At 39.9% G+C, this 263787-nt stretch overlaps 2 protein-coding genes across 2 annotated transcripts; both read right to left on the reverse strand.

The window, feature by feature from the left end:
• Nucleotides 1–17478: 17478 nt before the first annotated feature.
• Nucleotides 17479–18365, reverse strand: LOC113160704 (ribonuclease-like 3). Its single transcript, XM_026358090.1, has 2 exons — nt 18309–18365; nt 17479–17971 (listed from the first exon to the last, which is right to left on the reverse strand). The coding sequence occupies exon 2, from the start codon at nt 17963–17965 to the stop codon at nt 17531–17533; it is 435 nt and encodes a 144-aa protein (XP_026213875.1). The 5' UTR covers nt 17966–17971; nt 18309–18365; the 3' UTR covers nt 17479–17530.
• A 1986-nt stretch (nt 18366–20351) lies between these two features.
• On the reverse strand, nt 20352–221505 carry slit3 (slit homolog 3 (Drosophila)). The gene is made up of 38 exons (XM_026358058.1): nt 220633–221505; nt 207312–207383; nt 202542–202613; nt 198846–198917; nt 112501–112572; nt 100864–100935; nt 79745–79816; nt 76259–76422; nt 75343–75487; nt 72508–72579; nt 71170–71241; nt 69709–69780; nt 67107–67250; nt 66663–66826; nt 63061–63211; nt 60064–60138; nt 58705–58848; nt 57881–58024; nt 54968–55131; nt 52607–52739; nt 51226–51294; nt 51072–51143; nt 48890–48961; nt 46377–46448; nt 46173–46255; nt 45995–46075; nt 45407–45531; nt 43504–43601; nt 39518–39657; nt 37482–37575; nt 36839–36976; nt 36161–36401; nt 34781–34911; nt 24274–24428; nt 23689–23834; nt 23127–23284; nt 22769–22974; nt 20352–22684 (listed from the first exon to the last, which is right to left on the reverse strand). Exons 1-38 carry the CDS (start codon nt 220821–220823, stop codon nt 22431–22433), a joined length of 4602 nt encoding a protein of 1533 aa, XP_026213843.1. The 5' UTR covers nt 220824–221505; the 3' UTR covers nt 20352–22430.
• Nucleotides 221506–263787: the final 42282 nt, after the last annotated feature.

Consider the following 263787-nt stretch of genomic DNA (forward strand, 5'->3'; position numbering starts at 1 on the left):
TTGAAGGCGATTTTTAGGTTAGGTCATTATTTATGAGCTCCCAAAAATGTGGGCTCGTGAAAAATGACACATTAAGTGTTTTACGTTGAACATGGTGGTGTACAGAGGCTAAATGCCAAAAAAAAAAACCAAACTCATTGTTCGGGTATTCATGAAACTGACTGCATGTGAAGCTAAAGCCAAAACCACTATAACTTCATTGCTTCAAATCAAATCCTCTTTCCCTGTGATCTGATTTTATGGTCTTTAAAAAAACCAACCAACCTTGAAGTGATGCTCCAATCTGTTATTGCGGTTTCCAAATCATCTGAAATAAGTGTGTGCAACTGACCAATCAGATCAGTTGGTTTAGTAAAGCTTTTGTGGTAAATGTGTCACACAAATGGTTTCACCTTTTTGTGCGCTCAACACACAAACAGCATCAGATCTCTTTTAGAAGGGACCACACCCCTGTGTTTTCAAAATGTCTCAGTGCACCAAGAAATGCACTGAACCACTAGTGTAACATGTTCAAAGCTTAAAACAGCAAATTGTTTCAATTATTTTAGAACAGGCGACCTCTTGTGGCTGTGCAAATCATAGCTACCTTCTCTTCAAAGCAGAGGCGGAAGTATGTGTATGAAGTCTGAGCTTGAACTGAACTGAACTGCACCGCATTTTTCTACAGTCAGTGTTTTAACCAAAATGGGATTTATCCTTATTCTTAACAAAGTAAAAAAAAAAAAACTTTCTTATTTTAGAAACAGTTGCCTTTCGGGAATGGTAATGTGGTGAAATAGAAGACACTGATACTAAATGGAGAATATGAGCTGTTGCATTTTACAGGCTGAGGAACGCTTTTGTTCATCAGTCTGTTCTGTTACTGCATCAACTGTTGGTGTTCATTCATTGTTGGGTGTTATTTGTTTTACAGTATTTGTGAGGGTTTGAAATGAAAGATAATGAAAATAAAAGTTTATCTCATCTCTCATCTCAAAAGGCAATAATTCAGTGATATTGGGGCCACAGCACATCTGATTTTATGTTCACATTGTTAACCATTCTGTGAGGCTGTTTAGGCGTAAAATGTGGCTCTTGCTGAGTTTCATTACACAACATTTGTATGAATAAATGAGAATTTAAACAAACATTTTGCTAATATTACAGTAAGCACAATGAAAAAGACTTGACTGTTGTCCTGAAGGGCACAGTGGTCTTAAAATGTAAAAGACAGAACTTTTATAAACAATTGATAACAATGTACTGACTTAATGATATAAGATTAATGTGTAGAGAGGGCTTGGACACAACAGTGAATTATAGGGTAATTTTATAACACATAGCAGTGTGAAAATATTGTTTTAGGCTTACAAAAAAATTAGTATACCTAGTTACATTCAATTCAATTCAGTTTATTTGTATAAATCATTATGAAAGTCACCTCAAGGCACATAACAATGCTAGTTTAGGACAGAATACAACAATATAACTATAAATTATATTAAAAATCTTACAATAGGGAATAGGTGATAGTGGAGAGAAAAGACTCGTTTTAACAAAATACAACAAATAGAACTAGGTTCAGGTTGGGCGGCCGTTTGCTTGACTGCACTGGTGTAAATTTTAACATTTACAAGGCTTCTTCTAATGTATCCGATTTCAAATCCTCTTTTTTACTCTCTTCTCTTTGCATTTAAAACTGGCCATAGCGTACAATAAGTTTTGGTCAGTTCAGATGTTTGGACTCTGAACAACTCTAAACAAAGTGTCAGAATTATATTAATTATTAGATGAACTATTATTAAATGAATGAGTCTTCAATAGAGGCATCGACCCTGCTATGATACGTGCTGCTATTCAAACACCATCAGCTGATAACAAATTCCTTGTAATCCTAGATGTATACATGGCCAATTAATATAATTAAAATGACTCTAATTCTGATATGCTGCCAAAATCTCCGACATTTTGCACAATACAAGGATTAAACAAACGTGCATATGTTGCTATTCATACCCCAAAACCCTGACATCAGCGTAGATGCTCGATCTCTCGGCTGCATTTGCACCTCTCCTGAAACTCTGCCCAGGTATTCTTTGTGCAAAATCTGGCACAGAATAAACCAGAGATTCTTCATTTACCTGTAAAAATGTAATATCATTAGACAGTAAGTGTCAACATAAATGTACCAAGTAAATGTCCTTTCATTTAAAATGACTTACATGGTGACTGTGTTGGTCAGCTGTGGTTGTTGCAGCATTTGTTTGCACCCTGGCAGCATCTGGATCATAGCATGAACAACGATAAATAACAATCATTAAGAATGTAAGGATCTACACAATTACATTATATCCCCAAAAAAGTATTGTAAACTAAGTTTAAGTTTTATTACCATTTAACCAATAATACTTGTTTCTCTTGATAGAGTCAAAGCAACACTCAGCAGAAATATAATTAGATTTTTGGTCTCAGCATATTTGGCTGCAGAAAAACAAACAAAAAAGAAAAGTTAATAAACAAAGTTTTTAAGTGTTTAACAACTTTAATAAGTGTTTAATTATTATTTCCTCTTGCTAAGATAGTAGGTATTTACTTTTAATAGAATGATTAAGAGGGCAAAATGCAATAATTAACAATTAACTGATTACCGTCAATGTCCAGTTTTGTTCCATCTCCAAATAAAATCTGTCCACATGTGGCCACAGCACAGTAATAAGTCCCAGCATCAGAGGAGCTAACATTGCTCCTGGAGAAGCTGCAGACACATCTTTGCGGAGAATGAGCCTCAGGACTCTTCTCACACTCATCCCCGCTGTTTCCATGAGCATAAATTAAAATAGGATGAGATTTATCTGATCTGGTTCTGATTTTTGACTAACGAGAACTGTGGACATTTCAGTGTCATGTTAATCAAAGGATGTTTTTTGATTTTGTAAGGATGTCCCTGTTTTTGCTCTGTTTTCCTGTCAGAATCTAAAAGCATTTACAAGGTGAATTTAGTCTAATAATCAGCTGAGCAAATACACCACACAGGAAATGGCAAGCAAGTGATTAACATTAAAATGAGAAGGGTGATCACGTCCAAAAATGGCCAACCACAGTCTGCGTCTGCCACATGCTACTGAACACGTGGTTTTTATTGTTGTTATTGAAGTAGTCATGCAAATTTATATTTCTACGTACAAAAAATATTATGGATAATACTCTAATTAACTAGGCAATGCAAGTGCATTTCTTCTGTACATCTCATTCAAACAAACAGAAGTACACAGTTGCATTTAGTCAACTACTACATGCAGGACTTAGTGCCAAGAAACCACAGGGTTTCAGTTTTAACGCAACCCAAAGGTCTTGACAGCAGCGCAGAGTCTTGTTCTTTCCTCTATTTTTGTAAGTCTCTTTCCATCACTGCCACTTTGTCATTGTAAAGGTGACAGCAGAATAGAGCAACATGTCCTCATCTGCCTGAGGAAATAGACAACGATATTTTAAAAGAGGACAAACATTAAAATTGGTCCACACTAAAAATTTTTGTTACTAAAAAAATCTGTCATTACCAAACTATTGATAAATACCTGCTGGTTGTGCAGATCACCACTGGCTTTTCCAGCATCTGGATTACAAAATAATAATAATCAATACAAGCACTAATGTTGATCCAGAAAAGCTGCATACAAATAAATTATGTTTGAAAGACTGAAGTATGTATTTGTAATATTACCACTGCAACAATCACACATTTTCGTAGCACAAATGAGGACGGCTATCACAGTGACACTTATGGTCAAAACAGCACACAGCAGAAACAGAATGGTATTGACCTCCAGATAATCCTTCCATGAATATGTGTTGTCTGCTGAAATATTAAGAAAAGCATTCAAAATCTGAATTTTATTTTTCAAATTAATTAAATATATACATCAACAGTACTAAATGTAGAAACACTTTACACTATCACTTATATTTGTTCTGAATGGGTTTCAATTATTAATAAAAATTAATAAAAGTACTTCATTTAGTCCATTATACAAGTACTTATGATGCCACTAATGCTCCCTTAAGTTTTAAAAAGATGAATACTGTTCCATTTACCTTGGACTCTCAGGAAAGTGATGTTCACAAATGTTGTTTGTAGTTCAACATGTTTCTCACAGTAGTAAAATGCAGAGTCACTCAGCTCAGTTTTAGTAATATGAAGAACAAATGTTCCAGGCTCTTGTCTTGTTGTGATTCGAGGAGTCTTATTAACGTTGCCATTATCAAACGTGTAAGTGGCTCCTAAGACTTCAGGTAAATTTCCAGCAGCAAGTTTGATCCAAAATAAGGTTCCAGATTCTGAGGACGGGCGACTACATTTTAGAGTCACATCCTGTCCAACATCAACAGTTTTTGTCAAAAAATGTTGGTCATCTGCACATCCTGAAAAACAAATGAACCAGTTATTACAAAAACATCTCCTCATCCAAAATGCTCAAGATAGAACAACAGACGTGACAACACTTCAAATATAACAGAAGTGAAAGTGAATTTTCGATGCATACTTACGTGCTATGGTGAACATGAGAGCTACACAATATATGATCATTTTCTGGTTAATTCAGCCGGACAGCCGTTCAGTTAGCTCATACAGAAAGATGGTTAATCGTAATGCTTTTATAACAAATGGGAGGGAGCACTGGAGTGGGAGGAACAATGTATAACTGGCCTTTTATCATGACGACTTGTAAATGAATCACTAAAATAAATATGATGTATGATGTGCAAACATGGCAGCATGAACAATATTAGTAATAAATATTCTTTCAGTTGTGTATTTATGTTTTTCTTAAATGTCTGATCATATGTAGAACATTAAATTTATCTTGCTGGTGAGTCTTTTGCATGTGCTTTAATTTGTATGCAGATCTATATTTTTATTTACACACTTCATATCTGGGTTTACATCTTTTTAGGGAGTTTTCTGTTAGAAGGCTGCATGTATACTATGGTGCTATAACAGGATTTCAGTTTCTGGTTCAAGGACATCTCAAGTTCCTTCTAAAAGTCACTTTCTACGTCTTCTTCACTCTGCTGCCATCTTCTGGCAGATTTTTTCTTGATCATTTGTGGATTCATCCAGTTTTTGGTATTTGGATAAATGTAAAGTCTTGATCACGGACTGTAAACATGCTGGGTCAATGTTCAAGGCGTGAGCAAAACCACAATGGCCCACATCAGTGTTAAAGGGACTTGATTTGTCTGGACTGTCACTTTACACTGTTAATATAAGATTACTAACCAATACATCTTTAAATCCTCTCACAAAAAACAAAACAAACAAAAAACAAACAAACAACTACTCGTGACATCAACTTTGTAGTAGTATTTTTTAAATGAACATAAAGTTTGTTACATTTAATTCACTTTTATTTATATAGGACCAGATCACGTTACAAGGCACTTTATTTTGTAAGGTTTAGGAAATTTTCACTTCAGATCGCATCTTTACACCTATTGAAATAAGGGAGGGAGGCATTTGTTTCAGAATATTTTGGCGAACTGATCCTTTCAGATCTGCATCACTGACAGCAGGAGCACTATGGTTTTTGATGTTGTTTCATAAAAGCACATGACACATTTCAAGGAATCAGATACCTTGATGAGAAAAGTAATCAATAACAATGAAACTATATATAAACACACACACACACACACACACACACACACACACACACACACACACACACACACAGGAGCTCCTCTCTTTGTGTGTTGCAGGAGAGAAGTGCTAAGAAGAACTGCAGGGACGAGTCATTTGCACTGATCACGGACCAGACTGGACATGAAGGAATTCAGTTTCTGATGAACTGTTCATCTGACGTCTTGGTCTCCATCTTTTCCAGCAAACTAAGAAACTTATCTACTTAATATCTCAACTTAAAAGGGCACCTGTCAATTTAGTGCAGTTGTTGCTTCCTACAAACGTTATCTGCTGTTTAAAATAATTGTTTGCATCTTCCTGCTTCTCTCTTCTGTCTTCTATCTCTTGGTGAGACAATTTTTTATTTTTTAGACTATTAATATCTAAATGATGTTAGGCCTGAATGATGGCAAGATGTACAGGATTGAGTTAAATGAGGATAGAACCAGGAGATGGCGCTCTGGTATTCTTAAGCATGATTTGTGTCAAAAGCAAAGTTCCTCAAAAGTCAGAAGTAGTCTGGTAAATTAATCTTTTTTACATTCCTCAACCTTCAACATAAAGGACTCCAGTTACATGTAAATGTTCGTCGACAGCCTTCATCTGTCGACATGGCTTCAACGATGTGGGTTTTTCCATTTGTTTCCAAGGCAGTTGTATAAATCGCCTTTGTACAGCTGTATTACAGTGAGAGAATTTAGCTGATTGATGCAAAAATCTTTGAAGCTGACATACATTTTAAGAAACAGTGAATATATCTACAACGCAGAAGGGGGGTTACAAATCCCCATATTACACTGTACAGAACAATGATTGATTTGTTTTCTATAGTTTATTTTGGACCACTCTATGCATCACCGTTTATAACCACCAGACTACAACCAGAAGCACTCATTTGTTCCATTTTTACACCACTAATGTGTTGTAAAATACAAGTTATACAAGTGTTCTGATGAATTAGTCTTTGTTTGTTCAGGGGCTGAGAAATGACTAGCTTTAGCTTTGTTTGCCAAGGTAGCTGCTGCATGTGACTTTCCTTGTTTCCTATAACATATCACTGAGTTGAATGATGGAAACGTTTGCCAATTACTGAATATTTCAATATATTGTCAAAAATCTTAAATAATGAGTATATAAAAGTTCTTCCCTTCTTCCACCTACAAAGAAACTTTAAATTTTTCCTTTCATTACATTTTTTCAGTGTCATGAGTTTGCACGACTTCCTACAGAGTTTCTTTAGGACCACTCTTCATGCATCAACATCTGTAACCATCTAGGCCACAACCACAAGCACTTGTTTCTTCCATTTCTGCACATTAACCTCCAACATCCTGTCAAACACAGTCTGTTCTGACTAATAATCTTGACATTTGGTGAGAAGCTGAGAATTGGTCAGCCACAGCTTTGTTTGTCATGCATGTGCATGTTGCACGTTGTATGTTAAGTGTAGTTTTTCTCCCTTCCTGTATTGTCAATATAATGTAACAATAACATTTAACACTTCATTTGATTAGTCAACCACTTTATTAGAACACTATGATCACAGTATAACTGTGATATTATTAAAAGCCAATATCCAGCAGTAGCCATAACATAAGCTGCATTTTATTTGACAGTCAAGTAACATTCACACCAGCTGTTCAGTACTCACAGTATTCAATGTCACGGTCATAGTGCACAGGAAAACCTTTTTCACATTTAATTATAATTTTCATGTTGAGTTCTTTACCACGGTACAGACATCTGGCAGGCCTGGCTTTCTGTTTTTTCAATTTACAGACAACAATGTCGAAGCGCTTGAGGCTTTTGGTCATTTGGTTACGCCACGGTTCTCCTTTACCCTCACAGATGGATTTGACTGGTTTGATGTTGCCTATGATGAAGGTATTTGTTTCCTTACACTTGTTTGTGTTTCCCTTGGAGATGTTTCTGGTTTGCATCACATCATCACAGTTAGTAGCATTCATCTTCTTAATGATATGCTGGTTTTGGAACTTCTGGTAGCGAGATTTGATCTTTGCATTCTGTGATAGCACATTAGCAGAGAGCAGCAACAGCAGCAAGCAGACAAACTGGATCTTCATTATTGACTGTTAAAGAAAAGTATGAAAGATAAAACATCCAGACTTTTGGCCCCCTTTAAAAAAAACTAAACAATTTGAACCACTATATTTTTACCAAGTGTGGTTATGCTTTCTTCTTTTCTTTATTGGTCCTTCCTGAAAAATAGAAAGGGTTTGGCTGTTATATTGCAAATATAGTTAATGAATGAAAACAAGATTAAATAAGATTGGTCTAGACCATAAAAATATATTTACCTGTATCACAGCCACTGCTTTGCATCTGTGAAGCATCTTCAAAATGTTTAGGCTATTTATACAGCCCCCCCTCCCACCCCCACGATACATGTCATGACCACAAGCTAACACTAAACTCTGTCAGCTTACACACATCCAGAGAACCTTTGCTGCTGCAATTTCTACCTGCTTATAGTAAATTCACCTTCATCCAGCTTCCCTACTGCTTTGTGCTTTTGTAACTTTTGAGTGGATTTTGAATGCAATTCATTGTTCATTGTAGCATCAAACCATGACAAACATGGTAAACATTAAAATTACTTAATGCTACCACCTGGTTGTCTTAATGTTGTAGTGGACAAGAGTCAGCATAGGCTCCCAAGAAAGTGTTTCTATTATCTGTTTCCAATCAATGAAATCATTATATTTAAGGACCACTCAGAAGCTCTTTCGTGCATCACTATTTGCAACCATCCTAACCACAACCACAAGCACAAATTTCATTGTTTTTTGCACTTCTATATCACAGGATGTTGGAGGCTAGAAGTCACATCAGTTAAAACCGGTGATGCCATTTGGGCAGTGGCTGAGAAATGACTATGTGTTGCATGTGGCTTTTCTTTGTTTCTTAGGTTGTTAGGGAAACCATGCTGTGAGATTGTATATATGTATTAAAAACAGATGTATTTATATTGTTTGGTTTATCACTAAAAAATACTGATATTTTATTGCATAGCAAAAAAAGACAATGCCACCCCAGAAACAGCTACTCCCAGCTAACAGCCTAACCTATGTGACCTCTAACGTGGGTACACAATATTAATGCTTATGTTAGTTATTGCACATGACTAACATAAGCAATAATATTGTAATAATGACATGTGTTAATGTCTGTATATAACAGACATGAACCCAACCTCTCAAATGCATTTTATTTAACAATCAAGTTACATATGCTGTTCACAGCTCACAGTGACTAATGTCATTGTAACAGTTAACAGGAAGGCCTTGTTCACATTTGATGATGATTCCCCTGGTTAAAGGTTCACCACGGTACAATTAGGATTACTAGTGGGTTTGTTTATCGGTTTGAAGACAACAATGACAGAGGATTCAAGGCTTTTGGTCATTTTACCATCTGATGCTTAGAGGAGGATTTTACTGTGGTAATGTGAGCTATTGATCTTGTTACATTTGTTATTTTTTACCTTTGACATTTTTCTTTTTTGCATCACCTCGTCTCACCCACTGACACTCATCTTCTCAATGACGTGCATCTTTGTGCTTCTGTAATACAGAATTTGTTACTTTGCCATTCATTGGACAACAAAAAAAAACACTTAACTCAAAGTGAAAAATAGACGTATCTGTATCACAGCTACTGATTATGAAATGTCTGCAAAAGGTTTAATCTTTTATATAGTCTGGTAATGCACCTCATGACATGCATGTCCAAACCATATGACCACAAGCTGACAGCAAACTCAGTGTGTGTGCACTAACGTCAAGCAACCTTGCTGCTATAACCACCACCTACATGCAAGAAAGTCCCTCCTAATTCCTCCTGCAACTATTAGTCTTTAAGTAAATGTTTAATGCAGTTCATTAAGAACATACACAATTATTCAAACCAAGTATTTGGTTATATGAGCCATGAAGTAAGTTGTGCAAATGTTTGTGCAAAAAGAAAAAGTGTAATATTGTTAGATCTCAGTGACCTGACCACTGACCAACAGATTGTAAAAATAACATGACACCTTTAATATCAGTTAACATTGCTGACCGTTTTGATTGTGTGCTGGAACTTCAAGAACTAAGCCTAACCATGAAGAGGGATGGACAGCAACGTCCACATCTGTGTTTGCTTCACTTTAGAGAAAACTGAAAGTTCTGTGCATTACTCATCAAACATGACTAATGTTGTTCCACAACACACACATGCAATGGGACACGTCCTCACAATAGTGCAACTATGATGTTGAATGACATTTTCTCCACACAGTCGAGACACACACACACACACACACACACACACACACACACACACGCACACACACAGACACACACACACACACACACAATTAGGATTTCTCACATTTAATTTGTCTCCAGACACCGAACTGCTCGTTGTATGCAGGTCATTAGCAGCTTTTAATGACTGTTCAACATGTCTCAGGTAAGAAGATGTTTCACACCTCATGTTGACATCCCAGTCTCTGATGGATCACTGCAGTGAGGTGTTACGAAAATACAAGATCCAAAAATAAACAATGCAGCCTCCCAGCAAAGTAAATGATGATGCAATTGTTGCTTATGAGATATTCAGAGTGAACAGAAATGTTGTTTGAGCTGAGAACCTGTCCTTCATGACCTTTAACCCTGTGATGTTAAGTGACATTTGATCTGGTTTGCTAAAGTTAAGAGATATCAGCCCAGTACAAAGAAATATTAACTTTATCAACATAAATCACTAATTACGAATCAGACAAAGTGCCTGCAGTGTGACATCAGAACACTAGAACAAGAAAAAGCTTTGTAAAATATGTATGTACCACTAAAAGCAGCAGCTGACTAATCTTCTACTATAACATTTTCAGGGACTATGTCATGGTTTAACACCTTATTATTCACCAACCAACCAGTTCCAACAGTGCTACTGCACCCTAGATATGACCAGTTAGACATATTCTTCTAAATATAATTAATCATTTTATCCAACAACGGTATGATCCAAGTTTGTCATGCATCACGTAATAAGTGCATAAATTTGTTTACCTCCTATTTACTGTTAAAAAATAAAACAGTAATACAAACAAGTATTTTACTGACAAGGCATGGTTAGCACTATCTACAACAAAAGGTATAAATAAAGATGGGGGGCCTGTATGAGCAGTGTAGCAGATCTGAGACAGCACTTCTCCATCATCAACTGTAAAAATGAGGGTTTGCTGCAGTTTTTAGATTTTTTTTATCCATCAAGAATGTGTCAAGATGCACAAAGCAGTGAGCTTCAATGTCCCCGTTCCTCCACCAGCTGTTACTCTGGTGGTGTGCAACAACATACAAGTCTTCCTCATACCTGACCTCTTAGTTTCTTTTGTGGTTTGCTCTGGTTGTTGCCTGAACAGCTCTTCTTTCAGGCCTCTGGCCCTGGCTATCGCTGGTATAGAGCCATTAAAAAAAAGGAGCAAAAACTATTAAAAATATTGTTAATGGCATCAAACTATGCCTTAGTGTTACAGAGATAAGCACCTTGGGCCTCCCTGATCGTGTTATTAGGTTATTAAAGGCATTGGGCATTAGGCATTGATCATTTAGAGTTAATTGTGTTAGGGTTTTGGACAGAGTATGAGAAACAAGGAGCACCACATTTTCAAGTTAGTTGTAATTTTTATTGGAAATTTATGTAGATTTGTGTGCACAAACAGTGCCTATAAAAAGTATTCACCCTCTTGGATGTTTCATCCTTTTATTGACATTATAAATTTTATAAAATAAAAGTTGGTGACTTTGACAATAAAATGTCAGAGAAATACCCCATTAATGTCAACAAAGTAATGTCAATTAAATAAAAGTATAAAAGGTGAAATTAGTGTTTGCAATTATATTAATTTTAAAATGACTGATTAATCCAACAGGGGTCCAACTTTTTGGTGCCAGTAGCCCCACAATTAGTGAATTGGGGATCACCTGAGTGCAGTGAATGCATCTCAAGTTATTGCAGTACAAAGAAAATTGTGTCTGGAAGGTCCAGTTACTGGTTATTCAGTATTCCATGAAGTATTACACCATGAAGACAAAAGCACTGAACATCCCCCAGAGTTCAGTGAAATCCATCATCAAGAAATTATAGGAATATGGGACATTTCTAAATCTGCCTCGAACAGGTTGTCCACAAAAACTGAGTGACCATGCAAGAAGGAGACTAGTGAGAGAGGCCTCTAACAAACCAATGACCACACTGAGGAAGTTACAAGCTTCAGCAGCTGAGATAGAGAGGTTCTTCACCAGTCAAAGCTTTATGGGAGAATGGCAAAATATAGGAGAATCCTGAAGGACAATCTTAATCAGTCGGCAAAACAACTACGGCTTGGAAGAAGATTTGTTTTCCAGCAAGTCAGTGACCAAAAGCATGCAGCGAAAGTCAAAGCCCTGACCTCAATCCAATAGAGAATTTGTGGATGGATATGAAAAGGGCTGTTCACACCTGTTCCCCACACAACCCGACAGAGCTTGAGCAGTTTTACAAAGAAAAAGTGGCAAAAAATTCAGTGTCCAGATGTTCAAACCTAACTGAGACCTATTCACACAGACTCCATGCTGGGATTGCAGCCAAAGGTGCATCTACTAAAAACTGACCTGAAGGGGGTGAATATTAATGTAAACACTGATGTTACCCTATATATTTTTATTTAATTGACATTACTTTGTAGAAACCCGTTTTTACTTTGACATTAATGAGGTATTTTTCTGAATTTTTTTTGTCAAAGTCGCCAACTTTTATGGACCATGACTGATTTATGTCGGTAAAAGGATGAATTGCTCAAAACAAATACTGTATATGGATTAATAATAATATCTCAAGTTTATAGGAAAACAACGTCACAAAGCTAATTTGCTGTTGCAAATGTAAATGTTGTGAATGTAATGAAAAAATGTTAGAACAAACTGTTAATTCAATATTGTTTGTGCTTTTCAGGAACTATGATGTAACACAACCCGCCTATGTGCCAAATCGTGAGCGAGAGCAAGAGGTGTACAGAGTGATGCACACTACAAAGCAACAGTGGCCAAGAGAGATAGTGAGAAGGGTGGGGGGGGAGAAAGAGGAAATAAAATCAGCTGAACCACACAGTGTTGGTCACAAAAATGCCAGAGCTCAATAGCATCTCCACTCCTCTTCTGTGAAGATGGAGACACTAGAAGGAGCCGAGCTCTGCTTCCCACAGCTCTCCAACACTTCCTGCACAAAACCAATGCATCCTCACGCTGGACTCTTGTTCTTCTACGTTCAGTCATTTGTTTCTCTGCTCACTGCAGCACTCAACCTGCTGGTTATAATCTCCATCTCCCACTTCAGGCAAAGAAACACACCTCAGCAGCACTAATACACTGTTGGTTCACAGAAACTAAATTAGCTGTAGAATTGATGTTTTACACATTCGATCAGATTAACTAACTGTCTCTACTGATCATACTGCTGCTGTTTATACTGATTGTAATGATGTTCTTTCACTCCAGGCAGCTCCACACTACCACTAACATCCTCCTCCTCTCTCTGGCCGTCTCAGACTTTCTTGTGGGCCTCATGGTGATGCCAGGTGAAATAGTCTTAAAACGTAACTGCTGGTTCTTGGGTGACCTGATGTGTGTTATTTATTATTTGTTGCTGTTCACTATTGTATGCAGCTCAGTTGTATGCATGGTGTTCATATCAGTCGACCGTTATGTGGCTATTTGTCATCCCCTGCATTACCCCAACCAAGTCACTCTCATACGAGTGAGAGTCTGTGTTTGTCTGTGTTGGAAATACTCTCTTCTTGTCAGCATCCTCTTTTTACATGATAACCTAACACAACCTGGCAGGTATAATTCCTGCTATGGAGAATGTGCAATTAACATTGCAGGGGATGTGGACCTTGTTGTGAGCTTTATTATTCCCATTACTATCATCATAACTCTGTATTTCAGAGTATTTTTAGTGGCCATCTCTCAGGCTCGGGCAACACGTTCCCACATTGCAGGTATCATACGCCAGCGTTCGCACACTGTAATTGCTAAGAAGTCTGAGCTGAAGGCAGCCAGAAATCTTGGTGTTGTTGTCGTCGTGTTTGTGATGTGTTATTGTCCATACTACTGTGTTTCTGTCACAGGTGGCCAATTATTGCTCGGCTCGTTAACTGATGCCTTCATGAGTTTCCTGGTGTATTCTAACTCTTGCCTTAACCCTGTAATTTATGCTTTTTTATATCCCTGGTTTAGAAATGCTACTAGATTCATTGTTACACTTAAGATAACGCAACGGGGCTCCTGTGATGCCAACATACTGCAGAGAGGAAGGAGGACAACATGATTTATTTTCTGTTACAGGGAAAATATCCGTTGTTGCTGAGTTACGTAAGTTAAGTGGTTTTAGTCTGAGCATATAGAAATGTTTTAATGTAAGAAACAATTAAACTCAACCCTTACTAGCTTTTTCTGAGATTGTGAGAAAAACCTTTATGCATTTATGCTTTTGTGTATTTTACATTCCACACCAGATAGTCTCAAATCTAAATGTAGTAAATATAAACTAGTTATGCAGCTGTTTCTATATGTGGTCTGTGATAAACACTGCAGCAACATTCATGGGGTTTCTTTCTATAGATCTTCTCTTGATTGTTCACAATTTCCTCTGTGGTTTACTTGTAATCATCAAACACAACCAAAGTAATCGAAGAAGTCAATAAAGTTTGTTTCTCCTATTTGTGTTGAATACTTCCATCCAAATGACAAATCAGATCGTGATCATTAATTAAACTTTATCAAAAAACAAACTAGAAACAGAAATAGAAATCATTATGACAGTGACAGAAACTATTTACATGTATAGAGAGTAGAATAAAACATTAAATTTTTTATTGGGTGCTCACTACATACTCCTAAAAACGTCCAGTGAAACTTATTGATCAAGTATAGCTCTACACACAAATTAATGTTGTCATCTCTGGATTGAATCTAGTCCTCTGTCTAGATATTGCTGCCATCTTCTGGTTGGAATGAGATGGTGCTGATGATTTAACAATTGGAGTAATTCAGTTTTAAATTTATTAAAGCAAATAAGTTAAAAGTGCTGGTATTTGATAAATTAACATTAAAAACTGGGCTGAAATGCCTTAAATACATTGAGGCCTGCTCATTTTACACATAACTTAAATGACATCAAAAAATTATTACTTAGTAAAAGTGCTTGCCTAGAAAAATACAAGTACTGTAGGCACAACCTTTAAATGTGAGTACAAAAACAAAAGTATGCCACAAGTACAGTTACGACAGTATCAGGGGCATGAGGAAGTTTATTTTAGTTTAGTTTAGTTTAGTTTAGTAGTTTAGTTTTAATAATCTTTATTGGAATAGCAGCATTCATGCTGTAGCCAATCTGTTAAAAAATATATTAACAAGATTGTCAAGTGAGGAGAGAGTGGGAGTGGTTGTTCTACTGGCCAAATTAGAACTTGGAGGTTATTTCATAGTAAGCGAGTCCTTTAGACTACGTGCTAATAGTGCACAAAGAGAGAGACTGAATAATGTACAGTGATGGTCTACAAGAGTCAACAGCAGATGATATGTTTCTTCAATATTACTAGATCCAATTAATAGATAAAAAAAGACAAGTCACATCTACTCTGATAAGGTTTACACTTTGAATAATGGCTTAAGAACTGGCCGGCCACAGCACAGAGTTTGTCAGAGTAACTGCTGCATGTGGCCTTATTTCCCAGGTTGTTGTGCAAATCATATTTACATTTAATGATGTTTACATTAACGATTCAAAACAGAAGATAGATTTACATTTTGTTTTGTTTCTTATATATAATATCCTTATTGGCTACTAATGGGTGCTAACTTCATATTTCTATTATGTCAATTTACCATCATCACTGTCTAAATAATATTCCACATCTTTTTAATGGGAAGCAAATGTTCTATCTATTAAAACTGCAGATATAGTTTTAATAAACTATATAGCCAACAGGTTTTTACTAATCTATTTGTGCCATATGTGCGTAACTAGCTAACAGACAGGAGGTAAATACAGACAAATCAAGGTTCAGTGTTTTAGTTTATATTAATAAAATAGGTAATCTCAGAGTCCAGGCAGTAAAAAATAAAAACACATGAGGAAAAACTCTGACTGGACAGATTTAATCTGTTTACATCTGTTTTGACTGATAAGGTTTGCACTTTGGTCGAAGGTTAATAAACAGCCAGCTCTGTACCTACGCGAGGCTTTTCTTGTCCAAGCAATCCTGAAAACAACTTGTTTTCCCTGAAATAGTTAAAACTTCAATGTTACATTCTCTTATTTTAATCTCTAAACTTGAAATATTAGGTTTGCATCCTCAACATTTTATGTCACTTCACTAATATAACTGCTGTTGTACTGTACATTAGCACCGCTGTTGCTAATAGTATCACAACCGTGCTGATTTTCAGCACTGCCTCGAGTGTGATATTTCTTTTATACAGTTCTACAAACACCAATTAATTAGTGGACAGTAATAAGCAGATTTGGTTTTGTTTATCTAATATCAGTTATTTGCCTTTCTCAACACAACACAGAAGGTTTGCACGTAAGTCTCCCCATGACCCTGGTCATCATGTAGGATTTGTAGCTCATCTGGTAAAGACAAGAACTGGCCCCTTAATGAATCCCATTCAGGTTGCACAATAGGTCTGCTCAACTAACAACCCAGTAGGTAATACAGTCAAATAGGACCTAGGACTACATTACAAATGAGGAACTTATGCCAGGAACCTGTGTGTTGACTTTGGCTCAGCATGTATCACCACCATGTCAAGGCTCTTGCAGACCAGGCTTGGTCAATACATCAATTCATTTAATGGCATTTGACCATTTTAACTGCCAGTGTGATCCCAATGTCCTTTTTTCCCTTATTTTATTTATTTATCTTTATTTTTGCTCTTTTCTTATTCTATGTTGCATTTGGAAAGTTAAGAGCTAAACACATTTGAGCAATTTTTTTTTTAATACAGCTGCGGAACTGCACTGCTCGTCCAAAAAGAAAGTCACACACTAATATCTCGTTGGACCGCCTTTAGCTTTGATTACTGCACACTTTCACTTCGGCATCGTTTCGATAAGCTTCTGCAGTGTCAAAAAATGTATTCCAGTCCAGAGATGCATTCATTTTTCACCAATATCTTGTATTGATGATGGGAGAGTTGGACCACTGCACAAAGTTTTCTCCAGCACATTCCTAAGATTCTTAATGGGGTTAAGGTCTGGACTCTGTGGTGTCCAATGCATGTTATAAATGATGTCATGCTCCCCGAACCACTCTTTTACAACTTGAGCCTGATGAATCCAAAATATTGTCATCTTGGAATATGCCCGTGACACCAGAGAAGTAAAAAAAAAAAAAAAAAAATCCATTGATATAATAAACTGGTCATTCAGAAACCTGACCCAACTGCAGCAATCCCTAGATCATAGCACAAGCCCACAGGCTTGTGGGGTAGGCAATAGGCATGATGGGTGCATGACTTTACCCGCCTCTCTTCTCACCCTGATGCAGCCATCACGCAACAGGGTAAATCTGGACTCATCAGACCACATGACCTTCTTCCATTGGACAGTTCTTAACCCAGTTTTAGTAGTTTCATCAATCTCTCCCTTTTCTTTGCATGATGTCAATAATTGGCCCTTTCTGAAACAGATTAACATCTTTTCCACGACCACAGGATGTGTCTTCACATCCAAAATAACAAACAAACAAAGAAAAAAACAGAAGTCCAAGTTTCCAAAAGCATTTTATTTGTCATTACACTGAACCAAACAGCTAATTTGTGATTAGTTGTTGAGTATAATGTCTTCTTCAAAGTGCACAGGAAAACCTTGATCACATGCGATTACAATGTATCTGGTGCGATCTTGACCACGGTACTGACAGTGTGGGTACCTGGACTGATTTTTCAGCTTACAGACAACAACGTTGAAGGGTTTGAGGCTTCTCCTCATCAGACCATACGGAGCTCCAGCATCTCCACAAATGCCCCTGACCAAGCCGGTGCCAGCTCGTATGAAGGTGTTGGTCTCCTTACAGTCATTGCTATTGGTTTGTGTGATTCTTCTACTTCGTATCACATCATCACAGCGATTTTCCCTCATCTGCCCATTGATGTGCTGGTTTATGAACTTTTCATAGCGAGGTCTAATATTTGCATCCTGAGAGAGCACAATGGTACCGAGGAGCACCAGCAGCAAGCAGACGAACCGGATCTCCATTATTCCCTGTTAAAGAAAAAGGTTAAAGATGAGACATGCTGTACTAACTTTTCATATATTGGCTTCATCAGTTTCTGTACTCTTATTGATTTCTACTAGATGTTGCAGTCAGGTTGCAGATTTATACTTTACTGATAAACATGGGCTGAAAAAAGTTTTTGCAGACATGCAGCGACCTACACAGACAAAGTACATAAAAGTTACAACCACTAAAGAATATCTGTAATGAGATGAATTATTTATTCTTCTGTTTTTCATCTTTATGTATTGTTTTTTTTTTAAGTATTTTTTATTATACTGTAATGTAATAACACATAAAACAAGTAATGAAAAGTCTATTTACCTGTATTGCAGCCACAGCTTAGCGACACTGAAGCACCTGCAAACTCTGGAAGCTTTTATACAATCGAGTATCCGCACATGATACCACAACCATGTGACCACATATCCTCGATGACGCAATGAACAGTCCAACAAATATTTGAGTGCAAGGCTCTAGGATCCAAACTCACAGCAGTTCATTTTCAATGAAAACGAGAAATAGTGCAAACTACTAAACACAGACGTAAACAATGAAGGATTCAAATTTGTGTGAAAGAAATAAACATAAGTGTACCGTAGAATAATCAGGTCTTTTCTATAGTCTAATAAAAGAAAGTGCGTCTTTCTCTCTTGTTCATAGAATTTGTTTTGAACTTTGATGTTTTGGTTCAGTCAGAGACGGATCCAAACTGGGGCAAAGTCAAAGTGCACACTTCACAGCGGGATTTTCACATTACACGACACAATGTTCATTCATCTTAACCTTCACAGTAACCTGCTGACTCCCATCTTCAGCAGACGTGTGAGGATTCAAAAATTCAGATAAAGTCATCAGAGTCATTTTATGTATTTGTCCCAAATGATAAATGTGCAAATTATATGCTGCCATTTGGTTAATTATATTTTCATTTTGTTGTTTTTATACCCCGTTTTTGTTGCTTCTGTTAGGGTTAGGGTTCCCGTTTGTGATGCGTACTTTCCTCAAAATACTTTTTTACATAAAGGTTGGTTTTAGCCTGCAGCATCATCATCATCACCCTTATGTTTTAGGAGTAAATACAAACAAAGCTCATCTTTTTACATATCCGTCTACCTACTCCTATAAAGGCACAGGAAACAGATGATTTAATGATTCTGCATAAAGCATGGATAAAATTATTGGATGTGCACAGATGAATGTGATCTCTGGATTTAATCTAGTCCACAGTCTAGACACTGCTGCCATCTTTTGGTTGGAAACAGATGGTGTTAATGGTGCAACATCAGCCATCTGACTAATAGTCACCCTTCATTCTGGTGTCATCTCTTTAATGACTGTCCAGATATTTTAAGACATAATATAATAATAAATAAAAACATAATTTTGATAAATTAGTCCACTAAAAACGCATCACACATGTATACAGCCTATCAAACAATAGTTGCACACTTATCTGCATACAAAATATAAAGAACCGACAGTTGTCCACTTACTTTTATGTCCTAAAAATGTTCATTACTCACGGTGCAGCATAAAAACTAAATGAGAGAAACAAACGCTCAAATGCAACTTGCAGCAGATCAACAGCATTAATTTACTGCAGGTTCAGAGCAGAAAACAACAAAATGACCGAAAAAACTAGATGAAAGTAGCCGAAAGGAGAATGACTCACGTGTTTCAACGCTGAAACTCTTTCTTTCATGAAGGATCCAGTCTGTAACATGTCCACCTGCTGCTGTGATCACCATTTTGAAAGACATCATCACTGCATCAACATCAGTCAATGCAAGAAAAGCAAACTTATTCCATGTTGAACTGAGGCCAGAATACGACTGATTTACAGTGAAGTTCATACTGCTGTGAACAGACGCCTGTTCTTTCTCCTGCGACCTCAATTACTGTTTGACTTTAACTGATTTGTTGTAATCAGAGTTCACCTTCTTCACCTGTGGCAAACAATGCAGGGTGCAATACCACGTTCGACCACACAGGGGCAAAAACATGTATCTGCCGTTAACACACAGAGGGGCGCTGTTTCACTTATTAGAGGGAACACAAAATCAGGAAGATTGTTATTGTTAATTTGATGATACAATTATTAATTAAATAGGCCTACAAGGAAATATCCACGCTGCTATTATCACTCGTTATGGTGATCAATAATATAAAGTATTAAGCATCAACAAAGAATTAGAAGAATTGATTCTTTGTCCCACTTTTCAGTTTCTTATGTTCCAAAATATTTTTTTAAAGTAATTGTTGTAAAACAGATTAATCAATCACTTAATTTCACTTTTAGAAAAACCATACGAGAACAGGACGCTTGACTTCAGCAGTCAAAAATGAACAAACATGTAAAATGAGTGTAGTTTCAATGGTAGTTTAATTTTAACATTCAACGTAAGTATCAATTATCATCACTCACATATTCATGTTTTTACAACTTGGAAATGACCAACTTCAAAGTCTTATTGTTAATAACTAATAACTGAGGTGTTTTATTCTCTTTAGGAAAAAGAGGTAACCTTTTCCCTAAAAGCAGGAGAGAAGCAGAAAGTAAATTAAGACCTAATGAAGAATGTCTCCAAGAGGAAAGTGTGAAGAAAAGAACAGAGGAGGATCAGGTAGACGGAGCAAAAGGTGTGGAAAACTGTGACGCTAAAAGAACCGGGTAATACTGATGTGTCAGAAAAATGGCAGAGCTGTAAATTAACCTGTTGTAAACAAAGCATCATGTGTAAAGTAAACAATACAGTAGTAGTTACATTATAGTCTTTCACTGTGATTTTAATCGTGTTAGTCACTTGTGGGCAGTTGATAAAAACCTAATGAAGTTTTTCATTTGTGTCGATTTTGTCGTGAATTCAATCTCTTTGATTTGATTGTCTCACGTGCCTGCTACATCAGGCAGATGAGACATTAACGTGGAGGTTTGTTGTGCTCAGACTGGAGCACTTTGTGTTTTGGTACCTTCTTAATAAAATTTAAATTCCAAAATCTGCACTTGAATATGAAAAATTATGTTTTTGAAATAGATACTCAATGGAAATATTGATTTAACCAGACGCCACTTGAAGTACATCACTGCCCATCAACTAAAAAAATACGTTGTCAAATAACACACTGAACGTATGAAACAGAAAAAAGTCTATACCTCTGAAGATGTGGTTTCTACAACAAACAATTCATATCAAAAGGAATGTGGTGTGATTAAGGCTTCTCTTGTATTTGGCCCAATTCATTTGTTTCAGTTACTTTGGGTTATCTCAACATTTCATAGTCAGTAGCAACAAGTACAGAAAGGCACTGTAACATGTATAAATCAGCTGTTTCAGTAATTGCTGACATCCCTTAAAGCAAATACAGTTAACTTTGGCGTAATTGCCTGATTCAAAATGGCTGCATAACCCAGTCAGAAAAGCCTCTGAAGAGCAACTAAGGTGGAAATGTTGATGTTGTTTAATTAAATTCAAACTGGCTAGTTTCTGACCAGGCATTACTCTGACACCTGTTTGCTTTTTCACATCAACAGCTATAGCAGGTGTCAGTATTATCTCACTAATGTTGATTTAAATGGGGAAATTTGATTTAAAATAAACTCTTAAAAAACAGCAAATGTCTTTCAGATTTTCGAGTCAAACCTTGTGCGGCTCTGAGTCCTGTGTGCCACAGCAAACTACACAACAACACATCATTAGAACAAAGTGTTAAATCATCTCTGTGGAAAGAGTCTTTAAGTTTTCTAAAAAACAGAAACGCGCATGTGAGAATGATGTCCATTATATAGTGAAGCAGGTTAACTAGGCACACACAGTTCCCTTTTAGCCTCCGAGAGAGAGGACAACACCAACAGAGGACTGCCACCTTTTCCTTCTCGAAGAATCAACAGGACACTTCCCTCTCCAAGGTCTCCCACACATCAGCACTCACATTATCATCATGCAAATACACTTAGAAAATATACAATTCATTGGGTTAGGGGTATATATTTATATAGAATTATACATACATATAAATTCATATAAATTTAAGGAATGTTAATCTATTTTGTGATATACTTTTACTTCTTACAAGGTACAAAATAACATTTTTATACTATGTAACACATTATATAATCAACATATTAAAAACAACTCATCAGTCCTTTAATAATCTCTTAGCAAAACAAATCCATAATAAAAATAAGTTCTATGTTTCTTCTCACTTATATCTTACAATATATTTTCTCTCTGTCAAAAAACACGCACACATGTCCCATTTTTATTTGTGTTTTCTCTTGGCAGCAAATTGGCAGCGGTCGAAGTGAATGTGGAAAAACAAAAAAAGAAAAAGACGATGCTCATCAATGTGGAAACATCTCAGAGCGACGGCCTCAGTGACGTGTGGAATTCACAAAATGGCAGCGGTGGGTGTTGCAGAACAAACAGACAGACTGTGGTGCTGTTACAACGGGCACTTGGAGCAGCCGCATTCCAGAGCAGTTTCTATGTCCTCGGAGTACGAGGTGCCGTCACTGCAGCGGAAAACCACCTTCCTCCTTCTGCTCTTGGTGACGCCACAGCAAACACCAGGGGGCGCTGCGGCCTGGCAAGATCTGGGGCAATCCATGCGGGGAATCTTGCTCGTGGACGTGCATGTTCGCATCGATTGGTGGCGCTTCAGCTGCTCCCTTACCATCTCTCCTTGACATGTAAGTTCTGGACATAGGTGACGAAGAGATACAGATTAGATACAGTATGTTCTCATATGTTCTCTCCACATTTACTTTATTTCCATCTTACCTGTGTCACAGGTAGGTCCAGTGTAGCCAGGATGACAGTGGCAGACTGGCTCTCCCCCCTCTGACACGCGACACTCCCCGTGTCCACAGAGCTGCCCTCTGCAGGCCAGAGGCTCCTGCCGTCGATCACAGTACTGACCCTGGTAGCCGTCACTACACTGGCAACTGTAAGACTGACCCTTCGGCACACAAAGACCATGAACACATCTGGAGCAAGAAGAAAACAACAGGTTGTTATACGAATGGCAAACACATGATGTCGAAGTCAGCATTCACTGAAGTAGAATCCTAAACATAATTTTCTGTACTGGCGATTGACCAACACATATATACGTATAGTTTCTACTGTCTCTACCTACCTGCTGTTCTGACAGGAGTTTGGTGCTGTCGTCAGATCACACAGGGCCCCGCTGCGTCCTGGAGGACAGTCGCATGTTACCCCCGTCTCTCCCCCCTCTCTGCATGCACCCTGGGCACACACACTGCATGAATGACACCCTGCAAGGATGCCATCCGTCTGATGAGAGAACAAAAAAAGAGAGGAAATTCTGTCAGGACAAACTAACCCAGTCTTTAAATGCAAACAGACGAGAAAGAGTGTAAACGGATTCCCCTTTTTAATGTTACCTTTGTAATTGTAAATATACTGTAGTGCCTACAGGGGGAGATATGTATTTAGTCTTTTCTAAAGCTGCTACCTGCATGTTGAAATGTTATCTACAGCTACACACAGCAGGGTATGGAGTGTAGGTTTTTAGTTTGCTCTTGAATGAAAACAGCTCTTTGATTTGTGAGACTCTCTTGGTGTAGATTTGAAATCTGCTGTTGTATTCTCTTTGCTCCCTTCTCTGTTTCTGGCATAGTAAATATTTTCCATGATGTGTCTTTTTGTCAGGACTCAACCTTGCCCCATGTAATTACCTTGCCTCCTCCTCCTCCTGTGGCTCTGTAACTCAGATCTTGAGGCTCCCCGTTGATTCGGACATTGTGAATACAGCCATTAAAAGCCTGAGGTGAACGGTCAGGGCCGGGGTGGAGACCTGAGGCCACCACCTGAGGTGGTACACCTGGGAAATGACAAAACAAAGTAGAAAGATGAAGGGGAAGGCGATGTGATAAATAGGAGGAAAAAGTAAATGCAGAGTTACGTTATTAATACACTTCACTCATCTCTTGTGTCATTCTTGGTTGGTTCTTACAGTGAAATAATGTTCTACTAAGAATAAGGCACCATACTGTCATTATTGCACAATAACATTATGTTTCTTCCTAAGATTTGAGTTGACTGTTTTCAGGGGTGTGTCAAGAACAGTTTTCCATATCCTCACCACAACCCTTGCTGGGATTTATTAGCATGAGTTGTGTATTTGGATGTTGTGGATGACTGCATTAGTATGTACCCATGCAGGGCAAACATATAATCATAACCACAAGACATCTGTATGTACAATACAAGTGCTAATTCATAGACACACAGTATATACGCTTTAAGATTTGTGTGCATACCTCCGATGTAAAGTTGGGTGTTGTGGTCGACAGAGGGTTGGCGTGCCAGCTTGCCCAGGCTCTTGGGAGCCCCGTTATCCACCACCAGGCTCAGAGAACGGTTCTGAATCAACAGCTCGACTGTGTGGAAAAGAGCATCATTCACAGACTCCACACTGTTATAAACACACACACACACACACACACACACACACAGGGAAAAAAGAGGGAGATATTTTCAGTATGGTTTCTATTATAATAAATTACTGTTGAATTCTGCACCAGACATAAGAATAAAATAAAAAACAGGATAGAACTAACTGGAAATGCAAGACAGAAAACAGACTCCAAACATTTTCAAGTCAAACATATTTTTCTTTGTTTTGTTTTGTTTGCAAATCGACCAAACTAAATGAAAAAGAAATTAGGGAAATCTGCGTTTAAACATTATTCTCAGACATAAAGCAGACTGATTACATCCTCAATACAGTGTTCCTTTGGAAGAGATTAAATATGCCCTTGATTTGGCCATGCATGGTTTTCTAACATAGGGGATGAGGCCCAGAGTGGGTCCCACGCGGCACGGAGGCTCTGTTAGTGATAGGCTTGCGCTTTGGGGTGAGACTAAATTTACACAATTTAATAGCCAGACACAACCAGTTCAGACCACTGTATTAAAGAAAGGAGGCTTGTTACTAGAACTCTGATGTTTTTGGAGGAAATACATGTTTCCACAGAAAAGGAGCCTGCAATGAAGCAGGATCATGACCTCTTGCACCACGTCTAACCTTGGGAAGAAATTGTGCGCGTTTGTGTATAAGAGTGTGTGTCTGAGATTCCCCACTAAGTGGTTTTTGCTGGAGGGGCGACAGACAGCTATAGAGACAGTGGTTTGGCACAGCTGAAAGAGGGAGAGAGAGCGAGAGTGAGAGACAGAACAGGACAGAGAGGTGGATGGTGGGGTGGTAAAGTTGACTGTGCCTCCGTTCACTCAAGTTCTTCCTTTTCCCCCAAACTCGGCGAAAACAAGCAGGACATCAAAAAACGCCAAAGAACAAGTGAAGCCACTCTTTCCGTTGGTGGTCTGCTCTCCCGCAGCTAAACATCAAGACAATATATCCCTTTGTCTTTCTGCTCTCATTGACAAACTAGCTAAGGAGCCTCAAGTCGGCTTTGATTGGCAGCTGTTTATAGAGCATTCAGATAACAGTGATGTTACATTAACAGCCAATCGAGCAGCGTTGTGAGTTCTGGAGTGGAGCCAATGGGACTTTTACAGAAAATGCTGACCATACAAAAGAAGAGAAACAGGGAACAGAGCAGATGCAACAAGCTTAGAAGAAGAGAAAAGACTAGAACATAATGTTGATTTAAGACAATGAGCAACAGATTATGATTAAAGAAGGTTGAAGAACAATAAGGGGGACAATATGTTTAGTATATGATTGAGTTATGATGTATTAAAGTTTTATACGGGCAGGATCTAACTTAATACAGCATTACATAGATAAAACGTATTAACAGGCTCTTCAAAAACTCAAGACATCATCAATGATTGATTTACTTTTCATTTTTACAGTCAAATGTTTGGAATGACTTCATGAGCTGAAAATGTTTATCTATTAATCTTTGTTACTTAGATGGAAAAAGTATTTTATACACAGCACAACAATGGCAAAGAATAGATTGGACATCAGTGCTCTTCAGCATTTTGCTTGTGGATTCTACATTAAGTGCTCCAAATCCACAGTAGACCCAACACAGACACATACATGGTTTCCATTAGGGGCCATGTAATTTAATAATGGTTACAAACAGACCTGCTGCAACCAAGCAAAATGATGGTCTGCTAGCTTGAAAGGTCAGTTTGCTACCTCACCATCCTCCTCCTCTCTCTTTACTTTGTATTATCAATCCTGTTTTACCTTTTTCCCGTGTTTAATCCTTCTCTTCTTTCCTTTTCCCTCCTGTTCCCCATCCTCAAGTTCTTTTCCACCCCAGTTTCTTGTTGGTAGTCTATTGTTTTGTCTTGTCTTTTTTCCCCTCAGCTCAGCTCTGCTCTCCTTTACTTCACACTATTCATTTCTGCTCCCTTTCCTCTTCGAAGGCTTCTCCACTTTCATCCAAAAAGCCCTTCATCCCCTCTTAAATTTGTTCAAGTGTCTGGAACGTTAAATCAAACAAGCAGCTCACACAGCCAAAGACATTCTTAAATTGATTTATACACAGTTTTTAACTTTGCACACTCATTTTGAGCTCTCTCACACACTGCGCTGAGTGCTGAACCTGCTGTGAGAGTACAGCTCCACTGGGTGGCAGTAGATGACTAATACTCAGCGTGTGAGCAGCTACCAGCCCTACAGGCAAGTGTGTGTGTATTTGATGTTTGCCAAATCATACTTTGACAAGTGGATGGTTTTTAGAAACCGACTGTGGCGTGTGTGTTTGCAAGTTTGTAAGAGAGATCAAAAAAATATAAATATCAATTCATTTTCTCTTTATTTTTATGAAATTATATATCTTTTTGTGTGCATACATAAATGTGTGTTTCCTAGAAGTCGACTGAATTGGACCTGCGTATAAGTATAATGACAGCCATTATGGAATTCAATAAAAACAAACACACAGCCGTAGCAGATTTCAGTGGCCTCTCTCTCTTACTCTCATTGTGTTCATCCAAACCCACAAGAGGCGTCAATATCCTGTCAGTCCAGAATCAAATCAATCCAGAACATACACAAATATACAAACCTTACTAAAAAAAGAACTTCCCAAAACCAAAAAATTACTTTTTTATATAACTGAATCAAATACAAAGCCAGAGGTAATTATAGGTCACTGACTTTATCTCAAAGTGAAAATAATATTTGGATCAGAAACAATAGCACAGATCCACTTACACTACTAAATCTAATTAGACACTGCTATCATTTACTTAAGATGACTGTCATGCATGTGGTGTGTATGTTTGTTAATGTGTATTTTTAGTTAACACACAGTGGCGCCTGAAACTTTTTGAACCCTTTGGTTTTTTTTTACACAAACATGACTTAAAATATAAGTTTTCAAGGACATCTACTAAGGAAATGCTCAAGTCGATAAAGAGTACATTAAGATCCTCTGAGCTTACAGTACATACAGTACTTCTATGTGGCAGGTGGAGAAATTAGAATGAGGTGTTCCTGTTGATTAGAGTATATAGTTGCATAAAAAGTATATAGAAAACCCCCAAATCCCATTAGAGCAAGCTTTAGGTAACAGTGGAGAGGAAAAACTCGCTTTAGAGAAAGAAACCTCCAGCAGAACCAAGCTCATGGTGGGCGGCCATCTGCCACGACCGGTTGGGGTGAGTGGACAACACAGATGTGTAGAAGTGTGTCATGGCTTGAATAAAGGAGATTTCTGACTCTTCGTAGAAGAGATGTTGATGGTTAGCAAGCTGGAAAGAGTTACAAAAGAATGTCTAGAGAGTCCAAAAGAGTCTAGAGAGTCCAAAAGAGTCCCAACTAAAGAGTTTGGACTCGACCAGTCGACTGTCAGGCAGATTGCAAACAAATGGAGAACACTCAACTCCATCGTTACTGTCCCCAAGAGTGGTGGTCCAACAAAGATCACACCGAGAGCAAAGTAGTGTGGGAGATAACAAGGAACCCAAGGTAATGCCTAGCAAAGGAGTTGCTTACCCCATCTGTGAAACGTGGCGGTGGCAGCATCATTATTTGGGGCTGCTAGGATGGTCTAATATCATTAGTAGAGCTACGAATTCTGAGCAGTACAACACAAGCAAATTCTAAATGGTTCCCAAACCTTTGTGTGTATGTACATACATGGTCAACAGTGTCTGCATGTTTGAGTCAGTTTTGTATGGACTTAACTGTTAGTGAATGTATGCATGTGTGTGTTCTGTATGTGTGTCACAAATTGTGCATGCGTGTCACATCGTACCATCAAGAACATTTCTGGTTTGGTCAGTTAAGACTTTATTATTGGGTTAACTTCTGTTTAGGCTAAAGATAAGGAATTTAGTTGTGATGTCCATTACTGTCCTCACAACGATAGAAGGACCAACACTGGTGTGTTTGTGATTAGCAGTCCAATCTGATTAAAATGATGTTCTGCAGACAGGCATCCCAGTCCCATATTGCCGTGGTAACCTCAATTAGTCATTGCTGAGATGGCAGCTGCTGAACAGCGAGCTCCTTCACTGTTTTCTTTCTCCCTTTTTTCAGCTTTCATTATACCAGGCCAGCCAAGACAGAAGTGGATTCATAGTGTTTTGATGTAGGGTCTCAGGAATGAGTCCTTGTTGTTTCAGAACTATAAGGTTTCAGTATTAGAATCTCTTAATGGCTGCGGAGTGTTTTAAACCTATAATGTTAAAGAATTGTCCGTGTGTTTTAACCACAGCTGCATGGTTTTTAAAAGCTCGATTCAGATCAGACATTCAGTCCGTGACTTTATTTTTCTTAATCTGCTCACAAAATAATTTGTAAGACCTGATTCCAAATAGAAATTTGATGTAAATGTTTGTGACAATCCAAGTGTAAATAGCTATCCATTTTCTAGCTGCAGTGTTTTACATGACTTCCATAATATTTAGTTAATTTTAGACGGTGTCACATGTATAATAAAATACAGCTGAGTTCACATGACAGTGATAACAAGAACCAACATACTGGCCTAGCAAAAATACTATCAATTACAGTTCTAACCAAGAAGGATCATATCTTGGTTATTCAGGACCTCCTTTTCAGGACAGAATCCCTCACTGGCTTCCCACAAGAAAACAATGCAGTCACATTTAACAAAAGCACAGCAGCTAAGATTGAGTGGCATAATTTTCTTTTTTACTTTACTCATTTCTTTCCAAATTGGTGCAACTGACAATCAAAGAAAAATAAAATACCGGTATATTATATCTATTATTATCCATTAGAGTGGTTATTGTTCAATTTGTATTGTATAACTTTGTATTTTCTTGTATTCCCTCTCTTCTCTTATCACAGCTTCTTCTCTCCATTCTTTACAACAACCTTTTGTGTTTCTATTTCCACCTTGCTCTCTTATCATCCTTCCTCACCCTACTTCTGTCTTTCCTCTGTCTACTTATCCATCCGCTCTACTGCTTCCACCACATCTGCATTTTCTGCTTTCACATTTCCATCCATTCCTGCATCTCTCTGCCCAACAGTAGATGCACTCCCTTTGACCCGATGGGAGATTACTGTGGCATTTAGTAAAGGGCAGCACATTAATACACAACAAACACTCTCTGTCTCTCTCTCCGCCCGGCACACACACATACCCATACATGTTCATTTAACGCTGGGCATACTTTGATCTGTTGCTAATGAGGGCACAGTGAAGGACTTGTACACCTTCTCCTATCTCTCTCTTGCTCTCTCTCTCTGTTCTTCTTTCATCTTCAAATGTAAAGCTCCCCATTTCTACACATCTCTTGTATGTTTTTCATTTTCAGTCCTTTTCCCTCTGCTTTCCACCCCTGCATATTTATGTCCACCCTGCTGAGATACATCCTCCAGTTTGCATTTCCCCATCTCCTCTTCCTTTCTTTTTGCCCTTTATTTTCTAATCCAATTTTTCTGATTTATTGCTTGTTGTACCTTTTTTCCAGTTGTCATCTGGAAAGGTGTGTGTATGTAAGCGTATGTCCATACATATTTATTTCTAGCAAGAGCACCTTTTTACGTTGTACCTCCTTGTTGTTTTTACTAATTTGTTTGTCAAAGGTTTATACAATGAATTTAAGTAAGAATATAAAAAAGAAATCCACAGTGCACCTTTGACCCTGATCTTATGGAGGTACATAGGTATTTATGACCTCACACAAATCTTTATGTGAAAGTCCAAAGAAATTAGGTGACTCATTGATTTACCCCTTAAATGGGATTAGTTTTACATCAGTACTGCTCTCGACATGCTCTCGAGCTTCTGCTGAAAGATAACCAAGCTAAGGATCGCACTCCAGGGCTGGCACTGGTGCTTGGCCTTCAGCGATACCACTGCGGTAACTGTATGGACAGTGCCACATTGAGTATCTGCCAGGATTGTTCTGCTCAGAGTGTGGGGTTGGTTAGATACTTAGGCCATTCTCAACAGTATCAGTTAAGTGTAACCACGCTGTTTTAGTCCATTTAGAATGTTTTTCCAAATTACAGATAAGATAGATGATGCAATGCTCAGAATCATGCAATCAAAAGATGGCATATAGAAACGTATACATAGACGCTTGTGGTAAAATGAGCCCCTGTTTTGGAGCTGGGCCTTGTCTCCTTCCAGCTTGCTAATGCTAACCATAACACACAGTGGAGACAGTATTTAAGTAGTGCTTAGCAATGTGCTCAGACATGATTGGATTCTATGATTCTATTATGACTGCTGGTTATTTCTTTTTTGTTTTTGTTTATATTCCTCGTTTTTAAGCTTTTTTCTTTGTGTCTTCGAGTTTAACACTTTCTATTAACTCTCGTTCAGACTTTACTTACTGAGCTACTTGGTTTGTCGCCCTCTATCTCTCTTTTATGCTTTCTTTCTCCATTTCTCCCAGTGTTCCTGCTCTTTCCCTCTGACTGACTCCTTCAAAGGCATGGCCCATGTCAAGTTAACAAGACTAGAAAAGGATAATTCACTGACTCACTCTGTGGTTTACTTTACCCCTCTGCTCTCCCCCCCTTTTCACCCTATCCTTCTGTCATCCCTTACTCCTCTCTCATCCATCCTGCCGTTCAGCTGTGTCTCATGGTCTTTTCATTTTGGCTGCTTCCTTCCATCTGTTTTATTCCTCCCTTTTCTTCTCTGGCAGGCAACCTGTTCTACCCAGTCACCCCTTCACTGTGTTGTCTGGTATTTAATTCATATCTTCTGTCCAGCATAAGTCTATCCTCGTGCCTTTCTGGCTACCTGTATGTATGTACGTCTACATACATACAATCTACATATATGTGTCAATACTTCCATTCCATTACATCTGCTTGAGCGCTTCTCTCTCCTTGTCAACCTTTTCAACTCCTCAGCCTCCACTCCTCCACATCTGTGCCAGTGCCTAATTAGATTCACCCCATCCTTTCCATTTTTTCATTTTATCCTTCCTTCCTGTCATGGCTTGCCTTTCACCACCACAACATGTGTCATAATTAAGAATATTAATACATATTCTGGTTAAGGTCATAGTTGGGATAAGTGGTTTCTACATTTTTCCCACACATATTACACAGCCAAAATAAGGAAAGAAAACTGGAAAGAAGTGTAAGAGACTGAATTAGTCAACAGCAAGTTAGACAAATTCGACAACTTGTTTTGTGAATAAGAGGATGACCTCTTGGCACGCTTCTGTCCTGCTGAAGTCTCCTTGAACACTCCAGGGCTACAGCTTTACAGCTGGCCCTGAACTGTGGCCTCCCTGGAGAGGGATAGGGAAATAAAATCATCCACGTAGTCCAATATGGTATCACGTTGGTATTGTAATTAAGTTGTTTGTATGCATCACTTATCAAAGGTCACTGAAGACAACATACAAAGTTCAGATGCACTAACATTGAGCTACATTTTACTAAATATTCTCTACATATGGAGGTGTAGTTACAACCAATGTTGCTTTTAAAAATCAGACCATGCATGTAGCAGGTGTGGAACAAAGTTTAAGTTTCTACAAATATAGACTGTGCAACAGTAGAGGCCTTACAGTGAGCTAGCAGAGGGTCTCAAGAAACACTGAAACACTGCTGAACATGTTTATCACATCACAACACCAGCAGTGTCAGTGTAAAGGAAAAAATGCTGTAAACCCCTAAAGACAGGACAAGCTGCACTATAGTCCTGTCCTGCTAAAGCCACATGGTGTACAGTGACTGCAGGGTCGATTCTGTCTGCCTGCAGCCAAGAATTTATGGACTGCATGTGTGGACCATACGCATTGACAAATGTGTGAACACATTCAGGTGTGCAGACACCAACTGTAGCATAAACAGTACCACATGGGTGTCAGCTGTTCGTGTCCGTTTTCATTGTATCTGGCCATTAACAGTTTAACACCTGACATTTAACTATAACCACCATGCAGAGACCTGATCAGAAGCGTGGTAATCTGACCGACATGTGTCAATTGTGATGTGAAACATGTATATGTAGAACAAAACAAGTTATTGCAGAGTAAGGCAAATTTAAGTTGATGAATGTTAAACCTCTTAATTACAGGGACTGTACCAGCACCCTTGGACTTAAGAGGCTATGCTATTTCTTTGAAAACGCATGGCTTCAATTTTCTTCTCCCAGAGCTACAGAACTTACAGTATTTATAATATGTAACATCCTAAACCTAAAGTCAAATTTGTTATGAGCAGACTGCACATTATGCTCAGAAGTAGTACGGCTACCATTACCTCCTCTTGCCAGTGCCCTTGTCTCGATCTACGGAGACAATAAAACAGAGCAGAGCCAAAACCACAAAGCCAGACGTCACAGAAAATCACTGATTGGACTATGTAGAAAGAAGAATGGCGAGAGAATGAGAAAGTAATAAAGTCTTCCCTTCATTTTCTCCTCTTTCGTCTCCCCTTCTCTCACTTCTTTCTCATCATTTTCCCACCAACTTTCCTTTCTTTCTTAATTCGTACAATTACATGAGCATCTGTCTCTCGATCTCTCTCTCTCTCTCTCTCTCTAGCGCTGTCTCTTATTTCTTCATTTGCAGCTGGCATTATTACACTGGCTGCTGTGATCATTCAAAGCTGGTAAAAACATTTTCAGTGTTTGTACAATATTGTATTAAATTGTATTAAATTAATTTTCATACCATGGTATAATTACACTAAAAATAAGACCTTGGTCTGGATGATTGGTAGCCTGGTGCTAGTGTTTTTCAACATTACATCCTAATTTTCCCTCCACCACCCAGTTTTTCCTATTGCAATTAATATTTTTGCTTTTACAGGTTGGATGTTTTTTTGTGTGTGTGTTTCCATGCTGGACTACATGTTTGAATTGTTGGCATCAACATTAAACACCTTCCATTATCCTTCGCTGCAAGAAACTGTGGAAACTTTAGCTGTATTTGGACTGGCAGAGCAGTGCCCTTGTGCAATAAACCTAACTCTTTTTTGAACAGTAGGTCTTTTTACAATAATATACATATATAGAGTAGATGATGCTTCATTCCACTGTATCTAGCTTCGTTCTGCACTCAGCAGTGAGTAGTTTGTGGTGACAGGGTGTTTGTACGCCATGTTTTGCATAGCGTGCACTGTTATCTGTGCTTGTGTTACAAAGTGAACCCAACAGTGGGGTATTGGATCTTGTATCATATATCCCTCTCACATCTCTCACCCTCCCTTTATCTTCGAGACAGTGTAGATAGAGAAGCAGACGGAATCAATAGGAACAGCCTCAGACAAAGGTGGACATAGGCCCTTTTTCAGTGTCCACTTCAATGTAAAGACAGTCAATCCTTTCTTTCTCTCCATCTGCCTCTTTCTTCTCTCTCCTCTATCTTCAGAGTTTATTCCTTCTTTAGTCTCATGTACACTTTTCCACTTTTCTACCTTGTTTAATTCCCCTTTGTGCCACGTTTGGTTAACACACCAGGCATCACATCAGCACTTTTCCATAAACTGTAAATACAGCATGATGTATAAAAACTCAGTGAACTAGACATGATATTTTATCAAAAGCTTATTTATTTCCAGTTAAGTTTGAATACTTTAATAATTCAGTACTGCCTCGAACGGATCTAGTAAAGTATATGCTTCCTTTGTTCCTTCATAGAAACAGTAGGACATGTTATTGTTGCTAACTGAGTAAAGGTGACTAATATATTTAGGTTAGGATAGCTATTAGAATTTACAGTGTACTAAAAATATGCTCTTAAACAACCATTACTGTTTCCATAGCTAACAACAGAACACCCATTCCTATGAAACTGAAGCTGTTGATATAGGTTATTGTATAATATCCAAGAGATCCAGGAGATACCAGTGTTTGAAGCTTCACCAAAAGAGACTTTGCCTCATGTCTAGTCAAAACTGTAAAGGAATTTTTCATGTCCATGTTTGTTTATAGAGGGAAGTGCTCAGATATGGATCTGTGCATGTGCGGGAGAAACAAAAGGCCCAATGATTTGTGTACACATGACCAAATCAGCACCTTCTGAACAGTCCTTAATGTACTGTTTATAAAATATGTCAAATCTATGAAACCTTTGGCTCATGCTTGCACTATATATACTGTATGTACATATGCTTTTTGTATTCTTAAACACCCTTGAACTACCTTGAACCTTAATGTTAGTGCTGTAGCTTTGTTCCATGGATACAAATAAGTGATTTTAAATCTATGATAGTATGAATTGTGTGACTGGGCATACACAGGTGAGTTGAGAGTAGATATGTGGGATCTTATATAAAAACATGACATTAAAATAATATACTTTATAACTTAATAATCATAATTTAGAGTAGATGTTACGATAGTGAGAGTACTTTGCTCTGTGTCTGTGTGCATGTGAAATACCTACCTATACACAGTGGTTGGTGGGTAGTTGGAGATGTCATAAATAAGTCGTATATGTCCCTGGTACAACTCCAGCGCCAGAGGGTCATGGTCCTCCTTATACAACAAAATGCCGTTGTCTTTATCTGTAGCCACCTGGAGGGACAAACATATTTTATCATCAGATTTTTCTCAGCTGCTATTATGCTACTTACCTATCACTTCTTTCCAGTACTACTATCTAGCATTTTTAGTCAATAAACTAAATGTTTCTTAAATATATATAGTTTTGAGTGAAGATATGTCACACATTTAAACTGCCATAGAAAAATAAACTGTGCAAAAATGAGGGGATAATGTAAATTCAGCCACACACGTTACTAATTGAGGTCACTCGTGCCTTTCTCCCACACACACACACGCACATACTTGACATGTCACACTTGCTTGCATGCTCTGCTAAGCGCTAACTAACTAGCGAGTTGGAAATGGGGCCAAGGGGCCAAGCACTTAACACTCTGGTTTCAATGGAGCATAGCCAAGTCAACACCTGCTAACGAGGTACTGGGGATAAGGAGGAAGAGAAATAGAGAACGAAAGAGAGAGGAAGTAGTGGCGAGAGAAGGAGAATAAGAAGGAGATGGGTCAAGAGAGAGCTGGGGATGCAGACTGGAAGAGAAGAGAGGAAAAAGACAAGAGAAAAATATACAGTGATTTATGAAGTGCTACGGTCCTTTCATTCGTTTTTTCATTTCTCTCTCTTGCCTCAGAGTCACGGCCCTTTGGTAGAGTTTTAAGAGCCTTGGCACTGACATTGAAAGCTTCTGGCAGAAACACAGAAGCACTCACACAAACACACACACATTCACGCTCGCTCACATGGATCCAAACAGGTGGTAAATATCAATTAGACTGCCCTCATTTTCTTGTTTCTTTTGCACCTTCTTACACTCTCAATTCCAAAAAGAAGGAAAATGTGCGTGTATTTGGATACGACTCTCAGGTGTCCAGAACGTATACCGTAGTGTTTGAAAATCAGCATGAGTGTATGTGTGTGTGTGCTCACAGGCATAAGTGCTCAGTGTGCCATGGAAACAGAGGGCGTAGCAGATGTTGGCTTCGCTTTGTTAGTGCCAAGTTGTGCAATTCTATAGTTTTGACTTGAGCCACTCACAGCGCTCTTTGAAGCAGCTTCAAACTGTGGTTTTCATGTAGTGCAGCAAAATATGACTTTCAAAGGTTGACATACTATACAAGGTAGAGCATTTAATTCTAAAGTAAATAAATTATTTAGTTGATTTATAGAAATGCTTCACGTTTCTAAAAATACAGAACCTGCTTCAATATTGGATTTCTTCATTTTTAAACTAAAACTTTATGAGCAGGTGTCAAAGGTCAACTGTACCTGTAATGAAATGTGGGCGGTTGGACGGAGTTTTGCGCCTGGCAACTCCACGTACCCACCGCGACCCAGGAAGTGAACGGTGGCCATCTTGTCACATTTGGTACCGTAGAAACCAGGCATACAGCGGCAGATGGGTTCCCCAGCAACGACCAGGCACTGGGCGCCGTTCTGGCAGTCTGATTGGTCGCAGGGGCTGGTCTGCAGCAGGATCATTGGTGGAGGGTTTTCACAGAACAGGCCGCTATGGAAGGAGTAGATTAAACAGAAGATAACTTATTCATAGAGCTTTAATTGGATGATTTGCTGTGTCCTCTGACAAATGCAGATAATAGCCCTGAATGTTGATGACATGTTGATTCTGCTCCTCGTTTTCGAACGTCCTCTTTTCTCTTTATGTTTCTGTCTCTCCTTTGTTTTTGTTTCATGCATACGTATGTCTTCCTCTCTCTGTCTCCTTTCCGCTCTGTCCCTTGTGATGAATTTGTTTCTATCTTGCCAACAGTCTCAACTATAATTAACCACATGGAGCTGCATCTGCTGCACACACACACACACACACACACACACACACACACACACACAGTAGGTTCAGACAGTCAAGTGTCTGATTATGAAGTACCATCTGTATCTCCTCCCAGTCTGGCCCTGACGTCTGTGTGTTGTTTCCATGACTCTCACCTGAAACCCTCCCTACAGATGCAGGTATAGCCGTTGACAGCGTCGACACACTCCGCTCCATGTTGACACTTGTTCTCCAGGCAGTCATTATAGTCCTGTTCACAGTGTTGGCCCACATAGCCCGGTAAACACTCGCACCTATAGTGACATGGGGATATAATTGTGATTGTGTGTGTGTCAGGGTTTATCTCATGATTACAGATGTTTAGGGGGTCGTGTACAAGATGCGTTCAGTAACATCTGTTTTCTGCTGACGTGCTGCTGGACCAAGTTCTGTTTGAATAAAGTTGGTTATAAGTTTGTAAATGCAAAATATAATGGTTAAGTATTAAGTTCCACATTTGTACAACCTCTACCAACATATTTAGAAATGTAAATCTTGTAAACAGATATGATTATGCATTGACTTTGAAAGTGTTTCCTGTCAGGACTGAAACCTTTTTAGCTTGATGACAATATGTTTTAGAGCTTCCATGATGGTTTACAAAGGTGGTGGAATTCATCTAAAAAAAGTTAGCTTTTAACTTATTGACCTCACTGCTCCTTTCATTTTACACTTAGTCATTTAGCTAAGTTATCCCTTTCAACTTTTAATGACCTCTGACCCCTTAAAGTGCTGAACTTCCGTGAATCTGTCACTCACCTGTAACTGCGACCAACATGGACGCACTTTGAGTCGTGTTGACAGGGGTCAAAACCCTGGAGACAAGGGTCAACCACCTCCTCACACAGGTCACCTGGTGACAGACAGAGCAATTTAAAAACTTAAGCTGCATCAATAGTTGTGTGTATATATTGGTGTTTGCTCTAGCTGAAAACAACGAGTCACATTTATAAGAAGAAGAAGAGCGCAAAACCGTCCAAGGCCTTAGATAATGTATCATAGAAGTCTTATTCAATTTAAACACACACACATTGAGCTGCATTATCAGCTTCTTCTCAGACCTGATGGAGACGGGGGTTTATAGGCTGTGTAACAGCAGCTGCGGTCTACACATGTACACCCCCACACACACAAACACACTTACATGCTCAGAGGGTGTGAAGGGTTAACAGTGTGTGTAAAAGCTGTAGCTGAAGCTGGTAATATGAAGGAAGTGGGGATTGAGAAAGGTCAAACACATTTCCATCGCTCTCTGCCTGCTTTAATCTAATCCTGCTGCCTCACTCCCACCCTGTCTGTCTACAACACCCTTTTCTCAAGGCCCTTCTACAGTAGATGAATGTTGTTCTGCGATACAATAAAGTAGAACTGTACAACTCTTCAGGACATTATATGTGAACTTCTGTGAGCTGCAGCAACTGCACAGAAAATGATGTGATATGAAAGTAAATTTAAGTTCAGCCTTTTATGGCTCCGGCTTCGGTGTTTCACACTTTTGACACCTAGTTAAAGATGCCACAACGAATTTATCAGTAGGAAATTACCTGTAATACCTTGTTACAATTACCATACATAAATGAGACCATCGTTGAGAAGATTGCAGAGGAAGATAAACATTTTGAGACTGATTTACCCGCTGGCCCCAGTGTAAGTACACTTATATTGTCTAAGATATTTTTATTGTAGCTCGGTTTGTAACAGTTTATGTTTTACCATAAAAAGACACAACACATTGTGAGCAATGCACGATTTGGCCACATGTTGAGGTGTCATTGGACAAGACAAACAAGCCGAATACAACGATTGAGCAAAGAATACTGAAATTTCTAAAACTAAACAACATTCTGACATTTAATTTAAGTGCATTAAGGTGCACAGCAGTTTTAAAACCCCTGTTTTTTCATGTTGGAATGAAACTCCTCTGTTGCAGGAACCTTATATCAGCTGTTTAAAAGGTCTTGTGCCCTTAAATGTTGAGTTTTTTATCCTCTAGTGCAAATATGACGTGACAGTCCTGGTTGCTGAGTTTGGAGAAAGCAGAGAGAGCCTAGCGGAGGACTGTCCTCTTAATGTGACACCTGATGATTACGCTGTGGTTCACTGAGCAGAGTGGAGCTTCAGAGCCAAAGGAACCAGCCGGGTGTGTGTGTGTGTGTGTGTGTGTTTGTGCAACAGCTGTATGTGGTAAGATGGCTGGCAGTGTGCGAGGCTTCTCTATGCCAACAATGATAATGACATGGTGAGTGTGGGTGAGTGTGTGTATATATTGACTGGGATCCAGTGTCAAAGGGGACCAGATGTGTGTGTTGGTGTATGTGTGTTAGAGCTCATTGTCACAGATAGAAAAAACTTAACTTCCCAGTCAGCACTTTAGCTTAATATCGCTGGACTCCACCAAGTGAAGTGTCTCCCTTTCACAGCTTCGGCCTTTTACCGTCCCTTTCTTTACCTTTTTACTTGCTTTGTTTATTTTTGCCTTTCCCTCTTGTACACAATCCCTCTTTGGCATTTTGCTGTCATTTTCCCCTCCCTCGCGCCAACTCTCTGTCTCCCGTGTGACTGCTCTTTCAACCTCCTGCAGGAGCAGTTTCAGGTCACTGCAGAGAGGCTGTCCATTACTAAGTTGCCACCCAGTAAAGTGGAAAATATGAGTTTGTATGTGTGTGTATGTGTGTGCAGTAGTGGAGGGGACTTGCTGACCCTCCCGGTCTCTCAGGAGCAAAGACTGGATTTCAGGAATTTCTGAGAGCAGAAATAGATGTTGCATGTATGTTTGTGTGTATCTGTGGGTGTACCCGTGTAGTTAGGTGGACAGACGCAGGTGTAGTTGTTGACTCCATCGATGCAGGTAGAGTTGTTCTCACAGTCGTTGTCTTCACAGTCATCTGGGTTTATCTCACAACTCTTGCCCTCGAAACCAGGTGGACACACACAGCTAGACATACAAACACACCAAACATGCGCATAATGAGATGATGGCTGAGCACACACTGGTACTGCACAACTGGAAATAAAATCAGGCACATCAATCAGCTGCTCAACTTTACTCCTTAAACTCCTTAAGCTTTAATGAAAAAATAATTTCATCTTTTTCTTCCTCCACCATGGAGTTGTTCTCCAGTGCCCCTGGAGCCACAGCACATCTATATTTAGTCGTCCAACAGACACCATTTGATGCCTCATTTTTATACCTGAAATGAAAATTTAACCTGGCTGTTCAAAGTTTAAACTATTATTGCTCCACACTAACCCCCTTTGACTACGTTCTCCTGCACTAGAATATAGAACGAATAAGTCGCCCTTTTTAAACACAGCCCTTTGATTTATGCCACCTCCATCTTTGTTGTCAGAGGATATTTCATTTATGAACATCAGAAGCTAAAGTTAAAGCCAGTGCTGTCCAACACTGTTGTTGGACAGTGCCCACCGGGGGACTCTAAAGGAATTATAAAAGCCTTCTCTGCCTCCCCCTGATTCTTCTTCCTTCTTCTTCCTCTCTGTCTTGTATCTCCTCCCTTCTCACCAGCCCTTGATCTCTCGCCTCTTCCCACCCTTCATATCTCAGCACAGTTAACTGTGTATAATAGATCACAAACACACATGCTACCTTTATGTAAGCTCACTTCCCACACACGGAGTGTACAGGAGAGAGTGGACCATAGCTGCACTTAGAAGATCCCCGTCTCTCACAACTCCCTATTCCGATGCTAGTCTCCTACACTTTACTGAGTCAAGCTACTTGTGTTGGTTGAAAAGGATTTAGCTGCAAGGTCATCCCAACACATTAAGCATGGGAAAACTCGCTTCAGCACAAGTAAGTGACAAATAGCAGCCCACGTACACACAGACTCACTTCAACACGTTTTCTTTGTGCTTCTCACTTCACTGCACCTTTAAACCTTTTCTGCTGTTTTGCTCCTTTTGTTTGACCCTCAATCCCTCTTTTCTAATCTAACTTCGGTGCTTCCCAGATATTTTTCTCACACTAACACTTATCTCACTCAGTCCCTTTTTCCCCCTCCACACCATATCGCTGTCCACCCCTATCCTGTCTGTCTGTTGCTTTCAAACATAAATGTGCATTTTGTTTCACCTTTAGGGGGCAGAAAGACTCCAAAATAAACTCAGTACCAGCCAATTAAGTTGTGTTATGACTAACATATTAGCAAAAATGTCAGCTACTTCTTCATCCAACAAACACAAAACTACACGAGCATCCCATTTGAGTCATTTTAGCGCCAGTTAATCAAGGAAAGTCCAATGTTTGCTCTTTCTTTAGTTCAGTTTAATTTATCTTCACCAAATAAAGAAAAGAAAATATGTGGGTCTTTGCTTGCTAGATGTTTGACTTTCTTTGCCCGACAGCGTTTTTACTTCAGCTCTTTAAGAAGTGGCTGTAAGAGGTTTCACATACAAGTTTAACGTTGATAAATATGTGGGTAAGGGGACGAGAATAATGAGTTAAAAACAGAAGAGACATTACGTGAAGAACAAGATAAAAAAAATACAAATGAGACGAGCACTGCCAGCACTGATTGGATCAGAGAGCACTGTTTCACCAATCAAATCCCAGTCCTGGCATTTAAACTATATAGTTTGACAAATGGCTGCCTGCTAGGAACCCAGGCTAATTGGACTTTAGATTGAATATCCCCAACTGATTATATAACATGTTAAAATGTCACAGGGGTCTGGTCTTTGACTCTTTCTGTCCTTCTCTGTCTCCTACTCTGTCTCTCAGAGGGCAAAGGTATGTACCTGTGTCGGCATTAACATTAAGAGAAGATCTGTAAAGGGTAAAGACGTCCCTAATAGCATTACCACGCAGGACGTTAAAGGCCAGACGCATATCAGAGCTTTTTAAAGGGCAAAGGCCTTGTTAAGGGGCTCGAGGAAGAGACAAATCTGGTTAAGATATTTATGACAATTGTTTCAATCAAAGTGGCTGTTTGTCATGAGCTTGGGAAAAAGGGGACTTTTTGGAGAGACACTGATGATCCTGGCAGGCACAATAAAGGACGCCCATGCGCACACAATTATGGTATGGTGAGCAGACATTCAGCACATGAGTGTAATTTAACTTTTAAATATAGATATATTTTAGTACAGCTACTGTACCAAGGCTGCGTCCTTGGTTCTTCAACAGTTTCAATGAGTCTAACTGTAGCATATTGTGTTTTTAATGTGGTTTGATTCAATTTAACTAATGAAGAGCTGTTTAGTTAAAAATGGAGGACCTGAAAAAACTCATACGACATACAGTCTGGTGTTAATATATCACATTTCTAAACAATTTGTGACCATTTTGATTAATTTTAGAGTCTGGCCTACTACCAGAGTTACATTTAGTCTCTTGGCACTTAAACCCAAATGAACTTTGACGCTTTTGCTTTAGTTTCTAGGTCCAAAAGGGATTCGTCATGAAATGATAGTAGACATGGGAATATTGTGTTTAACATTTCAGGTCATAACCAGAGAACCTTTAAACGGTTCTGCAGGTGTATGAGAATGTGCAAGAAGCTGAGTCTGAGATCCACGACCAACTGGGAAAAGTGAAAGAAGGAAAGTGAATGACTGATGCTCTGCCCTTCCTTCCCTCAACTACTGCCACGGGGAAGATCTTGACCCCCAACGTGTCCTGTGGAGCTGATCTGCAGCCAGGAGTCAAACACTGTGATTGTGTTGGGCAGCTCCCAGGTGTGAATTTGTGAAGCTGTATGAATGTGAACCAGCGAGTTCCTGGAAATGTTCTAGCATGTGCTGCACACATTCACTGGCTGAATGTAATAATGAATGAAGTCAGGAACAATGTGGATCATTGGCTTCTAATCACCTAGAGGACATACATGTAAAAACTGTTACGTGATTGTTATGTTTGTTATTTAAACAATTTTAGGACAAATTTGCTTTTCCATTTGTACCATATTTAGGAACTAGCTATAAATCCCATTTCCAGAAATGTTTCTAAAAACTTGATGCTCCAACACACAGAAAAGCAAAATAAGACTGAAAAGTTCATCAAATATTCAAGTGGGTGTCACTTATAAGCTCTATAAATGAGTCTAAGATGTATGCTGTTCTGCACTGTTTGTGCGTGATGATAAATAAAACAGTGCAACGACAACAGTGAACAAACACTGATATGAACAGATGTTTAGAACATATCTTCTTAGAATAGTTGAGGAGGTCAGAGAAGGCACAAGGATTTAATGAGCAATCCAAATGGGGTTTTCTCCTCTGACATATTCCCTCTTTCTTTTTTAACCCCACATCCTACAACACACACATTTACGCAGGCAGGAAAACACATCATAAGGTCAAAGTAAGTTGTTATCAAGGGTAATGCATTGCCCGGTGAAGCAAGACTGTCCACTCTAATCACACTGTCTATATTTCTGGGCACCGAGTAAAGTTAATTTTCCCTATAGATGAGAATGCAGGGTGAGTTTTTAAAATGTCTCCACTAATAGAGAGGGGCAGCAGGGTGGAAAGGGCAATAAAGGTTTCACCCACAGCCTAGCTGGATTCCCAAAGGACTGCTCTGAAACAACTCTTTCTTGTTTTATTCCTTGCAATTGTCTCCAAGCAATATATCTACAGTACTAATGGTTGTATTGCTTGTTTGAAATACAAACAGAACCGTATACAGCTGAGAAAGCAAAAGGCCATACACATGCAAATACAACCCTTACTCAGTGTTTAAAAGGCAGCACGCTTCAGCAATAACTAAAAAATGTGCAGATTATTATGACGCATTTGTTATAAACAGATGTTGTTGTACCTGAAGTGGTCTTCATGGCCAGGCTGAATGTGGCAGGTTCCTCCATTAGAGCAGGGGAAACTAATACAGGCATTGATGGGCAATTCACAGTTTTGTCCCTAGAGAAGAGGACAAGCAGGGCAAAGACATTAATAATTGAACACAGGATATTTTTTCTCTCTAGATATAATTTAACTATTCAAACAAAGACTGTAATAGTCCAAGAATGTCTTCAAATAACTTCACTATTGGCACCTTTTAACACAGCGACCCCGACTCGACAGTTAGGGGTGAGTGATATAAATTCTCCTCTCTCTGGCGTCCACTGGGGCTTATAATAAGCTACATGCTAATGATGGCAAAATGTAAAACAAGCAAAACAAAGTAGATCTATTTCTCCATTGTGTTTATAATTTACTACCAATTTTCTGTTTTAGAACTACAGATTTGTTCATATTTTAATTGCAATGAAAGAAAATAGCCTGTAGAGAGATAGAGGGTTGAATAAATCCATTCTGGTTGGTTGCAAACACACATGAATGCGTGGCGCAGTCTACGCTACTTGTTTGATTCATTGCTCGTCTAACCACACACCTGTTTTCTGAATAAACAGCTTTCACTTGGAACCGTATCATGTATCAGAGTCCCACACATACACACACACTCCCTTTCTGCGTCGAACCCTGCGGCTGTAGTTTTAATTTCAAACCACTAAACCTTTGGCCGCCAACACACCCACTTCCTCTGATCAAAGCCAAAAGGCGGACGTTTCTTCTTGTTTTCCCTCTCCATCTATCTTCATTAGGTCCTTCACTTCACTTTTTTACTGAAGCTCTTTGTTGATGTTTTATTCTCTCTAGCTTTCACCCAACTTCTCCCTCTTTCTCTTACTCTCTCTTTAAGATGTTTTCTATATATTTCTGACAGCATTTACATGTTTTCTACAACTTTTCTTTTTCTTTTCTTATCCAACCACCTCTCACTGCATTTTCTGTAGTTTATCTTTCCCTTACTGCTTATTCTCTTTCGTTCTCTTTTTGTTGTCTGCTGCGTCTTATTTGCTTGCTCTAACACAATTTAATTAACATTGTCCCAGTGGATTCTCACACAGAAAGAAAATACATGCAGACATGTACATGCACAGGTGCACACACACTCACACACACCATCAGTCCCTATTTCCCAATCTGTGACCTTGGCAATTGATGTTTTAATTAAAAGTGAGAGTGAGGCTTTGTCCTCCTGTAAATGCGTAAAGGTTATGAGGTGTTAGCGCACACAAGATCACAAGTGTATCTTTAAAATGCTTATTCACACACACGCCTCCGTGCACAAAAACCCCCACAGAGGAGTGAACCCTTTAATCTCTATGCACACATGCAAACAAACTAGCAGGGTAATCTGACATGTATACATACAGTATATGCACATATGGTCAAATATGTTGCTCACACACTCTTCCAATGCAAATTGTTCTTTTTGTAGTACAGGAGATTTGAACTTTTTCTCCTAATGCAGGGTCTTGACAATTATTACACCCTTTGTCTTTGGATCAGTCATTACTGCCAGTATAGCCAGCTGCCGTCATCATTTCTCTATCGATGAACAGGTACATACATTATGCATGCAAGGCCAAAGCTAAGCCTAATAATACTGCTAATACCACAGGCTTATGCTGCATGGCAAGTCACCTAGAATACCGTTTACACATGCAGCCAATGTCAGCGAATGTAACATTTTTCTGTCTTGAGGGCTGCTGGGTGCCATAATTTCAAAGCTTTAAAGCACAGAAAAAACCCTAAATAATGGTGGATAACTGCCAGTGCAGGTAGCTGGTACTTAAACTATTTATTTTTTAACATGAGACAATCCATTGCATTATTTGTGTCATAACGCGTTCCCCTCTGCTGCTAAAGTGTCTCACCTTGAATCCGTACGGACAGGTGCAGTGGTAGGATCCTGCGGCTTCAGACACACAGGTACCATTGTTCTGGCAAGGTGATGCCAAGCAGGGGGCGCACTTCGACATTAGGCTGATATCTACTGGACCTGAACCAGATAACACAAACAGGAGCCGATAAGAAGAAAGGGAGTGGAACAGATGAATGTAAGAAGAGAAAGAAAGAGCACAAAAGTGGAAACATATTTAGTCACGTAGGGCTGAAAGGCACTCTCACAGACTACACTTAATGGATAGTGTGCTAAGAAAAGGTCTTACAGAATAAGAAAAACAGGAGCATAGAAGAGGAATAAATTTGATTTGTTTCAGAGGCCAGGGTGTGTAGAATCAAGAAGAGGTTCAGAACCTAGTTCACAGTTTACTTTATCTCATCCTTTATACTTTTATCTACAAAATCTTGTCGAACTGTCATTTTAAGATGCAAAATGCAGGTGATTAATAGAGTGACGAACATTTACATATATCTTAAAGTGGAATACACCGCAACAGGTGCAAACAAACAAGCAAACAAATGGAGAACAGTAACCAGAACTGAAAATGAAAACTATTTACCTTTACACTGAAATTTGTTGAGTGGTGTGGTGAGCAGCAGCCTGTCAGCCATATCAGGAGGTCCAGTACAGCGAGCAATGCCTATTTAAAATCACAGTGTATTGATAAACTACTAGTTTGTCATTTCCCTTATGTTTAATGTCTTTAATGGCTTATTGACTGTGATTTTTCTTCTTACCAGGCTCTTTAAAGCCAGCCTTGACCCACTGAGAGAGCCAACGCAGGTCACAGTTACAGTACAACGGGTTGGCACCAAGGGCCCTGGACACACACAAAGCACAATTAAAAACACTGCAGTGATAAATAACTCTCCCTGGTGACAGTTAAAATACAAACACACACTCAAAGGTGCACAGAAACATAAGTATGGGTCTGCTCTTACAGGTGGGACAGGGAGGTGAGGTGGTTGAAAGCGCCTTCTGGGATAGTTGAAAGGTCGTTACCATGGAGAGTCCTGGAGGAAAGAGAGAGAGTCAGAAAGAAAGACAAGAGTTTACATGAATACTAATCAGAATACTGACCTTGTTACACATTTAAGAAGCAGCTTTGTGACCTAAGGTTGAATTTATTTTAAAATTAATTGATTTAACTATAAATACAATAAAATAAAAGTGTAATGAAGGAGTCATTGTTCCTCTGTCACAGCTTTTGTTGCAGCAAGCAGAAGAATGAACAGCATTTCGACCTTTGACCTCAGCCCAGGCTAGTCCTAGTTGTTACTGCTACTTCTTCAGCAGTTAACATTCGTACCATGACTAATGCTGCCTCTACTATTACTATCCACTATTTCATTTACTGTACAGTGACACAACTGACTGATCTATGTTTAGTTAAAAATCATGAAGCTGTGTTTAAGGTCGGCCCATAGATGAGTGTGCACAATTTACTAATTTTACAATGAATATCATATATTGTGAATGAATATCATTCATGAAAATCCTTCAAATCTACTGCACACAACAGTAAATGAAACTGACGGCACAGCTGCCTGACACTTGATTTGCAGCAAACTAATATAGCAGTCTAACCCGCTATGGCTGCATACTAAATTATTTAAATTATTTTTGGTTCCTCAGCTGCAGACACACCAACAACTCTTCTTATAATGGAAAATAAATACAATATTTATGAAAGAATAAAACAAAATAAACACAGAGCTTATTTTCCTGGTATCTGAATGGAATATAAACTGTCTCATACGGTGAATGGAAAAAAAAAAAAACTTTGTGTCATAGGGACAAACTGCAGGCTGTGATGTGTATCGGTGTGAGAATGTGCATTTTTGCTTTGTGCCTTTGGGTTTTCGTGCATGTGTTTGTGCATGTAGGTGTGTGTGTTTGCGTGTCTGAAATTTTCGTCTCTAAGGGCTCAGAGACTGCAGTGTGTGTGTGTGTGTGTGTGTGTGTGTGTGTCCTTTGTGTCTCGCCATTTGAGTGTGTTGCCTGCTGGATATAAGTTCACATTCCATTAGAGCGAAGGGCTGTAGCAAGGGACAGCTATAAAACCACCACTATTGGAAAAGTGTGTGTGTGCTGTGTGTGTGTGCATAATTCAGTGTGTGCATGTTCAGGTCAGCGTGTGAGTGTACATAAGTGTGTGTGCTTAATGCCTTTGACTGTTTGTGTGCATCTTTGTGTGTGTTTGTGAATCTGTGTATGGTGGTCTAACAGCCCCCGCGCAAGCCTGGTCCGGAGGGGGTTGTGGGTAATGAGGAAGTGACAGTGATGGCTGCCTGGCAACCAGTTGCTATGCGGGGGCAGAGAGGGATCAGTCCCCACGGCAACATCAACTAAAATGAAAGGAAAAAAGGAGGAAAGGGTAAAAAAAAAAAAAAAAAAACGATCACTAAACTTCAGCAAGGTGAAGAGACACGGTCGATATTAGAGAAAAGGCCAGAAACAAAGCCGACTTTTCTGAGGGTGAAACACGGAAGTTTTCTAAACAAACTGAAGCAGCCAAAGTTCAGGAAAAGATGTCTACAGAGAATTATACGAGGGACACATCTTAAATCTCTAATCATTAGTTCATGTTGGTGGGTTTTCAGTTGATGTTCATTCTACAGAAGGTGACAACAGAAAAAAATCCTAAATAAAGCAAATTTGAAATGTTAGATTTGCTAAAAAAAAGGAGGAAAAGAACCAACGAAATACTATTTTGTGCCAAAATATTAAACTGCAAATTGTTTTGTTGTCCTAAATTTCTTTGAGTGTTAATTTTCTGTAATTTAAGCACCACAAATAAAAAAATAAAAAAAAAACTACTGGTGTCATTTTGGTGTTGTGTCCCTTTAAGACAAAGAGCCAAAAACAATCATAGTAAAACTGACAATGATGAAGTGCTGCTTAAAATGCTACATATAGTAAATTCTGCTGTGTGCATGTGTCGTGTTTATTTTTATGTGTGTTTAGCTGCTAGTACGTGTGTGAGAGGCTACTCAGACAGCAGTATCCACATGCACGTTCGACATGTGTGCACGTGGGTTTGTGAGACAGAGGGTGGACAACCAGATGGATGACAGAGAGAAACAGAGGCTGAAGGTCGATTCATCAAACACAACATTGGGCGGAGAGGGAGGAAAAAGAGGAGAGGATGGATGGAGGAAAGAGAGAGGGTGCCAGACTGGAGGGACACAAGAGGAGAGAGAGGCCAGAGCATGCAGATAGGGAGGGAGTATTAAAGAGGAGATGAGAGATGGTGACTTTTATCTCTTTTCGAACCCTGAAACAACAAGTGATTGGGTAGATGTGACTCATTTTGTGATTGGGTTTTAACATGACACTTGGCCTGACACCAGACGAGTGATTAAACTTTGATTTAGCTCAGTACCATAACTAGCAAAGGGGAGTGTTGAATATTGAATGCACTGCAGCACTTAGCAGAAGAAACGCTACTCACAGCAGACGAAGGGACTTGAGGCCGTCAAAGGCGTGAACCGGGATGCAGCGAATCTGGTTGTAACTCAGGATGCTGGAAGAAGAGTAGACATTAGACATTAAGGAGTTCAAAGGACTTCATGTGTAGCTGCTTTTCACAGTATTATTTTCTTATAATCATATCAAAATCTGCTCAGTCTTTTAGACTACATCCCCTAAAAACATAAAAATAGGGAGAAAATAGAGGGACTGAGATGAGGGAAGGCGTGAATGGTGACACAGCAGTTTTGGTTTTACACTAACTTAGTAGAGAACCTGCAGCCACTGTAGGTTAAACAAGGGGAAATTAAGAAGGGGGTCACATATTTAATAAATTAGAAAAATGAGGTAGCAGTACAAAACTGCCAGAGGCAAATCTGGCGTGTGTGGAATGTCAAACTCACACACCACAAAGAAAACTGCTAATGAACCAACAATTAAGTTTAGCAACAACCGAAAGGGAAGAAAACAAAACTTTTAGGACAAAATCCCAAAAAAAAGTTTGGCTTTTTCATTATTTAGGAAGCATCTGTGTAAAACACTTTGTGTCTGATGTGTATCTGAAGACAACAGAAGAGTAGAGCAACACATCTTGAAGTAATCCCTAATCCCAATTACTGATTATTAAGATGCCTTAATTTCTCTCAGAGGGATGAGGGGAAAAAACTAACATCTTTCTCAGGTTAACAACTGGCATAGATGTTAGTGAAAGGAGCCTTACAGCCAGCAGATCAACAGATTAACTTAAAGACTGGAAAAGCCGATGTGGAAAGTAAAAGGTGAAACATACTCCTCCACCTCTACCTCTTCAAAACTTGTTAGAGTGTACTTAAGCAAGGCATTTAACACAGGAAATGTTCCAGTGATACTATCTGCAGGCTGACAGTATAAGTCTGTGGTTGCACTGGGCAGCTCCCAGGCATGAATCAGTGCAGCTGTATGAAATATGAAATGGGGAGTTGCTGGAAAAAGCAAAAATGCTCAGTCAACATTCCCTGGACACATAAAACCCAGTGAGTTGATGTAAAATCTGTGCAATACACTAGGTAAGCTAAAAGCAAAAACGAAATCAGCTAACTTAAGATCACTGTTGCAATAAAAAGAATTTGGATGCAAGACGGAATGGCAGTAATGATACTCAGAGGAGCTAAAGTAGATTATAATTAAACAAGTTCACCGAGTGAGTCATCGAGGAGTGAAAGGACAGTCGAGAGAACTATTAGAGAGGCACAGAAAGATATAAAACAATACAGTACATGTGTGTCTGACTGAGGACGAAGAGAAAGCGATGGTGGCGAGAGGGAGAAGAGTGAAGACATATGTGAGGTACAAACATGGGTGAAAGTAGGCCGGTACGGTCCAGTATTGCACACCACTAAAAGATTCAGTGGCGATACACAGCAGCTGCCTGCCAAAACCCACATTCAAAACCACGGTAGCTCTTTCAGCAAGAAAACACATCTGCTAACGCTATGTCGTCTTAAAAAACACTTTGTCTCCTTATTAATTGTTTCGAAGTCGTTCTGCGTTCTGAACCGGCCATGTTGTGTTCTGATCTTTCATTACTGCAAGTTAACGTGACCGCGAGATTCTGCAGAAGGGCTACAGCTGACTGATATCCACTGCTGTGGGGATTTGGCAGCCAGACGTTTGGTTGCAAAATCGCCCAAATAAAATGTGTAGCAGAATAAGTTGTGATTCTTCACGATATTCTGTTTTATTCCCGACAAAACAGGTTAGAGTTCAGACAAGCTGTGTATGCGATGACGTTCAGGAATTGTCTGTAAACAGCAGCAAGCAAGCAAGTGTTCATCCACGTCACAGCAGCTGTGAAAGGGTGAGTTGGACTTTTTGTTCTGGGATGTTCAATTTTTCCACAACTAGACCACTGACTTTATTTATATGTTTTACACTTGGACAGAACAAACAATAAAAGGTTCCAACACAATTCCAAACATTCTTGTTGGATCTGTTTTTTAGATATAAGGATATAAAGATAGAGGGGTTGCAGCCTGGATGGATGTAGCTACAGATGAGATATAGGAGCGAAAAGAAAGGATAATATACCTAAAAGTAATGAGGTGGTTGGCTGGTAACTCAAGTCAGGTATGACAACGAGACGTGTGCATGCATGGCTAGGTGTACACGTCACCAAGGTAACTTACAGTGTGGATAGTTGAGTCATGTTGTTGAAGGTGTATGGAGCCAATGCGCTGATGCTGTTGTTGCTCAGGTCTCTGTGTGTAGTAAAAAACATACAATAAAGACACACTGACAAGAACACACAATTCTGTTCAAGGTTATGTGAGTGGTACATACACCAGCGACAGCTGCTTCAGGGCTGCCAGCTCCTTGGGTACAGACGTCAGCATATTACCCTCCAGGTAACTGCAAGAAAGGTGCACATGTAATGTTGTTATTTACATAGAACATACAAATACACACATATACTGCACATAACTGTCTGTGGAGGATTAGCCATTTGAATTTATTAAGTGGTCTAAATAATGCCCATAAATACCTATTTAGTTTAAACCCGAAATAATAATATAATACAAATATATATTAATATACTTCCACAGCACTCAGCAAAACAACTGAGATAGCTACACGCAGTATGATGCGGGAATGCTGAGATGTACTAAAAAATGTATATACTACATATTTTATATGGACATTTGGCTCCATTTAACTGAACTGTTGACTGGTGCCAACTATCACATTTTCTGGTAACGTCAACATTAATCTAGGCTAATTCTTACCATAATCCTAAAGCCAACTGTCAAACTCTGTGTCGCTCAGTGACAAAAATGTTGATGCAAAAATGTTATGGAACTTCAATTTGTCCACACAACCACAGGAAAACATGTACACACAAACACAAACATTTTATGATGCATAGGTCTTTGTGCCTCTGTCTCAGGTCATAAGTAGGTCATGTGGACAGTATGATGGAGTGTCTTCTTCAGTCTGATCGATACCTAATCACTGCTATTGACCCTGCAGAGCAGGCTTATTTCACGGCTAGAGCCATTTGAGTGTGTGTGTGATATTTCACCTTCTCTACAAGATATTTTGTTTCTATTTTTATCCAAATTCCCTGTTTTTGATTAATTTTTTTTCATCCTTATTTTATGCTTATCAATTGAAACTATTACAATCATTACAGACATTTCTGCTGTTGTCTTCTTTCTTTACACAATAATTGGAAACAGCTTTAAATTAATGACAAAGACAAAGCTGCAAAGCTAATATAGAGGGTACTTGTAAGACAGAAAGGCAAGCAGGCATTTATCCTTTTGACAAAGGACAAACCACATTGTTGCATTAGGTCTTCAAAGCTCCTTTAAACATTTCAGAGTCTAAAGGTTCAAACTGAATATTTGTTTTTTGGCATCAGAAAGTTGAAGTGATTTTAAAAACATATCTGTCTGTCTTTGTTTGGCAATACATCATTTAAGACAGTTAAGGTTTAGAAGAAGCACAGGGCTGCTGCTACATGGGTATTGCACTGCAAAAATGTGTGTTTATGTGTATTTATGAGTGCAAAGAATGTTTATTATACATAAATTATTATAGATAAAAATATTTATTTCTGTTTGTGCACATGTACATAAGTGTGTAAAATGGTTTCAATGCGTGTCTGTGTATTTCACAGTGCACATCCCTGTGTTTGAGTTTGTGTGTCTGTGTAACTCACAGCTCGGTGGTGTCCTTGGGAATGCCCTTGGGCAGAGAGTGCAGCCCTCTGTTGCTGCATCGCACCACACTGTCTGAGCACGTGCAGACATCAGGACAACCAGATGCAGGAAGACACCCATTATCCTCAGCACCTGGAGAGATAGGGGGCAGAGAGAGGGATGAAGACAAGGTCAGAGAAATTAAAAGATGAACAAAGATGAGAGAGACCGAAAAAGAACAGCAAAGAGAAGACGGGGGTGAAAAGGTTAGAGCACCGAAGGAGAGATGACGAGAGCAAAGACAGAGGAAAGAGAGAGAACGAGGTGGATATATGTAAACTATACATGTGCCACTTGGTCAGTGGAGCTCAACCCTGGACTCTGCACTTTAACAGTACTGTATAATTCGTATCAAGTGGTTAGAAGCTGCTATAATCAGCTGCACGGTGTGTTTCAACATCTGGCACAGGACCTGCAGGCAAATCACAGTGAAATTAAACTCCCTTAGAAGATTCTGTTGAACAGATGTTGATAGGTTGGCCTACAATAACTTTGAAAACTAATGTAAATACAGCAAAATAACAATCACAACTACAGGCAATGTTTAGTCATACCAAGATGTCGGTGCCCTTTCCCTTAAGAAAAGTAATATATTAAAGACTCATGTTTATTAGAAATAAGGAAACTTGCATTCTTCATCAACCTGTTACTGTTATTATACAACTAAAACAACACAACACACACACACATAAACACATGGCAAAGACATAAAAGCATCTGAGTGATTGTAATCATTATAACACTCACAGATAAGAAGGATCAGAAACTAGATCGTTGTTCTTGGCTTAAAGCTGCTTCCATTTCCTTGACTGACAGACAAAGTCACACACAGCTTTAATCTAGCTAAGCAGTATGTAAATAGTTGAACTGTGGTCCCAAATGTAAAACAATCTGAGCTAAAACCATAATGAAGGATAATGAAGAGTGGACGCTCAGCCAATCATAACACAACACTTAGACTGTGTGTGTGTGTGTGTGTGTGTGTTTGTATATGGGGAGAGAGAAGATCAGCTACAACAAATGCAGAGTTTGTACTTGTACGCCACTGTGCTGCCACATGCTGCAGTGATACACGTACATGTGTTCTGGGTTTGGTGCATATTCACTTTATTAAATAGCTATCTCCCCCTGTCCTATGGCCATTTTCTCATTCACTTTGTAGTTTGCTAATTGTTGCTAATGTCTAAATGTCGAGTACATGGGTGCTTATGTGCCTGTGTGTAGCAGGGTGAGTAAGTGTATATGTGTGTGACTTATCTGATGTGTGTGGCTTGCAAGTCCACAGGGAAGCGCAGCCGTGGGCTGACTCACTTTACAGTTGGCTGATTGAACTAACATCTAAATGTGTGCTAAATATCTTCTCACAAATTCAATTAACTTTACCTTTCCCCCGGCTGACTCTGGACAACTTAACAGCCATTTTACTCAACTATAAATAGAGCCGACATGGAGACCTAAGTTGTATGAGTGTGTGTGTGTTTCTTTGCTTCTATTCTTTGCTTTTGAGATTTCAACCTTCACTGTACAGATATTTCCATGAATATTCTGTTCTCAATGCTTAATGGGCATCTGCACAGTGGATTTTTTAGTTTAGGTATACTGTAAAAGCTCCTAGGTATTTTTTAGAGATTAGTTTATTGTATGTACTTTATGTTGAGTAATATTACTTAAGATTAGCATTGGGATCATCATGAACCTAAAACTATACATTCAGTGTAAAAACTGTAAAGTTCTCATAAGAATAGAAGTACCTGGGCTTGAGTGTAGTATCAACAGCTTGAATTTATGATTGCGCAGCTGAGTAAGTTTGAAGTTATGTGTTCAAGATACAGGAATAAATAATAAGATATGATACCATCTTACAGTTTCCCTACTTCCGCCAACCCAGCTAACTACTTTCCAAAGTCATTTTCAGTAAATGGTTGCAGCACAGCTACAGGAAATTAGAAAAGTGTAATGATTTCAAAGAATCTCAGGAGGGAGAGGGAGAGGCAGGACGAGATGGAGACAGAAAGTTTAAAGTATGCAAAGAAAGATTTAATTGACAGGAGAGCCAGGCCACACTTTGTTTGGTGGCGTCGAACTTGGCGGTCAAGTGAAAGGCCTAAGTCACTGCAGACAGGCACCGCTGCGGTAACAGCAACGTCACTGTAGAAACCACAAGCTGATGTCACGTAAGACTGCTGCTTGCCAGCGGTTGCTGATTCTGTCTGCACAATATCCCGCTGAGGATGCAAGTGTGCACACTACTGCATGTACATCTGACACATGTCATCGAACCATTTGGTATGCTGTGAGGGCAGAGAGATTGAGAGGCTCACCGTCACATGTAAAGTCTGGAGTAGCCACATCCTGGATGGGGATCTCCTTCAGGAAGGCTGGCTTCTGACAGCGAGGGTTTCCACTGACCACCCTGGTCTTCTTTAGCCACTGACCCAGCCAGGCCAAGTGGCAATCACACACATACGGGTTGGACAGCAGATTACTATGGAAATAAAAAGAGGAAAGGGAAATTATTAAAACAAAGGCAACAAAACAACAAAGCGAAATGGACCCCAGGACTTATAGCTTCTAAAAAATGTCCATCTTAGCTGGAGTACATCCTCTCTCCCACAGTATAATGAATTCATCATCGCAAAATGATGCACGTTTGCAAAATGTTTTCCCTGAATTTTGTCTTCATAAATAAAATATTGATGCATAAATTCTGTGTGAGCAGATGCCATCCATCGAGACAACCTGCACTCTCTACAGATTTACATTCAGGACCCATAATAAAACAGTGGTTTACAAAGTAGTGTAGCAAAACTGACGACAAAAAAAGACACACAAAGCAAGAGAGAGATAGAGAGACAGATATTTAGCTACTTATGTCGAGTGCCACTCTTCATTTTAATAAATTATTTTTAAAAATTATAATTTGTATGGTATAATCTACACTGCACATCCATTGCATGTAGGTAAACTGCTGGCTGGTCAGTCATAAATATAAGAATACATTTGGAAGACAAAGAGGTGAGAGGAAGAGGGTATAAGGGAACCAAAGAGAGTCTGAGAGAAAAGGTTATCAGTTATTTTTATTCTTTTTGTAAAGTATAAGGAAGATGGAAATTGAAAGAGCCAAGGTGGTAGAGTGAGAGATTGTTAGTGAGAAAGAAAAAGAGAAAAGGTTATCTGTCCATTTTATTCATTTTTGATCACCTCTCGTTTCATTTTGTTGCTTTTGAAAGACTGCTCATGTAATATTTATGGTGAACCAGATTTAAACTGAATGGGACGGAATAGCAGGTGGCATCAGGAGCACATGCTGGAAAGGTGGTGTGCTGGAAGCTGATGTGGCAGATCCAGCTGACGGCAAGATTTCTGATATGCGTTACTTTAAATGTGTGATTGGCAAAAGAAAATAGTGCAGAATCCTTACATATTAATAATATATATTATTAGTTTGTATGTTTCTTGTCAGTGAAATAGTTAAACATCTCAAAAAAGGAGCAGTTTTATGTTGTAGCCCAGTTTTCTGATTTATTAGACTGTGGTAGTTTGCCTGAACGTCATTGTCAACGTTATCAATATGTTCTAGAAACCTTATAGTGACTATACAATATTAAGAGAAATGTGCTTGTTTACTTTATCCGACAACAGAAATAAAGAGGAACGTTTAAAATTAACATACGAGAAAGCTGCACGTCTCCTTAATGATGATGAGTTGTTTCCAAATTGTGTCAACAGATTTGTGGCACCTCCTCACCACCACATGTACTGTTGCGTTTTGTGCTACAATATTAATGGTGCGCCGCTATAGATAGCGACGAGTTATTTTCTCATTGCTTTGTAATGAATTGACCTCACTGGCATGGCAACCAGACCTGAGCTAAATCCCTTCCTTCCTTTTCAGTGTGTTAATCTTTTAATTAAATGGACAAACTCTATCGGGAAACAATGCACTAAAAATAGAGACAGATATTAGAAATAGTAGGAGTGAGAGGGAAAAGAGGACGGGAACGATGAGTAAATGAATAGAAGATGCATTAAGAACGGAGGGCAGGGGAAGAAAAACAATCAATCTTTCTTCCACACCAAGCAGCAGGCAGGTGTTGCATTCAATGTTACTACAAGGCCACTGAAAACCTAATGCTGAAAAAAGAATGAACGGTGACAAATGACACCTTTCCATTTGTGTAGTGATAATCACCAACAGCCCCACTGAGCAAACCTGAGTTTATGCAACAGCGCATCCATCCATCCTCTCCCTCTACTGTCCCCATTTTCCCTTTGTCGTGTCCCACTGTTCCTCCCAATACTCAACTAGAAACTTGAATTAAAGATGACAGGTACATAGCAGTGCATAGAGCAGGAACAAAAGGCAGAACAAGGGAGGAAAACATGGAGGGAAGACAGAGGGGATGTGAGGAGACATTTCTGGCATGTCATGGCTATGTGTTCGGAGTAACAAAAGAATACTGTATATAACAAAATCAACCTGTAATGTTTTATTGAGCTGATAAAATATATTATTTACAGCCTTCACATCTTGGTGGTGGTCAAAAGATGGAAGAAACACACCAGAAAAAGAAAAACACACATATTCGCCTCTGTCTTGCTTCTCTCTCTGATCCCTAACAATGATGTTATGTGGTACGTTAGTCCCTGTCATAACTTCAACTTTACTTCATAGTTGTTGTTTCTGACTGAGCACCAGTAATTTTTTACACTAATGAAAGTGTGTTCATACACACACACACACACACCTTAAAAGAATATGCCATCCAAGAATTCCTGTCTTGGTAACAGCAGGTGTGTGCATCTTTGGAAAGATAAAAAACAAGCTTGGAGATACTCCCGCATGTGTGCCCGTGCATGTGTATTTATCTCAGCAGATGCTGAGATAAATTTAGCTTTGGTAACAAATGTCCTGGGATCCAGACCAAACTAGTCGATAATGATGGAGAGCATCTGTGAGGAGAACAGTGTCCAGTGATCAACATGTGTGCAACTGTGTGTGTGTGTTGTGCGGTAGATAGCTCCCACAGAAGGGAGGGAGTCTGAAAGATTAGGGGAGGGACGGACATAAAGAACAAAGCAGACACAAAATAAGGGGGATGATACAGCTAGATTTTAAGACAGACAAGAAGAGCTTGTGACACACAGTCAAAGATAACAGGAATGATGGAAATGAAAAAGTGGGAGGAAAAAGCCGACAGGACGAGCAAAATAGACCGATGAACATGACTCACATGGTGGACAAGGAGTGGAGAGTGGAGAAGGCTCCTGGTGCAATGCTGGAGATCCTGTTGTCATACAGTGACAGGAGACGCACGGAGCTCAGACCCGTGAATGTACTGTTGTCAATGCAGGTGATCTGGTTGCTCCGCAACATTCTGGAAATATACATAAAAAATATTTAGTAAATGAAAGCTAAATGTATTTTTGTACAGATTTAGTTTTACATTGATATCTGGCTTGTCTAAATTTGGGTGGTGAACATAAAACACAATTTATAATGACAGGAACAAAGAAGAACACAGAAAGCACGGTCAAATTGAAGCCAGTCTCCATACGACATCCATGACAGACTCTGTAATATGACATTAGCTTCTGACATTCAGCCATGTGGGAACAGAGTAACTGAGTTTGTTAGCATTAGCAATCTCTGGGACAGGATAACCTAGTTACCAGGGCTATTACTGGAGCAGGGAGCCTCTTAACATAATACAGAGACGGCCATGATGCCATCAAGCATATATATATATATATATATATATATATATATAGTCATTACTGAGCATGCACAGACAACATTAGCTCATGATTGTGTATGCTGGGCTCTAACCCCTAATTGGACGCTAGCCTATTTCGGGTGGATGTCCAAATTAAAGGAACAACAATGTGCTGTCATTAGCCTTGATTTCAGGTTCAGTGGGTAAACAATCCCAATCCGCTCTTTCCAATCTAGGGAGGAAAAAGTTAATAAAGTCCAACATAAGTCACATAGACACTTGTCTATGGTTAGCACATCGTTGTCTTACTCTATTATATTCTTACTCGCAGTCTTACTTACAGGGTTTTGAGGCCAGTGAGGCCTCTAAACATGCGGCCCTGGAGTCCAGTTAGCTTGTTTCCTGTCAGGAGCAGCTCTAAAACTCCACCTGCTCCATCAAATACACCTTCTCGAATGTCCCTCAGCTTGTTGTTGCTCAGGTTGCTGTAGGAAAGTCAAAGAAATTACAGATTTCTTGCTTGTTTTAACCACGTGCACCTGGTCCATGAAGTCTTTCACATACACCACTTGATGGACAATAAAGCTGCACATGCAAACACAGGTTGTTACACAACATATGCATAATTTAATTAAAGCAATCAATCACGTCCCTTTAATTCATAAATGTTAATACTTCTTTCTGTCATCTTAATATCCTCATCTTGTACAATAGATATTCTGATAACATCTTACAGCCATCACGATCACACAATGCTCTATCTCACACACAAGGAACTGAAAATGATTACGATCTCTTTTCTTTGCACACACAATGAGAATAATGAAAATGAAAAGTGAGCATTTGACCACAGAGACAATAACTTGAGATGAGCTATCAGAACTACTGTAGCTTTCATCCGTTGCTAGTTTTGTGCTTCTTCTTATCAGCATCATTGATGATGAGAGGACAAAAGCAGAAAACAGGAGGGCGAACAGAGTTAAAGGGGAAAAATAATTATTGCAGACAATCTTTGAGCGAAGCGAACAGTAGCAGAGCAGCTGTGTGTGAGCGTATGTGTGTGTGAGGTGATAGGAGGAAGGATAAAATGATAAGAGTAGAGGAAAGGAGAGGAGATGAAGGAAGTGAGGGAAGGAATTGAGAAGCAGAATGGAAATGAGTGTTAGCCAATCTATATCGTCAGTGACACTGCTAGATGGTTAGCAATTTCCTCTCCAGTAAATCAACTGCTGGTCTCTGCTGTGTCTTTTTGTATGTCACTCTGACACACACACACACACACACACGTAGAGTAGGTTGTAGATAAGGACTGACTGTAAATCTGAACCGAATGCCCATCTTCCATTTCCATTTAATATTTGCTTCCTCTACACCTCCAACCCACCCTTCCCCTCCGCTATCTCTGTCTGTCCCTTCTATCCTCTTGCTTGTCTTCAGTCACTTCTTTACCTTCTTTGCTAATTCTTTCCTTTCTCTCTTTTTTGCATCATGCTTCTGTTCCCATTTCCCTTCCATTTCCCTCCCTCCGTCAGTTTTCTTCTAATATTATCTACTATTTTAACAGTAATGACTTCCTAGTAACCACTTGGCCCCATGCATGTTCCTCTTTAGTTCTTCTTCACAAGAGAAACTGTGCATGATTTGATGAATCAATAAATGTAAAAGCAAGCATAAAGCAAAAAAAATATATATATACACACATCTTCCTCAAGTTAGGGAGCTTCTTAAACATCCCTGCAGTCTCCAGGATGGCAATCTCATTGTCGTTTAACCGCCTACAGAGAGAAAGATAGAGGGTGATTTAGACATTTATTCTTTCATGAACCCAACTGCTTCAAGTAAACAGACCCACATCAACATGCACACACACAGTGAGAAAATACAAAATGGAGAGAGGCTGCAAATCAGAGAGGAATGACCGCATGAAGGTTAAGAGACCTTTAGTCACTGTTGAAGTATGATGCTGCAGAAAATCAGAGGAGGGAGGAAAAATAATTTAAAAATTTGGGAGAGGAGTACAGAGAGACGAGAGCAGAGAAGACAAGAGCAATGAATCTTTACAATGTGGTCATCAATACCCACACTGCCCTAAGCCAAGAGAAAACAGTTTGAGAGATAGGAAGCTAAACATCTGCTTTATTAAGGTAATTTCCTCTAAAAGTGTGCTACAGCAGGGATTGCTCCTTGTGAACATGTGCATATGCGAGAAATCAGTAGAAACTGAGCTAAGAAAGTGAAAGTTGAGCTGGAGGGGACACTTTTTAATGAGATACGGGGCAGTTAAAGAAGGGATCAACCTGGATAAACTCACACTGAAACAATATGTTACAAAGACTGAACACATCAGATATCAGAAAAGCACTCGTATCAGTCTTTCCAGCAGGGTTCATTTACAGTATGTACACTGAATGTAAAGAATATAGATGAACCATTTCTAATCGCTTTAGCTTGTCATATACAGCCCCCAATATCTACTCAGAATTCACATAGTAATTCTTTCATACTTATTGAACACTCTCAAGGCTTGTCAAGGGTTTTGCCCAGCTTGTAGGAAGAGTCACAGTCAAGAAAAAAAATAACGTAAGCCCTCTGCTCAGGCACAGCCTCGCTTGATTTCCCATGATAAGAAAGGTCACAGGGCACGACTGGAAGGTTGTCTGTGTGTGTGTCCGTGTGTGCTTTTGACAACCCACTGGTTGGTTATGGTCGTAAAGAAAAAGCAAGAGAAGGGGGGTGTCAAAAACAGTAGAAACTTTAAAGTGTCCTCCAACCAACCAAAAAGGGCAAGGCTTTTTTTTTGTTTTGACAAGAAGCACCCTGGGAATGAATGGAGAGAACGGGTGGATGTAACTTCACAGAGAGAAATAGCACCAAAGTAAGAGAGGAACAGGGGGCTAATGGTCTGTGGGACACTGACGTTATTAGTTATCTAAAGTGGCAGCCATGGTTGAAATAACCATTATACAACCAACTTCCAGAAGTAATACTATGGCAACCATCCTGTATCTGCCTTGATGCTGCAGTGGTCTCTACTTCTGCAGCTGTTCCTCATTAATATAAACAGTTAGAGCAATGGTATAACCTTTGTATTATTCACCTACTTTTGACCCCTAAGGCATAATGGCATTTTCACATTTCCCTCTTTGATTGCTTAACTGTAATTCCAAAAACTATAAGGTAGATATGCACTCTAATTTACTTCTGAATCTAAAACTGATTAATTGGTGACGGGTCCTGTAAAACATTCCTTCACCACTTCCATTTTATATATTGTACCATAAAATTACAGAAATGGCTAGAAAATACTACCACCAAGCTTTTTAAATGATCAATATCAGAGATTTAAGTGGCAAATCCTGGTTGTGACCCACCTCCAGTAGGGGTCCTTAGGCAAGACCTTCTTGCCCTGCCTTTGCCTTGTACCTTGTATAGCACCTGTAAGTCGCTTTGAATGAAAGCATCTGCCAAGTGACTAATATGTAGATGAAAATTAGCATCAAATTGCATTATGTTTAAGGATCTAAAATCATCTTTATATCTCTGCTCTATCTAGACAACTCTGCTATATACTTGTGCCACATGTATCTTTAGATCACGGTTCTTCCGCAAACTTAAACTGTCCTCTATTCAGCTATCGAATATAATAGATTTATAGAGCGGACCTTGTTTGAGCCCAAGTATTCATAAAATAGAGACTTATCAACAGCTAAAACTACAATGTTGTTTTACAAAACAATGTTTTGTCAGTTTCTCAAACTGTATGACAATAGTGCCTCACTGATCTGAGCAACAATGGAGGTGTATGGCACAGGTTTTGGATTCAGAGACGTTACAGTGAACAGATGCAATTTATTGTTGTTTTTTGTCTATGGATGGGATGTTTACAAAATAACAAAAATATGGAAAACCACAAACTTTATCCTTTAAACCAGCCAGTAATTCAACATTATTAAGCAAAATGTTGCATCTGATTCCTGTTTCCTGTCTGAAATTTTAGCTTATTGAGTTTTCAGTCGAACACCAGGTGTTGAAAGTAAAATGGGGGTTTCTCATTCTAGCATCAACAAAGAGATGACTTCTTTGGCTCTTTGTATTCTACAGCTTAAGAGCTGTTTTGAAAATTTCAATTTAAACCTACATCACATCAATCACATTGTGATAATATCTCTGTTGAGCAGTTCCAATGAACAACCACCTTTTTACATATAATAATAGACCATTAGAAAAACACTTAACTAACACATTTACTTTGTCAGTGATTCCAACAGATTCTGCACACATTAACCTTTCTCACATTCAAATCACAATATTCCTGTTGCGTGATATTTGTAACTCCTTTTTCTTTTTTTTTTTGTAGCTGTGAAATGAATGATCCATGGGACTATTCAGTATTCGACTGTGAGACCCTTTGCCAGACATGATGATGGCTCCTTTGGGACAGGGAGAGGGAGATGGAAAAGACTGTTGAGAGGCATTTTGGTCTGGGAGCCAAAAATGAAAACTGACATTCATGATATTGCACTGAGAAAGGCACTGAGATAGAAAGAGAAAAGCTCTGTGTGTGTGTGTCCATGTGTGCGTGCACTGCATGTGTTATTTTATGGTTTTAAGTTAGAGCAGTGTAACACACAACTGTACATACTTGTACTTCTCTTTGCATGTGTATGTATGTAAAAGGGAAACACCAGCTGACTTACAGGTCTGTAGTGTGTTCAGGGATATGTGGAGGTATACGGGTTAATTTGAGATTGGAACAGTCGACCACAGTGCCTTCACAGCGACATCTCTCTGGACACACCAAGTCTTGGAAACACTCCCCATTTAGACGGCTACGATAATCCTCCTGACCTACAGGGCAAAGAGAGAGGAAAAGAGAAAGAAAGTCCAGAATAAAAAGAAAGTGACAAGAAGAATACATGGAGGGGTGACAGAGTGAAGGGTAGACAGCAGGTAGAAAAGGAAAGTCAGGTAAATGAAATCAAGAAGTAAGTATGAAACCAAAAAGTAAAGGGATGACGAAGGGGAGAGAAGAGACACTAAGTTAGACTTACAATACCTCATAATGAAGGACAATACATCACAACAAAAAATATACAGCTGGTAGTAAAAAAACAACAAGAAAAAAAAACATGCATATCCAGATGTTCAGAGGTCTAACTCGAGTCTAAAATTTTTGTCTTGTGACAAGGCTGAAAGTGCTCCTGCAGTACAACACTGTAGGGTAGGTATGGACCTGGTGTAAGAAGGTTAAATTCTGCATGGATTCCACTGTAAATCAAACAAACATATCCAGGTGGTTTTATGGAATTTTTCTGTAGATTCATGTGATTTTTCCCTGAATGCTCTTCTTAACAAGATGAGCCAGAGACTGCTTCTGTTATTCAGATATAATGTGAGTAGATATTATTTATGTAGCAGTGGAATAGACCTGGTTTACATCATACAGGACTCCTATTTGTGCACCACAAACTGCTTCTTCTCTCTGTTTCCAGCCTTGTTGTCTGTCTGTTCTCTGTCAATTAAATTAAACCTTCTCTAGTTTTCATTCTCCTATCAGATGCTGGCACATACCAAGATTCTCTGCCTGGACTGACCCCTGGCACACAACCTTTATGGCTCATCTGTTCTCTGCTTGTCAATGTTAACCAACTAATTTCTTCAATGAACAACCTTGATTTGAACTTGGTAAATATCTTACTATTCAAATGATCACATGTCTGTCTTTTATGAGATGTGGCTAGCTGCTTTCAGAGTCAGAATATTTTGGAATAATGTCTCTGGGCTGTGGCAAATCCTGTTGGTTGGCAAGCTGACAGAAGAAAGAGCAAGGGGAAAAAAGGAATAAAGAAAATGAGGGTAGATGACAAAGCGAAAATACAGAGTGGGTTTTTACAACTTTTATAATGGTAGTAGTTTGAGTGTTTTTTAAAATTTCTCTGTCTTCCTCTATATAAACAGAGTGAAGGGTTGAAGGGTCTGCACACAGGTAGCAGAATCAGCCATGCTGACCACTGAAGCGTTGGACAAAACCCTACAAAGCGATGTCAATATTTTACAAAGCAAACAACACTCTGCAGGAAACAAACAACAGCATTTGTTTATATCGTGCATGCACATGAGGGCACCCATTCAAACACCTAAGGGTGCAGAAAATGCAGTGCACATGCACAGATCACGCCTTTAACCTTCTAGGCCCTAAGCCTGCTTTTAGGCAATACGTGAACTCTATCATGCATGATAGAGGTTTACCACTGACAGTTCAGTGCAATTTACGTACATTTTTTGTGTGTGCTATTTGAATATTCTAATGTACAGTAATATATTTATTTAAAAATTAATTTTTATTTCATAAATCATACACCTTTTTACTTTTAATCCTTAAAGGCAATAAAATGACGCTATAGTCCTCAAAGTTAGATTAATAGCAGTGTCAGCTAATGATAACCAGCAGACCAGTGGTTGCGTGATGCGCTCAGGCTTTTGCAAGCACCTAATGATTTGAGTGTTACACAATCACGTAGGACTAACAGCAAACAGCCATTCTTGCCGCTCGTTTCGTCAAGTTGATATGAAGTTTATTTATTTCTTTACTCAGTTGTCATTTGAGCTGTGTTTGAAACGCATTGTCCCCCAATTGGGGGACCCTCTGGCTTAATTAAACAAGTAGTGTCAGTAATGTGCAAAAGACATAATCAAAAAAACAAAACAATTGTTAGGAAAAAAGAATAAGGAGGAAAGAATAATAACACTACAATCTATGCAAAGGGCAGAGGTAAACAATGCATGGTTTCAAATATTATAAACTTTAGATTTGCTCATGATATATGATGATGAAGAAAATAGGTTTAACCTCAAGGACATACACATACAGTGTGTTTCGATGAGAAACACATAACTTTTGCATGTTGACAGCAAAACTCCACAGTGCACACCTTTAATTTCCCAAGTACTATAACACTAGGTAGGCACTGACACTCAGCACTCACTGATATTGTATTTGAATGTTGATTGTCTGTATATGGCTCATTTACTTCCAAACAGTCCCGTGTATCAGAATCCCTACATAAATAATAATAATGTAAACAGGCAGATGTATTTAGTTCCCAAATTTTTGCTCCAAGGCGTGTGATTGGCTGGGAGAGGCAGGTGGGTGTGTGCTCGGCGGTCCCTGGCGCTTGACGGAACCATGTGATGTCACAATAGGCGGGGCCACATGGTTAGATCAAGCACAAGAGACAGCTGCACGAACCATTCAGAATGCAGGTCCACACAGGAGGAAGGCGGGGCAACAGAGAGCTTCACCAATCAGTTAGGGGGCAGGGTCCATACAGGAAAGGAGAGGCAACAGACAGCTGCAAATCCACACAGGAAGGGAGCAGAACCACAGAACTGCCCACCAATAGCAAAAATGTCCACACAGATCCAGAGAGGAAGAGGAGATGCACGGAGAGGCATGGAACTGCAGAGAGGAAGGACTGAAGCAAAGAGCACAGCCAGAACTAGCTTGAGGAGCATTTGTAATCCACCTGTCTTGACTAGTTTCATGAGCAGAATGTAGCATATGATACTAGAAATCACTAATGGTTATCACTACAAAGACATTTATAGTTTCACACTACTAATAAAACAACACGAATGCTGTGTCTTACTAAAGTAAAATAAAAACTGCCTGTCTGATAATTCTGTAATTGTACATGATCATCTTTTCTCAGCTTAATCCCCTTTAGTAAAAGCGAAAAGTGACTGTTGGAACTAATTCAGCTGACAGTCATCCCTTACTAAGCAGCTTTGTAAACCACCGATTTGCTCACAACCAGAGTATTAACACCGCTTTTTGTAAAATGTCTGTTAAGGGATTTTAAAAAATTAATTTTCCACTGAGCCATATAAAGACATAATATTAAAGACAGGGAAACAACATGGAGAGCTGCATCGCAGGGAGACACGAGGATCACAAGTGTATACAGTCATACACAATTTCCCATACTCACACAAGTGGGCAATCACAGTTTATGTTTGGTCCCCTGCTGAGTTAGTTATTGTGTTTCAGTGTACCAAACTCGTCTGTGTTGTAATTAGTGAGACCCAAGGCTCATATCAAGGAAATAATAGACATACACTACTAGCACACTAAGAGAGAGTGAATGTGAAGTTGTGTATGTATGTTTTATTAAATACAAAAGTACATTCTGCACATAGACCAATGTGTGCATTTCTTAACTATCACAGTTGACTCTGTGTTTGTTTGCATTAGTTTTTTTGGTGGGTCGTGTTGTGTGCGTGTGGACTCATCGCTTACCTGTGCACCTGAACTTCTTGCCTTTAACCTGGCTAATTCGTTTGTTAGCTAGCCTTCTTGGGTGGCTGCAGCGAGCTCCACTGGTCTCAATAGGGTTGTCAAACAGGTAGTCAGCCAGCCACTTCAGGTGACAGTCACACATAAAGGGATTCTGGGCCAGATGACTGAGAGAGGGAAACGAGAAAAGGGAGGTGAGACGGTGGGTTCGGTCTCAGGTTTGAGTGAAACATCACAGCAACCTTTCCTTTAATTGCTGAGTGAAAGAAAATATTCCTGATCCAAAACCCGTTTACAATTGCTGCGCTAAACTGCAAGTGTCTAACATATTCTTTCTCACAAACAACGATAAAACATTCAAATACGACATGTTGTCCCCTTACTTTTCTCTCCCAGCTCTCAGCTTTAAGTGCATTTGTTTTGTTTTCAACTAATACAAATACTTACAGAGTCTTGATTGAGCGCAGAGGAGTAAACAGCCCTTTACTGATAGTTTGCAGCTTGTTGTCGTACAGTGAAAGCAGGTTGAGGTTCTGTAGGTCTTGGAAGGTGTTGACTCTCAAACAGTTAATTTTGTTGGCATTCAGTAGCCTAAAAGATAAGAAATAGGCAATAATCATTTATTTTTGACCCTTTATTTGTTTTTCTTATTCACCTCTGTGCACTACAGAAACTAAACACACATATAAACAAGGATTTATTAATTTTCTCAGATGCATATCTACTGCAAAATACAAAATTTCTCCCCTGTCCTCTTCATCACCCTATTTCTTTCCCTGTCTCCCTCAACACCCCTATGATTATTTTTTTAGGCTGTGACAGATAAATCTGAAAATTGCAGTTTTATATATTTTTACTTTCTCTACTGGAGCAGGAGGGGAATATCCACCGTTGGGTGGGTGAGTGTAATATCTTGTTTTGATGGGAGAGACAGATGGCGAGGGGAGGAAAAAGGAAGACAGAAGAGAGCATATAGAAGAATGGAGATGGGATAGAGGAAATAATGGAGTGAGACAGAGAAGGGACAGGTGAAAATTTAATTTGGAGTGACACAGATATACATTTAAGTGAAAGAGTCTGACAGCCAGAATGGAGGAGAGAGAGACAGGAAAATGAGAAATGTGATAGAGGGATTAGGTAAATGACAGGAAGGGTTTGCGCCTCCACCCTTCCTTTCATACCTTCATATCATTAGCTAATACATTCAGCTTGTCAGGTTTTTCTCTACTTTCTTTCATTTTCTCACTTGTCTGTCTCATTCTGCACCTTTTTGCTCTTTTCAACTCTCCTTCCTTTGCTGACTTTTCTTTCATTATTTGTTTCCTCATCTCTCCCACATACTCTTCTGTCTTTTCTCACCCTCTTTCCTTTCTTTGTCTGACAGGTGACTTACTCGATTCCTGGTACAGCAGCTCAGCTTAATCAGCTCAAGTCATCCTAACGAGAGCCTATAGCGGCAAAAACCCATTTATACGTTCACACACTCACAGGCAGATACGTGCACACACATGCTGCTCTGCGACATCTCCGCGCCTCATTAGGCAGCTCACAGGGGGAACTAATTACTTGAAGCTGCACCAGTAAAACAAAGCAGCGCAAACACTATAAACAGCAGAGTAGTAGCTATACAAAGCAATAAACACTTATTTGTCATGGAAGGTTGACACGCTCCGTGATTCAACAGTGAAAACGGATATATAATTTACAATTATTTGCCATATGAGAGGATAATTCCTGACAAACTGACCTGAGTTTTTAGACATGGGAGGTTTTCTTCAGACAGTGGCAAAATATTCAAGGATATTCCTTCTTTGCTGTCTGAACACCCACAGGCAGTGTCTTTGTGGAATTAGCCAATGATGTGGCAAGACATGAATATTAACCAGTTATTCACTGCTTTATCTATTAATTGACTTCAGTCACAAATGCATCACACGCATGCATGTATGAACAAATGGAAAGTATTCAGTGTTTAAGTGATTAACACTGTATGGTTGCAGCATCACGATAGAGTGTCAGAAAATTGTTTTGTTTTCCAATTAAAGGCTACTAAATGTTAATGAGGTTGCATTAGACGTAATTGAACATGGGTAAGGGTAAGTCCTTCTCACTCTTCTTTATACCATTTCCTGCATTTGTGCTATACGTTTCTCCATATCTGACATCTTTTAACCATCTTTCACGCTCCATCCATCCATCCACTAATTTATCTCTCCATACGCCCACCTTCCACCCCCTTCTCTGTGTGTGACAATGCACCATGCATCCCAATGACCCTCTTCAGCCCGTAAAAGGTGTTTGTGGGTTAGATTCACTCATCCTCATTCTCTTTGCTTCACTTCACTTTACGATGGAAGAGCATTAGTTTTTTCTGCAGTGGACTGCGGCATTTCCGAGGACCAATCTACTCATTACAGGAGTCAGATTTTTTTTACTGCATGCTAAACCACTGCTGCAGTTTAAACCTGTGCCCATGAGGATTTATTCAGAATTAATAGTTTTACTCCTCACAGACACTAAATATTAGAAGAACTATGGGGGGAGGGTTGGAATTTTTATTACAGTGCACCAGTTTGGTTCATGCTGATCATTTAAGAAAGACTTCACTGCAGACACACCATAAAAGACAGATGGAGGCTTAATGTATGAAGAGGGGATTCTACAGTAGTTGCTAGTGTGCTATAGTGGTATTTACCAAGATGTTGTCCTGTGATGAAATGTCTGATTCTCTCTTCCTCCTAAAATTGCTTCCATATATTGTAGCAATAAAAATCGAAAGCATTGACCTGAGCCTGTGATCATACTTCCACTGGAACCAATACATTAGTGCCATATTAAGGGACACTGCAAATAAACATCAGCAAATGTTAGTACATTAAAGCACGTTTACGTCTCCTCTTAAAAACAGTGTGTTTTCTGGTTAGTTCATCCTGTTAAGAGAGTTTAGTTTATTGAATAATTTATTTGAATATTTTTTTTTCTAGAGGGGCTACACACACACACACACACAGGCTCAACCTTAACAACAGCCTGCACAGACAGTACTTACAGCAGCTGCAGGGAAACCAGTCCATCAAACAATCCCTTGGGCAACTCGGTGATCTTGTTGCCATACAGCACACTGCACAGGACAGTCAAAAACAACATCATTAAGGTCACAGTGTTTACAAGGCTTTTCTTCCTTATGTGGATGGTTGTGTAGCACTTTTGGATGCTTTCACTGCTTTGTCAACATTATTCCTGCCCTAATTTGCCACTGCTCTGCATCCACAAGTTGTGACAATTTATATTATTTATTCTGCTAAAATACTTTTTCCATTCACAAGATTTAAATCTAAATTTTCTATTGACACTAATGAAATGAGTCATAAACTGAATCACTTTACTGCACATCTGGCTTCAGTAAACTTTGATTGCCACCCTGAATCATGTAATTTTGGACATTGATATCAAGTAGTGGGCTTCATAAAGATGTATCAACTGAATAGGAGGCAGGAATAATGTTGTTTTCCAGTGAATGTTTATCTTAAAACGTTGTCTTTTACTCTTGATCCTACAGTTTATCTGAAATAATCCAAAACACAAAATTTGAAGAAGAAAATTAAACATTCTGTGTACGTATACAGTATTTCCAAACTCTCTTTTCTCTTTTTATATATCTACTAATATTCAGCTGTACAAATGGCAGTGACGACCCTTGATATATGTATCTGCTTGAAATAAGAGAGCATCATGTTCACCCAGCAGGAAAAACTATTTAGTGACAAGAAATTAATTGGTGTTGCAGTCATAGACAAAAAACAAAACAAAACAACAACAACAGCAACATCAAAAAATGCAGGACAACTTTGAACTTTATTCTGTTAAATTACAAAAAGAACCAAGCACAGCAAAGTTGTTTCAGCACTGAAGCCTCAGTGTGCTCACTAAGCACATCGTTTTGGACCATTTATCTCACTTGATTGTCAAAAACTGAAATAGTGTTTGAGATGTGCTTCCAATTACAGTTGCAGCCATTTAATTCATTTGAGAAATTGTATTTCGTTATATCATGCCTCAGCTGGTCTCTACTAGAAGTCATGCCTCTCAGTGACAACTGACTTGACTCTGTGTGTGTGTGTATACGTGTGTGTGTGTGCGTGTATACGTGTGTGTACTCAGCCTTAACACCCAACAGGGTTCACCTTGTCTGCCCCTTCTTGTCTGTGTGTCTGTCTCATTTTCATGCTCTAGATTGATTCAAATTAAACTGTCCTTCATGTTCTTAGCACATTCACCCTCAGAGACACACATACACTCAGTGATTTGTACACGTACAATTACACACACACAAACCAATACATGAAAGACACATGCAGTGTTTTCCAGTTGTCAACATCGACTGCAACAACATTTTTATTTGCTAAATGTCTGGAAATACAATTACTTTCCTGCCTGGACATGTGTTTGTGTACATATATGTGTGTGTGTGTGTGTGTGTTTGTGCTGTAGGTAAGTGTGTCATACTTACAGTGAGGTGAGTGAGCGAAGGCCGCTGAAAGCATCTGCCGCAATGTCAGAAATCTGGTTTTTACTCAAGTCACTGGGGGACAGAGAGACGGAGAGAGAAGAGATAAGTGCATTACTGTAATACACAGTAATGGGGTCCATTCTGTGTGCACGTCCTAGAACTGTCTGACAAATGATCATGACAGAATACATCAGCAGAGGTCAAGGCAAGGGGACATGAGAAACAAAGTAAGAAGGGCAGAATGTGTAAGGAAATGAGAGAGTGAGAGATGAACAAGTTGAGGAGAGACGTGAAGGAGCAAGAGAGAGAGAAACTGGAAGTGATGACATGTTAAGTGCAGTTCATGTCATTCATTCTCACCACTGTAAGATATATTATTTAACACTCCTGTCGAGGTTAAAATTCCTTCCGTGTGTGTGAGTGGGTGGATAACCTCGCAACCTTGCACAAGTCTGCAAGTCTGGCATTTTCAGTCATTTGCATGGTAAGAACATTTCTTTTTGTGTGTGTGTGTGTGTGTGTGTGTGTGTGAGAGAGAGAAAGAGGCTAGAATAGATAAACTGTGTGCTTTCATGTTAGTTTGGACTTTCTTACATGATTGAATTACGTCACTAGTTAACAATGCGATGATGATACAAGAGGAAGCTAACACTTCAGATCAGCTCAGTTACATATTATTTATATGATTAATTGACTTTTGTAAATACAAACATCAGACATGACTTAAAAAATAACTCTCTTTAATAACTAACCCTTAAAACAGGAGGTACCTTTCTATTTCAAACTTCCTGGTCAAGATCCTTGAAAATGTCTAGTGACAATTTGAAAATGAATTTCATTCGTCAGACTTTTAGTTTCCATTTGAAAAGCGAAGCAGCCTAATTGCAGCTGCAGTGAAGAGATTGTGACACTATTGAAGTTGTAGACAAAAAGACCGGGAGTCCAGCCTTTTTTATTGATTAAAAAAAAAACCTTTACTCATCATGCCTTGTAAAGCTGATGCTGAATACATGTTAAAGTCTGACAAGCAATATGTTCAACCCTGTTGTAGGGTTGCTGTACTTAACCTTGGAGTGCCTCAAAGGTCCCTATAGGACCTGTTTTATTTTCTGTTCCCATAATCTAGCGACTGCACATGAATCTTAAACTGACTCTGGGTATGATATGAGTGGGACTTAAATACTGCACATTTTAAATAACATGCATTTCTGGAGCCAGTACAAGATGATTGTTGCATGCCTGCCGTGTTCAGGTTCACGTTTGCCAGCTTGTGTGCATCCCTGTGTGTGTTTGCATGTGTGTGTTTGGGAGTTTGTACACAGTTTTCTGCAGACTTACATTCGCTTCAGCTTCTTGTAGGCAGTGAAGGCTCCTGCTGGGACACTTTTAATCAAATTCTGCTCCAAACGACTGTAGTGGAGAGAGAGACACAGGAAAAAGGGATTAAAAAAACAGAGGGGTGGCGGGAGAAAAGGGGAGAGTTAAATTACTTTAACAACCCTTTAAAAATTAATTAGAACAGTACTTTTTCCCTAAAAGCATAGAACGTTAAATCAGAATGCAACATTGCTTGCACAGCAAGTTAATTTTCCATCCTTTCAATATTTTTTGTCACAAACGACAGAGAAATCTATGGTTTTCCTGAATTCATGTTTACCAGTGAACTTCAGCCAAGCTCAAGTGCACAAAGAGTTCAAAAGGCGGCTATTCCAATCAACATCTACACAACATTTTTCCAGGATGGTTGGTGCTTTATAGTCGGGGCTCGCTTAGGTTGGTCAGCGTGAAATATTGACTTGAGTTTTGCAGCTCGGCAGTAATGAGCTTACATGGGACCAGGCCTCTGAATCTGTTGCAGACCACAATTAGGGTTTGCTTAGTGAGACTCTGAGTGCGTGTTCAAGAGGTAGAGAGATGTATAAAAATGTTTCCAGTGTTGAAGCATGACAACTAGCTAACTGGCTATATAAAATTTGCTGTCACTCAGCCACAGTGACCTACAGGTTTAGTTTGAAAAGTGAACGTGAAAAAGTTAGTCCAAGCAGTAGATGAATAAATATCTCTTATTTAAATCTCCCATAAATTCATGTGAAGGAAAGACAGTATTTTCTTCTTTAGATGCAGCCAGACCGTATTTATGAACATATTTGTAGGTTCTTCAACTTTTTCAGGCGAAGAGCCAAAGGAAATTTATTACATCTCTTTCTCTGGAAGACAGCAAACTCATTACAGCATACTGGTAGTATTAGTCTATTATCATGTGGGGAGCCATCAGAACTAGGCACACAGCCCACATTTGAGCAAATGTACTGTAGTTTAGTTTCGTCTCTCTTGATGGTCTAAGCAACACATTCATTCCACATGGCTCAGGCATTTTTCATGAGTCCTTGTTTCTGGGATAAGAAGGAGGAAAAGGAAGTGAAGGAAGAGGAGGATGAGATGAATAAAAAAAGTTCATCATCAAAAAAAGTTCATCATCAAATCAAAGAAGGAGGAGGGGGATGTGGCAAGGTCCCAAGGCCAGCTACAGGGGCAGCTGTCAGAATGATGAATGGGAATTAATTCACCTTTCTTCCTTCTCTCCTCCTCTTCTCCTGTGCTCACCCATTCCTCTCGCTCTTGACCCCCACTCCCTTCCTCTGTTTTTCTTTATTTATCCCTATCTATTCCTCTATCCATCTACGTATCTGTGCCGTGTCTTTAACCTGTAAGTGATCACATTTGTTGGGATTAAAAGCAGTGTAGTTGAATGTACTGAAACATTTAGGCTGTTTTTTTAACTCTGGCTTTCATCACAACTTAGAAAGGTGCCTGTTTCTTGGCTCACGCACCCTCTTTAAATTCCCACAACTCACTACGCTGGCAGCCAACAAACCCTTATTTCATCTAAGGGGTCAAAATAAATCAAGGATGTACAGATATTGACAGAGACAATCTACACACACAACAAAGTTACAAATTATATCAGGGGCCAGTGAAACAAGGTTGAGACAAAGACACTTAAAAGGCTCAATATCAAAGAATGTAATAAAGGGATGACATTTTAAGAGGCTATATAAAAAATCTATATGGTGAGAAGCCGATTAAATGACAAGCGAAACAGGAGATGGGTTTGGCAGGTGAGCAGGTACATGATGGGTTGGTATGAATACACACACACACACACACTGATAAAAGTCACTTAAACACACACTTCTCTTTTCACAGGGTAATGAAATTAAATGCCTTGAGACAAACTTGTTTTGTTAAATTGGTTTATGAATATATTTTTTTTGAAGAGACAAAATAACCTTAACCTACAAACACACACACACACACACACACACACAGTTCAGCCCACACATTTGGCTATTGTCCTTCTCACCAGCACATGGAAAGACGACTTTGCTGTCTGCTTGAAGGACTGTTCCTATTATAATAAAGATTTCATCACAGTGTTTTGGTGCCTATGGCTTGATCAAACTGAATATCTCTGTGTGTCTGGCTCTCCTAGGATGCATGTGTAGGTGTGCGATTGTGCCCAAGTATGTATTTTGTTTCTGCAAAATAGCATGTCTGCATATATGCGTGCGCATTAGTGTGTGCGTGTGTGAATCTATTACTTATGCTGGGGGCGTATAGAGGTATTGGTGTAGCATTGCAGGGGAGAATTGCTCCTTTACTCAGAGCAATCAACCAGCTGTCCTCTGTACAAACAAACAGGGTACAGCGATCAATACGGATATCAAACACGTCCCACTGTGGGGTGTGTGTTTAAAGTTGTGTGTTATAGATGGAAATAAAGGGAGAACAAGGATGTAAAGCATATGAGTGTGTCAGAGAAGGAGTATGGCTGGTATTGAACACTGCAAAAGCCACAATACACATGAGATCTAAGGTCTAGACCATCATCATGAAACCACCACATGTCTTAGAGGCCTACATGGTCATGAAATGTCTCTCTTTGTAAAATATCCTGCTGTTTTATCTATGTGCTGATTTTGGTAAAAGAACTGACAGCACATCATGTGGATATTGTGACAAAGAAAGGTGTTAAAGCGAATGACGAAAATGCTGACAGAATGGGTTGAAGTAAGACAAAAATATAAGTAGGACAAAAGAATTACTTTATATTAGCAAAGCAACTGCTGACACGTGCACTGTACTTGTATACAGTAGGAAAATGAAGCTTACATCTCAACAATGCCCTCAGGGAGGTTGGCTGGTATTTCAGTGAGTCCTTTACGACGACAGTCTACTATGTTGTTGTTACAGCTGCAGCTGGGAGGGCAGACGGCCACCTGAGGAACGCAAGTCCTTGACTCTGTCTGTGCAGGACCTATAAAGCAAAGTACAAGCACATACCTTATTCGGCTTCAGCAAATACTGGAAAAGATACTGACTTTTGTTAAAGATGGTCCATTTGCTTCTTCAGATACTGTATCTCAGGATCTTCTAATGATACCAATCTTAGCTTCAGCGGGTTTGAATTTTTAGACAGAACAGACAAAAACAGATGAAAGAAGAGGAGGGAAGAGGGAAAAAACTGTATGACTTATAAAATGAGGGGTGGATTGACATAAGTAAGAGGAAGGGTGGTGTGGAGCGTGTATCCACAAAAGACGATGCTAAAAGCTAATAAAGAGGGAGCTGCTTGACAGTCTATTAGCACAGAGAGCTGAATCAGAGGCCTATAAACACTGTCTATACTATCTACTGCTGACAACACCGCTGCTCTTACACTGGCCTTTTAACCGATTACACGCTGTACACCCTAATTCTTTTAGTGTTATAAAGTCAGTGCTAAGCTGTCTGGAGAAGATAATGATACTGCTTGTAGTAATAAGGTATATAACACTCTCTGTATTGTATACCTCAAGTGTCAGAAACACTAAAATCAAAAGTAAACTTCCACTTGATTTCACTCTTAAAATGATGTCTTATATATCTCAGTGATGCTCCATAGTCGAGCAACAGATTATACAATAGCTGGTGTTGGACTTCTAAGTACATTCATAAATGTCATCAAGCTGCCTTTTAGCTAATAAAAAAAAAAAACTGCAATATCTGATTCGAATCATATGCCGCATGTGTGTGGATATCAGCTCACCATTGCAGACAAAATCCTTCTTCTGTACGTCTGGGACATTGAGGCCCCTCATGTGGGCGGGGGCCATGCACTGGGTAAAGGGAGCCAAGCCCCGCCTGGCTCTGAGCCAATCAGAAAGCCAGGACAGGTGACAGTCACAGTGGAGGTTGTTGGAGTGCAAACGCCTGAGACAAATGGAGAAAGAAATGAGTAAGTGTTGGAAAATTGTGTGTAATTAAACACAGATGAGTCCAAAATATGACCCAAAGCAAAGAAAAACCAATCCAGAACTTAAAACCAGTTGATACTGAAGAGCAATTCTGTGTCTTGAGTATCCAGTGTGGAGCTTCTTAGACATGTTCAAAAAGTATGAAGTGCAATTGAGCACATCAGCTCAGCAAGAGCAAACGTATTTGAGTCTGCATTCAAATAGCTTCTATTTTTCACAGCGCTTACATCCTTGGCCAGAATCATGAGGCTGTTGCTTTGGGGAAACACACACATACAAACAGGCACTCACGCACGAACCCAAAGAGTAATATCCTCAGCTCTCATTCCCCCAAGGTCTGTGACAATATGACTCCCTTTAGAAGAGCAACTAAATCACATCTATTCGGAAAGACAGAAACCGAGACGGAGACAGGAGTGCGAAAAGACGAATTTAGCAGAAATAAGTTTAACATGACTAGAAACAGAATATAAAGAAAATGAGCAAGAAAGGACACAAGATACTGTATTTTTAAGTTATTAGGACAATTTCTAATAAAATAAAAACCCATTTAAAGATATTGTAAAAGGCAGGTTAACTCAAATCGTGTGCAAGATGCAACCAATCACCTCAGCATATCCGATGACAGCACTGAATCCCATTTTTACAAAAAAGATTAAATTAAAGAGGCATCTTAAACACATTCAATTAAAATTTAGGTAATATTTTTGCACTAGTGTGCTTCACAGAATTAACTTAAAGAAACTGCTCAGTAAACTGTAGAACAGATCAGCTGATGTTTCACAAAGCTGAGACTCTCTACAGGCTGCACTGTCTGCATTTGGCACCTTGAGAGAGGGAGAGAGAGATGAGGAGGAGGAGGAGGGTGCGTGAATGGCAGAATGTCTTGTCAGCGTATTATATGCCAGCCGGGATATCTAGTCTTTCAGAAGACAGGCCTCCCTTTGTAATAAAGCAGAGGACAAATCCTGTTATGGAACAGAGATGGGCTCATTGATGCTAGCAGCGGGGGCAGTGGGTTTTAATACTGCTCTCCCATTATAAATCCAGTTTATAGTCAAACCCCCTCCTGGAGATAGCCACGTCCTGGCCCACCCCCAGCTCAGCCTTAATTACTGACAAGTAGGATTAAAACACAGGGGAGAATGGAACAGGCGAGGGGGGTGATGTCTGTGTGTGTGTGTAAGTGTGATAGTGTTTCTTTGGCTTATTGGTTGCAGGTGACTAATGGCATAGTGCATGGTGTTTCTCTGAATGTGTGTGTGTGTGTGTGTGTGTGTGTGTGTGTGTGTGTGTGTGTGTGTGTGTGTTTGGTATGCATGTCTGTCTCTGCGTTTATTTTTAGTTTTTGATCCAGAGGGTTACTGGGCACATCTTTGGTACAGTGAGTTTCAACAATACACACAAACACATGCACAGAGAGAAGCAGTGGGAGCTCTTATCTTTTCATTGGTTCAAGTTTCTGTATGAGAGGCACCATGAGGTGATATCATTACTGCTAATAGACTAGATGGACACTGCAGAAAAAAATAAAAAAACGAGAACGAAGGGAATAATAAGGGGTAAATTGATGGATATATAGAGAATAAAAACAACTAAATACTGTATAGGTGAGTATAAAATACAGTATATATGTAAAAGAGGTGTTGGTAAGTTTCTGCACACGTAAACCAACACACACGTCTCGACATAAATCAGAGACACCTTTAAACATTTGACTGAATGAGTCGTTTTTATAAAACTTTTATTAATTTAATACTGGGATCTGAGTGCAGCAAAAAAAAAGAACGGACACAAATTTGGAGGCAGCCAGAAGGAGACGGAAGAAGAGGTAGTGCATACAGGAAGGAACAGAGAGGCCGATCGAGGAAGCTGAACTGACATGTGAACACTGTACATAGAGGACAGAGAACAAGAACAAGAAGGAACAGAAAGAAAAAATAAGATCAGAGAACAAGAGCGAACAAAGTGAAGGGAATAAGGAAAGGAAGCAGCAAAAGGTAAAAGGAAAGAGAGCACTAAAGTAGGAATCAGAGAATATCAGAGTCTATGAATAATTTATAATCAAAGATGTAGAAGCCATGAAAAAGCCGGGACAAAGTGAAAAAGAAGCAGAAAATAAGGAAACAAAAAGAGAGAGGGGACGTAAATGAGAAGAGAAAAAAGGAAAAGGAAGAACGAGGAAATCAAAGGAGACAGTCACTCAGTGTTGACAGAAAACAGAAGCAGACGAGGGCTTCTGATTAAAAGATATTGGATATTGGTAACTCTGCACTCAATCTGCTGGCAACTACGTAGCTGTGCTGCTGCCTGAAATCCAATTTTAAAAGGCTGATTTCGAGCTGCATTGCCACTGAGGTTGCAGGAATATGCAGAGAATATAGAAACACTGCCGTGCGATTGGTTGTTTTGACAGACGCTGTCAGTCAAAAGTTCAAAAAATGGCAGGAAAAGATGAGTGGAGCGCTGTTATCCTGCCTGTACTTAGCTGTGTTGTGTATTTAGAAATCCCCAGTTCTAAATGTTAAGTAGGGTTGCGTGACCACACAAGTGCCTCGTAAAAAAATGGCGACTTGAGAAGGAAATCCCATTCTATGGATGCTGGTTTGGCAGAATCCAACCCCAGTGTGGCCAGCAGGAATGCAACCAACGGTCTGCATCTCCAGCAGTCCAATGGGATTATGGGGAGTCTCCCTTGAGATGTTGTGCCATTGCCTTGGCAACCAGAGGTTCTCGTTCACACATAAATACAGAAGAGAAAATACACACAAACCAAAGCCCCCATTGCAATCAATCTGAGAGGCCTGAGGTTCACATTGGATCACCACTGTGTGTGTGTGTGTGTGTGTGTGTCCTAGTGCTTGCATCAATAACATTAGTATAGGATGTTACTCATAATGAATCAAAGCAGATTGAACTATGGAGCCCAAACAAAGCTTTCTTGTGGTATTAATCAGGTTACATTACTCAGCTGTTTGTGTGTGGTGCTTGTCACTGTATCCATCTCTGTGTGTCTTTATGTGTGTGTGTGTGTGTGCACGTAATGGCCACATGATTATTCGCAGTCATGAAACAATAGAAGAGTTACTCTATTATTATGGCATGATTAGATGATCACACACAGACCCCTGCTGCCAAGCTGTGTGCGCTTGTGGCATGTGTGTGCAGAGCGTGTCTGTGCTTCCCCAGTTTGCGTAAAAGTATTTATTCTTATCTGAGTACTGTGTGTGTGTATATGTGAAATGTAATGTGTGCGTGTGACGGTGTGTTATACTCACAGTGTCCGCAGCTTGGGCATGTGGTTGAAGCTGGACAGGGGGATGAGGGTGATGTTGTTGTTGTTGAGGGTGCTGGAGAGAGAAATAGACAGAGGAAAAACAGGAGGAGACAAAAGAAAAACATATTGTTAGAGAAATGAGACGCTGGTGTCACTAACTGGTCTGACAGTTAGAAGGGGCCGTATTATGTTTTCCGTGGTTTTAAAGTGAATATTTTGTGAAGTTGGGTCAATCAGAGAATAAACGGTATTCTGTCTGTGTGAACTGTGGGTTTGTGCACACAAACGCTGAGTGGTGGGACGTGCACTGTAGCATTGTTCACTTATTTCATGCCTATGTCTGCTTGTGCTTTGCCATCTTATTCTTTGTGTTTTCCAATGACATTCAACATGACTAGCAACCGTTTGTTGAATGAAAACCAATATATCTGAGTCATGTTATATGAATCATATTATCTTGTATCAATAGAGCCCTGAAATATGATCTAAACCATAAGTTGAGCATAATACGAACATTTAAAAAAAATATGCAAGTAAAGTTCTAGTCATACATTATGTGTATTTGGAAGAGAATTAATCGTGGATGGAAGGCTTCTCCTGTTTCTGAGCGAGGGTGTGAGGATTAAGGGTTATGTATGATGTAGAAATTTCAAAGTGCACTAAAACTAATTTGTAATTCTAGATTATATAAATTGAAATGATGCAAACATCACTGGTACTACTTGAAATGTCATAAAAACTGAAATATAGCAATGAGGAATTTAAACATTTTGTCCAAGGCGCCTCTATTGTGCCAAGTCAGCACAGAGTTTTTACTCATTATTTATTAATACACACATGCATATGAAAAAGCACATCGTTGATCTGTGCTTCTTCCATCTCTGACTCATACTGTAAGCAGGTCACTGCTGTCTCTGACTATTAGCGCTCTCATAAACTACACTTTGTCTCATATGTAGTATCGACCTAAAGTGGAATGAAAAATAAGGTTGACTGTCATTACATACACACACACACACACACACACACACACACACACACATACACAAGCCTGGTCAGTGTTGAAACATAAAACCTATTGATTCTCGGTGGTTTCCATGCACAGAAATGAGACCATATTTAAAAAAGTGCAGAAAATATGGCTATTCCATAAAGGCAGTCCACTGGGGATCAGATTGCACTGACAGATTGATAAAAACTGGATGAAACATCATATACAAAACAAAATATCAGAGCACAAGCAGCCAAACACAAGACAAAGACATAAAACTGACTCCAAAAGAGGTGCAAGCTATGAAAAACACTCAAAAGATCGATCCAGACCACGTATTATGTTTCTAGATGCAAAAGAATAATGGCCGCTGTAGCTTTCTAGTACTGCAGTGTTGGACATTATGCAGACGAACTTCTGAAATTCACCAGATATTCCAGAAATGAAATATAAAACAACTGATCAACTTTGAGCTATAATCATAATAAAAAGATTAATATAGGGCCTGCTTTGGAAGGAAATACAACAATTCAGACCTACAGCAAAAAAAAAAATGAACCCTTATTATACATTAAGAATGAGTAAGTAAACCCATGTTAAAAAAGAAATCCAGAGATTTTCTCAAATTTATAAGATGGTGTAATTTTCCTGTTGGCATGTGAAAGCCAACGTCAACACGAACTAGTGCAACTCTTTGCTTTGCTTTTGCCCAAGTTTCATGGATCATTAATTTCACTGGAAATAAAATAGGACTAGTTTACTTTACATATCACCCGAAACCTTGTGTATTCAAAGAGTCATTGTTTCAGGAAGAATGAAGACAGAGCAGTCGTTTTTAAAATGTGAAACCCCTTAATTTTTCACGTCTGACGATGTGTTTTTAATGCTTTCCGACAAGGACAAGGTCAGCGTTCTCTCTGAGAAAGGGCTCAAATTGAAGATGAAAGGACTTTTTACAGCATCTGTAATATGTTTGTGCCTAAACACACAGTGTGACCACAGACAGATTTCGCTGACAGAAATCAAAGATGGTTTGTTTAACATACCATCGTCACAACTGTTCAAAATAGGCTCATTACCGGGGGTTTGCTGTGTTTTCACTAACACCCACTCAGACCTAAAATAGACTGTTTTTGCTCCACTCTGTTGATGTTAGTACTTTTCTTTCTCTTTAATTCTCTCTCCTTCCGATTCACTTCTTGCGTTCTCCTCCCTGCCAGTATAGCCTCAGTGGCCTTGGTAGACGGATAAAGTTTCACACTCACTCTCACATACACACACATAGGTATGGTCAACCCTGTCATGGGTGATTCCACCCAGTATATATAATTTAATTGTGGAATAACAATAATTTCCCTCTGCAATTTCCCTGTCAGTTATTCTCCCACTCATTCTGTTTAACCCCCTCCCTCTCCCTTAATAAACTAGTGACTGGACTGAATTAGGCCAATATAAACACTAAAAACAACATTTAGAAGTCCACAGCTATGTTTTATATTGTGGCAGGTTTTTTTCCCAGCTTATTTTGCACACTTCTGGCCACGGCAGTTCTCTTAAAAATCATAGATCCTCTTAGATTTGACGTGATTTGAAGTGTAAAAAAAAAAAAGATGTGCTATTTGGACTTTGATCAACTACCTACAAGTCCCAGATATCTTTCATTTGTGCAGATTCTAACTACCATTTAGTGTTTTACCTGCACGTTGGCAGTGATGTTGTTATTTAAGTGAGGAAACTGTCAGAACTCTGTACACCTGTGAATTTCTGCATTTGATTCACTCTTTTGGTTTTTGGAGTGCAGAGTGTCTGATCGGTCCAGATGGGGACTTTCCACTCGTTCTGCTCTCCACCTTACAGTATGTCTGTCTAAACTTTATAATCCTGCAGCCTTGACAGATCCCAACACACCACACCGTGCTGCCACCACAAAATCACACAGTGCAAACCAGAACACTGGCTGTGTAGTGATGGGCTAGCTTTCAACTGATGTTATACTTTCAGGAAAAAAATAATGCATACTGTATATTAGCATCCTGTGTTTCTGTGTTTTTTAAAGTTCTTTTTATTTTTATTTTTTCAGTCTACGATTAAATACTATTTTCTTATTTTTGCACAGGCATTTTAATAGTTTGCATTAAGAAGAACTGATATGAAAGATTTTACTACAGACTTACTAGACCACATATAATGCCTTCATTTTAATGAGAGTTTGCTCCCCTGAAGTTTGGAAACAAGTCATAGTGTTATTTCTGCAGTCACAGTAAAAAAGAACTAAATTACTGGTCCAACAGTGTTTGTATGTTTCTATTACAAAAAGCCTATTCAGCTCTATTTTTTGTTTAATTTCAAATAGGCTGCAGTGAATTGAAGGATAGACCCATGATCCTCGACTGTGTGGCCTCATACGTGTCTGTGTAAGTGTGTGTACTACTATAAAGTGTGTTTTCTTGAGTCAGCATGTACAGTACATGCCTGGCTGTATGTGTATGTGTGAACTGTCGACGCAGTGCTCTTTCTCTTGCAGTAAAAGGTCCTCTGCAGTCAGTGATGGAGGAGACTCTTTAGAGGCAACCCACCAGGGAGGTGCTGTTTGTGTGTGTGTGTGTGTGTGTGTGCAGAGGACAGGAAGAGAGAGGAGGATGGTGATGTTATCATATGTGTTGCTGCAGCCTACACACTGAGGTCAAAGCTTTACTTGTCAATCTTTCCTCCCTCCTTTACACACACACACAGATAACTGGATGTTTGTAAATGACCTAACATATTCTGTTTTACTTTTAAGATACTGGGAATTAAGCTGGTTATGGAAACTCACTTTAAAAATAAATAAGTGCTGAAAAGCAGCTTCTGCTTTTGACATTTCTTCCTTAGTATCTGACAGCATCACTGTCAGGTAATCCAAAGAGAATATGAGATGTGACCGGGTCGTGTTGTCAAAACACTGAACATAACAGCATCAACAAAGTAACATGGTTTTTACCATTTATTCTTCATCTAAATGTACCTTTAAGCAAAATACATGTGAATATACATCTTTATAGATAGAAATAAAGTGAATAAATTAATTAACGCCTTTCTACATGTGCACTTATGTTTCTCTGGTTTGCTCCTGAGTGAGTTCAACTGTATCTATTTGCGTCTGGCTCCACAAAGTCTGAGCTGCCGTAATGTGTGTCTGCCATAAAATGTGTTTGTGTGTAAGTGAATTTTCTATTAGTCTCTATTATGCTCAATCAGCCTTAACAGACACAGATCAATACGCTGACAGAATGTCTGAATTACTACAGACACTAAAACACAACACAACAATGTGTAACGTTATGACTGTGATTGTAACTAATATTGATGTCACGTTCGATACGATTATTCTCTCTCCTAATCACTAACATTAGTTATGGTCTGTGAAAAAGGAACAGAAAGGAGAGCATCGATGAGCGAATTACCAAACACAATGTAAAACTAATCATAAAGCATACGTTTATGCAACCGTACCAAATGGTCACTTTAAATGTGTTAATGTATCTGGCAACAGGTTCGTGCACCAGTGGATGGAAATTTAAATCTCTTTCACAGTTTTTAAATTACTCCCTCCATCTGTCTGAATTTTAAAAATAATTTAAATACTGATCTCAACAGAGGCTAAACATCATTGCTTCCAGTGTAAAAGCACCACAATTTATTTCACATTCTCTGCAATCATCTTGGAATAATATGTTTCACTTTTCTAGCATTGATGTCTCATTTTAGATGGAGCACTGGGGTAAAAACTCTCTGGTGCACTTGGACCTGCTCTAAAATCTCAAATCAATACTCCATTGTGAGAATGAAAGTACAAACTGAAAGCATACAAAACTATTTTATGACCCTGCTTACAGCTGCATTGTTGCTACAGTTCATCAGCCCGACACTAGTAATTGGGAATATTATAGTATCTTTGATGTGATGAAACAAAGACCACGAAAAAACACACCGCTTTGATTTTATTATTTTGTTTTTAGATGTCACTGGTTTCAAATATGTGCAGGCAGTCCTGAATATGTGCTGGTGATCTTTGCTGTGTCGCTTTCAGGTGTGAACGGAGTTGTACACAAACATATAATGAGCTTATTATCACTTATTGTCACAGTAACTCGAGAGAGATTCTGTCTGGATTTTAAACAAACGTGTTCTTAAGGTGGTTGTAGGAGTTGCAGTTGGACTGTGGAAGTTCCTGATTTACTCACAGTAACATTGTGATGTGGCATACAGTTTATCCTGCTGCAGATGCTGTTGCTTTGACATCTGTTCTAACAGGAACTTCGTTCTCAGAGAGCTTTCCCACACAGGCACTGAAAAGGGACCAGCTATCGAAAGGCCTCAAAGGCTCTTTGAGTTGTGTGAAGAGCCCTCAGCATCTTCCCCAAGGCCTAATTACAGCCTGAGGAGTGGAGGCAAAGGGAAACGCACACACACTTAACTCCTTCAATCACTCATTTGTTTAACCTCTTCACACCTACCTACTAACCAGAGTGAGAGACCAACTAGCAGAGCCTCCAAAATCTGTGTCGCGCTTTCACGATCACTTAACCTCTTCACTCTTTCTATTCACTCCTTCACCACAAGAGAGACGAGGGGGGAGATGTATGTGTCTATAGGAGGCATCGAGATAAATGTGTGCTGTATGTGTGCACGTCCTATTTAGCATGTTTGTGTGTGTAGAGTGTTTTGGAGGCAGGACAGCTGTACTATGTCTCACTGAGACTTTCCGACCCTTGAAGTATTCAGTCATCAGTCAGTGTAGAATCTACATATGCAGGTGTGTGTCCTTTGCAAATGTAGATGAGGATGTGTGTGTGTGTTGTTATGAATGCATGTTGATTTGTGCGTGCAAGTGTGTATCTGTATGAATGAAAAGCTTGAGCGTCTATTAAAGTGTATGAACGTATCTGTGTGTGAGTGTCTATAGAAGATTAAGGCCAAGAAACATAGAAACAGAGAAAGAACAGGATCTGCTAAAGAATGCCCCTGTCCTTCATTCACTGAGTGTCTCTTTTGGTTGGGATATTCCAGCTTGTAATTTGAAGTGATTTTTGACCCTGTTGACTTGAACACTGAGCTCAAAAGGTCCATGAGGTCTGCAAACAGGCTTTAGTTTAAGGACCTTTAGGTGTAAGAGTTAAGGGCTTTTAGTGGCTGAATTGTCTCATATTTGAACTTTCCCACGAGGTTTAATGGCTGCTTTACTGCTTTACCCTGGCAGCCTGGTGTTAAATTGTGCGATGTGCGCAAGTGTCTTTTGTTGGTGTCTGTGTCAAGTATGTGTGTGTGCTTGTTCTCTTTTGTGTATATGTGTTGTTGCATACATATATGTGTGTATGTGACTGTGCAAGCTAGTTTAATAAATGCTCAAGTGTTTGCACAACCAAAGTCATGCAATTTACTCCTCTCATCTTAGAGAAAATTGACATTTCCAGAGTGTTGCTGTTGGAAACCACCCTGGGAAAGCTCAACTGTTTACAACGCAAACAAAAAAAAAAAAGAAGAAGAAGAAGGGGGGGTTGAGATAATTAGCAGATCAGGTATTTTCTGACCAAATCTGGAGTTGTGCTTTGTTCTAAGTTTAAAGTTATGTTAGTGAAAAAGTGAACTTATGAGGTGAAATGATGTTCTCTGAAACCATTCTGTAAGTGAAACCTTGACGGTTTTATTTTTCTGGGGAAAATGTAGTTACACAAGAGAAGGCTTCTGTATCAGAAGTTCAATTAACTCAATAATGGATGCTTGCATTATTTCTCACTGAGAGCCTTAGGTGCTGAGCGCTGCAAGCTTTTCAAATTGCCTCAAGAACAATGGGGACAAAAAAGTACACTAATGCGCCAAGCTCCTGGTGAAGAGCTTTGGCAGATTTAAACTGGAAATAAAAAAAAAAAAGGATCTCGGCGAAATTGTGAGGCTGCCCCTAAAACCACAATCTGATGATGTTGATTTGAACTAACAGGAATAAAAGATGATCATCACTGGTCAATTCCATGTGGTTTGGCATGAGGCTGTATGTGTGTGCATATGGAAGAGAGACGGAGAGAAATGCAAAGACCAACAAATATTATGTGTGTGTGTGTGTGTGTGTGAGAGAGAGCATGGTGTTTGCTTCCTGAAGAAAGAAAGAGGCACAAGCTAAAAGTATGGGAGGGGCGAAGATAGATGAAAAGAGAGATCGACGCAAAATGCGCTGATGAGACCATTACACCTTAAACGAGAACAAATTACATTGCAGATTGCCTCTCTCTGCCTGGACTCTCATTTCTTCTCCTCACATCTTCTCTCAATTGTCTTTTAGCTCTGTTTGATTTCCACCTTAAATCACTTTTCGCTCCACTCCTTCCCTCCCTCATCACCATCTCTGCACCTCTTTTCCTGTCCTGCCACCCAGTGGGATGTGATTAATTGTGCGTGGGTCAGACTGCTGGCACCAAGCTCTTCCGATATCTGACGCTGTTCCCACCTCTGCAGGGAGGAGAGGCTCTCTGCTACCCACCTCCCCCCCTTCTGTGTGAATTGTCTGCTACTCACTTTATCTGTCTGATTATTTATCTTTATTAGCACCCCTCTCTCCTGTGTCATGGTCTGGGTCCTATTTGTGTTGACGTTCCATCCCTCAAAAATGCTCTTTACTAAACTTAGATATTCAGCATTACAAGAAAAATAACTAAAGGATCTCTATGTGATAAAATATCTTCACTGATCGGGTATTAAATGCACTAAATTGGCTAAACAAGACATCTCCATCTGTTTTATCAATTATTAATATTTAGAAATATGAACTCTGTGTTTTTCCACAGCTAGAAAAACAAATGAGTGTGTGGGCATCCACAGGACTTTTTGACACACATACAAATAATTGGGCGCAGACTACCACGATTTCTTTCCAGATATGGTTTTGCTTAGAATAATATTAGTTTCAGTTCCATCATTAGGACAAAGCTCCAGTGAGCTGTGAAGTTCACAGTTCTCAGCCTTCACCTCAGAACACATTGAATACTGCCATGGCTCTGGTACATTTGGAGCTTCTTGGGTATTAGACATAATACCTGAGACACAGATACTCAAGACCTGTTGCAACAAAGATTTTGCCAACCTGTTCCGAATGAGCAGACTCACGTCCTGGGCCAGGTCTGCGTGTTCCTGAGAACTGAGTGGAACCACCAAACCCTCTAGGACACAGTAGGCTTTAGTTGGTATGAACTGGCAAACTGTACAGAATAGTTTTGGCTTGAGGATTATAAAACCAGTCACAGTAACTGTTTATAAAAAATGATTCATGTGATTAATTGTGTCTGTGGCTGTTGTTCACAAAGCAGTTCCAGTTTCTGTCACTACTCACATCTCTGTGTTTTACTCTGTCGCCATCACTCATTTCCTCTTTCTCTTCACCTTCTATCCTCCTCTCGCTCCGTCCAACTGTTTCTTTCTTCTTCATCACCTCCGTCTTTTTTACCCCTTCAACTCTTTTCTCTTTCTCTACCTGACTTCTATCTTCTCACCTCCTCCAAACCCTCCGATCCTTCCTCTATGTCTCTCCACACCACCATCAAGCGCTTCATCAGGCCGCTAAAACCACTATTGGTCACACTATCTTTCCCTTTTTCAATCCTCTCCCAACTACTTTAAATCTCCAACAAACACTGTCATTATTGTAAAGACAGTAGTTACCTTCCACACTTATCTCAGCTCCTCTCCTCGCCCATATTTTACTATTTGCCTTATATTTTCCTTCTGTTTTAAACTTTTCTGGCCCACTTTGCTGCTTCTTTAACTTGTCTTTTGTCTTTCTCGCCATTTCCCACCCTGCCTCATCCCTCGTCTATTCCCCTCTTTCTCTCTCTCTCCCTCTCTTAGGTCAGATCCTCTGTCTTTACCAAAGCGCTGTTTGTTGCCAGGGTGTGATGGCTCTGTGGAGCCCGCTGACTCAAATAGAAGCCAAAAGGCCAGCCAAACCAAAATCACTGAACAGCAGAAAGCTGCACTGCTCTGTTCTCTTCTGACCCTTCTGTACACACATACACGATACATAAACAAGAAGATGTGGTCGAGTATGCGGGGCACAAACACAGATAAATATTGACAAACACACTTAAAATAAATGGATCCACTCAAAGTGAATTCGCTGTCTCAGAAACCTCCACGATGTGCACACACATGCAGAAACGCGCACACCTACACACCAGCTTTTGTAGTACAGAACTTCGGGTTCAACAACGGTTCATTTCAGGGGCTTCGATCCAGGGCCCACGCGTCGCAGATATAAGACAGATCTGGAGGCAGGACACAACCGCAGAAATGCAATCGTTACTGGGGGCAGCCGAGGCAGGACGCACGCTGGCTGCACGGGGGATATTTTGACATGTAGGGTGCACGCACAGTTTTTCTACCCACTAATTCTTTTTTTTTTTTTTTACTTTGACGGTTGTACCTCTGCATAAACAGCTCGGTCATACTGTGAGTTCAAATTACACTTAAAGCACAACACACAGTATTTTCAGTATTTCACCACACTTAAAATACGATAAGGGGAACTAGGAGTCTCTGTCTTTTGTATTTCTTCACAACAGTCAAAGACAATAGACAATAGATAGGAACACTTAGCAGCATATATATCATTCATCGCCTTGTTTGTCGGTTTCTTCTCGTGTTTCTCTTCTCTTTAATGCATCAGTCAGCAGCTGCTGACTGACTGCTGGGGAAACACAGTCTCCCCACGAGTGGCTTTTGGGTTTTACATTGATTTGGAATGTATGAGAGGTTTGTTTATGCTGAATCAGGAACTCTGACAATGTGTTTTCCTATGCATGCTTTGGTCTTAAACCAACCTTGTATTGTACTTTGTCATTAGTTAAGAAGCGTTTCCCTTCACAACAATGGTTCTCACACTTCTTTGGAGGAAGTATTTTTGATTTTCCTGATTTTAATAAGTAAGGCTGGAACATTTTTATCCCTCCTCCTTTTAATCAACTGTTCTTTATGAAACGTCACCTGCTGTAGGCTGGAATTCTCTGTACTCTAATATCTCAGTGATTATCACCCCCTTGACCTTATTGCACAGAAAAGTTTAGACAAATCTTTTAGCGTCTAACTTCCCTCGTTATTTCTGTACAGTACAGTGCTGCTCTGATGACACATAACCGTGGTATTGAAGTGATCTAATCTTTTTTGCTATTCTACAGTAGCTGAATGTTGTGTTGTATTTAGCTGATTTCTGTCAGCAGACAGTATATGGACATTTTAGAGCCACTGTTAATGATCACATCTCAGGGAAATACATTTTTGTCACGATCAGGTGGCACTAATCAGTTTGAAATAAGCAATTTTGACACGTTTGTGCAGTGATGCACAAACTTTTATGCATGAAGCGCAGAAGGTTATTTCACTTCACATTCTCACCACTCTGCTCAATTTATTATTAATGTATCACGTTTCATTTGAGACATGGCAAACACGTTGAACTCCCTGAACTTGGTAGATTATGACTTTGACCATATTATATGTACGTTTATATATATAATACAGGGTTTGTGTAATGAGGAATCATATTAAAAGGCAAATGTAATAAGAATGTTTTTTGGTTTTATCTAATGAGAAAGATTGCATCTGTTTGAAGCATCGCTATGGTTTGTTCTCTTATACATTTTAAATGATATTTCTGCATTTCTCAGCATTAAAGATTATAATTAAAAAGATATAAAAGTGATAAATGTTTTACACTGTACCTGGAACAGCAATTTTATGCCTAAATTGTTGAACTTAATACAATTATTTCTATTATTTATTTTTGTTAATCACTGTGAAAAAAACCTGATTTAATCTCGATGTGGCATTAAAATGTGAGATTTGCTCTGCTAGGCTGCATTGTGGTCATGTAGCGTGCACAGCTGACCAAGTGTAAGAAATGCTTTGTGGCAGAAAAAGTAGCCTACTTTTGGCATTCATGAGATGATTTCCTTATAACAGTGGAGTTATCATTAAAGAGTAATGCTAACACTCATTCTCATTCCACCACCTCTTTTTTAAAGTGTATTCGCAAACTCTCATCTGGGAAAAAAAAAAGTTTGAGGAGGTGGAAATGTGTAGTCAACAGCTCACTGGGTGAAAATGCAATTCAGTGCCTCCAGCTTACAAGCTTGAAACACGTCACTGTATTTTTCTTGCTCTTCCCTAGATGTAATAGAAAAAAACATCCCTAAAAAAGTTATTCTGGTCTCACTGCTTGGTTAAATTGAACTAAACCGTAACAACAAATTGGTAATGTCTCTGACCAGTCGTTGTTTAACAAGATTTACGTTCTTTAATATGCACAAAAACATATGTTGTAATCACACTAAAAACAGAACACAAAGGAAAAGATGGAGGGTGGTGATGCTAATAAATTCAACTCAACAGTAATAAGCAGAGAATACAGCAAGAGGAGGATAATGAGGGTATGCAGAAGAGATCAGAGCAAAGAGGAGGAGAGAAAGGAGGACGGAGGAAAGAGGAGAAAGGAAAAATGTTTCAGGTGCAAACTGATAAAGAGCTGGAAAAACAGAGGAAGACACATTAAATGAAGAAATGTTTGAGTGTGTCTGTGTTACCAGCAGACTCAAAGTCACCTTGTGGACCTACTCTGTCCGTCTCCCCTTATGAATTATGACAGTGGTTTTTTGGCCAACACCTCTTGCCACACACACACACACACACACGCCTCCCTCCTCTCTGTGTCTCTTGTTCTTTTCCTCGCTCTCTCCTCTCTCAGTAGTGCGCTCTTACCCAGAGAGCTGTGCTTCATGGAGAAAAGCAATCATAAAATATGCAGCTGTTCCACTGCTCCTTAGAGTGCTCGACAGACCCCTGGACTCTTTCCTGTGTGTGCATGTGTGCAAGGCCATGTCGTGAGTCCTCTCTTTTCTCTCGCACGTTTCTAACCAGCTTGCTTGTTCCCCTCTTCACCTCGTCTCTTTTTGGCACACCCCGTGTTTCTGACTGTCCGGGTCGCAGTTTCAGTTTCTGAAAAACTGAATTAATTTCAGTTCAGTGGACATCACTGTCATGACATCTGCACTTTTACTCATTCATTCTTGCCATCTTTAAAGTTCAAGCCCTCCTCATGCCATCTTGTGATTCTTTTTCTGTGGTATCAGCAGAAAGGTAGGCTGTCTTAAAGGATGAAATCAAACGGGGATACATCAGACAGCCTCCCATCTCTTAAACATGGCCTTTCTCTGTACATGTGTAAGACGCTATTAGCAAAGGGTTCCCTTTTATCCAAGTCTTTTATCTGTAGTGCATTTGCTTTTTAATGCTTCTGAGTGTAGTTACAAATCTGTAGAATATGTCTCTGATTTCTGTTTCTGTGTAAGTGCACAGACTTCTATTTAGATAAAATAATAACAATACCATGTAGCATAGTGTATTTTCACTGCACTTTAATCATCCTTGATACCATTAAAGAAGGTGTAAAAGACATAGTAGCAATATGCCAAAACAATCACTGATCACAATGAGTAACTTCCATTAAGCTCAGGAAAGATGAGCTGGTGGCTAAAGAAAACATCGATAGGTGCTGAATGCTGATGGACACATATGGTATTGACTGTTTCAGGCGCTGAACAGTTAGAGATTATCTGATTTCTGATGTTATTGGCTGTAGGCAAACAGAGGTAACAAGTGGCTTCAGCAATCCATAATGGTAATGGACAAACACCATCATAAGGTCACATCTCATACGTCCATGAAGTTATATTATTATTGTGTTATTCTTATTTAAAAAAAAAAAAAATTGCACTTTGAAGAGGAGCAACATTTGAGAAGGTTCAACGGTGCAACAGGGTGCAGTGAACGTGCAGTAAAAATGTGGTGCATGAAGTATATTCCCATCACCTTGAGAAATAAACTGCTTTCACATATGAAGATAAACGATTCACTGGAAACTCACCCTCTTTACAGTTTCTGACTAAGATAGAGACCCTTTTGAAAAATGAAACTGATTAATTCTATTTATAACTGAAAATGATCAAGTACTTATCATCCATTTTCATTAATCTTAATTGCCAGGAGAGAAAAAACTTGAGTCGAAGGATCAGTGAACGAAAACCACATCTAATTCAACTGGTTGAAAACTGGCCTGTGAATAATTATTAATTAATCAGCCTCATATTAGCCTGACATCGTTGCTCTCCGCTACTCATGGAGGTCTTAGAGGCATACGCACACGTGCACATATCGCCCACACATAGATACAACCACAGCTTGTGCATCATACGTGTGTGTGCGCATGCGTGGCTGCAGACGTGTGTGCCTCCCTGCCAGAACCATTTGTGAATTTATGATTGTGTATGCATGCATTTATTAAAACACTTCTGCATATTTTTCCTCCCGGTGTGAGTCTCATTCTCTGTGTATATGGGTGCCCTTTCCCCAGCTCATTGGGATGCAAGACGTGAGCCCGTCGAGTGAGAGCTGTCCAGCCTAGCTTTGGAGTCATTAGCGTGCTCGTTAGTCCAGTTATGTTAAATCTAAATTACCATTCATCATCACACAGGGACCCATCATTTATTCTGATGTGGCCTGGCAGACACATGCACTAACTGGATTAACTCATTCAAAGAGAGGCAGACACCCTTGGTAAAGCACAGTGGAATTCCAAATCAGACATTAGCTATTCGATAAGTGTTTTAAAATAGATTATATATTATTGATTGAGACATTGCCGGGCATTAACAATGATTGCCTTGCACTTGTAAATGCAATCAATCTACAAACTGTGTTCTTCTATAGACAAATACAACTGAACAGAGAATAATAAAACTAGAGGATAAACTGGGCTCTAGGCGATATAACTGGAAGGTAAAGGTTAATGAAATTAGCTTACGTGTTGGTGGCTCAAGCCACAAAGGAATGCTGACTATTCTACTATAGTTAATGAAGTTTTCATATTTTGGAGATAAAGTACGTTTTTCCTGTGATTCTCAATTTCTTATTGACACAAATGAACACAATAATATATGGAAAGACTACAGAGTACAACAAACGAAGGCTGGCCTGCATTCAGCACCGGCACTCAGCATTAAATTAGCTCTCACTGAGTAAAAAAAGAAAAAAGACACACACACACACACTGACACACATAGTCATTAGTCGCTGCAGGAGGAATGCCTACCATCTGCGCTGACGTGATTGCAAAGACGAGGAATTCGCCGGAATCAAACCGACAAAGTGGATCGAGCGGCTCCACTGCCAAATATAAAGACTGTGTTTATCACATAATTACATTTCCACTTCTGCTGTGTTTATTGGCCTTACAAGTTTGAGCACATACAGCTTTGACAATCAAAGGTTTTTTTAAAAAAAAAGGTTAGAATTCAAGTATCAGGACGAAAGCAAGACGGTGGGGCGGCTCAGTTTAACATTCATGGTACTTTTCTCAGTTATGCATTAAAAGAAAAGTCATGTTCCAGTTTCCTGTGATGTGTTTGTTGCAGCTTTGACCATTAAAACGTGACTTTTTTAGCCTTTATCAAACTGAGCTCATTTCTCAGGAAGTCTTCCAATAAATTCCCCTAATGTTTATTAGCTGTACTCTTTTCAGGACACACAGCTGTAGGCAGATTGTGACCTTTCTAATAGATACAGAGGCCAAAAACCGCCTGAATTGATCATTTTCAATAATGAGCACATTAAATTCACTTCCAAATTCCAAACTCCAAACTCTAAAAACAAAACCAAAAAAAAATCTGTTGCCTTTGAAAGATTGGACTGAGATGAAAAGGACTGTCAAGTAATTAGGATTCATCTTTTTCTCCACTGTTAACACTTGACGTTTGTGAAGCACGTCATTAGGGAAATCACTTGTTAAGACTTATTGTGCTGCTCTAATTGATTCTGATAGGTGTTTAATGACAAATATGAAAGGCCACCCTGGCTTACAATCTGTTTGTGGTTTTAAGTAGAAGAATAATGAGTCAAGTGTGGGTCTATCACTGTGTTTGGAGATGACTGAGAAAGCATCCCATCACTACATAGACGTGGACACCTTTGACATGCAGCTGCTTCCATATAACTTAATCAGTGCTGCTAATTTCTGGCAGGGTATCACAGAACACAGACAGAGGAGCTGTCAGCTTTAATACTGTTTCCGTTCTGTTTTAACCATACTCCGTGCTTGCTTTTTATAAAGACAACGTGACTATGATCTTTCCCTAACTTCAACTAGATGCTTTGGTTGTCAAATTCAAACCATATCCTAACACCAGTCCAGTGTTTCCTTTTCTAACTGAATTACACAGGAGTAAATGCCAAATGTACTACAGCATTTGTCTGTCTATAAATCAATATGGTGCATCCACTTCACTGGCATGTGTCTCAAAAGTAGCATCTGTTTATATGAACTGTGTGGTAGAAAGAATTTGGCCTGCTGTAAAATGTGTCCCTGCTGTGCATGGTGCACCATCTGACCATGAAGCAAACACTTGTTTCTGTTTTAAAGAAGCTTCTCATTGAGTGTTTGTTTTCATGGCTCTCAGCAAAATGGAAATGTTCTTTTTCTATCAAGATGTTGGCCGTCACGAGAACAGGTAGTGAAGAAACCCATTATTTTGACCACAAAGGGTAACGCCTGGCAGGCTATATATTGTATATATTAGTCTACGAGCCCTTGTGAGCAAGCCAAACTGTTAATTTCAGAAAATGAATGGCAGCTTCTCAGCCAAAAGACTCTCTCCACTAATCCGTTAAAAGCTTACCTTAAATTACCTGCCATACCTTACCATGCTAATTTTTCTTTTTTTAATTTTCACAATGACAGCAGAGTTTATCTTTGTTACAGGCCGGTAGAAAATGACTGGACGGATATTAATAAGGGAGATGAGATGACTTGCAGCAGGGGTCAGGTTGGACTTCAACCCAACCGATGACAACTATCAATTTAAAAAAAGGTTCTATACAGACTAATAGTGATTAAAGAAATCATATACTCATTAAATCCAAAGTAAAACACAACATACCTTCAGCTGCAAATAAAATAAATTGTATTTTTTGGCCTATGCTTGCACATAATCCCGTGCTGATAAAACATAAAGACCCAGAAATTCAGCAGAGCAGCAACCCAATTGGGGTCTCCATCCTTGATTTGAAAAATGCAGTTCTGAGTGTATCTGACAGCCTTGGTGGTCTGGAAACAACAAAGGGCCAAATTGAGTCAGTCAGTCAGACATTTGTTCCATCAATAATTAATGCCTCTCTGCTTTCCTCCCTCTGATCCTTTCAATCTATTTTATATCACTGTCCTTTTTTTAACCACTAACTTCTTCTTGCTTTTTCGTCCTCTACGTTTTGCTTTCTGATGTCTTTTCCACTTTTGGATCCTAAATCTCTTTCTTGTTGATTCATTTCATATCTGCAACAAATGGACAGGTTTTGTCCTCCTTTGTCTACTATTATTTCTATTTGTCTATCCATTTTATATATCTGTCTACCGCTGTGTTCTTTCCCCAATCACCTTCCTACATTTAGCTTTTCTGTTCTGTCTGGTATCTTTGGATCTTCTGGGCCCATATCTCTGGATTTCCTCTTTCCTTTTCTATCTCTTCTTCTGTATCACCTGCTTTCACCCTCCCTCCTCCTCCTCAGGTCCAACAGCAAATAAATAAATGATGTCCAGGAAACTGGCTGCTTTTACAACACCAACACTACAGTCTTCCCTTCTCCCCCAATCTCTCTTGACTCTTTCTTCTTCTGGCAAAAAAGAAAGGAAAGGATAGTAACCGCAGTCCTTTTGGGTCTAAATAAATCATAGCTCAGCACTGCCTTGCTTTTACAACACCGATCCTCCACTTTCATCCTGGCAGCCATGAAAGAGAGAGCAGAGAGAAGAGGTATCGAGAGAGAAAGAGACTATCTAAGGACATGCGAGTAAAGGGAGCGGATATCAAAGGAAGTGTTGAATGTAAAAGTGTCTTTAGTCATATCCGTCTTTCTTGCTAAACCTCTTCTGTCAAACTGAGACACAAAGATTAACAGTAATTCAGTTTCACCCTGAACTTGGAACCCGCTCATGTCGTCAAAAACAGAAATTAGATCTTGATAAAGCACTTTTTCATCAATGATCAAGACCATAGTGTTCAACAGTGATTGACATGTTTATATTGCATATATTGCATTTTATAAGAAGACAGTAAACGTCTCCAAAGAGCTGCAGAACATTATAACAGGCTTTTCTTCGTGAGTAATTATTATTATTATAAGTCCAAATTAGTGATTGCTTAAAAATCGGTTTGTGCAACAAAGAAAAATCATTATAGCTTTTAGCTGCATTGGTACATACAGAAGCTTTTTCATTTTGTGATGTGTCAGATATTTTAATAATTGAATACTTTCAAATATCTCATAATTTTAACATGTTGTCTAATTAAATAATAACAAAAAACACCCTGTCATTTTCCAGAGAACAATTACAAGAAGATTAATACAACTTACAAACAAAAATCCATTTAGCATTTTAAAAATGAGTCCGACGCCCCAATATTCAGCTTTGACTCGTCAACGCTGCTGCTGTGAAACATATTAAGCAGCTCAGATAAAGCCTAGTCTACCAAGAAACAGCGGCTAATTAAAAATGACTAGATTAATTAATGTGCAGATTCGTTAGTGGCACACACACAGCGCCGTGCTTCTTTCAATTAGCATGACGCGTGCACACACACACACACACACACACACATTCCACATGTATTCATTTGCTTGCCAGCCCACATGCGGTTTTTCACACAAGACTCTTGTTGCAATTTTTAAACTAATGTCAAACTGTAAAGTAAAAAGACACATTAACACATACTCACAGACATGTATGTAATGGAGAGATGATGGTGGTGAAAATATGTGACTAGATTATTACTATAACAGTAAGAAACATATTGCACGCTGACACGCTATTCAAGGAGAGTGACAGGATTTTTATATTTGTGAGAATCTGTACTACACAATACCTCTCCCTAGGGTTTTCCGGTACGTCCTGGGGGATCCCGAGAAATTCTCAGGCCAGATGAGATATATAATCTCCCCAATGTAGGACCCCCTACCAGTTGGATACGCCTCTAATGGGAGACGCCCAGGGGCCATCTGATCAGATTCCCAAACCACCTTAACTGGCTGTGAAGCTACGTTCCAATCTCCATATATTTCTTTTAAGGCCCCGTACTAACAATTATTTTCCTTATAACTGTCTTCAAAAGCTCTGAGAATACCAATGATTACCTTGAAAGGTGACATCTTCAAATTGATTCTATCTCTTTGACCACCAGTCAAAAATAATGGTATGGAACAGAAGAAAAGCAGTAAATCCCTGGGATAGAGCCAACCAATTAGATCTAATCAGATTTTCTGCTTGATAAGACACCCGAGTATTGATTGACTAACGGATTAATCAACTAATTATCTGAATTCTACCCTAAACCGTGAAACCAATTCTTAACCCCCCAACAACCTTTTGAAGAAAGAAGCCTAAGACACAAGCCAGTCCGCTTTTACATACACCGGTTTGTGTGCCCAGGTGTGCACACGTACCAATATGCACCCATACCTGACGGTGCAGTCATATGACCTCCAATCACTTTTACATCTATCATCCCATTTTGTACTGCAGTCACGAAATGAACCCCTAGAACTGAACAGATGGGGCTGTGTGTGTGTGTGTGTGTGTGTGTGTGTGTGTTTGTGTGCATGGATATGTGTGGCTACGCATACATCTGTGTGTGAGTGTGTGTAAGATGCTCAAAATGAAGATCAGTTCAGTGGCAGGATTGCTTACTGTCATTCATGCCCTTTGCACATGTGCACACACACACACACACACACACACACACACACACACACCTGCCTTTATTAAAATGTCACATTCAGTGAATATACTGTGTGCTGTCATGCTGTCTGCTGTGAATGCGAATGGCTGCGTATTTACAGTGAATTGTAAATCCTATTGAGCACTCAGCTGTCAGAGTCTTATGAATTGCTAATATGTTGTATCTCACACTGCCGATCCCCCTCTATCTGCCCCCATCACTTCCATTGTGCGCAGAGCAAAAAGTGAACCTGGGGAATCAAAAAAAAAAAAAAGCTAACTTTGCTGAAAAGGAACTACAAAGTAGAAAGGGAAACACAAGGTTGAATGAAAGATGGCAAAATAAAAATTTGCTACCTCGAGCAAAAATCTCGCTGATTTTAAATATTTTCCACACAATAATATCCGATTTCTTGATGTTGCATTTGTACTGGATGTGGTTCACAGTTTAAGCTGCAACTTATCGAACCCATTTCCACTGTATCCTTTGCTGTCTTTAATCATTCATGTGAACACATTAGGTAGCACCAGCCTGCAACGAGAACAATCACCTACAGCAGGATGCTCCTAAAGATGTGTCTGATACTGCTGGGAATCTCAATGAGCTTCTATATTAAACATATCTGAATTCTACTTTATGTTTATAAATAGTGAAAGCTTATTATGCACAGTCATTGTATTTATTGTACAAGAGAATTGTACAATGATTATGAGAGGAGTCATCAAGGTTTATAATGGCGTGGGTTATTTTTCACTTACTGTTAAAATGTACATGTACTCAATAGATTTAGACATTAACAAAATGTATGCATTTTACATGCATATATCTGGTTATAACAAGTGTTTTGCAAAACATAATGGGAGACCTCTTCCATAACAGCCTATCAGAAATCTTCATTTCAATGGATCAACTCAACCATGTGCACCTGCAACAATCCACCAGCATTTATCCCCAGCCGAAGACACACAGACTGGAAGTTGAGATGTTGAGTGATGTCAACCTTCTCCCCTTCTTCTGCTCAATCTTACCTCTCCTCAGCTGCCATCTCTTCTTATCTCGTATAGTGTGCTCTGTCTTCCTTCACCCTTATGCTTCTCTTCTCTTCTTTCTTTCTATCTCTGCATTGTTTGCTATACAGTTTTAGTCTCTAATAAACATATTCAGCAACAATACTACTGACCTTTTCACCTGCCAACACTAAAATGCAGAATATGAACGCATTGCCAACAACCCCGCAGACAAATGAACCGATGCTTGTGCCAACCAAATAATGCATTTTTGTTTTCTAATATCCTCCCAGTCCTGGAACCATAACCTTCAAACACTGTATTTCAACAGAAAAGTTAGAAAATATATTCAAGTAAAGCTCAGCTGTTGCATAGTCGAGAAGAAGATGCACAAGACACAACGACACACAGACTCTGCTTCTGTCAGAACAAATGCATGCTATAGACACACATACACACACCTATTGATTCAAAATGATGCACACACACACAAACGTAGGGGGAAAGTAGACATCTTTTCCACACACAACTTAGCAGTCACCAGTTACACCTCTGAGCATAGTGACAAATGAGCAGCTCTAAAAATGTGGACAGTTCAAACACACAAAAACTTGCACACACCCCCTCACACACACACAGTTGGAAGCGAACACGAAAGAACATCCATGTGCTCTCATATGCACTAACACACACGATGCAGGGAAAACGCAAACCACAGCAGGTGGCAGATTCACTTTTTCCTCACTCTGTGTGCGTCTCTCAGTGCATTGTAAGTCAAGGACACATTTGCCGGTGAATGAACAGGTACGCCACATTAAATCCTTGCAAGCAATACACATTTTGTCCTGGACCTCAGCGCACACACACACACACACACACACAGACACACACACACTCATTACAGTCAAATCAACATTTTTCAATAGAAGCATCTTTGAGTTAAAGTTTTTTTTCATGCTCAAGCTGCACCACAAACATGTGCACATAGACTGATAAGAAAAATGAGATAGAAAAGTAAATGAAGGGGAAAGAATGAGGAGAGAGGAGGCGAGGGAAAGATGAGAGTCTTTACATGAATGGAAAAAAGAAGATGTGGGAACACAATAAAACCTAAAACAAAGCTGATAGCGAAAGAAAGAAAGAAAGAAAGCGCAGGACGGTCCCCTGCTTCACAGACAACCCATGAAAAGGGGGAGAGAGGAGAACAGGGGATTGATGAGATGAGGAGGAGAGAGATGGAGCAGCCACAGTGAGAGTACCGGGGTTTTTCTCTACTTACAGAATCTCCAGATCGCGCAGCGCTCGGAAAGCTCCATCTTCGATGCAGCTGATATGGTTGCTGTCCAGTTGCCTGCATCATGCACACACACGCAGACAAATGTACACACACACACACACACAGATGAGAGAGAGAGAGATGGGAGAGAGTCAGGCGCAAGTCTGCAAGGTCTGCTCAGCTGGGGGAGGGACTAACAAAAAGCGAGTTGTGTGAATGAGTATGTGTGCCTGTCGGGGTGTGTGTGAGGTGATACCCCAGTGGTGGGATTCAGGTAGCAGGTGGGAGACACTGGCGTAAACTCTCTCACACACCCTCACATGTGCACACACACACATAAACACACACTCTAGGGATACCCAGTCCAGACGGCAGCATGCGAGCTAAGGTTAAGTCTCTCACCTCAGCGTTGATATGGCCAACCCCGAGGAGAGGAGGAGAGGAAAAGGAGAGCGCAAGAGAAGAGACCGGTGCGCTGAAGTGGCCTGTCTGGCGTCAGCCTATCACCTCCCTCCCCTGCCACACGCCCAGCGCACACTGGCCACCAGGAAAGAGAGGGACGAGAGAGGTAGACGCAGTGAAGAAGAGAGCGAGCGAGCCGTAGCTACTAAAGCCCACCCTGCTTGTCTGTTCTGTAAATATTAATTGCATTTTCTCCTCTCCCACCCCTCCTCTCCCATCCTCCTCCTCCTCTTCCTCATGTCCTCTTTTATTCTTTTTTCCTCTCTCTGTAGTGAAAGAGGGAGTAATTTCATTACATTAGGCCAGCCAATCCATTAAGGGCCTTTTACCGGCTCTGTCAGTGAAACAATTTCATTAAAAGGAAAGCCTCCGTAAATCAACCTACAGTCACGACTCTGCCTCTCTTTCCCGTTCTCCTTGCTTCCCCTCTCTTTCTCTACCTCCCAACTCTTCTCTCTCCCTCTCTTCACCTCCCCCTCCTCCCTGGCTCGCCTGTTGCCTTGTTCACTGGACTCCCAGATGGACCCTGTACCCCCCTCCGTCATCAATCCTATGCTTTTACTTTAATTTGCTCAGCTCTAGGTATTCAACCCCCCTTCCCATCACCATCCATCCCTCCATCCATGAACCCAACAACCCCAAAACCTCCACTCCCTCCTTCTTAACCATTCATCCCTCTTTCTCTCCTCCCCCTCTTTTCATCTTCTACAGAGGAGCGAATGGATGGGTTGCAGATAGAGAGATACAAAAGGAAGATATGTAGAAATAAGTTCTGTTAGTTTTGTTTGTGTTTTTTTTTTCTTGTTGCTTCTTTAACTCAACAAGGAAGAACAAAATGCATCAAGCCTTTTACACACACTCAGGTGGACATCCATAGAAAGTTGAACGTGCACATTTTACAAGTCCATCCTTATGGACACTCATGGAGAGAATGGTTAGTTACCATCTGCTCTCCAGACACTAGAAGATAAAAGCACATCACTCCACCTTAACCTTCTTCTTCTTGTCCCTTTTTCCATCTCATCTTTCCTCCAACAGATCCCTCCATCTCTAATCCTGTTTTTCTTTGATTTCTATACTCTCCGTTTCTTTTTTCTCCCTCGTTTTCAAGCATCTATCTTCTGCATTTTTCATGTTTTTTCCCTCTCTCCATTCATAATCCATTTTTCTCCTCCCTCCAGTGCCCTCTCATCTCCTCCGCCTGATTCCCCTTCACCTCTTCCCTTCACACACCCCATCTATCCATTGCTAATCCATTTCTTCTTCCCATTTTCTTTTATCAATGTTTATAATCCCCCTTTCTTCTTCTCCACATAGCCCTATTTGACTACGTGGTGTTTGCTAGACACACTGCGGCACCTGTTATATCAGTCATGTGAGCGTTTAACCCCAAAGAAGGTAGTTCCCAAAGCAGAAGCAGGTCTTCTCTGTGGGGCAACAGCAATGACATTAGGGCTTCAGGAGCAACATATTCTTTACTTTGTTTTTAAATGTTTTTGTGAAAGAAAACATGAAACTTAACACACAAAACATGACAAAAGCAACCAACCATTGCACACTGAATGCATGGGGTGGTTCATGGAAAGCAGTTTTCACAGAAAAGCAAAGCACATTTTTCATGTGTTTCTACCTGATATTGACCAGGTGCTGGTGGTTAATGGTTGGCATGAATTCAGGTTGGACTCAAGACAGTAAATATCAAACAACCCTCTGCCCACAGGCCAGGTTTGGCTTGCAACATAATTGTTTTCGGTCCTCCAAAGGCTTAAACAGACTGAAGAGATGTTTTGATTTGCTTTGATGTAATGCAATATATTTTTGAGGTGATTTATAGATAGGTTGTTTACTGCCTTGCCCTGGTGCACTTGATCATTTAGGCATGGTTTGTAAGGACTGTTAAGATCATCAGTGGTCTGCTGTATAACAGTATGTAAGAATATATTGTACAGACCGGGTTTACACAGTTTTGAATCTAGGATTAGTTTTTTCTTTGTTGTTCCAAACTTGTTCCACAGGAACTGTGAATGAGAGCATCTGCTAAATGGCTGGACTGTAAAATATAGTTAGTCTGGGGATCATACTAACATATGTCTGTGCCATGTTTGTGTTTCATGTAATTAAAAGGCATGTTGTTTTTGGGACAGAAAACTGGTGCACATCCTGCTCAGCCATATGGAGACACATGGCACTGTCAAAGTTTACTCTAGATATTAAAGCCTTTCTTTTTTCAATGCAGCTCGTTTTACAACACAGAAAATGAAATGCAAGGTTAAAGCCGTGAGAGAACAGAACAGACGTCTACCAAAGGTATCAGTACGAGTATCCTGGTAACTGCATGTGTATTGGACAATTTCACACCTTACAACATCCACTGTCAGTATTACTAAAAGAAGTTGAGGATCCTTTGTGTATCAAGAGATAAAGTACTGTAAAGGATGGTGCACAAAGGTTTTGTTCTTAAGGGAGAACATGTGTTGTATTGAAAATAACAGACCTCCGCATCTTTAGTCTCGTGCCAACCATGTTACCTGAATAACTGCTGATGTGAGGACGGGGGATTCCCACTGCCCACTGCTACTGAAGAACTGAAAACACAAGTGGTCACGTGTCTTCAACTCTTCAACGGCATGTAAGTTGACAGAACTGTGTTGGTGTCACCATTTTCCAGAAACCTCCTCTGTAATTTTACCAGAATTAAGAATAACCGGTGAATTCATATTGGCGACCACGCACTTCATCTTCCATCCTCATCCAGAGTAAACGACTCCATCGTCTGTGATATGATTGGATTCCTCTGACAGCTTTGTTCACCAAGCACCCTGATTACCAGTGACATGGTTGGTATCTATCTGGGGTGAGGGTGTACTTTGTGTGTGTGTTCTCTACATTTGTACCACCATGTTGCACCCACAGTCCTTCTGTGTGCTTTCCTCTGCTCAGACCATGAATGTTTGTTACAGAGGAATATAATTGGAGTCCAAAATTTAATTTATTTCCATATAATTAGTTAGTGTGTTTAATCATGTCTATCACAGGGCCTATTGGCAGACTGATTCAATGCTTCCCTCTGCTACCATCTGGAGTAGAGGGAAGCACACACACACATAAACGTGCACACAGCAGCTCTGCCACTCCATGAATCCATCAATCCAACAACTACTGACTGAGTAATTAATGAAAGGACAGAGGAAGGGAAGGAGGATCCAGTATACCCCTCTGAGCGTCCATTCAATGCGACAAAAAATGCTTAATCAAATCTGAAAATGCTGGAAACGGTGTTCGCTGTAATTGATTATGAAATCATTATTATATGATACATGTTGAATTGTTGCTCTTTTAGGAATTAATTTTTGATCAAATATGGCTAGTGTGAGGCTAATTAACACAAATACTACCTAATATCTTTAAAACCCCTTTTTCTCTTTAGAGTAACACAAATCTGTATTAAATTAGCTTCATCGTTTCTTTGTGCTTACACTGTTGTTTCTACAGTAAATGAGGATGAATTAAATTGCTGATTAATGAATAGCTCCATTATAATGCGTTACATTTATGAATCATATTGGTCTGTGGAACACATTTTCATTTGCAAAATTGTTGCCTGAGTTGCTAAATAGCAAAACTTCATAATTGATTCATATAAACTTAATTCAAAAGAAAAAATATACATATATGTATATGTACATGTATATGTATATACATATATATATATAAACAGAAGTACCAAAAATAAATTATATTTAAATTTTTCCATTTGAATTTAGTTCATATGAATCAATTATCAAGTTTTGCTTTTTAGCAACACAGTATATGCACACACGTTTTTTGCAAGGTAAAAAAAAGGCCCATGGGTGAATGGGCTGGTTAAAAAGGAACAAAAGGATGGTATGAGAATGAGCAAATGAAAAATGGTGTAAGAAAGGAGTCAGCAGAAGCGGTGAAAGTAATCCCACAAAAGGTACAGGAGTGTGAATGGTGAAAGAAATGGAAGGAAGGGCTAAAGGAAGAAGCCAGACAGGAGACAAGACATTATGGGTAAAATGAGAAGGTGGACAAATTAATAATGGTTCAAATGGAGATTAGAAAGTCAAAAAGTAAAGACCAGGGATAGAATGAAAAACAAGGAAGACCAAAGAAAGCAGTTACAGCAGAGTTGAGGGATATGAACTAAGGATGGATGTAGTGGGAATGTTCAGATGACTCAAGGAGAGCGTCTTCTTCTTCTTAAACTTTACAACCTCAATACGTCTGTTTACTTGTACACCTTTCCCTCCGTCTCTTCTAGATTTCTTTCCAGCTAAGAATCCCTACAAAAAACATATTTGTATAAATGTAGATATGAGTGCAATTTGGCTGTTCCACTGATAGAAGATCAAACCTGCAGTTTTGCTGACGTCAAACTGATGCAGGGTGGATGGACATCAGAACGTCATGTATCCTCAATATGGTGAATGAGCATTTATACAATACAGGGCCAGCTTTGACTTGCAAATGATGAGTCTGCTTTTAGTGATGTTCAAGGGTAAAGGAAGTCATGTCATGTTTTTCACTTAATTAAGTCCATCTCTGTTTGACTATGTTCCAGACTAAGACTGGTACATGAAGCAAGGACGCCAAGTGGATTTCCATATTAGTCTGATTCGACAAACTGAATGTAAACATATTTGCTTGTTTTATTTCTATAATTCTGCCACAAAGGAAGAAAAACAGTGAAGACATTAAATATAACGTGTCTAATGTTGACATTAAACTAAGAGCAGGCCTACAAAAGTCCTAAAATCCAATTTGTTGGTCTTAGAAGTGGCTCCAGCTTGAACAAACCACCATACCATGAAGAATGTGTCTTCATAAATGTTAGTTTTAGTAAATGTTACATCAAAACTGAAACTCTAATCATATCACAGTGATGAAAAATACAACTGTTAGGGGCTAAATGTGTTACAATTCAGACAAAGCCATTGACATTTTCTTCCGTCCTGTCCTGTCTCAGCTGGTCGTGACCTTTAATGAATTAGCCACATCCTGCCATTTTCAGGCAGTTGCATAGGGGGTTGGTGTCATGCAAAGAAAGATGGGAATCTGAGTAAACGTTATCAGGAAGCTAGCTATAGCTAGCATATGTACAACTTTTCTTACATATACTGCAGGTGCATGGCACCAAACCCTTGCTGCACTGCATTAAAAATGTTCTTCTTCCCATTTTGGAGACACACAAACACACACACACTTGAAAGATATATGTCTGGCTTTAGCTGTCCATTGCTAGAATTGGGGTAAACATAAAAACAACTGGAGGCAAACAGCTGCAATGACAGAGACACACAGCAGCTCAGGTCAGAAGTGTGTGTGTGTGTGTGTGTGTGCGCGCGCGCGCACACAGACGACACAATGTTCTCACCCCTCTCTAAGGCACTGTAGTCATAATTCAAACAAACGGCCATCCTGCACTGCATTGTGGGTAGGGAAGCGTGAAGCGTGGAGGCGTTTTACGAGGGGGAAGAGAAAGGAGAGAATGACAGGAAGGAGAAAGGTAAAGAAGTAAAGCCAAGGGGTTGGTTCTTATTTTGTTCTCACACTGTATGGATGGACATTACACATCACATTCTCTGCACACGCTTTACCTAAACTCTTCAAGGTACGACAAGTGTGTGGATGTAGAGCATGGGTGGATCCACTGGGAAAAATGAATTAAATTTTATCACAATAAAAAAGTGTTCAAGAGAGCGAGAAGGCAGGCAGATGGAAAACAAGGTACAATATGAGAACGTGATGGCTACGGAAGATAAAAAGCATGTCTGTGTGGGCACTGAGGTGTAATGTGAGGGCATATGAAACAGCTGTATCTTATCTGATGCGTTCATGCTCCTCTGTAACCCAACTACAGCTAATATCTCCCAGCGTTGGTGACTCACATATGTTGTGATTTAAGCTTGACTACAGCTGTACACATACAGTATCTATGGTTGAACACATTTGTCTCTGCTTCCATGTGAGCACACCCACAGCAGCTGAAAAACCTTTTTCTACTGTAGGCCTCAAGACAAAATGTTTAAATAGCAGTCTGACATTTATAATATATTCAATATGCTTAAGCTGCATGTAAGATGTAAATACTTACTGAATGCACTTTTACTATTACTGTTGTTCGCTGTGACTAGATTTTGGTTTGTTGGGTGAGATTTCCAGCATCAGGCCACTCTAACATACAAAAAAGATTTGGAATCTAATTATAAATATGTCAATTTCGCTTCCACCTGTGTGCAAATTCTTAAAAAGGTTGATTCCTTCATCTTAATCTTGGCTTTTTATTCATTTTTTCCAATCTCTGTATGAATTTATTCAGCACTTTCGCCTTAAATGTGTGAATTAATCGTTTGTTGTGGTTTTATGTTGATTGCAAACCAGCTTGCATCACATTACTCCCTGAGGGATGAATAAATCTGGTATTAAATTGAATTAGTTATGACACTTTTTATTGTGAGTTCAGTTTTTTTTATCTATGTGCTAAACTCACCAACTTGCAAAAATAGCACAACCTGATTATTCATTATATCACTATCAAGAACGTGTTCTTGGAATTGTTAAAGCAATTTAAGGGATGGCCCAGGCAAGACTGCCTCACAATATAATTCAGGCCTGTTCCTGCTTTTCATAATTCATGTATAGTTATTAGCTGGAGTGCTGCTAGTTGTTAGTTACAGTGTGACAGCAGCAATAGAAAAGCAATATAACTGAAGCTAAGTGCAGGTATGTTAAAATACAGCCAAACTTCCATTATTAAATTTGTGAAAATCAGTGAAGATGATGATTTAAATACTAAGAAATTGTTTAACTTTAGTGCTCTGCCCACTCCACCAAGTGAAATTTATTCTTTTTGGCTTGTTGTGGAGGTGGTGGTGCAAAGGGTCAATCAGCTTTTCTCATTGCTGCTTGCAAAGAGAACTTGCCTCATACTTGAAACTGGTTATTTGGAAAAAAAATTGCAATTCTACAGAGCCTCTTATTTTTAATATGGGATTTTTTTCCACTGCATTTTGACTTTGTGATAAGTTCATGAGCAGAACAACCACGCAGCCCAGCATGCTGTTGGACATTTACAGGAGTGGTTAACATGATGACTTTCCTGACAAGACAAGACAAGACAAGACAAGACGGGACACAACAAGATTCGATTATGGAAAATATGATTAAGTTAGATGGGATAGCATTTAAGCATCCAGAATACAACACAAATAAAGTCATAAAGCCATAAAGGAGAAAGCACTCAGGAATTTTAGCATGGTGCTTTCTATTCACTCTAACTTTACCTCTATGATGTGTAGTTTGACTGACAGGTTGGGTTTAGGGAAATGACAGGACCAGCAGTCAGCAAAACGTATAGGAGCAATGTATACATACACCCACAAACACCTACACATAGATGTATGGCATATACCTGTCTCCTTAGGTTAGTGTGGGACTACAGTAATCGCATTTGCGAGGTGCTTGGCAGTTTCAGCAAAGCAGTCAATCTGATAGCAGGGTCGAAAGGATCTGCGTGCATGTGTGTGTGTATGAGAGCAGTGCAATAAATGACATACAATGCCACTAGGCAGCATGAAAAGGGAACAACTAAGAGAGAAAGATGGAGACCCTACAGTATACCTCTGAGAAATCGTGAGTGAGACAGAAAGGTAGAGACACATCAACTGAGGGAGGCCATAGGCGGAGAGAGAGACAGGAGAAAGTGAGAGAGAGACAAAGTGAGAGGGAGACATATGAGAAAATCAATGCTGTGTCCACCAGGGACAGAATGTCATGAAGGCTTTTTTTTACTCTGTGGTATAATGGAGAGCCGGAGCCTTTTACTGCAGGAGTCACCTTGTCTAACAGAGGAAAGGATGGAGGGATGGAGGAGGGTTAAAACAGAAATAAAAGAGGGAAAAGAGGGAGCTGAAAATGGAGGGATGATGGGAAACAAGGGAGGAACAGAGAGAAGATGTTGAGTAGGCACAGTGTGTATAATAATAGGTGGAATGGAGAGAAGAATGGATGCAGAATACAAAAGAAAGAGAAATCTAGGAAGAAAAAAGACAAAGGGATTGACAGACAGAAAAGAGCCAAGAGAAAAGACTAATTGACAAGCAGATGAAGAACAAGATGAAGAACAATAGATGAAGATAAAGTGAAATTGTTGGCAGGAAGGATAGAAGATAAAGATGAGAAGATAGGAGGAAGGGAAAAGGGATGCGATTCAAAAACAGAAAGCAGGAAGAGAACGCAGTGCAGACAAGAGGAGAAACTACAGAAAGGAAGACAAAGAGAACATGGAAAGAGGAGGCAAAGGAGGAGGAGGTGCTGTAAAACGTCAAGAAGAGGGAGGAAGAAATGAATGATCTTTATATGCCTGAGTCACTCCTAATTTTAGAAGAGGAAAAAAAAAAAAGGTAAAATGATTCACTTTGTAGGTCAAAGCAATTTAGTGAAAAACATTTTAACGGGGGCAGACACAATTTTACCGTCAAACTTGATTGATATAACTTTATAGCTTTGGCAGGAAAGTAAGGAGCCGTGTTAGAACAGCGAGCGTGGTGTTAAAAAGGGGCAGCGTTTTAGAGTGGAATATATCCAACGTGCAAAGTCCGGAAACTCATATTGAATTTCACCTACTCCACAGCGGATCTGCTCAGTTGCAAACGGTGCTTCTGCTGGGAAGGTTTAAAAATGTATTGAATGAATGTGATGCAGGCAACAAACCGTCGCTGGATAAACACAGGTTAAATGCATCAATAACATGTCAGGTGTTAGATATGATAGGCTCTGCAGTTAGTTATTTTTTTTTTAGTATTGCTGTGAAAAACCTGACTGAGTCTAAGGTCAGAGAGGTAAGAGGGTGTGTAGCGTTTGGTTTGGATTGTGTCCGATGCGAGAGGGAAGACTGGATTAGACGATCAGAGGCCAACCTGAACTCAAAGGTTTGGAGCTTAGCCATGGGAACTGACACTTACTCACTTACATACACACCAACACACACATAGCAGTACACAGCACAGAGTACAGGCACTTTAAGGTTCATTTAACCTAAGAGTAATAATCTCCTGTGGACTTTGGCAGCCATATTGAACTTGCATCACACTCCGGAGAGGAAAGTAACCAGAAGAGCACATTTGCCTGTAGCTTAACTGTGAATTACTGATCTGTAGTTAGATGCAATTACAGATTGCTCAATGAAATAAAGTGCTAGACTCACATAGGTCTTAATAATTCCGGGACACATACGATCACATTTTATGGTAATAGATTAAACTTAACTCCTTATAATTTTCTCTGTGATTGTTCATTGCTCTTGGGATAAAAATGCTGGGGTGACTGTACCAACCCAAATCTGGAACCACAGTTCTCTGCTATTAGACGTCTCAAAATAAATAAGATTTTAATAAAAGAACAGCTACCACTACTAAACTGACCTTTAAATGACCTATTCACAGTTAACACAGTAACGCTACTGTCGAAATGGTCTGATGAGGATCGATGCCAGATAACAGCAAAAACACTGACATATTTGTGGCTCAGAGAATATTCTCTCTGTAAGGAGCATTCAGAAGTTGCTGTGGAGCTTTTGATCATAATTCATGATCATCAGCAGATGGAGTTTGTTGTCCAGTTGTCAGAGAACCTGCATTTTTCTGAGCAACTAAGAGATTTTTCATACGACTGACTTGAAAACTGAAATTACTGAAATTCTACATGGCAGCTTAAAAAAAAAAAACATGCAGCAGCTGCTGTGTAGCTTTCATTCACATTACATGAGCGTCACTGGGATAAATATAGCATAAAATAAAGGCATGAAATCAAATATGACCCATCTTTGCGTCATTGATTACAATGTTAATCTATTTACTGTATATAAAATAAGATCCAGTTCTCATTCCTTATATTCCTTTTTTCTTTATATTCCATTAAACCACAGAATATTGCTTGTTTTTTTCTGTCAGTCAGCAGCTTTGGTAGAGAAATTACACTTTGAGAGGATCCAGAAGGATGGGTTAATATCTTTTTGCATCTTGTAGTTATTATGTTCTGCTCTGTTATTCTACCCGGTCTTCCCTGTCTTTCCTCCGTCACGTCAGTCATGACTGATAAGACACAACAGCAAACTTTAATTTACACAGGGAAGATTTGTTGAGCAAATCTTCTTTTTTTCCAGCCCTATTCAAACCTGAACTGTCTTATATAAATACAGTGGTCACTGAACTATTCTGTTTTGATAATGTTCAGCGTGGTTTCTTCTTATCCGTATATTGAACTTCCTTGCAATAATGACATTGTTTACCCCCAAGAGTCTGTCTAGTAGATCCACCAATCCTATCCAGGATTGATCAGCCATTATAGATGAGAAGCATTGATTAGGCAACATATTGATCACACTATTGGTGGTTAGGGCATCATGAATAAATGACAGGGGGTATTGAGCAATTGACGAGAGGACAAAGCCTCTCTGGACAAAAAGAGAGGAGAGGGAGACAAGGAAGAAGATGAGGTAAGTGAAAATATGGAGAAGGTGGAAAATTAGAGAAGGAGGTGGAAGAATGAAAAATAAAAAAGACAGGCAGCAGTGATTAAAAGCAGGATGCTAACAAGGGCGATGGTTTTCAACCATGATTTCCTCAAATTATGTGTATAATGTATAACACTATAAATACAGATGATTAAATTGATGTATTATCCAAACTGAATCATTAAAAACATTTGTATTCCTTTGCTCTTTATTTAGTTCTTAAGGCTGAAAAGATCAAGTCATTGCACACAGATGGAAAAACTACACACATACAGTGTATTCTCTGTATTCTACACTTATTCTCTGATATATTCTGTGTAAACCCATTCTGGCTCTTTACTGAAGCACCACTCCACATTATTTTGGTTGCACCATTTCAGGAAATATTCCAGAGGCTCTGTGCATCTGTGCAACGCGTAACGTGTATGTTACATCGGCGTGAACAATATTCGTCTGCACCAGATGAATTTGCAAATGAACAACAGAGTGGCAGGTCAAAAGGCTGCGCCAGTATTTAGATTTAGGTCGAACATTTTTATTTTTATTTTTACAAGGAAAGAAAAAAAGGAATAAAGAGGAAGCAGGAAGGACGATGAAGGGAAGGAAACAGAGATAAAGGAAAGAAGAGTAAATGATCTTACAGGTTCTTGACGCTGGTGATCCCTCTGAAAGCTTTCCTCGGAACTGCCTGAATCTGGTTCTCACTGAGGTCTCTGGAGAGAGAGAGACAGACAGAACGTGAGACAGAACAACAGCAGACATTAGTAGAGGTATCCCAAGCAGTCAAAGATACTGTATGTGGAGTTGAATAATAAACAAACCGCAAACATTTGATCTATGCTCTACACGCACACACACGTACGAACAAACTCAACCACTTACAGAACAAAGGCAAAGATGTAGAAAGAGATGGAGAGTGGGACATACAGAGAACGGATGATATGACATTTGTGATTAGTTCAACAATTTGGTCCAAAGATCTTCAAAGACAAAAGGAGCTATCAGAAATACAGTTGGCATGAGTCCATCTACTGCTTTAAAGTGCGTTTTGCATGTTTTAAAGGCAAGATGTCTTTTTTTTTCTTTTTTTGTTGAAGCCCTCCAACAGCGCCGTGTTCCTCTGACACAAAAATGAAGCAATCATATCTATTCAGAGAAAGTCGAGAACACACATTTTAATACCACCATCATGCACGGTCTTTATTTTTTCCTCTCAGCAATGACTCTTTTCCCCTTCTCTTCTTTAGCGCGCACACACTGAACATGGCAGCAGACATAACAGCCTCGCCAAGTCTGTTTTTCTTTTTCTCTAATGAATACCTATATGAGCCAAATGATTTTTGACATGACACAACAGCCTGGCCTTAACTCTGTTAGTGTTGTTTGTTGGGGTGAAGGCCTGGCAGGCAAACAGGGTTCAGAAAGCAAAATGCAATTAGAGAGAGAAGGGGAAATATGAAATATCAGACAAGCTAATCACCCCATATTCCTGCCAGTCAGGCTTGAGTTGCACACTCACGCACTGCGCACACGTGTTAACAGAGTCAATCAGCGGCCGCACACAAACACACGACCACGCATGTTAGAAAGTGGATGCACACTCACAACAGAGCAGCCGACCCCTGAATGGACTTCGTGTGTTTGACCTTGACACACGCACGCATGCTCCACCACAAACACAAGCGCACAGCATGGAAATCATTCATTCTCTCTGTGGAGGAAGTTAATTATGTAGTAACTGGATTCATAACATTTTCTCGTCACGCAGTTAAGAAACGTTGCCTCTTACGGGTCAATTTTCACAAACAGTCAAATACACGCGCTCACTTAGAGACACCATGGAATAAATATGCATTCAGTCACACATAAATAATAGCTTACATACTATATATGCTTATGCTTTCTAAGAGAAAAACCGGATGTGCGTTATTCCTGCAGCCAATCTACTTTTATTAGTGCTGTGAATGTTAATTGGCGAGCCGTGCTCAGAAAACAGAAAACTCATTTCCTCGAGCTAACTAGGTTTCATCGTTTTGGATGTTTCCCTTTCAGCCCTGTGTTTTCTGGCTCATTCCTTTTGTTTGACAAAAGATGAGCGTTGCCTGTTTTCTTTCCCCAAGCCTTGATGAGAAAAGTATGTGCCTGGCATTGTATACTCTTTAGGCAAAGAAAATATGTGCTTTTATGTGCAATTTTGCTCAGCGTTTGCGGTAACGAAGCAGCACAAAACAGGCAAACATTTGACAGACAGGAATGGCATTATGATATTTTAATGTGCAGTGCAGCCGGAAAATATTTGTCATGTTTACACTTCTTGTTTTGAAGGTTTTGACACTTTTTGGGTAGGGCGACATTTTTCAGTAAGAAGGTCTTCTTACTCAACCCCCACTCCCACCCCCGACACCCGTGCTTCTCCCAAGCTGATGTTGACAGAGCAAATAGGAAACAGACAGAAAGCAAAGCTGTTATCACTCTTGCTCTCGGTCCCTCGCGCTCTTTTTCTATCACTCACCATTATCTATCATTCTCTCTATCTAACTAGAGTCATAAATCTATCTTTTTTATCTCTATAATTTGCATCTATTTTACACCACCCTGCCCTCGGTGGACTGTGGAGTGGAGAATGATCACAAAAACGAAAGAAGGAAAGGAGGAGAATGAGAAAAAGATAAAGAAAAAACATTAAAAAGTCATATTTCAGAGGAGTTCCACGGCTAATAAATCTTTTATTGTTTTGTTTACCCACCATGATATTTATTTGTTATTTCTTATAACAGAGGAAAAGCCATCCAAGTCAAATAAAAGCCATTATGAAACTGTGTCTCTCTGTCGGTCTTTATGACTCCAGCTGAGTGACTGACACCAGCTCCACAGATTAGACTGCCATAATAAAACTCATATGTCAGAAGGATCTGAACGAAGTCTTCATCGTACGGGCGGTTAGTGGTTGTCCATTTGTTAAACTTATGTTCAGGGTTATCGAAATATTTTTATGTCCAAGCTGCATCCAGTGCCCTCACTATTTGGATGACATTTTGGGAGGTGTAAACAAGACAGGAACCTTTTCAAAATTTAGAAATGAAAGTACACTATTATAGGAGCTGTGCAAAACGGATGTTGCCATGTCTAAAATGTGTTTATACTATAATGAAGCGTGATAGGTTGTAGTAATTGATTAAAGCTGCACATCAGCCTTTTTTTAGTGTATAAATGCAAAAGTCTTATCATGTTAAAAGGCAGAAATATATCCTATCCCATTGACGTATGCAGTTGATTTGCTGTAACTGCCCAAATTAAATTGTCATGAGCGGTCACTGGCAAGATATGAGACCTGAACTTCAACCACTGAGCAGAGCACGCACACAGGAAAATAAAAAACTACCAAAATTGGCAGAAACCATTGTGTTCATTTCCATTTCAAGACTCAGTTGCTTATAGTAAGGAGCTGATTGAGAAAACAGGCTTTCTGGGCCTGCAATATTTCAGCGCATGCCTCTGGCTTCCATTTGACACAGTTATGATACAACCCTATGTACTGCTAGATATCAAAAATAAGTCATTACTGTATCATAATGTATTATTAATGTCTGAACACGTCCAGAGCTACATTATGTTTTCATGTACACAGTTGTGTTCCTCCCATCTCTCTGTGAGTCATACCTGCCGACCTTTGAGTGGAGCGAGCAGGAGATTGGCTTGTGATCCTTGTAAAGGACACTCACTGATAGGCTAAACACACAAACACACACAGGAACACACACACACACACAGGACTCATTTGGATAGCAGGATGGTTTGTATACCTGTGTCAAGCAATCTGCTCCAACATTTCAATTATTGGATTTGGGCTTTTTGGTCCTCCTCTACTGCCACAGCATTTGATGGAGCAAGCAATTCATCTCCTAAAAATCCTATTAAAGAGACGGATGGCTGCTTGAATTATACATCAGTTCTATTAGGATGACAAATTCTGTAAATTATACTGATACTGATGATGAAAACAACGGCGTGTCTTTGGGGGAATTGGAGGATCTCCAGAGCTAGATGGAGACAAGACCAACAACAAAGGTTCACAAGACTTTAAATAAGCTGAGGATCCACGTGCACGAGGAGAACAGACAGAAGAAAAGGCAGCCTTCCATAATCCACTCCATGTTCATCATGATTTCCTAAGTACTGTATAACAGAATGGCGGCCAAATATCTTCCAGACCTTCCTCCCTTTCACCACAGACCCCCCACTGTTGATTAGTTTCCCTAGCCGGGGTCTCTTTTGTCTGGGCATGGTGACTCTCTGTGGGCTGTAGAAGTCTGGAGGGATTGAGGGCGACAGCGAGAGGCTTCACTGGCTGAGGTGATGGTTGTGTTGGTGTGTGCGAGGGTGTGTTTATGTGTGCGTGAGCTCCAAGCTATCACCTCCTCCATATTAAGTTCCATTATTCATGTGGGGAGAATAATAGCGCTCGCCAGGTCACCCTTAGCCTCTTCGGATATTACTGTTAACCCTTCAACACACACACAAACGCACACTCAATGCTAAGCAGGCCTCTTTGGAGATTTAAGAGAAACACACACAGATATTGCTCATGCACACAAATAGAAATGGGAAAATACGCACACACATGCACACACTAACAGAACTTTTCTCTAAGGGCATCTTACCCTACACCATTTTTATGTAACATAGAACACCAGATATTAGACGACTCCACCCTCAGGCTCGTTCAGATATGAGGCAGGGCCGCTCAGCCCTGAACCATTAACCTGCAAACAGGGGATTGAAAGCAGGCCTGTTTGATTTCATATGGTTTTGTGTCAGGTGGCATCACAGGAGGTCTCAGTTAGGCAGAGATGACAAGGAGGCCGGCAAAGGTGTGTAGCTGTGTGTCAGGTAAAATTTGTGTCTCTCCATGAAAGAAAGAGCAGGTAAGTGAGAGTGGATGGGCAGCGGTGCGCTGCGTCGCCTTTGTATGCGTTACCGTGTGTGTGTTTTATTAAAAGAAGAGCGACTGTAGTGTAAAAAAGAAAGATGAGAGATGACCCTTGGCTGGGCTCCAGGGGAGAGATGAAAGAGAGCAGAGAGAAACAGGAGGGAAATTCAGGGAGAGGAAGGAAGAGGCAGGGATAAAGAGGGGATAGAGAAGTAAGACAGAGGTGGCACAATTTCTTTTTTGAAATCTGAGAGACCTTCAATGGATAGTTCAAGCTTCTCACTTCTCCTCTCCCCATCATGCTACCTTTTTCTCCCTTTCTTTTTCCATTCATCCCGCTATCTCACACTCTCTCTCCAAGTCTCTTTTCCTCTCCCTTGGGGGCTGTAACTGCATTTAATATTGTTCCATAAAGTGAGTAATAAATATCGACTGCTGGCTAGCTCATATTCCCCCTGTTTTTTAAGGCACTCTACTGTAGGATAAGACCAAAGTCATACAGGTATTACAGTACTTACTGTACTGTACAAGTCAGTCAATATCATGTGGTATCTGTAACCTTAGGAACTATTAAAATGTCCTTTATGCCAATTTACCTTACTGTTACAGTAAGTACTGCCCGAAATGGCGCAGCCTCGTCTGAGTTTTGGTCCGCTCTAATATGTCTTTTTTTATGTTTTAATTCAGTTTTCTGCCACAGCTCTGGTGGCTCGTGAACATCAGAGCTACTACCCCTGTGGACGTTTTTCCAACTTTTCTGGCCTCTACCGTGAATTTACTGGCTATTTTGATCAAGAAAAGAACTCCTGGACTTGACTACTGTGGTCATGAAGTCTTTTGAGCATCTCGCCTTGTCCCACCTCAAGGACCCCCTTCTAGATTACTTGCAGTTCGCCTACAGAGCCAACAGATCTTTAGATAATGCTGTAAACATGGCCCTCCACTTCATCCTGCAGCATCTGGACTCTCTCTGTTTGTGGACTTCACCTCTGCCTTCAATACTATTGTTTCCTCTGTCAAGGATCAGCAGAGACTGTGCAGAAGTTCCACCTCCCTGTGAGCGTGCTGGTGAACTTCTACACTGCCATCATCGAATTGATTCTCACTTCCTTCATCACAATCTGGTTTGCTGCAGCCACAGCGAGGGACAAGTGAACCACTGTACCTGGCAATAAACAGTTTCTGGTTCTGATTCACAATCAATGTGTTAATGCCTGTGATGGTGGATTGTTTAACTTCATACCAAATGGCGGCTGGACATTATAGTGATAGGATTGCTGCTTTTCATGAAGGAGACTTGGGTTTGAAACCCTTACCTTGCCTTGTACCTTGTATGTTGCTTTGGATAAAAGCGTCTGCTTTAATAACTAAATGTATTCATGTAGCGGTAAAAGCAGAATAACTCTTTTAATCTGTATTATAACTTTAAGTAGTGAAACGTTGTATTAGAGCTTTCTTCACATTTGTCACATAGGCGTCCATAACTAGAAGAAAACTTGGAATACTCCACTGATACAGACATGAATTTTTCTAGACAGTAACCGCACAGGGAGTGTCAGCATGCATTCATACGATCTAATGAATATGGATATTATCACACTGCTGCAGCAGACCGGGAGGTCTGCGGTTACAATGTGACATCCGAGTAGAAATAACTCAGACTCAGACTTTGTATGTGATACTTTCAATATTACCCTAATGGGTAAGTTGAAAATGAACTTTTTCCTAACCTTCGTTTATCCTTGGAAAACCTACTGACTATAAATGCTGCGTTTTTTGGCAGTGCCACGAGCATATAGCTGCGTGCAAAACCACGATCTTTAAGTTTTGGCTACAGAACCACTCTACTTAAGTGAATCTGATTTGTGCCAACAAATTGAGAGGATATATCATCTGACATGCTGGCAGTGCATTGACAGGCGATAAGACCACAGCGTGGAACTGTACAGTGGTGAATTTTTGATATGAGAGCTAGACTGATCTTCTCAACTAATTCTTTGCAAGAGAAAAAAAAATCTAAATGCTAATCTGTTGTTCAAGCTTGCTACTGTCTAAACCTATGTGTTCTTAATATAACTAGAAAATAAATAAATAAAACTGTAAAGACAAATAAGCACATCCCATCAGATACATAACATACTGCCATTTGACCTCTGTGTCCTGGTGTAATGGAGGGCACACAATAGTTTTCCTTCCGCATCTCCCCCCTTTTGCCTTTCTCTTTCCAGCCTTTGCAATTCTTCATCAGTCGTTTGACTGAGTGCCCTTGCTTCATCTTGTAACCCTCGCCTCCTCCCTCCTCCCGTATTCAACCCACCCTCCCCCCTCCACTCTACTCCCTGTGATTTAATTAAGTGGGTGCTTTATGAATAAAAATATTGCCCCCCTCTATTGATCATGGTGGACTCGAGGCTGACAGCCCTGGCTGGCTGCAATGGGACAGGACAGGACAACCACTCTCCTAACTCGCTCCATTACACTGATCTAAGTAAGTGGGTGTATGTGAGTGTGCACGTGGACAGGTGTGTGTCTACGAGTGACACCGTGTAAGATTTGCGTGGGTGTTTGTCTGTGTGTGTGTGTTTGCTTGTGGAACAGTCACCAGGGAGCTGTAGCATCTAAATCAAACTAAGCATTCTCAATTGCTCTCATGGGCCCTTGCAAATCCTTCGTTACAGCCACACACACACACACACACACCTACATAAACTCACGCAAACGTGCACATTCCTCAAACGCCTCCTTTGATACATCCACTGCATCAGCATTATAAATGGACATTGTTTGCACTTTTCGTCTCCCCCCCCCCCCCGCCCCTCGCCCCTCTCTCCCCTGCTCTTCCCCTCCTCTAAGCATCGCTCTCCGTAAGGCTGTAAGTATCTATTATGTTTTGTCGATACTGTAATTAAATTGGACAGCTTAATGCAATTCTGTGTGATCCATAGGCCTTTATGGATATAAAAGCTTTTCTGGCTCCGTGCCCAAAAGACGTTCAACAAATTTAGATGAGTTACTATCCAGAAAAAAAAATTGCTGGAGAGGTTAAGGCAGCGGGGTGCACACATGGTCATTTGTTATTGGCTAATTCACTTTAATGTCCCTGACGCCATTTTGTTTTAATACATTCTCTTATTTGAATTGTCATTCGCGAGACTAGGTGACGTTACTACTCTGCCTCTCTTTCCCTTTTTTTTTTTCTTGTTAGTCCTTCCTTCTCTTCTAGTGCTTTAGCTAAGCGATATTGCAGGCTCTTAGGGACATTTATGAAGCTAATAAAACTTCAGCAGCGAAGGATCAAGAGGCAACATTAGAATGGACACAGAGAGGCTAGACAGATGGAGGGAGAGGACGGTGGATTAACAGGCAGGCGAGAAAAGATAGAAACAGACTCTAGTACAATAGATGGAGGAATGGTACGATTGATGAATTGGAGACAGATGAAAGAGATTTTAACTTTTTCTTCTAGTAGATTTACGTCTAAGACAGAGAACGGTGCCAAACTGTGATGTCCAATCTTAGCAAAACCAAACAACAGCGTGATCACTATCATCTCCACTAAGTTTTATAAATGAAAACCTAAGTGCATGGACAGGTAATCTGCCAGCCAGCAATGAGATAAATGTTTGATGTTAAAAATCAAAGAAGTCTTTACCTAAAATAGAAACAAGCTTCCAAAACACATTATTATGAATAAAAAGATAACATGATTCCTATATTTCTTATCAACATGACAGCAGCTATTATGTGAGAGATTAAATCCCTATTTTCGAGTGCTGTTTTTCTTGGCTTATCCAGTGTATGCTGAAAGGCAAAGAAGCTGAGGAATGCTCTCATCCCACACAGGACTTCATAATCCCTCAATTAAAGTTAAAAATCACAAAAAGAGCTTTTTATCAGAGGAGCAGGGAAATCTTATCTACTCTGCAACAGAATGCAGTGTCAGCTACAGACCAGGGGAGTGTTTTCTTCATATTTTAACAACAGGTACACGACTTAAGTTGTTGATATAAATGTGTATATATAATTGGGCCTACATATGTACACTGCAAATGTAGAATAACACAATTACCAATTTGTTAAACTAGTTATACATTCAATACATGGTCGTTACGTACAATGGAGCTGTTAAAGCTTCTAAAAATGGGCTTGTCTTCATTAGAGTGATCTCTGGGTCACATGGACAGGTGTGCTTAGCAATCATGATTTATTATTCCAACAAATTACATTTCATCTTTGGTGTCAACATTTTCTCATGAAGCCTCAGAGGAGATGTACGGAGATTTGCCTGAGCTTATATATGCATTACTGACACTCAACTGACCCAACACAATACATCTGCATCATGAATTTCAATAATGTAAATGCTTCAATGAACCTGAAGCATTACAGGCGACGGAGGATTTAGTCTGGCCATTCCTACAGTATATTTTGGGAATTATCAAAGCTCCGTCACTAAATGGATTCTTTAGGAAATTGTTTAACCAACATGCAGCTACTTCAGAACCCCTTAGTCCACAGAGAGCTGTCTGAACAGTATGTGATAGTTTGATATGCCAATCATAGCTTATCTGCAAGATATAACAACTAATTAAATTATAATAAAATAATACAGAAGGTGGGTATGTGGTCCCACGATTCACACTGTATGTCAGGACAGAATCAAAGACATGAACTCCAATGGTTATAAAACCAGTGTTCCCATGAGCACAGCAGCCTAAATAATAAGTGGAACAAGTCTGAGGCCACCAGGACTCTTGTTGGGGTTAGACATCTGGCCAAAAACAGAGTAGCCAGACATTAAGGGGTCTTGGTCAGGGAGGGCACCAAAAACTGGTCACTCTAACAGCTTCCTTCACAGAGTTGAGAGAAACCTTTCAGAAGATCGACCATCTCAGCAGCACTCCATCAATCAGGGCTATCACACTGCTCATCACCTAGTTGATACCATCCCTACAGCGAAGCATGGTGGGGGAAGCATCAGTCTGTCCTTATAGAAGATCTGTAGACCTGAAGATGGAAGTTACCAAACACTTCCATCAAATGAAGATGAACTGTCCAAAAATTGCATATCTACTTTTTAGTACTACTTCAGTGAAGACTTGTCAAAAGGTGTAGCTACCATTTCTGCAGGACCTTTGGCAAACTGGGGCTCAGTGTCTTGACCAAGGACATGTCGACATGGACCAAAAATAATAAACAGCGGATGACCTGCTTCACCTGAGCCACAAGTGCCCTATAAAATCCAGATGTGAGAAGCTTGTAGAGATTTAGCAAGAAGATTCAAGGTTATAACTGCTGCTAAAGGGGCTTCAACATAATATGAATACTTTAGTTTTGGTTTTGATTGTTAATATATTTGCAAAAAAGGTTGTATTTTCACTGTGTCAGTATAGGTCATTGTGTGTAGATTGACACAATTTTTTTTTCCATTTCAAATAAAATTACAATGCAGTAAAACGTGTACAAAAAGTAAGGGGCTATGTGACCAAACCTTCATAGTAAATGGTGAAACACATTAATGAATGAGCTTCCTTTAGAATGAAGATAAAGCCAATAGCAACTCTTTCCAGTATGACTGGAAAAGAGTTGGACATGTTTTGAAAAAGAGGTTATTAGTGAGACTAAAAAGAAGAAGAAGTGGCACAAGGAGAGGGAAAAAGAAAGACGAGGGTCGACAGGAGGCAAGGTGAAGTAATGAGGAGGGGGTGTGAGCCTGGCAGGTGATGGAGTGAAAATGGTTGACAGGTGAGAGAAAGAGAAGGAATTTGGTGGTAAAAAACAAGAAAGGAACAGATGTAAGGACGAAGGAGTTAAGGTGGGAGGGAAGGACAGTGAGGGAAGTTGAATAGGGGAGAATAAAGAGAAAGGTGGATCTCAGTAAGAAGAGAAGAATGAAAGGCTGATGGAGGTATGGAAGCAAACAGGGAAGAGGAGGTGGATAAAGAAGCTGACTGTGGCGTTTTGACTTTATGAGCATCTGGGGTGCACCTCAGCACCCATAAATAATACACTGCAAATTAGCAGATTGGACAGAAGAAGAGGACTGCTTGAAAAGTGTGTGTGTGTGTGTGTGTGTGTGCATACGCTGCCGAGAGTCTTGTACTATGTCTCTGAAACTGTCTATGAACATGCTGTGTGTATATGTTGTGTGTGTATATGTAAGGAATCTCACAGAGGTTTGATCGGTCTCTCAGCAGGTCAGCGTTGTCAAGGTTACTGCAGGCCATTTTGCCGGTGGGCCAATTAACTTTTAGCACAGAAACAGAACAGCACAGGTGTCTCCTCGGTGCCGAGGTAAGAGAGAGAGCGCTTGTGCATGTAGTGATTCTTTGTCTGAGTGTATACTATTGAAAGAAACCGACAAGCTGAGAGAGGATGTGCATGAGATAGATAAAATGAGACTGTGTGTGTGTGTGTGTGAGTATGAAAGAGAGGAAGCGAGAGAAAAGAAACAGCTAGCCTTTGTTGTCTCTGTGTTTGGCAAATAGCTGCGTGGCCTTTCATGATGCTAAGAGAAGGATACAACTGAGGGTGAGATGCGAGCAAATGTGAACCTATGCACAGCAGGTGCATGTTCCTGTGTGGCGACGATGACATAATGTGTTCCCTTGTAAAGGTTGATGCAGTGTGAAAAGAAAGTTTCTTGATTCACTTTGGTCTAAATCTCATTAAGAATGTCTCAAAGCACATCGGCACATTGCCTGTTTCCTAAATATCTGATTATTTTTAAGTAATAACTGTTCTTTTGGCCGCACAATTAACTATATAATGGTCAAAATAAAAAAAAATAAAACACACATTGTGGCAACTTTAAAGAGAATTTAAATAAAAACAACTTTTTTTATTTTTTATTGTGCAAAGGTTTTCAACAAATAGCAAATATCTTATATCTTATATCAGATAAAACTGCGTCATCAATTTACACCAGTCTTTATGAATCAAGCGATTCAGTCATACAAAAGTCCTGAATAAACTCTGTACTTCAGAGTACTTCACTCTGGTCATGTGTAGTTTTAATAATATAATTTCAATGCAAGAAATTAAAACTGTTGCTTTTTGAATTACTTACTGCCGAGCTCCTCATATTACCCTCTTATGTCTGTAATGCGCTTTAATTTCTAAATGCCTCTATGGTGCTGCTGTAACACAGTAGTGAAGCAGATGCACAGAAAGAAAAAAAAAGATTTTTACAATGGCTGAATCTGTCTGTGTGTACTTGGTGAAATAAAGTGATTGTGATAGCTAACAGAGCAGACTGTCATCCTCCCTTCCCATGTAGCGGTAGGCTAATGCCTCTGACAGACTGTCTTTCACAATGGCTACTGGCCTGAGGGCCTGTCTGCTGGTTGAGAGAGAGAGAGAGGGAAGGGGGGGTACAAAAAGTGAGAAGTTGAGGAGATGGAGAAAGAGGAAGAATAAAAGATCTAACCAGGGAGAAAGACAACGCTTTTGTGTATGTCTGTGAGTCTGTGAGTGTGTGTGTGTGTGTGCGTGTGTGTGTGTGTGTGTGTGTTCATGGTTGCTATGCTGTCTCTAGGCCCTAATCTTTTTAGTAAGCCCCATGATCCAGTTAGAAACAGTGAGTGGCTAATGTCAGGGCTAACTGGAAGAGAGTGTGTTTGTGTGTGTTTATAAATGTCTGTGTGCCTTTGGTTATATCCATATCCTTGTTGAAATTGTCAAGGTCTACCTGTAGGAACATCGTTTGTGTATGGGTAGAATAAATGTTATGATGCCTGCTGCAACTATCTCCACTTGTTTGTGTGTACATGATTTCCTTCATGTGTGTGTGTGTGTATGAACATGTGTGTGTTGCAGGGTGTGTCTGAAAAGCAGCAGTGCCCATTAAGGCTGAGAGATTAGATTGAGTGGATCCAGATTCTGCACTATTGTTCCTCTGCAGCAGGTTTTCTCTGCGGTTTGAGGAAAACTGGACAGGTGCAGGAAATGGATTTTAGTTCATTTCCCTGGTAAAATCAAGGTTAAAAAACAGAAGAGAAAAAACGCTAAGTGGGTTTAACATCTGGTCACTATTGGGAAATTGTAACATGTAACAGCAATTCTTGCTTATGAGCCCAGTTGGCAATTCAGTAAATACAGCTCCCAGCTAGGAAAAGATAAGAAAGTGTAAGGAAACGTTAAAGGATTCTGATTTTTTATATTTGCCAAAGATTGATATCACCTAGAAATTATTTGATCTAACTCAAAAATAAAAGAAAAGTTTGTTTTATTTTCTTTCCTCATAAATATTTGCTGCAAATAGTGTTTTTATTTATTCTGGGACAATGTGTCTTAGAATGCTAATAGGCACTGCAGCATGATGTGTGTTATTTTGTTATGTGATGGTATTTAATATCATAATATGTTCAGCACAGCATGTAGATGAATGTTGTAAATGTGCTTGAGGCTGTCGTGACATTATTAAAACGGATGTGGTGATCAGCAGTTTTGACACAGAGGGTTAAAGTACAGCTAACTCACCCAGTGTCATAATAAACGATAAGACGCTGACACAACTGGAATGATGAGCACTCAGAACTAATGTCCGCTCGCTCGTACGCCTGCATTAATAAGTATCTGAGTCTTTTTTGTTTTTTCTCCATCTCCGCCTGTCTGTCTTTCCAGCGTTTTCCCATCTGTCTCTTTCTCTCCAGTCAGTTACTGTACATGTCAAAAAAAGAAATGACCTGTCCTTCAAAAACAGCATTACACCATTCCTTCATTCCAGAAAATTCTGCTCTAAAACACCTCGTATAACAGCATCAGAGCAAAAGTAGTCCGCCTCAAATGCTGTGATATGAAAATCATTCATGCCCCAGGGGAATATATGGAGTGGAATAAAGGACGGATGCCGACACGACAGAAATTCAACCAAATTCTCTCCTCCCACCTAATCACACTGCATCACAAATCACTGGCCCTGCTGCTAATTCAGTGGTGTTACGGTGCACAGTGCAGGCCTCGGCATATGGTGTGTATGTGAGCATGTGTGTAGAATTGTGTGTTTGCATATTATAGTTCGGATATGAGAGAGGGAGAGAAGAAGAGAGAGGGAGAAACAGAAGGAGAGCGAAGGAAAAGATGATTTAGGAGTAATGAGAGCGGGTAAAACCATGGTGCCCAGCGGCATTATGGGACTAAATCTAATCTGCTAATGGAGAGGTGGGCGTGGGCTGGGGTGGGAGGGTGGTGGAGGGGGATGGGAGGGGCAGAGTAGGAGAGAGAAAATGAAGAAGGGAAAGAACAGCGAAGGCGGGAATGAAGGGAAAGGCCCGAGGAATAGATGGATGGCAGGAAGGAGGGTGGAATAAAAAGAGGATGGAGAGGTCCAAGAAAGAGAAGAGCGAAAAGGGAAGAAGTAAGTACACAACCAGCAACCATGACTACAAACGTAAAGTGAGGAAGCAAACGTGAAGTAAAAAAGATGTGAGATTAGGATGTGACAAAGAAGAGAGGCATTAAAAAAACATCAGGAGGAGATGAATAGAAAACAAAAGAGAGAATACAGAAAATAGTGGAGAGAGAAAAAAAGAGGTCAAAGACAGAATGAAAGGTGATTTTAGAGTTTGACATGTGTGTTGGAGAAATAACCTGGGGTGGAAGCATTGTGAGGGCAAAACACAGGGGAGCACAATCAGCACATATCGTTATCACATGGTGTCCAAAAAGCTCTCCCTCATACACACACACATACGCAGATGCAAATGTGCAAACTTTGCACACCCTCCTTACATGACGTATGTGCAACAACACAAACATGCACAAACACAACCACACCTTCCTACACACACACACACACACTCGACAGAAGGCAGCCATTGAAAGGTAATTGCCCCAGACTGTTAATGTTTTCCAGGATAAAACTACACTAGTCTTTACAAGGGATGGCTAATTTCACAACGTTATGTCTTTGCCTCAGCAAAATGGTTGACAACCATATTAGACGCACTCCTCAAGACCTTCATAAGAGGAAAACCGAGTACATTTAATTCAATGTTACATATTTAATTATTCATTTTAAATCTTCTTTGATATATTGAGTGGTGCTGGGGATCATAGCACATCATGGGCTCGACAAACTTTAAGACACATATTCATAACTACACCAGAACTGACATGAGGCAAAACCTTATGTTAGAGTCAGAACTCCTTCATTTCTTGATCCCAGCAAAGAATCAAGATGACATTCGGTAGGTGATGGAGTCTGAAGTGGAGTTTGCCTCCAGTTTCCCCTTCTGTTTGCCTCCAGCGATCATTGTGACGTAATCATGACGTAGGCCGTGAACAAAACACTAAATACAATTCTTTATTCTCTTCAGCTCATTCATACTGGGTGGCCAACTGTGCCGTGACGAAAGCGACTGTCAGACAGTCTCTGATCATTTCAGTTCATTCAGTATGAATGTAATCTGCAGTTGGAACAGTGTTAAACTCCTACATGGGTTTGAAATCCAGACACCCTATGAAACGGCACCAAAACCTCAACAATGTGCCATGACCAACACAAACACAGCAGAGGCACATGGCAACTTCATTATCATGATAGTAAACAGCACGCCAGCCCCTGCAAATTACAGTATCTAAGCTACGGCATCAACACACAACAATTAGGTGAAGGTTACAACACATACGTACAGTGTATTGTAATGGTGCTTTACTGTAAAACTGTATTACTGCCCACTGACCACATTTCTTAACAGACATTCACCTCCAGGAAACTCAAACACATTAAATGTAATTGTTACTCTCAAATTACCCCTACACCGTTAGTGACTACAAAAAAAAAACAGACATGACATCTCCAAAAAACACTTTCACCCCGGCCCCTGATAGTAGAAAATTAAGTTCCAACTCCTTATAAATCAATAGTTGCCCGTTATGTTGCCTATGATACTGAACAGCAGCGAGATACAATGCCAGTAAAAGAAAACACATATGAAACATCACAGAAAAAGACAATGACACCAAACTACACTGAAAATCTGCATGGGCTCATGTCATGTGTCATGTGTGTGCTCATGAGGTAATGTACGGCTTGAATACATGTGATCGTAACCTCGTCTCCTCACCACATCAGAAGATGACAGGGTCAAAAACATGCATATTAAATAATTACAATGAAAAGCTCAGTCTCAGCTGACAACAACACACTTTCTGTAGATAAGCATATAATCTAGTACGATATTGACCTCCAAAAGAACAGAAGGTATAAAACCATCTGGCAGAGCTTCAACTCCACCCAGCAGGTACGCTGCCTCTATTTAAGCAACACCTTGCCTGGCAGATGGGAAACAAGAGGAATTTCCAGACAGTAGATGGCGCTGTGAGGCTTCTCTGTGTCTCTTCTGTGCACAATTGATGAATTCAAATCACTTTCGACACACTCTGCCTGATCATTAAAATAATATCTGCACATCACTGGCACAAAGAGATGGGATTACCTCTTCTTTGTGGAAATAATTGCACGATTCCCCCTGTAAACGTGATTTTAACAAGTGAAGAAACACGATTGATCCTCCAAAGATTCTACTTTTATAACTTAGAAATAAAGAGGTGACGGAGCGAGACTAAGCAGATGCATCACATGTGTGTGGATTTAAACCTATACTCATTTAGAGATGTTTCATTAGCTTAATTCCCCTATTTCCCCACTAAAGGACCTCCAAATTCGTCACTGGTGGACATGAATCAAACTGATGTGCTGTTCATTAGGCACACTGACAAAAGGCAGAGTTGGCAGAGAGAAAAGAACCAAAGAATGAAAACGGATGTCTGTTTTTTCCCCCTACACCTGTTGTGTGTCACCTCATTCTCTCCTCTTTTCTTTACGTCTGTCAGTCTATCCGCTGCATCTGTCTTTCTTCTGTCTACAAAGAAGGAAGACAGATACAGAAGGGATCTGTGAATCATTATCCTCTGCTCACCCCGTGACACCCAGAAGCTAATAGACTCACAGCGGGGAATACGTGCATGTTTGTGAGTAAGAGGACGGTCGAGTAGGGAAATAAAAATATATTCGATATGTATCAGGTTTGTATTTCTAGTGTGTTTCTTTGTTGGGCTGTTTGTTTTAAGGACCTATTCTCCAACATGTTCGTCCTAGTAAGTGTCTGTTTGTACATTTGCCTGTTTATTTATATGTGTGTGTGTGTGTGTGTTTTCACAGACGCTCAAGAGGGTGTTACTGTGTATGTAAGTGTGTGTCTTTCTCATTTCCTCCGTGTAGAGATTAGGGGCAGGAGAAGAGCAGAATTATCAGACAGCTGGAAATGAGATCTCAGCATGGGACTTGACTCCTTTGCCTTTCTTTTTATTCCTTCTTTCAAACCTCCCTCTGTCGCTTTGTCTGATCCTCCTCTTCTCCTGCTACGTTTCTTTCATGTCCTTTTTCTTATTCTTTCTTAAATATGTCTCTCGTACCACTTTATCCCCGCTTCCCACGTCTCTGTATCCCTCTTCATCGTTCGCTCCGTCTTCACTTCTGTCTACCTTTATACCCAGCATCACCTTTCGCCACCTGTAGCACTCTTTCCTCTCATCCGTCTATCATATCTCTCTCCATCTCTTTTCTTTCCACATTGTGCTTTCTCAGTGATGCTCCATCTGTTTCTATCATATACTTATTAAAGTAGAATTTAAAAGGTACCATTAAAAATTCAATTTATAACCACTCAATATTATTCAGAGGGTGATTTTCTTCTTTAATCGTAGCACCTTTTATTGTTAACATTAAACACCGTCATCCAGTCAGCTAGTTGTAATCTGTTTTGCCATCAATGTGAGAAAAAGACATATCACTTATATTATATTTATACCACAGTGTCTTATATTTTTACTTTAGTATGTCTGAACAACACTTTACTGTCCAGAAATCCAAAGTAGAACCAAGACTTCAATACACAGAAGGTAGTAAATTAGAAACAGGCGAGCTCATGACAAGCAAACATGATAGTGAGCAATGATCTCAATAACAAACTCAACTGTTTAGGATAAGCCGTATTTGTATAAGCCTATTTTCTCGTGCCATTCTTTTCATCTCGTCTGCTCTTTGCTCTTTTCGTTTTGGCAGTCCACTGTCACCATGACGACAGTAAAACAAGCGCAACACAAACCACGGTTTTGTATATAAACACTTCACTGTCGAGATCTGTCGTCTTGTCACGGAAAAGTTATGGGACTAATTCAGACTCGTCAACAGTCAGTTCAATCTTCATGTTCAGATCCACTTGACACTCTGCATCATGTCATGAAGTAAAATGTTCAAGAGATCCTCCAATGGTAGAAAAGGATGCAATCCAAGTTTTAAAAGCTGCGGGTTTTAAAATGCTAAAAGGTTTTTATGGCATTGAGCGATTTTATCCTCATTTAAACTAGAAACCTTTCCAATGGCGTGTGTGTGTGTCTTTATGCACATTGGTTAGTATAGGGTCTATTGGGTATTTCCAGGAAGTGGTAGCCAGACTAAGTTTATTATCTCTCTTCCTCAATCAAATCAGTGAGAGTGAAACATGTAGAACAGGACACCATTTCCTGCAGACTCACAAACACACACAGACTCCCATCATGATTCAAGCATCTACCAAGTGTGATCATTGTGCTTGTGCCAAACAGAGGAAATCCCTTTGCAACCTACACCTACTCGTAATCTATTGCAACCTAGTGTGTGTCTGTGCTCGTGCCAAGGACTGGCCTGCATGTCCGAGCTTCTGTGTGTGTTTTGTTTGGGCCGCTGATGCTATCTGTCCTCCTCATTCACAGAAAGGAAGGAAATGAACATGCAGTCACTGCGACAGCAACGCAGTCACTACCGGACACAACTAATACCCTGCTCAGATGTTGGGCTTCATGTTTAAATTTGATTCTGTTCACACGTGAGACAAACATTTTTAATGGTATAGGAATAATGTGCTAAGGGCTCTCCATCCTTTACTCATCGGTGTAGGAGAATAAATGTTAGATGTTTTCCTCGTAGACAGGCTAAAGGTATAAAGCCACTGAGATTACATGTGGCGCCATCGGCAATGTAGACACTAATCAAATATATGAGCCTTGTGTCAAGTCTCAATGGGCTGGCAGAGAAAAAGAAAGATGGCGGACAGCAGGAGAGAGAGATGCAGAGAACGGAGCTGTGTTCGAGAAAATGTGGGAGGATGGAGAGGAGGAGGGAGATGAGGACAACGGATGCTTATTAAAAATACACCCAAACAAGTCATTTATAAATCACCCCATCTAAATGTTAATTGGTGCTAAATGGCACGTTAGAATAGGTCAACAGGTCAAACCCTTTGGACTCTGAATTAGTGTTCCCTATGTAGATGGTTCAATAAAAGCCCTTTTCTAAACCCATAACTCCCCAAATATCATTTGTGCCTGACAGCAGACCTAACACCGAGACAGACTGGGCACTTTCAGGGACAAGTGAAGCATCGGATCATTTAATTCAATGAGAAAATGAACTGTTTTTTTAAAGGGACAGTTCACTAAATAATACATGCAACTAACTCTTCTGTTGCACAAAGTGAGCCACCTCCACACTAAGCACCACCAAGGGAGAAGTTGTGGAGCTTAAGAGGACCAATTACAAGCATTTGACCATTGTGCCCAGTGGAAAATTAATTTCCTGGTGTTGCAGATATACTAGTCCTTTTCTTTTTTTGTTTGTGTTACAGCACAGCCTACAAGTACACTCTGGGGGCGATTAAACACTCAGTGTCACTTACAGTGAGGTTGGGAGGGTTAAGTGGACGAGTTGAGCATTAGACAGAAGTAAATTACTACAGTGACAAACTGCTGCACTGCTTGTATGAGTCCCAGTAAGCTCAGTGACATGGTGGCTTATGTGTGCTCAGCTACAAACACACTCACACACACTGTGAAAATTGCAGCTTGGAAAGTGACAAGGCCCAGGCAGCCAGTCTCCATCTGAGGTGACCCCCGTGATCATGACATCATGAGGTAGGCTCGTGTTAAAAAAGGCACATTCAAGCAAACAAGCCCCGGGTGGAGTAGGGGGAGGCCCTCTGGGAGAGAAAGGAAGCAGGAAGGGAAGGAGAAAGGAAGGTGTTAAAAGAAAAGGTGGGCTGGAGATGGGGACGGTGGGAAGAAGAAGGGGGTGAAGGGATAATGGAGAAGAGGGGGTGAAGATATAAAATAGCACATGCACTGAAGGAAACAAGTGAGGAAGAATAATGACAGGAAGGGGGATGAAAGGAGCAGAGAAAGGAAGTCAGACGGTAATAGTGTATGTTTATAGAAAATGAATAAATGACCTTCAGCTCAGAGCCTACAGCTGGCACACACACACACACACACACACACACACACACACACACACACAGTCGCCCAGTTGAGTATGATTAACACTCCCTGTAAGGATATATGATCCATTTACATTATAACCTGGTGCATTATGCAGGATTATCAACTGAGGTCACCCCTCCTGCCCTATGCTGCTCACTGAATGTGACTGTGTGTGTGTGTGTGTGTGTGTGTGTGTAGTCATTTAAGAGGGCTATGTCTTTGTGTGTGTATGCACCTAACATGGTGTATTTTTATGTTGAGGCTGAAATTGATGAAGGTTGGTGGTTGATCTGTTCACTAACTTCATTAACAAGATAAATTAAAAAGCTTCAAAGCACCATGCCAACAGCAGAACACACTCCCAGGGGATATCGTATTGAAACATATGATAAATTCTTAATTTTGTATTAATTCTTTTTTAATTATCAGAAAATAGAAGTGATTTGGGCCGAGCTACAATCAAACAAAACAGTGAAGAACTTAATAAGACTAATGAATGCATATATCACACTGTGGACCCCTCTCTGTGACCCAAAGTCCAACTCATCTCTATGCGTTCTGTGCTGTCAGGCACCTATCCCAGCACTCTCTAAGCACAAATCCCCACCACCACACACTGAGGCAGACAAACACATCCACACACACATTCTGACATATTTGTTATTTTTAAAACATGTTATGATTTGTTGCAGAGATCACTGCTGACACTGGCAATTGTGTTTGATGGATTGCCTGACCGAGCTGGAGGTATCGCTACCGGGAAGGGAAAGTAATTATTTTCGTAACTTCATTTGTGCCAGAGACAGCACTAATGTTTCCTTAAAAACTTTAGTTCACATAAATTTGGTCCAGGCAACCACTTCTCCACTGCTCATTTAGCTCAGAGTTCGACTGAAATGAACTTTTGGCTGTTTTTGTGATGCAACACCGACTTAGATTTAAGTCCTGAAATTTGGTCTCTCCCCACTCTTTTAGAACTTTTTACCATCTTTGTAATAATTACAGTTTTTTTCTTTGGTTGCAGCCTGATTTAAATGTAATTGGTTAAAGGCTTTTTTTTTTCCATATTCTCAGTCAACTTGGCCACACTCTCTGCAATAACTTAAATTTAGAGGAAACTGGAAAAATACTTATTGTGGACTGTATGAATCCTCATATATTCGGTTTTCACGTTCATTATGCTTAAGTCATATTTTTACAAGTTTGGCAGTCACATAACGAGCCCGTAACGTGGCGATCAAAGCATGAATGCATCTGGAGTGTTCCTGTAAATTCACAAACTCTTCTGCACTGACATAATTTGATGTTTGAAGAGTTTATGTGTGTGTTAAATGCACAGATATGCAGCTACTCATGTTGAGCCATGTGGGCTTCAGGACACACACACACACACACACACACACACACAGCTTCAGTAACTAACTCATTAAAATGGCTCATTTCACCCCAACCTCAGCCAACACACACAGCTCTCTGATCCAAGGGCTACACACTCCCATACTGTATGGACCACAAGCCTAGCTACAGTTGTACACACATACACACACATCAAAACACAACCAGTAGTGTCACTTCTGGATTTAATTCTTTTTATCTTTATCAATTACTGTTGTTAAGTTCATGAAAAATAAAAGTAATTTATAAATGATCTCAGATCACAATATAAAGTACAATATAAAGTTTTAAATTACTTCATTAAAAGGTTCATGTAGTTTTCTATTGAGAATGAAAATGTGTCAGTGACAATTTATTTAATAAGAAAAATTGAACATTTGATAAAAATTAAGAAATATATAAAAACTAACATGTTATTAAAACATTGTGTAATATCTGCATTTATTGCTTTTTAATTACTTACAGCAACTTTATTGCAGAAGTTGATTTGTGTTTTTCCCCCAACTCGTGTCGTGTCCCCCAAAATGCAAAAAGCTTTTAGTAAAGATAAAGTAATTTGGGTGGAATCGTGAAGGCATTTTAACAATAACATTTAAGCTCATTCATCTAATTACAACATGTCAGATGTTTTATTATTCTTCTGTAAACAAGGCCTGTAAAACCTTTACAGCTTGAAACCTTATTTATTTATTTCCTGAGAAGGAAGAAAATATTTTCATGATGTCTTTGCAGTGTTCACATTGTTACTCAGAAAAGTGTAATTCAAACACTGTATTTCAAGAGCGTAGCGAGTGGCATTTACTGAACCGGCACTGTGCCACACCAACCAATAAGACACGGGGAAAATGGACATTTCTTTCTATTAAAACAGAAATCAAGACGAACGACTGAGGTATAACAGAAGACAAACAAGGTAAAGGCAGAGATAGGAAAGGAAGAAGGCAAAAATGAGGGAGACGGAGACTGAATCTCTCATCACTACTCACAAAAGGAGAAGTAATTTTCAGTCTTTCTCTGTCCTATTGTTTCCACTTAAACCACAAAAGAACTCGCTGGTGCCAAACTTCACAAAGCACAGTGGAGTTTCACAAGAGAAAGTTCACAGAGTCTCGAGCGCAGTTTAAGTCATCAACTACCTAATCTATTCACTTTTTCCTAAAAGATGTTTTACGGGCTCATAATATAATTTATTCTAAGTACATGGCAGATTTATTTTACAGTGTGTTGATGAAAAGCCAATAGTGGCGCATTTGCTTTTTCAAATGTCATAAAGGAGGAAATTTTAAAGAAGCATTCTGCAGCTTTGTGAGTTTGGGTAGTAGAATACATGTTTATACAGTATTTTTATTTTATTATAATGTCATGATTTCATTTTACATTTTCAGTCCACATATCCTTGTTGGTTATTTTTGCATTTACTAGTTCAATGTACAATAACCTTAAATATTTAAGCTTTGTGGGTGATATTTAAAGTTAAATATATATATTTTTTATCAGTTATAGGAGATAAAAAGTATTATTCACAGTAGACTCAGTACAGAAATGTTCAGATCTGGAGTATTGTGGTGCTTGTCAGTCACATACTTAAGCACTGAAGCCAAATAATAATACACTAATACTGTACTTGGTAATCTTAAGATTAAACCTCGGCATGTTTATTGTGTTTGGCCAATAAAGTAATTCAACCTCTGAAAATATTTTCTTTACTGCATTAGTTCATCCAACGCAGACTGATTGAAGGAAGGAGACTCTAAAGCTCGCTCTCTGTCAGTCAACCTCAGGCCCTCGGCACAAAAAAAAAAAAAAAAAAAACACACACACAACCACCCTCCATGTTTTTTTTCTCCTGAAAACCCCAAAACCATGAAATCTCCCCCTTCTTGATCCAATCTTTCCTTCAGGACACAGAAAAACATCCACCACCTCCCGGCCTCCCAGAAATCTGGTTCCAGTTTGGGGCAGTGCTCCGAGTCTGAGGGCGGGGGTGTCTCTGAGGCAGCTGATGCTTATAAATAAGTAACGAGAGAGAATGCAACATATCCACAATCTCTCCACATCTTCATGATTTTTTAACTCAGCTTCTTTCCCCCTTTTTAAAAAGTTTTTTCCCCCAATTCTAGATTTCCCCTTCACAGTCCTTCAGTTTCACCAATCTGTCTCAGGGTCAGAGATTAAAGTGGTTATATTAATGTTTTTTATTTAATTCTTTGATGTTTTTTCAACCTGAGCTGAACATTATATAGAAGAAATCACACAAAATCTAAATCTCCCATCTACCGTCACTGGACACTCCCAGAATGTCCCACAGTCCAAACGAAATCCTCAGAACTCAAAAACAGCTAATGTTAAGGATAAAAGCCTTCTATGGACAGGATCTATCGAATGCACAGCAGTCACTGAACTTACCACGTGTTGCATTGGGCTTGACACCTTTATGGGACACATCTGGCTGCAGAGACATACCAGAGGAGAGGCGTAGTAGCACAGAAACCACGTCTAACACCATCAACATAAACCACTAATCACCTCAAACCTTGGACACTTAACCTGTGCTAACAAATACATATGCATTTCATATACTGTGTAATATAAGGACAAAGTAAAATAAAATAAATCTAGATGCTATAATATAGTAACCTCTCATATTTTTACTATATTTCTTTAGCAAATGCTGGTGCTTCTCTGTAATGGAGCTGTGAGCAACAGCTTTTGAGAAGTGCTGCATTAATACTCTGCTTTGCTGCTAAATCAAATTCTGAAGATAAACAATTAGCACACACTGTTAATAATAATACTAATTATAATAATATATAATAATGATTCTTTTTGTGCATTTACCAGCCTGTTCAAATACAAAATCACAGATATTTGCACCTCCATAAAGCTAACATTAATGACACCTGACAAAACAATGTACAAAGTAAGAAGTAAAAGCAAAGAAAACTCTGATGCATCGCCTGTCGAAAGCAGCTTTTTGGTCATTTTAATCAGATTCTCTTGCATTTAAGAGTGGAAAATCTTTTGTCTCTCACACTGGCCACTAAGAAGAGCCTTCGCTCAGAGGAGTGCTGCAGTGTGCAGCAGACTTCATCTTCATCACATCACATACAGCTGAATAAAGGACCATCATCTTCCAGCTGGGGGCAACAACACACTCTGATTAGATTATCCTGCGTTGCTCTCACATACCAATTAAACATCTCAATGCACCTACTGTAAATTTATTTCAGCTCTGTGATGCTGATCACTTTACACTACTACCTCACATTTGGCTCCCACCATGCACCTAGCGAGCATGAATGACACCTGTGGGACATAAGGTACATAGCGGTAGTAAAGGTCAGATTGCCATGTGTTGTACGTTGGTCTGACACCTTAGCAGGACCCACGCGGGGATTGTATAGTCACATAGATTGAAGCTGAAGTACAGTAGTTTTCCACATCCAGCCATGACTACCCATATGGAAGTCATATGGAGGGAGAGGCACAGATTAGAACAATAGAAGGAGTTAAAATAGCATGGGAGGGGGGCACCTGTGCATGTGTGTACGTGTTAAGAGAGAGTGCATGCGAATCAGTTTGTACGTGTGAGAATGCTGGGGTGTGATTGAGCGTCTGTGTTTGGACGACACGATGAAGCTACAAGTCTTTCATCTGCGAGTTAGGTCGAGGGGCAACGTGGCTAACAATTCAGGCTAGGAGATGACAGGACCCCATCTTTTTTTTTTTTTTCATTTTTAACCCCCGGCTCCCTCCCGCATTCACAAGTTTTCTTATTCTTTCTTCACTTCATCCATCCGTCTTATTTTCTTTTCATCTCGCCCTCTCCTCTTCCTCCACTACCCTTTTTTTCCCCCCAGTTTTTCTTTGTCACATGCCGTGTCTCTACATCCCAGCTCTTTCTCTTTCATGCAAACTGTTGATGTACAATGGAAAGACAAGCAGTAGTATAGTGTGTGTGTGTGTGTAATTCTGGGGGGTAGCCGTCTGTGGTCTCTAAATTATCACCAGTCAATGGCTCCAAGATGTACTTTACCGATGAAGGTGATCTCTCATCTCACTGCCACAAATTCTCCTGACAGACATTTTCTGATCTAACCAAGGCCGCCGCCGTGTGTGTTAGTCTGTTTACAATAAGTGTTTGTGTGTATGCATGAAAGAAAGGTGGTGACTAAGTGGAAGACGGACTAGTGCTGCGTAGTTTGTGGTTGAGCTCTGATAATTACCGTCTGTCACAATCAGTCTGCTGTTACCTTTGTTTCTATTTCAGGACGTCAGGTGAAGAAAGTAAAAGACCTAATGCTCTGCAGTCCGGCCAGACAATGTCAGCTCTTAAAGTGGCAATAAAAGGGATCAACTTCGTTAAATGTTGTAGACTATGGGGTCGAATAACATTTTATGTGCTTCCACAGCAACACTGTGAACCCTGTGAATCAGCTTAGTGTAAACAGATGATTTGGATGAATAGGTGATTTTTTTAAAGCGATCTTTGGGATAACAGGTTTGTTATTCCCTCACCCCCCCACCACCAATCTACTGGTTACACCATAGACTTGTATGGAATCAGAATATATTGACGTGTACTGTAGGCGGATGATTTATGACAAACAATCTGCATCTCAAATGCGGGTCACAGGGTTAAGTACCCTCCTCATTTGCCAGTCTGAACTGAAGTATATCATTGCACTCATAGCTCCAGTAGCAAAAAATTGAAAGCTGAGCTCTATGGAAATTCGTACACATACTTAATTCCAGCGCAGCACAGAGCAGCATTTTCATATCAACCATTTTGTTCTATATTCACTTGCTGTATGTTGTACAGTCACATATTTTGCAAAAGATTTAAGATTGTTTTTACTAAGGCTAATAGCTAGCTGCTGTTTTTTTTCATGCTTGCTAAGCTACAAATCAGGTTTCGCTCTTATTAAATATTTGATGCTACAAGAATTGGCCGTGGTTCTGGGGAACATTCAAGGCAAAAACATCTGGGCTAATGCAGTAGATCAGAAGATCAAAATGCATCAAGAGGGACTTGACAATGAATGCAGAGTGCAGAGCTCAGATCTTCAATGTGCCCGGTAAGGCTTCCATCTGTAGAAAGAATTAGACATCCATAATGCACTTTAAATGCTAGTTTCATGTTTATTTATTTATTTATCCTGTAATACTGACATGGTAAAACTAATAATCATTGGGTAATATTTTAAATGTTTTGGAGTGATACCCATCATGTCCAAACACAAGCAAAAACTAAATAAAAGAAAGTTGTTAATTCACAAGAGGTTCAATCTATTCTTTGTCCATTTGTTATCGTGATTTTTTTCTGCTTTCTCTCAGTATCCTATCAGTAAATCTGCAAGGGAACCCCAGCGGTATTTACATTATCCAGGGTAAAAATACCTCCAGAACCTCTAGAATCTAGAGTGTTGCTGACTGATTTGTGGCTGTCTCCATTCAATAGCTGGGTAGAACCCGTAGCCGAAGTCTATTCTATGTTTTATCAACAATCTTCGGGACATGTATATTTCAATCAGAAGAAACCACTCTAGGCACAACGATGAATTGCATATTGAATATCTGATCGAGCATCTATGTTTGACTTTCATTTTTGGTTAAAGTTGGCTGGTCTCAGATGAAGTTACATTAAATTAAGATTCTTTGATTAATCTTGATTTTTTTTTTCTTCAGTTGCTGCAGATGTTTTTCTTTTAGTGGTTCTGAATTATACATAAAGAACCAAAGCTTAATTGGACGTTATAAAAGATTTAAAGTATACTCAAATAGAACAGTTCCCTACTCTGTCTTTTTTCTCGTTTCTTTTGTTTGTCTAAGTCAGACTGGTCTGTGTTTCTGGCTATTATCTCCATCACAGCTGGATGTATTTATGATTAGATATAGAAAACACACACATGTGCACTTACACACACACACACACACACACACACACACACACACACACACACACACACACACACACACACAGTCTGTCTTGATAAAAATCAGAAATGTCTGATGTCTGTCCAGAAGTGTCAAGTCTTTCCATTCTTCCACATATTTTCTAAGACATGTTTGTTTTTGAGTCCACACTACACGACAAACACATTATCTTAGCTACATTGTGCTAGTGTTAGACAGAAAGCACGCATCTCCAATTTCATAATTAGCCTTTCTGTAAATGATAGCTGCTGCAAGTCTAATAGTGTGTAGACGCTAAATGACACAAAGCCAAAGCAAACAGAAGATACACTCAAAATTCATAACAAATACACAGTCTGCTCTGAAAATAAACCAGATTTCTGCCTGTTCTGAATAAATTACTGTGTGGAGAAGTAAGCGAATTATCATTATTGAGTATAAAACATTAAGTGATTAATGTTCCACTGTTATCACAACAAAGTTTGATTGTCCCAATCAGATTCTACCCAATTCTATTCTGACAAAAATAGGTCAAAATTAAATGTACAGTGATGTTTAATGTCCAAATGAGATGGAGATGAATGCTCCACTCTGGTGACCCCTAAAGGGAGCAGTCGAAAGAAGATCTTATTTATAGTGCAGCTAATTATGGAAGACCAAAAAGGTCATGACTCGTCTCTTAGGGATGGCAGTTAGCAGCGCTTTCCCAGCACACGCTGTTCCAACACAAAACCGCCAATGTGGGTCTGTGTACACCAGTGAGATTGGCGGCGATGCACGCTGGCGGCTTTGTGACTGTACAGAATGTGTTTATATACACACCAAGAACAACAACAGTCAGCAGCGACGTCCCAGCGCATTATGTGCCAGCATGTGTACAGTGGCAAATGGTGCAACGCATGTTTGGTCTATCTACGGTAAAGATGTTCAGATCTATAAACATACACTATTCCACTTCAATAATAAGAAAATATTAAGAAAACTAAAAAATTCTTCAACTAACATTCAGTTTCTTTTGCTGATTGCTTCTCTGCAAACAACACAGGAACTGGAGAACAGCTGATGGTGGTGATGAGTGGTAATTGGAAGCCATCTTGGTTCTCTGCAGCTCAGAGTCTGTCTCTGTTTTGTCGAGGACTGCGGTGCCGTTATGAATGCATATTTGAAGAGGAAATCTATGACACACATATGGTCATTTCATCTCTTCTTGCCAAAGCCTGAAAGATTGAAATGTCTATCAGTCAGCAGGTGTCCCCCTCCCCAATGCCTGCACACACATACACAAACACAGACACAGGCTCGTGCACAAGCAAACACACAAATACACACAAATCAACCTACCCCTTTCGATCCCCTACTGTCCAGTTTCTGCAGCCCATCCATCTTCCTCAACTGTCACTGTATTGTCAATACTCTTTTGAAAATAGTCTCACACACACACACACACAGGTGCACACACAGAGCTCTAAATACCCATATACACAAATCCAAGCGTAGAAACACATACACACTCAAAAATATTCATATGCATAAAAATATGGAAATGTGAACTCACAAACACGAATATTTATGCGTGCATGTGTGTCTGTGATGTCTTGCCAACCTCTGTCGGAGACTGCAGCTCCAAAGCTGTGTATGGATGATAAACACTGCATGGTACATGAACATCTTATGGGCACACAAAAAGTTAGTGGGCAGTCATTTTCCATCCCTCACTCTCTCTCCAAAGTGTCTCTCTTTCTCTCTTGCTCATTTTCCAAACTGGGTGTTGAAAAGAAACATAAAATATTTCTGCTCCACTGTGCCACTGCTTTCAAGTTTAGACTTGTGTGCATGAAGTTTATGACCCAGAACCTTCAGATGTTGTGATCTTTCTGTGAGTTTCTCCATGTTTGCGACCACCTACACTAGAACCATAATGATTCTCAGGGGCACTTCTAGACCTTTCTAATTTTTACTTTTTAAAATAAAAATTAAAATAAAATGCAGGACATGTTGTCATTTTTTCTCTTTGCAAAAATATAAATTACTAATATCACAATTGACAGCATATTTAAATATCTTCTACAGTGCACGTTCCCCAATCCTAGAGAAACGTCAATGGAAGCGTGTCATGATGGCTATTAGCTTGATGCAAATACATAATGGAATTACCCATTAACAGGCTAACAGAGATTAACATCAATAGTGATGTTATACAGTAGTGAAATCCTTGAAACGCCCCTAATGCTTCTCTTGCAGCATCACCTCATGTTAAACTCCTGTAAGAATCCTTTGACCAAGACGAGGGAAATACTGAAAGAGGCAGTTCTCAGCCTTTTTCCTCCCACAGATCACAGAGAACAATCAAACAGTGTGACGTCTTTTTGTTCGATAATTCTGTTGAGCCACGGCCGTTTGTAAGACAAACTTCTTTTTCACCATCTGCAAACATAAAATGTAGCACCTCCTGTACGCCAGAGGATTTTCTGGAAATGTTTTACCTGACTTGATGAGCCAGATGCTCAGACGATGAACATGCACAAAAACCTTGGAAACACCATTTGCCCAGACATAAATTACATTTGAAAAAAACACTGATTACCTATTCCATGTTTGATGCAGATGATGACTCACAGGTCCTTGTGATTTATTAATGATAATGCAGTGGGTGGTAAAGAGCCAGGGCCATGCATCATGGTCATGCATATGTCATGCCACAATGACAGTCAGTGAAGCACGATTTTTCTGTGCTGCTATTTTCAATGGCAGATCCTCAGACATTTATGGGCAACTATGGGTGAGGAAATCAGGCTTGTACAAAAACAAAAATAGGGTCATGCTTCACAAATCGAACATACATTCATAAATTGTGAATGCGCATATTTCTCTATCTTCATACACAGCCTGAGCGGTGAGCCTACAGTACTTACTTTAATATATCATTTTTTCGTGGGCACCAACTAGGGAAGTATTCCTGAACTGCCTTTAAGGTATAATCATTAAGTTACATCCAATGTTGACAGGGAGAGACATAGCAGACATTTATTCTCACTACCATGTCACAGATTATTATATTATTTTATATATATATTAACTGATGCCAAGTCCCATCCACACAAACTGGAAGAAAACATCTCCAGCTAGTAAAAGCTATACCTCTTCTCATGCCATGTTTGTAGTGATCTTCACAACACACACCTGCGCTACACACACTCTAATTTACTCCTGTCATATACACATGGGACCGTCCTACGTACAGCACTTCTGCAACAGTCCCAAGAGTAATCCATCACAGTGTGTGCATCCACGTGTGTGGGTGTATGTGTGACAGTGTTAAATTACTGCTATGGCACATTGAGCCCTGGCCATTACTCTAGCAGGTGACACCCATTAAAAGAGGTGGTGACACTGACAGAGAGAGAGGAAGAGAGGGAGAGAGAGTTTGGAAGAAAGAAAGAAGGCAGAAACAAGTCAGTACTACAGGCATTATAAAGAGGTGAGGAGAGAAAACGTGCTGTGGAACAGAGAAATCGGTGATGGGAACAAAGCGTGAGGGTAAAAAGAAAGAACAAACTGTTGCACAGAGGAATGAAAAGATGCAGAGGCCTGAAAACAGCGATGGGGACATGTAAAAGACAGACTGAATAAATAAAGTGCAAGATGAGGCAGGGATTGAAAAAGTGCTGGCAGAAAGTGGAAACAGAGAAAACCACCCACAGCTCTCAAGTCTGAGCCAAGAAGGTTAACACACACACACACACACACACACACAAACGCACACAGTCCGAGCCAAGAAAGGTAAAAAGTTAGAGAGGATTCAAGCCTGGCTGACCTCCAGAAGATGTTATCAGCGTTTCCATCTGAAACTAAAATACTAGCATACACGCCATAAAACTCCAAGCTAAGAAAAACCAGTACATAGAAACGGAAGCACATAGTGAAGGAACAGTAGCACACGCATACACATTCAAAACATGCACTTCCTTTTCCACAGAAAGAGGGAAAGAGAGCGAGAGAGGTAGAGACTACATCTCCTACATGGCCTCCGAAGCTGTGTAGTGGTGAAACAAGGACGCCCACCTGTTGTCGACACTCATTCACATGAGCCACAAAGAGAGGTGAAGCACACCTGGAAAGCCGATGCTCATATCTACAAGTACACAAATGCAACACGTCTTTTACATGTACTGCAGAGATGAACCCTGTACATTCACATGCTGTCACACCTTTCCACTGCGTGTGTAGCATAACCTTTCAAGCACACACACATGCTCGTTAGTATAAAGTCCCCGGGGCTCGTTAGCCTAACAGCCCACCTTAACGAGGAGAGGACACGTCTGGATGAGCACACCTACTTCCTGATCAACTAAGAGGGTCTCCAAGGGGCAGTGCCAGGGCACACCTAAACCTCCCACATGGATACATGCAATGCAAGCGCACACTTACTGAGGTGAAATGACATGGCAGTAGTGCTGATTATCTTTTAAGTGCATCGGTAATAAGTGAACAACTCTTAAATGGTTATGTGGGCAACAGAGAAAGTGAAAGAAGGTAAAGCTAGAACAAGAGTGAGAAAAGAGATATGTGCCTCGGAACAAATGACTAATTAAATCCAATCATCACACAGCTTAATCCTCAGAACTAATTAGCCGGCTGTATACCTGTCTTCACCCAGTGCAGACACACACACACACACACAAACACACACACACACACACAACATTTCACCTTAAACTCTGCTTTGTTTAATGTCACTGAATTGTTTTCGTAGGACACATCATCCATCCATCCATTATCCTAACTGCTTTTAGCAGGAGTGCTAGAGCCAATCACAGCTGTCATTGGGCAAGAGGCAGGGTACACTCTGGATAGGTCACCAGTCTATCACAGGGCTGACATATAGAGACAGACAACATTCACACCTATGGGCAATTTAGAGTCACCAATTAATCTAACTGCATGTCTTTGGATTGAGGGAGGAAGTCAGAGTACTCAGAGGAAACCCCAGCAAACACGGGCACAACATGCACTTTATTAATCCCCTTGGACGGACAGCCTCTTGGAAGTGACAAGGGTTCGGGGTTGAGCGTCATGTCCAAGGACACTTGGGGGAACTGGAAGTTAACCAGCAATCCTGAAATTTATAGAGACCAAAACAAAATAGCAAGTTTTAAAAATGCAGCATTTAGAAACGTGCTGCAGAAAACACGTGTGTACTTGAACAGCCAGCGATATTTAGTGCCCAAAAGCCCAATCTGAAAGTTCCTGAACTTTTAGAAAGCATTTCTCCCCAAACAGGTGTAAATCCATCTCCCAAGAGGTTAATTTGGACCCTGGTTCCTCCACTGAAAATGCCTGTATGACAAGTGGAGTTTCTCAAAAGGCTGCTGTTCTCCAGGGAAAGCGACTGCAGTGAAAACACACCTTGGTCTATTTATGTGTAAATAAAATAAAAAAGGGAAAACAACAGAAAATATTAATAAGGTGTCAGGTCATTTGCCTTGTGAAAAGGTTGTTGTGTTAAAAAATATGAAATAAAAGCTGCAAAAAGAGGCGACAGGAACAGACTAAGCTTCTATTTCTCATGTTTAAAACAAAGTACACTACAGGATACAAACAGATCACAATACATAACGTCTTTGACAGAAGCACTGACACGTCCTGGTGTACAGTACCAGAATTAATGACGCTTTTATTGTGAAATCCTCCTTAACAAGACATCCAAGTTAATAGAATCGACTTATATTTGGTACAAACGTCATAAAGTCAATAAAAACAAATATAAAGCCTAATATTTTATCGTTCTACCTACACTCGTGTCCGTCTGTCGCTCTGCCCACATGTCTGTTGTTGTGTTAATGTGCTGTTATTTGTGGGGCATTGAGCCCTTTCATCCGTCCAGGCACCAAATTTACTCACAACGACTTTATGATGTGTGAGGTTCAAAACTCAGTCAGACATGTATTTGAGCGACCTCAGCTGTGGCAATCAAGAGCGTTATGACAGAGGGAGAACGAGGCTTATACCAACAGAGAGAGACGGAGAGAAAGAGACATAAAATAAATACTAAGACTGACTAAATTTAATGCCTTTTTCACGCTAATGAAGAAACGCTTTAATCATGGCCAGACCATTAAGTTCAAATCAAAATCCTGAATACTGTTGAGTTTTAATTAGAAGAACTAGTATTAATCAAACTTTAAGTGCTGTTTTTGTTTTTGCTCATTCCTGCATCACTTGCGTTTCTCTCTTGCTCGTTTCTGTCTAATACATTTAGGTTCTCCTCTTCTGCTCCCTCCCTTCGGCCACTACTGTCCTGTCCAAGAAAGAAATAGATTAAACCAAGAGTGCGTTTTAGCTTTTCTATTTGTTCGATTACGATTCAGAACATACTATTCCAGACTTTGTGTTCCTTTTTCGTTCCAGCTCTCCTCTGAAGTCTGAGGATCGAAACAAGGCATTTGTAACAGATCTAATTTTTGATGATAATAAAAGCCAGCAGACAATTTAAAAGTTTGAACTGGAGAAAGAGAAGATTGACAAAAAGTCCTGTTTAGATATAATGAGCTTTAGATAAAGTAACAACAACAACTTTATATGAGCAAACTGCTGTGATGGGACGGACGCTGATGCTTTAAACAGGAGAAAAGGAGTTATAGAAAGGAACGCACAAAGAAAAAGATTTGATCTTACAATAATTGTCAACATCCATGGAACTCATCAGTGCAAGACTGGAATACATAAGAGAAACTTTTTAAAACTCAAAAAAACCCAAAACAAAACAAAACAAAAAAAAAAGCACAGAACGAGTGATGAGAGCGTTTGTTCCTCTGACAAACAAAGTTTAGTGCAATAAAAGAGAGAACGGACGAGGGAAAGGGGAAACATGTGGTGAGCCAGCACAACTGTTGAAATGATTAGACCTACAACATGGTCATTCATTACAACATCAATAGATGCAAAGAAGGGACGCTCTTCTTCTACAATTATTTATTGCATTATGAGCATTTCAGAGAGCCACCGGTTGTTGGTGGCCACTTCTTTTACATAATGCAAAATAACTACATTATGTGTTTTTAATAAGCCATGAAAAACACGATGCTTCACTTCCAGTTGATCTCACAGCAGCTGTTTAAGGATTTTTTATTATTTTTATAGTGACCATTTTACTCTAGTCTTTAAAGTCCATAGCACAGAAGGATTGTGGTTTATCCAGCTGTAAGCTATTATTTAAACTAAAGCATTTTTGTTCAATTTTTCTGTTTGTCTTTTTCTGAACTGACAATGTTGAATTGCAAAAAATTGGAGGTAAGATCTGTTTTTCTTTTAAACTGAGATATAAGTGAGACATTGGTCAAACTGTGTCCTAAACTGTGTTGTATCTGACTAGTATTTTTTTGTGATTTGTTCTTGTTTGGATGGCTTATTTTAGGGTTGGTGTGAAGCTGAGTATTGTTGCCACTCAGTACACCATTTTTATAGCCCACGGCTGATGAAAAACAGTTCCAATTTTCTGGAAACGTCCACAAATGTCAACAACAGTGACATAAATATATATCATCCATCACTGTGTGCGTTTGTTACTGTGAGAATCCCACTGAATAAAACCAAGTGATGTGATAAGGGGAAGGACTGCACAGAAGAGGAGAAACGCACAAAATAATAAAAAACAAGTTGACATTCAGATCCAAATAAAAAAGAAAGACACTCTTACACAGATACAACCGACAATAACACTGAAAATAATCAGTGTGATGTCGTTTTTCAGCCAACAGTCAAGCACACGTCACCTTGATCCAATCATTTTTATTTAACTTCAACTCCCTTGCAGACTGCAGGAATCCACACTGAGTTCATTGGAAATCCCCACTTGTTCTCTTCGCCTCTCTCCCCTTTGTCTTTTTATTTCTCTTTTTTTTTATCTTTTATGTCATCTCTCTCTTTCTGTGTCTCATTTCCTTTCCCGATACTGTATTTCAGAAGTGGTGTGGGGAAGCTATCACTCTCTGTCACTCTGTCTGCCTGCCTAGCAATTTGTCCATCTGTTCGTCTTCCTCTCCCCGCTCTCAGTTGGTGTTTGCATTTCAGGAACTTGTTTCAGCAACAGATCAGAGTTTTGTTGTTTCCATAAAAATACCATCCGATGGTTGTGGTAAAAGCACCCTGGAGAACACGAATCCTCGTCTTTACAGAGATGTTGCAAAGTGTGTTGTTTTTGGAAAGATGGATGATGAACTTGCCCAGTAAATAAAATGTGTGTAACAAATCAGATTAACGTTTTTATTGCGTGTCATCAATATACTGTTTTTTACTGGTGATGAGAGGGAAGGAAACAGAGGAACTGTGCAGGAGAAGGGAGAGAATTAGAAAAGAACGGGGAAAGAACAAAGAGAGATGAAAAAAAAAGGAAGCGCAAGAGACGCAGATGGAGGTTTGAGAGGAAAAGGGCCCGGGCCATCCTGCATAAAGGGTTTGTAATAAGCTCCAAAGATGTGTTCAATAAAGAAGACGGACTTTATAACAGCATATACTGTTCAGCAGAATGATGTATTTTGTCTGAGCTGAATCAAATTGACTGCTTTCACTCAGCGTTTCGGGAGAGAAACGCTGGTCTGTAAGATATTATATAACTGAAACTTTGACAAATATTTCCATGAGTTCATGCAGATATGCACACTCTAAAATACCTACACAGGGAACGAGGAAGGTACGAAGAGAAGGACAAATCCTAGAAATCTGCACATCCAAACAAAGAAAAACAGAAAAGTAAAGCACCAAAGGATTCCGAGTAATGCCGGCTTCTTTAAAGCTCACTGGAATTAGGCATTAGTGTAATTGTGTTTCGTATTTACATGTGGATTACATGATGAGGCATTAACCAGGCTTACAGTGTCTTAGCTTGGAAAAGACAGAAGAAAAAAAGTCAGCGCAAACAGCACAGAGCAGCAGAGAAACAATAAAAAAATACTGAGAAACAGAAACGAAGGAGAAGGTCGTGTGGTTTTCTACGCGAGGTTACTGAGCAGACCAACACTAAAGCCTCCGCATCTGTTCATTGTTTAGCTCTCTTCAGAGTTTGAGCCACAGTCAACAGCCCCGAGTCCCTGTAAAGTGAATGTGACTGCACCGAGCCTGCAGAAGGAGCGCCGCTCCATGTGCAGGCAGCACTCCGTCAGGCTACGAGGTAGAGAATCAAACACACCCTTACTGCTGTATCATCCCTGCTCCACCTGTACCACCCACATCAAAGAGGCTGGAAACACTACAGCACAGCGCCTCCTGGTGGAGACAAGCATAAAGCACAACTGCATAAACTCCATTAACAAATCTACAAATAAATGTTTTCAGGAAGTGAGAGAAGGTTTTAAAGCTTTGTTCGTTTGACGACTACAATATTTTCATAAAGAGCAGCAAATGCTAATGCTGAATTTAGAGGGAAATATTATTTTATGATTGGTCTGATTGAGAAGAGAGACGAGAGAAACTTTACAAAGACACATTTGCGAGCACGTATACACACTGTGACCTTGACAACAGGGATGACTGTGTTTATCTGAAGCTGAGTCTGTTTCTTATCTCACCTTAGTGTCCCTGTGGACACTTTCTCTCATCATGACCCAGACCGACACACACGTGTTCCCTCAAGACACCTCCTCACAGTGTGTGTTTGTATGTACACATCACTTCTTATACATTTCTTGTCTTTGGGCTGCAGAGCTTATAACAACTTGATTAAAACACAACTGAAGTGTGTAGGAGACAGCACATTGCAAATTCGATGCAATTAAGTGAAGTGATTGTGATAATAAGTCTCCTGCTCTTCGTCAAAGTGGAAGCAACAGATTGGACCTCCATAGTCGAGGTGAGAAGAGGTGGAAGCCTGTTGACTATTTTAACAGCCACACAGCTATACAGAATTACCGCATCCCTGCACACGCACATATAGAAACCCACAAGGAAGGTCATGGGGTTCTGCTTTTCATCAAGATAAGCCTCTTTTTCCCTGTCTCTGTCCATCACCACCATTTTATTCCTGTTTCTCTATCTTCCTCTCTCTATCTCCCTGTGTGTCTTTCAATCCTTTCACTTCATAATGAATTACAGAGGTTTCCTCATAATTCTGACAGGGCCTTTTTGTGGATCAGACACTGTGATTGCAGCAATGAATTTGTCCAAAACACCCGGAAGTAATCACTCCACTGATAATGCTGTCTGACAATTATTTAATTTCTATTGTTGCCACTGCACAAAAATGAATCCCGAGTTTTAATCATAGGATGACCCGAGAGTTTGTTTAGTTGCCGTCTTTTTGTGCATTTACACACACTTCTACTTTACATTTCTGTAATAGCAGAGATGAAAAGATAAAAAATGGCTTTACATGGACCGTGTGCAAGTGTGTGTGCCCACATCAAAGTGCAAGGACACAGTATGAGCACGTTACTATTGTGCATGTTTGTTGGTGTGTGTGTCAGGGTTGGCAGGAGTGGTACCATCTGTTTGTCATTATAATGTTGACAGAACTATTGCCTAGGTTAATTACCATGGTAACAGGTTAATTGCGCCAATTAAACAATGCTGGGCATACTGGGGACCCTGGTGTATTTCAACACACACACACACACAGAGTGTGTGTAATATATGAAGAGAAACACCAAAGGGGTAGAAAAAAGCATTATATCAGGAAGCTCCAATTAGAATGGATGGTAATGGTGATGAATGAATGGGATGTCTATGCGCAGAAGAAGGCCTCTGTGTTGCATCTGACAGTAACAGGAAGTGGACAGGAAGCGTCTGACAGCTGGAGGCGGGCTTTAGGCCTGGCAAGCAGTTTGCTGAATGACCCACAGCGGATTGGCAGGATTCTTGTGTGCGTCTGTGTAGAAGGCTCATGGGGATAATCCTGAGTAGGACCCCTTGCCGCGTGGCTCGTGGAGGGACAGGGCAGAGGGCCAAGGCACACACACATACACACACACACACGCACACACACACATACACAAACACACGAACAAGAAAGATTTCCAACTGGTCTTCCAGACTTTTCCTTCCTCCCACTGGATCTGCACATACATGATTAACAATGCGTAGGTGTGTGTGTATGCATGCGTGTACAGCGTGTACCTCCCAGTGCAGAGCTATCAATCTGCATCAGCTGAAGGGGGAAAAGCTTAATCTGATTGATTTATCTTTCATTTGAGCCTATAGTGTCCAGACAGGGGGTTAAATTCTGCTGATTCTATTGTTTAATCTTCTATTGAATATGGTTCATTACGAAAACACAACACATCAAGTTGGAAATACTTCCTAAGATCACTTTGTGGAATAATTTCAAATAATTTAGGGCATATGCTCTTAAAACAAAGCTTTGGATGGTGGGAAGCCAGTTTCAGAACGACCCAGCTAATATTTTACTTTAAACTTCAACTCTGAGTCGTCTCGGTTCCAAACTGTGACAGCAGCTTTCACATTTAATTCAGAGCATTTAATTCTGCACAGAGAGAAACTTTCTGCCTGTGATTTATCATCTAACATGTCTAAGATATAAATGACTGTTCAAAATGTTAGCATTTAAGAGGCAATGGTCTTAAAACACAGCAGTCATTAACAATGTCTGAATTGATTTATGATATCAGATCATTTTATTTTCATAAGAGTTGGCTAGACATCACTTCCCTTTGCAAGTGATGGAAACCTCGTTTTAAGATTACACTCGTCATTTACTTTACAAAACTAATAGGTTTCCATGTTGGAAATCATGCAGCTGCACATACACATATGATGTTATTAGCCTTATTTTTAGTGCTTTCATCATCATGCTTTCATCGTAAAATCTGAACAGTGTAAATTACTACCATGAGTAACCATGGATTCAGGCTGCAAAACCTGTTAAAAAATGTTATATCTCAAACCTATCATTAAACTAGTACTTATTAATTTCTCCATATCTGTTAATGCTTTTTGCTTTTCTATTTATTTGCCATTTTCACATTAAAAAATACACTTGTTTCAAGTTTAGACATTTAGTCACCTAAATAATTTGTGCAGCCCTGAGAGATAAATTACAATACAGATGGATTGGAGGCAATTAGCATTAAATTAAAGTGCAGGAAATGAGAAGCTGCAAATCATAGAGTGAACCAGCCAGGCCTATTCCCTTTTGGAAATGACACGTGACTGTGGTGGCAAATAAAAACACTGATTGTCCTTTTGCATCTGTGAAACCTGTAATGGCCCAAATGGAATAAATACTTACGATAAAGCAATTCATGAATATTCTAGTTGATTCAAATTGGATCCTAACTTTCACACACATTAATCTATTGAGGGCCGAACTGTCCTTTCAGCATCAAAGTACCCAAACATACAACAGCTATATCACGCTTCTCAGTCGATTAATTCAACAAAAGTTAAAGATTTAAAGGTGATTTTAATCCCTCCCTTCACTCCATCCTTCACTCTTATCCCACCCTTCACAAAGTGGCAGCTTGTTTATCACTTCATCTACTTTCTTTACTTTTTTTCCCCCCTCAAACTTCAAAGCTTTCTTCCTCTCCACCACCTTGCCAATCCCACATAGCCGAACACCAACCACCCATAAAGCCCCGCTCACTTTAGCACCAAGCAAACCGCCTGCCTCATTACACGCGCTAATTGTTAAGTTTCCACTCTTTTTATACAACTTTCTTTCTTTCTTTCCATCTTTCTCTTTCATTCTTTCTCCCTCTTTCTTTCATTCTTTCTGGCAAACAACACACATACACATTATATTATGCACCAATTTGGCCCAATGTGTTTGTTAGTTAAGTGAGCAGATGCCAATTATTGCACTAAAATGGAGAGTTTTTGTTTCTTGCCTAAGATCTCTGCCCAAGTTGTTTTCCATGCATTTATGTTTTTGACACACCTATGCTCCAAATTGATGTATTGCTTCTATTTAACATTTTATTCTAATACCACACAGCTTCAGATATGAATCAAGAACACTAGCGGTTACACAATGTGCTTTTTTATGTTTTATTTTCCTCACGTCACTCTTTATGTCAATTTGTATATATACAAAGTGTATGGGAGAATCTATTGAACTGCATCCAAGGTGTTTTGCCATTATTGAACTATGATGGATAGATGCCATTAATATAATTATCTGCAATAAAATGAGATGTAATGTAAATACTTTTCTATTTTATGACTCATGACTAATCATGATGAAACACACGTATACACATAAATATACTTATTAGGGAAAATGTGTTGCTTTATAATCATTTCTGGAGGTTAAAACTAACATTAGGAGTGTTACTAGGCTCCAAATCCCCACTTTGGTTCATACCTCAGTTTTTAAGGCACAGTTTGGTAAGTAAACAACTTTTTTGAGGCCTTTTCAAACACTCGGTCCTGCTTTAGAGTTGCTGCTGTGTCAGACAGCTCACACTTCACCTTTTAAATAGACACAAAGTTTCTTCCTTTACGTAAAACACACATGCAAAGACAAATAACGGGTCATCTTACAACAACAACAGAGAACATTTTAGATTTCCAGGATATTGTATCAAATTTACAGGTGTCAGGTAAGTGCTATTAATATGTGGGATATTCCCAGAACTTAGGGGTTGTCCACAAATATGTGGACATTTCTGTCACAGTTTCAGAACAGTTAACCTCTATCTAATATTATCCTAAATCTAAACAATGTCCTTACATGGAAGACATGTCTTGATGATGTGAATTATCGAAGGCTAAATGCACACACAAATACACAGTAACAGTTTATTACTCCCTCTCTTACATAAAAAGATTATGTGAACTGCAAGAATAAAAGTAAAGGAAACTAAGACTAAGAACAATTTGTGACCTGCAGAGAGTTACAGCTAAACAGGGACAGCAGGTGGACAGAGACAGAACAGGAGGGATAAAAGGAACAAAGACAACAGGAATAAAACATTTAAAAGTGAGCAGAGTTTGCACAAAATGAGGACATAGAAATGCAGAGAGTAGTGTGATGTCCACAGGGGGTAATTAGTACTGACAGTGGTACTAATGGTCTGTCTCTGGCTCGGCAGACTGGAACTCACATAGAGGGCTCCAGAGTTTAACTCTCCTTCTCTGTATGTTATTCTATCCATTCTCTATCGCTGCTGTTTCCACCCAAGCGTTCAGGCACTCTCTGAAATCTTGCATGGCATCGATTGCAAATGAGCTTAAATAGACTTAATTAATTTTCTAACTCACAGAAAAAATACAAAAACAAATTGGAGGACGTTTCTTCATTAGTAAGTTGTTATAGTTCACTGCAAACAGGTTATGGATGGCTTTATTCTAACTTTCTGTGAGCAGTGCGAACCATGTGCACTTGAGCAAGCAACTTTATGTTTTGTACAAAATAGATGGACGACAATATTTTATGCATAACAGAAATAAAATTCTAGTATTTTTAAATGTATGCCTTTGCACACACCATCTTTGTTGCTGAGATTCAGGAAATGTGATTTGTGGATTTCTACTTGAGTAGGCAGTCAGCTACAAGAGCTTATGTGTTTTTACTGTACAGTTTGGTTGAAATGCTCAGTAAAATACAAAGGTTTAGCTTCTATCATCATTATGTCAAATATAGAGTACATAAAAAAGAAAACATTTTAGAGTGATGGAGTGAGAGACAAAAACTTGAACAGATTTCATAACATACAGAGCCCTTTTTAAATTGTTGAATTGTTGTGCAATGAGACTGAACAAGCCTAAGTCATCATTCATTCACACAATAACAGGTGATGTTTGAAGTGTTAATGCACCACTGAACAGAGTAACAGCCTCATAAAACAGTGCACAGCATCAGTTATATATTATTCAGTGGTTTCTTCTCACCAGACTACTTGATTACATTAAATCCTGTCACATGTGAGCACATTACGGGCAATTTTGTTCTCTTTTTCAACTGTCGGAAGATTAAAAGATGAATGATGCGGCCACCAGCCATTTCAGACACACTATGAGTTTGGCATGAAAATATGTCTGCTCAGTCCAGGAATGCTATTTCAGTCACTTTTAACAGAGCAGAGAAAAATAAAAAGTTGCACCGAAGGGCCCCTATCTCCTCCGGAAGATGAATAAGAGCAGTTTCCACGAGGAGTGTTTTCATCACTAGATCTTTTAATGTCTGATCTCACCTCGGGGCTGAAAGGAGGCAGCCATGACAAGCAAGAATGCACCATGCCTGTGTGCATGTGCATGCTTCGTATGTTATCTTCGAGGGCAAGATCGTGTTGTTCCAGCAACCCATAAGTCTCAGCCCCATAAATCACACCTATCATTCGAGTGCATGTATGCGTGTGTGTGTGTTTTTGAATTCGGAGCCAACACCTGCTACTAATCACCATGAATGAACAGCAGCGAGGGGAGTGTGGTGACGTGTTAATATTTTTACACGTTCTTGCACACGCGTGCGCAACTATGAAAATGCTCATGCGCACACACAAAAGGTCAGGTTTTAAAGCATGAGAACACAGCGGTGTTGACTGATGTGTCAATGGAGATTAGGGTGACACTCGCAAAGGAGGAGACTGAGAAAAGAGATGAGGAGGCACGAGAATGGCACCAAAAAAGAAGAAGGAGTTCGAAAAACTGTAGCACCCCATGGACACATAGTGCACAACACGCAGAAACAAGATGATGTTGATCTTCTCGTTGCTTTGGTAAAGTTGTTCTTTGCTTTCATGCCAGCGGAGCATAACTACATCAAATTCAAACTTGAAATAAAGCAGAGACCGAGACATAAAGAAAAGGCAGAGATGTGGTGAGCAAAGAATGCACAGGCTAATGAAGACCTGCCCCTCCATTAGGCTGCATAACTCACGTTTTACAACAGAGAAAAACTTTACGTAGCTAGGTAATGTGAAGGAGTGACATCATCTCTCAACATCTTCTCTTTCTCGATTCTTTCCTTACTTCTGTTGTCTCCCTGGCATAAACCTCCACTTTCACCTTCAACTCCCTTTGTCCTTTCTCTCCTCCTGCTTCCCTTTGTGTTTCTTTCTTTATCTCTTTTCCCATCTTTGACAACATATGTTAGTCATTGTCTGTTTCAATTATATTTGCTAAAAGCCAAAAGCAGTCAGATCTCACCACTTACTCACAGCTACTTTAATGAAAAACAGCTAAATAATAAAAAAAAAGGGATGTGAAGGAGGGAAATAAGGAAAACAGCATTAAAGGAGGCAGAGCACAAAGCTGATACCTGATAGGGTGGTAGTATAGATGAAGTGATGGGCAGCCAGTGTTTCACTAAAATAGATTTAAAGCACACATCTTCCAACAAGTTTCTTATATTCTTATTCTTTAAATAACTCTCTCAAATCGAACCATGATACATTTACAAAAACATATATACAGTAAAAACAGTTTGACATTGACGATTAAATCTTCCCCTGATCTTAAATCTGAATAGTTTTTTGGAGATAAAATGTTTCTGAATGATTCCAACAGATCACACAGTGAATTGAGATATGGACAGAAGATCAAAAGGGCTTTGAATGTTTAGATTAATGCATATCAGCGGGGGCAATATGACAAATGAAAAACAGTACGGCTGCGTGGTGTGTTTCATGGATGAGAGGATGATTAAGGTGTTTGAGAGGTGATGCACATCACTTCTTCTGAAGAATATGAATAGATCAAGGTAAAGAGCAACAGCTGCAGAGGATTGATGGATTAAGATACAGAGAAACAAATAGAAGCCATACACACCGTAGGTGCTTTATAGCATGTTTTATAATATGTTGATAAATGGCCGGAAGGATGGATGAAGGGATGATTGATGGACAGAAAAGCAAGACTCTAGTTGAAGCACTTTGCCTCCAAGTGCACAAATGCTCAAATTTTTATTGTTGCTCTTTTATTCTTTGCTTTGTAACACCCTGTTTTCTCAAGACGATGAGTTACCCCAGTAACCTCTCACATCTCTCCCTGCATCTCCATTATTAACTCAGTGTTGTTTGAGTCTCACTCTCTCTTTTCTTTCTCGCTCTCTTTACACCACAGCTCTTGTTCTGCTCCGCATTAGTTCTGCTGGTTTTGAAGCGATCGGCGTGCATGATCACTACCAGACTCGACCTAAGGAGAAAGTTGGCGGGAGGGAGGGAGATGAAGAAATGATGAGACGGAGAGAGATAAAGAGCAAAAGACAAAGACAAATCTGAGCAAAGACACTCAGACAGGAAGAGACAAAGAAGGTCAGAGGCCAATGGAAACAAAATTGACTTTTATTATAAATGATAATGTGTTGATTAAAGGACATTTTTGCCTAAATTGGATGTTTCTGAGTTCTGCCAAAAAAGTTTAGCCTATAGAGAAATTTGTCATTTAACTTCAATGAAAACACATTTGTCAAATAAATATGGCTTACCCATAAGCTTGGCAAGATCACAGCATGAATGGTTCACTTTCAGTGGTTGAACATGCAATCAAAAGTAGATCTGCACATTTCAAAACACTGTCTGTTAAATTTTTGTCTGAAATATTAGATTTGCTGTCACTGCCACGGATAAGTCAGTGCTCGAGGTTGTAGGCTATTAGTTGATGAAACAGAATACTGTTAAGTACCTCTCTCTATTTTTACACAAGAATGCATGAAATTTGCCTGATAGACTTGCCCAATACGAATCAAATCCTGTATTGTGATTTATTGTTGTATGACACTAATTGGCATCAAACGAGGTGCTTAAAACATCAACATCGTTTTTTGGATTTAGAAAAATTTGCAGAGGGATGAAAAGAATAAATGGAAAAACATTTTTTTAATGTTTATGTCCTATTTCTGACTTGAATATATCTCTGAGAATTAAAACCGTTTAATTTTCAGATGATCACACGTTGGTATGAGGTCAATGACACGAACAAAGTCTAATCCAACCTGGGTTGGTTTTTAACTTCCTCCACAACGCATCCATACTGAGCCGTCTCAAACTGGTCGATACGCTCAGAACGTCAGTTGGACGTAGCGTGAAGCAGCTTAATTTGGACCGTATTGGTTCTTAACTGCCTACACAAAACAGATGGGTGTTAGGTTACATACAGCTCAATCAGTCAGATATAGACAGAAAATTGGCGGGAAAGACAGATGGAGAGGTGGAGAGGCAGATGGGTTTGGCAGGTGGTCCGCTGGGATAGCTGACCTGTAAAAGAGCTATGTGACCTGTTGTGTCATCCTTGTGCAAAACACCAAACTGCATCCTGACTGAAAATGAATGTAAGAGTGCCAGAAAGGTAAAAGTACTGGAGAGCACAGCTGGACTTTTCTGTGCTGCCTCTAAATTAGATTTGAATGTTTCTGCTGCTCTTTAATTTCTCACTTTCAGGAGTTTTTAATTTCAGTTTCTTCTAGTTTACTTAATTTTGTACATTTTCTGGCGAGTTGGTCCTAATGTGCTCAGATATGTAGAAAACTGGCTTTGAAAACGTTTTATGAGGAAGAAAATTTCGATTGTCAGGCCTCTGTGCGTAATGTACAAAAGCAGTAAATACAGCTGTGCTGCTTCCACCAAACTCCACAGTTTGATTGTTTTAGTAGAGGCTAACATCACAGCTGAAATACAGAAGCTTCTTTTCATCAGATCCGACGTATTGTATCATTTAAGAAATCAGCTTTCCGAGCTGTGTGTCACCTTTAAATGTTTCAATTGTCTGCAGAGACCGTGGCCGTTACTTCGACTGATCCCTATCTGAGCTGGGAGGTCAGCGAGTCCACTGGTCAGTGATGTTGAATGAGACCGGTTCTGATGTCCACCATCCATAAAGACAACAAATGGGATTCAGACGTGATTCTGCAGGGTACATCTGGAGCACAGCTGTCTACACGCTGTGTGTCATCAAAAGTTCTCCACCCTGCCATACACCTTCAGCTCACAAACACGCTGCTTGCTCACATCTCAGTTTTCAGGGAAACATAAAGAATGAATAAAAAAGAAAGCATTTAGAGAGATGTTGTTAGAGGTACTGTTTTATGACATTTTCCTCCCAAAATGTAAAACAAAAATGACCTCATCCAATGACAACATAAACGTCCACTAAGCCGCTGCACACTCATATTAAATTAATAGATTCCAGCAGAGAGTGGTCAAAGCTACTTGCCCAGATACCCACTCCAACCACACACACACAAACACAAACACACACACACACACACACACACACACACACACACACATATACTTACAGTGAACACACTCAGCGACTGTGTGTTGTCATGGAGATATGTTGTTTTTGGCATGATACCAAAACACATGTTTCTGATGGTCTAATACTGAGTTAATAATAATGGTCAGTTTGAATAAAGCCAATGCTATGATTCCTACAGAAACCTCTCCAAAAATATACTGTAATTACCTGTATGCAGATACACACACACACACACACACTTCTCTTTCTCTGTTTGTCTCTGTAAATCACAACATAACCTGTAATAGCTGAACCATTAGGGAGTAGAGAGACACATTCAGCAAGAGCTTGATAGCATCTGGTAATAGGACTCATGAGATGCTGACGGGAAGAGATTTAAAAAAAAAAGTCTGTGTGACATGACAGAGAACAAGAGCAGAGTATTAGAGAGTGAGTGAGAGGGCAAGAGTGACTGACAGAGGACAGCAAAGAGAGGTTTAGTGTTTCAAGACGATTAACACTGCCCCGTTGTGTTTTAATAGTACGCTCCTATGGGTATTTTTAGTCAAACATTAGTGAAATGACACTAATGACAGAGTACAGAGAGAGTTTGACTGCATATACCTAATCAGACTTGCATTGCCGCGGGGTAGGGCTGCAGAAAGATGTCCACACACACACTGAGCAAAAATTACTTTGACTTGACTGTGGGTCCAGACAGGATGCAAGTTTAACACAGAGTTTAAACACTCAGAGGAGATTAAAAAAAAACACATGCATAGTAAATGAGAGGACAGTCGTGTACTTTGTCTTTTCCTTTGGTGAAAATAGCACATTTATACAGTTTTATGGTCAGGTAGTTGCTCACGGTTCAACATTTGTAGGAACATTTGCATGTTTAGTCACGGCTCTGAAAGGGTAAACCATAATAGTTTCTTAACTTTGGGGAAATTCCACTTTATTTAGCGTGAAAAATAAATCTGAGTTCTTTCTGATTTTTCCATAAATCAAACTCTTAATGAAGACAGAACAGAGGGGAGACCGCTCTGGTCACAGCTGCAGTAAGTTAGAGGATCTCTCCATCAATAACGCACGCACACAGTCAAACTACCCCAACGCACGCAGACGTACACTCATCGTAGTCTAGACGGCTCTATCAGTCTGTCGGGTCAGGCATTACTCGTAAAGTCACACATCTCTGTTTCCGTTTGATGTCTCTGCTTAGCAGGACTGACGGGGGTGGAGGCGGTGCTCCACTTTATAACAAAAAATTTAACGGGTGTCTGCCAGTAAACAACGGCCATGTGGAGCTTGTAGAGGACCAGCTCTGTAAACAAAGCACACCTCCTGAATCAGATCCGGGCAGAGGTATAAAAACAGCTTTGATAAGGGCAGGCGGTAAACTACATGGTGTGTTTGTGTGCATGTATCAAGGAAGAGGCGAGCGCAGTGAGTGTTTCACAAGAAACAACATGTTGTTTTGATCACTTGACAGGCCGATTAAAGTGTTCTTGTCACAGGAAAAAAAAAAATCACATCACTTTCTTCCCTCTTTGACAGTTTTCAGTAATTTTAAAAACACATTGTTTGCAATAACTTCAGAAACATATGGTTGAGAATACACAGACCCCCTTTTCTTCGCCACTGAAAAATCTGTTGACATGTTGTTGCTGCCTACACAGGGTTTTGGCACGAGCAAGCATTAATGTAGGTTTGGAGCTAGTTTGGTTTTAAACCAATGGCCAACATCTTTCCTCTGGTAAAAAGGAAACAGGACCTCGTGCATAAGAGATTAAGATGTTTTTATTTTTATATTTATTTTCCTTATTGAACTCTGAAAATGCCACAAATTAATTATTACTTTCCTTAAAAAAACATTTTGCTAAATGTTGTCAGTGTCAAAAAGAGGAGATAAAAACGTAATAAAGGCAGATGGAATCATTTATCCCTTACGCTGAGTGAGTGTTTATGCTTCTTCTTAAAGCATTGATCGCATGCTGCCCACTCACAGTTGACCACCGCACCATAATGTGAATCTATAATGCTCATATCTTTGCTTACAGTCTACAGCAACAGACCACTGGTTGTGCCTCATTTCATTACTTTGAACGGTTATAACCAGCCATTGATAGTTAGTGACAGACGAACAGAGGTAGCTAAAGGTGGGACCTTGACACTCTGATCTCTTTCTCCATCTCGGCCTCCTGCTCTCCCTTTCTCCCACTCTCTCATAGATCAAAGTGAATCCAGCTGGTAGCGATCCTAACCTCCATACAGAGGGACATGACCCGCCGACCCTCCTACACACTCACACTGGTTCAACAGCTACACGTTCCTGGAAAATGCTGGAGGGGGGGCGTGTGTGTGTAAAAAAAGACAGAAGGAGTGTTTGTGTATGTGTGTGTGTGTGTGTTTGTCTTGCAGAACCCTCTGCTACCTTTTCACCTTGAGGTCAGAGGTCAACACAGCAATCAAAGCCAGCTTCCATCTGCTCCTCGCCTAGACCTGTCCTGTATGTGTCTGCCTGCTTGTGTCTATGTGTGTGTGTGTTTTCCCCCTACAGCTATCCATTTCTAAGCCTGTCCATGACTCTGTGTGTGTGCTGGCATGTATGTGACTATTTAGATTTGTGTTCCTGCATGTGTTTGTTGGTGTGTGTTCCAGCGATAGTTGGATCCCTCATCAAAGAGCGTTCGGATGTTCAAGGTGCGTCAAAAGAAGACTGAAGCACACACACCTCATGTAGCATTGAACCAACACAATGCAAGTTGTAATTTGAATTGCGTAATTTTATAGGAGCATTATTGTTAAATGAACTGGCTTGAGTGCTTTCATGTGTTGTATGAGGAACAGGTTTTACAAAATAGATGTGTTAAAGTGTCTGCAACTGAACTCAGTTCAGAGCTGTGGTCAAGGGGCGTCTCGTGTGTTCTGTGATCTGGCTTGAAGTCAGCTGCTGACTCCTCTAAGTATCAGAGGGCAACAGGCTTCAAACCAAGAGAGATGAAAATTACACATAATACCCATTCAACACTGTAGTGATCATGTCTGAAGCTCTGTGAATCCATGAATGTTAAAGATACTTCATGAAAGACACCATAGCATCAGCTTGTGTGTGAAAGTAACCAAGCTACTTTGGGTGGTCTTTGAAATGACATAAGTAAAGTAATGGTCTCCTAAGGTGTTAAGATGATATTAATGTTAAAACTGCACATATATTAGCACCTCAACTCTTATTATACCAAAAATTATAGGTCTAAGACGCAAAGTGTCACTCTGTGTGTGAGTGCATGTGTGTGCAATTGTTCACTGCTGCTGTAATTTAGTGAAATCTGTTTTAAAAAGGTTTATGTGAATGCAAATGTAAGCAGATGTTATATACGGTCTTCGTAGACTATATGTATTGTGTATGTGCGCCAAAAGTATGTGAGTGGGTACTTTTGTGGGTGTGTTACAGCCTAAAGCCAACATTTGCGTTTGAAGGGGAGGTGGCGAGTTTCTCTGCTCTTCTCTCGAGTCCATATGTTTCTAATTTTTCATACACATTCATGAGGCATTTCTGCATTTTTAGAGAAAAAAAAAATCAGAGAGAAAGACGAAAGGAGCATGGAAAGAGGAGAAAGAGCGTATTCCCTGTAGAGATGTCAGATCACAGAGCTGGCTTGTTTCACAACCAGCCAGGTTATTGGGACTAATATGGAAGACCTCACAGCTTACCTCTCGCTGTATCTCGTTTTCTCGCTCACATTCTCTCACCCTTTCTTCATCAAAATGTATTCCTGTTGCATACTCATTGGAAGATAATGCATCACACTCGCATAAACGCACACAAACACTTGAAAACAGGCTGCACAAAAAGCTTGGACAGCTAGCATGCCCTGAGGACAGAGGAGATGAAAACTAAAACCATACGCAGAAAGAGACAGGGAGAAAGAGAGGATGAGTACAGAGAATAGAGAGAGATAAAAAAAATGGAGAGAGGGGAAATGAGAACAGCTATTATGCAGCAAAATGTCTGAGCCATTTAATAAAAACCAAAGAAACGTAAATATGTGATCGAGTTGTCCAATTGCTGAAAGTTTCTGTAAGTCCACAATAGACTGGACTGTATGGGTGTTGGAGCAAAAGCCCAACTGTCCCTGTAAAATGTCCCTGTACCCTCAATGCAAAACCGTCTGAGGCTGCAGAGGCAGGTGTGCCGAACAAAAATAAAAGACCCACAGGAGCGCAGAAAAAGCAGGTGTGCTAGACCTTCATGATTCATGTCAACAGTAATGAACACACAGTTATGGAATGGTTTGGTTAGAGTTTGAGCACAAAAACAATTTGGTTAGGTTTATAAAAAGATCATGGTTTAGGTTAAAATAAGTACTTCCTTCGACATCATGGTTACAATAATAAACCTGTGGTTAAGGCTGTGGGAGGATCACGGATGAAAGAAACAAGATTAACTATTGGTTTCACATGGGAAATGAACTGAACTGTGTCAAAGTCCTGTATGTAAGTATATAATCCACCCCAACTTCCTCCTAACATGTACTTTGTCACTCCATACTACATCACCTATAGTAACTTCCTCCCGTCGTCATAATTACTACAGCTGCAATAAAATGTGACTCTTAGTCATAACGAGCTGCTTGTGAAGACATCCTGTGGGTTAATTCAAATTCACATACAAGTAGAGAGTTCCCTCTGGTTTATAACCTAACAGACGAAAAGTGGAGCTCTGCAATCTTTGCGTGTGTCTCAGCATCACTGGGCATCAAAGTGTGAACAAGAAGCAGCTGGTGACAAGTGATGGGAAAGTCAATGTGTTTAGGGAAAGATGAAGACAGACAGGTACAAAGGAGAAGACAGAAGAGAGACTAAGAGATGAGTAGGACATGTAGAAACTCACACTCGTAAATTAGAAGCATGGACAGCAACAAACTGATGTAAAAGGTGGAAAGAAAGAAAAGAGGAGGAGGAGGAAGTGTAGTTAAGACTGCCAAACACACACATATTGGAATGACTGAAATAGCAGCACTGTGCCTCGTGCCAACTGAGCACACACACACACACACAAAGGGAATTTCCTCATTTAAAATAAGCTGAATAGACATATACACACACACATTCCTCTGCTAACCAGTATGAACTTTCATGGACGTGTGGAATGTGTGTATGTGACAGAGTGAGCCTGTATCGCCTTCACAGTCTTTTGTATGAAAGTATGGACACGGAAAGAATTCAGATTATTTGAGTGATCTGTGCTGGTTTATTTTGTTTGTGTGCATTCACCATTCACATGGAGCAGGTTATTAAACTGCTGAGGAGCCAGAGAGCACAATGTAAAACTATGTGTTTACAGTCGTGATCATAAAAAGGAGCAGATTGAGCAGCTGCTTCGTCTGGTAGTTCTCTCAGCGTGCGTGTAAGTGAATCTATACTTTGGCGATTTGGCCTTTGCATGTGTCTGTATGTACAGAGACTGAGACAGAGCCTTTTAGATTGCTTTCTTCAGTAATTGAGCCTGGCACCCTAAGTGTAGCGCTCATAATTAAAGACACAATGAAACAGTGGTAAGTGAGCAGCTTCTTTATTAGTCTCTCCATCTCTGACAATGATGGTTTATTGGTTAAGACGCTGGATGATTGTTATTATCAGGCGGAAATTGTCCCAGTAATGATTGAAAGGGTTCATCTTTTAAATCACTGCCCCTTGCGCTTTTCACCTCTCGTTTTCTTTCTCAAGAAGACTAAGTGTGTTGTGACAACCAGGAGGAATAATTACAGCATCAACGCTAATCCATTTGAATATTTGATGTTTTACAGCATATAAAACAGGCGTGGATATTATTTTTCTACTAAAGTTGTAGATCCTGGAGGGTTAACAGCTGGAGAAAAGAATATCTATCTCTGTAAAAGTACAACGTCCTGAACTCATTGTATCTCGATATTAAAGTCTGATTCCATCAAATGCACCTCAACAATCATAGGTCATTCTGGTTTAATAAAACCTACAGCTAATTCTTCTACTTTTCTCTATCATCTGTGATAATAACATGGTACTCCAGTTACAGCCAATGTGAAATCTAGGAGCACTGAAACATTGCTAAATAGACGTCTGAGAGGCCAAGAAAAAGAAGCAGCCAGGCAATAACCAAAAGTAAAAATACCACTGGACCGTAGTAAAGTTCACAGACATTTAGAAAAAATTATTTGAAGGAGAGAAACTTCACAATTCTAAAGGCTCAGAGATGATTAAGCTCATTAAAATAAAATTAGAAAGACTCCAAGAACTTTGGATGTACAGGATGCTGTATATATATGAGTGAATGTGTGTGAGAGAGTGATGTGTTCCTACATTTCTGTGATACCACAAGCAAACCAGGTGCAAAACCTCTACTAGACATTTAAGAAGGACAGGTAGGAAAGAAACAAAACCCAGAATAACAGTAAAAGTCAATGAAAAATGCAAAGCAGTGAGAGAAAGAACAAGTGAAGGGGATGCAAGGCCAGAAAGCAACATGACAGGGGTGAAAGATTTCCAGTTGGGCCAAATACAGATATCCCAGAGCGACATCTGCTCTGGTCATTATGGAGGTCTACCTGTCATTCTCCGAACATGCAGGACTCTGTGTGTGTGTGTGTGTGTGTGTGTGTGTGTGTGTGTGTGTGTGTGTGTGTGTGTGTGTGTGTGTGTGTGTGTGTGTGTGTGTGTTCCTGTTGCAGTACTGAAGAATGTCAAGAATCCCATTCCCTAAACGTCCACACTACCACGTCAGGCAGTTTTATAAATTAACCTCATCTTCTCGTTCACCTCTCCACCCACTCATTCTTTTTCTCTCTTCAGTCCCTAAACCTGGGGGATCCTAACACAAGAGTCAGAGGTCAAACTATTTGTCATTATTTAAAGTGAGGACAAGAGAAGGAACAGCAATAGAGAGAATAACAAGGTGTTTTGCAGAAACTGAATAATGGGCTGTGTTTCCATTTTACTATTTTTCACAGCCTGTTGATGTAGTTGATATTTTAGAGTGACTTATAATGAGGGTAAGGGCAGAAAGACCTTCACTTCTACTATCACTGACATTACAATTAAGACCGGAAAGGGTCATGACCATGTCAGTTAACATAATAATCCAGGATGTTTTCACATTAATGAACGCCTGTTTCACCGTTCGCTGGTGCACATGAGTTTACGTTGTCCGACAAGAGCAGATTATTGTTTGTTTTGGTAGCAGCGTGAGGCAGTTCAGCAGCTCTTCACAATAAAGTTCTGACTTATAACAGAAAAACTGCATTAGAACAGATAGTGAGTGAATAAAAAGTCTAGTTGCATTATGAGAAATCCTTTTCTGGGTAAAACAGGAAGCACGACGGATTTCACCCAGACTTCACATCACAATTTTGTCACAAGAATTGCTTCTGCTGAAAAGCGGTGATCACCAAATGAGAAGTGCAACAGCGATACAGTGGATCTCGATTGGATGCAACGGAAGAGACTGCAGATGGGTCTGAATTGTGCTGACTTATTAAACAATATCTCAGCTTCTGCTTAATTGATTTTCAATAAAGGTTCTTCAATAAAGTTCAACAGCTCCATGGAAGTGCATTACTAAGTCCATAGATGATAGATACCCATTTAATGTTGAGGCAGAAGATGGTATAGTTACTGTAGTAGAAGTTAAGAATTTAGCACCTTTTATTATCAGACACTACCTGGAAACTTTCCTGATTTTTAAGAAACTTAATTCAATAAATGACATTAAATGATTTGCTACTCAGTTCTATGATGTTTGAATTAAACAACAGTAACTTTGCCAGTGGCAGGTAAAATATGAGGTCTAAAGTTTCCCCGTTTAGACTCCTATGTTGGCTTGACACTTCATTAAAGCATCAGAGGAATATTATAAAGCCTGCTTGCCTATTAAAAGGAAGAAGTAGTTTAATGCTCCATGCAGCGCTTTGCAACAGCGAATCATTTGTCATCCACTGATAAGTCGCGCAACAGAAACAAGCAGGGGCCAATGTCAATACTTCCTCACTGAGAGAAAGGAGGAAAAGTGAAATGCTACAAAGAGAAAAGTAGGAAAGAAGCGGCAGAACTGAGGGGAAGGCAGGAAACCAGACAGTATGGGTGAATAATGTTTAAAAAGGGAAGTTTAAAGATGCAGATAAGAAACGACGAACTACTAAGAAGAAAAAGTAGAGGAAAAGAGGAAAATGTTGGAAGAAGAGTCAAAAATGCAGCAGAGTGATAAAGAGATGTGATTAAAGGTTACAAGAAAGAGGAGAAAATTTTATCTTGGTGAGAGAGTCCCTAAATCCTCCTGTTGACGGACATTTCCTCTTCCTTTAAATACCTTCATCTGAATTGCATTTGTCTGCCTGTCTATGTGTGTGCCTGTTTCAGTAATGTAAGGAGGCTTTGTGCTCCCAGAGCTAGGTTAAGTCTTTCAGACCTGTATTAAATCCACTTGTGGAACACAATGACGTTACAAGTGGCTCCTTTGAATACAACAGTCACAGATTTTACAAAATAGTGGGAAAGGAAAGGCTGAAATTGTTCATCATTCATTTTAAATCACCGTTCTTTCCTTCCTTCCGCCTGTTTTTGCGCTCTTTGCTTCTTTTTTCCTGCCACATACGCTCCTACGTTCTTGACAAGCAATCAGCTACTGTGTTAAAAAGAAAAATATAAACCTTTCATTCCTTATAGCAACAGAAGAACTGCCTAAACAAGAAAAATATCAACTTTACGTGACTTGACAATTTCCTGATTACTGGTCTGTTTCTCTATCTAGATGCACTTCAACTGAAATTGCAGGTTTTCATGACAGAACAAACCTGACAGGAGATTTCCGAAGCTGTCATAAGGGTCGAGGAAAGCAAAGGAAGCAGAACGAGAACACTTCAGGGTTTCGTGACAGGTAAGGTTTGCTTCTGCCCCGACAAATCACTGAAGGAAAGACAAATATTGTGTCCTTAACACCCACTTTTGCATAACTCTTCACTGTTCCTGACATAAAATCTATGAGAATAATTAGAAAATGGTGCTTTTATGGTGTATATCAAGCAGTCGTCCTGCCAAGCTTTTAAATTGGATATTTCAGAAAGCTAAACTAAATCAAGTAATGGTGAAATAACTAGGTAGAGTTCTCTTACAATGGATCACATTAAAGTTATTTAAAATAGTAGATGGATGAAAATGCTCATGAACTTCCCACCTTGCAAAGTCTAAATAATAGCTTAAAGTTTTCTTCCTGGCAATAGAACCGACTAAATGTTTCTTTCAGGAAACGATAAAAGCACCTATAAGAGACAGATAGCTCAGTTAATCCAGTAAATCAGCCAATGGCCAAATCAACCAATCATAAATTAGGTGCAGCACACTGTTATTAAAGGGTTCAAACATCCGCCTGGCAACTGAGTCGCACTCTGAGCTGTGATTGGTGGGACCTCCAGGGGCGCAGCGGTAACGACAGGTCATCTCTGTGACACTGAGCTATGATGGTGTCTCCATCAGCTTAGGTGAAAGGTCAGCACTGAGGGAGGGATCACTCACACACAAACGGCACAGAGTGTGTGTGTGTGTGTGTGTGTGTGTGTGTGTGTGTGTGTGTGTGTGTGTGTGTGTGTGTGTGTGTGTGTGTGTGTGTCTCAACTGTCACATTCAGCTTTTTTCATTAACTGAGAAGCTGATTTATTATTGGTTTAATTACAGAGCTCTGGATGCTAATCAATTGAGCACCGACACTACAATCACCAACAGCAGCTTTCTACAGGTTAAGCTATGTGTGCGTGTGTGTGTGTGTGTGTGTGTGTGTGTGTGTGTGTGTGTGTGTGTTCCTTAAAACAGGAAGTATAGGAGACTAAAGCCGATCCTGTTTCCAATAACGGAAGGACTCGCGACTGCTTTGCTTTTCCTAATGAGCTTTTTATGAAGTGGCCTTACACTACACAGACGGTAGTGATGTGGTGACTTCAGTAACAAACCACTGTGCGTTCTGGGATCATATTCTTATGATTAGTAGTGTACCAGATTAGGATCTTAAGTCCTGGGATCATTAAAAGCAGAGACATAATAAAATACGTGTGTGTACTTCAGACTAGGTATAGAGCTTCGGTTGTTAAATCATTCACAATAAAGCTAAGAGACTGACAAAAACCATATAATCTATCACATATATTATTGTTCTTCTTGTATGATATTAAAATATATTGTATTTGTATTAAAAACAAGTAATGATAGTGCTGAATTGAACACATAACATTTGTTTATTGATGTTTATAAAGACCTCTGGGTCAAAACTGAATTTTAAATCTACTGCATGTTTGCTTCCTTCCTGAGAATCGTCGCCTCGTTGAAACTTTTCCAAAGAAGCTTTTGCATGTTTTATAATCTCCACCTTGGCACCGTAACCTCTGCTTCAGTCTGAGTCACTTTAAAATGCTTGCTACATTCATCACATCCCGACCGACTCCTTCAGCAAAGATTTGCAGAACAGCTGAAATCCGTGTTTCTGTGCTGGCTGTCAAACGCCAACCGCCATCCAACGAAGAGAGAGACCTTGACAGTCCTGAGAGCAACAAATCATTACTAATTTAATGGAAATAGGGCTGTCAGTAGTTAGGTGAGTGTGTGTGCGAGAGGGAGAGCGAGGAAACAAGAAATAGAAACCAGTGGAGAGAAATTGACACCTGTCACATCTAACCTTATGTGGTGTTCAACTGCCAGATTCATCACCCTCATATAATGCATAACATAACGCCCCTTCGTGAGCTGAATATGAATTTCATGCTGTCAAACCAGTTGGGAGTTTGACTGAAGGTTAAAAAACTGAGCTCATGACTGGAAGGTCACCGGTTCCGGTCCCTGGACTGGCTTAGCGTCCTTCCCTCAGTGCTGACAATGAACAAGCCTGTCAGGAAGACGTACAACCCCCCCGACTTCTCCAATAACCAACTAACGGCTTGAGATTCGTATCTGCGAAGCAATACAGGTTAAATCAAGTCGCAGGTGTGATTGATTTAGTGAAGCATTTATCAGATTCCAGTACATCACAGTTGTGTGGGAGCTGCTAGTTAACATATAATGAGCTATCTATATGCACACACTATTTTATATAGGCTGTTCCTTAGTTAGAGCATAAAGACAAATAGAGTAAGAAAATGAGATAAAGACGGAGGAAGAGGAAATTTACTGAATAAAAAATAATGAATTATAAGAGAGCAGCACAGAGAGATGGGGAATTTATGTGAAATTAATTTTGTCTAGTGTAATCACTCTAATTAAAAAAGAACTGCAAGATAATATAGATAAGAAAAATGTAATATAGTTGACTGGAGCACCTTAAGATTTAAATTAGCCACTGTTATATTCAAAATAAACATCATTCTGTTGTTTGTGGTTTAAAAACACAAGAACGAACAATCGCACATAAACAACAACCTCAGATTCTTGCACATTTATGTACAAGACACTAAAAGGGAACAAACAAATACAACTCGTCTCTCACTCATACAGGAAATATTATTGTGAAAAGGTGTGTGCAATCTCTCACTTCCAGTGTTAATGTGATGCACTGACATCTAGCCTGCAGAGACGAACACATGCAGGTGGACTGTGGGATACATGAGACATACAGGATGACGTGTGTGAGTCACAATTTACTTTCATATGGTTCAGATTTTATTTCTCTAAATCATCCTGGTGCAATTACAAGCTGTGAGTCAACGTCAGTCCCAGAGGAATATATGAAGTTGATTTCAAAATAATTAGTCTGTATAAAACATTATCTAAAATAATTTTGTCCATGCCACAAAGATGTGATTAAATATTTCTCTAGAAAATGTTTCTTTCTGTTTTTAGAAAAAAATCTGGAACAAATCTTTGATTTCCATTCCAAAGCTGCCACAAACCACTGAAACGACTTAGGTATTCCTCAGAGAACAAAAGCCACACACACACTCTCAAGAATTCACATTTGTGTATCGTCAACAAACCAAACAGTCAACTTTTCTTTTACATCAAATGTTTTTGTCTCAAGCTTTATCTACATGTGTGCATTTTAAGATGTAACTAAAATTTTAAGAGAATCGACGTGTTCGTCACAAATCTCCCTTATTTAACAGGACGTGGTTTTATTATATTTGCTGAGCTAAACAGACAGAGCGGTCTCTTTCACCGAAGGGTCAGTCGCTGATTCAACAAGCTGAATCAGCTGAGTGAGTGTGAGTCCAACGGTGCAGGACTTACCGCAAAGACCAGACCGACAGATTCTCACTGACGGTCCAGCGTTAGTGTCAGGTCTTAACAAGAGCTGCTAAATGATAGGATGGAGTTTTTGTCAAAAGCAGTTGAAGATTTAAGCCAGAAGCCATCGTGTTTCATTTCACTTTGGCTCTTTAGTCTTTAGAGACGAGTAATAATGTTCTATATTGTAGCCTGAACACTGAAGCTAATTTAAACTTTGGTCAGAAATAAAAATGCTCTGAATACTAACTGATTCAATTTGAGCGAAAAGGAGCTTCACAATCAAACCGAGTTCACCGAATCACGTTTTCAAAGTACAACATTCTTGTGTTTGTTTTTTTCCTCAAAGAATTGTAGTTTATCTGCTTTCTTAATTCTTTTCCAGCTTGTTCCATGTTCTCCTTCTTTGTCCTGCGTCCTGCGTCTTTCCACTTCACGTCCTTCACTCTCCCTCCTCCCCATACATATAAACAGTTCCAGGAAATATCATCCACAGAACACTGGGAGTGATCAAATTCATTTCAATAACATCAAAATTGAAAGGAGGCTAAAGAAATGGGTGGCAATGAAAGCATGAGATCAATTCTGAATTTTGACATTAGAAGAAGGAAACTGATATAGAAACTGCTCGCCAACTTATTTAATGCTAAAAAAAGAAAACGACTTTGACCAAACTCACTGAACAAAGGCTAAACTAATTGTTGAATGATTAAATATGATCTGAAGTCAATTTACAGTGATTTGCAATATTTCATGGAGTCATTTCACAGTGTTCAATACGTTCAAATTCTCAGATCAACACGTGAAATACGGGAAAAATGAAAAAACCACAATAATATGCCCATAAACTTAATCAGCTCTCTTTCTGGGGGAATTTTCCGTTCTTTAATTTATTACGGTATTTAGGGAATCAATATACAGTATTTGCTTTCAACAAGTACATGGAAAATCTTGGAAATGTAATTTGTGGAACAGTTCAATCTTTTGCATGAAATTCACTTGACAGCTTGGTGGAAATGAAGCCAAAGTTACCGAAAGAGAAACAGAGAGACAGAGGAAGACGTTGAAAAGTATACGATTACACATATGCATGTGTATGTGTGTCTCACTCCGGGGCAAATTTACCAAGAAAAACTCCACTGCATTAAAAGACTGTAAGCTGCCTATAGGATACAGCCACAGACGCTGTTTTCAGATATACTCAGACTGCAGAATACTCGGAGGACGCACATATCCGAATACCACGTCCAATAGATCCCGCATGTGAACACAGCAGGTCAATATCCAGAGAATTCACAGCGAGTGGGCAATGGTGATGATGTGTCTATCAAGCGACTGGTGCTGCTCCGATGTGCTGTAAACGCTGCTCAGCGTCCTCTCTGTGCAATGTCCCGCCTCCTCGAAGCTTTAGTCAGTTTCTACCCACACCTAAATCAAATGTACTTCCAGTCGGTGAGAACGTAGTTCACACTGATTTTTAGACGTGGTGCTGCATTCAGGCCAGAGATTATTACGTTAAGCTTCAAAGTAAGAGTCTCTACTCTTAAAGTGGTTTTAATATTTATACATATTTATTTATTTTCTGTAAGTGTATTTTATACAGACACACAGAAACAGTCAGCTTACACACACACACACACACTCAGAGCGAGACATCCATCCAGACAGTGAAGTTATTGAGAGACGGCACCTGTTAACTCATAATGACCAGACTGAAAGACTGACGGACAGAAGAGAGAATCATGAGTGAGGAAACGGAAATGAGCAACTGCCCTCCCAACCCCTCAACCCTTCGCCCTCCCACCCATCCACACACACACACACACACTTATGTTTTCTACTCCCCAATTCCTTCTTAAACCACAACTTTATAATATATAAATGCTGCAACAACTTGAAATAAAACTATTTAGAAAGGAACGTCAGTCCAGAAACTTCCAGGTATTCGTTTCCAGTAACAAAAATCATGTTCTGTGAACATGTTTTTTTCTATTTTGTCATTTCTAGTTCCTTGTTTTAATGTCTTACTCTCTGGCTTTAAGTCTTTGTCCACTCTTCTCCCTCCCCCAGCAAAAGCAGCAAGGAATGCAGTTGATGAGGATTTCTCAGTGTGTGTCTATGTGCACATGCAGGTGTGTGCACGTGGATAAAACATTCCTACCCCCCCTGTTATGTAGAAGTGCACACCTGCAGGGCACCTGAGGTCACAGGGGTCTCTGACACACACACAGACATACTTTGTGGGACATGCATGACTGGGCACCAACTACCTGTTGCTCTCTCATTCAGTTTCTTCTACCTGCACGGTGCATACCTGGACTAACACACACCATTCTTCCATGTCTCTCGGCTTCATCCTCCTCTTCAACTGTAGCAGAATATTAGTAGAAACTGAACACTACAGCCACGTTCAGTTCCTTCCATCCTTTAATGATTTACGCCATTCGTCCCTTCAGCCTTTGAAGCCACCCAAAGCGCAACCAGTGAGAAAGTCATTAGTGATAGTAGTTTGTACTGGGATTAGGAAACTAAGCTGGTAAATACAGCAGGGCTTTCAGCTGGCAGCCAGAAAACGGAAAAGAGGAGTAGAGACAGGATGGGAGGGAAGAAAGGACAGAAGAGGGGTGAAAGAAGGTGAACCCACAGAAGACAGACAGACAGAAAGTAAGACATGATGAGGAGCTAGTCAGTAAAAAAAGAAAGCAGCTTCCCTCGCAGCTCATTAAAAGTTGAGGGAACTCAAACAGAGCTGGTGGCAGCTTGCGGTCCTTCCACTGAAGACCAAACAGAGCGACAGAGCGAATGGGAGGTGAAGAGAAAAGAAGAATGACAGAGAATGGAGGTACTTAGTTTTCCCAGTCGTTTAGCAGTCGTGTTGTTGTCAGTCTGTGGAGAAGCTTAGAGAGGACAGCCATTCACTCTGGAGCGAGCAGACACAGCTGCTACCCCCACACACACACACAGAAACAAGCACAAAGAGGCACACATACACTTAAACAAAGCTAATACAAAGACACACACAGGAACTTATAAAATTACTATAAAAATCTTGTAAAATGAACCTCCCCGAAGCAAAGTACAAGACATCCATTGTGGTTAAATGGCCATTTGTTCGCATATAAAAATCATGAAATCTTCTCTGAGGACTAATAACTTGCACAGTCCTAATCAATCACACCACATCTTGTTTTTGTTACAATTAAAATATGTAAAATTGCACAAAAAGTATAAAAGCTTGGAGCCACACACACACTTAATGCACATAATGAACCGGTTCCAAACACTGAGACACTTTTAATCACCCAGTTGTGAGTGTTGGACCGAAGCTCTTTGGTTAGAGATGAGCAAAGAGGAACTGCCTGGTGACAAAGGGCCATCTATGGACAGAGGGATGTGGATTTGAAGGGTGTGAAAGACGGAAACAACGAAAAGGAAGAGAGTCAAATGAAAACGAGTGTGTGTCCAAACACACATGCAGAGGCCCCTCCAGGCTAAATCAAATGGACTGTGTGTGAAGAGCTGAAAGCTTTTAAACAAACTGAAGAACGAGACATTTCTCAGGAAGAGGCAGGACTCGATATCAAGAAAGACACACACAGATAAACAGACAAATATGTCCAAGTAAAGACGTTGAGAAAGGGGAAAAGCACAGCAGCAGTCAGATGATTTCTTTTGCAAGAAGTTGGGAAAAGCATTCAGAAAAGAATCGAAGGGCAATTTATGTTAACTGGGGACAATGGGCACAATGGCATGCAATTAACTTTGATGTCAGTGACTAACCCGACAGGGCAAACAGTCCCAATCATTATAATTAAAGGAGTCAAAGAGCTCTATGTGCTCATTTACAATTAGGTACATTACCATTAGCCCAGAAAACTGCATTTTTAATGGTCTATCTGACGAGGAGATCTTATTTTGCTATGCGATTTAGGTGAAACTGAAAGGAAACTGTTTATCAACCGTACTTCTGTTTACAATTAGAAGGTTTCCTGACTAGGAAATAAAACACAGTCATTAAATGTTCCTGAAATAACAGTTACTCAGAAGATAGACGACAACTTTCACTTTTCAAGCACATTTATACCGATTGTACCTCATCCTTATGTCGTTTGACTTTAACATCCACTCACATCTACATGATTTAATCAGCACTGCTCAGAACCCATTTACATCCATCTCACACTGTTTCAAATCTTTGGACTGAATTCATTTTGGCTTTCATTTTGATTTTTTTGGTCTGAACATTAGCTTTGGAACACATGCTATTCATTTTTGCATCATTAATGCCTTTCACAGAAAGTGCTACTGCAGCATCTGCCTCAAAATGTGTTTTCTGTAAGGTTTTACATCTGGTACATGAAAATGAAGCATCTCATCCACAGACTATGAAAACTTAGATGCATAATTACTTCTTCTTTTTCTTTTTTCCTCAAACAAAGTCCCAGTTGCTGGTGGTGGTGTGTGTGTGTGTGTATGTGTGTGTGTGTGTGTAATTTCAGTTAGCGGACAGTAAAAAGAGGAAGCTGTGGGCGATCGGCTCCTTTCTGTACTCTCTATGTGGTTGGGTCTGTGCGAGTGTGTGTCTTGCTCTGATCATGGGTGAGTAGAAGGGCAAGCGTATGATGAGCCCGACTGTATGTGTGTCTAGTGAGTGTGTTCATGCACATTTCCTTTGCCTTCAGATCATATGAGCGTGGGAGGTTTAGAAATGCTACATCAAGCCAGCAGTGCAGGCCAGAATATGTGTATTCGACTGTGTGTGTGTGTGTGTGTGTGTGTGCGCATATAGATTTCCCAACCTGCCTATTTACAGCTAAAGGAAAACTATGATTAGAGAGAAAGGAGAGAGAGAGAGAGAGAGAGAAAGAGACAGTGGGAGAGAGGGGGCAGACAGAAAACTCTCTCCATCTGGCCCAGTGGTGAGCATGCCAGAACACACACACACACACACACACACATACACACACACACACGTGCACACACACACGCAGAAAATGTTATTTTCTTGTTTTGTTCTATTCTCATTTCACAGTGATAAACAATACCTCACGAACCAACATCCTGACAACATCAGCACACGCTTGTAAATGGACTTAGTCACACGCACACACTCAAACACACCGTACGTACAAAACACATCCAAACGTGTGAGACATATACGCTGGCTAACAGATGGACAGATAGACCGGCAAGATAGAGAGTGTCAACCCTTAAAACAACCACAGGCCTCCAATTAAGAACCCCCACTCCCCAGCAGAGACACCAAAAAAACCACAATGTTGATGGGTTTAAGTACGGGATAACACAGACACAGACACACACACACACACACACACACACACACACACACACACAGTCTCTCATGGTCCCATTATAACCTTTTATACCAACTTGATCACTGCAGACATTTCTAAACCTCTTTTCGTGGCCACAAAGTGTTTTTTCCTTTCCTGTAATGAAGACGACTGTACTGATGCTGCAAAAAAACAATTCATCAGTCTGAACCTGCTATTGTCTTAAACACCTGCCTGAAATAAGTCAAATTGACTCTTAATGGGAGCTATAAGGTATAATAAGTAATACACTAAATCATGAAGGTCAAAAGCTCATCAAGACAAATTCCTTGTATGTAAAAAAAAACAACTTGGCTGGAGCCACTCCCAGCTAACACTGCATCAGAGGTACGGTGCATCTGGACACATCTTCATTCACAAGAATGTCACATGGAAATAAACAACTACAATACATACATAAGGACAATTCAAATCCTCCAACCAGGGAGAAGGCCGTCCTGAGAGTATCACACACATACACAAGGCGAATATGCAACCTCTACGCTGTAGGCACCAGCATGTCAGCAGACGTGAGCCCGCAGCTTTTTGCTATTTGGCAACAGAACAAATGACTGCACCACCATGTCATCATACACACTTAATATGTCAATGATATGTCAACTTTCTTACTGTTACTGATCTTGTTTCCTGTACAAAGAACAAAAGCGTGTCTTCTAATAGTCGTGTGAAATAAAGCTCCCCTGAATTTAATCTGTTTTTTGTTTTTTTTACTCCATAATCTTGACTTTCCTGCCTTTTGATTTCTTCTGACTGAAATGCCTGCTCTCCTAGGAAAAAGAAGTCCACGGAAATATTTCAATTTAACTTTTAATGTTTAAACGCTTAACGACAAAATCCTACCTAGACAGGGGTTTGCCATTAGTCCCCATGTCTGGTTTATTACTCAATCAACTGCATGCATATGCTAATGCTGGTGCTTGCAAATGAGCTTACCAGACGTGTTCTGTTAGATGGGGCTAAGAGTCTCCTGCTGTGCTGTTAATGTACTGGTCAGCCACAGGGAAAAGTGCTCACTTCTCTCAAACGGTTTGAAATGACTTGAAGAAATGATAAATTAATCTCTGTTGACAGGATCAAACCAGAGAGAAACTAATAGAAGAGGCTTGTACTGTATCAAATATGCATACACAACACATGAACAGATGTGCTGGCACACAGAGATACACAAACAAGCTTAACAAATACACAAAAAATAGACCTGAATGCGAACACAGGCGGACACGTACGCAGACGCATACGCACACGTACACAGTGACCACAAACATTGCTCTGTCAGGCACCACAGAAATGAGAGAGGTCATCTGATGAAAGACTGGAGGATAATTGATGATATTTCTGTGCTGGAGTCTCTTCCACCATAAAACAGATTTCACATCTGTTATGTCAATGATCTTGGACAGTTGACTTGAGATTTGGGAGCTGGAGTCCCCCCTAAAGGTGACGGGTAGAGAAGCCACAGCTCACGATGCAAGCTGGAGCTGATTATATTTTGGGGATAATAGGGTGTAGTCTCATGTGGGTCTAAACTTATTAGTAAAATACTGACGTTCGTCTATATTTGTTAATGAACAATACAAATTTCATGAAGTCCTGTAAAGGTAGCTCCAAAGCTTCCACCATTCACAGTTAATACTGAGAGTTCAGAGAGTTACAGCAAATAAAACATGAAACTCTTCTAGGATGGTATTTTAAATATCCGCAACATAAAGCTAATACATAAAGCAATTAAACCTTAAACCTGATAGTTATATAAAGCTAATCTGTATTTTGTCAGCATTACAAATGACCCATGAGAGACAGAAAGAGGAACAAAGACAGCGAGAGGAGGTTGGAAAACAGACAGAGGGATATTCTCTTGTGGTCTATTCCAGCACATGGGTTAAATCTATTATTGCAGGTCTGGAGAGTGGAAGTAAGGATGATTCTTTAGACTGAAAATAAATGTCAGGAGAAATGAGTTTCTAGGTGTTGATGTAAAGTGGATTAGAGCAAAGAGAACAGAAGTCTCCTAGCAGGAGAGACAAAGAGAAGAAGGTGGTATATCTGCGTTACAATTCCCTGATTCACCTTTCTAGTGAAATAAAGTGTAAACTAATTAGGAAAATTATTGTAGCATGTGTCTGTTTTATGACAATACATGCAATAAAGCAATAAACCGTAATCAAGACAGACAATTTAGGCACTGTCATTTAGCCTCTGATGTCCCTGTGTAGGTAGTCCAGCGTAAACCTTCATAAAATGTGTAGTACAGTAGCATTAAAACAGAAGTTTAACCATGATGTTAATAAATGTTCTCATATAAAACATTTAAGCACCACTCTGCAAAGCAAACTGTGGACGAGAAGACAAACAAAGCTGGGTAAAAAAAAAAAAAACATCTGGTAGGTGTGATAAAAGGTGATGAAAAGGAAGGAGAAAGAAAACAGAGGTGGACCGAGGGGGAAAGGTTCTGTTCGGAGGGAAAGCAGAAGGCTTGTTAAAGGGTTCAGAAATTATGCAATGACCCTCGTCTCAACACACAGAACTTACGTCTGTCATAGCATCTCGTCTTCACGCATTTGCACATGCATGTTAAAGGTAAACAACCTGATAGATCTGGAAGAGCACTTAGCAAAAATGGCAGAACATTGTCAACTTATCAGAGGCCTGACCCATCACGGACACGTGTCAGGTGTACAGGTATACCACTTAATGGCTTTCTGGGTCAGCACTGAAAACAAGGCATCATGGGAGTCATATGTTACCTTCCTGGCGTCTGCTCTACTGCCTGCTCTTGACCTTTAAACCCATAAACCATAACCAGTTTTTAAGAACTGGATAGGTAAAGTGCTCTACCAGGTAAAGTAGAGGCCAACAGATCTCTGTGCGATGCAGTGCAGCATCGCTGGAAAGTTTGTGGTAAGTTGTCTTCTGTAGGAGGACACAATAAAGAATGAAGTAGTGAGAAGGTCATTGTTCCTCTGACCTTTCCCTCAGCAAACTAAGAACGAATTAAACCTGTCAGAATCATCTCACACAAAAATCCACTAAGACACTGAATCTAAGACTACTTACTGAAAAGGTCAAACCCCAGTGCTGGAAAATAACAGACGTCTAGACAGAACTGGAGGGAAAATGGCGGCACACCTGCTCCGGCCCATTTATGGTTGACCTAACCCTTTAAAAGCAATGCAGCACGAAAAAAAGATCACCAACAACACCAAATATCACTGCACCTGTTCCTCTGGGAAAGTAGCTCGTAAATCATTGTATTAGTCAGGGGGGAAATTATTGGGTGGGCGCTGTTATACTAACCAATTAATGGTAGGATAAGATTCTTTAACAATACACTTTAACATCTACAGTGGAGACTTTAATAAAATAAAATGTGTAAAACCTAGAATCTAATGTGAAACTGTTTGTTTTCACGCTGTCATCATCCAGGTTTTCCCTGGAGAGTAAACAAATAAAGCGGATACAGTACTAAAAGTTAAGACTGTGTTGTCATAGCAACTGTCTGGACTATGGAGGCTGTCAGAGTTTCAGCAAATTAGGCTGAAGGCTAATTATGGGATGTATTTAAAGCTGTGTTAATGAGTGGCTGCACTAACTTAGAAGTGCCCCACATACACATAAACACAGTGCAGTATGCGTGTGTGCGTGTGTGTGTGTGTGTGTGTGTGTGTGTGTGTGTGTGTGTGTGTGTGTGTGTGTGTGTGTGTGTGTGTGTGTGTGTGTTTCCAGGTAGAGGGTCCTTCCTCCCAGTTCAGTTTTCACTCAGCAGATTTCATTAACGTGGCTCCTTGAGGAGTCTTTCATCTCACAGGCTCCTCCGGAAAAGGTAGAACGGCCTATTTACCAGCGAAGCACCGCCAAAAAGCCGAAACTGCTATTATTACTACATTTACCTCCAGAATTAGACTGGTGATTAATAGAGGGTCTGTAAGTGTGTGTACAGTGTGTTTCTGCAGCGTCTGTGTGTGCGGTGGAAGTGACTGAAAGTAGTACAAAGCAAAGGAAACACTTAAGAGAGAACAGGGGATTATCAGCAGGGAAGAGAGACTTCTCTTTTATTGCCCATTAAGTATTTTAAGCCTCAAAGTGAACCATTTAATCTCTGTATAAATCCAGAGATACTTTGTTACTGCAGTTATCTCGGCACTTCAAACAGAAAGCATGATTTAAAATACAGCTCAAGGGTATGGCCACTAATGGTCATTCCGAATCTAAACAAACAGGAAAACGATAATAATCCCAGAAGAAAATCAAAGTGAAACGGTAAAATCTGATGCTGTGTTTTGCCTTTTGACATTTAAAGAGATTATTCAACTGTGTAATATCTGTATTTCAGACAGTGTTTGACGTGATACATCAGAAGAGATGGGATTTGTGGTTATTGATCTTTTCCCGCTTATTCTACTCTTCAGGAAATAATGAAAACACATTCCAATTTATGAATTCAAAAACCCCTTAGCTGAGTTTTTTATTAGTGACTAATGGCCTCTTTGTACAAGTGAATGGTACTTAGCAGTGACAGACAGGCTGTTTACAGTTAGGAGCTCATTAGCAGAGAGGAAAAGTGGCGGAAATATTTTTGTGTCCGACACAAATGTGCAAGTTTTTACGCTTCTGATTACAATGTTTAACACACAGGGGGAAAATGGGAGGCAAATTATGAACAAGACAAGCACTCATAAAGCTTGTTGACGGGGCTGTGTTACCAGTGTCAACCTTCTGAACTGGACGGACAGACAATGGCCTGGAAGGAACTCCAATTATCTCAAACATCCCAGAGGAGACAAGTGAGAGGATTGTATAGAGTCAGTAGGATTGAGTCACCATGAAGTACTGGTTTAACCAGGCTGATTAGAAACTAAGGTACAGAAATAATGCTTTAAGTTTGTGTGAGTGTGAGACTATTTCCAACAGGATCTACATATTCTGAGATTGTTTAGGAGGTGAAGAGTTCCTCTCCAACAAGTCGACTCCTTGCAACAAATGGAGACAGAGAGCTGAGGACACGAGGAGAAAAACAAGAGACAAAAAAGACGAGCAGGATGTGATTTATGTCCGTGTTGATTGTTGACTTACTCTCGCTGTCTCTCACTCTCATGTCTCTCCTCCCTCCCTACTTTCTGCCATTATTCTTTCAGTTCTCGCTTTTCTCTCGTCTCTCATTGTCTGGCGTTGGTTTCCACACATGCACGCACACACACACACACACACACACACACACACACACACACACATGCACGTGCATTCCCCTGTGAATTAAGTTTGCCAGCATGCACACAGACAAACTGCCACTCAGTCTGAGAATGGAAATAAGATGAGGGGGGGGGAAAAAAGGTTGCTGATAGTTTAATAGGACGCAAATTAAATTACCATTTCCCCTTCAATTCCTCAGATTTCGCTTTCCAAATCCCTGCTAAAACTAGACTTGCATGTGTCTTGCTGATCAGATTATGTAAACATCTTTCTTAGTGGTTCTTGGATATAGAAAGTCATCAATGATGGTGATGACGATGACGATAATGATGATGACTGTTGTGCTGAAACACACTATTGCGTTTTCTAAATTGGGTACTTGGACACTCCTGTTCCAACTGGAGGCACATAATTATACACACCGATATGTTTTAGATGATGAGAATGGAAGTCACACACACAAAACATATTGTACACATGCAAAAAAACACACACTCATCCACACACACACACAAAATGTCTGCCCCTTTAGACTTGGCAAGGTTTTCAAAGGAAAAGTGGGCAAAAAGGCCCCAAAGAGTGCATCTGTGTGTGTGTGTGTGTGCATGTGTAAAGCCTTATTCCCGTCACTAAAAACATAATCCATATATGCGTGTGGTAGGTCCAATGTGTTCCAGGAAGGAGTGTGTGACTGTGTGTGTGTGTGTGTTAACGAGACAGTGCTAATTAAAATCAGAACAGCTTCAGAGCACAGCTATGTTCGCCATCCATGACATTATTGCACATCATCACACATACACACACTGAATGTTTGATACAAGCAAAAGCAAGCTCACACACACAAACACACACAAAACCACACACACACACAATATGATATAAACAAATGGATACACACATTCAGATGCAATCAAATCTCTGGCATATCTGTGGCCGACAATGTTAAATTCTTCCCGCCTCTTTGCTTCCCACAATCCTTTGTGTTTGCAAGTTCATGATGTCAGTGACGCCTCTTGCTTTTTCTGGCCCTCTCTGATTGTTGCCATTTATCAAACAACAACGACAATCTGTGCTGTGCAAGACTCGGATTTCAAGCTTTTGTGATAGAAGGCTCCTTATTCACCTTGAAAACATCAATTGACGAAACAATTTCACCTCAAGTGTCTGGAGCAACTATTAGGACCAACTGATTCAATAGTTCATAAGTCTGCGTGTCCAGCATGTCAACCACTAGGTTCATCTTTTTGTCTGCCAAACTTTGTGTGTGCACAGTGCCAGTGCACAAAGTGTGTATGACAGAATGTATGACTGAAGTGTGTGCACCTCAGTGTATAAAGCTGTTGGAGGGAAAATCAAAAGTATGAATTGGCCTTTAGTGTCTAATACTGTATATTCACAGAGACGGATCTAATCAGATTTTAAACTGGCTCTGAAGATGGGTTAGGGTTAGGGTTAGGTAAAAATGCAATAGCCACTATTGCAAATTTACAAATGCACTGTAAATATAAAACATTTCCCCTAAGTGTAATACATTTAATGATAGGTACGTTCTTAAACTATGAGTTACCTCTCAATTATGCCCATAAATCATGTTAAAGAGTGGGAGATAATAACTAAAGCAGAAGGTGACACATGTTAACAGTGAGCTAACTGCACAATTATTCGTGTTTTCTTTAATCTCGTGTTGGTTACTCATTGGAAAGAAAACAACTCCTCACACAGACGCATGTACACACATCAAAGTTTATCCTCGACAACAGCAACTGGACACGTTTGACAAAACAATACGGCCACATACCCGGCAGATTCACAGGAACGTAAGTCCATATGTTCCCCTGTCTGTGTTTGTTTGTCTGCACGTGTGCATGTGTGTGTGTGCGACCGTCTTAATAACACTACAAAGACACTGTAATGAAAGCCACATGTCGGCGTGATTCACTCACAGCAAATATGGAATGCCAAATATGCCAAGGGAGGACAAGAATGAGAGACAAGAGGAAGAGGGGAGTGAATTAGAGGAACACCAAACCAAGATTTACAAAACTTCAACAAATACTGAATGCAAAACCCTAATTGTTGATAGTAGAGTTTAAGTGCGTAAGTAGCCCCGTAAATCAAAGTAAAATACTCATTTAATGCTTTTAAACTTTGGACATTTTTATTTAACCAGATTATTTAATAGGTTTGGAATCAGTACACTGACTCATGTAACCCGACTTTATAGAGTGATTTCATTGGCTATGAATGCATGTACAACTTACCAGACAAACTGACACACCGATCGTTTCTGGCTTGAACACAGCACCATAAGAAACACACTCTCACACACACACACACACACACACAGGATGGTAAGATCTGTGGAGCACCTCGTCAATGAGGTGACATACAGAATATGTTATATACATCCATATATTACATGGACATGTATGTGTGTGTGTGCAGACATGTCCTTCCTTTTATCAACCAACAGCTATCGAGCAATGTATCCGACACCTTGTAAAGAACAGACGTTGCACTCAGAGAAAGACATACAGATTGTTTTCTTTCTTTGCTTCTTAAACAGAGTTGTAGAGCTGTTACATGACTGACAGTTTGATCTGGAGCAGTTGTGCTGGGTGGGTTTTATTCGTGTCCTCCAGGCTACTGGACTACCAATGAACTATCACAGTTATGTCATGTATATCATAGAATTAAACTGGCAGCCTCACTCTGTGACGGTCACTTATTTATGCTAAACAAATGGTTATCATGCCACTAATTTGATCTACACACGGCACCTGGTGCTACTAGACCCCTTTGGTTTGATAAATCTGGTGTGAATCAGCCCTTCGTCCTTTCGTAGAACTGAAACAGCTGAAACTGTTGCAGCAGGGCACTGGAAACGCAGCCAAGGAGCGGCTGCTGACATCATCTCTTTAGTGACCACATGAAAGTGGCCACCAAGCAGTGGGTGGCATGGACCTCAGTAGCACTCGGCACCACCTGACGCCTGTGGCCATTTATTTAGCTTGGTTTCTCGCTAATACTAACTGGTGCTGGCATTTATTTGCCCTCCCCCTCTTTGGTTCTTGATCCTGCTCTGTCTGCCGGTGCCTGTAGCTTTCTCTGTCATTTCCTCCGTGTCTCTCTACATCATGAGTTCCTCCCAGGCATTCTCCATCTCAACAGCACGGTTCTTTGTTCTGGTCTTACCTATTACATGCTCATGCTCGGTCTTTGTGTTTTTTTCTCTCTCTAGTTCTTGTTTTCACATTGACTTGATCTAAGTAGGTGGGTTACTGATTTCTGCAATGTCATGTAAACAAAAACTGAGTTTTGTTATCATGGCCGGGAATTTTAGAAACCACACTTCTGCTCGATTTCTACTGGTGGCAGTCAACTTCTTGGCCATGTACAGATCTAACTGGGTTTCTGATCCAATTTTTAAAGTATACTATGCTTCAAAAGACTGAGGACACTAGAAACGAACTTTTCTTTCCATGGAAATATAATTGCAATTGCAGGTATCTGTGTGCTGTCCTATTCGGATGTGCAAAGCTATTGCTCGGTCAGCTCCCAGTTTTTGATGCAATGTAAAGTGACACAAAGATAACAGTTTTTGCTGTGATCATCGATTCACATAACAGACTGCCCTGCCGCTGTCACTCAGCTGCAACGATCATCTAATTTCTGCAGTGACAGTGGCCTGAGAGGTCAGAGGTTGTGCAAGCATTCACAGTAAAAATCATTGAGGCTATTTAAGAGGAAACGTGTGATTAACTGGGGAGATGGCCCCTTATTTATGTAAGAAAACAAAGGTGGTATAGAAGAGAAATGTCATTACTGACAAGATGCATGTAAAATGGATGTAACAGTAATCTGTTCACTACAGTGTAGCTTAACATGTTCCTGATTTCGCCCGTATTCACGGCCCAACGTCTTGCTCGTATATCTCCTTTTTCCTCCTCCTTCTCCATGGCTTCCTCTATCCACCTTCCCATCTTCCCCCTGCTGACTCTGTTGTGATTATTTCCCCCCCCCCTTTTTCTCCATCTCTCCATATGTGTCTCTATCTCCACAGTTTATTTCTCTTTTGTCGGTGCTGGCAACTGCAGTCAGCTGTTTATTGATGTTCAGTGGTGGAGACAAACTTTTCCACACATCAAACATCCCTCTGCCATCATCATCATCTCCTGCTGGGACTTGAAATTTGTTTTTCTTTTTCCCTCTCACTGATTCATCCCCCTTTTATTTGTTGGGGCCAACTACCTATGGCAGTGGCCATTTACTGAAAGAGTATCATGAGATTATTGCACCTACGTGCTTTAGAATCCTCTAAATCCTGATTGACAAGAGGGAGTGTGTTATTTACTTATTTTAATTTACTTATTTATGTGCTCACGGCTGTAATATCAGGACTTTAACACGGAAGCCTTGTTAACTTTTTAAATTAATATGCACTTCCATACACACAGATCACTGCTTACTTTGGCTGTAACAAGGCTACAGCTTCTACCATTTAATGGGGCAGTAAATTAGTGTTTATTTCAAGCCTGACAAAGTTAGTGCCAACACAAGGTTGCTATTTAATCCAAAATATAAAGAACAATCTGGTATGTGGTTGTGGTATAAACAGAATAATCAACTTCAAGCCCAAAATAAAACCCACTGTAGAGTCAAAGCCCTCTCCCAGACTTAATTTCTGTCACATTTTTGTTCATTGTTGTATTCATCCATCTCTACACCGTGCACCGTACAGTATCTTAAATACCATGACTGGATTTTGGCAAATCTCACCACAGCAGTGTAGCATTTCCAAAATTATACAAATTAGCCTGAGGGAGATGCCATAATTATACTTTAAAACAAGCTGAGAGATTTGTTTATAGCAAATCTTGGAGTATGGGTTTGAGTAGAGTGTTTTAGTTTCACACTACGTAACTGCAAAGTTAAACTTAAGTATTTAGTTCTGTGATTTTTGTCCCTCTGTTTACTATGCTGGAAAATTTCCAAAAGATGGACCAACTTTACTTTAACAGTACAAAAATGAAGTAATCTACAGATAATATATAGAGGCTGGATGTGCAGCAGGTCCATTGTTTTATACTGGAGCAGCTGTGGTGACTTGGTGGCCGTATAAAGTGAAGCTATGAATTAGCGGCCAGGCCACTGGAGCCTATTGTCTTTGATTGAAACTGAAACCTATCACTGACACGCTGAGGCACACACGAGGCCATGGGGTTATACCACGAGCATGATGCTGCGTTTGTAAAAGTGACCAAAATTCAGGATGACAAGTTTACAGAGAACAATGTGTGAGGCTGAGCACACACACAAGAGCTTTTATTGCCTCTGAGCGCAGCGTGTTTCTCTCTCTTTACTCATATTTCTAAATATGCATTGCACTTCTTTTGTCTCTCTCTCACTCAGATACACATTTTACATTTGTCATTGCAGATTATGTCTAAGTTTTGGAGTCATATTTAGTTTCTTCACCATACGGCACAAAGGTTTTTTATAAGTAAAACAGTCAACCAGTTATCCTAACATACTGCAAGATTAGATATTTAGGCAGAAGACACAACTGGATCTTGTAAAATATATATTTTAGTGGACAAAAGCCAAACATTCCTGATGATAGGCACTGAATCACAAGCTCTAAAACATTGGCAGTCAGCTAAGAATGTGAAAGCAGAACAAATACTATACACAAATAAATGGACAATCACACAAAAGCACACTGACAGGCTATCTGATGCCTGCAGCCATTCCCTGCTGGCAAATTAAATGACCAAAATCACAGCTGTATGAAATGATAAAAAAAAAAAAAGAAGAGATAAGACAAGGAGGGGTGGAGAATTTCTCCTGTGGTCTCATATTCCTTTGTTTGAACACATAAAATGCACATTTCTGCTCCGCTTGTTTGGTTTGAGCTCGCACAAAGCAAACAGCTAATACTACGCTGCTCTCTTTCCTACACATGCTGTACGTCCACAGCACACAGTGACGTCTGCGCACTTTGTCAGTCGTGAGAAGAATTCTCAAACCAAACAAGATAAACCCTCATGTTTGTAAATTGATTTGAACAACATACACAAACTGCCATGGCTTTTTAGGATCTCTAATTATGTTTCTCAACCCAAAAATAACCATCTCCTACACACTCCTACTCATTTATCTTTAGTTAGCCTTCTTTCCATCGCAGTGTGCCTTTATTTGGGTAGATACGGATGTAAACATCTTTTTTAAATGCAACATAACTCATCTATAGACAGGTTTCATCCTCAAAATAGCACATTAAATGTTTCCTTTATGTAGAACTAACTTATATAGATGTATTTTAAGTTGAAAGCTTAGTGGAAGTTACATAAGTGTTACATAATAGTATCAGAATAGTCTAAAGTCTGACCGAAACAGACTGGGGGCAACTGGGGTGTTCACATGGTTTGTATGAGTTTCTGTTTTAGAGATGAGAGAGAGAGAGACAGAAACTAACAGTGTGTTTGCAACTCTGTGTGTATGTGTTTGTGTGTTATGTATAAATATATCTCTACAGGTTTTAAAGTGGCTTTGTGGTGCTCTGTATTTAGAAGAGGCCTGGTTAAATCTCCTCTCACCCCATTTATGTGGCCAACTCTCTCTCCTTCTCTCTCTCTACTTCTGCTGAGTCTCTCATTTCCCATCTTCACTCTCCTGTTCCGGTTCTCGTCATCAAATTGTCTGTGTCTGTCTCTCTCTCTTATTCCCTGTCACACACACTCTATACAATGTGCATTTACATCTTTGTCATCATTCATCACTGGTTTTCATTTCCGTTCATTCTAGATGCAGTGTTTCAAGAGCATTAAAATGAATGGGAAGCTGGTGTAGCTGATCTGCAGCGTTTATAGTTGCAGCGTGCAGGTGTAATACTAAACCTCTACAAGCATCACTGAATATAAGCAGCCTCATTTTCAGGATCTTTTAACACATGTTTTAATCTTTGTTGTAATGAAGGGAAAAAGCACAAATGTCAATGCATTTTTTTTACTATAAACCTCACTTCAGTGCTACTAGAGGGATAAAAACTACTCTTTCAAATTATATAAGATATTTTGATGACGGCCGTCTGAAGTGCAACACATGTCGGCAGCACACGCCAATACTGTGTCCCACGTAGTTGCTGGAATGTGCCAGAAAAAGAACTGAATGGGTTTAAATTGATTTGCTGGCATATTGTTGTACATCAGCCTGTAAAAACATGAGTTAAAACACTGCTATTGTGCATGTTTACATAGAAAATAATGGATGTGGGTGTACAGATGTGCAAACGCCCACATGTCTGGGAGTATGTATGCATAAATCCATTGTGTTAAGGTTTTCCTCTGATTTGTCACCTCTCTGAATATTGCTATTGCCACAACTAGAAGCCTCAGATTAGACAATACTGCCACAAAAACCAACGTTATTCCTCACATACACCTCAATGAATGATAGTTATAATGTGTGCTATTACTGAACAAGCAGTGATCATCAGGGAGAAGTTGGAAGTGATTTATTAAAACTATTTACACGTTCTCGCTGCCATCTAAAACTCTGAAAGTCTTTTCTCCATTTGCACTGGAACAGCAGCACTCCCTCTAGTTTTCTAACATAACGTAATCCAACAAACTTCCATCCAAATCGAGGAGATGGCCCGCAATGTTAAATTTAGTGAAAAGGTCGGATAGAAGCTGCCAGTCTTCTCGTGGTGAGATTTGTAATGTTTGTTCTAATGTTTCTGCCTCAATGTGGTGATGATTAGTGAAGTTAAAATGTTGCATGTAGCATCTTATGTTAGTTATTTTTGCAGCTGACTCATCTGCAATAGTACATGGATGATGTAAAAGCTTCCAGAGTTAGTTAACTTTTTATAGCCAACATGTTACACCATAGTAACATAATGACTAACAGACAAACATTGGTTCAATCACACTGTTCACTCCATGACACTGCACTTTAAAAGAATCGGATTCTATAATGTTTGCGGCTCTTTAGGTAACACGAACATGATTTAATCCACATTATAAACCCCACAGAAAAGATGTGCAAGTGATTTTGGTAGAGAAACACAGCATTTATCATTACTGTGTAGAAGTGGAACTGCTTTTGTTCATTTATTATTTCTTCTTAAACAACGTATGCGGTGTAAAACTTCACCACCCCTGGTTTAATGTTTTGAATTTATATACAAAATAGGATTTACACCCCGCTAAGAGACATTTCTAAAAAGGACAAAAGGAAACATCATAGTTCAGCTGCTAGTTTCTTAAGTCTTCGATCAGCTGTGAAACTCCCTCAACAGATCCAAGTCTTTGGATTAAAGCGTTTGTGCAACAGCCAGGCAAATGAGAACAGAACAAAAAAGCGACGGAACTGGTTTGTGTTTGTTTGCATCTTTCCACAGAGCGTGGGTTTGATGTGTACACGTGCAATGATTCTGTTAATGTGCGTCAATGAATGTGTCCGCGATCACAAGATACCGAGTGTTTGTGGGTCGTACAGTTTGTGTGAGTGTGTTTGACTGTGATTACACCACGGCAGTAATAACAGTTTAGGTTCATTTGTAACAATCAGACTTTACTTAAACAGTATAAATCACAAGTCTAACTCCTGACACACACACATGCAAGCACATTCACTTGTAGGCCCAAACACAGAAAGTATGACTCTCTAGGCACCTACATGTATCTGCCCGTGTGTGTGTGTGTGTGTGTGTGTGTGACATTAGCCGGTTCAGCCATTTAGTCTGTAGCCATAATAATGGTCAACAAAGAACGCAGTGGCTATGCAGACCTCCCACAAAGTGAAAAAGTCACACACAAAAACTGAAACATTCCTGTGGACTTTCATTCACTAAACCCTGAAGTTATTCACGTAATACAATATGTGTGAGTGTCTGAGGTGGGTTTAAAACTTAAGAAATCGTTTTTTCAGACTTGTCAACAACATTTCAGAAAACAGAGACGGGTTAATTTAATGGCATTTCTAGTTCAAAAGAGAAGTTAGAGTTACCTGTTAGTTAGCCAACAATGTCACCAGGGAGTGGTTCAAAATATACAGAATACAGTCATAAAGAAGTCTGACTTCAATTTTCCACAAATCAACTGATTTCAGTATGAGAAACCAAATTCACAGAGTCTAACAAGCTGAGTGCAAATTTGTTAGTATCGTTTGTCAGCTTATTTCCTGTAACGAAAGCCAGACTTTAACTTTACCTTTGCTCCTAAATAAAATACACACTACTTTCTGTATCGTTGCTGATGCTATTGTCAACACTAGCTGCACTGCTACTGTTTAATGTGAGGTGCGGACTCATCCAATAGGGGCGTAATTCTTGGGGAATACTGTGCTGTTTAAGAACATGTAAGTCAATTTCATAATTTCCTGGGAATTTTCCCAAGACTGTCAAGGCGCATTAAAGAATACTAGGCCATGTTGGGTTTCTGCACTACATGTAACTTGTTGCTGACAATCAGTTTTCAACACATTTTCTGACCCCACACTGAGCTGGAGCTTCGATTTATACTGACTGTACGGCCCCATGTTACAGGACAGTAAATAACCAGGAAACAGTAGGAGATTGAAGACAGACACCCCCAGATGACATCACCATAACTCAAAAACCAGTTAGTCTGTAGGTCAGGTTTCAGCTGCTACAACATGCTAAGAGATTTATTTTTAAATTGGATAGCAACCACTTAACAAATGATGCATTCTTACAACATGAATAATAGCTTAAAAGTAAAGCATGATATCTTTAAAACACTAGCTTACATCACTAAATGCATACACAGGGTCACTAACAGGGGTAATATATTAGCCACAATGGGCCTCGGTCAGCAATATCTTTGTAGATTTTTCATAAAATTTGTTCTAAGAAAAATCTGCATTGGATTCATGATGTGTTCTTTAACCTTAAATTTGCTTATACCTTTGTTTTAATGATAAATCTCTTTTATCTCTTTAAGCTTAAAAATATGAAAAGTTTCTGCAGCACACAAAACTCACACAGAAATTAAAAAGGTAGATATCACTGGACTCTAAATGAAAGAAAAACATCCGTAGTTCTGAATAATAAGGTTGTAATTTAAATTATAAACAACTGCAGCATTGTCAAAATGCAACAATTAGTTAATTTGCATCAACATGTCAGTACTGTTTTTATCGTGCTCTAAGTGTGTAGATTTTGTTCTTTCCTAACAATAAATCCAAAATAAGTGTCAAAAAAGCCATGAAGATTACAAAAGTGAGTTTTATTACAAAATGTTTTCTGGATATTGCTTCATGAATGAGCCCCATTGTTGCACCTCTTTGGTTTCATATCTGCGTTATGGGTTTTCTGTCTCACAGACTCATTGTGCTCAGCCTGGAGGTTCACTGTAACAATACATCAGTAACAAAACTAAAAGCTTTATTCAGTAAACAATAAGTCATCTCTACCATCTTAAACACATGAATACAATTATGGGGGACACTGAATATTGTCAGTGATCAGGTCTAATGGGCATGAAACTCCACTGGGTTTGCCTCACTATACTTGTAAAAACATAGGTCAATATATTGACATGTTGATATGTATTTCCTAGCACCTTACTCTAACTAGCCACGACAACTACATGCCTACCTCTAAACTTTATACTTAACCCCAAAATCTAGTCCTAACCCGTCAAAGTTGGAAGGACCAGCTAAAAAAAGTCCTCACAAGAATAGTTTTTATCCACAGAAGGAAATAAAAACACACGCATACAGAACGAGAAGGCCAGAGACCCGTTGCCAGGTTTTTAAAACATCCTTTAGGAAAAATAAAGCATCTTAAATCAGAGCCAGATCATTGGACCACGCTGTAAGAAAGTAAAAAAGAAAACAGGTCAACAATCAACAAAAGCTTCCATTCTCCTAAGGGGGGCATCTGCTGCCCTACTTTCCTCCCCTTCATCTCCCATTTCTCATTTCAGTCCGTCTTCTCCTTCACCCCTCACCTGTCCTGTCTTCACCCGTCGCCCAGCCTCGTTTTCGCTCTCCTCCCACTCATATCCTCTAATTCACGCACCCATCGTGTTTCCCTATTCATCCCCCGCTGTTCCTCACTTCTCTCCTCCTCTTACTCCTCCTGCAGCTTTCCAGTGAGTGAAGTCTGTTTTTCATTAACATTCTCATGTAAACCTAAATTGTGATTAGAAAAACACTGTGTGAGCGCGTTGGCCCCCTATCAGGTTTGCCCCTTCTTAAACGTATGGACAGAGACACGCTCACACACAGGCAAAGCAGGAGACATGTATATAAGCAGACATGTACAAACAAATGTAAGTCATATACAAACACACACATATATATATATACGCAAGTAAATATGCAGACACAAATTACTAAACTGTGTATACTGATTTTACAGAGAAGACCATGCATAGGAACTCTACAGTACATACTGTATATTTATACACATATATGTACACCCTAATTTCACACATAAAGACAGGCAACCTCAATCACACAAATAGAGCATGTGCCCACATACACATCTTATCTTATCTTACATCTCTGTAAACAGCTCAAAGGGGAACGTCTTAAGTATTTTTAAGTAGAGTTCTAACTGTGTATTTGCTACTTTCCTCATGCATCTCACCTTTATTTGCAAGATTTAACTACTACCACATGCAGCCTCTTTGCTATTTCAGCGCAAACATATAAAAATTCTTTGCCACATAAGAAAAAAAAAAAATCTACAAGCCCCCAGCCCCCCACGACCATTTCATAGGTTCTGCCCCTGCAGCAATTTTAGAAGGCTAGCTGCAAAACTAGGCAACTGAAAGGGAAAGGTGTTGTTGCTATTAAGTTCAAGAGTTCCTGGTCAATTATAAAAAGGAACTTATATTCTGTCTTGTTTTATTGACACATCCCCAGACGACGATACACAGAGGCCTACACACACAGAAACTGTGAGACAGCATTGTAACATTCAGCTGATCATGAAGGAGTGTACCAAACTTCTCCTGCCTTTTTCAAATCTCTCAAATTATTTGCTGTCAGTCTCGGTTTCTCTCTTCTTTTCTCTTACTCTGACTCGCCCCTGGATTTCAGTATCTCTGCAGTGTGTATTTATCTAAATATGTCCTGGGACAAAATCATACTGCCGTCTGGGCTATGGGAAATGCACAAACACACACACACACACACACACACACACACACACAGCTAAGAGCAGCTTTCCTTCTATAAAAGTCTTTCCTTCCCTGCATACCAATGAAGCTCACTGAAGGCCCTGTGGTGCTGCTCCATCCTAGAGCCTATGGGCTTTCCGTTTGCACTACAACTACACACACAAAGACACACAACCATTTCAATCTACCGACATGTGTCCCAAGTAAGTTTTCAGTAAATATACAAAAGACCAAGAAATGCACTCACAGTGTACTGCTCTGTATGGGCCCTGTGGCGCAGCTGCGTGTCAGGTCCTACAAGCCTTGTGGTGCAGCTGAATACCACGGTTTGTACTTCAAGAGTCATGTTTAATTATTACGAAGTTCTGTCGTGGGTGTGTGTTTTAGTATGAAGTCTGCCATGTACTAACACAGACAAACACACACACTCACGCCCTGACCCCCACATGCAGACCTGCAATTCTGCATCCATCCTGTCACCAGGAGAGGTGGCAGAACAGAGAGGGATGTATTCGTGTGTGCTCCTGTGTGTGTGTCTGTGAGACCTATTTGTTTCTCGCCAGCACCCAGTGGTGTGAAAACCAAACAAAGGGCCTGGAGCCTAGTGACAAGAAAACAATCTCACACTTACAGCACAATCAAAGCTGCTTGTTCTGCTTTCGTGTGGCTGTGTGGAACAGCAAATCATATGGAAAGAACAGTGTATGACTGAGCCAGCCATTAAAAAAAAGACTGAGTTTAGACAGTTTGTGTTCACCCTTCACCCTTTCAGACCATTCCCACCAATCGCCACTGAGGCCCAGTCTGTCACAGCCAATCACTGGACAGATAAAGAACACCCACTTCCTGTAACACTAACCATAACATTCCAGCAGGTAAACTATGGCAGTCGCCTCTAAATGGACAATTAGCCAAGATTAAAGGCAAGCTCCTCGTCTTTCTCCATTAACTCAATTAGGAGGAAAAGACATCTCAAATGACCCCAACTCCCTTTAGTCCTCTCTCTCTATAGCTCCATCTCTCAAGCTTAGTTGTATTTACAGTAATAAACGAGGAGGGTTACAGCCATACTTTCACATGCACAGGGATTTAATCCAGCCGCCTTCCAGGACTTGATTTGTTAAATTTTTATCAGTCATCAACCTTCCTCTACATATCTGTCTTCATCTACTCCTGGTGCATCTACTTATTTTATTTTTCCCTCAGCCTTTAGCTACCTTTTAACCTTTATGTGTTTATCTGAAGAGGTCTTCCAGACTGACCCACAGTGACTGAACACAGGGATTAAGCATCATTCTCAAGGACACTTTGATTGGATAAAATCTTTCACCAGCATCCCTCTGGGTAGGAACTTACTTCTCTGTCCATTAAGCCTCCAAAAACCCTTTTAGGCTGAATGTCTGCCTGCTCCTATCCCTGCTGAGCTGTATTTTATGGGATGCAGTGAGGACACTGAGGGAGCACAGCAGCAGTGTTAGAGTACAGGAAAAGCTAAAAAATAAAAATAAAAAAGCAACATTGGAGAAAGTTGTGAAACAGAGAAACATATTTTAACGTTGCTCTTTAATATTAGACCAACTCACACAATCTTGCTTTCAGTAGAGTTTCTAAGCTGTTGCAACAGATTGTATGCTACATTACAACATCTCCATCTGTAAAACATACAAGGGTTATCTATCTACTGCATAGAGCAACACAGCACTTTAACATCTATAAATGTTATAACGTGGTTACTAATCACCTCGTGCGTTTTGTAACACTCTGTATCTGAAGCCGCACTGGCCGTGCTGTTACTGCGAGTGGTGACGGATAAGACTGAAGTCTGATGTTACTCTCATTTTTCTTCTTCCTCACGCTCTCTCCTCTCATGCGAACCAATTAACTGTAACCTGAGATGTTTTAATGGGGGAGAATGTTGCTGCTTCATAAGTATCGCTGTCAGTGAACCACTGCTGATTCAAATGACAAACTCACACGCTTTTAAAGACACACACACACAAAATCTTAGAAAATTAAGATAACAGGATGAGGCTCAGTCTGGGTCAGTGTTATTAGACGGGAGACTAACAGCCATCAAGTCACTTAGCAAAGTAAACCTCCCTGATACACTTCTCTCTCCCTCTCGAATCACTGGCTTGCATTTTTCCATCCAAGCCATCATGATTGTTGCTTTTCAAACCAGAAATCCACTGCCTTCCGAGCAAATCTATTCTACTCAAAGATGGAGCTTACTGTGTGCAGTAATGTGTGTCTACATCCATGTGCTTTGAGACCACAGTCTCTGCAAACTGTGGGGGGAAACAACCACAGACTGCACACACTGAAACCCACAGACTCCAGTCCTTCATCCATCTATCTCTCCATCCCTATCTTTGTTTTGTCTCCCCCCCTGCCGAGCACCTAGGGGAGCCACATTGGAGCCCAATGCCTCCATCCATCTACCCGCTCCCCTTCATCCTCCACCAGCATCCTTCCATCCATCTCCTTCTTCCCATGACCTTCCTATTACCTATCGTTCATTTGTCTTAGTCGGGCACTCACCAGCCTCATTTACTGCTCAATTAGAATATTTTCCAATAAGACACAGACTCTTTGATACTAGCTTCATTCATGCCTGCGAAGTTCGGGTACAAACTATTATCCCGCCTGATACCTCTTGCACTTATCTCCCACCATCCTCAAGAGCAAAACCTCCAACCCATGCCTATTTTCCCTTAATGCAAGTCCAGCTCCTTTACTCTCCTCCCCGGTCCAAACCTCAAACCACAGGGCTTTAATAGGAGGGTTAAGAGGTAATTCCTATCACACTGCCATCATTTAATATCTAACCGACACTGACAGAGAGGAAGGTTACGAACCCAAACCAGAAAGCCACCAGCAAACCTCCCTGTCTCCTCCTCCACATTCCCCTGCTGTTATTCTCTCTTTCAGCCTACCTGACTTCTTCCCTCTTATTCTACCTCCATTTCTCCCTCTCCTGTCCGTCCTACACACTCTCTTGTCTACATGGATTTCAGGCACTTCCTTAATTCACAGGAAAGCATAGTTAAGATGGGATAAAAGCACTAAAAAGAAAGGAAGAAAGAGGAGAAACACAAGAAAAGTGGAAAGAAAAAAATAAAGAGCAGGAGGAAACTCCAGACACTGTAATTTAGATTGTGCTGATGGCAAAGTAGGGATATAAAGAACATGAGATTTATAATGTTAAGTTTGGAACATGGTCACCCTTTCCACTCTCTTACCAAGTTGTCTGAGAGCTCTATAGGGATCCATATTCAACCAGTGATAAATAAAAGCTATCGAGACCAATTATGGGTTTTATGGAATAGTAAGCCAGGCGGTGGAGGAAATAAGGCTGTCACATATGAATAACAAGAAAAATGGCAGAAAAAAGAAATAAACACATCGCAAGCATGTGTAAATGTGTGTGTGTGTGTGTGTGTGTGTGTGTGTGTGTGCGTGTGATGGAATATTTGTCTTTGTATGAGTTTGTGTTTGTCGCTGTGTGTGTCCTTGATGTTCACATAAGGAGTTTTGACTGTGTGTGATCCTGGAAGCCACAGTTGACGTAAATGACAATTTGCTCTCAACCATAACAGTCTAGTTTGCTTTCTTCAGCAATAAATCACACAACACCACAAATATATGAAATGCACGATCAGTCAGTCCAGAGGTCTAAATAGAGGTTTCGCAGCGTGCAACCCACTGAGAAGATTTCATCTTTCTGCGGCTTTTCTGCCAACACAAGAGATGGTATTGACAAAGCACCACAGAAAATACAATCGTATATTGTCATCAGCATAAACCATTATTATGAGTGGATTTTCTGTTGTTCTTTTATTCATGACAGTGCTCGATTTCAAAATAAAAGTTCAGATGACAAATGAGTGATTCGCTTAAAAAAAACCCATTTAACTAAAATGAAGATTTGTATTTGTATTTAAATTGCAAACTATAAAGTTCACTGCCTACTGATGACCATTATTTTCCAACATGTCAGCTTTTGTGAAACGAATCCTTTAGGGTAAATGCCGCTGCCCTTTTAAGATTTGCCTTTTGTTGTTGTTTTGTTTAGCTTTTTTTTTAAGTCTCACAACAAAGCCCTTTGTCAAAAATGTCCACAGGATGTACGCCAACTCTCCTTCAGTGTTATGTTCCCAACAACTTTGATTTTGTCACATTATGACTACAGTGATTACGGCATACTGTTAGTAACTACTGGAAATGTGGAAATCCTGATTCTGTGAAGAGAGAGTTACAAACTCTTCAAACCTTCTTTTCAAGGCTACAGACATTGAATGTTTGATGCTTTCCTTTACCTTTTGCCGGTCGAATTCTCTTTCTAAGCACCTGATATACCTACAATGTCAGTAATATCAAAAAACACAAGACCATAATAACATAACTTCTTCATTAAATAAAGGTTACAGTAGCTTCCAAGGTGTTCTGCTTCATGGAAACATTATAAAAGAGAATGAGAGAAGTGAGAACTTTAGGGTCCCAGTGCTGGTATTTCCTATCCTAACACCTCATGTGCACACACAAACACACTCTCACACATGCACTGTATGTTCATACAGTAAATCAATATAGCGAATGTATGCATGAACACATACTGTACGTACACAATATATATCAGCTTAATAATGCAGACAATAATGATTTCAGACACATGCAAAAGCAAACATGCACACATACACACAATCTACAGTACCTCTAGTCTGAAACTTGATAGAAACCCAATATAAACAGCTATAAAGTTTAGAAGGTGTTTCAACCTTTAACCTGAGCTGACAGAGACTCTCTGAGGATAAGACAAATAGAAAACTTTAGTCAAAGTAAAAGTGCAGACAGAGAGCGCACAGGGGAAGAAAAGGATACAGGGTGGATACACCGATGGGACTGAAACTGAGAAAATGAAAGCGAGAGAGACAGAGAGAGTATGTCTGGGAATGCGAGATGAAAAAGAGAGAGAAGGAAGGCAAGTGGGAGGCTCCTCTGCATCAGTATGACCTGCTCTTACTCTCTGAAATCTCTGGGAAAACTCCATACTCCCGAATAAAAATTCCACACCGCTCCAAGCAAAACATTAACTTCAGACACACTTCTACCTCTTAAAATCACACACACACAAACTTTTTTTTTTCCTCTTCTCGACAGGAGCACAGAGCTGCACTGTGTCACCTGGAGCGGGACTTGAACCCTCAACCCGGATAAAAGTTCTGACATTGCACCGTGGCCATGTTTTCAAATGGATCACGTAACACATCAAAAGATAGAGGAAGAGGGAAAGAGAGGGTGATGAGGGAGAGCCACAGAGGAACGTAGGATGATTAGATGTGGAGATGGAAAAAAGAGAAAGGTGTACTCACAGTCGTCCTAGTTTGGGGTTGGACTGGAAGAGAAGCTCTGGGAGAAACTGGAGTTTGTTTCTGTTCAAACGACTGCGTAGAGAAAAAAAAGAAAATACAGTTTTAGTTAAGGTAGAATAGATCAGCATGAGCAGAAAATAAGGAATCACTCAGAGTCACACTTTTGTGTTGACTGAATCATCAACAAACAGCTGTGGGCATCAACATGAAGGTCAGTGGGTTCATGGTAAAAGGTCAAACTGATGTCTGTTCTCTTGTGATCATGACCTACAGGTTATCATGCTATGTGCCGTGTGTGCACTTGAGTTGCAGGTTATCATGCTGTAAGCTCTCAATAGCCAGTTATCATTATCGCCCCGGCTTGTGCTTTGACCTGGGAGTGACAAGAGGAAAAAAGTTTGGGTTTCTGGCATCTTTCACTCATCTCTGCAAAGAAAGACAGATGTTAAAAATGTTGACATGTTTGTGCTGAGAAAGAGAAGATGTTGTGCAGAGATGTTGACTCTTGCTAACGTCAGACAGCCGTAAGAAATGTGGCAATTCAGAGCATCTGGGGCAACATTTAAAAACTTCTTATTTTGGGAATGAAGTTTTGGAGAAAGGGATGTCTGTGGCACGGAGAAATCACCTAATTAAGGTTGCAGACTGATGGACATTATGTGCGAGTACAGGCAATTCATTGTTGGGTTCAGTGTCTGTATGATGATTGCTAAAATATGATTAATTTAAAAAAAGGACTGATGTTATTCTTTAAGCTGTTTTGTCACTTTCCTATAAGAAGAGGACTTCAGTGTCAATTAATGGATTAAAAAAGATCCAAGAATGCTACTTTCTGACGCACAAAATGCAACAGATGTGCCCAAGAAGTCACTGACAATTTACTTTCTCATCAATAAAACTGATAGCTTATGCATCTGGCAATAACACTTTTAATGGTCAAGACAAACAGATGTTAAAGGGTTTGGGCTCCGAATCCAGTAGGCTTGAGTAGCAGTAGTATGTGTGGCCAACATAAACATTAATAAAAGTAACGAAAATACTCAAAATCTGTGAGATTGTTTTAATTAATTACAAGATGGTTAGCAATCAATTATTATAAAAAATAAGCTGCATTTTTCCTGTGTTCAACATATTTGAGATAAAAACATTCCCATGTCCAGTGCCTGCTTATATTTTACATGTGAAATACATTTAGGAGGGTTGAACCAGGCATCAAATGAGCACATGGCCATTATTTACTCAGGAATGAGGAGCAGAGGAAGATGGAGTGAGTGAAAGAATGGTGTCGAGAGGCAGAAAGATGTGTGTGTGAAGTGAAAGTACGAGATGGAAGCGAGTGCACGGGGCTGAACGATGTGCCTGCCTGTGCTTGTGTGTGTCTGCGTGTAGACGGAGGGTGGGGTTGGCAGCAGCAGAGATCGATGAGGACAGTGTGAGGAGAGGGAGTGAAAGTGTTATCAAGCTACCAGAGCATTTGGCCGAGGAACGAGGCGTGGAAGGAAAAAAGAAAAGTAAAAGAGGCCAGAGGGTCGCGGGGTCACGGAGTAGAATCTGTGCTGGAGAAGACGCAGACACCAACCCTTTAACCCCTGTGATAATGATAATAAGGCCCTGACTTCCACTCCTGTGTGCACCAATGGAAAGAGAACTGCAGTCCAAAGAAAGTTATCCACCATTTGAAATAATCGACCCCTGCTCCTTTAAAATAAGTACTCGTACTAAATTAAAGCACATGACCGGCTACTATTACAGTTGTGAGTCATTTTATGACGATCGTTCACAAAACTGTTTGGGTTTTCAAGAGAAGAATCCCTTGTGTGCTTCAGTATAATAATAAAGACTTTCTTCTACTTGCACTCTTTGAAATATTACCACCCCACAAGTCCATGGGCACTATATTTTTTTAATTTTGGAAAAGTATTAGTCAGAATCAACAAAATTTCCAAATAAATGGTTTGCAGGCTGAAGGGAACTAATCTCACATAGTTACCACCACAAAATTCACAAGTTTTGTCTGGTTTATACAAGAAAACGCAGCCACCTATAATGACGTACAGCACAAAACTGTCTGAGTCAATGGTTTGTTTCTTTAAAATGACCAATGCTAAGTGTAAACACACGACTCTATAGTTCATGTGTTGACATAAATGATTGTCCATTCCCGAAGAGGTGACTACATACGCTCCACGTTTTTCACATTGTGACTCCATAAATCACACCGATTCAGCACCAGGACCTCTCACCCCTAACCTTTCACCCTGACAGGCACAACATCAGAGACCTGTCAAGTAAGCATTTTAAAAAGCATTTCACTATCAATAAAGGAAAAATATATAATTCAGGGCATCATTATGTGTCTGAGCATGTTTTCCCCCTTCTCTTAACATAAAAGACTTTCTGTTATTCTTTCCCTGCGACTGGTTAAAGGTAAAGTTCAACGTGTCATCCTTATGCTGTGTGATGTATTTAAGTTTGACATGCAATTTCAGTCTGCACTGTAATAAATACTTTGAAGCACTGGGACACAACTATTCTGGCCCCCTAACCTCCTCCTTCCCTCAGCCCTAACCTCTGACCTTTCCTGAGACACCGCATTAAAGAGCCTTTTAAAATTAAAGTACTTGCACTTTCACGTCTGCATGCATGAGCTCCATTTAGAGGCAAGATACACATGTTGCTGCCACTCACTGTTTTAAAGTTTCTGTCCAGTATCAGAGAAACGTGGGGTATTTTATTTTAGGGAATTACCGAGAATATTTTCAAATGAATATAGTATCTGATAAAAAGGAAAGGATCTCAGGGAGATTTGAAGAGAGCTGTTTCTACTTTTTCCATTCCCACAGCAGTATCACATATCTTTAAGACACTGCAGCTGACATTATTACACTGTGGAAATATAGTGGTAAATTAAATTATTAATGTGGTTAGATAGCTAATAAATGCCATCATCTCAAAAAGAATGTGAGCATACGTATCACTGCTAAAGTATTTAGCTCATGAAAGCACAGTAAATCCTGCTAAGACATCCAAACCCTAAGTTTAGACCTGCTGCTTTGATCAGCTGAAGACCTCCAATTTGGCAGCCAGAAGGCGTGTTACATCACCTAAAATCTGCCTATAAAATCAGCCACAAAAATCGAGCTTATTTTTCAGGAGATAACACCTGACAACACACAAACTGCAGCAAACACTTTGCACAGCGCAAACATGGAAGAATGTCTTCCTGCAAAGCTGGCTGCCTGTCATCCCTCCAATACAGAGTCATAAACATGCAGGTGTGTGTGTGGGAGGTGTTGTGGTGTGCACTGACACCTCGATACTGTTGACTGGAGACTCGGTGTGAACTGACGGACACAGACACACAAACGGAGAAAGACGATGTATATGGCAGATTCCAAGTTGCCGTGTGAAGTAGATGGAAATGGGGATTATTCAGGTACACTCTGTGTGTATATGAGGAGGGCAGCAACAGGAAGTAAGTATATTTTTGGCAAATGGTAAAGAAGTAATAGGAAGTCAAATATCTATATGCATGTGAATGTGTTTGCAGGTATAAAGCTACAGGTATGTTTATTTTGTGATGTGTATGTGAGCGTATTTTTTTACAAGCTTAAAATACCTTCACATGTTTAGCTTGCATTGCATAAGTTTCTCACTCACACACAACAACGTCGCAGTATCACAGTGTGTACTTACAGTCTCTCCAGTAGTCTGAGGTCTTGGAAGGCTCCTCTCTCGACAACACTGATCTGGTTGTCCTCCAGGTGACTACAGTGACAGACGTAAAGAGATGCAGAGGAAAAATAACAGTAGTTTACACAGTTGCAGTAGACATGTCTTCAAAAAAATGCCAAACTGAAGTACATGCATGTAGTTAGAAACATTCATGCACTGCAAACTTCCCCAGCTGACCTGCAGGTTCACACAAGAGGAAGAAACACCAGATAAATCTCATTTCCAGGCCAGAGCAAACAGCTAAATCGGCTGCTTGCCAGACAGAAAGAGAGAGATTTCAAACACTGGGAGAGGCACTCACACTTTTTAAAAATTGATTTTATAAACAAGAAATCAGAGTGCTGAAGGAACAAATCTGGTTCAAAGCATGGTGTTCAAAAAGTTTAAACAATTAGCATCTCATCCCTCTTTCATCCGTCAGTGGATTCTTACATTTGTCTCCATTTCTGTTCTGACTCCCTCTGTAATACATATTCCTTTCTTTTTCTCCCAAGCTCAGCTTTTAACAATGTTTCTTGAGCAATCTAAGGTTTTCCAGATGGAACAGAGAAAAGGAGAGAGGACATCTCCGCAGATATGTGTGTTTATATGTTCTGTCTGTAGATGTTAGGAGTGACATCTTCAGAGAGGGAGGATGGGAGAGGAAGTTGACAGAAGAGAGTGGCTCCTGTGAGAGGAGGGTTTGAGTAAAGGGAAGGGAGAGAAAGGAGGAGGCGGAGAAAGAGAGGAAATAGAGATGCAAAAACAAGAATGACAAGATGGACTGAGTGAGGGAGAAGAAAAGACAGACAGAGCCAAAGAGGACTAAATAAGCTGTATCAAAAAGAGATGCTGTCTGGCCTGCCATGTGGACTTTGAATTGTTTTGGCATGATCATCCATTGAATATTCTTTCAAAGAAAATGTTTATACATGCAGCTGTATAACAGCTATTAATCCATGGTCTGTGACATACAGTCTCTTTAAACAAGCACACACACACACACACTCAAACTCGAGACTTGCACTTGGCCGAAATGTAACTCAAATACAAACTTAATTATGGAATCATGGACATGCTCATTAAGAATTAACTTGTTTATGTACATAAAGGCAGATGCAGACATCTCCCCTGATTTCCTGAGAAATAAATTTTTAGGTTTTAATAGGTTTTAATTTTGAAAAATAAAAAATACTGAATGTCACTAACATGCACAAACAAACAGGCAGCGTTAATGAGCAATGTCATTTCTGTAAAAGCAAGTGTAAACATAGGTGCACAGTTATGCTCTCGTAGCAAGCAACATAAACATACTGCATGGACAATGCTCACTCAAGCCCATCAATCCTAAATTAAATCCTGCCACCATCAACCCAAAATGTTTATTCTTGTCGAACTGCATTTGTCCACCCTGATAGAAGAACTTATCTTATAAACCTCTGGAAAAAGCTAAATTAAGATGTAAATTTGAGTAACTATCCGAGCTGATTTGTCCAAATGAGGGATCAACCGCATGAAGATTTATTGAATGAAGTTTAGAAAGGCAAAGGATCTTAGGCCAAACAGATGTGTGGGGAGTCGATGCTGGCAATTTATTCAGATGAGGTATTGTTTTTATATTGGTTTGTATCAGGCATTAGTCATCGACAGAAATGTAGAAAAGAGAGAAAACATGTATTGATTTCATGTGTGTGCGGGCTTGGTGTGTCTAATAACCCTATCATTCAACCATATTAGAAAGTCTTAGCAACCATTAGAAAAAGCACGATGATGTCATGCTACCTTATGGCAAACTGAGAGCACTTGGCCTCCCAAGGAAATAAGAAAATACTTGAGGGGATATTAACTTCACTTGTTATTTACACACAATGGGTGAAACCACATTAGCTTTCTCCAGCCAAATGTTCGGTATCAAGTGCAAGTTTTCACCTACATCTCAATTTGTTTGGAATTATTCAATTTCGCCTCAATCTGGAAGAAATCTTGCAAAGTACAGCTGCCAAAGATATTACGCTAAGTGTTGCGCACGCAGAATGCATGCAGAGACAAGCTGTGTCTGTGATTAGAGCAAGACAGCCTAACCACTTAGATTTAAGAATCTCCAGACTGCTGCTGGATTACATAAATGTTTATTCAGATTACAGATGATAGTGGGATTTTTGTTTTATTTTTTAAGCAGGGGACGATGGCCTGCCCCGCGCTGGCTGCCACTGCAATTTTAAATCAAGTTTCAAATCCTAATTATTACATATTGGGCTCTATAGCCTATATCTCTGAACTGTCCATATACTAATGTACAGTCATTTAGAGCAATTAACTGGTGTCTTCTGTCTATGCTCTATTACTCTATTACCAATAAATTAGTCCAATTAACATAGTTTATTTTATTCTATACAACTAGTAAATGTCATTATTATGCTGTTTATATAACGTAGATTAGTTTGATTAGTTTGATTTAATGGAAGTCAGATTATACGTAATGGCAACATATATCTTCACGAGACCAATTTTGAATAATTACTAGCATAAAACGTAAGCATTGGGCAATTTAGGAATACGTTTCTCTGCAGCTCTACAAGTGAGAGCAAGGGACAATGTCAGAGAGGGGGGGGGGGGGGGGTGATATAGCAATATCTATTTGGGTACTGATAAGGATAAACGTTACACTCCGTGTGACAGTGTTTGCGTTTGTTCATCACTTGAAGTGTATGTTTAAGTGCGTGAGAGACAGTATCTGAGTGTGTACTTTCTCAGACTATCTCCTCTGTTTCCCAAGCCATCTCCTCCCCATTGCTTTTAAGAGATTTAGAGTGGGGAAATGTCACAGCAGTTTATCACCAAACCACATGAAACAAGTTGCTAGCCCACCACACGCAAACACTTACACACACACTCACACACACAGTTAGCTTCTTGGTCCTTCTCACCCTTTGTCAAATACACAAGATGCCGATAAATAAAGGTCTCTCTCTCTCTTTTGCTCTAACACACACACAGAAATCCACAGAGGCCCTTACAAGTATGGTTGTAGTTAAATAAGTGCACTTACAAACAGATACACATGCATAAATTTATTTCCACTCCTCAGTTTAGTTTGTGCTGGGAGTGTATTTTTATCTGCTGGGCTGGTTAAAACAGAGTGAGGAGGGAAACTGCATGCAGTCAGTGGTGATTATAGTCATTACAGCTCAAACACACACACACACACACACACACACACACACACATGCGCATGAATGCACACAGACAAAATACAAACTTGAGCCACTTGAGGCAGAAGACTTTTCAAATTCAATTAGCTGAGAGGAGATGAGGAGTCACACTTTAGGTGTGATAAGTCAGACAATTTACTTCAGTAGCAACTTTATCGTGTAGAAAGATTAAACAGGCGCAAAGGTCTATAGTAGAACATGTAGAAGATTGATAATGTCCATGTTAACATGCATGTTTGGAGGTGATTTTGTTTTGAAATGAATCCGTTGCCAACCAGCTGAGCTGATTTGTTTAAGGCTCCAAAACTGAAATGATTTCTGAACAGATGCCCTAAAATCATCATTTCTGAAACATCTAAGTTAGTTCAGGCTGGGCACACATTAACAGCCAGGATGAACAATTATTGTGAGCAACAAGTACTTTAACTCTTTGTTGTCAGCACTTTTACACTTGAGAAATGGAGCGTGTTTAATTATATAAAGGAACATAGTTACAAAAACATAATAGTTTGCGTCTTCTATCTCTGAATGGTCCTATTTCACAAAGCTCTGCATCCCTGTTGTAGAATTTACTGAAATATATGAGTAACTGATGAATTAGTACTAAAATGTCTTTTGTAATAACTCTTAAAAGAAACTAACCTTTAACACTAGACTCCGCAGTTATGGAGATTGAAGTGTCAGATTATAGTGTAGTAAACAGATTATATGATGTTTTGTCATGTGTAGAGTACAATTTCCTGGGTTGCTACATTAATTAGAGTGAAGTGAGACTGACAGAGGGTGTTCTTTCCCATCAATTCACTAATTATGTGCTGTTCAGAGACGTGAGGAACAATTGGAAACCTGTAAGTCATACTGCCATTTGTTTAACTGTTTCATATTAGGAGACAATTTCTTACTAATTTATCCATATTCCTTTTTTTCCAGCAGGTTAATTTCTGCATATATCTGCATCAATTCAACAATGTGTTGTGTTGCTTGTTTAACAAATGGAAGGAATCTCTGCTCTCTTTATTACTTTATTATTTAACCTTGTAAATATTCAGTAATTACAAAATTACGCTCATTTGGTAAGACACTTGCATTCTCTCCTGCTCTGGAATCCCTCATTAGGATGGGAACTGTTATTTTATAGACTTGTTTTCTCTATAGCCATATATAGGCCTATTAGGTAAATATAGCATTTGCCTAATTGCTCCAGCATGTACGCTTTTGTGTGAATGGGATTCCTGGTAGAGAAAAAGTACAGGTCTCAACAAGGAAAGACTGAGTGGAGAATGGGTCTGGAGTGGAGAATGGTGGAGTCAACCTGACCAGGGTGACTAAAGAGTGTTTCCTTCTTCAACAATATCAAAAGCACTTCCATACATGCTACACACAGGACAATTTTGTGCTTCACACAACTGAAGGGGCTAAAAAATGAAAAACAGTGTTATTTGAACTTGTTGAACAACCTGGATTGACTATGTATGAGCGATTCAAGCAGCATGCACTGGTGTATAACCACAAAATGTTAAAAGAAATACAAAAAACTTACAGAATCCTGAGGTTCTTGATGCCAGAGAAGTCCACTTTGGTGATTCTGGTGATGTTGTTTCTGTTCAAATCCCTACACAGAGAGACAGAGACAAATGTAATCATTCCCACAGCCCAATTAACAATATGAATTAAACACAGCAACGCGAATCCTGTAAAACATGATAAAATAAAACGTCTGCCACATGAACATCAGTGAGCACCCACTGAGTGCAAGTATGCGTCTGCATTCGTTTGTCTTTGTGTGTGTTCTCACTCGGGCAAATTAGCGAATGTGACAGTTGGGCAGAGCGTGAGAATGCACCACAGCATTGGAGCCCACACACATACACACAAACATACAAACAAAAAACAAACCAAAATATACAAGCACTTCTTCTTTACAGGCACCAGGACACTTTGGCACTTCGACACTCATTCAGCACAAGCTCCTGCTGCTGCAAATGATCGGGAAGCACATTTTCAAGCCAAAAGAATGGGATGAAATTGTTTTCTCTTTCCATCATCAGAGTTTAAACACTATCGTGTTTCCTGGCTGTCATTCAATCTGTTTTAACTACGGGTACACATTGTATACATACTGCAATATGAACTGACTGCCGCAGTGTGTGTGTGTGTATAGACTGGTTCCTTTTATACGGGTATGCTGTTTATTGAAACGCTGTCGCACTGGAGGAATTAGGGCAAGAAAAAAAAAAAAGAAAGAAAACACTGACACAGACAGTATTTCCAGAGAGCACAGACAAACAACACACACACTTTTCTTATTTCACACACACACACACACACACAGTCTCTGTAAGCTTTCACTCACTCACACATATCCGTGCACATACACATTCTGGTTTTACCAACACAGGCTGCGTGTGTGTTTTTCATAATACACCTAAACATTTATAAATCTGATTTAAGACCATATTAAATTTCAAAAGGCTTCCCCAAGCTGCCATGGCAAGGCTCCCTAATAGGAGCCATACCCTGGCTTGAGACAGGGAGGAAGAGGACAGCGCTTCCCAAAGCCCAAAATGAGATTCAGGCCAGGGTCCATCAGGGGTATTTGAAGGTAATAAATAGTTCCAATATCTTAACTGATACAATGGGAGGTCACTTAAGATGGCTTGTACTCTTCAAAGATTCCCACACACAGTACAAGCCAGTGATCTAAATCAAAAGCAGAAACAAGTAGGTTTTCTAGAAAAGAGGGAAAGAAACAAGAAGAGTTTTATAGTAATTAGTCAAATGACAGTTCAGTATTTCTTGTAAAAAAGGGGTCATTCATAGCGACAAACCCACTAGGAATTATCGCATGATGTTGCAGTTTCCCTGAGATTTATGGAGCATTTCATTATCTTTAAGTTCATTGTTTTGGTTTTACTGCCCACGAGTTTATAGTTGGGTTCATTGTCACCACTATCATCAATCTCATTTCCACTTACAGCAGGCAGCTGTTTTCAACTAAATAGCTTAAACAGCAACCAGCTGACAAATACAGTGAAGCATTTAGCGCATAAAGTGTCACAAATGTCGCTGAGGAATTGGTGGAGACCAAAACAGAGCTAAGATTGGATGCAAATTGGTTATGGAGCCAAAACTAATAAGTAGAACAGTGTTTAATGTCTTTTAATATGTTAATAATCCCACTTTTCCTCCTTTTTTTAATATTTATATTAAGTCCAAATGGACTTACATGCAAAGGCTGGTAGTTAAACCTCAGTTTTACACAAGGAAAGCAGCAAAAGTACCACTACTCCAGCCACTAAAACCTGTCATTGACCCCTAATGAGTTCACTAGTAAATGTGCAGCGTCTAAGGTTTGAGTCAAGCCTGGAGCTTTGTTGCATCTCACTGAGTCCATATAATAAAACAGCACAATAATGACACTGGAATGATAAAAACATTAGTGATTATAAATCTGGAGTATCAATACTGACATTTTCCGTACTGCATGATGATGTTGCCATCATTCCAACTATAGACATTCCCATATTATCAAATGATCCAAGAATCTGAACTATCAATAACATAAGTATGATTTTGGAAAGACATTTTTGAGCCACTTTGCCATCATCCAGAGTAGACCGGACTGCTGGTTACTGTCACAGTATGTCATTTCAGTATGTGTACAGTGGCCAGGTCCTTGGAAAGCAAGGCAGCCTGATAAGCCTTCTTGGATGTGGTGAAAAGCTAAATCCGGCATTGATTTATCATTTTCAGCTTGAGGAAAACTCAAGGAAACATTTTGTTGAGTTGATTTGTAATTTCAAGTGTACACTCACTTTGGAGTGACTCTGAGGCAGCAAATCTTCTGTTCCCCATCACTTCCCTTCTATCCATCCTCCACTCCCTGTCTTACACCTGATTATCATTTCACATTTGGTTAAAATCTTTTAGTTCTTGTTTTTAACTCTTTCTGAAATCTCTCCTCTCTCCATGTTACAGCTTCACAGCTTCACCCGTGTTCTCAGCCTTCCTTGCCACTTTTTCCTTTTCTCTGTAATCTCCCCCTTTTACAGTGTCTCCCCTTCTCCCAATCTCTCACGTCTTATCTTTTTCTGTTCCACAGTTGACTAAACACTTTTTCTTTGCCTTACTCTATTTTTCTCTCTTACACTAATCTTTCCCCTTTTATCTCAATCTTTCGCTCTTTTACAGTCGGCTACATTTTCCTGCCGTTCTCTTTTTACTTTGCGTTCTTCTCTAATCTCTCCATCCTTATCTCCATCTTTCTCTTGTTCACAGAGGAAACTTCTGGTCTCACCAGGGAAACCGCTCTGGAATCAAACAAACAGTGACGATACAGGACCAGGTGCTGCACGATGACACTGTCCTGCCTTACACCAGTGCATAACACTGAGAAAATAAGGGTGGCTATCACACCAAATGAGAAACTGTATGAGATTATATTTGCCCTCAGCTAAATCAAAGAGAATTTCTAGTTCTATGTGAAAACACATCTGACACAGATAAACTCTTGTTGTGTGTTAAGGGTAACTCTGCACGATGTCTGAATATGACTCCCAAGACATAGTCTGGAGTTCACGTGAACACATAATCTAAACAGTCTGATGTTTGCCTCATAAAAAACATCCTGGAGATATTTACAAAATTGATAAAGGCCCCTAGACAAAGATGGCTGTTATGATACTGTACCATAAATAACTGCATTGTATTTAACCTGATTTAATTAAAAGCTTACAGCCAATAAAAGGACGACGTTGTCAGCTGACAAAGGTTTGCCTTTACAAAATCAGGGCTCCAGTGGATCTGAACGGCAGCCATTTTTATGCACCTGGTGTGTTGAAGCTTGGGTGTCCACCCCACCCAGCACTAAAGTTTAACTTAGCTTTAAATCGAACTGACCAGCTGGCAGTAAGACAACTAACAAGAGGCTTTAGCACAATAGCCCTAACCACTATTTGTTTCCATTACAGGCAGAGGTAAGGCATGCATGTGTGTGTTTGCGACAAGGGGATAAGACAAGAATGCAAACAGCAGGTGTGCAGGGGAATTAATATATTGTAGAACACAAGAAACACACACAAAGGCAGAGACAGCTCTCCACCACATATCACCCTCGGCCCACTGAAACCAGTGAACCCTGCAGTCTGGCTGCCTTGGGTCGACAAACCAGTTGACTTTACAGACATAGATGTATGCATGTGGTTGAGGAGCTGATTCACTTACAGCACAACTTTATTGGCTGGCTACACCACAGAGACTGAGGGAGAAAAGCAACAGAGAAATAACTGTGGGAGAAGAATGTTAAACAAATGACAGATCAGGTGAAAAAGCCTCCCAGGAGCTTAACAGAATGAAAAGCTGGACCGACCACCACTGTGGTAAACCATGAAATATTAATTAGGAATACGTGAGTTTAAATGTTTTGCTTTACGGTTGTCATCAGATTGCTTCTTTCTCTCTTTGAACCTCTATGTCAATCAGTCTTGTTTTTGTTTTCTCAACCTTTGCCATCTTTTCCCCCTTTATCTGAGACAACAATGAAGTATAATGACCAAGTATTGCAAACTGTTTCCTGTCCCTGTCTCCAGCATTGTGATATTTCCTCTTTCCACTCTTTCTCTTACTGTGTTAAGCATTGCTTATCTCTCTATCTCCTCCATCCTTTCCCTTTCATCATCCACTGTTGCCTGTCCAATGCTTCATTTCCAAATGCATTTGCTTCCTGTCCTAATCTCCTGTTATTTTCTACAAAGCTCTTGTACCGCTTCACTTTCTCATTCCTCCATCCTTCTTTCTCTGAGATAGGTATGCTCAATTTCACTCTCTAAATCTCCCAGTAACGCAAGGAATCCTAATTGCCTTTTTCCTTTTCCTCTGAGCTTCACAATCTACAATGTGTCTGTCACCAGAACCTGGGAGAAGGCATCATAATGCTTCAAAATTAGCCTTCAGTACCTCAAATGTTTGGATGGTACATTTAGCAACATCTGCTCAAACTTGACCACACTAATTGTAATTTTAGCAGATTTGAAGCAGAGTAATGTTACATTAAATGATTTTGTTCAATCTTAAAGAGGCAGTTAACCTAAGTCTTAAAGAGACCTGAACCAGCCAGCACATAAATGCATCACAATTTACACATTTTAAGATGATAAGTGTTGAAATCCTCTCAAGTTGCACTCTGCTCTCTCTGCTCTCAATGCAGCAAGAGAAGCACACTTCCAAAAGGGATGTGAAAAGGTGTAAGAGAAGGAGTATTGTAGTTTTTACTGCAATCAACCGTAAATAGTACCTTAATACTGCCTATACGTATTGTACCATACACAAAAAACGACTTAAGTAGAACACTCAGTTGCATCAAAGATCATTTACGCATAATGTAAATCATAAAAATGAAAGATGCAAATGAGGAAAAGAACATATCCCTGTCTCCACTTACAGGCCATATATTGTCTAAAAGAGCTTACAAGCATCTACAAGTTTTGGAAAGTTTGGGGCTTTTGGGGAACATTTGGTCTCCTGCGAGAGCGTTTACTGCTCTTTTGAATCTCTGTCAGAGTGATGCTAATAGGTAGTGAACTCTCTCCCATTACAGAACAGCTCTCTGGGATACACAGCAATCATCACTAGGGTATTTGGGGCATTCACATCATGCACAATGCACACGAAAGACGTGAACACATGAGAACAAGTGAGAGGGAAGAGGTAAAAGGCTGAAGTTTAGTACCTCTGAGGGCACAAAGGTCATGTCCTTTTTTAAAATTGCAGAACAGCCTATTTAAAACTTCTCATCATTATAAATTAAGTAGACTTAACATCCTTCATGTCACATTCAATTTCTTTGTTAATTTGAAGCTCAGAAATTATTATTATTATCTATTATTATATTATCTGTGAGAAACTAAGACCACTTCAATGAAGAATTGTTTTTTTTTCCATTGTGAACCCACAGTCTTTACATAAACCATAAATAAATGTACTAAACCCAGTCAGTAATTCAGTGAATTTCAATTAAAACACATCAAATTATTCAAGCTTGGCTACCTACCACATCCCTGATAAGCTTGTATGCGTTCACAGACAACAATCACATTCAGCCACATGAGAATTTACACAGCAGAAGCAAATATTTGCCAACACTGCTGAAGCAAATGTGTTCGGAAGACAATGGTTTCCTGGTGGGAAGAGTTTAGCTGCTGCAGCAGATGACTGATCCCACTGCTGCAGATTGTTTCTCATGTAGGCTACGCATGGTTCTCAGAAACATTCTGACACTTGACATTTAACATTTTATCTGGCAAGTGTTCCCTACCACACATTTGACACAATGGGTAAAAAACTTCCTCTGTTTGTATAAATATGCTCCTGGCTTATGTCTAGAACACCAAACAAAAACGTGGAAGTGGAAACAGGAGAAAGGTAAGGAAAAGGAGGCACTAGTCAGTAGCATATTTTCCCTATAACAGACTAAAGGACACTTCTTACTTTCAGTCTGCAAGCAGTCTCTTTGACTTTCTATATCACTTTAGTAGCTGTTTTCCCTATTACTCTTCCATCCATGTTAAAATCCATCTTTTTCTTTATTACTTCTCTGGTCTTCTCCTGCACATGTCTGTCTGTTAAACTACTTGTTGCATGCATCTTTTTCACTCACGACCACAGACCGATTGGACTTTGTTAAAATCTGTGGGAGTAATGCGTCTGTTTCTGCGTTTCATCATCTATTGTTTTTCTGTCTGTCACAATTAATTTCTCTCGTCTTTATTGTCTCTATTCGATGTTAATGCCACTCAACCTCAGCAAATTCATAGTTTGGTGTTGCTGTTAACCACGCAAGTTTGACCACATTAGGGAGTCGCCTGCAAGCATCCCTTTCTTTTAGAGTCACAAGCCAAAAAGGCCGTAAACCAGTGCTGTATTTGGTTAGTCCTTTTCATTTCTGAGTTTATAGGGCATTGCTTTTGTCTAGATTTACTAGTGATGTACTGTAAGTGAATGTGGTGGAGGTAGGGGTGAAGGGGTATTTGACCACTGAGAGGCCACTTAACTAGAACAAGGACTGATGCTTCTTCAACAAGTCAGAAAAAACAAGAGTGAGTGAACGAGAGGATAAGACGAAAGGGGTAAAGATAAATGAGACATAATGAGAAAGTGAATGCAAGATGGAAGCAAGAATTGAAAGAGACTGCGAGATGGAAAAACGCACATAGGCACAATCCAGTAACTGGTTTCTCCATAAACCTCCAGCATAACATAAACACTGTGTCACACTGAGCTTTACTGAATATCCAACAAAAAAGGGTAATTTAGCATTTAAGTCACACTGTCGTACGCTACACAACATATTGCGTGCACCGCCTCATGTACAGAAAGACATAAAGTTGAAGGGTACGCACAGAAACACACACACTGAGAAAAGAAAGTCACTGCAGAGAGGATATAATGTGTTGCTTTGGTGACAGTGGCCTAACAAAACAGTGGCACAGCTTGTTAAGATCAAACAACTCCGAACATACACACACACAACTCAGACTTGGCGTAATAGTCTTCAGTCCTCTGGTCTGATGGCTACCGTTTCAGCAGAAAGTCACAGAAGGTCATTCGTGACTTTGGGTTGTTTCTGTGTCACACAGACTCTCTTTTTCTTTCTCGCTCTCTCTCTCTTGTGATATGTCAAAGTTTCCATACATGTTTAAACCGGTGAAAGCACAAATCTACTGCCTGTGACTGTACTTGCCTGCATGTGTGTGGCTGCACGCATTAATTCTCCTGTGTGCTTCCACGCATATTTATGTATTTTGATTTGGAATAGGAACGTGTGACTCCATTTTTGGACCTTGAGAATAAAGATATTATGGCTTTGGAGGGTTGTTTGAGGGTTAACACTGTAGTTTTATACAGTCTGTGCCTCAGCAGTTTTGCCCATCATATCGTCATTTCACTCTGTAATATTTTTATTACAGACATCACAGACAGTTTGCTGCAAACAGTCAGACTTAACAGATTTTTAGCAAACACAATGTTTCTTAGGGTGTGCTCACTCCCAGTTTAAACTCCAAATAAAGGTGCTTTAGATTAACCCGTGGCTTGTTTACAGCTTATCGGATCATCTGACCACTCAATTGCTGCCCCTCCTTCCCAGGTTTTAGTAATTGCTCTGGAAAGTTTAACATGATATTTACTCCAAATACAATGAACAAATAGACAAAACAATGGTCAAAACTACAAATGCTAAACTCAGATTGCAATAAACTCATTTTCTTTTAATAGTTAAGTTTAAATTTAGGTTGGGTTTGGCAGAGCTGTGATGGTTATGGTCCTTAAAAGTGCCTTCATGTTTCACTACGTGCTTGTTTGCTTTGACTGATTGTGCTGTGTGTTTTTTTTTGCATGCAGTTCATATGAATACGTGTGACTGTTAATGTAGCATCTAGCTAGATCTGTTTCACAGAAAGGCAGTGCCTAATGTCAGTGCCAGCTGGCTGCCTCGTTGGCACAGCGAAAGTCATTATATAGAAAGGTCAACTGCCCGCATGCTAAAGAAACTTGGAAAGAGAATATCACCCACTGACCTAGAACTGGAACCTAAATATCGGTTACCCTCACTTGTGCCATTTGGCGTACCATAACTGAATCAAACATTGTTGGAAGGGAACAAAATTGTTACCACGAGATGGCCGCAGATGATAGGCATGACATTAAGAGGCTGTTCGAGAACAGCAAGCTCATTGTGGTTTTTACTTCTTAGTTTAGGCTTGTCTGCTATAGCAATAACACTCGGCTGCTCCTCAGATGTATTACATCACCATCATGCCCACGATAACAGCAAAGGACCCTCTTCATTGAATAATGGCTTTTATTCAACAGTTACCAAAGCACGAGCGCTGACTGAAGCTCTCCTCGAAGTAGAGAACATATACAGAAACACTACACAAACAAAATACATCACTAATTAGCTCCCTGGTTTCATCAAAAGTGGGACGGGTCCCAACACAGCATGGCAAGCGGAGATTCATGGGGCTAATCAAAACGCTTGGAAAGTCATTGATTTATCAGGCAGCTTAGGTGTGGCTAGCACTTGTATACAACACAGTAATGTTTGCAATGACTTCAGGGGAATGCTCGGACCACAGCTGAAAGGAGCTTGGCCAAAACTGAAGTCCACACCACAGCACTTCAGTGATTTCAGATTGTTCTTAATACTGTGTAATCAAATGATTCTAAATTTAGCGACCGGGAAATGTGTCAGCACAACTGAGTCGGCCTGCTACATGGACATGGACAGGTTAGCAACACAGTATTCAAAGGAACACACACACACACACACACAGATTCCAGTCCCACCATGGAATGCCATTTCATAGCTGAGGGTGTGGTGGTTACAGCGTCCACTAACCAATCAACACCAAGCTTTGATGAGAGCCAGAAGCAGACGCTGCAATGTGTGTGTGTCTATTCTACACACAGAAACACACTCACTCACTTATGCCTGCTTGCACACACTCACACAGCAGCAGGATCCTACTGTTGTGTGCACCGTGGTAGGTTGGCACGCTGAGAGGAAATGGGAGCTGTGAAAGCTCTACTGGAGAGATGCTGCTAGCAAAACAAAGTGTGAGTGCGTGTGAGTGTGTGTGTGTTGGACGGGGACGTGGAGGTCAGAGGGGGGGAGAGAAGACAGGCAGAGGTGAGGGGGAAAAAGAGAGAAGATTGATAAAAGGAGGAGAGAGTCTAGGATGGTAACACGACAGAGAAAAGAGGGAGGTGTGAACGCATGGGATCAGGAACAAGGTTGGGGCAAAGATGAAGCGTTTGGAAGGAAAATAAAACAAAAGCGAGAAGAGAAAGTGCCAGATGAGGCTAGAAAATACAGGAAAGGTGTTGCTTGTAAAAAACCTGCCAAATGTCCTCAAAGTGCCTTTAGCAGAAAAATAGGCAGTTAAAATCAAAATTAGTTTGTGTAAAGTTGGCTCGAGAACCTGTTGCTTCCAGCAGTGAACTCATTCAACTGCACACACACACACACACTTTAACACCAGCATATTCAGTTTAAAATACAGCACACATATACAAACACGGTCGCGTATAAAACTTAAAAGAGCTCATACACACTGACATAAACAAAAGGACACATGTTCACACAGACACACTCACACCCTAACACAAAAATCCCTGATTGCAGCTCAAGCGACTGAGGCCCCCCTCTAGTGTACACCATTCAATTTTCCCCACATTTCACAGTGATTTGAGAAACAGTTTGGAATTCACAGCTCTAAAAATCAACACTGCGGGGTGTGTGTGTGTGTGTCTGTGCGGTCCCTGTAGGTCAGGTGTGAATTGGACCCAGGAGAGAAAAGCCGCCCCTCTTCACCAATTCATTTTGCCCGGCTTCGTTAAGCCTGTTAAGCCCCCCCCCCCCCCCCCCCAAAACCCTCCACTCAAATTAGATGCAAATGAGATCTCAAGTGGCATCCCAAGGAGGACATTATGGAATTGACTGGCCTGAGGTAATCTGCAAGGCTGCCTGCGAGTGTGTATGTGTGTGGGTTGAATGTGCAGCTGAAGCCACCAGTGTTTTTCTCTCATTAACCTTTCCAAATGCTCTGTTTACAATAGTTAAGAAAATAGAGCTTGTAAGAAGACTTTACCATTATGACAGGTGGATTTTTTACTTCCTGACACGATTGTGAACTGGATTGGGAGTTATATACTATGTGTAATAAAGAGATTAAGTAGGGACCGGCTCTAAAGTTTAAAGGATCGTGCTGGTTGTTTGAATGCTTTATAGTGCCAACCATTTTCCATCTCGATTGATTTCCTTCCTTCTAGGCAGCGCTGGTGCGTTAAGGGAAAAATCTACCGCTGTATACTTTTTTCAGTATCGGTGCATCCAAGCGTTATTTATTCATGAAGCCTTGTGCAGGGCTTCTTTGTACACAGGTTTCCTCAACTTGTGTCAGAAACATCTTCACTTAGCAGCGATTCTCTGCATTTGTTTTCGGTAACCTCCACGGAGTCTGTCTGTGGCTCTGGAGAGTGATAAAGTGAGCAGCAGAGTATAGTTGAAAAAGATTTTCCACTCAAGATAAGGCAAAAATCTTGTCCCATACTCAAACACCACATGTCTTGTGGTCTTGTTGCATAGTATTCTGGTGCGGTGAGACTACTGCATTTACTCTTCTCCATGGAATTCTTTAGCGATGAGAAATCCTGTGACATGAGTCTTAAAAGACAATTTCAGTAAATTCATTTTCTAATCTACCAACATCTCGGGGTGAGAGTCAAACTACACGCCGTTTTGTCCGGTGTTCAATTTACAATCAACAGAGGCAGGAGGTATAAATATGACAAATTTTAACAGCTAACCACAGAGCGGGGAAAAACATATTATGCTATATTTTGGCCAAAATATGAGCATTTGGAACATACTGAGCATATAGGCTTACAACAGTGTGGTTATTATGGTGAAAGTTGTAATTTGCACCCGTTTCTCTGGACATTTTGTTTTGACCTTCTTCTAGGGGAACACTAAACTTTCCAAAGTAATCTTTCAAGCCTACATGGTGTGAGCATTTGATACTAAAAACAGGGTTTTCACTGGCATGTCCTTTTAAGTCCAAGTGTCTTGTGCACTGTTTTGCTGCCAGAAACGATGCATACTAGAGTCCAAGCTGTTACCTAAACATTTCAACATTGCATTGAAAGAACATTAATAACTTCTGAAGTAACAGATTATTATATGTGTGACTTTTAGGTTAATTTTGATATGAAGGCATAATTTAGATCATGAAGAGAAATTTTTACACATTAGATTTTCATTATTTTAAATGTTTGAATTAAAGTTAAAGACATATTGTTCACTGATAAGACAATTTTGGGAACTTTGATACAAATTACCACTTGTTTCTACTCATAACTAAACCAACTTGGCACTTTAATTTCTAAAATGTGCTGCCCACATGGAATTTATCAGAGTTGTCAAACCCAAATCCCTATCGCTCAGAGCAATATTGTTCATCTCTCCTGAAAAGTTTCCCATCTGCCATAACCTTTAGAGCTGGAATCTCATTCATTTTAATGTTTCCCATCTCAGACTCCCTAAAATATATCTGGCAAGAGAAAGAGAGATGAAGGCAGGCAGAGAGCGAGAGAAAGAGAGAGGGAAAGAGCAACTCTTGGCCAAAGTCACAGCTGAAACACTGACCTGGATAAATCAGGGAAACATAAACACAGTTTCTGGAATGAAGGCAGTGGGAGGGGGCGCTGCTACCCCAAATATTCCACCCCGGAGACCCCAGCGAGAGTCAGGGGACCCCGTTATCCCACCTCCCCATCACAGCCTGCTCTAATTATTTATTTTTCTAGGGTGTAAATGTCTTCAGGGGATTGCTGTGTAAAAGCCAACAGGTCCTGAGAGGTCACAAGTGCCCTGTGGGATGGAAGAGGTATGGAGCTCATTGTTCACACTCACACACACACACATGCAAAAAAAAAAACACAATCACAATGACCAGCACAAACATGAAGGCACAAAAAACATACATGTAAACAAAAACAAGTATAAATGAAAATAAGATGCAAATCACACCTTCATATCATCCAGTACCCCCCACATGCACACACATTTACAAACATCACCCCCACGTCCTTCTGCAGCCTACTGATTGTGTTTGTTGTCTCAGGGTTAGGTCTGTTGTTGATCCCCTGTGGGGCTTTTGGCTGCTCCCTTATCATGCATAATCACTTCCATACCTTAACAGCATAGGTGTGTGTTTGTGGGTCCATGTGTGTGGCTGTGGGGGTGTATACGTGTCAAGATCTGACTAGAAGTGGCAGCAGTGTCTGTCAGGGGTCTGTGTCTGCCTGAGGAATGAATACCATTTAAAATTAATAGCTTGAAAATAAAGACGTAAATTCAAATCCTGCAGTATTTCTTCAGGAGGAATTTACACAAATCACTGAGGCTGCAGTCCAACTCGCAACCAGCAACCTAAATAAAAACGCTAAAAACAAACTGCAGCGCAAAAGGTCTCACAGCAAAGGGGAGTACATAAGTACAAAATGATTTAAGGAGCTCACCGCTTCAGTCTGCAGTCTGACCTGTTGAAAATCTTAAAACTCTCTCTAAAAGATGCTTCAGGATGTGTCCCTAACTGCTTTGATGCATTGGGGTCACTTGTGAAGTGTAAGTGCCTATAGTGTACAGTTTGCTTTCAGACCGGACGAGGTTTTATGTTTTACAGGAAACTACCCTTTGTTTTCACCTAGTATATTAATAGCAGCTCTAATAGGTTATTGTCCAATTAATCAACCTTCAGTCTTTAGGGTTTGAAGGTGCACACTCATCTTAATTGACCTTACAAATTGAACTTACATCAATGAGTTATAATTCAAGGCAGCACAAATGGTAAAAGTTTCTCATCTGACTATACGCACTATGAGCCTAAGAAGAAGAGGCCAAAGTCTTTTCTTTTGCCTTCTAATGGGCACAAAGAGCAGGTGAGAACTGAAATGTCTCTCACTCAGAAGTAGACTGATGCCCACAGATGTAATCTCACTGACAAAAACTAGGCAGAGTCCCATTATTGGGCAGGAAGACCCTCCTGTTGGGACATTTGAACAAGTAAAGCAGACTTTGATGAAATGGTCACTTAATAGTGAAATGTCAGCATTTAAACCATCATCATCTCTGACGACAACTGTTTACATGTAAGTTTTATATTCCTCATGTGATATTCCTCATGGGACCTCTGCAAAAACGCAAAAGTGACACAAAAATCTAAATGGCACCTTAAAGTACCAGGGCGCTGTGTGATGCTGCGAGTACAAACACATTTACTAACTACTTCAGTCGCACTTACAGGCGCTCGGCAGTCCTTGGTATTCCTTTAGGCACAGTCTTCAAACCCAGACCCTGGCAGTCCACATGCGACCCGGAGCAGCTGCACTTGTGTGGGCATCCATTCACCGAAGCAACGCACGCCAGCAGCACGAAAGCCAGAGCCCAAACCCGGCAGCGCGCAGCCCGCTTCTCCGTCCCGGTCGGAGGCATGATATCCAATGAAATTACTTCCAAACTGAGGTTAATTGAAAATCCGCGGGGAAGTCGACGTTGTGGAACTGAGGAAAGATCAGGAGAGGCCGCTTGACTGTGTGTTAAAAATTAAAAAAGTAGAATAAGTACAGATGGAGGCGAAATCGAATTAAGTTCGCTGTTTCTGAAGTTCAACAAAGTTTCTCTCAAGAGAGTCGATCAGTCAGAATCTCCTTAAAACGCTGCCTTGCCATTGAGGAATATGAAGAAAATAAGAATTAAGAGCTGACACTTAAAAGTTATCATAGAAAACATCTAACCGTGCGCCACTCCACTCAATGCGTAAAAGTCTCCTCAAATGCTGCCCATTCACAAAGTCTTCACGAAGAAGTTATCAGCCCCAATAACTTTCCAAGGTGAAAATGTTCAGCTGGGCTGTAAATAATATAAAAAAAAAGTGAGAGTTGAAGAGGAATTGTAATCTTTAAAAAAAAAAAACAAGGTGAGAGAGTCAGAGGCGCAACGCAGACTGGTCCGCCCGGAGGTTGTGAGAGAGGCAGACAGATTTGTACATAGGTTTCCCCCAAAATCCTCTCTCTCTGTCTCTCTCCCTCCCTCTCTCCGTCTGTCTCTCTCTCTCTCTCTTTCTGTTGATGTCACCAGAAAAAAAAAAAAAAAGAGTGAGAGAGCTCTCCCAAGTTTCACTCGTCCCTTATCTTCCCCGCAGAAACACACAGTGTATAAACTCTGCTACTTTCCCACACGCACAGAAAAACAGCTCCAAACTCTCAGTCCATGGCACAGGAGCACCTAGGAGAGCTAATTTCCCAGCAACTCTCCCCCTTTTATCATGGTTCATATATCAACTTAATGAACTACTTTGTGATCATAGTTTTTTTGAGCCATCTCTCCAAATAGCCCAATGTATCATCCTTGGGGAGTCTATGTGTCAGCTTCATTGATTAATGCTTTAATAGCCAGCAGGATGACACAAAACGTTGTCAGAGAGATCAATCAGTTTGTCAAGACTGATTAGAACATTGTTTGTCTTTTTTTTTTTTAAATGCCACAAAGGGTCAATTACAAATAAAGTCAACATCAAAAGTTTTAACAAAACATGACAGATGAGGCCTCATGACCACACAAACTTCCCTCTAACTACTTCGGTCACTGCTAATCGTGCACATAGTCGCTACAGATTTCCAAATTTCTTCTTTATTGACCAAAAACTCAGCAGTGAAGTGAATTTCAGTTCAGATCCATGATGCTCTTCTGCATGTTTCAGTGCAGCTGCTGCCCTCTATTGGTAGAGGAGGAAACAGAAACTAAACAGAGCAGAGACGCATCAATTTGCAGTTACAGTAATAAAACAATTTCCTTTCTCATTAAATCTGGGTCCATATGAATAAATTCAATTCATTTGGGAACTTTTCGTGCAAATGTCAAAAATTTGAAAAGCTTTTTCCTCTGCAGTGTCTTAGTTGCTAATGAACAGTGGAAAGTTCATAAATATTGTAATGCCTTGAACCCAAACTGAGTAACTCATTGTCATTCTGGGACTCTGGCTAATTAAAACATCAGTTTCCCTGTCACTCGGAGACCCACCAGGCCCCGGACTTTCAGCTTGTTTAATATTTTATGAATTGTAAAGTAAATCCACTTGCAAACAAATTTATTGCAATATCTAAGATGAATTCCACAAAGCTTTAAGACAAATTATCCTAATGTTTTGCCTTACTTTCATTAAAGCAGAAGTTAATTGCTGAGTATGTAGCATTTGCTCATTTCTTTAGGTTAATTATTCATATTCCTACATGACCACTGCCAGTCTTCGGAGATTAAATAGCTGGATCTGTTTTTTTCAGTGCTTTGCTCGAACACACAGTTGCTGAGGAGGAGAAAAACAGATACTTAAGTGTTTTCGATCATCACGCTGCGAAAGTGGGTGCTTGTAATAAAGTACATATAAACAGGATGAGCCGTTTCTAATTGAATCATAAAGTCACAGTATGTGCATGTGGCTATGTGATAGATACAGAGATGTGAGAGCCTGTTCTTAATCAATTATCCACTTTTAAGAAGGCTTTTGAAAATCTCCCTCACACAGTCTCCATTACTATTGATTGGAACAGAAAGAAATGCTGCTTTAAAGCTATTTCATTTGGTCCATGGCAGCTGCAGGGCAAGTAGAGGACCACAGTTATTTTTCCCCAGCAACTAACTCCAGCTTCTCTTGGGGGATCCACAGGTGCCCTCTGGCATAAGGAGAAATTAAATCCCTCCAGAGTTTCCTGGGTCTGCCCTGAGGTTTCCTCCCTGCTGGCCATCCAGGGAGCACAGGAGCAGCCTGTCAAAGTGAGTAAGACTGGCCCCTCAGTGGAGAAAACCCATTTCAGCTGCCGACACTTGGATCTTGTTGCCATTTCTGCTAATATCTTATACACAAAAGGGAAAGAAAGACCAGCAACCAGACAAATGCACCACAAATTTAAAGTACTGGCATGTGGAACAAGCCAAATAGAGTTAAGTGGCCGTGGAATAGTGCAAATCTATGAAGGAAGCAGTATGTGTAAATATTAATGCAAACATTTTAACCACTTGAAAAGCACACACACACTTCTTACATAGGATAAATAAACAAATCAAAGATGAAGGTAGAAGCAAACTACATATCTAATGCTGCAAAACAGTAACTGATGTGCTAACACTAAATAATTAGAATATCCATAGAGCCACTATAGTAAACTCCATTAACCTCAGCCTAGTTCTATCATTACTAACACACTGAACAGTTGTGACTTTTGATAATAAGAGACTGGTTGCATGTTGTTGGCCAGCTTTACTCACCTATTAGCAAACTTTTGGTAGAGCCATCAAGCGAAGGTCATTCTGAGAGGAAAAGCTTTTATAGACGAGGTAATGAAGTCATGTGACCGTGTTGTAGTTTAACTATAGCTTTTTGCTTTTGTTGATTGTAAATCATATCACAAAAATCATAAACACGCTGTTCATTGGTGAGGATTACAATGCTGTAACCATCAAAAACCTTTGTTTGTCCCAGAGCTTATTTTCTTTAATAATCTAAAATGCAATAGAAAAGATCCACTAGCTTTCTGTCACCCTGTCAAACAGGGTGATGCTAACTTCCGGGTTAGCTTCTTGAAATGCAACAACATTAGAAAAGATGTTGACTAAAAAGATTGTTCATTCAACTTTGTAATAGTTGCTGCTACAGTATTTCAGACAAGTTTAACACAAGCATTTCTCATATTCATTAGGTTAATTACAGATATTATTACAGTGACAGCAGGTTAGCTAGCTTGAGAGAGGCTAACAGGCTTGCTAGACTTTAGAGGAGCAGAAAACACAACTGACCTTAAATTAGAAAATCTACAGAGGTTAAAACTGGACACTTGGTTAATTCTTCAAATTGCCCGATGTTGTAGGTCTTCCCATAGAAGGAACGCTTGTTAATTCATTTTTATTTGCTTATTAATGTTAATAACCTATTGTACTTACACATGGTTCTATAAATATTATTAATTGTAGTAAATAGTAAATAGTCACTAATAAACACGATAGAGATTTAGAGACAGTCAACAAAACAAGTTCAAATTTAAAGTAATTAAAGAGCTTAAGTTGTCTGTGTTTTGCTCTAAATAAACAGTGTAGCAGAATATATAGTTTAAAGACAGAGACAGGACAGAAACAGAACCACACATAAACCACTCTGAGTTGATTTCCATCTCTCTAATAACAATATGGTATCGTTTAGTTTAGTGCTTAAAAAATATCCCATTCCAAAATGTTACACCACATTTTTGTAAGATTGGTCAACTGTTTTTCAGCTGGTTAAAGAATGAACAAACACATGGAAGTGAATGTCAGACAGTGAACATGAGGGCAATCTACTAAGAGTCTCTGAAGGGGTAAGATATATATATTAATATAAAAACTTTAACTCCGAGAAACTACAGATGAGTTAAGAATACTTCTTCCAATAATTTGTGCCAATTCAGTTTATGCACTAGCGTCCTTCACCGCTCTCAAATTAATGGGATAAGTTCATAATAGCAGAAAGAGTAACTTTGGCACGTTTTTGCATTATGTCTTGAGGAAAAAGGTCACTGGGTGTCAAGGTAGGTAATAACACAGGACAAGGTGCCTACACATTGAAGTGAACCTACTAGAAAATGTGTTTCAAGACACAAAATGTGATTTCAGAGTGGCCCAGTCAAAGTCCAGACCTCAACCCAGTAGAGACATGAGGAGAGCCGTTCACACCAGACGTCCTAAGAAAATGTCTGAGCTGAAGAATTTGTGTGAGTAAAAATGGTCCAAATTTAATCTTGAACGTTGTGTAGATCTTATCTACAGTTAAAGGAAGTGTTCTTTTCATTTCGTTATAAATACAGTGGGTTTATTTGTGACTTTGGTCAAGATTAGATCACATTTCATGATTTTGAGCAGAAAAACCAGTAAATTGCACTCACTTTTTCTTGCCACTCCATGTGGTTGAATCCTACTTTCCCTTACTTTAGCTCATAGGAAAATCTGATGTGAAAACCTGAACAAAACAAAGATGTATCCATGTCGTTTTCTATGTCACAAACAAGATATGTAAATTGCCCTAAAATAGTGACTAACAATTCCTGCCGTGGGTTAGAGGTTAGACACTGCTTCTCTCAAAGCAACAAACGTTGGGCAAACAAATAATGAAAAACTGGTTCCTACACAGAAACAACACATTGAAACACTCAAAACAAAGGGGCGATCATCTTTTTTTTCTTTCCTCAGACAAACCACTGCCTATGTGCGTTTGAAACCACTGTCAGACGGCTTTGTTTGAGCTCATTGGAATAAGATGCATGTCATTAACTTTTGAGGTTGAGGGTTTGAAATTTTGCTCAGGACCTTTTATTCACGATCCCTCGTTGAGCCTTTTCTCCTAAAGGTCTGCGCTGTATTTTAGTGAATAAAGCAGAAAAACCAAAAACATGCAGAGCGCCTTACAAAATGAGACATAAGCATTTGTGAAGTGAACAGAATTGGCTGATGCTGAAGTTCTCACACCACATAACTACTGCCACTCTCTCCCTCTTTTCCCCCCTTTCTTTCCACTCAGCTTTGCCATCCCTCGGGTGCCCTTTTCAACCCTCCATCTCATTCTTTGCTTTTAATCTCTGACTTCCTCTCTTTGTCATTCTGTCTTTTATTTCTCTTTTCCTTCCTATAATCCCATCATCTTTATGACTCTTTCCCCAGACTCTCAATTTTTACTAGCTGCGGGACAGTGTGCTACTAATTAGCATCATTCAGCGATGCAGGACTGAGCCAGTGACCAGAGTAACAGCTTCACGCTTCACTGCTCGCACACTCACATAGAAGCAAGAAGGCACACATTAATATCAAGCTGTCACACAGAATTTCCTCTATTCTCTCTCGCACATGCATTTAACAAAAACATTTTCCAGCGCAGCCTCCCTAAGAATTACATTCATATTGTTTTTAAATGTGAACTTTAAATAATATCCATAACCATGATGATGTTCTTCTAACCTCGACTAAGCGCCTGAGGAAACATAGCGTCATCTGTTTGTTGCCACACATAGACACTTAGTTTCCAGCTGATTAGATACACTCAGCTAAAACTAATGCACTCTCATGCAACAGTCCATCCATGTAGATCTGTACTGCAAATACAGAGGTATTTGTCAGTCAGCATCTCTCTAAAACAGCATTTTGTTATCTCTAAGTATATTTTATAAACCAGTATTTAAAACATGATGTACCAGTACCTGTCAGGGAGGTAGTTACTGTCATTAATAGAGGACTCAAGAGCAAAACCATGAGGCAAACATGATTACATGTGCAAATGTACTTGCTGAATCGTTGGCAGGTAAGTTCTCTTGTGTACTATTAAACAGATATGCAGTGGTTCCAGGGCAGCAGGAAGGTATTTAGACAAGTAAACAGATTCTTAATAAACAACCTTACAGGATTTGTAGGTATTTACAAAGAACAGGCAGGCAGGTCAGGCAATACTGATCTAATAAATATTCTGATTGAGGGCTCAACTAGTGGAGCTCGCTGCACTGAACGAGCTGCAGGTGAGTGAGTGGGCGGAGCAGAATTGGTGGGAAAACCAGAGAGAGATGGGTGAGGGGAGGTAGGTGTGAGTGAGTAAACAGGAACTGAGGTACGGGAAAGCATGTATGGATGCAGGGAGAAACTTCTACTAAATCCAACACTCAAAAGCAATCACAGCACCAAGTTCAGAAAGAAAATGTGCTAACATGATGTCATCTTAAAAAACAAAGTTATTCTGAACTGCCTATTAACCGTCCTTGTTGCGTTTTGTTTTTTTTAATTGCTGCTGGTTAACATGAACGTGAGTTCCCGCCAACACAGCAGCTGACTAATATCCACTGCTGTGGGGGTTTGGCAGCAGACGTCTGTTGCAAAATCTCTCAAGAAAAATGTTTCAGAGAATAGTTGGTGATGGTTCATGATATTCTGTTTTATTCCAACAACACAGACTTCAGTAGTCAGTAAACTGTAGGAGGCTTGTAGTACCGACAAGAATTTGAAAAAGATCCCTCCTGTTGTTGGTAAAATGCTTTTTGCATTTCCTGTTTCTCTATAAAACCAGTATTGTACATGTAAGGCAATATATGCAAGCAATATGGATTCAACATGATGGGTGGAAATATTCTGACTAAAAGTAATGTTAGCTTAACAGAGTGTAGTTAAACAACCTGATAGCTTCCTCCGTATTTGACACACTGATTCTCTCCATTCACACAGACAAGCAGACAGTATGAATTCAGATATCAGTTCACTAGAGTTTAACTGTAATTGAAAACACCCGACAAATGAACTTTGCCAAAGAGATCAAATCCAGTAATTGTGTTGACTGAAATGAAATGAAATAAATATGGTGTGAGATTTACTGTAATAATGCTGATATAATGGAGTCCTTTGTCTTTGGTCTTCCTCCTTAAAACCTTGCTGGTTCCTGCTTCTAATCCCTCCTCTTCTATCTGTCCCTCCTCCTCCACTTCTTCTTCTCTCTCCCTCCATAGCAGCAACAGACAGATTGGAGAATAATTGGTGGAAAGTTTGGGCTTCTCTTCACACTGGGCCTCATCCACTGAAATGATCTGTTATCTGATGGCACATTAATGGTTCAAGTTATAAAGCCGTGTGTGTTCTTCAGGCGTTGTACTGGTATTACTTTAAAGTATATGCACCTAAAACATATATATATATATATATACATTTATATATATTTTTACATGTCAGTGATGGAGTATGTCGTCATGCGTATGCTTGTGTGCGTGTGTGTGCGTGAGTGTGTTTGGTTTAATGGATCCTTTAGCCAGACAGATCTTTGGCTAATCTCCACTGTGGCCCCTACAAAGCTATTATCTCCACATTCACTGTGTACACACTTCCTCTGTGTGTGAGCGAGAGAGAGAGACAGAGAGAGACAAAGTAAGAGAAGAGAAAGTCAGCTTTTACAGAGGGCTAACATAACATCCCCATGTCACTTTGAACACACACAGACACACACCCAAAATTATGCTTAGCGGACAACGGGCCACATTGATTGGACCAACACATCCCTTATTTTATCCTCTAACGTCCACACTTTAGTCCAACTCTAGGTCTATTTATCTAACTCTATTCTGAGCTGTTTCAGCTTTCAACTTTAGTCCTTCATTCTCTGTAAATATGCTCGAGTTTATGTCTGTACTATCACACAATGACTCATTTCTAGAGAGTCATCCGCTTCCACCATAACAGGCAAACTGAGTCAAAAAAAAAAAAAAACTGCTTACTACAAACTTTGAAGGTTTCTGGTTTTCTGTGCTGCCAAATAAAACAACCAGAGCAAATATCATCACGAGAGAGGAGCTGTTCTGCAGTCTGATAATCCAAGACTGGTCATAACCTTCTTTCTTCAAGTCCAAATATAATTTTGATGCTCCTGTCGTATTTTAGGCTAGGCTTATTGTTGTTGTAATTCTACTCTTAATCCCACCAGATAAACCTCGTGTTCAGCTGGTCCACTTTCAGATAATAGTAATAACTAACAGTTTTACCCACTGGAATCTTTCCTTCATGATGACAGGTTAAAAAAAAATCCACAGATCTCTAATAAACCACTGTGAGCCCACAGCTTAGAGTTAAACAATGCACAGTACTTTTTCACAAGCACAGTAGTACAACAATACACAAACACACACAGAAACACACACACTTGTGTTTCTGAATGGGCAGTTAAATAATGCCACATGTTGCTGCAGCGCCTTTGTTTCACTGCAGGGTTTTTTTTTGGTTTTTTTTTGCTGCTTCCCATGTTGTGTTTGATTGATGGTCTAATTTACTATAATATCACACTGACACACACTCACACATACACACCACCAAACCAACAGCCTGGTGGTGGTGTGTTAGACGGCTTATGTTGCCCAAGCAGATCCAAATGCCTGTGGACAAGCTAAGTTAGTGATACTGTTATAGTGTGATTCACTACTGAAAGAAAGCCTACCTAAATACTATTTAACAGTGTGGTGTAAATTACAAAGATGGACAAGGTAAGTAGAACAATGATTTTTATGAGAAACCAGGTTTTAGTCTGTGTTTGCTGTTTAGCTTTTAATGTAAATGTGAAAATACCTTTGGCTTAATCAATTTGATATATATATAAATAGAGAACAATTTGTCATGGCAGTCCTTGAACACATACAGTACACATACACCACATGACGCTGGGCAGCCATGTGTTTTCGTGATTTAGGGTTCAGCAGTAGTAACTCATTAAACTTTAACCTCTGTGATTAAACTACTCATTGAGCAGCAGCACATCTGCACTGCTGACCCCTTTTCTGTATGTTTGTGTGTTTCAGGATTTGCGCTGTACCACAGCTCTAAGCTATTTATGGAGAGACACAACAGGATTTATCAACAAACAGTAAGACAGAAAACAGTGACACTGTATGTGTGCTTTAATTCGCCAGTTCGAAACACACTAGTTATACAATAAATGTAGTTTCAGTAAGTAGTTTGGAGCCTGTGGGAGACTGAGACTGAGAGACAAAGAAAAAGTGTGATAGATCGGTATTTAAATGGTGCTCTAAATGGCAGATCCCCAAGTCAAATATTTCTTTTCACACTGGCAGTGGTAGCCCTAATCGCTAAGAAAACCTGGTACACACACACACACTCGGCCAAGACTCCTGATAACGACGTTTACAATCTTTTGTCTGACAGGAAAAAACAGAGCTGAGTAAACGAAAGAGTGTGTCGCAAAAAAGACAAGAAAGGCAGAGAACATGCTGAAGTTAGACCCTCTTTAAAACAATAGTGTGTGGATGTGTGCGTTACTGAGCTCTTGACAATGTACTTGTCCTTTAAAGTTTAGTAAAATAAATCCTCAAGAAAAAATGATTCAAGACAAACAGAATGAAGGACGCAAGCAGCAGCCAGTTGTATATAGTAAATATATTCAAAAACATTGTTCACTGGCCTTAATGGACCCAACAAACCTTCAATTAGTCTGTATAAACCTGTGTACTGTAGACTTCAATTAACTTAAATTGAAAACTGATTATTTCTATATACCTTATTGTGTGCGTGTGTGTGTGTGTGTACGTGTGTGTGCATTCAGTGCAGAGGTCAACCTCTTCCTTTTCCTCCCTAACAAGGAATGGTTAGAGGTTACGATACAAATGGAGGGAGGGGAGGAAAGAGGGATGAAAGGATAATTTTTAAAAGGAGGCAGAGAACAAGACTTGAGACTGATTGGAAGCCAGATGTCTAATAAGGGCTATAAATAACCAGGTAACGGCTGACAGAGAACCAGTGAGCTGCTCAGTCCAGAGCGAAGTCCTAACCCAACATTTCACAACTTCTATCAGATTTCTAGTATTGTTTTTCTTCTCGTGTGTATTTTTATATAGACTGTTTCACACACAGAGCTTCAGTGTGAAGCATTTTCTTTTTCGTGGGTGTCTCTCGTGAACAACGGCCAGAATGAATCAATGTTTCTGTTAAGATGATGTTGTCATTTCTGTTTCATGATTCTGTGAACTGTCCACCTAAGAAATGTCAACATCTTTTAACCAAACACACATTTTTAATCCATTCTAAAAACCCTAAAAATAAATGTTATATTGCACGCAGCTTTTAACAAATAGATGATGTCATTCTGTAATTATTTAATATTGAAGTATAAAAAAAGTCAAACCCTAGAGACCCAAACCCACAAAAGTTTATTTCATTCACTAATTTAACTTTTTGCTTCAGCCAGCACTTATTCCGAGTGGGAACGCTGAGACTTAATATTTTTTGATTAATATCTGAGAGTTGGACACAGTGGTTCTTAAAAACAATAACACGTCGACACGTGTTTGCACAGATGTCTGAAATAGGGCAGCAGCTCTGTTGTTAACAGGTAAAAGTTAACAGTTCATTATTAACAATATCCCTCTCCCTCCTATGTTTTCACCCCTCTCCCCACTTTCGCCCTTTCTGTTCCACCCCCATCCACCTCTGCACTTTCCTTTCTTTACATTCTTTTGTATCAGATAGCTGAAATCCTGTCAGTTGACTCACTGAGCAGCCCCACAGCTCCACCATAACAACAACAGCACACTCTGCCTGTTGTGTGTGTGTTTTAGTTTAATATGACAGTAAGGTTAACGGATGCGCTGTAGTCTGTGTGAGTGTGTCACTGGGAAAGAGTGTGTGTTTTAGAGATACAAAAGGGATGTGAAAACATATTGGTGTGTGTGTGTGTGTAGTGTGGACACATTCCTCCTCGCCACCTCCAAACCCGGCTGACTCTACTCTGAAGACCAATCAAAACAGACGCAAATCACAGCCAGACATAAAAGCTAACGCTAAGCAAAGGACTGTGTGAGTCTTTGGAACATATGTGGGAAATCAAACCTCTGTAGCTGCACTTAGGTCACTATGAACAATCAAACACTGAGCACATCATTAGTATGCACACATTTCACAATACCTTAACCTAAATATACATTTGTAATTAGAATAAAAACTGTATCAGATGATAAGAAGTCACTTTGGTTCAGAGAAACCTGAAATGAAACTCAGCACTTGTTAAATACTTTGACACAAATCTGATCTGACTTTACCTCGTTTGACTGCCAGCATGGATCACTGGCTAATTTACAACATGTTACCTGATCCACCAAGGGAATACCATCACAGGCGTGTGTGAGTGTGTGTGGGTCTGGCTGTCAGTGTCTCATTTCCACCGGCAGTTCTCTGCCTGTGATGCTATCTGCTATCTTACAAGCATGCAACTTTTCAGCCTGATATGAGACGTGCATACCTGAATCCTTGCATGTGTGAGTGTGTGAGTGTGTGTGTGTGTGTGTGTGTGTGTGTGTGTGTGTGTGTGTGTGTGTGTGTGTGTGTGTGTGTGTGTGTGTGTGTGTGTGTGTGTGTGAGTGCATTTTTGTGTAAGCTACCATCACTAGATCACTTGTCATTCCACTGTAACTGATAGCAGTTATTTTATAATCTACAGTGTACAAAAAAGCAAATCAAAGATAGAAAAGAATTTCAAAATGTTCTCTGAAGACAAACAGGAAATATGCATACACACAAAATCTGAATATATTACTTTGTGGTTCTCTTGTTTTGTTGCATTTAACATGTAAACATTCAAAGGACTGGAAGGATAGACACACAAATGAAAATACAAGGATCAAATATTCAACAGAAGGAACAAGGGTGAGGTAAATGAATGACCTGCCCTCTGTTCAAAGCAGACAGTGTAAAAAACAAAACCTTATCATTTCAAATCCCATTTCTGCCTGTGAAACTCTGAGCAGAAGCAGTCAGGTGAGGAACGGAGATCCAGGAAGAGGAAATGAAGAAGACGTGTTCTCCTCTCCCTCATAAGAACAACCATTGGCTCTTCTCCCCCAACAAAAACTCATAGCTCTAAAGCAAAACAGTGAACCCCCAGCTGCTTCAGAGGAGCTGCTCCATGGTCAACACGACAAGATTACACTTGAACTGGGCAGCTCCCAGGCGTTTGGATATGTGTGTCCATGTGTTTGATGTATGACCTTTGTTCCTCTGTGACCATCCCCCCCCAACAAGTCCTGTAGAAGAAAATAGAGCAGTGCCAGGGTCAGCCACTGCTAGCAGACATTTAAAAGGTGTTTCACACCACATGTATAGCTGCTATTTTTAGTATTAAAAACCCAAAAGTCACTTCTTACTGCTGCCGTAAAATACAACAAATCTAAAATCATCTTTCACACATGACACACAATAGTTACCAACAAAGTCTCCTGCTCATGGACGTGTCGACATGTGAACAAGAGAAGCTGGAGATTGAACCACAGTCATTATTGTCAATGAACCACATCAGTGGAGTCTATACAGAGTGAGAGCCGAGTCCCAGGAAACATTTAGAAACTTTAACATGTGCTGCTGGATTTGACCAGACACACTGAGACTTGACTCCCAAAGAGACTTATTTTGAAATTTTAGAAAGTAAAATAATTCAAGTCCCATCATTTGATCTGTTAAAATACCAGAGCGATAGAGACGTCTCTTGGGAATCAAGTTTCAGGTGCGTCAAGTTAAGTTACAAACATTTGAGATCCTGTTGTCAGAATTTGGAGACCTGAAGATTTGAGACTTGTCCTAGAATTCAGCTTTATTTCAGTTGCTGTTTCCAAACATGAGACTGACTCTAATTAAATAAGTTAGCTCTACCGTAATTTCCACAGTTTCTTTAATCCTGTGAGCCCCGAGACACTGAAGTCATAACATCAAAGCCACTAGCCTGCTGGTAACAGGCAAACACCAACTCACCAGGAGTCAAGCTCCCATGGAAGGACACACACACACACACACACACTAGTGAACATGCACGGCTCCATGCTGCTAGCTTATCTCTGATCCGCCATCTCCCTTCCTGCGGTTTGGAACTGATGAAACCCTGTACTTCAAAGTTTGTGTGTGCATGTACTGTATGTGTCTGTGTGTGTGGATGTAATGGAAAGCACCTGCACCCAGTGAGGCAGGAAAATATTTAGTGTGAAACAATGAGGAGACGTGGATGGATGGATGAATGAACGGACGGATGGAGAGACTGAAGGAAACACAACTAGAGTCGAATTTTTTTTATCTGTAAAACAATTTTCACCACGCAGTGTTGTTGGTAATGCTGATAAAAAAGGAGGATGGATGAATAAAAAAAGAGAGGACGTCCAGATGGGGGGGCTTCCTGAGGATAAAACAAGGAGATGAATTGGATTGAATGCCAGAGGTAGAAAGGCTATAGTAGGATTGGATGTGTGAATGGAGGAATGGAGAGTGTAAGGAAGAGGGGATAAAGGAGATTGAAAGAGGGATAGCAGCGATCAGATAAAGAGAAATAAAGATGAAAATATAGAAGCCAGCAGGAAAGAATAAGAAGGAGAGGATTTTAAGCGTCTGAAGGGATTGGACATACACAAGCCTGAGGGATGGATGAAGGGATGGAAGGGAGGATTGAAAGGTGGATGGGAGGGTGAGGAGGATAGGGCACAGTTGAGAAAGTGAATGAGAGACAATAGAGGAAGCGAGTGAGGCAGGTTTCAGCTGGAGTAAGTCTCTAGAGATTTTAGTTTGAAAGGCGTGTTTGAATACAGCAGCACTTTTTATAGTTATTTGTTGTTTTTTTACATTTACACTGCAGGCGTAGCCCCTGTGGCCGTGGGTCGCAGACCAGCTTCAGCTCAACTTGTCTTTACAAGTTTATTTGGTTTGACTTGGCAGTTAATGGTGATTTTGCCAGAGAAATGACCTTTATGGCCGTGGATTTACAGCTCAAAGAAGAAGTGCAACGACCTTCATGTTTGCACAGATTCTCAAAAGAGAAAACATATTGGGCATTACAAAAGAAAAGACTCATCAAAACCAACAAGTATCTTCATAATCCCATTCTATATTCACAGAGAAACGTTTTACTGGCAATACACCCATTAGATTTCCATATTTCATGTAAACAAGTGAAGATTTCAGCCTTGTGATTGACTGGTGATATGCCTAGGCTGTACAATGCCTCTTACCCAACGTCAGCTGGGATTGACTCCAGCACCCTTCATACATTTATTGTACTCCCCTTTCGTAGTTCATCATATTATTCATTTTGTACATGAACGAGCTGTTAGCAATAGGCATCTGTTTCGGAATTGCTACACAGCCAAGAAACATCTCTTAAAACACATAATAATGTTTAACATTGCAGAAACCTTCAGGAGGTTGGTGGTTTGAGCCCTGGCTCCTTTTGCCCACATGTCAAAATTTCCTTGAGCAACACACTGAACCACAATTGTTCCCAAGGCCTACAACCATTCCTGGTAGCTCGGCCGCCATTTATGTGTGAGCATGTTGGCAACTGTGTGAATGACAGGCACAGTTTAAAGTACTTTAGTATGAAAGGACTATATAAATTCTTCACACGTGGCAGAATAATATCAATCTGCTCACTGAGGTCAGTGAAGTCCTGACTTTTATTGTCTTAATTCTTCTATTGGCGAATTTCTGCTATTTAATCCTGCTTCAGTCCTGCTCTTCTCTTCCTGCGAACTACCACAACCCAGATGTGAGTATATGAGTTGATAAAAATCTGAATTAGCTTCAGTAGTTACTGTATATGTGACACAGTGAGGTGCTTTGCCCTATAACTTGCCTCTGAGCCTGCATACACATACACATTTTTAAGGGGCAGCAGGAATAAAAGGCTTAGCTTTGTTAACATTATCCCTATTATACAGAGATCCCACTATAATCGTGTTAAACTGAGCCTTCATTAAAGAGACTTTTTGTATTTACAACAAATAAAATAAAAAAAGACGTGTAAAGCTGTGCCAGAGTTTATTTTACAGAGCTGCTGGCACCTCAGTTTTAGAGATGCTACAGTTAACGTGATGTAGAACACAGACATCAGAAATACATTGCATATTGCTTTCAAAGTTGATGTGCGTCATGTGAGTACAACAGGATCGTAAATTATTATGGTCACAGATTCAGTTTCCTGCACGCAACATGTGTGGTAAAAGTTGGAGGAGAGAAAGGAAGACTCTCAAGAACCACTGCATGACGTGCAGCTCAGGATGGTTACGAAGTGCAGCTTGAGAGAAGGCAGAGGTAACGTGATAGGGTTGGAGTACAACTGGGGTCGTGTTAAGCATCGTAACACACAACTGGTTAAGTTAAATCAGTAAAAAAAAAAAGAAAAGAAAAACACATTCTTCGGCTGCCTTCATTCAACTGTTTGCACGTCATAGCAGTCCCCTGTGAGTCTCCCCATTTCTCGTCCAGTGTAATGTTATGTCGGATCACTCAAACACGTTGCTCAAACAAAGCCCAGTGTATCCATAATCATTAGCATGTTGTGCACAGTGCAGACAACTTGTCATGTTGTAAATGCAGAATCTCCACCAGCGTACTCAGGAGCGACTTCTAGGAAAAATAACCCCGGTGGCTGGTCTCACAATAAAACATAATCAGAACTTCAACACCTCTTCCTCCCACAACACCCCAAGCTACTTTGGCTCATTTTTTATCCGAATGGCCGACACAAAACCACTCTGCCTTTGACACGACTTATAGGAAGGTCAAGACAATCAGTTTAATCTAAAATGATTTACTCACTACTGGAAAAATCTCTGTAAATCTGCTGACACCATTCTGGGAACATAATCAAACTGCACTGAGTATTATTAGTTTATTCCTACATTAATAATAATCTCAAGAGGGCCATAGTTTAGAATATATCAGAATGTATACACATAGAAAATAAGCATTTAGCGTCAAAGCTCATGAAAAATATGGGAAACATCAGATGTCCTTTGTGTTCCCAGAAACAAAATTCTATTTCTCAATGTGCAAGTTATTAAAAAACTGAAGCTGGATAATAACTGTTTCTTCTTCTCAGACCAAAACCCGGTCACTGATACCATTAAACATCAATAGAAGTCTGTGAGTCACAGACTTAATTAATGGAAGTGATGAAATGCATGCTGTGTTTTCCTGGGGGTTGTTGGGATGTTTGTTTTAGAGAAAGAGAGTGAAAGACAGCTGGAGAAGAGTGAAAGCAAAAGGGACAGAAAGCAGAAATGTTATCCAAAAGTGAGTGGGAAAGGCTAAATAACAAGCGTTCGTTTGACAGAGCAGGAGAAAACCCCTTTTCAAAGTGGCTTATTAGATTTCACTGTACTTTGCTTTTAAAGGCCAGGAGTTTGGTACAAAATTATATGTTTCAGAGCACTGTTAGCAAAAAATTCTGCCTCGAGTAGCAAAAGCAAAGACATTTGTCTCAAATGCGGAGTGGCTATTCATTTAGAGCAGAAACCCATGTAATTTACTGCTTTCCCAAGCACAATGTAAACCAAATTATGGGCTGTAATACAATGCATGGTTTACATTGATAACAAGACCATTCAGCTATAAGGGAAAGAGTCAGGGGGTTAGGCCATGCCCATGTGCAAGCACACAAGTCATTATCACATACATATATTCACAGCCTCACACACACACAAATTAAGTTTGACAAAACAAGTCGAGCTAAACAACACTGTAAATATTACTACAAATGTCCAATTAAGGCCAGATTCAGTAATAATCCCTGTATTAGTTTACTGAAACACGCAGCACGAGCTCGGGTCTTTACAGTTTCAGCTAAACATTTGTTAGAATTATTTAAGCTCAGAGCAGAGACAGGAAAAAATGTACGTTGCTGTGCTCGGGCCCTCGATTTCCTTTCCCAGGATATTAATAAGGAAATGACACACACTTGTAAAGACAGAAAGAAAGAAAGAAAAAGAGGGGGAAGACAGAGAAAAGAAAGAGTGAGCAGGGGTAATTAATCCCGCTTTGAGTCGTCTCCGCTGGGAATTCCATCAAAAGGACGGAGAAAAGGGCATTTTAATTGCTGTTCCCTCCACGTTTCCCAAAACGCTTACCTACCTCCAACCTCCACATTGCTACCACCACCCACCCTCCTTGCCCTTTCCTCCGCCATCCTGGTGAGGGGGGTAGCCATGGAATCCTGCAGTCCTCACACACACACACACACACACACAGAATTACTTTCAGATGTGGCGTGAAAGCAAAGGCAGGTGTGTACGTGTGTGCTTTAAGTGCCACCTCACCCTCTACGGCCTCTGTGGAGTTCCTCTTTTTTATACATAAACGCATGTTTATTTTTCTATCACGGGTTTGTATGAAGAAATCCCACCTATATTCAGTTACAGTCTAATCCGGGATCCTGCTAAAACAAACCGTCATCCTTACTCAATGTGTTGATAACCTAACACAGAGGACTGACCCTTTTACGGCTGTTAGATTGTTCTGAGTGAGTTTGTTCCTCCCACATCTGGTGAATGTGTTTCATCCTTTTGCTGTAGTGACTGTCAGAGTGGAGTCTGGGGACTCATGAGAGGTCCTCGAAGGAAGCCTTGTGGTTGCCCAATAAAAATTAAGAATAGTATAATTTCTGTATTATTTCACCTACGAGTTAGCGAAATGGCAGAACGCTGTCTCTTGCTTTGCAGCTGTAACACAGAGTACTGCAGTCGGAGCCTGTTTGGGAGGCCAGACCAAGTGCCACTCCAGTTAAAATTTATAGACCTCCAGCTCCCCTGGAAACTCTTGACCTGTTGAACATCCAAGATGGATAGGCCAGGAGTTACTTTAAAAGGGCACTGCACCAACTGCAGTTCGTGCATCAGGGGGAATACTAGAGTTGCACTTTCCAATGAAACCATCCGTATAATGTCTTCTGTTGCTCTGTAGGAGGTTTCTAATGTTTGAAAAAATACCCCCATCCATGTCAGCGGGGTTATCTCAGCTTGGGCTTCATAAAAAGGTCCATGTGATGTGAAATATTTGGCCTCGTAATATTTAGTGGAAGTCTACAACAGGGTGAATGGGTAAATGTGTTTTATTATATGTTATATACTGTAACTCTATGCCATCTGCCATCCAAAAAAACGGAGCAAAGAGGAGTCTAGAAATGCAAAGGGTGGCTGTTTTATCAACTTTGACGTGTTTAACAATTAAATATTTTTGCCATCCTCCTGAAATGTGCCTTTCTGTTGCTAATATGTTGCGTTGTTGTTGTTTATTATATATAAAATAACTCCATCAGTGTAAATAATAAGATAATAAGCATCATAATATTTGGATGTGCATGGAGAAACTAAAGAAAACTAACATTAACTAAGTTTCACTTCTAAAGTGTTTGATTTAGCTCTTACTAACAATGAGATTGTCTAACATGACATGCTGAAGGAGCAGTGTTCTACTCTGCTTCATAGCTAAACATGACTTCAGTGTCCCCCTTCACTTTCCCTTTTGATCAAACAGGATCAAAGCTGAGAGTTTAGGGGAAGGGGGTTTTAAGTAGAGATAAGATGGGGGTGTTTGATTTCCAGCACAACTACAGGTCTGACTGTCATGTCATGGGTAGATGACTTTAACCAACTTCCCTCAGATGAAACCACCAGGCAGCAGAAACGTACCTCCCCCTGTGACATCATATGGCCTCGATTAGAGATAAGGTCTTTTTGATATATTATGCAGATGGAGCTGTTGGAAGTGGTCACAAAATATTCAAGTGATAATCTGCTGTTTGTGCTCATGACTCATGGTGATGAAGCAAAGTCATTTTATAGTTTATAGGGGAAGGTTTGTTAAAGTTACTGGTAAAAGAAGAAAGAGCAGGAAAACTGTGAAATGTAGCTTTACATGTTTGCAGATGACAAGGATGTACCCACATCGACACACACATGCTGCGTAGAACATGCTCACCCACATTGTGCATCATATCCTTCTTGTTACTTGTTTTCTTTTTAGACATTTTTCATTTTATTGAGTCACTAATGTGGATAAATATATTCTAATTTAATAAAGAATAAAGATGAGGACATAATAAAAGGTAACATCTTTGTAAACAGACTTGAAATAGCGTTATAAAAATGGAAATCTTTATCTTAACATTAAAATTCATTATTTGTTTTATGTTGTTGCATGTTTGGCAAAACCTCCTGGTTGGGAACATATTATTTTGTCTCATGTATAATAGACAACCACGTAGAAAAACACAATTCCTCCAAATAGTCTCTGGAGCTGTTATCATAGCAGCAACATGGACGTGATTGCAGACGTTTGTATTCTCATCCATAACAAAACAGAGGGACCGATGTTTACAAGCCAACACAGGACATATCAGGTGTCTGCAGGCAAAGCAGAGACGCGGCAGCACATTTAATTAAATAAAACAACAGGAGACAAATGTAAGACACCATGAAACTAAATGTGTTGTAGTAACATACCTGATGTTCATAGGATCAGTAACACTTGACTGGAGATAATGGGTTAAATTCACAATAAGCAAGTCTCTAGTTTAGCTCACTCCAGTCTCTGCCATTCATCTCAATACAGGTGAGTGTAACATTAACATGATTTTAAAACTGTTATTTTAATGTAAACATGTTACTGTACATAGTAAGGCTTTAAAGTCTGGATGCTTCTAACATCTACAGTCTTTATGAGAAGACTCTGCACAGACTGGAAAAACAAGTGCATTAGATGCATCACATCAAGTGTTTAGTGTTTGTGTTAGTCATGCTACTAGTTAGCAGCCAACGGGAGTGTCAGATCATAATCAACACAACACCTGCTGGGAATACCCAGAAGCCCATGCTCATATGGGCTGCATTAGCAGGGCTGTCTAATTGGCCGGCTTCGCTGTGAGAGCTAAAGCCTGTAAGCTGTGATTGGCGGAGCTTCAGCATTTTAGCATCCTGAGTTTGTGAGAGTAAAACCTGGGAAAACATGAGGACAGTACAATTTGTCCTTATGCATGCACATGTGTGAGGAGCTTCAGTATAGATGTGACGCCTCACGGTACTGCTCCACAATCTTGGAGTGCAGCTGTTCTGGAGAAACAAATTAGAGGTTTTTTTTCGTCTTCTTATGGAAAATGGTGGCGACAAGCAGGAAAAACGTTCTTCACATTAATAAACGAACTCTGGGCCACTTCCTTAATGCTACAGCCGTAAGCCTGTGGGTTCATAAAATTTAAAATGTTGCTGCATCGTTCGTTTTCCAAATGATTTTTGCATCCTGGGATGAGGTCTGTAATTTAGCCGCTCCGCCAGCCTCCTCACCCAATCCCATGATCCTCGGGGAAACATTCTCTTTAGCCCTCAAACAATACTAAGCCCTTTGGGTACATATTTTACAACCAAATGGTGTCATGGGCATGCAACAATGCCAGAGCACGCTGCACAGGGAAAATGTATAAAATATATATATATATATATATACATGTTTTCATGTGTATACACACACAAATACAAACACATAATAAAAGTCAATAAAAGTGTTTACAGATTCTCTGGAGAGCAGAGTTTTAAGACTTTCTTCCTGCGTTCATTCCTGGATACCCAACACTTAGGGTTTCAATTACTATCATTCTGCTGTGTGTGTGCGTGTGTGTGTGTGTGTGTGTGTATGTAAATCTGTATGCTTGCATGCACGTCTATGTGTGTGCATGCCCCCGTTCTTTCATCTGTGCATGTGTGCAGCGAGTTCCTACAATCTAGAGCACAATTAACGACCTCTGTTCTCTGGTAGCCGGCAGCCAAGGTGGAATGGTTCGAGTTAGGAGGATGAGAAGTGGCGTGAAAAGAAAGCTAAAAAAAAGAAACACTAAATGCACTCTGGCTCCATGGTAGTCTCCTGTGACAGGGGAGGCTGAAGCTCTTGCAAGCCTCATTTCCACCCCTGCTTACACACTGAATTTAATGCAACACTTGTGGAATAAAGTGATTTTTTTCTCTCGTCTGGCTGAATTTTGTGACAATATTAAAAGTAATATGACACCAAATCCAAAGGAATCTTTTATAAATGGCTTTTGTTGTTATTAACGTCTTGCGACAGCTCAATATTTAAATAGTGTGTTGTTTGTTCATGAGGCTGTCAGACTCTGTAAAGGGGTGCTTCAGTGGAGCAAAGGGGGAAACGTTACCATTAGCAGGTCTGGGGATTGTGTGATTATTTTCTCAGCAATTGACTAATATCTGTGATCCATGAAAAAAGTAATTAGTTTGACGAATTGACTATCAATCTGTTTCTAAGAGGAAGTATTAGCTTTTCCAAATAAATCATGTTTTTAGTTTCTGCTCAAATTCTTAACCCACATCCAGATTCCTCCAAATGCAGCCTGCAAATTGTGACCTTGAGTTGAATTTACAGCAGTGGAAGCACAGTCAGACTCCAACCACGCTCAGGTTACTACTGCACACTGAGTTAATCACACTTTCTATTAACTTTTATTGGTTGCACACATGTAGTGACATTTAATAGAAATTAGGTAGAATGTACAGTGTTTGAGGCTATGTTTTTTAGCTTCTGTTTTTTAGCTAATGGCCATTAGGGGCTGGTACCAGTGTCAGAACAATGTGCCAGACGAAAACATGAGTGGACCTACACATTCTCACAAACAGGCAAAGTTTAACACACAAATCTCCTTATGTACTACTATTTAAATATATAGTATGTTGCAGAAATCCTGTAAAAGCAATAATTAACCTGTAAGATGGTCAAAGACAGTTTGATATGAGCCAATCTGGGATCCAATAGAGGGTCCTCATGAATAGCTTTAGACTAATAATGGAAAGTTCATGGTTCCCCGGTTTGTTTTTCATACTCCAGTAGAGAGTAAGTCAAAAATAATGGGAACATTAAAGAGGAAGAAACAAATAACACAGGGGGAGAACATGGAAATTGGTCTTTTAGGGGTCAATGAAAAGATTAATGAGGGGAGAACAAAACAGAAACAGAGAGAGGAAGTATAACATCAGTAAAAAGTGGATTCTGTTATTGTGAAATTAGTCTGAACCATAACACTCATACTTTCCTATTAGGCAGGACACACATGTTTAGTCTCTTGAGTTACAGGGAATCAGCAGCAGTCCACTTTCAGCTGGACATACTGAATTTCTCAAAGCTCCAGTTCCAGACAATCTGCTCTGTGATGGTGTTTGAGTCTTCATGTTTGCATCTTTTTAATATTGAGATGTGACTAGCAATGTTGCTGCCTGTTGAACACCTGTTCACTATTTCCCTCGGCTGTTATTTGTTTAATTATGTGACCCCATTACTTTTTCCAGCTCTTGCTTTATTTAAATATGTCAATGCATACACTGGCTGGCTTATATCAGTACAACAAAATCAGATCACTTCCAAATTAAGTCTGGAGTGATCCATGGATTTGGAACCGTTAGGCTATCTATCAGTGTCTCTTTGGACCCTCATCAGGGATGTTTCCTAGAAAATCAGTTTTTGTTTAAACACTGAGGAGGAGCTGGACAGTGTTAAACAGCCTCAAGGCACAAATAAAACTGCTCAATTTGTAATGACACTAAATAGCACCTTTTTAAACCAACTTACCTAAGGTTTTAACGTCATATATAACAAAGACGGTGTTATTTTGTTCTCATTGTTAGAATCGTTAGAATCTAATTGTTTGTTTTTTGACTTTGACAGCTCATTAATACCAGCGCTTTAGTAATCAGGAGTTTTTAAAGTGTCTGGCACAATGAGGAAATCTATTCTTTTACTTTGAAAAGCAGCATACTGTATCTCATTAAGGTTTTCAGATTTCTGCAAGTTAACTTCAGAACCTACAGGAATACAGTGATCTTGATTAACTACACAATTGAAAAAGTAAATGCTGACTTGAAAAAAACAAAATGATATGTTTACTTTTTTAAAGATTCATTCTGGAGTCCGAACCGCGCTGCCAATAAAAATAAATTCAGTATTTGGCAAAGCAAATTAGTAGAATTTAAATATATGTTGCACAGGCACATACTATACACCACAGGTTTACTGAAACAGTCTGGAGCTGTGCACATCAACACGCTGGCACTAGCTCCTGAGGAGTGGAAAAGCATTTTTAATCTCTGTTTTGAACTCTGGCTGGTGTCCAGAGGGAACAGATTCATTCATGTTGAAAATGACTGGAACAGAGGGGAGTAATTCGCTTCAATCAGACCTGCTGTTGTTACAGCGGCCTCCTGGATTCGGCTTTGTCATTCACAATTCTTTACTGCTTCATCTGCCTGTCCTCACCTCTCTTTTTCTTCTCATATCATGCCTCTCAGTCCCTCCTTTGTCTCCTTACAGTACCTCTATTTTGTGCTGTCTGAAAGTGAAGCATCAGCATGTGAAGCATCTCCGCTTCTCTCTCATCCCTCTGTGTTTTTTTCTATCCTACTGTTTCTTTCCTCATTCATCTGTTTCTTCGTCTGTGTGTCAGTTTGTCTCATCAGTTGATTAACCATTGTTTAAACACAGTGGAGGGTTGGCCCACTCACTGGATGGTGCTACACAGCTTGGGGGTATGAATGAAACCACTCACCACATAATGACACAGAGGAATGCAATCTACAAATAAAGTCTTTACTATAAATTAACTTAAAGAGTACCTGACATGTATTTAGCATTTGTGGACCATATCTCTTTCAGCCTGCCTGTCTGGGTCAGTGCCTCTCTCTGCCCTTCTCTGTTTCACCATGTCTTTTGCCAAGAAAACTGTTGCTGGAAACACTAGTTCATAAAAAGCTATTTGTTTGTCTTTCTATGTGCCATCTCTCTCTTTATATGATTTATTTGACTGTATTGCAGCCCTCGGCTCGAGTTTCAGGCAGTTCGGCCAACGTAAACCTTGTCACAACTCGGAATTCCTGACTAGGCAACAGCTTCCAGGCAGAGCTATAGTGGATCAGTGTTGGATAAATACACGAGATAAGCTGCACCAGAGCAGTGCATAGCATGAGTTGAGCACAGACCTCCGAACTACAGAGGATAAGATGCTTTATAATGATGCATCAGCTGACAGTTGACTGGGACAAAGTAAAGTTAAGACACCTCATGCAATGTTGTCATACACTGTGTCCAACATGTTAATGATTTGAGTTTGTCCGAACAATCACACATAATGTTTCTTCTTTTTACATCAGTGTAAATAGACAGAAGCGTCTTAAAGAAGAGCCAGTGGACCTCCGTTTGGAAAGACTTAAAAACTGACCATACTGAATTGAGCCAGCTTGTGTTTTATTGTCCATGAAATTGAATTTACTGCATCTGTAAGTGGATGAGTGTTATTTATTCCTTCAGACGTTATACAGGCTTACAAAGCAAACAGATTCTTAGCATAGCAGTGCCAAACTACCCACTCAGCAGGGAAATCTGAAACAGTTATGTGGAAGACCACCATCTAATGTTATTGATAATACTACCTTAAATCATATTTAATTTTTTACCATCCACCATTTCCCTGCTTGAACCACAATGGTGCATATTTTGCAGAGTAACTAATAAGTTATTGCACAACAATGTTCACAGAGTGTGGGAGTCTATGCTACAATGACAGTCACAGTGTGTTGCTCAGATTGTTGGCAGACACCGATGAACAAGGATCATTGTGTCACTTACCATCAACGTTTCAATGGTCACATTTTACTGAACAACCAACAGGATGAAGTGTTGTGAGAGAAACATGCCACATGAACCGGGAAGGCAGCTGGTGAACAAGTGGGTGACTGTGGCTGAGGATGTCGAGCGGGTCATCCTTGGACAAGTCACTGAACTCCAAGTTGTTCCCCATGGACAGACCAGTGCCCTCCAGGGAAGCTCTGCCACCACTGGCATGTAACGATGTGTGTGTGTGTGTGTGTGTGTGTGTGTGTGTGTGTGTGTGTGTGTGTGTGTGTGTGTGTGTGTGTGTGTGTGTGTGTGTGTGTGTGTGTGTGTGTGTGTGAATGAGGGGGGAAATAATAAAGCATACATACAGTAATTACAGTTTATTGCCCTTTTGTAAATATAAATCCCTTCAACTCTACTGGCAAGAAAAAGTTTGAAAACATCTACAAGCTATGCGTTTTTATAAAAAAAAGCCTTTTGCAGCAATAACTGACAAACCAGTGGCGCTCTACTGATCAGTGGTGTCCATGCTGATTGAGGACGCCTTGCATACGACACTATTAGGCCACTCTCAAAGTATCTGCAGATAATCACTCTTCCACACTTCACTGATGGTGTTGGTGACAGGAATCTATCATCTTTTCATGATCTCTGTGTTCTTTGCTCCCTGTGGAGGAAGTGCCAAATATAAACTCAAACTATTGGTTTACTGGACATTACTCCCACCATTAATCCATCATATAGTATTTAAGTCAACCTGCAATGTCAGGATGCCGTTCCAATGTAGTTATTAAACTACGGTTCTGGACTGCTCTGGATCAGTGGTTCGTTAAACCTGTGAAGTCATTTTGCTGAAACAATGCACGCATAAATGATGCATACACAATATAGAGCTGGACCGTGTCTGTGGTTGGGTGTGTGTGGTGGTATATTTATGTATCTGTGCTCTAATGGTGTTCAGTCGGAGCCTGGCTGTAAGGCCTGAAAGTACCCGCACTGTGTTTTCCTACCAGTGTTTGATCAAGCTGACAGGAGACTATTGTTTAGGGCTGGCTGGTTAAATCTTTGTGACTGAGTGCTGCTTGGCAGAAAAATTGCATTTCTGAGAGTTAAATACACAAATCATGGCTTACATCAGGTCTTTGAACATTTTTCATTCCACAATTTGAGAAAGTCAAGTCACTGACCCTCTCAGTCAGGATAACAATAATAATCCTGCTTTTGTTTTTCAGGGACCAACACCCGAGCAGTTCTAGAGATGCCTATGACATATTTGAGGTCTTTTAATGGTTTGTAATAATGCTTATTACATTATCAGTGTCCTTGTGTGTCTTACATACAGTAGCTCTTGGTTATTACAGGTGTCTATTTTCATTAAATACTGTAATAAACAGTAAGATAATTCTCTACCAGTTGTTATACAAATACAAACCTTTATGCTACTTATACACAATATTTCTACTCAACTCATGAAGAACTACTTTCAGGGTAAAATGAACCAGACTGAAACTTAAATGTACTGACTCAATTTAGCTTAATGAGACTATTAACTCTCAGCTGTACTTTGTGAGTCTATTTTGCGTGGAACAAGGCCTGTACAGCTTGAACCCAATTACTTACAGTGTAGGTAAAATTGAAAACAGCATATTTAATGAAACGAGGCAGCTGCAACAACCAAGAGCTACTGTGACTCTGGGTCCAAGACCAGCTTCAAAAAAACCAAACCATCGTAAACAATGACATTTATTTTACACAGCAACACTGCATCTGCATCTGTTTTTCTATGGTTGTATGGTCTTGTATTGATCATTTAAATGTTATATTTGATGTATTTTACCATGCTGTTCACTTTTTTAGTGTCACTACTTTTTAATTCCCCCCAAAATCTTGCAACTTGCAAACCCTGGACTCTATGTGATTAAATTGTTGTTAAGTGGTTGCGATGAACACATGATGCTCCTCATGCCTGTATTGAGAACGTTTCGGTGTCACCCAGTGTGGACAAACACTGGCTATCACGTGCTGTAGAGCCACATACTTTACGTAGAGCTCCAGAAATTCTCACAGGAGCCGTCATGGAGTTGCTTATTTCTTCTAAGGGACAGCCCAAATCATGCTTGGGTTTAACAAACATGCAATTCAGAGTCTGACTTTTCCTGGGGAAGTCAAGACCTTTGGGAATTGTCCAAAAAAATATGTCTGTGTCGCTATAAACACCACATTCAAGAGTGGGTTCAAAATGTTGTTGGCCTGAAAATGATTTTCAGTGTGAAAAATGTTTCTGATTAAATAAAACAGAGACAAATTGTATCACTTAAAAACAAACAGATGGTGCATGCACACATTGCACAATAGTAGCATCTCCACCGTCAGGGTTAGTTATGTGTGTGTCTCTGGTGTTTGGAGCCAGCATGCATGGCTCACCCTGCAGAAACCACTTCCCTCCACCACAATGGACAGAAGCACAGGCTAGAAATACCTTGGGGGCCCTGATTTCTTTTCCCCTCTCTGTCCACGTCCTGTTGTCCACCTGCCCTCCCTTCATTCCACCAGACACCAGACGAGCCCACAAGGCCAAACAAACCCCAGCAGAGACGAGTCAGTGCTGAGGTGGGAACATTTTGATGTTCATCGTTTATTTCGTGAATTTCGCTTGCTGAACATGCAACCTCTTCTCAAACTCATCATTGCACAACAGTCGTCTTCCAGCACTTAGTCAGCTCCACCAGAGCTGCTGGGGGTTACTAACTGTGCTCATCTAAATATCAGAGTGTTAGTGTGAACTTGGAGCATTACTCATTCTTTCCTGAACCAGATTTCCAGAGCTCGGATGAGCTTTCAAATCGGCATTCTTCCAGGTTCAAACCACATGGGCAGACTTTACTGCGTAACAACACCAGTGTTAAGTTGGCACTGAAGCTACATTAAAGGTGCTACTTTGAACATTTTGTTTCTCAAAATGAAAACCATGTTTCCAGTAAACCATGTTGCTTCCGGTGGCGTGTGCATGTGAATGTGTTTTGAAAAGTAAGAAGAAGGACAAGAGCCAGTAACAGAAGAGATATTTACCAGGAGGTTTTAACTGTCTGCTTGAACAATGGTAGTGGTGAGATTTATACAGTACCACTGTTCTTGGTTTGTGCCTTACGGTAGTTTTCCTTTGGATATAAAGTAACACAGGACTTTATCTGCTACTGAAACTTTAAGTTGGACCATGTAGATTAGTGCAGGAGCCTGCTGACAATCATTTTCACGAGGGCGTGCTTTATTAATAGAAATACTGATATTAATAGCTTTGAAAGCATCAAAATATTTTTGAAGTAGTTACTCAACAGCCCCTGGAAATCCCAGCTTGTGGTCAGTAGTTTGACTTCTCATCTTATTTGGACACTTGATAAAAAATATTCAAGTACTGATCTTGTTTTAAATGATAAACTATCTCATATGATCTTTGACTAAAAATCTTATATGATCACTTGTTGTTTCATGTAGTGCTATAAGTAGCTCACACTTTTCAATTAAACCATGAACTAGTAATACTAATACCACTAATAATTAATTGCTACAAACATTTCCATCCACCTATTGTCTATACTGATTTTACTATTAAGAGTTTTTTCATACCAAAAAATAAAGGAATTTGTTAAATCACACGCCTGTCAAAGTTAGCCATCGTGCTACCATTAATCAGAAATACTTCATCTCTACCTGCTGTCATCACCGTACTGCTCCCAGTGTCTCTGCAGATTTCAATGACTTCATGAGTCGAAGTTCATCCCAACCAGCAGAAATGGTGGTTAAAACTATGAAAACACATTCTTTTTGGTCTGCTTTTCTTCAGTGAGGTCATCATGGGACTGTCTGTTGTTGCTGCAGCCTGTCTCCATGTGTAGTACATGTTATGTGTGTACATAAATTCTCACATTTCTCTGTATTACCTGAGAGGATACCCGCAGCCTGATTAAAGGACAGTCAATACTCTGACATCAGTGGTTGCCGTGGTAGCTAATTGGCACAAATTGCTCAGAGTGTGGTGGTCATTTCCTCATTAAGTGCTTTGGGAGGTCACAAAGGCTAACGTTACACCAATCACATGAAGTGTCCTCAATCAAGTCTTCAGATTACTGGGAGTGTGGCTGCAGCCAGGGAAGGATCAAATGGAGGTTTTCATTTTTCTCCTTTTACTTTTGTGCCTTTTGTTCTGTTTTGTGGGTTTCTTTCTCAGGTTTTGGTCTATATCTGTTGCAGTTTTATTTTCTCTTATACATTTATACATTTCTCCTTCTAAATATCTGAAAATGTGCATTTTCTTCTTTTACTTATTTCTTTCTGAATTTTTCCCTGTTCCCCCTCAACTCCCCTCTTTGTTTTTGTCTTCCTCATTTGAGCTGCCTGTGGCCCAAAGTATAGGTAAAGAGGGAGGGAAGAAGGAAGTTAACAAATGATAGGAGACGAAGTGAAGCGGGGATGGATGATGAAATGAGCTCGGGGAGGAAGCAAGTGAGGAAAAGACAGCAAAGAGTTGAAGCCAGAGCTGGAAGTACAATTAAAAAGAGAGGGAAAAGGATAGGAGGTTGGTGATGAAAAAATGAAAGAGGGATCAGGAAGGAAAACAACCTCAGAGATGACAGGTGAAGGAGGAGATTAGGGTGAGAAGCCGAGAGGGAGGTTGGAGTAGGAAAGGTGAAAGAGAGGATGGAGACAGGCACAGCAGCAATAAAGGTCAAAGCTGCTGTAAATGTTGGCACTTTGTCAAAACTCAGACCAACAGATAATCTTCCCCACGACAGAATATTTAAGACTTTTTGCGGTATTAAAAATATGTGAAAAATGATGTGGTTGTCATAACATTTGTACAGGAAAATGTTTTTAAGAATGATGGCTCCTCTGCCCGCCTCTCCCAGAGAAAGATTTAATGTGCACTGATGTCTCGATGACTAATGATGTTTCCATTGTAGCTGAAATTATGTTTTAAAAAGAAAAAACAGCAGCTTTTTTTTTTCCTCTCTCCATTCTTGTGGCTTAGTTTCAAAGCTTTATCAACACGCTGTGTCTCTCTCAACGTAGAGAAGGGAGGCTTTCACTCACAGGCACAAATGAGGCGACGACTTCCACAGTGCCGGCACACACGCTCACACTCATCTGATATATACAAACAAATGAAAACACACGTGCAGAAACGGACTTTGGCCTGCACACGTACTCATCATCATACGCTCACACACATGCTCTCGGTGTGTAAACATGACGTTGTTGCTAATTCTCCGCGTGCTGAGTGATTGAGACCACATAGGAAGGGAATGTTTGTGCTTTACAACCATTTTAAATAGCGAGAAGTCAAACGGAAAGGCCACACATGCACCACCAGCTAACACACAACACACAGACATCTCTTCTGTGTGGATGATGTACTCATTGACATGTGAAGAACACACATCTCTCTCTTCTGTTTTGTCATTGATGCTGTGTTAAGATTAGGATTTGAATCAGTACACTCTGTTGTTGAGCTTTCATCATTGTTTCATGTGAAAATTTCAATTTCTACAAACTTTAAATGACAGAAACAATATGTTGAGCACTTTGCTACACCTACGTCTGCACCAAACTCTGCAGTACACCTGACATTCACTGCAAATTCCCCATTTGATGTCATTGAGCCATCATGTTAGAAAAAACATCCTAGTAGCTGCTCAGACTAACGATGAGTAATGACGATGAGTCATGTTTGAACTGACCTTTAGAAAATTTACAAGACAAAATGCAAATGTGGGTCAGACTACTTCCAATCAACTGTATTTTTCTGGATCTTCTGAGTCTTGTCCTCCTTCAGATTCTATTCTAAATAGTTTGGCAAACATGAAAGCTCATGTGTATTATGATATTTTATTCAAAGGTCATCATGACACCAAGGAGCCTATGACGTGTCTTTGTCAAACTACAGACCTGTAACACATCAGTCAAGTTTATTTTTATTGACCTTAATCACAATTAAAGCCTCGAGGGCTTCAAATGTTCCAAATTATGAAACGATAAATAAAAAAAAACATCATCAAGAGGCCCTGAAGTTGGTTGAATGGCTTATGTAATGGAAAGCTACGCAAATGTCCAACAAACGTCTATGTGCTCACTCGGTTATGAATCTGTGAACTCTCTGGACATTGACTTGCTCTACTCAAGCATGAGCTCAGTTGAACATTACACAGACTTGATATTTGCATACTGGGAAGTTAGAAGTGTAGACTCTGTGAATTCATTCAGAGAACCGGTTTTATACAGAATCTTCATTCAAGGATTCAAAAGAACCAAAGTGACCAGGAAAATGTAAAGTCGGGTTCAAAGTGAGGCCTGATCCAAGAGTTGTGAAACCAAAAAGACCCTACTGAGACTTTATCAGGCCAATATTTACCTCAATGTCATGCTTTGTTCATAAACATCTTTTCATGAGTCTATTTTAGATGATAGGTTACAACAAAAGCTCTGATGAAGGGTTGTCGCCACTGACGTCGCCGCATGCATGCGATGTACTGCCAGTTCTTTTCATGGGCATTAAGCATTATATTTTCAGTAACTATTGGTCCATTCAGTCAAATGAGGTTGTTCAGTGCACTTCACCACGAAACTTCCAGAAACTGTTCAAAACATTACTGGAATCGTTAACGCTGGTACCTCGCTCTGCAGTCTGCAATCTGATTGGCAGCGATACACATAACAAAGTGAGGCGCACGAGCCAATGAGAGAGCTGCACTGGCAAGAACTGTGAAGCCGACTATTTGTAAAATAGTATTATTAGAGATTTTTGAGCCACGTACTGACATCTAGACAAAGTCAGACTCATGGGAGGAAGGAATACAAACGATATTTAGTAATATAATTTCAAGAGAGACGGGATGAGATGAAATAACCCGACACTAAACAGGCTTTCTGCTCCATTCATTACATATCTGATATCTCCTCCGGGGGAGTTTCCTGACCACCCAGCCAATGGTTACTCTATTACTCAAAGATATAAGAGAGGTTTACACCAGCTCCCGAGCAACTATCTGCAAAATCAAAGGACTGATCATATTCTTGACACGACAACCAACATATTTAGAGAAGTTACAGCTGCCCGACGTCTCCCTCTCTGGAACAGGTGCTGGAGAACATACTGATGTGCAAACTTCCAGTAACTTCACTTATCACTTGGGATCACATTATAATTTCTCAATTACCTCATGGCAGGTCTGATTTTTAAACCAGAGAGGTAAACAGAGGCTGCAGACGCTCTTGGGTGGATGAAGACTTTTATTTCTAAAGAGAGATAAAGAGAGAAACAAATGAGTGTAGTTACAGATCAAACAATGCATGTTGGTAAACTGAGCAGAAAATCTTTAAAATCTAAGATAAATATCCCAAATTCATAACAAATGGAGAAAACCCCAGCACGCAGCAAAGTGCAGCTCAAAGTTTGTTCCAGTTCATTTGTATGGATTTGCTCTTTGCTTCATGAGTCACTGAGGGAGAACAAGTATCACCTGCGAAGCACAAACAAGGAGGAGAAGAGCTCAAGCTCCAAAATGTGTGAGTGCTGGGACGGGAAGTTTTACCTTTTAGTGTCGGTACAAGAGCAAATGATGATAAAGAAAGAAATAAAAATCCTCCATCAAACAGGACAAACAAAAGAAACAAACGATCTGAAAGAGAGCAGAGAGGAGAATTGTTTATTTATGTTTGTGGGTGAAAAGCATGTGCATGCATGACTGCGTGTGCATATATTAAACATAAAACATGGCAAACATGAAATGATTAAATGTATGAGCAGCTGCTGGTGCATAACCAACACATGCTGTGTGTTCAAATTCACATCAACAGTCAGCAGCTCGTTTGCCACGGTTCTGGTTTTTCTGTTTTACTTCTTTTCTCGTCTTGTTCTCTTTGTGCTTTCTGACTGAACATCGCCAACAGACAGAAACATCTTATTATTATTACTTAACCAGTGTAGAAGGGCAGAAATTCATGCAACACACAATTTGTATTGTGAACATTTTCTCTTTTTTCTTTCTCTCCTACCAACTTCTTAACAGCCTGGAGACATTGTGGTGCTGCTTTGCTGTTTTATGCTATAGTTTGTCATATTTCTGCCCGACAGAAGTAAAGAATATTCAACCCCAGCAGTCAAACTTTGAGCTGATTTCGAACATGGAACCGTTGTTTGAAATCCTCTCCATCACAGCTGAGTTGCTCTGTTTCGTATTATTTTTCTCTCCATACCTTTTTGAACTGCAGTTTGCCCTCATTTTCTTTCCCTCCTTGCTCTGGTCTCTCAGTTTCTACATTGCTTTCTACTGATTATCACCATCAAACAAAAAATAACAGATTACAACCAGATGTAAGCACTCCGATTTCAAGAGGCAGGGTGGATACACGTTAAGAGATTTTGACCAGATTTACCCCCAATTAGAGCAACACAAATAACATAAATCCAAGCGTATGTCATAGGTTTTCCTTAGAGGCTCTGCTAATCCAAAAAATGTATCGCCGGGGGTAACATTTAGTTTAATTAGTTAGGGAAATTTTGCAGGCCAAGTTCATGCTTTGTCAGAGTTGAGGCAATATAAACAAATGGCTCATGAAGTACCTCTCCATTAAAATTCACATTATGAACTAGTTTAATTGCACGGCTGCCAGCACTGCAGCAACAACAGTTTCTCTGAAGTCTAACGAAGCAGCAGGAGTAAACAAGCTGGTGAAACAGAATAAATTAATTTAGTAAAGAACACAAATGTCAGGAAAACAAGATCCAAGCAGCCAAAATAGTGACTTGAGCGAGTGAAATACGATAAACGCGAACATGAAAAATGGAGTAAGTGACTTGTGAATTAGACGGCCACATGCACAGTTACAATTTATATCAAAAATGCTTAATCAAAAGTTCAAACAGTGCCAAGAAAGCACAGCAGGCTTGTGACTCAAATGCTCTTTTGTAATTAATAATGTTGTATATACACAGTGGAGTAAGCACAGTGATTGAGCGAATGGCTTCAGTCTCCACAACGATGCAGTGAAGTAAACTATTTAACGGGAAAAAATAGAAAATAGAAAAAATAGAAACGGAGACAAAACGAGTGCAGACAATAATGATAAATGTAACTCCATCAGTCAGTTCATCAATAAACTCACGAGCCACACAGCAACGTCACATAATGAAAACGAGACCGAATGAAAAAACAATCTTCGAGCTACTGGCTGTAAGATCTGCAGATAAATATTTAGTTAGAAATATTAAAAATAAATCACCTCATTTCATAGCTAATGTTTGTCAGGACTGTGAAACGCAGTTTTTCAAAGAGAAATGTGTAGAAACGCAGTCGGAGTAATGAGGAGACATCTGAGAAAGAAAGGGCGGCTGTGTTTTGTCAGAGGTCAAACACATACTGTACGCTGGCGACATACGTTTCTGCAAACATGTGGCTTTTGTTGTTGTTGTAACCATTTGTCACAAATCTTTCAGAGCGAGCAGGTCTGCAGCTTTTTGAAGTGAAATCATAAACAAGGGTTATAGTAGTTTGACTGTTTTCGGTGGGAAAAGGAATCATTTCCCATCTTTGAAATCTATAAGATAAAAAACAGCCACTGGATGTTATTTAGTAAAAGAAGAAGAAAGAAAGAAATGAACTCTTCCTGGTGTAGTTTCCCAGAGTCAAACATGTCTGATTAACATTCAGGAAGTGTGGGACTGCAGTCATAGTGAATGGGAACAAGGGGAATTTACAGTGATGATGATGGTGCCAACTCTGCCACAGTGGGAGGTCGATAGAGCTGCAATACAGCTGTGCCAACATGTGGATCTGAAAGCTGTTCAGTCCAACTGTGTCTGACACTCGGTCTCACCTACAGCACAAATACAGGTTAGCTCACGTCCTCCTCGCTGTATCGCTTCCATCCTGCAGCCTTAAATAATGAGATATGTGACACTCGGTGTTTACTGCGGATGTTTACACATCATTTGAAACTGCAGCCAGACCAACCCCAACCACACAAGAAGGACTTTGGTGCCAGTGGTTTAGAAACTTAACACTGAGAGGGACTCGACACACGCTGACTACGCTGGTCAGTCACATACGACGACACAAGGAGAAAAACGAACACTGATCTACTGATGTTCAGTGCCAGGTGTAAATGTAGATGCTGCATTCAGGATCAAAAAGCACCCATGGAAACGGCAACAAACACACGTCACTGCTGGTGTGGGGTTTTTTGGCCTTTGTGTGTTTGTTATCAGGACTTGTGCAGCTTTCTGTTTTTACTGTCAGGTTTGTATGATTGTAGAGGAGAGCTCTGATTAACAATGAATGAATGTCCATTAACACTGCTGTTCAACAATGTGCTACGTATTTCCCAACAACCAGAAAGTCTAAGTCATTTATTTATTTCTCTGAATTGTTGTACATGAGCTTGTTCAGAGTTCTATTGATAATAAATACCAGGAATTATCGGGCTCAAATGGTGAAAGAGTGGTTCAGAGAGCATGAGACATAATTTTCACCCACCACAGAGTCCAGACCTTAACCCCATCGAGAATCTTTGGATTATGCTGGAGAAGACTTTGATGTTGAAATGTTGAGACAGTGCAAAAGCTTATTGAAATGATGCCACAGTCAATCAAAGCTAAAGGTGGTCGAACGAAATATTAGAGTGTGTGACTGTTATTTTGACGCTTGATGGAATAAAGGAAACAAACAGGACTTTTCCTTTTAAACTGTGCATTATTTTACATATTTTCATGACTCCGTCTGACCGCTCCCTCACTTTGGTTTCTGACTGCACTCGTCCTTTAGATCATCTGTCTGTAGCCGCGTTTCATTTGTGCAAACACACTGTGTTTGTATTGCTACTGTATCTCAGGGGTTGGTACACTTTTCCACCAGATAAAATGGTTGTTTGGAGGGTGGCTGCTTGGCAGCTATCGCTGTAGAGATGACCTATCGCTGGCACAGACAGGAGTTCTATTGTGGGAGGTGTGGTGTTAAGGAGGCTGATCTTTGAGGGAATGAGGATGAAATCAGACAAGAGATGTTCATCTTACTATACAACATGGTGTTAGTGTGGGTGTTTACAAGTGACACAGCTGAGAAAAGTGAGAACATCTTTGTTGATTGTGTGTTTTCAGAATGAATGAGAGAGGTTTTCTGTGTTTGTACATTTGAAACGTGTACTTACACATACACCTCGGCTTTTTGTACAATGAACGGTCAAAATGTCTGGAGCTTTGATGCTCAGTGCAGCTTGTTTAAGTCAAAATCACATCATTTCACAAAACATCACTGAAAACTGTGTTTGACGTTTTATCCAATATTAAGTACAAAACAAAACAGCTGCGCTATTACAGGAAGAAGCATTAACTTTCCATCATCATCAGCCTTTCCCATTTTATTATATCATTGACATTTAAAAAGTTTTGGGTGTGAATTCTTACAAAACACCCTCAGAGTGGACGACATACAAAGAAGGTTTTTTAATAAAATGAAGGAAGTTAGTTGTTAAACTTGATATAAGTCATTTCATGAGGGTGAGAAAGTAAAGACAGAGCCAACATCAGGCTGCAGGGTCACAGCTTTCAGTAAAAAAATGGGGATCAACAAGTCGACATGGTGCGTTCATGCACTCAAACCAAACACGGACTTCAGTTATAACCAACCCAAAACAAAACAAAGTAAACAGGAGCGATGTTGTACTTGACTGGATCATTCAGACTAAAACTAACGTTGAGTAATATTAACAGAAGAACGTCAAGTGGTTCATCTGTCATCAGAAAAAAAGAGGTTTTATTAAACAAGCTTTTCTGGTTTGGACCTGAACGCTTGCTAAGATATTAATAAGAGGCAGCTCAGTTGTTCTAAATTGGCTCATAAAAAGCAAAAGTAAAGTGTAACCGAAACCTGAATCTAATATAAAAACAGGATGATGAAATACATACAGGCAAAGGGAGGCTGTAAATCAAGTGATTAGGTCTTCACGGGAATGGTAAACAGTATAAAAATTCATGGTTCTCTACGTGGGCTTGTGTGTGACTTACATTCATATACTTTCATGTGTAAATTTGTGAGGGTGCATGTGTGTAGAGTAATAGGCAGTAAGTCATGCTTGTAGTAATTCTGTGGAATTCCTGTGGACCCGTAACCGTGCTCACAGCCAATAAATACGGCCTGTTAAGCCGGGCTGATAAGTTTGGCCCAGGACTCTGATTTACAGGTGGACAAACACGAGGTAACTCTGGGTCTTTGTGTCGGAGCATGTGACTTTGAGTGAGTGTGGAAAAAAAAAAACAGATAGAGAGAAATTTACTAGTTCGCAAACAGTCTGTTACTTTTCACGTTTCTGTCGGAGGACGGAGGTGGCTGAGGTTTTCTCGTTAGATTCCCTTTTTCATCAGCAAGGTCAGATTCATTGTGTATTCTGGCACCTGTCAGTCACGACCAGCCTTAAATTCTTCAGCGATCTGTGCTACAGCAGCTTTTCTGCAGGATCAGACCAGACCTTGGACCACATTTTGCGACGGTATATCACAGTTAGTTTGGCTTCTGCGCTCATTCTAACCTTTGGAATCATTACAAAGTGACGCTATCCTTCTTCACAACATGAAGCTTTTTAGTTATTAAAAAGATTGAAGCTCATTGTGCTGAGTAATAAGAGAGCGGTGTCTTTCGCTGCAGAGGTCTGTCTATTCAGGATGAAACAGCCTGAGAGGAGGCAAAAGTGGCAAAGACAAAATGAGGCTGAGGGAGTGAGAAAGGTGAAAGAGAAAGAGAAATAAAAGCAAGAGGAGACAGAAGGAAACATCCAGAAAAGCATAAAAAGGTGAAATATATTTTAAAATGACAGGTTTTACATTAAAATGAACAAGACTCACCTGAAAAAATGCAGAAAATATTTATTTTCGTTAAAACAATCAACAATTTTCAGACTTACAGTACAGCGAATCATAGTCAGGATTCATGAAACAACCGGAGGTTGTACCAAAGTTCAACACCTTCAAAAGTGCAGAGGGAGTGAGATGTATATTAACTGAGGAGTATGAGGAGTGTGGGGGCTCAGAACATGAGCTCATGACTGCAGCATTAGAGTAACATTAGTGTTAAGTGCTCGTAAAACCCCACTTTTCTCTGCGTTACCTCAGAGTGTGGGGCATCGAGAGAAAAAGGCTGTTAGTAAAACGTTCATTTATTCAGAACAGAGTGGAGGAACGTGCACCAAACAACACTTCGGACGGCCACTGTCTTCCACACAGACCTGTATAGACAGACATACAGACTATTTACAGCAGCACTAAAAGTACTGAATGCTGCAGTTCCACACAGTCACGACTCAGCTGTACATGCAGTCAGAGCTTCTCCTTCTGAATTGTACTTTGCAGCCCCATAGGGTTCATAAATGTGACAAAATCAGCACTGTGAGTTATTTTTAAACTACTGGAAGGATTTCCAAACAGCACCAGTTTCATTGTCTTGTTATTTATGAAGACTAGGATTCGCAAGAACTTCAAAATATTTCACCTTCTGTAATGAACATCCTAAGGTGCAGCGGCTGGAACTGTTGCTTCTTATCTGGAAGAAATGTCTAATTTAGCCTGTTTCATGAGAAATAAATCAACAAATTATACATAAAACATTTAAGAAACAGAACCAGAGAGACACAAACAGTCCATCCATCAGTCACTATACGTCCTGCTTTCATCCTTTAACTGCAGCCATCGTTGACCCTGCATCAGTCTAATCTCAGGTTTGGTTACACTGAGTCACATTAGGTCAAGAAATGTCCTGTCTGTTGTATTCTGGCCTGAACTGTTCTGTGCTTTCACAGCTGGCTCCATTATATTACACTTTTTATTTTCCTCGTTCTGCAGGCTAAATATCTCTCGTTAGCTTAACAGGCCCCTATGGTCGCTTGGCCCGGTGTGTGTACATGTGTGTGTAGCAGTGTGCGTTTGCTTATGTGCGGTGGGGGATCAGGCTACCTGGCATCCAGATGTGGGACTGCTTAAAACACAACTATTGTTTCTTAGTAAATGTCGTCGTTATCAACATGACAACTGATATAGCAGCATTATAAGTCTGATGAGTAGACAGTAGTAGCAGGAGCAGCAACAAGTAGCACTAGTAATACAACAGTATTACACACTAAATGAATATTATTTTTACTTTAACACAGTATATTGTACTACAATGTACTGCATTATGTACCTGACTGACCTCCAGGTGACCCCTGTGCATGTACATGTTCTATTTGTGTATTTGAGGCTTAGAAAAGTTTTTCCTCTGCTCATATTTGACACAAGTTTGGAAAATTTGTGGGACATTATAAGAATCGTTCAGTCTGGAAATGGTCAGTGGTGACTTCAGGAAACACGGTGGATTCTGAGGTGAAGAATCTGATGCCATGTTCGCAGGACTTAACGGGATTGATGCGCTCTTCTTATAAACGTAATTAGATGTCATGCACTCTTTATATCTGTTTTTCCTTTTTCCTGTTGCTATTCAAGTTTGTTGTCTAGCATGAAAAATGATAATTCAAATAAAAAAGAAAAAACCCAAAGAACAAATGGTAAAAACATATCTTGAGAAATGGGAAGTGAACCCAACTGCTGCCAGAAGTCTCTCTCGCTCTCGTTCTCTGTGCAGCCGTTTTCCATTAACAGTGCCCAAACCAGCTTGTTAAAAAGAGTGAAACTCAAACCGCAGTTTTGAAAATTACAGAATTCCTTCATAAATGCCCAACCCTCCCCGCTGCTACGCGAGGTTCAGGCTTGAGGTGGGACCGCCGTACTACGACAAATACACACTATGGCAAGCACACACAAACATACATGCACACATACATGTTGCATGTATACATGCTTTACCGACCAGAGACACTACGTACATGGACATGCACTGTACACCACAACCTACACAGCCTTCAAGCACATTCACTGATTTACCCTGTGAGGCACACGGTCACACAATAGATGGATATACACATGTCTAATACACATGTGCACAGTAATAGCCTTGTGGCCATCGGCCTCTTTCCTTCCCTTCTTTCAAACTTTAACCAAAGCCATTTCCTACAACAGCTGAGGCTGCTGCATAGCAACTGGTCAGACCGCCCTAGCAACAACAACATTATCATTCTCGTTTGACCTCAACGGAGTAAAACTGAGCTTTCTTATTTTAAGCGTTTCGTTTGTTTTGAGAGTTTTTAACTGGATGTTTCAGAGTCACAGTGCTAAAAATAGTAAAAGGTGTTGTTACCAGTAGCACACCTGGCTTCTCAGTAAATTACTTTTCCAAATCTTTGAACTGGAAAGAGAAATGGGGCAGGTACGGTGACGCTGAATAAATTACACATTGCTCAGCAGCTGCTGTTTAATTTCCCCTGTGTGTGTGTGTGTGTGTGTGTCCATTCTCGTATCACCAAACCCTCTCCAGCCTACCTAATAAGTTATAATTATTCTCAGCTGTTCCTACCGGTAACTCTCTTCTATCTAACATCGTTCGTGTTCAGTCAGTCAGCGTAGATAAGATAAAACACTTGGAGGTGCACTGCCAGTCTCTCCAGACTATATTTAGGTTCTGCTACTGATACAGAGACAAAGCATTCGATACTGGACTAAGAAGTAAGAATGGAATGACACCAAGCCACAAGTGCTTCACACATACGCGCTGCTCGGCCTCGCTCTCCATGAGTAATTCTATGTTTTGCTTCAGAGGGAAATTGGTGCACTTTGGCCATAATTGTTTCAAAACTGCGAGCTAATTATGACCTTTTGAAAACAAAGTGTACAGATTAGATGTGACATTTTGCTGCGCCTGCAGAATATAAACGCCTCCCTGCACTGGCTGAAGCCCAGTAAAACCTAATAATGAAAACAACCGTGTCCTAGCTGGTGCTTTAACTGCACTGGGAGGTGGTTCACAGGTTTCTTCCCACTGTCCACACTGAGAAGCCCATTGTGTTGTGTTGCTGTAGTTTTGTCTGTTATTGCTGTCGTCGCACTGCTAATAGTGAAGAATCCACATGGACTTGCCCAGCCATTGATGTCTGTCCTTATAGAACAAGACAATCATATTATGCTATGAGCAAAGTGCTCAACGCTGAAATGACTTAACACATTATCAATATACACTCATCCTTCATTCACAAGAAAACGATCCACCGTAACTAATCACTGCTGTTTGTTAAAGTGACAGATTTCCATCAGTGGTGTGAGGGGGTGCATGTTAGTGCTGTATGTGTGCTCCGCTGCTGACAGGGGATGTTCTACACAAGCTGAGGTATGATCCTGTCAAACAAAGTGACAGCCAAGAACAAAACAAATGGACGTCTGGCTTCTGGTGACGAGCTCCTCTGAAACACTGAGCAGCCAAACGAATCATGTAATATACAAAACCAGAAGCAGACGTTTCCACTCATCCATCCATCCATTCATCCCTTGTCCTAACCACTTTTCCTGCTAAGGGCAGCAGGGATGCTGGAGCCGATCCCAGCTGTCACTGGGCGAGGTGTGGGCTTCACTCTGGACAGGTCACCAGTCCGTCACAGAGCTGACATCCACACCTGTGGATAATTTACAGTCAGAGAAGGAGTTTGCATTTTGAAAAAGTAATATCAGTCGCAGTGGGATGTGTTTGACCACAGTTAATATGGGAAAGTGTCTTCACAGAATAAAACAGTCGGTGTGTGTTAACATATATAAAACATTTGTACAAGTTGGACTTAATGTAACAAGGAGATTGGTGGGTTTACATAAATGTACACACACACACACACACACACACACACACACACACACACACAGTCCTTTGTGTTTTAAGCACAGCTAATAATGGTAGGAACTTTCTTTTTCCTTTCCTCCTGAAATCATCATGACAGATGGTGGGAATACGGTTGAATATGCTCCATTGAAATCCATGCACTGTGACAACCAGTAGCCTGGAACTATTTCTGGTAAAGATTATCCTCACTCGGTGTGTGTGTGTGTGTGTGTGTGTGTGTGTGTGTGTGTGTGTGTGTGTGTGTGTGTGTGTGTGTGTGTGTGTGTGTGTGTGTGTGTATTCTCTTATTATATTCCTTTGCTACCATCTAGTGGAGAAAATGGAGCAGTTGTTTCTTATTGAATTTGATCTTTTAATTAAATAATTATACAGTTTTATGATGTGTTCAATTATTTATATTTTGTAGTAGTTTGCATTTGCGTGCAAAGACACATTCAATCAATCATCAGTAACCACTCAGTGAGCTCCAGTTTCTGTACTTTTATAAAACACTATTTCACTTTTTGCTCCTTAGTTTCAAATTGGCTTCTTTTGTCTGGTTTTTGGACGTCGTCTTAAATTTATTTTATTTGATTATTTTTAGTATTTTAGTATTTTGAGAGTCTCAGAAGTTCGGGGTTTGCACTTTAGAAACCTGCAGATAGACTTTTTCCAGATGCTCAAACACTCTCTGAGACTTTGGGGAGTTTGGCCTTCTTTTCTCCTGATGCTAAAAAGAAACCCAGTGGTTAAAGCCGTGGTCCTGGAGCACAGCCACAGACAATACTCTGCTGTGTTTCACAGTTAAACCTAATCATCACTAGGAGACTGTTAAACTGATACTGGGGCACCTTTCAGGTCCATCAGTCAGTTTAAGACAAACCTTGGTTTGTTTGTTTTAAATCGAAACACAAGCTGCAACTGAAATCCGTCAAATTGTCTCTGAAGCATCAAATGTAAGTTTTTGCAGACGTTACCTGAGGTTTGTGTTTTAACCAAACATTGACCAAAATGTTTTCACGTGGTTTGTAACTCGAGTTCAACCACAAGTTGCTCCATACTCATAAATGTGACATACTGTTCACTAGGACACAATTGTTTTCCTGTAATTAAACACGTTATAACAACTGATTCAAGGTATGTTGTAATTATAATTTTATATATTTAGGGCTTATTAAGGCCAATATAAATGTTTAAATTAGGTTGTCCCACAGTATCACTATCACTATAAGTTGTTAAAAGACTGAGAGAAGTGAGACAGATGAGTCTCATTCTGTGTCACACTGCAAATAATTTAATTAATGCAAAAAGGTAAAACTCACATATACATAATATTATAAACTTAGTAAAGTTTAAAGAGGTAAAAGATAAAGAGCTGTAAAAGTCACTTTAGATTTAGGTTCAGACATGACAATAAGCCACAACCAAACTGATTCACAGTATCAATCAGTATACTAGGCTGTTAAATAGTGGAGATTTTAATTAACAATACAAAAAATAAACAACATATTAAACAACTCAGCTTAATTACTGTTAAATAAATAGTGATCCTAAGGTACTTTACATACAGTACGTGGACAAGTAGGTTTATAGAAATGGAGCAGAAGGAAAAGAGAAAAGCTCCATTTAAAGGAAGTCTACTCTTAAAAGTAGAGAGGAACTCCATT

The sequence above is a fragment of the Anabas testudineus genome, chromosome 10 (genome assembly GCF_900324465.2).
Source record: "Anabas testudineus chromosome 10, fAnaTes1.2, whole genome shotgun sequence".
Classification (NCBI taxonomy): Eukaryota; Metazoa; Chordata; class Actinopteri; order Anabantiformes; family Anabantidae; genus Anabas; species Anabas testudineus.

What these genes read in the sequence shown, in the direction of transcription:
- LOC113160704 (XM_026358090.1), bottom strand. Translation starts at nt 17,965, where the DNA reads ATGGAGATCCGGTTCGTCTGCTTGCTGCTGGTGCTCCTCGGTACCATT.
- slit3 (XM_026358058.1), bottom strand. Translation starts at nt 220,823, where the DNA reads ATGCCTCCGACCGGGACGGAGAAGCGGGCTGCGCGCTGCCGGGTTTGG. An exon ending in AACCCCAAACTAGGACGACT is followed by an intron (nt 112,573 to 198,845) that starts GTGAGTACACCT and finishes CTCTCTCTCCAG; the next exon opens with AGACCTCAGTGAGAACCAGA. An exon ending in CTGCGCTCAATCAAGACTCT is followed by an intron (nt 66,827 to 67,106) that starts GTAAGTATTTGT and finishes TCCCTCTCTCAG; the next exon opens with TCATCTGGCCCAGAATCCCT.